A 288,358-nucleotide genomic window follows, 5' to 3' on the forward strand; every position below is an offset into this window, starting at 1 on the left:
AGAGAGTTGAAATTTGGCTGGCACATCAAGACAAAATACACTTCAATTACAAAGGCAGAAAGAAAAATGTCTGGATTTTGAAATATCTGTGCAGGTGTTTTCTTGTCTCTGCTACCTTAGATAGAACTCCATTTCACAAAGCAAATGGGCTTTAATTCCTGACTCCCCCAAGCCCCTCTTCCCCATCCCCCCCTTCCCAGAAAGGAAAGCAATATAAGCCTTTAGAAATATCCAGATTCTTTGGCATTAGAACACATGGTTGGATTCTCAATTACTCCAAATCAGTGCTACTTCACTGATTTCATTAAACTTTGCTGGCATACACTGAATATGCCCCCTACTGTTAAATAGTGAAGGAAAATATCTCATCTGCCCTAAAGGAATGAATATGTTTGAAAGAAACTGAATTGGATGATTTTCATACTTGGAAAATACAGAGTTATTCTGGCTGTGTTATGCTTCTCTCAAAAAACATTTGTCCCACTGGTACAGCTGAGGCACTAGATCAAAGATGATGCCTTTTAGCAGCACTGTAAAGCATAGAAGACTTGCTCAGTTTTCAATCAAACCTATAAATTTCTAGATCCACAATTGCATATTGGGCTTTGGTTTGCTAACAGCTGCTAGTCCCAAAATCTTTTGTGGTTAGTTGCTGCTGTATTTTCTCATGGTGTATCTGCAAATGCTTGGGAGTGAAGATGAGTCAGCAGCAGAATAACTTTAAAGTAGTCATCGACTTTGTTCTCCACAACAAGGGATGTGCCCTAGGTCAAATTTCTTATTTCAGCTGGTTGAACTTCTCAATAAGCTGAAGAATGTTAGCTCTAAAAAGTTTACATTTCAAACATTTCTCTCTACTCTTCTGGTAGGCAGCCTTAGTGTGTCTTTTGAATACACACAGATCAGGGAAATCTCCTTATTTTCTTGCTTGTCAAAGCATTACTGTACGCTGCTACCCAGCTTCTAAGTTTACAGTAAACAAGTAACTATTTGCCCCTGCTGTCACTGAAATTCTTTGCATTCAGTAATTTAAAATCTGTGATACACAAAATAGGTTTTTTACAGGGATAAATTTTAATATTTTTTTTAAATAAAGTACTATTGGGCTTTGTAAAGATCAACATTTTCATGAAAAATAAGAACAATGCAAAGAGATAAACATTTTAAAAGTTAAACAAATGGGTACTCATCCTGCCTAGGCATTCGGCATTCTTGATTACTTGCAACAAATGTGTATTTCTTAATACTGAATGGGTTATTTCTGCCACAGACTGTTAAAATTCTCAGAAAGCTGGAGAATTTCTGTTGAGGATGTCTCCAATAAATAGGAAAAAGAGAGCAAGAATGAGACGGCCTTGGAATTCTGTCGGAAGAGCCAGAGACCAACCAGCTCAGGACCAAATTTTAAGTGGTCCAGTTGTACATACCACAACCATATTGCTGTTTGGAAGTCTGCCATAGCAGCTCTCAAGAAAATGGCAGAAAATATTTCTCATTTGTTCTTTACCTTACCTAGAATACTCCTTTTTTAAGGAAATCCACATAACTTAGTGTCAAGTGCAGATAAAATTTGGTTGCAGTGGCAAAACACAACAGTGCTCTTGTAATTTGTTTCTCTGATTTGGCAGCATTAGTGAACACTGAGATGATCAAAGAAAAGTTAACTACTAAAATATAAACTTCTCTAGGTGATGTTTCTCAACACCACGTGCTGTTCTCTACAGCACAGGATCAGCAGGCTTGAGCATCAGTTTCTGAGTCTGGGAAAGTTACACAGTTCTCTTTGTAAAGACTGACATGTCAGCAGTGAATGTGCCAGTGGGGAGTGGGTGGGACGAGAAGCAGCCCAATAATTACAGAGATCAGTGAAACATTGCCTGCTCCAACCACAGCTATTTTGGGGTTTTTATTTTACAATATGCTGTTCCATAGTAAATGATGCTAACGCTCCTCTCCCACAGTAGGTCAGGGAGGTTTGTAAGTGGATGTGACCAAGTATTTGGGTGCTGGAAGATGAGGACCACAACAGAACTTAGCTGGTTTGATACCTGGGGGGCTCTGGAGACCCAGCTGTGTTGCCAGAGCCCCCAAGTGCAGGCACAGCTGGGGCTGATGGCATAAACTTCTGTCAGAGCTGCACAACAGCTCAGACGGCAAAGCCAGGCTGTGAGAGCTGTCACGTCTCTTCAGAGGTCACACTGATGGGAAATGGTCAATCAGGAGGATGTGTCTCAGTGCTGGGGTGTGTTTGTGCTGGCAAACCTTTGTTGTGTGGACTCCGTGTTGTGTGTTTCTGATGAATGAGACGATGTGGGAATTGTTCCATCTGCTCCCTTCCTACTTTTGCCAATCAGTGTAACAGGTTTGGTTTTGACTACGAAGTATCACAGTCTCATAGCTGACAGTAATAGAGTGTACTCCTGCAGCTGTGATTTAATTAGCCCACAGCTCTGTTTCTATTGAGTAATGGCTAAATCCACCAAGAATTAGCTTTTGTCAAGTGCAGGAACTAGGTTGAGGAAAAACTAGAAAACCTGTACTTTGGAACTTCTTGGACTTCATCAGATACTGCCATCAGAGGCTAGAACTCCTGGTAGTTTGTGTCTGTCTGAAGATCTGTCATGTATCTGTCATGTTTTCTCTACTGCAATCCTGTCAAATGCAACATTTTTAAGGAAATAGGTTTTTTTTCAAGGGCACATATTAGATTCTGGTCAACATCTGGTTAATGTTTATTATTAAAAGCTTATTTCTGTCTGGCATTACAGAAGACACAAATAGAAAGCCTATGTTTTTGTAACTAAAAGCACTGTGGACAACTCTACAAAAGCTTATAGAGCTGGCTTATGTTGTGTTTCAGCTATATTTGGTAACACAGTAGAATGCTTTTGGAAGAGATATTAGATGCTGAAATAGCGATTCCAAATATAAACGAGGTCCCTAAGGCATGAATGTAATGTCTTCCTTATAACTTTAAATTACTTTTTTATAACTAAAACTAGCATGTCTAGTGGCTAATTATAATGTAGCCTGATGTTATACCCAACCACCTCGTTTTCTGTCTTTTTCACATGCACCACTTAACCTCCTAGGCCTTTATTTAATAAAGGATTAACTGCATTGGAGTATTACTAAGCAAAGAACCCAATAAACAAACAAAACAAACAGAAAAGAACAAGAGCTTTGCATAACAGGAGTAGATTTAAATGTGATCTTAAATGCATGATGAGGCATTTTGCTGAATCCTAGTGGTTTTTTCTCTCTGGACCATCCTGGAAATATAATGGCATGGTTCTAAGAAAAGAAAAAAACAATGTTACTTACAAAGAGAAGTTACTTTTTTTTTTTTCTAATTTAGCAAAAAAAAAAAAAAAAAAAAAAAGAAATTGACATTTCAAGTCTGAAACTGATTTCTTGGAAGCTGTAACACATAGGATGGAAAAGTACAACACTTCGGAGAGTTTGGATATTTTATATTCTAATTGGAGATACTGTTCCACTGAATTAAAAAAAAAATCAAAAATTAAAAATCGAACTGGAAAAAAAAGAAGCAACTTTTACCTGATCAAACTAAATGGGAATTGCAGTATTTACCCTTTTAATCTGGTCTGGCTTTGTAAAGAACAGTGTTTAGCAAGTGTTGGAGTGTTATTGAGATAGCCAGGCTGAAAAGGTCAATAACTGGCTAGTTCTTGTGACAGGCCACTGGTGCTGTCTGCACTTTGGTGGAGAACAGATTGCTATCCAGTGAGTGTAAAAGGTGGGGGCATAAAAAATCTTGGAATGAGATTCAGGCTTATTCTCTGTTCATTAACTTGTGGGTGGGAGGAATAGGAAGGGTTCATTTGTTTCTTTGAACCAAAGTAGGAATCTGGAAGCTTCCATTGATGCCTCAGGTTTTAGCTTTTATATTTTTTAAATTTTGTGCTGCTTTAGTGTGTAGTTCTGAGTTTCATATTAGGGGATAGTAAGCTCTCTTCACAGAGTAGGTAGATGTGGCAGATACCTGCCACGACCTCAAGCAGTCGAGAAGCACCGGCTAGCACTGTCTGTGTGAGGCCGGGTGGCTGCCATGTGTGTGTGGACACTCCAGGGAAATGGTGTCTGCCTCCCTGGTAGTGCTGAGCGCTGCAGCGTGGGTAATGCAGCTTTGGTAGCTTCACACCCTGAGAGGAGGTGAAGGGACGAGAGAAGGACACTTTGTTTGTGGGCCCTAAGAGCTTTTATTCCCCCATGCGTGGTGGGAACAAAATGCTGTCAGAGTGATGCAGTGCAAAATGCCCGAGAACAAAGTACGGCAACAGGTTAAGTAGGGGGTGGGCGGACAGGGGTGGAAACCTGGCTCAGCCAATGGGGACAAACGATAGAGAAATGACATCAACTATAACAACCAATGGTAACATAACAGAGGTGAGTACAGAGTCCTGGGACGAATGGAAAGGCTAAAGTGGGGTGATTGATACAGAACTTTCATGAAGAAGGTGGGGGTGGTTACAAGATTGACACTCAACAGGGAGTGACAACCCCTGACTGACAGAACCAAACAAAGAGAAAACAGGAAGAGGTGAGAAGATTGACTGGGGTCTGAGTGGTGGGAACTCTTGGGGTAAACAACTTGGAGCAAACCACTGTGAGGGAAAAATAGGGGAGTACAGGAACAAACCTAACTAATGTTAATAAAACCCCTGACTAAATCAACCCAACCTACAACAGGTAGACAAAACAATTCCTTCTCTAGCTGGGGACCATGGACAAATGATGCAAATTTCAGGCCCAAGAGCATAAATAATGATGGACTGAAGACAGAAAAACAAGAAGGATGCGACTTCATAACCTTAAGCTATAATTGGACAATTAACTTCAATATGCTAGTGGACCGGAACTTATAAAAGTGAAAGACCCTGTGACCAGTCGTCCCTTTGTGACCATATTGGTTCATCTTGGGTGTAGCCCTGGCCAGGCTCTTGTATTGCCCAAGGTGGATCCATTGAGGCCTTCTAATAAATACCTACTTTATTCTTTAACTCTGTCTAGCCTGTGTTCTAGGTCTGCCTTCACAAGGCATCACCGCGGAAGATCTTCCTTTTATATTTGGGATAAAAACATGTAGTTTCATGCAGACTACAGAAAGAACACCAATTAGTTTGGCAAAAGCTCTGCAAACATTTCAGAGGTGAGTCTGGGATAAGGTGGTTTCTCTGTTCCTGTCTTTCCTACCTGTTATGATGGGAGCTATGAAAACCCTGCTGAAGGTAAGGGAGTCTGTCATTCTCAGAGAGGTTTTAAAGGAAACTGAGCTAAAACCATGAAGATTTCCACCTTCATGAATGAGAATATTTTGTCCTTGTTTAGAAAGCTTCTCAACCAGTGCTGTTCATGCAGGTACTCTGCTGATGTGCAGATTAGCTGTAGAATGTCTTGCTCAAGTTTTGGGGGATTTTGTGTTTGGGTAACAGGAGAACATATGACTGGACATTTGTAATCTACCTGGCAGCACAAACTGTATGGAATAATCAATTAGTGTAACAAATGGTCTTGTTCTTTTGAACAACAAGAAGGAACATCTTCAGCTTGGTAGGTTTGTGAGTTACAGAATCATGGAACAGTTTGGATTGAGAGGGATCTTAAAGACCCTTGATCCCTCCCTGGGCCCCATTCAATAGGCTCTATCTCTTCACTCTTGGTTGCCTCCATCAGAGACTTAGTCAATTCCCCTAATTCAGGAATCCATGGCTGACAAAATCCTACCGCTCTAAGATTAGCTCTGTGAATTCAAAGAAACAGTTAAAGCTATGAAGGATGTTGCAACTGGATGCAGTTTTACAGCCAAAATGAGTTATAAAACATTTTGCAGAGTACTGCTGCTAAAAATAGTTATGCATTGAGTTGAGAAAATGCAGAAAGGCTGGATAAGGTCAGTAAGCACAACATTACCCAGTTCTTACAGCGGAGGAAATTGACCTACCATTAGTCCACATGTCATTCAGTAGATGGTGTCCTGCTGTCTTTTGGATAAGGCCTTTCTTGTTTTTTCCTTATCACATTTAGTTATCTGTTGTGCTCCTTCCCTTTACTCCCTGGACTCTTTTCCATAGGATTGCAGCTTGTTCTTTTTCTTGCATCATTGTCATCTGGCAATGGACCAACGTGTCATAAGTAGAATTGCTTAACATGTATTTATCAGATTATTCACATATATTTAATAGCTCTTGAACATAAATGTACAGTACCACGAAAAATGCCTCTGTTTTTGCAAAGTGCTTGCATATTCCAGCAAATGACAGTCTGGCTGTTTTTAGTAAATTTCAGTTGATTTATTTGAAAACTTACATGAAATACAGAGTTAATGTCAAACCTGGGTTGTTTGGGGATTTTTTGAAATTAAACACCTATATCTTTTTGGAAACTCCCCCAGTCCTTCCTAATCTACATACTTTTAAATTTCCCATGAACAAAATTATTGACAACTCCCCTAATATAAGAGAGTGCCTTTCCAGATGGGATATAAGTCCTGTGTGCAATTCACCTTTTGCAGGTGCACTCCTCTTTCTACTCTAGGGCCTAAAAGTGCTTCCACAGAAGATGACTGTAGCTATGTAGTAGGAGATGTTTCCCTAGGGCTGTGCCAATGTGGGAAGCTGACAGTCATTAGCCTCAGTTAAAGACAGAAGACCTGACATTTGGAGGGGGAAAGCTAAGTGATTTGGCAAGTCTTAAAAGAAACTTGTAGCATGCCCTCTGAATCTCAGTTCATGGGGGCACCTTTCCCCTGAGGAACCTAAATATTTGATGGTGTTAGCATTCCATTCCCCTGCTAGATTTTTTTCTCCTTCTTCATTTCACTTGGAAAATAATCTTGGACTAAAAACTCCTGGGAACAGAAGCTGTCATCTCTCTTTATTCTCTGAAATGGCTGGTATGCTCTTAGTTGAAGGAAGTTAAATTGTAAGCACATCCTTTTTTTCTTGTTTGTATAATTTCTAAATTCCTTTCCTTTTCCTTTCCCTTTCCTTTCCCTTTTCTTTTCTCTCTCCTTCTTTATTTCCTTCCTTCTTGTGGGCATCATGTGATGTTAGCTTCCTTAAACACTCATATTCCAATGGATTTAATGAGTGCTTGGGAGCCAGATGGCATGCCATATTTTTTTTCAAAACATTTTAAAGCACATGACAGACAATTCATGTTGACAGGAGTGCTTCGCTGAGGTGTCTGTAAAGCAAATGTGTTACTTGTTACTATTAGAGCAGAATAATTGTTTATGAAATGCATCCTCAAATTCAACAACGATTCAGTGAAGTAAACAGAAATAAACTGTGCTATGTAAACACTGCACACTCTGCAGAGATGTTACTCACTTGTATAAGATAATGATGATCTGAGTGATGCAGTCTGGTATTACACAGTGATAGTCGCTGGAGTCCAAATTCAGGCGATTTTGTATGAAAATCTCCAGTCTGTGGGCAGTATTAAGGAAAAGACTATGGCTGGAGACAAAAAAGATTCCTCCTTTTCATGTTAGCTGGAAAGAGAGATGTGTTCTTCCTTCTTTTGTCTACTAGGCAGAGAGAAAACCACAAAAGCATTATCCATATAGAAGGAAAATAGATAAAAGCAATGGACTTTTATATTGTAGTTTAGATTCGTTGAAGTTGTAGGTTCAGCTTAAAATATCATGGCTAATGATCCTTGTGCTGCAGAAAGCCAGCCTGGAGTAAAAGCCAGATATCCAGATATCTGGTTTTGGGAAAATAGCAGTCTCTGATAAATGCATGGTCTTCATGTATCCATCTTTTCTGGTTTAGCAGCTACACTGTGAAAATTAGGAGGTAAATACTAGTTTGAATACTCTCTGAACCTCTTTTAAAAAAATGTTAAACATGGACAAATCTACTTCATTCCTGAATTTTATTCATTTTTTTTTCAGTGCTCTACATTTCTGGCAAATGTAGAGTTCCCTAAGAACTCAAACAAACAAACAAAACAAAACCACAAACAAACAAAACTAACCAAACACACACACAAAAAAAACACCCCAAAACAAAATAAAACAAAACCCGAAACCAACAAAACAAACAATCAAACAATGGTATATGAGTTTTACATCCATAAAAAAAACTTGTATGGGGAGTGTTTCTTTTGTCAAGAAAAAAACCCATGATGGATAAAGAGACGCTGGATTCTGACTGGAAGGAGAGCTTGTCTACAGCAGGCTGGGGATAATCCACCCCTGTGATATGCAGTATACAGTATATTCTCTATGTTCAAGTGATGATAAAACCACAGAAATATATTTAAAATGTATATCTAGGAATTACATATATATATATGTATAAATTTTTCCTCTTCTGAAAAAAAGAAATCAAACCAGGCTCTTGTATCACCCCTACAGCTGTATCAGCCTGTATTGTGTAGCTTTGAATCAGAATTTTTGTTCATCACTTTTGATGGTAAAACACACACCTTCTAGACTGATCTGATTGCTCTTCCCCCTTTCTTCAACTGTATTTCCTATCAAGTTAATATATGGGATTAATAACAAAATTACCTTCTGGAGTTTAGAGATGGTAGCTTGTGCAATCCTGGGTTTCTGCAAACCACACTATTATCTGTGTGTTGTCAGGCAGACCTTTCATGGGGAGCTTAGAAAATGTTTGACTTCTAGTAAAATCTCATCATAAACTGTACTCTTACAAATCAAAACCTAGATGAGGGATGATTAAAAAAGCCCAGCTGTTGAAATAAGGTAGGTATGCATTTTATATAATCAAACATCACTTATATGACAGTCTGGTGTGAACAATAGCTAATTTTTTCCAAAGATGCTAATCTCTCCTGAAAATTACTGAAAGAAATTATTGAAAGAAATTATTCACTATGATAGATAAATTAAAACATGGTGTAAGCAATCATCTGAAAATACCTCTTTTCATCTTTAATTACCTCATTAAGCCAGATGATTGGGTATTATTATGATTGACTACTTTATTAGAAGGATATAAAACAGTAAGGGCTTCTGTATGTCACAAGAAGGTGAAGTCTTCAGCTGCTCAGTTAAGTATGAGTGAGATGAAATGACAGCGAAGTATTTCCGCAAGAAGATGTGATATGAACCCAGATTTATTTAGGACAATCTGATAGAGAAAATTGAATGTTGGGAGTTCCTTGAAAACTCTCTAAGCTTTAATCTATGTGATTCAGGCTGCAAAATGGTAACAAGCTGTAAAGAATATCGGCTTTGACATTTCCTATAATACTGATGAAGATAAAGGAGGTGAGCAGTCTGTGAGATCTGAGTGATTGTCACTAGCACTATCACAGTTGCTGTTTATTATGGAGTGTGTTCAGCAGTTATTACTGGCAAACCATCAGCTGAAGTTTTGCCAGTGTAAGTCCTTATGTTTAGGATCACAGCTATTTGCAGTTATGGAGGGATGACTATGCAGTCCCTTGACTTGCTGCTTTCTGTCAGCAAGTGGATGTGCTACATTAAGCTGGCATTCCTGTACTAACTGGATTTGTGCCTCATTAGGGCTACCCCTGAAAACATATTCACAGTCACATATTGGATGCATGCTAAAATAGGTGAGGCTATAGAACAGTTTGTGCTTGTGGATGTGCCTTTAGCTTTCTGCTTTAAACAACTTTTGAACTCTTCATAAATGTTATGAATGTCAAGGTAGGTATTGGGGGAATCACTGAGGTATTTCACTTTCACGTATCTCAGATCTGCTATTTCCTGGGTGTTAATCAATATGTTTATGAAAAAAAGATTTTGCTTTGTAGAAGTCCTTAGAATTTCTCATGAGAAGGAAGGTGAAGCATCTACTCTTGTTACTTATTAACTATGTTTTTCTATTCTTCCAGCACAGGCCTTTAGATGAATTTTCTCACCCTAATGAGTTCAGTCTAAATCACTCGGTCAAATCTTCCTGTCTTTATTCCCTGCTTCTTTATGACTTTGCCCATTTCTCCCAAAATCCCACCTCCTTCCCACTCCTCAACAAAGCAAATAGTTTACTGACTGTAAATATGTGTAGATGCAGTAAATTTTCAGAAGACCTGCATCACAGGACCAACGTGGGCAACAATTTAGATTTGCCCATACAATTTGTTGAGATTGAACACCTGAGACTATGATTAGTGATGTGTTATTGTAGGAAAATCGTGACACTTGCACCATTGTAACAGGAAGGAAATTTTATCTGGTTAGACAAAACTGTTTTCTGTTAATCCTAATGTTGATAGCAGTTTTTTGTATGTTCTGGAGTGAAAACCTTTGCTGATGAATACTTCTCAAAAATACTCCTTTTTTTTCCTCAGCAATTGTAGCATTAGTTATACAAATTTTTACAAGATAAATTAATTCTTGAAATTATTTGCTATGAATTTTACTTTGCAGCATATATAAATGTGTAGTGAATGGGAATATGGATGAGACTATGAAAGGCAAAATGGGGAAGTTAAGGATGTTCATATGTGGGATGTGCCCATGGGGAGGACAGTGTGGGAATGCCATGGGAAACTACAGTCCTTTAGCATAAGGCATTTCCCCAGAGTCCTCTGCCCCCCAGTGCAAATGAGCACATGCCCATCACCTGTCAGTTTGTGGTTGTCATCTCCCCAAGTTCTGCAAAGTTCCCCATCATTGTTTCTAATGGTTCCCTCTGTAAACCACTCCTTCCCTTTTCCCTCATTGGCCCAGTTTATGTTACCCCATCCCTGTTCCTCCCTTACACCCTCTTCCCATTGGATCATTTGTACCCTAGTTACTCCTTCCCTCCCCAGTTATATGCTCTGGCCCTTCCTTCCCTGGAGCTCTCGGAGTCTGCCTCCCCTGAGTGTGGTTGTCTCCCTGCTCCTATTTCTGCCTCCCTACTCCTTTGATCAATCCTCAATAAACCCGCTCGGATTCCAGCAGCTCAAGAGTCTTTCCGTCTTCGTGGTGGGGATTTTAATTACGCTATCCAGGCACCCTTGACCAGCCAACTGAGGGTCACCCTGTGGGACTCAGTCCGGGGTAGCCTATATTCATATGTAAAATAAAAGCAAATTATGTGAGACCTTGAGTAGACATTTATAAATGTTTTTTAGCTATTTTTAAGTGCTGTTCCTGGAGCTACTTCATTTCGAGTATATTAGATATAATTAAAAGTAAATTGCCTCTAAGAGAACAGGAGGAGAGTTATTTACTCTGGAGTATTCAAATACTTCTGCAAAACTCTTGGATGTTATTGTACCAGACTTTCAGTGATATTCCTAACGCTTATGAGATATGCAATACACGCCAAAAAAATCCTTTCTAAACAAAATGGTCAGTGGAGACTGCTAGGAGTGACATGTCATTCCATGGTGGTTTCAGCTTTGACTCTTTTCCAGATTGCCTTGCTGGGAGATGCTGACTGCTCTGTGTGATGCACTTTGTAGTTTTGAAAAACTGTCTCTTGAAGAGATGCTGTACAGAAAGCAGTGAGTTTACTCCCTTGATGGATGAGCTGGTTATTTCTTCCTTGTTCCTAGTCCTGGCTTGGAAGTTAGGAGCTAAAAACGGATACATCTGTGGCATACATAAGGAATGGGATGCATGGAGGGAAGTATGAGATTTCAGGACATGCTGAGATCCTAGATTTCATCTCTATAATCCAAAGTCCACTGATACACACTGAGAGTGTCCAGTGTCTGTGATCAGACAGGAGCTGTGGACAGAAGCTGAATGTGTGACAAATGTTTCTTGAACATATTTTTGCAAGGGTGGGTGATGTTGGGGTTGTTTTATTTTAATGTGCCAGGTGCCTCAGGGCAGCACTGGAAGTGAGGTGTTCCATTTTAGCAGCAGATGAAGCAGCAATAATACAGGCTCCTCTCTGTTCCCTTCATGGTGTGCCTGACTGCTCACTGGGAGCAGCAGCAGTTCAGTGACCGTGCTAACTCAAACATGGGCCTCACGCTGACGTGTGAAATAATCCTGGCCGTAGTGGCAAAACCTGTTTAGCCAGGAGGATATGAAAACATTAGGGAATTTGCCAAGGTTCTGATAGCTTTGTTTTGTTCTGGGTTTTGGTGCTGTGTTTTGTTTTTAGAGTTTTCGCAGAGCTTTTATACCTTTCACAGAGGTACCAGAAAGAAATTTCTTAAGAGGAAGAAGTTTTCAATTTTTTGAAAAGGTACCTAAACTGTATAAACTGTATAAAACTTTTATCATGTTGGCATGATAAAAGTTCACTGTTATCACAAAAGAACAAATATTGCAGAAATTTTGCATGGTCTAGAAAAACAAAAGAGACTGCAGTGTCATAAAAAAATATAACTTAAGAGCAAAGGTGTGGCAATTTGGCCACTTAAATATCTGAACTGCTGTGGCTGGGGAAAGTCTGCCACGTGGCAAAATACTGGGAGGAGAGAGTTGTTTTCTTTCTGCCATACAATAAGGCTGTTGGATTTTTCCTCGGCAGTTTATCTCAGCTTTGTGTCACTTGCCTCGAAGGCTGAGGCCATATCAAAGACATTTGGGAATTGCAACATAAAACCTGTTAGTTGTTTATTTATACATTTTGTATGTGCGTATATAGCATATATATATATATGTATAAAATTAGTAACTAGGCTGGATTTTTCCCAAGGTAAACAAGTGCATTCCTGAAGAAAGGGGAACAAAAAGAGACAGCAGCCTCAGTGCTGAGCTGTCCAGGCAAGGTGGAAAATGATGAGGAGCCCTGAGAGCTCATCTAAAACAAGGCAACTAGTCCAGTTACACCCTTTTTTTACTGAAGAAATGTATGGCAATATGTTGACTGTGTGACCTGCCACTGAGTTATCATTTGACCTGGAAAGAAGGAAACCTCTTAAGCTCTTCCCTGGCTTAATTCTGTTCTAAGCCCATGACTCCTGTATCCCAGATACATGCCCCCATCATCAGATTTGCTTAAGCTAGGGAGGTCATCTTTAATACGCCAGTTGAAAAGCAAAATAGTTTCTTGAATGTTGATTTCAATTGATGCTTAATCCCTGGGGTTTTACATTTCTGGACAGTGATCATCTGGCTTGAATGTCAAATCTCCTTGGCTCACTTTAATTTTTTGTTCTGTTCCTATAAATTGAAACGACTTCAGACAGATGGCTATGACAAGCTTGTTCAGTGGTGAAAAACTGAAGTTAGCGGCCATGTTTCCAGTAAGGGAGGAGACTTGAAAGCAGGTTTTCTCAGAGCCAAGTGCTCCAACCAGCGGGTGTTTGTTTCCAACAGGACTGAGCGCATGTGCAGCCAGTCCTCCAGTTGCTTTGTCCCAGGCCTTACACAAAACCCATGTAATGTGGGAGGTACACTTTCACAAGCAGTACAGGGAGCAGTATGAAAATGCTGCTGGACATTAGAGCAGCATTGCTCTTTCACGCGTGACTCTTGGCAGAAATATAAGAGGCCACAGATTCAGGCACCACTGTGGTTAATGATTAGACTCAAGTTCCTCTGTAAATCTTGCCTTAAATCAAAACCCAGGAGGAATTTGAAATACCTGATAGAGGGGACCTCAGTTACAGTGGCCCGTTTTGTGCTATTTTGCTCTGATTTGCGTTTTGTGCTTTCAGATACATCAAGTATCCTTTCCTGTTTGAGACTATTCTGTTTTTTCCCATGCTAATAGAGAAATTCATACTTGAAAGCAGTTTCTCGGCTGTGTGGGAGAATGACTAAAAAATTTTAAGAAAGGAAAAAAATAACTCTCTTAGGAAGAGTATTTTTAATGCCTGAATGCTTTAGGCTTGAGGAAAGACAGCTGCATCATTTTGTACATTGTGGACAGGTTCCAAGTGTGTGTATATACATGGTCACACAGACAGACATACAAGAATTATTAGCTTAAATGTTCACATTAACAGTAATCCAGGCATAATAATGACCAGTATTGAGCTAGCTGTTACAGATCTGGTCATGATAGATGGAACAGGTCTATCAGATCAAGTTCTTGTATCAGCTACTCTTCCCTCAAAAGGGGAGGTAATAATTATGACACTGATCTGTCTCTTGCACTCCACTAGTTTTAATGGGAAATCAGTGTGAATAAACTGGCTCAGATGAACTCTGCTTAATCTGATCTCCTGATTTAACCAGGCATCTGGAAAAAAAAGGCTAATGTCACTTAGGCCAATGAATGAACATACATCTGGTTTTGAACACTAAGTTAATGGACTTAACAGAATTAAACAGAATCTTGTCTGAACTTTTGAAAAGGATATTTAACTTTGTCAACTATAACACACATTAAAACCCCCACACTAAAGTCATGCTTACTCTTTGTCAGCAAAATAGTAACAGTACAGGACAGATTAGTCTTTCTTTAACTTTCTTACAAGTGTAAGTCAGCTGTATGGATAAGGACACAGGTCAGAAATAAGGTAAAGTCATAATTACTTATATTTTTTTCACTTAACTATGAGCATCATATTGTATAAGGACAGCAGCAGGCAGGTATTATTTTCTCTGTAGTATGCACATCTTCAGAAAACATCACTAAGGATCATTTTTTTGCATTCTGTATTGCTTTGCTTATAAGCTTCACTTGAAGAAAAAGCTATCCAGGTCCTTAATTGTGCTAGGTATCAGAAGGTTTGGTCAGAGACTATTCTGAGTCACAGTCTCATCTGTCAGTGCCTTTTCTTCTTTATCACTGGGACCTCCAGGCTTTCAGAATATGGCATGATCTGAAACGTCATTGTATCACAAAATCTCATTCGCTCTTTTGAAAAGAGCTGCTTGCAATCTAAATATGCTTGCTAAAAGAAACTAATTCTCATAATAGCTTTCCTTCAAAATTTTATTTTTCTTGTTCACCTGTTTGCCAATGCCTAAATCTGCTTTTTTCTTCTATATGTAAAAAATAATCTGTGGAAGAAGAATCCCACATGCATAGAACTAATGTTAAATGCTTTACATCTCCCCGGAAACACGTATAATCTGAAATTCTGAAAAAACACCTTTCAAGTCAAAAGCAAGAACTGTATGCTTGCTCATAGAAACTCCAGTAGGATTTCAGCATATTACTCTGTGGAAAATAATAATAACTAATAATAACAATAATAATATTCTCAAAAAAAAAATCTGAAGTGTACTCGTGTACAAAATTGTCATAGCTTTTATTAGTATTCCTCAGGGGGTAAAATTTACTCAAGTGTGTGTGACTTTTAGTTAAGAGTCCAGAGAAACCCCTCCAGCACATCATCAGACATAGAGCATAACTGTAAACAGCATTACTGTTATAACAGAATGGGTTTTATAATATTAGTTTAATTGCATATCATGAAGTTTGCTTTGGTTCCTGAATATGAGCTCTCACAGATGCTTCTGTATTTTGGGCTTATCTGCACTAGTGTGTTTGAAATTTAACTCTGGTACAGTGATGCCTCACACGAGATCCTTGGATTCTGGGGCAAGGATACATGAAAATGAGAGAAACAAAATCCTGATTCATCTAATTGTTTCTATCTATATATAAAGCCCATTTTTCTTCAGGAAGGGGGTAACAAGGGTAGGACTGAGCGCTTCAGCTCCACGCCGGACGCTGTAAAAGGGATTTGCAAAAGCGTAAGGTGAAAGCAGAGGGGCGGAGGACGCGGGCGGTGAGCGCAGGGCCCGAGCCCCTCAGCGGCCGGGCCGGGCCCGCGGCCCCGGCTCCTTCTGCCCTGGCGGTGACGTCACGCCGCTCGCCGTGACGCCTGCGCTCAGCGCGGAGCGGAACCGGCCTGCCCGGGGAGGGAACCGCGCTCCGTGACGGAAGCGAGCCGGCGGCCCGGAGGTACCGGAGCGCACGTGGAACGCGTCCTCGCGTCCCGCTCCTGTGCCCGGGGCGCGGCGGCAGGCGCAGCCCGCGCCTGGCTCGGGGCGGGGGTGGACACGCCGGGACGGCGCCGCCACCGTGGCAGCGGCGGCGCGCGCGGGCTGCGCGTCCCGGCGTGCCCCGCGGGCGCGGCCGGCGCCGCTTCCCGCTGTCCGTGCCGAGGGCTCCGCCTGCAGCCGGGCCCGAGCGGGAGCCCAGCCCAGCCCAGCTCAGCCGCGCCGCCGGCACGGACGGAGGAGGGAAGGAGGGAGGCGCCGGGCCGGACACGGCTCCGGGAGCCCCGCTCGCCCTTGTTTAAAGGTGCCCTCCTTGGGCTGGCAGCCGAGCGCCGTGGGGTGGTGCCTTCGGGGCCCCGGGGTCACGCGTTAAACAGTTTGGCTCTGAAAGAAGAGCAGAAGTGATAAAGGTGCCTGCGTGTGCTTATTGCTCCAAGTATACCTGGTTTTCCCTTCAGTTATTTATCCAGGGAACAGCGGGTCATTAGTCCTGCTGCAGCTTTTCCCTCTCAAGTCACAGCTCCAGGGAGCCTGTATGGCGTTTCTGCTAAAGCACAGACTGTATGTGCTGTGTTGCAGGTAGGCCCTATGCCCCACCTGTGAATGCCTGGCTAATGCACAAGGGGCTTTCTCTGCTCCGAGAACATGCCAGGGAAGGCAGACACGTGGGCTGGCTTCAGGCACGTGTGAGTACTTAGTTAGGGAAAAGGACAGACCGTCTGCTTGTTCAGACTCTGTCACAGAAGACCAAAATTACCGTGCCACTGTATGAGTTGGTGGTGGCCTGGTACACTTAGTACCATGTGCTTTTCTGCTTATCATTCATCCAGAAGGGTTTAATAGACCTCAGTGAGGCCAAGGGTAAGGTCTAAGGACTCGGACACTCTTTAGTGAGGTATTGAATAGCTTCCATATGTGTAGGAGTAACTGAATAGACCTGAAAGAGGATACAGGTGGAGAGTGAAACAGTGAGGGGAAGGTGTGAGAAGAAATGCATAGAATTATCTAATCAGAAAGCAAATTAAGAACAAAAGGAAGTACTTTCCCACAAATAATAAAACTCGTTGCCTCGGGATGAAGACAGTATAATTGGGTTCAAAAAGGATTTATTCAAATGTATGGAAAAATGATTCATTGTTATTGCTTGGATTCTGCCTCTGTCTCCTCAGGAAGTCCCAAAACAGCTGATTTCTAGAGCTTGCAGAATAAAAGATCATTCTACAGAAGTACTTTCTTTGTGTGCTCCATTCTAAACATCAAAGCTAGCTACTTCAGAATCATTTCATATTTCAAAAAGCTTTTTTTTCTTCCTTCAAAAGCAGAAAAAAAAAAAAACAGGCTAGTGGTAAAACACAGTCTGATAGTATTAAACCAGTGTAAATACAATAGTTTCAAATCGTACTCAGTAAATTTGCAGTGCAGTGTCCAACACAGATACTTTGGATGAAGTGAGACCTTGAGGCTAAATGACTTCAGCACAAGAATAATGGTTGCAAGAACAATATAATTACAACCAATACATCAGCTTTGAATAAGCAGCTGAACAATACATTATGGCCTTTAGGTACATAAATCACATAATTCATCAATTGAATAAGAGTTACCATAACTGTAGTATTGGAATGCTAGATTATGTGTGTGATTTTAAAATTTTTTTACTGGTTCAGAAATATTTAAGAATTAACTTTCATTTGTAGAAGTGGTGTCTGATTTAGTTCAGCTGTTTATTTTGAATAAAAAATTAATACGAGTGACTAAAACCCAAATCACTAATTTTGTAACCTGCTATTACAAACTGCTACAAACAGGTAAAGGCTGTGATGTTGACCAGAACAGCAGTTAATGTCTTGCTCTACTGGACATGAAGTTGATGGTTTATTTGCAATTTATGAATTATTTTGAAGATGGGCAAGGTCTGTGCTGTTTTTGGAGGATCCCGTGGGATAGGCAAAGCTGTGGCAGAGCTCCTGGCACAGAAAGGCTGCCGCCTGGCCATCATTGCTAGGAATCTGGACGTGGCCCAGAGCACTGCCCGTAACCTTGGTGGTACGTATGCTGCTGTGCACTTATCTCCTCACTGCTCCGTGCTTGGGTGACTTGTGAAAACAGCGAGTTGTTAAAAACCCCTCCTTGTTTAACTAGATGGAAAGGAAAATAAAGGCTGAGAAATATTAAAAACCAACTATATTGGTACGATTGTGTTTTCATAATAGTTGTTGAGAAAGCAGATTAACTTTTTTATCTGCATAATGAGAATTTTAAGATGAATGGAATTGTTTGGGGTCACAGTAGAGGTGGTGCGAATTGAGTCATCTCAGCTCCTGAACAAGCCAGAACTGCGACCAGTCTGCTCATGCTGAACTTCTGACTTCAAAAGGCAAAAAATATAAACCAAGGAATTATCACATAACTAATGAATACAATACTTGAAAATAGTCTTTATTTAATTGCCTGGGGATTAAATAGGTTCCTTAAATTATAACTAATTCAATATCTGTTTTGCGACTGTGTTGATACATTCTGAAGGTTTATGAATTAAATACAGGTTTTATTGTGACTTTATATATATTTCAATACAGCAGGACATCTGGCACTTAGCTGTGATGTATCCAGTGAACAAGAAGTCCAAAAGACTTTTGAGGAGATGCAGAGGAATTTGGGTCCTATTAACTACTTGGTTAATGCAGCTGGGATCAACAGGTTGGTTACTATAGGTAATTCTAGATGAAGGCAGCTCGCTGTAAGGTGCTCTGGCCCTTTGTGCTTAGCAAGGGTGTTGTTAATGAGCACATCTGAAAACAATATTAAGTGCTTGCCAATATTTTGTTCCTGATGGCAGTAAAATGCTATATGATACAGCTTTCACTATAGTTTCTGCATTCTGAGTTTGACTTCCTCCTCTATTCTTTCTTCTGCTTCTTCCCCCAGAATGGTCCAAAACAGTGCTTGATACCACTCTGCAAAGGAGGCTCTGTGTCCAGAAGCATGGCTAACTTGTTTTTTGCTATGTGTAGTTCTTACAGTGTTGTAATTTTGAATGCTTGAATGTATGGAACCACATACACCCCCATTAATATTCTGTCCAACAGTCTTTTTTTTTTTTATGTGCATTTATGACTAAACATGAGTATTTTCTCTGCATTTATGAGTAAACATGATCAGGGGGTTGTTCAGTGAATTCTTTGGGTTTTTTTTGGTTTGTTTGTCAGGGATGGTTTGCTACTGAGAACCAAGACTGAAGATATGATAGCCCAGATTCACACTAACCTTTTGGGAACAATGTTGACATGCAAGGCTGCTGTAAAGGTCATGATTCAACAGCAGGGAGGTGCTATTGTCAATATAGGTAAGTTGCTTGTGGAGTTCTGAGTACTAGTCTTCTAGAAATGTTTAGCAGGTGTAATGTGTTACATTGCTTGTTACAATTTACTTGTTTTCCTTTTCCTTGTATTTAGATATTCTGCAATTAGCATTTCTTCATGGATGCTTATTCTTTTGTGTAATTTCAGCAGCTTCTAGATAGCTTTTTTCAGTAATAAACACCTCAGAGTTTATATTTTATTAAAAAAAGAAGCTTTGCTATTCTTAACCAATTCTTTCAATATCTATATACACCAGCTGCTGGCAATTAACTAAGAATTGATAGGTTCAGTCAGTTTCTTTCTTTCTTTATTTAATCTGGGCAAGGATACTTTTTTTTAGAAAAGCGTTCTTTTTACTCTCCTGGTGCCTGTCGGTCAGCATAGATACATGAATTGTACAAAAATCACAACTAATTGGGAGATTTGCTTATCCTAGCAGGCTAAAGTGCATAAAGTCATGCGTATTTTACTCTTTTCTTGTGATCTCATTTTTCATTCCAAGTTTAAAACTAAAATGATAAAGCTAGTACAATGTTTCAAGTTGCCCATTTAATCTTCTCTTTGATTTTCCTTTATTTTAGGGAGTGTTGTAGGACTTAAAGGCAACTCTGGTCAAAGTGTGTATAGTGCTACCAAAGCAGGATTAGTTGGATTTTCACGCTCTCTTGCTAAAGAAGTAGCAAAAAAGCAAATCCGAGTCAACGTTGTTGCTCCAGGTTAGTTTTTAAGGAATTCCTGCATCCTTGACTGTTGCAATTCATTAAGACTGTGGATATTTCTTGTACTCTGAAAGTAACTTCAGACTAATTTCTATTATTTTCTTCAGCTTTGTAAGTAAATATTTTTAATATCTTTTGTTTGTTTGTTTAATGTATAGAACATTCTTTTAGGAAACCTTCAGTCTTTTTAAGAGTACACCAAGAAATTTGGAAAAGTGAGTCTACCGATTCCTCTTCCATTATTACATAATAAATGTCTTTTTTTTTTTCCCTTTGGTCCTTCTTCAAAACTTGCTGTCCTTGCAGATGGAAGGATTAGATCTAATTAGAGACGGAGAGCTACCCTTGTCTCCAGCTAGAGAACGCCTGTTTGTTATTAGGGAAACATGACAGACCATGAGAAAGCTGTCATAAAAGCACCCCTGTCTCCCTGTAGTAAAATGAGGGAGTCCTGAAAGTTATTTCTGTGAGTAAAGGCTGTGATTTTGTAAGATGATCTAATTCAAGCAAACTGCCACCCTTAAGGAAAAATCCCTTCTGTATTTTCTGAATTTTTCCACTCATAACTGTGTACACTGCTGCTCACCTTCTGCTACCTCTGATGCCTTTCAGAATTCTACGTGAACCTGTTCAGCTTGTGAACTAGGCAGGAAAAATACTTTTATTCTTTAGTGAGTTGAGCAGCTCATCCACAGCCATCATAAAGGGGCAGAGTATTACAGTAGGAAGCAAAAGGGAAGCTTTCCCTTCTTGGTGGCAGCTAGAAAGCAGGTAAGATCAGCTCTTTATAAAGCTGCAGCTTTTGTGTAGAGTTGTGCAGCAGTGGGAAAGCCAAATCTCAGATAATGGAAAATTGTAGAAAAGGTCCTTCAAAAATGTCAAGAAATATTCTTCAAATGAGTGCTCAAATAGAAACTATGCAAGCTCTGCCATTGATTCTAAAATAGAATGCAAACACTTTAAAGTCTGAGAGGGTTTCTTGCCAGACATTTTGTGCTCGTATTTTAATTGAGAACATTTTGGTGAAATGAGTATATTTTGTCTTTCAGAAAAGTGATACTAAGTATAGTTTTTTGATTGAAATTTAGTTACCCTTTCTTGGTTGGTTGGTTGGTTGGTTGGTTTTGTTTGGGTTTTTAAAATGGACTTCTATAGATCTCTGCATTTTGATTATTACATCACTGCTTCCAAAAATGAAAGGTATTTTATTGGTGAGATAAAAAAGTGGTTTTGGCCATCAAGTGATGTGGGCTGCTTTGGGAGACTTTAAGAATGGTAGCTGGTGCTGAATCCTGGTAATAGATTTCACTTTGTAAGATTCAGTGGGAAATCCACTAGATAAATTTAGTCAAAGGTTAGGTAACTCTTCATATATCTCTCTGCTCTTAGGCTTTATTCACACAGAGATGACAGCTCATTTGGAAGAAGATCAGTTGAAGAAAGCAATTCTCCTTGGAAGATTTGGAGAGCCTCATGAAGTTGCACAAGCTGTTGTCTTTCTTCTAGAATCCCCATATGTTACAGGGAGTGTTCTGGTTGTAGATGGAGGCTTACAGCTTATGACCTAAGTACTACCTTGAATAAATGACTGCTTTAATTTCATGATGGTAATATATAAATATATAGTAAATAAAGGGAGAGGGTTGGAAATCGTTTGATGATTGATGTACATAATTGACTTGGTCTTATTTAGTCAGAGGAGAAATTCACCAGCAGCGAAGTGCAACGTGTGTGTTTAGCTGCCTGAAAGAGTCTGTGTGGTATTACAAAGTCTGTGTATGAAACAGTTTGAAAAAGATCTGGTTTTGATATAGTGATAGCTTTAATAATGTGCTGATATGTTTTTAAAGCACTGTATTTTTCTAAAGTCCTGTTTGCTAATTTGGGACAGAATGAGATTTTATTTGAATTATCACATTGCACAAAGGTTAATAAAGTGCAGAGACATATTTATTGGGTGGCAGGTATGATTTCATCAAGTTTTTCAAGTAGAGCAAAGATTGTGAACTGCATAGTTTTGCATTCTTATCAGTTAGTCCCTACAAAGTAGCAAAAAGTTTCCTTTGAGCTTTGTTTGTTTGTACCTAACACTACAAAGCTAGGAACTTCTAGATCTTCAGGCATACCTGAGTTGCCTTTAGAAGCTTTAATTATATGCAATGTGTTTTTATAAAGACAAAGCCTACTCAGTTCCATTCCTGTATGTATGTACAGCACTCACTCAATCCAGTGGCTCTTGCACGTGTCTATTGAAGGATTGCTACAGCACTGGAGCTGCTAATCCTCTCATACTCTCAGCTTGAGCTGCACATTCACTGCTGAACACTATGGCTTCAGACCTTGCTCTGTAGGACACTTTGCAAGGACTCAGAAGATGTTTAGAACATGTGTCACTTCCAGAACAAAAAGTCAAGGTGTTCTGTGTTTTGCTCTGTATCTTCATGAACACTCAGTTCAGCTGTTAAGTTGATGCTCTCTCATATATATGAATAGTCAATAAAATAGCCATTTATTTTATTCAAAGCAACTTTTGAAGCAGAGTAATTATTCTGCTGTAAATTATTCTGAGTGTTCCTGTCTTGCTGAAAACTTACCAAATGTTTGACCTCAGGCTTTTCTACTGAGCTTAAATAATTTTTGATAATTGATGTTTTTATTATCTCTGAAGAAAACTATGAATGTGGTTCAGGACCTTCACCTCTTAACTCTGGTGTTCATTGCATCATGATCCAGATGTTGATTCAGCTTTTGAAATTACTTTCCGTCTTGGCACACACCACAATACAGAAAGAAGAGATCTTGCTGATGATAACTGAGTCTTTAAAGTCTGAGATTTTCTTCATTTGTGCAGCTGAGAAAATTTGTCTTTGTGCCAGAAAACAATGCATGTTCAAGCTTCTTGCAGGTATGTATTGAGAAATAATACAAGCAGTACTTGTCTGATCAGGAGATTTTACAGTTGGTTGTGCTACTCACTTTGGAATATATAATACCACTAGAGGTAATCCTTCCAGGAGTCCTTATCTTCCTGTTATCGCTGTTATGTGTCATATGTGTCTTTGCACCAAAAATATAATTGCTAATTATCTTTTTCCTTGATAGAAGGAGTTGGCCAGAGATGATGTGAAATTTTTCCAAGGGCACTGAAGGTGAGGAAGGACAGCTGGTACATTTTCACTAGTCAAGCAGGAATATGTCAGTGACTTGGCTGCTGCCCATACCCATCCTTGGTATTTTACAAACAAACCCTGTGTGACATATCTTGACCAAAAGCCAAATACAAGAAACTAGAAATAATTCACTTTTAGTAAGTTCTGATCCAAATTATTATTATCAATTTTTTGTTTGTTTGTTTTTCTTTTGGTTTTTTGTTGGTTTGGTTTTTTTGGGTCAGGGAGCTGTTAAATAAGTCATTAGCAATGGAATTTTTAGTTTACATTTGCAATTAAAACCTGAAATAATGCTGTCAGAAGAATCTCAGCATGCCACAGAGTAATTTCTTTAAAAAGTTCCAGTACATACTATGTTTTTATTATTGCTGTTGCCATAGGGCCAGACTGAAGTGTTGGTAGCTTTAAATCATACCTCTAAAAAGCTTTTGCTCCCTTTTCTTCAAACTGGTAAATTAGAACAGAAAAGTGATTAACATAATCTTGGTTCTATCTGGCCTGGTCTGATCTGGTCTCAGGGGAAGTAGGGAATGTGCAGAGTAGGTAACAGATCAGGTGTGTGTCTCCTTAGAAGGCTCCAGTACCTCCAGCAGTTTGTGACTGAGATATTTGAACCCACTAATGGGTAACTCTGGTTGAGGCCTGCAGGCATTAAAAACTGCCCTCTGGTGCTATCTCTGTTTTGCTTTTGAATTTGTAGACCTCTATCTTATCCTGCCTGCCTTAGTTGTTTTTGTTTCGTACTGAAGAGTCATATTTCTTTTAATTGCTTGTTGCTGGAGAGCTCTTTCATATCTTAAATTGTCTTTTTTGAACTTTGCTTTACTCTTCCAGTTCCTCAAGTAAGGAGCACCAGGTAGAACTTCTTGTAGAATTCACTGTGGATCTATTTTTAAAAAATTGAATTATTTTATGTTTTGTTTTATATTGTTTCTAAAAATGATGCCTAGGTGTTTTGCTTTTTCCTAGCCTTTACACTTAGATTTTCAGAACAATAATTCAGTCCTGAATAATTAATGGTCAACTTGGAGTTGATTTACATATATATGTACAAAAGTCTGAATTTTTGTATTTTTTTTCAGCATGAATTGTTTTCAAATATCTGCAATGAGTTTGGTTTGCTGGTTTTAACATCTATTTCCTCAGTGAAATGGTTCTGCAATTTTTTAATTTGTTAATTCCTTTGTTACTTGGACTAACTGGAATACACCGTGGCATTCAGAAACTGCTGTCTCAGAAGCCTTAGAAATAGGTTGTACTTGGCCTGCCTCAGCAGAGGAACTGTGGTGTTTCATTGCACTGCACATCCTTAGGGGAGAACATCTGCTGATTCATACCCTTTGTCTTCTGTCTTTAAACAATGTACTGATATGGCAACTTCTTTTGGCAGCACAGTATGTTTAATAGTTTTTGGCAAGGGAATGTGTCAGATGCCTTTTAAAATTTCAAGTATGCACCATTATTAGATCTCCATACTCTCATCTATTTTAAGTTCCTCTTTAGAAGAACTCTAAAATGTTTATCAAACATGACTTTCCTTTGCAAAAGCAACTCTGTAGGCTTATCCCGTTGGTTTTTTTTTGGCTTTAGAACAATTTGTGGCACTTTGCTGTGTACAGAAAAATATATTTAGGCTTTAATTTCCCTGGATCCCTCTGGAATGTCTTCTTAAAAAACAAGTGGTCCTTCCACCCACTAAAATCACAAGAACTTGCTGTCACGTTTGCCAGCTTCCGGTCACTTGAGGCAGGTTTCACTCAGAAGTTTCACACTGCAGTTACTTGGTTTCTTTTAGAATTGGGTAGTGAAAGTCCCCATCTTTCCCCTTTGTCACTGTTTCCTCTGTAACCTCTCCCAGTGTAAAGGAAGGAGTAAAACCTTCAACAAGGTGCCTGTAGAAGTTCTCCTCAAGTTCCTGCATGGTACCAAAAACTTATCATAGGGATTTGTTCGGAGTCTGGGGATTCTTTTCCTTGGTGGATTTTCCTTCCCTGAGCACTTTGCTTTTTACTTTGATCATCTGCTTGCCTTCTTCAGGCACAGTGCCTGTTCCTGAGGTGCCAATGCACTTTTGCAGATTATTCCTCTGCACTCTGTCTGGCTGTAAATGTTACATTCAGTGACTGATTCCATTTGACTCCTAAAGCTAGACTGCTGGTTTTACAAAGGTTGATGTTTAAATGCTAGGAGCTTCCCCCTCTCCACAAAAATAAGTTTAATTTGATGTGTGTATTTAAAATCATTGTACTGAAGTTCAGTACATTCAATCTTAGTGTTGTCATTGGGCTGCATCTCAATTTTGACTTGTCTTTTTGGCTTCATTTTAATATTTTCTTATTATATGTTGCTTCTTTTTTATGGAAGTCTGTGGTGGTGGACTTCTGTCTTTATTAATAAACTTGCTCAATAGAAATAAAAGGGAAATAAATGCAGAAATAAAAGTCACCATTAAGAAAAATCACTATTTGAAAGTAGCATTTTGGCTCAGGCTGTGTACAGTTGGGGTGACCACAGCCAGAGTTGAGATGGCCCTGATCAGCTGGATGAAAAAGAATATATTTAAAAAGTGATCTTGGCCTCTTCAGTGTGACATTTATCCAACATACTCATGACTGCTGTCTGTCATCACAGTTACATTGCTGGCCTTAGACGTCTCAGATGTCATAGCTATGGCTATACATATCCATCTTAATGGTGTGAGTACCAATATCATCTAATAATAGAGTTTACCTTGCTAGGTTTGGAAATTCAATATGTGTTTGATTGGATGATTTTATATGTTGATACCTATTTCTATGACTCTTCTATATATTTTGTATCAATATCTTACTTTTTTATCTTACTTACATATTTCTGGTATGTCTGTTTTGTCACCGTCTTTGATTAAAAGCAGACATTTGGGCTTTACATCTTGTGCTGCTGGCATTTATGCCAAGCTGTATATAAATGTTTAGGGTTTTTTGAATATGGGTGTTTGTGAGTTAGACTGCACTTGACTGACTTACAATGATTACTCTATTGAAATTTGAAAACTTAAGTGCACTATCATGTTAGATATAGTTTCTGTGATTCCATTCATAATGGAAGTGAAAGAATGTGCTCTTATCCATCTGGTGTTTCTTCACCCTCTGTGTTGCTTAAAACTCTCCTAAAATCTCTTAAATACCAGCATCTTTTTGCCTTTTTTTTTTTCTCTTTAAGAATAGAGTATTTTATGGATTCCCACTACTCCATGATGCAGTTTCTAAAGAATCTGCAATCCTCTTCCTACAACTGCTTTTTCAGGCATGCATTGAAACTTTGCCTCATCCACCTAGTTTTGGGAGCATTTAAAGAAGGCTGCAGTGCAAGTCTGGTCTTTAACTTACTCTGTGTTTTATTCCACATCTTTTCTCCTGCCCCACCCCATCTCACTGGTTTGTACATAGCCTTTCACTGCCACCACAGAATTTCTAAAGAGACCATCAAGGCAGGTTTTGAGGGTGGCTGCTTTTGCAGCTGTCGTTTAATTCAGCATGCAGTCCTCTTACACAGCAACCCTCTTTCTGACTCACCCATAATGATTGCTTTGAGTTTTTACTCAACTGAGTTCCTGCTTCAGAGAGGATATCCTTGCTAAAAGAAGGTTGTGTACTGCAGTATTTACTCATTCCTATGACATGCCTTGTCACTGCCAAGTTAGGAAACCTAAAATTGTTCTTCTGTTGGCTTTGAGTTTGATTCAGTTCAAAGTTCAGGTAGTGTGATTTGCAGGTTCTGGGGGTTAGTTGAAGCACATTGTAGACCTAGAAAGTTAATTGTTTTGTATGTTTTCTCTGCATTTTTCTAATGTTTGGGAAGATGATGGATTACTCTTGTTCATCTTTGAATCTTCAATGTCCTAGGCAGGACATTGAAGCCTTACTTCTGCTTATCTCTTAAGAAATATGTTTGTAACATAGAATTTGCTGTAGTGAGTCACTGTCTAACACAAACAGTCTTTTCTTGCTCTTGAGCCATCTGTTGCAGTTGATGGGCTGGATGGGCTCTGAGCAACCTGGTCTAGTGAGAGGTGTCCCTGCCTATGGCAGCGGGTTTGGAACTAGATCATCTTTAAGGTTCCTTCCAACCCAAGCCATCTGTGATTCCGTGATTATTATCAGTAAAAGTTTGTAGTAGGACACATAAAATATTCATGAGGTGGTTTTGGTTTGGGATTTTTAAAAAATATTACAGCTGTAAGGAGGAGCTCTGGTGGGGAACAGCTTTTGCAGAGTGTGGTAACAGAAGTATATAATGTTGGCTGAGTTGGTGCATGCTGAGTGAGTGAGAGCTGTATCCCATGAAGAGATTTCACTGTGGCCTCCTGAGGGCAGTCTATCCTAATGCATTATTGTATTGGTAATGCCTTGGTGAGTAAACCTGTATTGTTTTAGGGAAGTGGAGTTGCCTGTGTAGATGCAAAGCTGATGGCTGGCATCCCTGTTACTGGTTTTGTAAAATCCTGTTCCATATATTTTGAGCTGCTGGGAGTTGTAAGGCTTTTAAAGATAGAAAGGATTTCATACTGAAATCAGTGAAATTTGGATAAGAAATGGATATCTTAATCCCAGCCTGCAAAATCTCTTTGTTATATTAGTACCTACAGTTAAAACATACATTGTAATGATTATTTATTGCTGTAAGACAAATTTTCCTACTTTCATGTGTTGCATAATGTGAGGTTGTATTACATGACCCTGAAATGTATATTGCCTGTTGCAATTATACGACTTATTTTTTTGGAAGAACAGTGTAGTTCATTTAAGTAAAGCAAATGAAAAATGAACTCTTCAAGGCCAAGTGCACCCACTTGATTCATTTAATCAGTGTTTGAAAAGACAGGTCAAGTGTAGTTGTGGAGAGGAGTCATTTGGGTGTGCTTAGTGTCTGAAGAAGTAAGAACTCTGCAAAGTCCCAGGTTATATTTGATTTTCACACACACATTGTGTTAAATTTCAGATCATATGCTAAAGGCTTCTTTTTGCTGTAGATACATCTGTTAGTAAAAGAATGCTACCTGTACCTTGCCAGACATCTTTAGATCAGCATGACTATAATCACAACTGGTCTGGTATTTTTATGGTTTTATTTTTTATATTAACAGCTCATATCTGTTAAGGTCTGGGATACGTTTAGTTCATGGTATATAACAAAACTGCCAGTTTGGATATGTCTATATCAAATGCAGTGAGACAACACCCAAGTCAAAGCCACCAAAGCTTCCTTAGTATCAATTATACACACATTAGGGCAGTGTCAGTGGGAGCGTGGGGACAGATGTCACTGAACAAATGGAGTTGTGTGGATGTTCCTCAATATTTCCCAGGATGCTGGCTGATGGTACTGAGGTGCCCTTGCATGTGTAGCATGCTGATGGGTTTGAAATTTTGAACAGTTTGTTAAGAATAACTGCAAAGTGATTATATGGTATTGGTGAAGCTTGTTAATGAAGTTAGTGAAGCAGTTTGATGTTTTGTGAATTCTGACTTGCAGATCTCTCAGCTCTGTATTTCTAATGCTGAATGCCCTAAACTGCATGTTCCAGCTCTGTGCTGGAGGCTGTATTGTCAACATCTGGATCCTGATGACCTGTTAAAAGGTCTCAGTTGCAGTGTTTTAATTCTGATCCTCTCAATATGACCTTTTATCCTAGTTTTTCAGATAGTTGGTAAATTTCTACTGCAAACTTCCTGCAACTTCAGAGAAAAGAAGGAATGTAGTAATTTCTTGTGTTTTGTTTAGCTATCATTTAGCGTGCATGTATGATTTTTGATGGTGAGATGTCCCTGCCAGCAGCAGACTGGAACTGCATCCATTCTTTGCAAGCTCTTGTAGCTCTGTTGTTGGAATGCATATATAGAACAGAGAGCAGCTGTAATTTCATAGTTCACCATAATTTTCAGGACATTAACATGGGAGAGGTCCTTAATTCGCAATAGATTAGAGATGTCGTTCCTGTTCTATAGACAGTCTTATCTTCTTTTCAGCACCTTTTGCAGTAGCTCAGAAAGGTCCTGTTTGGCAGTCTGGGTATTGTAGCCTCAGTTCTGTACAAATACTCTGTTATGTCTAGGCCTAGAGTTGTTCAAAAAAGCTTGTCAATATGGTTCCCTGAAACTGTGTTGTTAAACACACAGGAGAAAAGTCCTACCATAATCCATTTGGTGTGATGAGATTTGCGGAGCTCCTTCTGTAAGTGTTGTAATCACTCTGTGCAATGGCCAGGTACTGTTATTTTTTTCTGCTTTCTTGTTCTGCAGCTGTTTCTGGACCATTTATGCTACCACAGAACTAGAAAGTGATAGCAGTTACAAGACTTGGCCAGACCCCAGGGTTACCTGTTACACTGCAGTTGTTTTATAAAGCACAAAATTTCTCCTAGGTGGTGCTGGAGTTCATCTCCATCTGTATGGCTGCTGAAATCATTACTGTACAGGTACTGCTGCTCGTAGTCTGGCTTTTTTACTCTAGATGGGACTGAGATTATGTTCCAAACACAGTCTTAGTAGAGATGCAATGCAGTATAAGATAATTTTACGTTTTAATCACTTCTGTTAAAGAATGGAAAATGGCTTAATTTTGAATTTAGAGTTGCAAGCTTTAAGACAAGTCAAAGAATACTGTGTACTGTCTGGAATACATTGTAAATTCCTTGGGGCAGGAACTGTGTTTCCATCCTGCCTGATGTGTTTCATGTGCTCATATTTCTGTTCAAACAGAAAATCTGTGCAGAGGGAAGGCTGTTTCTTTTACTTGAGGAGAATGAGATAAATGTCAGCAAATTCTACCCCTTGCATGTACATTTGAATGGTGAGGGAGTTAATTAACATGCATAATACAAGCAGGCATTTCTAGTCTATGCATGAATTTACCTATAGTGCACGGTGTGGGTTTGGCAGCTGGGTCATGCAGTCCGAGCATGCAGTTAATCCCCTCAGCATCATGGCATGCTGGATAATGTGACCTCATGAAGTACTTAGATATGAAATCTGTTTTGGGCTACTTGCAGAGGTGAGGATGTAGTGGTCCAGATGTGGAGGATCAAGGCATTTCTTAGCATACATCCTAAGTAAATTAAAATAGACCTTGAAAGTGTTGATACAGAAAGAAACAATGATTTATAAGCTGGGGTTTCAAGCTGGACTAGTTTTCATCCCCAGCTGCCAGTTAACTGTGGTGGAAGCAAATTGTGCTTGTTAACTAATCGTTGCTGTTGCCTTAAAGCTGTAGGGTAAAGGCACTGTGTGCTAAGGTACACCACCAGCTGGAACAACCTTCATGCATGTGGAATTTTGTACCTCACTGTTGGTATTCTTTACACAGGTTTCTGTTGTCATCCTGATGGTTGTTGCATTGAGTCTCTGATTGCTGTGAATGTGCTTGGACTGATCAGCTTCCTGAATATTTTTAAATCTTCCCATACCTAAACTGGAAGTCTTGCAAAAGTCAAGGCTCATTATTTTAGTCTTAGAAAGTGACAGAACTACACTCTCAGATCATACTGTCTATCTTTGGACTATGTGGAATGAGATTAAACTTCTGAAAGTTACTTTGATGCTTCCAAGAATTTTTGCTTTTTTGGCTTGAGAAGTTAACTTGCTTATGCCACGCTTCTATCTCTGACTTTGTAAGCCCAAACAGTCCCGGTAACTAAGTAACAGCACAGCTGAATGTTTTCATAAAAACAATGTTGCTGCTTAGAGATGTGATTTACTACTTAAGTGTGTCTGTACATATATACAGAGGCAAAAAGTGATGATGACCTCATCTTCAACAAGTCTCAGTTTTTTAGTCCCCAAGCCAAAGCCAAACGTAGTGTGAGCAGACACAATTCCAGTGACTTCGGTTGCAGTATCACCATTAATGTCACTGCTCACTTAATTGCTGACATAAGCCTGTTCGTAGTGATCTCTGCTTGAAATGTAAACCCAAAAGAAAAAATGGATAATGTTGCATCTTTCCTGGCATCTTCACATTGAAAAAAGAAGAAACTCATTAATAGTCAGGATTTTTAAGTAAATCTGACTATTTTTTTAAAATTTTGATATTGTCTTGCTGTTAGGCTCTTAAATGAACTTACCAGTGCTTAGACCATGTCTTTTGCTTAGAATCAGTTGTAAGTGATGACATATTGCAAATTTACAAATACAAAACAGACCTGCATATTTTCTGGCCTATTAAAAAAAAAAGTATCTTCCAGTTCTTCTATTTGGCAAAAGTTTCTCAGAATTTATGAGTAATGTTCCTCTGTTCTGTTCAAACAAGACTCCAGGTCACAAGCAGACTATTCTGATAAATTCTAATAGTTTTTAGATGCTGCATTTAGGCCTAATTTAATCTGTATTCATAATATTTAAAATTTCCATATTTTACACTTGAATGCTTGTACTTAAACAGTTATTAATCTTTACCAGAAGGAAAACTTTCTATTTGTGTAATATTTATTGATGCTAAACCCACATTATATCAGCACAACAGTCCAAAGTAATGATAATACATTTTTATAAATACAAATAAAAAGTGGCAAAATAATGCTAGTGGAGCTAAACAAAAATGTAAATTAGCATGTCACAGTTGAGGAAAATTTGGCAAAAGATATGACATACTTCTAGAATAAATTCAGATTATTCCCACCTGACAGACTGATGTTACTCTTGATTAACCATCCCCATTGCTAGTCATATCCTGCACCAGAATAGTACTACCTTGTGTGCTAAAGTTTATTAGTCACTAAAAAACAAAACAAACTTTGTGTACTTACAAAGCAATACACGTATAGCAGTAATGCAATATATGGTGTACACAATTACAAAATTAAAAAAAAACAACAAACAAACCCCTAAGTACAAGACTTCTGAATAAATGAACTGAGATAAAAGATTTCAACACTTTTATTATAAATAATGAAAGATACCATATATGTGCTTCATATAAGGAATACAGTGTTTTCCTTTCCTAGCAAAGTATCGTAGCTCGTACCATCAAACACTCATTTTCCTTGTCAGGCCTAGTAATTTTTCTATCCATTCTCTCTCCCTCCCATTCAACTGAAATTCATTTGGTTCTAATTTAAAACTACCTAGTCGGGTGTGACTTAAGTGGGGCTCCACTTCCTAGTGGATTTGCCTTGCATTCTGTAAGTAGCCTTCAGGCTTTTCACCTATGGTGCACAGACTCTACCCCTCAAAAGAGTTGACATTTGCTTGCAGTCAGGAGAAGGAAAAAATAAAATCTACCAGAGACATGTTATGTTAAGAAGAAAAAACAAAAAGCATATTGGATTTTTTTGCCTATCTTCATTTTCTACTTCCTCAGATTTGCAACCCTATCACCTGTGGTGTAGACTTGTCACTTAAATCCATATTGTAGTTTCAATCCATTTTTCACATACTATACATTTCTAAAATCCTCATACATATTACACAAGCTTTAAACAGTCAGGCATTCTATACATACACTCCCTAGTTTTCAGCTCACCTTAGAATTTCAGAATCTTGAATGGGAGTATTACAAGGTTACACACTGCTGTCCAGAAATCCAGAGTTTCAACCTCTTGCCCAGTCCCCCTCCCACCCCTTGCAGTAACTCACTGCAGTGGTTTATACTATCAGCATTTTTCCCGTCTAGTTACCAATGTGTAATCTGGAGTAGATTGTTGCTATGTGTCAACTCTTCTTTGTTGTCCTGAAGAAGTAAAATTACTGCTGCTTAGACTGCCATTGCTATATGTTTGTAAATAAGCCTCCTCCAAGATGGCAAAAAGGAAAAACACAAATTAATTGAAAGTTAGGGTGTTGATGTCCATACTAACAGCATTGAAAGAAAGATTTTTTTTTCATTGTTGAATAGAAAGCAGTTTGCAGAGATACAGCATTTGCTTACATTTCTTTTCCTTGTCCCTTCCTGTTTCATTCTTATAGTATTGCACTTGTTCATTGTAGCTGTCAGAATGTGTGTAGCCATTTTAGAACTGTTGATAACCCTTGAAGAAAGCATCTTGCACCATTAAGACTGTGTAGCATCTACTTACTGCTTATGAAGATATGTAGTGAAAAACCTTTCTCTCTGATGCATTTTGGCCTCTATGAAAAGGGTTATGAAGCAACATAGGTTAAGGAACTGGTGAATGTGATTTGTTGTGCAATGTGTACATTTCTATTAATAATCTACCTATTCTTCTAATTTGGTATAATGAATAAGGAATATATGGTTACTGTGTTTGTTGTTTATCTTTTGTACATGAAGGTGTCTGCCCTTGCATAAAGTGACATAGGAGTATCATTGGTCAAGGCAATGGCTTTCAGTGTTTCTGCTTTGAAAGTAAATGATGGAAGCGGCAGTTGAATCTACAGATCATCGCTCTCTACCAGGCCAGGCTGCATCGTCAGGTGGACTGGGTTTGCTTCCGGCTGGAAAGCTGCTTTGATGTCTAGTCCTTGGTCACAGAGAGCAGCGTATCGGCTGGCTGAGGGCCGCACCTTCTTTGGCTTGGTCTGCTGAGGGGGTTGTTGCCACTGAGCTATAGATTAAAAAGGAAAGAAAAAGTGTTAGCCATCCTTAGCGGTGCACCTAAGTGTGCCAGATGCTCAGTCAACCCTTTGTGAAGGAGATAGTAATTTCTGAGAAGCAGGAAACCATTATATCAAAGGTAAATTTGTTTCATTTCTTCGCATTGTTGTTTTTTGGTTTTTTTTCCTCAGCATCTAGTTTCACCTTCCAATGTGGTAAATAAATAAAACAGTCTGTGTTACTTTTTGGCATTGTTTTCTACATTTCCTTGTGCCACTGAGAAGGGTGACAGCAAAGACGTTGTTTCTGTGCACTCCTATTATAGTAACAGGCCTGTTCTAGGGTTAGTTGTTGCATATAAAAGGAAATTCTATCTGCTTGCCATTGCCACCCCTTGTATACTGAAGAATGCTGAGCCAAATCTCTTATTCACAATTCCCACTTCCAGCACCACCCCATAAACCATCCTTTATCAGTCTCTCCCCTTCCCCCTCCCAGTTAATTCTTGCTGTGAGAAGACTGGTAAGAGACACTTCTTTAAGAAAACATTCACTATGTATGGGGCTGCTTTGGAACAAACTGAGTAATTAAGCAGAAAGCCATAAAAACATCTACTACGCTTTTGATAGCTGTCACAGGTGTATTACAGACTAATGTACAAAAGAATACAAAACGTTAGGGAAGTGCCAGCAAAACAATAGTAATAATGATCCACAAAAATCATATGATCATGCCGTTATCTGTTGTTAATTAGCTATATTTAATGTACAAAGCAAAACCAGAAAGCATGCAAGCTTGTTTTGCTTTAGGTGTCTGAAAGATGGTGAAATATACTTTGACAGAGCATTTGTTGTCTTGAAGTGGATGTTTACTATTGAGGAGAAACTATAAACAAAAGAAAGAGAGACCAATGTAAACCATTCTGTGAACAACCCAAAACTTATAGAACTGTTGCATTTGGGGGGATTAATATGATCATGAAAATTGAAGCCACTTACTATAAACATCCAACCTGGCAGTGCAAGACACAATCCCAGCCTCATTCTTAGCTGAAACAGTGTACCAGCCAGCATCCTCCTTTGTAGCTCCCTGAATAAGCAGGCAAATGTAGCCGTAGTTATCCTGGTGCATGCTAATCAAAAGAAAAGTAGAAAATTACTATTTAATTCACAAACCAGTTTAAGCTATTTTAAAATGGCATTGTAAACTGACCCAATCTTAGTTACAGATTGATTATAGTCTAACTTTAATTAAAATTTTAATTAAAATGGAACTTCCTCTGAACTTAGCAAGTAGAAAATAAAGCCTTGAGTATGCGTGACAATTTGTCAGTTTAATATCCTCTATTGAAAACTAAGAAGAAAAAACACATGAAGTAACTTTTCTTTCATGATTATGGATTAAGACATCTGGAGTAGCAGGAACACCAGATCTTACCCAGACTTTTTGTGGAAAGGATAAAGAAACTCAAGGAAGATCTTAAAATATAAAATACTGAATCTTAGTTGCTTAACTGTACAGCAGAATTATGAATCAGAGTTTCTGCTGAAAAGCACAGAGTGTTCCTTTGGAACCTTGATTTTCACTAGCAAATTTCTGTAGTCTTGATTCAAGAAAATTAAAACTCGTTCTCCTCTTGCTTAGAGTGCAAATGTAGTTGTGTAAGTCTAATGATGGAAAATCAGTAACATTTTATTTCTGGTTCAGCCACTAGGCTGGCTGCAAGTTTGAACAAATATCATAAATTATTACAATCACTAGTTAATATTTATGAGATGCCCTTTACACAAAGTGTTCATGTGACCTTTAAGGTTTTTATTTTAGGTTTTACGGGATAAATCATCATTGAAGTTACATATGGGGAGGTAATTCGAAGTCAGTCTAACCTCACTCGGTCAGTGTTGTATGTGAGTGACTCATTCTCTTTCTTCCAAAATATCTGAGGAGATGGCTCCCCTGAGATTCGACACTCCAGTCGCACTGGGAATCCCTCAGTCACACCTGTGTTTTGTAGCTTCTCTATAAACACAGGTGCTTTTTGTACTTCCTTAGCTGTGAAAATAAAGATTGCAGTTATATTGACATTTGTCTATGAAAACATAGCCTTTCTTTCAGCAGTGTGCAAAAAACAATTCTGAAAGACCTAAGTGGCAGGAAACCTAAGTGTTGTCTTCATTAATCGTGAAGTTCAGCCCTGGTTCCTCTAAAGAAAACAATCCCATCATTATTTTAATAGGGGAAAAAGTGAGTGCTAAAAAGCTGATTATTTCGTAAAATAATTGAAACGTAGAGCATGACAACTAGATAAACTGGCTGCACTATGCTTGGTAAAAAGTGCTCCCCCATATTCCACAAAAGCATGGACTTTTGACTGAAGAAGGAACTGCTCTACCAGAAGTTTGCATTGGCTTTAGTCTGATGTGCTGTGAGACGCACAAGGCATTCCCACTGGCTGCCCAGGGGTAGACGTGGGTCTCCACAGATTGTCATTACAAAGAAGCATCCAGGGAAACAGTCTGGTTTGTGGCCTCAAGGCCAGCGGCTGACCCCCTTTTCTTAACTGTGTGCACAGACATTTAAATGCCAGACAACTTATGCCACAACATAACATGAACAGCTCACCTATAAATATACCATACTTCTGTTACTGCCAGGTTTCCTTTTTTTACCCTCCACCCCTCAACGTGTCATTTGACATCATTCACGATGCCTTTTTTCATGCTATCCTGGCAGCACTCAGTCTGAAAGCTTAGCATGAAGATGTTACCTGCAACAGTGAGCTCCAGGCTGAATGAATTTTCACCAGCTCGATTGCTGGCAATGCATGTGTAGATTCCAGCATCTCTGGATGTGACTGGTTCTATGATCAAGGAGTGCACCCCGTTCTCACGCACCAACATTTTGTGAGAGCTGTCAGGGCGAATTGGTCTGCCATTAAGTTGCCAGCTTAAGTCTGGAGTTGGTAATCCACTAACCTTGAGTGTAAAAAGAACAGTGGGAAATTGTTTTAGCCACATGAAACACTAGAGGAGTCCTGACTTGTTTCTTCAGGGAAGTTTGGTTTGGTTTGCTACTGCAAGTGTACCAGAAGATTTAAAGATCTAATTCTGTCCTGATTCTCACACTGAGTCAGTTGTAGTCATTTACTTAACTTTCTGGCCAACTCCCTAAATTCCATGATGTCTTATGGGTGCGACTGAAAAAAGATCAGTGTGTAGATAGGCTAGAAGCTAAATAATAATACATTGCAAAACAAAAGGTAGGGTGACACCTTTTGTCTTTTTTATTGTTTGTTCTTCAGGTGGAATGAGAAGATACTTCTTTCTAGATTAACTTCTTATTGGAAAACTTGCAGACAAAAAGATGTTAGCTGACTAACTACTGACCTCTGAAGTTGCATTCCACTGAGGTATGCCCTAGTGACAGCACCATCTGCACTAATTAATGCTTGGTCTGTGTGGACAAGTCTTGCACTCTTGAAAGCTATGCCACTTGCTGTGGGGACTCCTTCAGAGCAAACAGCTTCTCACAAATAGGTCAGCATAAAGTAAACAGAAGTCACCCAAGCCTGAATTATTTCTGCTCAGCAGAGTCATAAATCAGGTTTATACTGTTTGAAACTTTTAACAGGGGTTCAAAACTCAAGTAGTAAAGACTTAAAATGTAGAAACACATTGTCTTTATAGTGTGTGCTGCTTCCCTCCACACCCCAGCATAGCTGAATTCTATAAATCAGTTTACTGTGAGCTCTAAGATTTGCCTGAAGCACTTTCATTGGAGGGGAGGGAAACTTTTATTGTCCACTTACTCACTCATAAGCAATAAGATTAATTACCCTGCTAACAGGCACCGAAACTGCCAATAGGCAAAATTGCTTTGAAAAGAAACCAATGTGGTTTTTGAGTCAGCTGATGTTATCAAAAGGCTGCTGCTACCCTTTGCATGACACTTGCCTTGCAGTCCATCCTGCATAGTTTTCCTTCTTGAACAGTCAGGTCTCCAGGAGCCTGCAGAAAATGAGGCCGGAAGAATCGTTCCTGAATTGGTTCATTTTCATCACCACTGTCCCTTGATCGAGATCGTGGTCTTAAAATAACATGAAATAAACGTAAATTATTTTTTTTCTCTGCTAAATCAGAACCATAATCACATAGAAGACTGGTTTGAATTTTATACCATTTCTTTAACCTGTACCATAATCACCCCATATTTACACACATGCACTAGTAGCATTTGGCCCAGACTGCGTTAATTATGACACTGCGGTTATTTAATTACTTTCATTTAATTCCCATCTTGTGACAAACTATGACCTATAAAGCAATATTGCTACAGAATAATAGCTTGTAATATTAATTAATTTTATGAATGATAGTATTTTTGTTTAGTCTTTAAATCACTGAAATACAAATAAAACAAGTTGGCAAGCCTTGACATGTAGCTTCAGTTCCCCATTTCTAGTGTCCTGTGTATTTAATCCCCTCACTGCTGCTGATTACATAGAAAGTACATGGACGGTTCATTAATCATGGTTCCCTTTCAGCAAATAACAGCAGCTAAAAGCTAACTCATCTCAATTGACAAGAGACCTTTCACATAAGACTTATCTTCTCTTGTTCTGCACTAGTGAAGACTGTACAGAAAATTTTGTGTATTGAATTGTTGTGGATATATTTATTCCTCATTTAACACATTTTTTTGTATGAGATACTCTTGAATATTTTCAATGCCACCAAACTGTGGAATTGAAACAATGAGAATTTCAATTGTGAGAAATAGGGCAAATAACTTTGTTTGCTAGTTTTTTGTTTTTTTTTTTTTGTTTTTTTTTTTTTTTTATATAAAAGGTACCATAAACAGTTTGATAAATAATAAAAAGGAAAGAAAAATAACTCCTGTCCCCATACACAGTATCAATCACCTTAAGCTTCCATATCATTTAATCCATTTTCAGCATTGGCTATTCTTCCCTTTTAATCTAATCCATCAAATCTTTTTTTAAGTGATTCCTCATTTAACTAGATTTTTGTTTCTATTGAAATTAGATTATTCCATTTGTGTGATTTAATGATTTAGTAATCAAAGAATATTGAAACAAAATTTTATGTCCATTTTTGTCCTTGCCTGATCAGTTCCAGTGGGCTCCATTCTGGAGCCAGCTGCTGCCTACAGTGACATCCTGTGTAAAGAAGAGGAGCTATTCAAATGTCCTCCAAAGACCTCTTTTATCAATGACACATTACAGTGAAAGTCTCTTCTTTGAATCCCACATCCTGTTAACTTTTGCCAGTGTTTCTGTTTTGGCTGCTGTTTGCAGTGTCCATGCTACAGTACAGGTGTCCATATGCATTTTCTACTGCCCAAGGTCATTTCTCCAAGTTGACATAATTCTTACTAAAAAAGAGCCTAAAACCCTCAATGGTTACACTTGGAAAACAAGATGCTGTTCTACTGCATGGAAGACAAACACTCCAGCTGCACGCTCTGCTCCACTGAGGCTGCAGTTAATTAGAGTTGCTTGAATTTGATTTATTTCGCCCTGCTCTGTTGTTGCCCTTTTCTCTGCTATTGCTGTGTTTGGATTGGCCAGGCATCACCTGTGCTATGGTATTCTCTTATTAATAGCTCAATGTTGACTTTTTAATGATCATCACAGTTATCCGACAGCTATAACTAAAGGCAAATGGAGGGGCTGGGGGGGCTTGTGTAGATATCCAGTCAATACTGCTTAATAATGTAGGAGTGGATATTGAAATGGGAACACAGAGTGACATCCCTGCACACACTGAGAGCTCACACTCTTCAGGTGCCTAAATCCATGTCTGGAGCAGCTCATAGTTTTTGCCACTTGAACATGTCTAAAGCTACCTCAGTAGGTCCAACATTGTAGCTCATAAGCAGCTCCAGGCTTTAATTGGTGAGCTCCTGATAAGTTTTAGAGACATAGATGCCTTGTGCAGGTAGATGGGATGGAAGATGGAGAGCAATAAGGAAAAGGTGTACTGAAATTGTTTGGTAATCAGTTCTGCAAGACCAACTAGAAATTAAGGTATCTAGTCAAGTGAGGTAAGTATCAAGTAAGGTATCTAGCACAGTGCAAGCAACTTGAGCAAAATCTGTTTCCGCATTATTGATAAGCATCCTGTTGGTAAGATGCCAACAAGGTATGAGTAACTGATGCTTTGTACCGTTCTGCGAAGCTGAGCCAAACAGGTGAACTGGCACCAAAGAACTGTGAAAGCCAGCGTCTCACTGCTGCAGCTGCAGGAAAAGGCAGCACTGGTCAAAACTGGGAGGTGTGTATGGGGAGAATTTATGTCAAATAAAATGGAAAGCAAAGAAGTTAAGAATTTGTGAACACAGATGTTTTCTACCTCTTTGTTAAGTTTACCCTAAAATCACAGACTCTTTTTTAAGCCTTTGCCTTGAGAGGTGAAACTAGGGTCATTTCAATTCTAAAACATTTTATGGTTTTAAACAAATAATGAAATGAGTAGAGCCAAGTAGCTTCAGATGTCTAAGAATGACAAATTGCAAAAGACTGGAATAACTTGGGTTCATTGTGGGCTCTTCAGAGTTGCAATGTGGCCATCACATTGCAGAGATTAGTTTCAGCAGAACTGACATCATGTACTAAATGTGTCCAGGGGAGACTCCACGGGTTGGTACAATACAATGCTCTGGGAATTTCATTGAGTAAGAAGATGAAAAAGACTTTATCACTGACCATATGGTAATGACCACTAATTTGGAATAAAGGAGATTAAGTTCAAATTAATCTCCCAATTGAAAGCAGGGTGATAGGAATGTTTAGGTTTTAAATCTTCTTTAAATCTCATGTATTTTATGATTTATTTTGGACTTTGGCTGCCATGCTTAGGTGACACAATGTTGAGCACCTTGTCATCTAAGGGATTGAGTCCAAGCTTTGTACACATTAGAAAATTCAAAAGTGGCCACCCAAATGAAGTGATACTAAGAAACTGATGTTTATCAGCTAAGCAAATTTCAGAAAAATACATTAAGAGTGAAATAAAACCCCAGAGTTCCGCCGGAACACATTCTGTAAGAGATTAAATATATTTCAGGAAAAAGCCTGTCAACAGCGTAACAAGTCATAAAGTTCATTAAGCTAATAATTACACTTGTAATAAAAGAAGCAAACAAATGGTTTTGTTACTCTCAAGCAGAAAATCTTATAGAAATAATATTGTAGTGCCATAGGAATATTACTTATCAAAAGTCAATGGCAATAGATATGACAAATACCACAGTATATGGGGGAACAGTAACGTGGGATACTACATCAGAAAAGCCAGTGGCAGGAGTCTGTCTTAGGAAGGTTTTATGTTCTCCCATTTTATCAGTCTTGGGTGAACCCTCTGGTGGGCGTAGTAACAACTGTTACTAAACAGAGATTCTGTGCTGAATGCTTACATAAACTGCTTTTCCAGAGCAATGATAATGGGATAAGCCCTTCACATGGTTGTTTTACAGAAAATAAGAATCCCCAATAATTGCCCTAATTTTAATTAAACTGCTCTAAAGAAATCTCTTATTTCTAATTCATTACTCACTGGACACCCAATCCAAAGGAATAGTGGCTGTTTGAGTGCCTGTCTCCACTAGGAAATAAAATACCAGCCAGAAGTGGCCTTGGAATTTGAATTCATTTGGAGAGATTGAAAAGAGCCTCCTGTATTATTACCGGAGGGTTCTGTCCCTCACAAAAAGAGAGACACACACATTTTGTCCTTCAGGAAGCTGCAGGAGTGACAGCTGCTTGATGCTTTCACTCCCTACCTACCTTCCCATCGTCTTTGCTTTTAAAGGTCTTTCTCCTTTGTCACCCCGTGTGCACTGACTTATTCAGCTGAAACCTGTTTCTTCATGGCAGCTTTTCCCTTCAGAGGTTAACGTGGACTTTCCATTTTTACCCATTACCTGAAGGTGCTAAGTACATTAGTGACTGGAGAGGCTACACCAAGTGGTCCCAGCCTTTTCTCTGCTGTTCTCACAGTGCAGCCTGGCAGGATATTCCCCTCCAGAGGCACTCTGAGCTTTGGGCTTAACACAAGGTGACACACTGCAGATGGAGTTGGTGGCCATCTCAGAGAAATGCTGGGAAATGCTTTCAGGGTTGCAGTTTGTTCCATGCAGGAATAAGACCGACAAGATCTTTTAACCAACCAGCCTCACTTCCTAATACTTCATAGCTACCAAAGGGGGGAAGAGAGCCTGTTTTACATGCAGCACTTCTACAGTATATACTAGTACTAACTGTACTAGTACATTATATACCAGTACTAACTGTTACAGAAATCCTTTCCTGGTTGTACTCTGACTGTGTAATTACATGTACTCTGTGTATTAGTTGGGCAGTATTGAGATTCTATGGCTGTTGGAAGCATTAAGCAAAACACATGCCTTATTCCAGCAGAATCCAGAAACCAGAGCCCTCACACTGCCTTGAAACAGATCTGGTAACCAAAATCAACTTTTTTTTCTATCATCTTAAGCTGTCTAAGCAGAGCTAAACAGCCTCATAAATGCTTTGGGCAAAGAAAAAAAAATATTTGAAGGGAAAATTCCCTTCTATGGTCCAAAAACATAACCCATAGCTTCGTATGGGAATAATTGTAAACTCACCAAAGATAAGTTTAATACTTTATTTCTGACTCATAATTCCTTATAAGAACCTGAACTGAAATATTAAATACTGAAATTCTAAAATATTTCTAATGTAAATCTGATAAACCTCTTTGGCATGCAGTTATTAAATGAACACTTAATAGAAGCTGCAGAAGATGGAGGTTCCTGTCAGAATCCTAATCACATGAAATGTTTTTAAAAAGCCTAAGTGACAAGAGCCTTCCCAACAGCTGATAGTGTAATTTGAGGTACAGAGAACTAGTGAATACCACAGAGAAAGGAGGAGGAGACAGGGAAATTTAAAGATATTTAAAAGTCATGTCATTTCAGAGGTTGCTTATACTTCTGAGTGTGCAAGTTCTGCAGCAATTTTCATACAGCAAAGGTCACATTTCTTCCTGAATTCCACGCTTTTAACTTACCTGCTTACCTCACATTCTTTACCTTACCATAGTTATTTTGCAAAATCCATATTATTAAAAGAAAAAAAAAAAAAAAGGCATCAAATACCTTCTTATGTGAGGCTGACCTGAAGGTGACCAAGGACTGCGGCCTCTTTGATTTACAGCTTGAACCATCAGCCTGCCCGTGCAACTTACTCTGCCCTGTTAGGATGATAGAGAGAAGAAATATTAAAAGACTTAAAATATGTAATAATAAATGTTCAACCTGATCTGTTCTTTTTTCTTTTCCTACCCATTTTATCAGCTTCCAATCTAACACAGAACAGACTGGAATGGCTGTGACTATAATACATTCATGTTTTGTTTTTTTTTTTTAAAGACTGTTCATACCACTGGCAATCAAGTTCCAAGTTCTTACTGACTGTTACTGATGTGGGCAGGAGGTTTCCTCTGTGTTTGGCCAGTGGGCAGAATGACAAGTTCAAGGTCCTGAAGATGGCCCATGGTGAGTGCTGGCAGTTAACAAGAGAGTTGCTGCCTCCAAAGTGGATTGATCTACTTGATCTGCTGGGCCCAAAACTCAAAAAAAACCCCTCATTAACGTGAAAGCAAAAAGAATATGACAGGTACTTAACAGGTCCTCTCTGCAGAGTGAATCTGGTTTGAGGAATTGCACTGAAAGGCACAGCTGTGCTGATGGACATTGGTGATAATTCAGGTTATTTTCAATGAATGATAAATAAAACATGGCTCTGGTGTATTTGGCCCCCTTTTTTCTTTCACTTTGTGTTTTAGAAGACAGGTTCTCCACCACAAGTACTAGTCCTAACAGATTTGGGATAGGACTGCCCTGTTAGGGGTAAAAGCATCTGATGGTCCTAATAAATAACTGGGCTGGTATTAGTGAAGCAACATCCACATCAGCTTTGCAGTGTATTTCAGCTCTAAGCTGTGAGCTCCACACTCAGGTCTGCCAGCATAAAAGTGACAAATATTTTTATCACAGTTCTTGCAGGGCTGCAAATAGCAGTTCTTTAAGAACTGTCCAAAGCCCATCAAAAAACAATTTCACCAGGCTCACAAGCAGCCTTCAAATAGCAACAACTTTTGTGTTCACTTAGAAATGAAGTCTGTGTCCCACTTCTATTCCCATGACCCATTTAGTCCACAAGTAAAATCCCTGCATTAAAATAAGCCATTGTGCAAGACCCACAGCAATTCCTTATGTAAAAGCTTTATTTTCCCCATTATGTTACAAGACCATTGAAGACATCTGGAACAAATGAATTTCTATTTTGGGTACCACTACATATTGATATTTTTTGGCAGGTGATGAATACACATAGTTTGGGATCATTTCTGCATATCTCAGTACATGATGGTGTCACAAAGGGAAACACAAAGGGCAATAAGGAATTTGGATAGGGAAGATTAAGCAGGAAGCCGAAGATTTCGGAAAAGTCATAGGATGAAGATGATGGAAGCAATGAGTGGGAAGTAATTCATGAGATGATGTTCTAGAAACTAAGGGAACTCCAGCCTGAGGACTGTGGGTGTGTAATGTAAAGAAGCAGAGGAAATGAGATAAAAAGAAAGAAGGTGAAAAATAACTCAATGTGAGCCCATACAGTGCATAGAAAGAGCTCAGTTAAGGGATATAATCTCTAACTAAAGGCCTAAACCAGGCAAGGTTTTGTGTTTGTCTAGGCCCAGGGTCCATTTGCTCTGGAATAACTTCTATGGCAAATTTTACAGCAAACCCCAGTGGTGTGTCAGAACTTTAATTCCAGCTCACTGCACTTTATGCCGTGGGCAATGGGGCCTGCCCTGTTAACTACCATGGACAAACTCCAGGGTCTATCAACAAGGCATTCTACACACATAAATCCTATTATGTTAGCCCAGGTCATGAGGTGGCATGGACTGGCAGAGCTTTAATGAACTGAATCCTTTGCTTTAATAAAACCAATTTCTATCAGCTGAGAACGCATCTTTTGCTTTAGAGTTTGGTGATTCCAATAGCAATGACCAAACACAGCAACAGTCTAGCAAATATCTACCAGTCCATCAGAGTTCTGATGTGAGCTCCCTTATATTTGCGTACTTTGCATTCTTAGGGAAGGGTTGCCAAATTTGCTTAAGTTTGTGAGAGCTTTGAGATGTGGACGACTTTCCATTAGAATTGAGAAGACTTTGCCAAAATTATTTCCACTCAGGATGACTTAAAATAATTGGAATTCAGATCTTTGAGTGTGAAAAGCTAGCACATTAACTCACAGCCCTTCTCTGCCTCCATTGTACTGTTAAATGCATAGTAAAAGCAAGCAAATAGTGGAAGAGATAAGTATGTTTGCTTGGGAATTACACTGTAAAAAGGAGGATACTTCTGGTTCTTCTCCAAAGAGGGGAAAGAGGCATAAGCACAAGTATTTTATCATTTAACAAAGCTGCTTTTCCACCATGCTAATCCAGCTCATTTTAGTACATCCAAAAACCCACTAACAAAACAGTGCCATCAATGACCAGAACTGGTAACCTGGGTCACAGTTGTGTCATTGAATGAGCATTATCCAGAACAACAAATGCTCCAAAGTAGGCTGTAAATATTCAGGGACAGAGTACAGTGCCCAAACACAAAAGCAATTTGTTCATCAAGTTCTTTAAGACTTTGGATCACACAGTAACACTACACAGTGAAACTCTGTGCATGCACTGAGACAACACTTAAAGGAAGATGAACAGGAACATTTCTTACCTTGAGCATGCATATATTTTTAAACCTGTTGTGAAATGTCACTGTTTAAATGGTACCAAGTATTGTAACAATGTATAAATACATTGTTAGGTGTAAAAGCTCCCAGCTTGAACAATTCCATGGCTTTACGCTATTTCATTAATATTTCTTTTACTTATAAATGTAAAAATAACAATTAAACGACCTATATTTAAGCACTGCCGTTAATAGAATCTACCCCAAAGCTGCTCTCTGTGTGTTGCCTGTGTATACAACCCTTTATATTCAAAAGCCCTCTGCAGTATGAGCAGGACTGACAAGCTGAAGAGTGAGACAAAAATGGCAGCGTCATGCTGAGTAACCTAGCAACGTGCATAACAGAGCACAACACTCCCGCTTAGATTAAACTCTGTCTCAGTGATACAGTTTGTTATTCTACAGTGTGATTCTCCTTGCAGGCCTAGTCTTGGCAAGATATTTGGCACTACAGAAGAAAATAATTCATTACATCCCAAAAGTTATGTTACTGCTTTGGTTTCACACATGCAACTCTTTACCCGCAATTTGCTGTGGTGTAGGAAAAGTGGATTGAAAAAGCTGCTTCCATAGGATGAGTGACCTGTAAATTTGGCTATGTCTAATGAACTAGTGGGTTTTTGCTGTGTACCTCAACCCTTGTATTAAATCTGCAAAGAAAAGATGGCATTGCTAAATCAGTAACACTCTTGTATTTCAGAAAAGCACTGTTTAAGATCAACACAGGACTGCTACATAAGAGTGCTAGATTTTTTTTTTGCCTTAGAAACTTGCAATCTGCCTAATGTAAGCATGTTGAGGTGTGATATACTGCCACTCATTTAAAAAAAAATAGGCCTCAGTCAGTGAGTAGGGTGAACAAGAGAAAGTTACATCTCTGGACTGGGTTACTTCTGCTGGTAAACTGGGTCTTTTTCTCCCTTTTTATATATGTGCTATCCGTGCTTAGTTAGAATACTGAGATATCAGCTGAAACAACTAGTATAAGAGTAATTAAAAAATGATACCCCTCCCCCTAAAACCTCAAACCATAGGAAAAAAAAACTACTGTCAAATTCCTAATCTCTTGGAGATAGAAAGGTCCCACCCTACTGATGCAAGATGAAAACAGAAATCTAATTTACATACTTTACGGTGACTTCATCATTTAATTAAATCATGCATATGTGAGATGAGATAGTTTTCTGAAGATTTATGTCCAGAAGGATGTTTACTCTGGAGCCAAATCTTCATTTACCTGTGGGTTAGCAGCCATAATAGTGTAATTCCCATCATCATCCAGGGTGGAGGCTGCAGTATGCAGTGAGCAAGTTCCATCAGGTTCTCTTTGAATTCGGTAGTGATCGCTTCGTTTAGAAATTTGCTTCCCATCTTTAAACCAATAAATCTGCAGGAAAAAAAAAACAAAGCACAACTGGTAAGAGGTGGGTGCTCATTGCCACAATTTCTCATTTAATAGCACTAACGAAATTAACTGCTGAAAAAACTCTCTGGTAAGTAGTAAAAGAAAACTACTAACTCCTCATTCTATGAGTCACTTTCACTAACAGCTACAAGATTATCAGTGGTCCAAAGAGAAACAACAGCCTGAACGATTTCCAACAAAACATACAGGTGCATAAGGGCTGAGCATTTCAAGAACTGCAACTAAACGTGCAACTAAAGAAGAGATTACTGATTTCAGAGATTACTAATTTTACATTTATTTTGCTTAAATCTGAAGAAGCTGCAGAAAAACCTTGAGAATGCTTTTGCCCTCTTTTCAAAAAATAAAAACATAAATAAAAAAACCCAAGATAATGATAGGCTTAATTAATTCAGTGATGAATAAAATAGAAGCAATGATCTCACTGTTGAAACATCCGTTTTGTCTCATCCATAACGCTGACTGGACTGGATCAAAATGCCAGAGGGGATAGAGCTGCTCCCGCTGGCAGTGAGCAGCTCAGTGTATGGAGGGGCCAGCTCAGTGTAATGACATGACTGAACCTACCAATGTCACCCCCACCCCGGTGTGACAGGCCAGTTACACAAGTGAACAGCTTTGCAAAGTAATAGGAAATACTTCAAAGCAAAGCAGCGCATCGACATCCATTAATAACTGCATGCCAACACCAGTACAGTTCCAAGCTGCACAGAACAGTTACATTGGCTATCAAACACAGGGCTTTTCCAGTACTTTTGATACATAATTTTATTCTCTGGCTGACCCAAGATATACTTGAGCCAAAAAAAAATGATGTATGCAGGATAATATCTTACAGTAATCCATGAATTACACACCAAAAAAAAGTACTTTTAGTGCCTCAAACTTGAAGGGAAAAAAAAAATTGACCTAGCTTTCAGGTTTTTTTTTTTTTTTAATATTATAATAATAAAGTAAAATCCCAAACTGATATCTGCTGGAATCAAAAGTAAATGTTGTGTATGCATGAACACACACAAAGGAATATCTGAAAAATGTTATACTAGGAAGGTTGTACTCAGCTGCCCAAACCCATATTTAAGTAGAATATTATTTACTTGTCGTTTCTGAAATGTGTACTACACACAACATCAGTTGTGTTCAGTGTTTGAGATGTTTGTGCAGATACCTACACCACAGTTACTTGTGCAGATACCTACACCATTGGAGGCCAACTCATTCAAAGTACAACTGTATTTGTCCTGGTCCTGCTGGGACTATTTAGCATGAGGAAAACGCACACATTTTGCCCTGCCTCATTATTGAAGTGGGAATTTAGGTCTTAAGAGTGAGGAAAGGGTGCTGGCTCTCTAGTAAAAAATGAAGTGACAGAGCAATGTGCAATTTTATTCGTGATACAGCTTAATCTGCTGGGTTCTTCATATGTGCCAACATTTCAAAGCTTGACATTCACTCACTTGGGGCAAAGTTAAGGGTATACTTTTGAATTTCACAAAAAACAATGGAGTTTTTTTTTGGTGAAAATCAGTGGAAATTTTCCTTAAAAATTTATTATTGTGTATGATTTTTATATTAACAAGCATTATGCGTAAATTGAAATGATTTCATTTCCTCAGTAGCTGGTTATACTTGTTTCCCATTTTGTCTGTCAGCAGCCTTGCAGAGACTCTGTGGCCTGAACAAAAGATTTAGTCATCTTCTTGTCTGCTGACAGAGCACTTACTGGAGATGTAAGAGATATTTGATCACTTATATACACATGCTAATGGGTGTTAAAACAACATTGCTGCAAAAAAATGAGTTTTAACTTGCATGCTTTACATGTGTCATAATGTTGCTTGGAAATCTACTGCATTAAGTAGTAACTATTTAATAGCAGTATACTTATCAGAAATATCAGGAGACATGCATGGAAATACACACAAATATTAACTGAACCAGCTAGCCAAACATCATGTATATGTTGTCCAAAACTTATATCAACTAAGTTTAAAAGCATTAGCATCCCATATGAGTAATAAATTCTTAATATTACCTTTATCTTACATGGAGTTAATAAGTAAAACAGTACCACTGCAGGAGACAATGGCCCTTGCAGTGAAGTATTTTCTTTCTAGGATAACTTTCAATAAATGTACCATTAAACTACGTAAGCACTGAACACTGCATCTGCATTGCTTTTATTTGCACCAGATTTTCAGAAACCAGTGTGTAATGACTAGGAATACAATGGTATGCACAGTACAAAGGGAGGGGGTTGATCTTGAGCAGCACAAGCATTTTTAATCACCAAGAATTATATTCAGCCATGTGAAGAGTGAGCAGTATGAGATTTATGTAACATTTGTGTCTCAATTAAACTCTTGTATGGCATTGTCTTAATTCTGAGGAGAAATAATCCCTTAAAAGAAGTATTCCATAGTCCCTCCTGTAGCCCCACAGCTTTCTCATTTCAATGAGAAAATAGTTTTACATTACACCAAAGGTTATAACAAAGAGTAGGCTCAGATTTAAAAAGTCATACATATGAAGACAGAATTTGCACATCAGTATTCAATTTACATGGCATGTTCAGGGGAAAAAAATAATCAAGCCAATAACTCCGCTTAGAAAAATCCCTTGTAATGAATGCCAGATTTTACAAACACTACAGTCCTTCCCAAAGCCATTCCTTGGCAGACCTGACAGAATACTTAGAAGGGAGGAGCTTCAAGTTAGTAAATGATTTCCAGCTTTTCATTTGCCAGAGTAAAAAATTTATTCACAAGCAACACTTCCAGCTTCAACAAATGACAGCAGAAGGGCAGCCCTCAGCCACTGAGCTTTTCAAAACTGCTGTCTTGGAATGCTCTGGCAGATGAGGGGGAGACAGGGCCTTGGACATTTGTGAAGCCTGGCTAACAAGCAGCCGTACAAGAGGACTGAGATTGGTTCCATCCCAAGCAACTTAACAAATTACACAAAGCATCTGCGAGTGAATGAAACAAAGGGCCAGAGTTCCAGGTGCAAGAGCAAATCACTTCTTAATGTGCAGGCTTTGACACTGCAGGAAAACAGAACATCGCTGTGAATCACAGGGCATTCACATCAGATGCTCCTCTGTAAGGGCATGCTTTAGGGGAAGTGCTAGGAATGCGGTTTCTTGGCCGTGCAATCCTTATCGCCCAGTGAGGGAAAGAAGACATCCCCTTTCATCTGTCTTAAATCAGACAGAGAAACTACACCTTAATTGGAAACTGTGGAAATTAGGGAATGGTGAAGTTGACTAAGGCTGACTCATAATAGGTCATCTAGCAAGTTAGTCATAAGCCTCAGGCAGAAATAATATCTCTGCACACACTGCACTTCTGTCAGCAACAGACCCATTTGCATTCCACCCTTGTTCAGCACAACAGACTCTTACCTATGGTCATCTCAGAAGTAATCCTAGACGTGAAAAGTTTGGTTTCAGTCAGACTGGATTTATCTTCTCTGTGTGTGTGTATCTTCAGTTTGAAGCATGAGTGCTTTTTTGATATAAGTATACTGATCAACCCCACTTACTTTGCAATGGTTCACATCATGCTGTGCTCTTGAAGCACAGAACTGGATTCCTTTCATATGAAACTAAGCCTAATGTGCTCTAAGAACTCATCTAGTGTGCATTCTGCCTCAGTCTGTGGGATGAGATTAGAGCTAGCCTGGAGTAAAACCTTCTGATGTGTGTAGGGATGGATATCTCATTCTAGAGATTTTCTTCCTCTGCTCTTCACTTCTTGCTGATGTAGATGTAGCCCTAGTTCTCTGTTGTTCTTCCTCTGCTACCTCATAAAGTCCTTTTTTTTTTTTTTTAAATTAACAGCTTGTACAGTATCATACAAATATATCATTTGGCATATAAAATCTGTTGCATTTCTCTCTATTTGAAATCCTAAGTACCCATAAAACTTACACTAGATGAGAGATTTGGTTGTGAGTGCTTCCATGAAGGTCTTATATATCAGACAGGGCATCATAGCTCTTATCTAAGAAGATAAGAGCTGCTGTCCATGAGAGGTCACAGTGAGAGCTGCGAAAACTTCACAGGGAAGACACTGGCTTTGGCAGGGGAGTTGAAGAAGCTGCTGCTGTTTGCCTGCTGCATAATCAGTCAGTTGATTGCCAAGCAATTTTTGAAATAGTTGTATGCAACCTATCCAAGGAGGGCATTCTTCCAGACTACTGACATCATGCAGCTGGTACTTTTACATTTGCTACAAGGAAATGCTTCCCAAGCCCAACCCTCCCTCAGAAGTTCATCATTAAAACCTCACCATCATGTCTCATCTTGCTGTTGGGATATATGGGAGCTTATGGTATTTTATTACGCTGCCTTCTACATTCCAGTAAAATCCAGTCTTGTTAGTGTGTGTAGATGCTGAAGAATGAGAGATACCATGCTGGCTTCTGAACTAAAACCCACATATTTTTGCATTAGCATGTTACCATGCCTGAAGTAATTACCCATGCTAGCAAGATGAGGTGGCTTTTGGGACTCCTATGCCACCTCATGTGGGGCTTTCTAACACTGCACTGCATTCTGTGCCACAAGTGTACCCCGGAGGTAATTCTGAAAATGACAGAAGCTCTCCTTCCAGGTAAAATAATTGAGAAAAACTCTCAGGAGGGAGTAACTGAGAGCAGAAGCCTCATAGTAGCATTTTTTACTAGATTTTCACTGAATAACTCCAGTTATGCCAAAAGAGATTTGGCAGTTTATGCCAGATAGGCATCTTTCTTGTCAAGTGTGAATATCTCCTGTTCCTGTAAAATACAGCCCATAGAGTCCAGAGCCTGATGGTAAAAGACCAACATAGAACTCTTCAGAGGAATTCTAGAAATATTTACTGTCTTTTCTTACCTTTGGCTTTGGATTTCCTGCCACTTTGCATGTAAATGTGACTGGCATTCCCTCAAAGATTTTGTAGTGTTTCAGCTTTATCTCAAAATATGGTGACATACTGTTATCCATAGGTTCATCTCCATGTTGCACTTCGTCATCTGATTCTTCCACAGGAGATCTCTCCAGCCTGTATTCAATTTCACTAATCAGCCTTTGCTCAAAGCTGGAGACTTTATATTCCTGTCAAACAAGAGGTAGATATTAGTGCCCAGCTTCAAACATTGCTCAGGAAGATATGTTCTTAATGTTTGGATTTTTTTATTTTACCAATCTTTAACAATCCATTAAGTTTTTACATATAAAAGGAAACTGTGTCTTCTTGAAGAAAAACACTATAATCCATGTCTCCAATAGCTTCTCTATGAAACAATCGAGACATCTGGTATGAGGTAAAAACTGTATTTCATGTTGTCTTAAGGTCTAATTTATAAGGGGAAGGAAACTCATTGGTTGCTTTCTTTCCATTAGAAAAAAATCCTATAAGAATAAAAGTATTCTAAGGCAGTTCATAAAGACAAAAGGAACACACTAATATTTCCTTGAGGGTACAGACAGATTTAGGGTGAGTTTTGTTTCCAGATGGCTAGAAGACCATATGGTTCACATCTGCTATTTGCATAGAACTCTACCAGAGGCTGAACCAGAAGGATAAAATTATTTTGTTTACAGTTGCCTGTAAAAATGAGGACAAAAATAAGAGAAAATTGCAACAGTGGCAGTCCACAATAGTTGTTTCCCTTTACTCCTGTTGCTATGATGCCCTTTGTGTGGGATCCTCCCTTAGAAACAAAATTTACCATAACCGTATTGAAGACATAGCAAGAAGAGCAGAAAGGTTCATCAAGTGTAAAACACTCTGACTTCCTTGAATTTGTTATGATTTACTGATATACACTGTTACTTGCTTGCTTGAACTGTTACTTTTCAGAATTCCTGCTTGGAATCTTACTGATAACAGTGATGATGTCAGACTGTAAAATAGCTCAGAAGAAGGAAAAAAAAATTAGTCAATGCTCTTCTCAGTCTGCAGCAATTCAGACACTCTTTCAAATTACCTATGGCCATTGTCTCTGACCCTTGCTGTATTTAAGACAGAACATGCATTTCATGCTAAGTATCCTTTCACATCCCCATCCTCTGTTGCTGCCTCTGGTCTGAGAATGACATGTTTCTGCCATCGGTTACAGAACTAATCATAACCCTCGATAATTGCAAAAAAATGGAAGAGCAGAGGAATACCTTGTAAACTGCAGATAGTTTTAAAATTTCCCTGTTTCCTGAAGTGTACCATAAAACATGAAGCACAGTTAGTACCATATCAGTGTATGTTATTGTTACACCACAAAGATAGTGGAGCACACAATGATTGCTGTTAAACTGTCTACACTCACACAGGCTTCTAGAACAACTTGAACATCCTCATAAATGGAGTGCAGCCCAATTCTCCACAGTTATTACTGCTAGGTGACCTCTTGTTATTAACCAAGAACAGCAGAATGGAAAGGGGAAAGAAAAAAAAAACAGACAAAAAAGATAGAAAAAGGTGAAAATTATAACCTTTTGAATATCCATGGGACTCACTACAGAAGCACCAACAGAGCGAGCTTCCTGCAAGGGTAGAAAAAAAGATCAAGAGGCAGAAAGAAGACCAAGAGATATCCATGACAGTTCCTCAGTTTTTATCAGGAGAATGTACTTTGTGCAGCACCATAAGCAAATGAATGCTACATATTTCTGAATAGCAGCTCTGGCATCTGAACAATGGAGAGCGTGTACCTGGCCTTTCAAGCAGACTTTCTGTTGTGGTTTTGGTCTGCACCCAAAAAGCGCCTATTACACAAATAAAGAGAAGATGGTTTCAAGATAGTAGATGCATTTCTGCCTTGAGAGACTTAAAGGTCAGGACAGAACAGGATAAACAGAAGAGTTTAAAGCAGAAAGCAGACATTCGAGAAGTCTCAACCTTATGGAAAAACTGAGCAATAGACATGTGATCCTCCAGTTTATTTCACTAATAGATAACATCTGACTTCTGTAATCAATAACCATCCTATCTTATGGATATTTATTGTCTTATGTAGGACTTTATTTTAATGACAGTCATAGTCTGTAAAAAAGAAAAACTGAGAGGCATTTTTTCCTGTGAAATTGTAGTTATGTGGTACCTGTATAGCAGGATCTTCTTCTGGTTCCTGTATATTGAAGACAGTTGCAGCGCTGTCTGCTCCCAGCAATCGACGAGCCATTTTTTCCTCATATGTTAATCTCTGAACAAAAAATAAAAAGGATATGAGCGGGCAGGCAAAAGAAAGAAACTATATTTTTTCTCCAACTGCAGAGCAGTACACAGTAAGCAATGCTTAAAGTAATGTTGATAAAAGAGAGCAGCAATGTTTCTAACAGAAATTTTCTACCACAGTTTGTAATGCATTTTTTTAGTATTACAAGTGGCTCTTTTGACTTAAGCAACCCTTGCACTGACTGCCATTTGTTTCCATCATCGTGCCAGGAACTTGGGTGGGAATGAGCAATAGGAACTGCTTAAATCATGGCCATCAGAAGAGGGCATAGCAAATCACCCCAAATCTTATCCAAGTCATTCTGCTCAGTTTTTACATTAGAACCACTAGGCAAAAACCACTGCCTAAAATAAAGAGATTCTACTCTAATTGAATATTTTGTCCAAAATACAGAGAAATGTATTCTTCAAGATTTTAAAATTTCTTTTTACTCTTTCAGAAATTCAGAAGACAGCTTACAAAAGACAATTTACACTAAGAAGAGAAAACAAGTTAAAGGAAAATCTTAATGCATAAATCAATTATTTCATTATTAGTTTTCTTCCTGCATTTACAAATGCATTTCAGACATTTTCTTACAAATCAACATTGCAAAAAAAATGCAAGTTTGTGGAAGACAAACTCATTTCATGGTGAAACACCTCATTTAAAGAGAAAAATGAAAAACTAATGAAGAATGGAAATCATAAACATTACATCTACTGCATGCTTGCTTTTTAAAAAAAACCTAATTGAACTTATTTTTGTCTTAATGTCATATTGCAGCTAAACCAGCAGGCTAAACTCATGACAACTAGGTAGCAGTGTTGTCTCGTTAACAAGCATCTAAGAAAATCATGAATTTTTCTTCACTTCTATTTCTTCTGCAGTCACTCCAAGTGGCCATTGCCATGATTACACATACAGAATTTACCCAAGGACGGAATCTGCAAGGCAAAAGCCTCAAGGCAAGCACCAAAACAGAGTTTATTTAGTTCAAGCTCCCACATCATCTGATCACAGTTGGTCCCTTTTTTTTTTTTTTTACCTTGGGCCATGTGGGCATTCTCAGGACATTCCATTCATTTGCCCAGGCCAAACATCTCCCTCACTTTCCAAAATAGGCATTGACAGTCATTCTCAGCCCACTTCCTTGGAAAAAACAGGAACTAATACACTATAACAGTGATTTTGCTTAACTGCTACAGAAAACTGCCAAATGCTGTGCAGTCAATGGAGAAAGGTAACAGAAGCAGCAGACACTTTGAACATTCTCCCTATTTCACTCCATTGACCTTATTACGAACCAAAATCAAGCAATGTTGATAGACAGTCTGACACCACCATAGCTGACAGGTCAGACCTAGTAGTAAACTTAGTAAAATTCTGGGCATTGTCCTGAGAAATGTAAAATTCCACCTCCTTTCAAAGTGACAGAAAGGTATCTCAAGGTATTCAGATTTTTTAAAAAACCTTTTTATTGACGAAAGAGGGGTGACAGTTTACATTTTTAAAATCACTTTCTCTTTAGAAGAAATTCCTGCTTCAAAGATAGTGTCTTAATAACTGTAGAAAATTCTTAGGAAAGTTGCCTCTCATCAAATCTGAGGAGGAAGAATATGGTATTTTATCTTTCATGTGTATCCTAAGTGCATAAAAAGGAACAGAGATCTTTGTGGCTGTGCATTTCCATTGCTTGATATGCTCATTTCTTGACTCTTCAGGCAGGTCATTAACTCTTGAGTCTGTAAGTTAGTACTATGGGTTATTTCTATTCTACTGGTCAAAATTCTATTGGTCAAAAGAAGCCCCCCAGCTGCAGAATCTAATGATGCCTGATTCCAATTGGGTTGTTTTTCATGATGAACTGCCTTGTACCTCCTCTGATGTCCAATTACCACCTACTGCTTCCCCATCGTCCAGTGGCTGGGCACAAGGTAGAATGAGCCTGGACTGAAAAAGAGCTGTGCACATTCATCCACTCAATAATGAATAGTTGAAAGCAAATGGCCCTTGAGGCTCAAAAAGTCGTGGAGGTACAGACTGTGCAGGCTTCTTATGCAAATTCACCATTTTTGCAACCTCCATTGCTTTGTTAAGTCCAAGTAAAGTTGTGAAACAGGAGAAGGAATGATAGAACAAAATGTACGCTATCATTCCTTTTGGAAATATAGCTTTGAAAATTCAATTAAAAATTACAAATGCATTAAAAAGCAATCTACAACAATTATTTTATATGCAGCATATCTCAGAAACTACCAATGGTGCCCACTCTCACTCACTCCCATTCCCCAGAGTATTTTATGCTTTTATACCGGTTGCCCGTTATTCAAAAGGTCTTCTTTGAAGCGAAGTTTTCTCTCCAGATCCTGAATTACAGCATCTTTTGACCCTTGAATCTCTTCATCTGATGCTATCCTCGCAGTTCTGCCTGTCTTCTTGGGAAATCCGCTGCAAAAAAGAACAAAAAAAATAATGAGCTTTCCTGAAGACATTTGTATTTAGAAATGTATCTGGAATCACTGCTATTAATGGAGAAAACAACCTTGTGTCTTTGAAACTAGAGGTCTGACATCTTTCTTTCTATAGTGTCCCTACTAACTCACACTACTGATTAAATGGTTAGTTGAAGGACAAAGATGAAACTATCCTTTATTTGTGCTTTAGTTAAAATAGCCCTCAGGATTGCTTGGCGATGGCTGTAAACACCATACACTCACAGACGAGCAGTCGCAATAAAGCAAAACGAGAGGAAACATGAAAGAGAAAGCATGACTAGATAAGTGGGGATGGGGATGGAAGATAAACTAGGTTCCTATGAAGTTCCAGATGAATAAAGATCAGGAAGATGTAAGACAAGGCAGTTAATTATTACTTTCTTATGTTATTTATTAACTAATTCCTTGTAGCAACTTTGCAATAACTGCATAACTTCATGTTTATTCTTCATATCTCTGTGAAAATATACCCAAAATGCAACATATAAATGTTTTTGCTCAAAGAAGAGCCATTCACAGTCTGGGTTACACTGGCAAAAAGAACAATCATCCTTGTGAAGCAGTTCTCAGCAGCAAGATTTCCCAGTGGAATAGCAACCATTTAGCAGTTCACATTCACAGGGCTGATTTATTCCACTTACCAGCCGACAGGATAGCATTGTACTTTCAGCAATTTTCACTCCCATTTTCTTAAACGGTACAGGAAATTTTATTTTTCCAGACTGCACTAATATTTAATACTTTTCAGTAATGTTATGATGGCTTTATTGCTGGAAATGTCCAACATGGCTGGTTTCTACTGGAGATCAGCTGTTCTTAACACAGTTGTGAAGAAATCAGCATTGCTATCCTATTTGAAACTTGTAGCACACCCTGTTTCTCCAGTGAAGTCACACAGGATTGTTTAAAACACTGATAACATTAGTTCAACATTAGTTTGCAGGGTTTTTATACCTTTGTTGAGTAAATAGGGCTCAGCCTCATTACATGGGAATGACATGGAAAACATGGAATTGAATCAGATAAATAGACAAACTCAGATGACAGATATAGAAAAAAAAAATCAGACTAGCATGAAATTGGCGAATTTCTTTCCAATACTCAACTTAATAATTTAATTACCAGTGCAAAAATTCTAAAGAAAAATCATACAGAGATAACAAATTTTCTTGGATATTATTCAATTCTGTTTCTATGGTTAGACAAACTTCATTCTTCAGCAAGAGCCTTCAATGGTAATTCCTAGCACTAGAAAAAATGAAAAAATACACATATACTGTCAAAAGCCGCAAAGGAATTAAGTGAATAGATGCAGAAGACAATAGTTGGAAACATTCCTAACTAAAACATTTCATATTCTGTTACTGTAACTAAATGCAAAATGTGAAAACAGTGAAGTTCTTGTAAAAAGGACTGCATGTTTACATTAAATCACAGCAGAAGAGCAGACATTTGCCTAATTTTACAAAGAGACAAAACTACATCCCTTGCCCTAGAAATATTCATCTATTATCTGGTGACTACCAAGTAAAATAATTCCCTCAGCTTTCAGCTGGGGCTCTTTTTCAGTCACAAATAAGAAAGCAAGGCTCCTCCACTCTGTTTTGGGGAAGAGACAGGAAAACTGTCCCATCTACAGGAAGACAAGAGAATTTAAGAGGCAGGGATGAGGTCTCTTCAAGAAAGAGATGCCTCAATAACTCCAGAAATTTGGTACAGTAAATGTAAAGGAAGATATGGAAGGAAAATAGACAGGAGAAGGTGGGAAGAGTGGATGAGAAGGGTATGTCCCTCAGGAAGGCTCAGTACCTGCTGGAAGGTTAGTGGGCAGGTGCCATCTGTTTCGAACCCTTAAGTCTTTCCCTTCACCTCCCAGTCCTTAATCACCTAGGCCAGCATTGCCATGAAACCAAATTTTGTCATGTTTTAGACTACCTCCCCCCCAAAAAATTAAAAAGCCCAAGCAAACAACAACAACACTCAAGCAAAATAAAACAAACACAACCCAAAAATCATCCAACTTCAAGGCAGCAAATTTCAAGTTTAACTTCACCTTTGGCTTTATCCTGTGCCAGCTTTTAATGGAGACATGCGTCCTCCCTTGAAAATGCCAAGTGATACATTAAGAAACAGCTTTCATTTCTCATTCTCACAAATGCTATACTTGACTAATAAACAGAGTTTTACCAAAAAAAGGCCTGCTTGTGCTTGGGACTCAATAGGCTGTAAAGGTGAAATGTACAGTCCACTCAAGTAAGTCACAACAGTGTATGAAAAGAAGAATGAACTATTTGCTTGGGAGTGGATTTCAAGTAAAGGATTTTCTGAAGCACTACTGATTATCTCTGAAAACAAAAACCCCTAAGCAAATACACACATTTTTCAAAGGGAAATGAGTACCCAGAGAATTAAAAGTTAGTAAGTTCAACATCCATACTAAACACAGAAAAACAATATCACAGTCTATTTCTAAACAATGTAGGATAATAAGAAAATGAAAATTGAACCATGTCAAACCTCATGTTTATCTCTCTGTCAGGCTGAAGGGCATGCAGATAGACAACAAGCAGCTTTAATATACTTCAGTTTATGGCTTCTGAGTTAGCCTTCAGAAGCTGCAGTAAGTTCCCTAGTAAATCAGGGAAGCAGAGTCTGGCTGAAATTTCTATTATATGGCTGCATAAAGCTATTCAGCCAGAAAAGGCTGTTCAGAGATAACCAGTGATTTTCTTTTCTATCAAACTGAAAGAATATAGTCCAATGAAGCATTTCAAAGAGCTCTGTATACTAAGTTGAGCACTTAGGATTTTGGCCTTAATTGGAAAAGTGAAAAAGAGAAACGCATTTCTCTAATTGGCTGATGACACTGAATTTGCAGAGGCTGCAATTCATTTGCAGGTAACAACTCTCATTTACAACAATCTTCATGATTTTCTAGAGGTATTCTAACGATGAAACCCAGGAAAATGTTCAAAGTATGATAGCAATGCTAGCATTATCATGTTAAGCATCTCTTGAGAATCTATGAGATTATAACTTGGAAAATAGCACTATTATTTCAAAAGGGAAAGAAATATAATTCCAGGACACGTCAGCATAAGACATGAAACTGAGCTCTTCCTTTATTCCTTGCTATTAAACACTGAATCCAGTTTTACCACTGCACTTCAAGAAAACCACAGCAAACTGGAAAGTTTTAGAACAAGAAAACTACCGCATGGTTTTAAAGCATGGCTTTTGTGACAAACTGTGTCACACACAGAGAGGCAAAAAATTCTTGTGTATTTGGTCAGGAAATTAGGAGATTGAAGATAGACAGGCAAATCAAATGAAATGTCAGAAATCAGACAACAGCTGACATCAGAAAATAGCTGGTATTTAATCATTCTTCATGTCCACTGAGGATGATAAGTCACAATAACTTGAAGAAGAACAGGCCTAGCTTAGACACAAACAATGTAGAACTCTCCTTCCTCCACCCTACAACAGTGGCATTTAAACCCTTGAGCAAGTTATGTAGTGAAGCTACAGAGGAATTTTATTTAAGAACAAGGTATGCAAATATGACAGCAGTGGCCTGGGGATCCAGGGTAACTTTTAACAGAAGAGGCAGAGTCCTTAACAACCTTCCAGATCTCTGGGTTTGTGTAAGATGATCCCGAGCTCTGCACAGTCTGTGTGGAAGTGTCACCCAAGACCTAGTCAAGGCAACTTGCATGAAAAGTAGATTATCTTTCCTTTATTAAGTATTTCAGCAAGGAAGCAGTTGGTTCAAAAATTTAAGAATAAAAGTGAGCACTGGTCAGAATTTCTTCAAATACCTTTGGAGAGCTTCTCTCTTCCTCTTTCAGTATTTTAAATTGGGACAAAAAACTCAAAGCAGTACATGAGGAAACACAGCTCTTCCTGCAGATGCTCTGTTTCCATCCCCTCTTCAGAATCTCTTTCTCTAAATTCATACACTTTTAAAACTATCCAAATAGATAGATATAGATATATGCATACATACATACCCCACAGCAAGTTAACTCTTAAGACATACATTCTTGGGGTGAATTTCAAAATGTCTATAAAGCAATGATAACAAATAGAAGGACTTTAGTAAATCTATCTTCCAAAGCACAGATCCTTTCAGCCTGAGTAATGGTTTACATGTCAAGACAGCCTGGCAGCAAACTTTCTTCAGCTGCTTTTGCAAATATTTTCCACCATCCTTACATGCCCTTATCTGGATGCATTTAGCTCCAAAGATTTGTGTCCTCAGTGACGCATGAGCTTTCTTTCTGTCTTCTCACAGGGATAATATCAAACAAAAAAAAAAAAAAATCTGCCAATTCATTTATGTATTCGTAAGTTCATTCTTTGCCCAAGGCAAATTTCAGATTTACTGCATTAAGCTAGCAAGAGACAGCATATTTCAGGCTATTGACAGCATCAGTCTCGAGCACACAACCATCAACAAAAATGTGCAGAGAAAAGAACAGCCTTGAGAAATAGGCTGCAACTCACATGGATTTTAAGCACCTCTGAAATACATATCACCTAAGTCAGTGGGGGCCTGAATCCAGGCATAGATAAAAGCATAAATGTCTGAATTCTTTTGGTCAGAAAGGGTGCAGCGAAATTGCCAAAACTGTCATTGTAATTCGCACAGAGATTTTTGACAGCAAAGATTTTTGCAGCCTTGGCTTGGCTCTCCTTAGTTTTGAATATTTGTCCTGACATTTGTTTAGAAAGAAGGCCAAACCAGCAGTACTTTATGTTTTAATTACACGGAGTGCATGCTGGATGCAATTCTCTCTTTTCCTATGTACCTTTTACAGCGTAAACAAGGGCAACAGGCTGGTTGTTGTTATCCTTCCAAGAACAAATTCCTGTTTGCAGCCAATATGGCTTAGTTTCACAGAAATCCAAATTAATTCTCTGGTACTGAGGTAATGAACAGTAACTTGATTTTTTTTCCTTTAAAACTAAAGCCTTCCAAAAATACAGCTAATTCCTGCTCACTTCACACATTTTTCACTTACTGTAAAAGCAAAGTTACTACAAGCACTGTAATAGGTCACAAACTTTGTAGCTGCAGCTGCAAATGAAATTGGTTTAGTCTGATCTTGTCATACATGCTGTGGAGACCAGGAGCTTCAGCTCTATCCAGTAATGTGATGTTACATGCATCTGAATTAAGGGAATGCCTGAGGAACAGACCTGACTAAGGATGAGTTCCAGTAAATGGAACAAATGTAACAAAAGTTCAATTATTTCTACCACCCAATATTCTGGAACTGTAGTTGAAAAAAATAAATCATGTCTCAGCATTGGATAGGGTCAAGACTGACATGAACAAAACAAATTTTTGAACATGTTTGTTCCCTCTTAATGTTTAGATAACAAATAGTACAACTCACCTACAAAGTACATGACTATTACCATTTTTTTTTTTCTCTAAAGCTTATGTTTAAAAATGCATTTCTACTCATGAAAAGAAAAATTACTACTTTTTCATTCCCCTGTTCAGTTCCTTCCCCTCCTGAGCAAGCTATCTCTCTGCCTCATTCTGCACTGGTTACCGTAGCTACATAAACACCATTTGCCTTTCAAAAGGTGTGCATAGATTTCGATATCAAATTAAAAATCAAATGCTCATTTTTTTAATCTGAATTTCTGATTTGTTACCAGCAGTATGCTAGAACTGATGGTCAAGAAGAAATAACTAAAGCACCAACTGCTCCTGAGTGTAGAAAAGGCTGGCACAATCCTCACAGTCCTGAAATCTTTAGAAGAAAAGGTAACTGTGAGAAGTATGTGAAGAAAAAGCTACACTGGACTGGGAAAAGGTATTATATCCAAAATATAAACCAATTCCATTTGATGTGGTGTTACTGGTTAAGGTCTCCGCAACTATCCAGCATTGTATCTGGCTTTCACATTCACAGATGTTTTTGTAGCATTCAGATCTGTTTAAAATAAAGAAGTTATAAAATAAAGTCCCCTGAGAAGAAAAACCTGCAGACCAAAACAATCATCAAGGCCATGCTGTGAACAGCCTCTCTGTCTTTTCAACAGGGAAATACATGTACTAATTCTCTTAGTTAAGCTCACTGCCATCTTCAATATTCTTAAGTGCCTGCAAATACCATTTTGAAAAATAACTGGATAAAAAATATCTTGAAAATTAATACTTCCAGATGCAATGATTGTCAAGATAACTGTTATTTTGGCTAATGTTTGTGTGTCTCCATGTTACATCCTTGAGCTCTAGTTTTGCACAGCTTTAATTGATTACATCTGGGGCACAACCTGGATTTCTAAGTTCATGTTCTAAGGAACAAACATGCATTCATCATATTTCAGAAAAGCTGATATGGATATGTATTTTATGAAAATCCCATGCACATGCCTAATCAAAAGGTGCAAAAACAAAGCCCCCAAATGAGCTGTTTCTTAGTATGATCGACAAGAATTGGTCTAATATCACAGTTACACCCCTCATGTGTTGGTATAACAGCTACAAGTAGTATCCAAGCTATGGGAAAAGAAAATTTTCAAGAAAATGTAAACAAAAAATGGTTTAATGGACAGGAGCAATAGCTTAACGAAATTGGAGGTTGAGAATGAATGCAAACCCTCATATTTTCTGGAATTTTTCCAGTTACAGCAATACTTGTCTTTAGATATGTTTTCCCAATATGTTATCTGGGAATACCTCCATGTATGACTGAATAGGCAGCAAAGAGAGATGAAGTCTCTCTCTCTCAGAGGCACAGAAACACCTGACCTGTCTTCTCAGTTTGATGTTGCAGTTCTTAATCAAGGTACCTCCTCCTACATATCACAATTTTTACATCAATCATACTGTAGATAACCTCCATTTTTAAAAAACTATGACAAGCATAACTTATAGAAACAGGAAAAGTATAAGTCTCATCTACATAGGACAGCAATGCAGTTTACTCTAAAATGAAAGCTGGGAGAGTGTTGAAGGCTGTAAGATAGAAAGAGAAGTGTATTTTTCCTCAGAGTGGTCTGAGGAAATTGTAATTTCCATCATTGCCAGTTGACTACAGGAACATGACGATTACTAAAATATTTGTTTCAATTCCATTTGAGACAGAATGCAATGGACAAGTCACAGTACACAGCTGCAAGAACAGACCAGCAGCTCTGATTCAAAGGGGAAAAAAGTACAATCTCTTTCTGATATTGCTTTTCTCACGATTCCCACATTATCTCATTTATGATTTGGATTTAATGTTCTAAAGGTCACTGAGACAGCAGTTATATTTTGTGTAGAATGATAAAAGCAGTATTTAATTACCTTCTACAAGGTAATTTGGACAATCTTGCATTCAAGTAATGCTTTCTTTTCCATTTTCCATCCTTTTCCAGAAAGCAGTAAATCAATATTCATGCTCTTTCACCAATTCTGTACAGTCATATTTTTTCCTGTTTTTAACTAAGGTAATATTACTGAAGATATCTACTTTAAGAAAAGGTCTGCTTTAAGGAAAATCATTACTTTTTAAAGTTGCCTTCAAAAGGATATCTGTATAGCTAACAATATATATATTTTCTTACTTAGAAAGAGGTTGGATAATTCCACACCCTTTAGTGGCAGGTTTTATATTTTTAAAAGCAAATATTCACTAAATAAATAGTCAACAACTTCTCATAGGATTATTTGTGTTTTCACAAATGCTCATCTAAATATATAATGCATGTGCTTAGCTAGAACTTTAAGGTATACTTATTTCTGTTCCTTCACATGTAACTTGTTGAGTTTTTTTCTAGGAACAGTGAAGATTAGTTTCTAGCTTCTACAAACTTAACTGTGAACTAACCCCCCCTCGGTCGTATGTTTCTGTCACATTAACTCTCTTCCCTGAAAGCGTTTTGTAACCAAAAGCTAATCTGAATACAACAGATCCACCCACTCTCGAATTTTCTTTATGTAAAGAAGGAAAAAAACTGAGATTTTAAAGAACACTATTCAACAAACTTACTCCAGCCAAGTTTTACCTCAGAAATTACTGACAAGTGCTCATAATTCCCTTAAGTATTTAATTAGCTATGCAGTTCCACCAGCACCTCTCTTCTGCTTAATAACACAATGCTCTAGCAAGACACAAAGTCTACCAAATCTACTCCATTAATAAAAAAAGGTTATTGCCAAAGCTTGTTTAACCAACACCAACCACAGCCACAGCTTGAAAATGCAAGTCACTACAAAGTGTCTAGAGCTTACTAGAAAATTAGATATAGTTTTTTCAAGGGAAACACTCACCATGTTGTTACAAATAAATGCTTAAAATATTTAAAAATTAATTAGTAGGTCTTAATGACACAAAGCTTCCTTCTGTTGTTTGAGATGTCCAAATAAAATGTAGTAAATTCACAAGTAGGTATTCCCATAATACACACAAGACTGTAAGACCACATGCTATTAAAAAAAATCCTAAACAACCAAACTACAAAAAACTCCATTCCAAACAAATTAACAATTCCCACTGCAACTTTTCCAAATCTATCCAAATTTAACTGGAAAGATTTAACTATTCATTGGTTCAAACTGGTTTAGCTAATGCAGTCACTTCCACAGAATCTCAGACTTCAAAACTAAGGAAAATGTTGAAACATTACCGTGGTATTTACTGTTCGTGGGCCCACAGAATACAGGAATTGAAGAGAGGATTAGAAATGATTTTATAGAATCATAAAATATTCTGAGTTGGAAGGGATCTACAAGAAAAACTGAATCCAACTCCTGGCCCCACACAGGACACCCCAAGATTTACACCGTGTGCTTGAGAGCATTGTCCACACACTCCTTGAACCCTGTCAGGCTTGGGGAGCTGTTCCAGTGCCCAACCACCCTTTGGGTGTAGACCCTTGTCCCAGTATCCAACCTAAGCCCACCCTGACACAGCATCAGACCATTCCCTCGGGTCCTGTCACTGGTCACGCAAGAGTGACACAATCAGTCCCTGCCCCTCCTCTTCCTCTCACAAGGAAGCTGCAGACTGCAATGAGGTCTCCCCTCGGCCTCTTTTTCTCCAGGCTGAACAGACCAAGTGACCTCAGCTGCTTCGCATACGGCTTCCCCTCAAGGCCCTCCACCATATTCACTGCCCTCCTCTTGACTCTAATGGCTTAATGTCTTTTTTGTATTGTGCTGTCCAAAACTGCACACAGGACTTGAGGTGAGGCCACCTGAGTGGAGAGCAGAGCAGGACAATCCCCTCCCAGCTGGGGATGTTGTGCCTGATGCCCGCCAGGGCACGGTTGGTCCTACAGTGGAGCTGTGTGGAACCCCACTGGTGACTGTTTGCCACCCTCATGTAACCCTATTTACTGGAATTCTTTGTGCCTGTGATCCAGTTGCGCACCCATCATATGATGTGCTGATCCAGCTGAATGCCGGACATTTTATCCAGAAGGACACCATGAAAGACAGTATTGAAAGCTCACCTGAAGTCTAAAGAGATTACATGAACAGGATTCCTTTGGTCAGCTAGGTGGGTTACCTTGTCATAAATAAAAATTAAGCTAGTCAAAGAGGGCTTTCCCCTGATGAAACCATTCTGGCCAATGACTGCATTATCCTTCGGGTGTTTGTCAGTACCTCCAAGAGTAATCTTCTCCATAATTCTACCAGGTACTGAAATGAGACCAACAGACCTGTGGTTTCCTTTGTGCTGTTCTTGAAAATTGGGACAACATTAGCCAGCATCCAGTCAAGTGGGGCCTCTCCAGATTCCCAGAACAGTTCAAAAAGTCATTGAGAGGAGTCTTGTAATGACATCAGCCAGCTCTTTAAGGATTCTTGGATGAATCCCATCAGGCCCCATAGACTTACTGGGATCCAGCTGGAGCAGTGATTCCCCTCACAAGTTCAGAGTTGACTCCGAGTTTATAATTCTCAGAATCCTCATCCTTCAGCTCAGGGCACTGGGACCCATAGTCTATGACTGGTCTATGAAGACCAAAGAGAACATTAATCACCTCCGCCTTGTCTATGTCCCTGTTCGTATGGTGAACACCCTCATAACTTAACAAGTCACTGTTATTTCTGGACTGCCTTTTGCAACTAGCATATTTTTAAAAGTTCTTTTTATCGTGCTACACAGTACTGGCTGGCTTCAGCTGTAATTGAGCTTTTCCCTTACAATTTTCTCCCCATGGAGGCGAGCAGCATCTCTGTAGTCCTCCCATGTCACCTTACTTCTGCTGGTCAAATATTTACCTTTTTTTCCCTTATCTCTAGAAGAAGATCCCTGCCTAGCCAAGTTGGCCTTCTGCCTTGCCTGCTTTTCCAACATTTTGGAATTGCCTGCTCCTGTGCCCATAGGAGGAGGTGCTTAAATAAAAGTCACCAGCATTGATGGACCCCAGCACCATCAAAAACATTTTCCCAGGGGACCTTACTCATTAGTTCCCTAAGCAGTCTGAAGTTTTAAATCCAATTGTTTTGTGGTTGCTGTGGCCAAGACAACCACCAATTTCCACTTCAGTCATGAGATTCTCTCTGTTAATGAGCAGCAGCTCAAGGAGGGCATCTTACTGAGTTGGCTCTCTTAGTGTCTGCACCATGTGGTGATCATCCAGCTGTTTAGGAACCTTCTGGACCTGCTTGTATTAGCTGTATGGTATTCCATACAGCTAATGTATGGTTAACATTTGCCAAGTTGAAGTCCCCCCTAAGGACAAGAGTGGTTAACCTAGAGATGTTCCTCAGTTCCTTAAAGAATAACTTATCAGCATCACTGTTCTGCATAGGAGGTCTATAGCAGACTCCCATGATGACATCTGCATTACTTGTTTGTCCTTTAATCCTTACCCAGAGGCTTTTGACCATGACATTGCCAACTGTAAGCACCATTCACTCCAGACCCTCCATTACACACAGTAACCTCCCTGCCTCTCCTGCCCTGACTATCCCCCTTGAAGAGCCTGTAACCATCCTTCATGGCACACCAGTCCCGGGACTCATTGCACCAGTTTTTGCTTATACCAATGATGTCGTATCTCTAGGACTGGGCCAAAGCTTTGAGCTCCTCTTGCTGTGTCCTGCATCTCCTTGGACTGATTTCTCTTTTAAGTAGAACAAATATGATACATGCACAGGAAAGGAAATGACCAAAGAAAGCTGATTAAGGGAAGGTTTGACTCCAAGAGGAGTAACAAAGACTATTGGTTTGTACACAGCCACAGAGAACTTTACTGGTGCTGCCTTTGACCATTTCCAAAAATAACTGCCTCCACCTGCAATGTTTATTACTTCACCTTTATTCTGCTCCTACCACAACACAAAGCTGAAAAAAATTATGCCTACCAAGTTCTGCTTTTGAAGAGCAGATCTGTAGTTGTGCCAAGATTTAGCAATGACAAAGTCTTTGAAGATAAATAGCTTGCCTAGTATTTCAGCTGCTGAGCAAAACTCTGAATGCTGCAATTTATTCCTTGCACCGAGTCTGTAAAGCACACTGTCAGGAAACAGTATCATCATTTTCAACCAATAGATCTTGGAGACCATGGCAAAATGTTGAGACTACAGGCCACAGTTATGGAATAGCGTGTGGAGCTCAGAAACTATGTCTCAGATAAACATTGTGAAGATGAGGCAAAAGACAAAGGAAAAGAAGCAAAATGTGAAAGGGGTCAAAAAAATAACTGAGGCTATAGCATAAAGCAGAAGAGACTTAAAGCTGAGGGGGAAATGGAGGCCGGGGGAAGAACTGCTCAGGAGTGGTACTAGGATTATGGGAAACAGAGTGATTTACTCAGCAAGACACACCAGACATTAACCTACACAGCAACATGAAAAAGGAGAAGCCAGGGAAAAATTGGCATCAAAGATACATAATAGATTATGGCTTTTCTGCATCACACAGCACATATTTTACTGTGTTTTAATGTTAGAATTCAGATGATAAATGCTTACTGTGTATATACACACACACACACGTGTATATATATACACACATAAATTATACACACATACATTCAGTATAGTTAACACAATCCAGCTCCCATCTGGACTTTATTTCCTGAGGGAATGCAGAAAAACAGCCAACTACCTCATCCTCAGCTCAGACCCCAAGGTTGCTGCCTTGTTGGGGTGGGGGAGGGAGGAATATGGATAGACACAGCATCATGTGCATACCCAGACTGGCTGCTGCTCTTGGGGAAGTGAGTGGCATAGGGAAGGGGGAAGAATTTTTGCAGAGTTGTTTCTCTGTCCAAAGATCAAAGGGAATGAGGAAGAACACAGGTAATGCTTCAAGTGAGAACATGTATCCATAAGCACAGAGTAACAGGGAAAAAGGGACACAGCAGAGGCTCAAGCTGCTGCTATTACCCTCACAGCACACAGAGGTGAGCTTAAAAATTAATCTAGTTCTCATCAGAGCTGTATAGCTGGACTAGAGCCTTTTCTTGGAAAATCAAGGGTAATAGCAGGCTTCGGTGGGCTGTACTTACTGGTCAAGCTGTCAGTAAATTAATCATGCAATTTTCAGTGCTCAGTATCAATAGTGTAACTCAGCCAGTGCAACGGACACAGTCAGACAGAAAATCACAACTATTATGACTGCAAGGGCAAATTGCACTATTTATTCATTTTTCTCCTAAAACCATTTCATGGCCAGACTCCATAATGAGCTGTATGAAACAAATCAAGATAAAAAAATGCTTTTTAAAGCATGTACATGATTTATTACTTTGATATCTGTCCTCTTTCTTCTTTCTCTTCCTTTTCATATCTTGGACTGAAATAACAGAATTTCCCACTGCAACAGTATGTAGCTCAGCAAGTCACCTAGATACTGTAGATATGTTTAGACAAACTTCTGGACAAAGTTATAAATAAGCCTTGAATACAGCTATTCTCATTTTTGTTCTTCAGCATGTCTCTTTGTTCTCTAAGGATGGAATGAGAGTCTAGTGCCAGTGGAAAGAAAAACTGATCTATGATGGGAGCTTACATGCTCCAAAATACTATTTTAGCCTTTAGAGAAGACAAAAGGGGAAAATAAGTGTGCAGAGTTGTTAGGGATAGGGATTCTGTTTGTTTTTATGCACTTCTATTTTAAATCCCTCCCTAAACACTTTCCCAAAGTTCCTCAGAACAAAATCTCTAGCCAAATCCAATGAACTGTTATGGCCACTTTGTTATCAGATGTATACTTTAATACCTCGCATTTTCAGTATCACAAAGCTATAGGGACTTCAGAAAGATATTCTCTTTACTTGATATTTCTCTACCTGCAGATGTAACAGGAACACAAACTGCAAACTCCACTGAATATGTGACTTTAAAAGAACTGGGCCATGAGAAGGGTTTTCTCGGATCTCCTTTCACTGCCCTGGGCCTGCAGAGCCTTTTGCTCCTGCTTTCACATTTTCTTAAACTCCAGTTTAAAGCTTCAGCTTCTCATCTTTTATGTTCCTACTGTAGGGGTCTTTCAGAACCTCACTTCTGTGAGGGTTAAAAAACTATCTCACATCTCTAGCACAGAAGCATTTGCAATTTATTCACACATCTCTCCCTCTCAGATAACCGCTAACAGCAAAGGACCCTAGAAAAGCATAAATGAAGCAAGTGCAATAATCTTCATTGCAATCTTCAGTACACCAAGGAGCTCATCAGCTGATACTTACGGAGGCGTCACTCCTTTCGGGAGGCCTAATGCGTTGACAGAAATGGGTGGTGGCTGGGATGGCAGCATGGAGCTGAGAAAAGCTGCTGGCGACTGGCTGGAATTAGGAAATCTTGGAGTTGGAGACAGGCTGTGGGAAGGTGAAGAAAGTGAAGGAAGAGGAGGGGGTGGAGGAGGTGGAAGTGGAAAGGAATCACACACTGGATATGTCGCTGTTGGACTAAAGACAGGTGGAGGTGGGGGTGGAGGGGATGGAGAAGAAGGAGACCAGGCATATTCCCCTTCTGGAGCAAACTGCTGAGAGAAGGGAGGAACTGGCACTCTTCCAAACTGTTTCTGAGAAGCAGTTGGAGACATAGGAGAAGGAAGGCTAGATGTAGATGACCCAGAAGATGGAGTCACATAACCTGAAGCAGGGCTGATGTTCTGGGCAGCAATGAACTGCTTAGGCCGAGCATAGTTGAAAGAGCTGGAAGACTGCATGGTTGGGGAAGTATGAGAGTTAAGAATACTCATTGGCACAGGAGAGGTGGCAGACTGGCTGGACTCAAGCTCCTGGAAGGAGGGGGGAGGAGGAAAGGAAGGAGAAGAGGGAGGGTGCTGATGATGATCAGGTTGCTGTTGGTGACGATACCACTGTCCACTTTCTTGCTCCAGACGGATTTGGTTCTGCAGTTGCTGTATTTTTTGGGGGTCCCTGTGGGAAGGAAAAATAGACAAAAAGATGATCAGACATGCAGTTCTGACTGGGGAAGAGGTAAAAGTTCCACTGATCTGTGCTCCAGGAAAATTGAAAGAAAGGGAAATTTTAAAGCATTTACATATATTGAATAGCCCCATTTCTTCAGAATTAACACATTGCTACAAAAGTACATTTTTGTCCTCAAGATGAAGAAAAAAGGGTATGCATACTAGAATTTAATAGAACCATCAATTCATCAAAAAGGTAAATTATATGGCAATTTGAAGCAGTTAGGATATTTTAAAGGAACAATCCAGATAATGGAATTAAAGGTAAAAGTACTGGAATTCTTAACAAGGTTTCTTTTTTTTTCTTGTGATTTTTTTTCAATGGCCCTGTTTCAATAATGAGGCTGAAATATTTACCCAGTAACAACTTCAGGCATAGCTGAATTTCTGCTGTAGCCTCTGTGGGCCAATCAGACAGACCTAATTACAGCCATACTTTTAATGAGTTACTTGGAGACAAGAGACCAACCTCTGTGTTAGAACCATCCATGTATGTAAATGAGCAAAGACTTCTGAGAAACATCTGTAACCTAGGGAAGCTGTGAACTGAGCTACCCCAGGTCTTTTTCTCCCCAGTTTTATTTTCAACTGTATATCCTGAGACAAATCTTAGTAGATACTTAATATTGTTCTGAGGCATTGCAGTACTATCAGCTCAAATGGAAGTAAGAATTTCATTTATAAATTCAGAAATTCACTGGAAGAAGAATCGAGACTAAAAAAGTTAATATTCAGGAGGACTCAGAACTCTTAATTGAGGGGAAAAAAAGAAAGAAAAAAGTAAAATGTCCAGCAGTGAAGCAAATCAGAACTGGGTTTTTTTTCTCAGTACAGCAGTTTGAAAGACATTAAGCTTAAAATTAACTGTGTGGTCTATCATGTGACAATACATCAGACTGACTTCCTTAAAAATTGTTGTTTTTCAGCTGGAAAACATAACTTTATCTCAATACTCCAGATATCCACGAAGTTTCAGCATATGCACATATACCTTTTCTGTATATTTAATATATAAATACTTTATTGTATACAAGTATGTCATTGTTTATGTATAATTTAGGTCATCTAAGCAGATATTTTAGAAGCAGCCTGCCTAATGCATGGCATATGAATGTGTGATTCTGGCACAACAATATACTTTTGTTGATAGCAACAAAATTAGAAATGGTAATAACATCATATTTTCCACTTGAAGATTAATTTTGATATTGCAACCATCTACATTTCCCAGGAAATGTTTTCTGACAATAATTCTGCTTATGATCTCTGGCCAAAGGAGATTGCTTAGATAAGAAAAAGGGGAGCAAGCTGTTTTAGGGCAGAAAACTGAAAAATCAGTTACTTAACAGTTGCCTTTCTTGGGCAAAGATCAATTCTAGCAATGTCTCACTAACAATACAAATTTCAGCACTTAAAAGGAGATTAACTTTTTCTTATAACTTAAAATAGCAACAAGAACATCTGAATGTTACAGTTCCCTTTGTAAATTTTATAATTAATTTTTTAATGTTGACAATAGAGAGTCTAAATCCCTATCAGTACAACTTTTCATTTCACAGGACACAGGTTGAAACTTATTCTTCTATTTTTTGTGAAATTACTTAACAGTCACTTTTATTTAAATCTGTTAAAACAACACAATTTTAGTTTCCATCAGCATTTGACTTTCTTAGTTGATGACAGAAACAGTTCAGGTCACTTCTGACTGGACAGAGAAAACCCTGCAAGATTACTACTTTCACCTCACTCTGCATCTTTGGCCTGAATATTTGCAGACCGACTGTCCAATACCTTTAAAATTATTAATAATAGTTATTTTATTTTGCATCATAATTGCCCTCATTTTTTTTCAATTTATTACAGACAGACTAAGGTAAAAAAACAAAAAAGGGGAAAATTTAGCATTGTAAATGAGGTGTTGAATATAGAAGAAACTTAGCTGTCTCCAACACTACTATGTTTATCCAACATGTGCTGAAAGCAAGTGGGAGTGTCATGTCTTGAGACCTTTTTATTTGCATTTGGCAAATCACATGGTGCTGCGCCCAGCCAGCAGCATCCCACAAATGCCCATCTATGGCCCTGTGAATGCAAGTGCAGCGCTGCAGCACTGCCGCTGCACTGCTGCTGACCCCGCCAGGCAGAAGCAGAGACCACACTCAGGGTATGCCTACAAAAGGGTGACAGGCAAAAATGAGGTTGCTCAGCCCTCACACTTAGCTTGACTTGAGGCCACAGGAATATGCATGCCTGTAAATCAGGGTTTATTTGCCCAGGACAGTGCTGATTCTGGTTGAACAGCTTTTGGCCAGGTTAGAATCCACCTAAATCAAGTGTTTGTTTGCTTGAAAAATAGCATGCAAACACAACCATTATCATCATCAGTCCACGGGGCAAAAAACCACAAAGACCATCTTAGAGTAAATTTTCATGCCAGTTGTAAAAGTGGACAATCCTTATCTGCAAAGGAATGTTCTCTACCTCAGAGCTATTCTTTTAACATCAGACACTGCTGTATTATTTTCTTGAGGAGAGGTATTCTAGAGATGTGTTGTTATGAAGAAGAAAAGGAGAGGAAAGAATAACAATTCACCAGTGTTTCTTTGGAATGACATCGTCAGTGGTGGAAGTTCTACATAGGTAGATCCTTGAAAGATAACACTGCTGTGACAAAGACAGGGAGAGCCCAGCTGCCAAAATGATGAAAATTATTAATTTCTCATTAGCAGGGAAACAAAGGAGGCAATTAAAAGAGTTTAGTTTTTGGACAAGATTACAAGAAAAACTAATTTCATTGTAACTACATCCTCTTTCCAATTAGTTGAAATATGTTTTGCAATTTTAAAGGGCACACATGCATTCAGGGAACGCATCAAGCTTGTATAAACAATAGAGCATAAACTTATTTTCTCATGTGGAATTTTTTGTTTTGCCAAATAATTAATTGCAACAACATAAGAATGAGCATTAAAAATTTTTTAGCAAATTCAATCAGTAAATGGTAAAGGTAAGTAATTAAAAAAAAATCATAGCTAGGGTAAAATGAATATTGAGAAATTTCATCAAATCATTGAAAAGCAGGCCTAGTACTACATAAATATGTTTAAAAGTTGTGCTTTAGAATTTGCAGTGTTTTTCCAATACCAGATATTCTTAACCAAGATATTAAAATGCACTGTCAGGTGATCTAATAGGTATGCTAAAACAGTTCTAAAATGCAAGCAGTAAGGCAGTAAGATGTTAATGAAAGCAGACATCAGTTACAAAAGAGGTGAGGTTTCTGAGCCACGCTGCCTGGAAGAGCAGCTTCATGCACAGGTTTGGTACTGGGCACTTGGAACATGCTCAGTAAGGTGATGACTTTCAGAGCTAAAGGATAGCAAGAAACATTTGAAAACAGATGTTAAAAGCAAAGACTAGATACATGAGACATTAGGTGTCTTGGTGGACAACAGTGGTTGCCAATACACACACCATAGTTTAATAACTACTTGAGAAATAATCATATTGTGAGGTATGCACTTGGTTTAAATGACAATAGACTGGTTTATATTTTTATCCCATTTTCATAATGCTTTTTCTTCCCGATAACCTCTGTATCACATTGCTCTGAAAACAGAGCAGTCTGTGACTGAGAATTAAACTGGTAACAACCCCCATCAGGAACTGTAACAACAAGTACCTGAACACAGTGGAGTAGAGGAGGGGACACAGGTAGTGGTTGCACATCTCTCAAAGTCTCAACAAGACCTGGCTACTGGATTGCAGAGAACATTACAGCAGATGGCATTTCCAGGAATGCAACAAATCCTTCGTACTTAACTTCTCTCCTAGGCTTATTCACATATTCCCAGTATTAGGATATGTACCAGCTTTACTTTTATCTTACATTACAGAGCTTATTTAGAGAAACAATGTCCCTCTTCTGGGAAGTATCTTACTGTTTGCAGTTTAATCATCAACTCTGTGTACCTTTAAACACAAAAGTTCATATGGAAGCCCTTCTATCCAAACTACCTCTCTTGGAAGGGGAAGTTCCCAAACAGTAGAGAAATGCTGTTCAAGCCTTGAAGCCTTTGTACGTGAAATGAACTACCCTTTGTGGTAGTTTTGCCTACCACAAAGTATGCAAGGGCATTGAAATTTAGTCAGTGTTTTACAACACAGCATACAAAGTAAAAGGAAATAAATTACACAGGTAAAGAATGAAGATTAAGTGATGTTTTCTATAACTTTTTAAAATTCCAAATTTTGTTCCTCCTGATCTTAATAAAAGAAAATGGAAAGCAGACAAAGAAAGGTAGTTTTTGTTTGAAAGAAAGAGTCCTATTTATCTCAGGTATGGAAGAATAACGAGCTCCTTTCTGTCTCAAGTCATTCCTGAGCAAAAGCAGACCAGCCCCTTCACAATCCTATCAGTGACCTGCTCCTTGAGAAACAGATGGTGCAGTTCTACAGAAATATACAAAACATACCACTGAAATGAAGGTACAGGAATATTTTAAATTAAAAATAATCAGAATTAAGCACAATTTTAAAAGGTTGAGCTATTTTTCTAAAATTCAAAAACAATGCCAGAAAATGTCTGTATACTTGGGGTAACAACCACTCACCTCCATGAACTCTGCTTTCCAAAGAAGCTCTAGCTGCTAACTCAATACTATTGCTTCCAAATTCTGCCAGAGTTCTACCAAAAGGGAGACAGTCACTATCACACTGTATCAAATGGCAGGGGCTCTTCTCACTGAGATCCATGTCAGCACCTCTCTATGTATAGATGTCTTTTTTACATGTGTACATTTAGATATATTTATCTCTAAACTTTGGTATTTATACAATAAAAGCCAGGATGATGGCTCCCAGCAGCTGGCAGGACAGATCTGCCAGGTAGCTCTTAAAGACATTTAATTTGCTTTCTACCAGCACAACATGGGTATTTTACTGATATAGTACCTGTTGAAAATTAGTAATTTTCTTAACTGCTTCTGATAGTTACTATTTAAGAGACTAAAATATACATACCAACTTATCCAAAATGTGATAGTAATCACTGATATCTGGAATTCTACTCTTGACAAAATTCCTAATGCAATTTAAAATTTTCCACCAAACTTATCAATTACTGAGTTGTTAAAAAAAAAAAATCCCAAAACATAATTTAATCTGCCAGTGAATTAACTAACAGATGTACGGAAAAGAAATACTCAGACTACAAAAGTAACTCAGACTGAAATATCTACTGAAGAAATATTTGCTTATTTTTAGGAATGTTAAAGATGTACATATATGTCCAGGAAAGAATGTGAAGTAAAGGGAGAAAAGTGCCTCTTTTAACAAAAACTGCTGTGTATTCAACACAGAAAGCCTCCAGGCTGTATCAATACAAATGCATTTAGACAAGCTTTAGGTTTTCTGAAGCTGAACAGTCCCGTATATTGGGGGGGGGGGGGGGGGAGGGGAAGTGGACTGTTTTCAATGCTGCAAGGGTTTATATTTATGTAAGACTAGAATTATCAGTTAAAATAAAACTGGGGAGGGAGGCAGGTGATGGAGAGGACAGGATGGGGGAATAACAACAACAACACACAGAAATCAGCAACAGTTTGGGCTCTAGCATGAAAATATTCAGAGGTATATTTTGTCCTCACTAACAGATTACGAGGAGGATGCAGGTTGTCATTACAATTTAAACCTCATGCTGGGTAAGTATACTGGAGAAGTATAACTAGGAACCATCTCCAGCAGCTGCAACCCTTTAACATTTTTATTACCTTCCCTTCAAAGCTTAACAGTCTGAAAATGCAGATTCATGCAAATATTTTCCATATTTCAGTTTGATATACAGGAGCATTTATAATTCATTTCAATGTAACCTAACACACTCCTAGAAAAATAAATACTGTGCAAGAACTAACACAGGGACTGTGTTATGAGCACTCTGTGAAGCTGAGCTTAACTTTTCATCTAAGAAACATTATACACATAGATGAGAACTGTAAACCATCTGCATTGTTTGTGAATTCTCTTGCAAGGAAGTCCTGCTGTAATTTGGCTGTTAAAAACCTTTCTATCTATCCTAAAAAGTGGCTGTTGTAGCGGGGCCCATTTTCCACTCTGGTTTGATTATCTGTCAAACACATCAAGGTAATTTCTGTGCTAAGGAAACCAACAGTGGAGATGGTGCCAGTATTCAGCAAACACAAGCCATTCTTTCAGAGACAGGAACCATTTTTTACCCCTCAATACCACTACGGGGACATTTTTCAAAACATGCACTAGTGAGATAACACATTTAGCTTGGGTACAGAAAGAGAGGAAATGGTGCTCTTGTGCACATTCATTGTTTCCAAAACTCATAAAGATACAATACACCTTTAGCAAAAATACTAAACTTCATATCTCTGGTAGGGTTAGATCATAAGAATTGATCTGGTAGTCAAAAATCTGTCTGGCTTGGTAATTCAATTGTGTTGCACAACTAGTGCACAGGCTATCCAGTGACAGTTACAGCAGTTAAAATGTTACACAAGCAACAGGTTTTACTGACAAAGGAAGCTAAAAGTGTTATGTTATTAAGAGGTAAATTGTACTGAGACACTAATTACAATACAGGTTCCAATCTGCAGCTGAATTGGCCCGAAGTGTAGGAAATCATTACTTGGAATGCAGGAATGAACTGGCCTACAAACAGAAAAATAGATCTTCTCTCTCTGATTATGCTATACTACATAGAAAGTTATGTTCTGTGCTGGTTGGTATATATTCCAAGAAAATAAGTGGTGGAAAAAAAATCAAAGTATGAAAAACTGTGCTAGTCTAAAAAAAAAGTGAACAGAAGAAAAAGACCTAGTACTATAATTTTTTTCACTGGAACAACACATGCACAGTTGTCTTTTTAAATTTACATATTTATTTTAAATTTAATATATTTGATTAATAAGATGCTGTATAAATTATTACATTTTATCTACTACTGATCACCAGAGTGAGGAGATTTGCTTATTTTTATGCCCACTCAATAACTGTTACAGTGGGCTTAAAATTAGACTTCCAGGTTTTCAGTATTAACATTCCAGTATCTGTCAAGTGTATTCTTTGGGTTACATATAAAGATGACTGCTTTGCACTATTGAAAGAAATACTTTCATGAGGAAGAATGGATAATATATTAAAAAGGGAAAAAATGAGTATCTGCTGGATGTCCTGACATTAAAGGCAGCACACAGTTGCTCTCAGTGTGTTTTTAGGAAAATTTAAATTTCAACCCTCTATTAAAAATACTCACAAAACAAAGGGAGATTTAGAACCTAAGTTCTAGGCCCTTTTATCAGCTATTCTGTATTCACAAACAGGTCTGACATTTGAGTAGGTAGCTGCCTCATGTAAAGCTGGGATATTACCAGCTGACACATCAGTAGTTTATGTAACTGAAACTCAGTGGAGGCACCCTATTCTTAAAGGACCATAGGAAAAGGAACAACTGAAAAGGAAATAAATACATAAGAACTGGTATTTACATGAAATAATTATACACTTCTGCAATTATTCCATTATAACAATACGATAGACTTACTGTGGGTGTCAGCCCCATCTTAATGCCACAACAGTTTAGTGCTGTATCATTCTTCCTGAAGTCCTTCTGTGCACACAAGCATAAGCCCCTCAACAACATACACTAACTTTTATGGAAGGAGAAGAATCACCAAGAAGTAAGATCAACTGCTAAAGACAGTATTAATCTTTCAGCCTGGTTGTCAGGAACATTGGAAACTGAAAATAACATTACAGCATTGCCCAGAACTTTCGTGACATTTACTCAACCAATACAATCCTAACACAACTATAACTTAGGCTTGATACTGCAGAAGATGCTATATCCCCAAAAATAAAATAGTTTACAGGGCACTGTCACACCTTATCTAGCCAGACATGTACTTCAGAAATGTGAATTTGGAGGTCGAACTTTTTTGTTTGTTTTCAAAAGGCGTCTTTCCTGATGTAAAAAGAGACAAGAAAAACTATGGTACCCAAAACATTGCTAAAGCACCCTCAGATATGAAGAGCTGCTACTTTTTGCAAGGGCATTGTAAACATAATTTCCCCATTGCTTGACTAAAACAAAACAAAAAAATCTTTCAGCAGGATTACTAAACAGAGGCAAAATCCACCTACAGTACACAAATGTCACTGCAGCCAAAATCTGCTTTTAAGTAGTCAGAATATATTATGTGCCTGAATATTTGAACAAACCTGACCAGTACTAATTACATTCCCTGTCATCATAAAGAGAAACAATGCATACAAATTACACAAATTTGGACACTGGCATACAATCTGTATTAGCTTCTTGCAATGGCAACACATAATTTTAAATAGAATTTAGCTTATAAATTGATGTAATGGTGAGTTTGTTTTTTTTTTTTTAACTGCTAGCTAAGTGTACAGTATATTGTTCTGGAAAGCTTAAATGGAATACCTTATGCATAAATGGCAGAGCAAATAATTTCTTTTGTACTTCAGAGTGAAAACACATTCTATAAATATGATTCACTTCAGGTACTATTTGTTTTTTACTACAGCAAACAACCTTGAGTACGGGAGACATATAGTAAGGACTTATTCTCTGAATTAAGCTGCACCTTAAGTGATGTATAATCACATAAAAAAGAAGGAATCATACAGGCAAACATGTAATGATAAACACTTGTTATAGACAAATACTGTGCCAATGAGTATGAATGGTTGGTTCCCTCCCTAAAATTGTTTTGAATCTTGCTTGGCTCCTAGTGAAAGCAATCAGCCGTCTTATACACAGAAAACAAAAGGAAGAATTGTATTTCATTTTCTACCAAATGTAATTGTGACCAGCACAGTGACTAGCCAAAAACATGGAACCTGACACTTCTCCTAAGGGAACAGTAAGGACGCATCTGCATTTGGGTTTTTGCTTGGGTCAGAAACGTGCTTTTAAAACAAATTTCCAACCATTTCCCACTTCCGTTTTCTGTGGTTTGCATCCATGAGAAGCCTTGCGAGAACATGAACTCCTTTCCCATCAGGTGACATGAACTAACCATCTTGAGCCACTATGATCTTCAGTCCATGGAACAGACTAGAGCTACTCCAAAAGGAAAAACCAAAATCCCAAGCTCAATGACCCTGAAGTGTGCAGATACAACACCCTCAGCATGTTTTTTCACTCTATGGAGCCACCCTTGTTTCTGTGCACTATTTGCTAATGTAGGCTATACACTGAATAAACTACCGTGAAATGGTAGCCAAACCATACAATCTAAGAGGCTTTTCAAACTAAGTGTGTATACCACAAGAGCTTCTGGCTTTATATTTTGTGTGTCAATTTCTGGTAAGTCAATCACATTTCTTTCTAAATGAATACACTGAAAATTAATGTCTTTGATTTATAGGGCTTCCTTTATAGGATTTCTTTACACTTTCAAAGTGTACAACATATTGATGTGTAATACATGTCAAAAATAGGGTATCTTGCATATTATTTAACATTTACATATTCAGAGACAATGTATTGACCTATTCTAGTTAGCAATTTTACTATTTCTATGTTGTAGTACAGCTATTCCTATTCAATTGTCTGCAGCTGACCTCCAGAAATCAATTCCACTCCTCCCATCTGCCCTGCCATAAAAACCTCCCAGACAAACAAACACGTCTTTTTTTGCTTTCAGTATGATCACAGAGTAGTTTGTAAAAAGCTAGTTACAAAGTGTATTTCTCAGGATTTAAAACCATTTTGTCTGACAATTATGAAGATTCTCTCTTTATCGACTCATTATTTTGATGATTCATGCACCTTCTTAGCCTGGAGCTGGACGCTCTCAGAGAAAGAATATTAGAAACAGCACTTGTCTGATTTAAGGGTTCCAAGTTATATTTTTCCATATTTATTAAGATAAGATTTATGTTAAAATAAACATTCCAGAATGGATGGCAAGAAGAGCTGTTTACCTACTGCTATAGTAAAGTTCAGTTGGTTTATCTTGACCAACAGCAGCTTGTTTTGTCCGTACTGTCCCTGTTGTAAAAGGTTTTTACATTGAATTGTATGTGCACTTTATTCCTGCCCATATTTCTGGCCCACAGCAGGAAGGTTGGAACTAGATATTCTTTAAGGTCCTCTCCTACCCAAAATGTTACACAACTCTATATATAAAAGTTTCCTTCACATAAGTAGACTACTAAAATTACATTTGGAAACTCTTGGTAAATCACAGTTAGTAAACTGAAATTAGAAAAAAGTAATCCATGCTTTGTTTCTATCACTCTAAGTGCTAGCAAGATGTAAAAGCTGCACTATGTATCTTTCACAATGGAGCCAACACTAATTGTGTGTAAACCTTCTCTACAAGTATCATAACAGCTTGGACTCCAAGTATCATTTACCTCAAAAACAGCTGATATAAAGAAAGGGAAAAATCAGGCTGTGCTTTGATAAACAACCAATAGTTTCATATGAAATATGTCATTTAGGACTTCCGGGTTACTTCAAAGACAGAAGGATATTGACAGTAACAACATTGGAAGCACTAAAGTCAGCATCAGTGGGGATCATATGGTTCTTCCTTTTTTCACTATGAGTTCCCACATGATCCTATTCTCTCAGCAATACTCAGATCATGGTATAATGCTGGTCTGCCTTCTCATCTGTCTCCCTGCCTCTTCCCTTGGGCTACCAGCACGTCTTCACCACCCCCTGTGAGCTTCAGAAGACCTTCCTAGGGTGTATGATGCCAAAATCCATGACTTTACCTTCTATCTCTACATATGCTAGAATCTCTGGAAAACTATGCTTCATTCTCTGGAAAACCATGATTCATTCTTGGGAAAACTATGTTTCATTCTCTGGAAAACACTGGTCTACAATAACCTCATCTACTACAGTTTTCTACTGTGAACTCAAGGAAAGTTATTTGAGGTGTTTGAACCTGCATGACCCTTGTGTCTCTGGGCCAGTTTACTTAAGCTACTCTGTAGCCACAAATAAAATTTACACAGTACACTGACCTTGTTTCTCTCTTGAAGGATCCTTCTAGTCCTATTCTGTTTCAGGTAGGAATGTCAAGCATAACACTGAATAAAATTGTACACAATAACAAAAGCATTTGGATGATTTGAGGTCAGCTAACTGATTAGACAATTCATACAAAATATGCAGAAAAAGAAGTAAAAAGCCAAAAAGCTAGAAAAACCAAAAAGAATTTAAAAATGTAGTAGTTTTTGTCATAAAGGTACAAAATAAGGCAAGGACATTAAAGTTCTCCAACTAGTTGTCCTATATATATATATCAGGGAAAGTGAGCACCCAGAATTGCAGAAAGACTTTGCTGCTTAGTGTTTCTGTTTGGAGGAAAACAAGTACATTCCCCTACAGTCATCCTCTTTCTCATGCCAAGACTGTAATGAGTCCATGCACTCAGACTTACCACACTAATTACATTCTCACGCCCTAAAGGCAGCATTGTTTGAAGCTGTCCGTTTTTTTGGTCATTTTATAAACCTTCAGAGACTGCAGTTTTCCAAATGAATTTCAAGACTTCAATATATAAGTTACTTAAATAATCAGTAATCCACCAGGCCTTCGTTTAAAAAATGGGGAAACAAACTTTGCTAAGCAAGAATTGATAGCACATAATGCTTGCTGTACACTGTCCAGGCAATACTTCACAGATTAGTTATGTCTGATCTTCTACACTAGGGAGAACATTTGCCTGCAAGAGCCTAATACTGGAAATAGCATCTCAAGATTCAAGAGTTTTGTTTGGTTTAAATTTGTCTAATGTTTAAAATCTTACATTTGAAATTAAGAGGAATCAGTAAGGCAAAAATCCTAGTTTTATATAATTAATAATTGTAGGAAATGTTTCTTGACCCTTGGTTGACTCAAAATTTTTTCTCATGATTTTTAGCAGCATGATCTACTTCCCCAATGAATCACTCAGAATGAATGAGAAGAGATCTGCTTACTTGGAAATAGCAACAGAATCTCACAATCATTTTAAAATCTTCTACACATTAGATAGCTTTATATTTCTGAAACAAGCTCCAGATGTGTAAAACTGTAACATCTGATTTGTGACATGACTAAAAGATGATTTGCCTTTCTTTACTATCCTTCAGTTTGATGTCATGTCACTCTAATTCTTCTAGTCAAAAGGAGATACATAGGCAAATGTTCTCATCACTCCTCTTTGGCATCTCACATAACTAGTAGTACAGCCTCCTGGAGAGTCAGGGAAACCTCCAGGGTGCAGTTCAGAGTGTGTAAATTTGATGCTAAATGTCAGAATGTATGAAGACTCCCTCAAAGAGCATCTTTAGAAGTCATCCCAATAAACCACAGGCTTCAAAATAAAGACAGACGACTCAGATTTGAGCAGAAAACACATAAAATGTTCAACGCACCCTCAGTAATGCAGATAAAAATAACACTACCCAAAATTCTTTCCCCCACCCACAATTTAGTAGCTCATGAGACAACTGAAGAACTCATAATACATCACATGGTTTCACCATCACACTAGACTTCGCATTTAATTTATTAAAGTACCTTTTTTTTTTCATATACGTTATGATTTAGTTAACTAGTATGACAGCTCTTATTTATCAGCTAACAAATGTACTTAGTACTCTTGATGGGGAATATTCTTTTAGGTGAAATTGTATCAGGGAGGATCCATAGCTCCCACACTACCACACCCAGCTAGTGTCACCATGGAGGAGTAGAATTAATAGAAAAGGTCAAATTGTTTAACAGCATTATGAAGTAACATTGTTAGAGTCAGGAAGAAATCTTGTGATTATTTATCAACACCATCAGCTGTAGAACAAAGAGTTGAACAAAAGCCAGGAGGAAAAAAATCCACTAGTTTAAAAGGAGACTCATTTACTCATTTAAAAAACAGTCCTAAAGAAAGTCAGAGAAGGTGATGGACAAAGATATGCCAAACTGAGTTTAAGCATTGCCAAAAAAGCAGAGTATCACACTGTATTCTGTATGAAGAGGAATGTGAATATTTCAGACCAGAAGATCAGACTGGAACAGGAATGGCAAGCTTGGTTTTAATCATGCCAATCTTGTCAATTGCTTAAAAGTGAGACATCTGCAGTGCTTAGACTAATAAGGCTCAGATCAATGTAACTAACTTCCTTGTACTTTACGTTCCCTAAACAATCAGCAAAATAGTTCAATTAAAATGTTAAACTGTTTTTCAGCACAGCAATACATATCTTGGAAGTACAAATGTAAAAAATTACCCTAGTCATTTTATGCACCAGGAGCAAATATAGCATTTACTTTTCCCAAGTTCAACCTCTTTTATTTCTGTAAGATGCCCCCAAATCTTTTTATAATTCTTTCAATTGCATATAAACATAATCTCCTGGTATTAGTATATTAGCTTGGCTAAATATAGAAAGGAGCACTCACTCATGCTTTATGGAGCATTTTCTTTGGTATGCAGCTAATATAAATAAAATGAGCAGAGAGAAGCTGGCAGTGTTCCACTGACATTACATCACTTTTCCTTAATAGGAAACCTCTCTGCAACTTAACATCTTGCTTTAAACACTCAGAAGTGTCCACAAAGTCTTCAGTGAGGATCATCATATAAGGCCAGGAGTTAGCCTCAAAGGGCTAGAACATGAAGCTGGATCCCCAGTACAACATTTAAAAGTAACTCTCTAGTGAAAACTACCTTTTAAATGTCACCAACCAGAGAGCAATGGAGTTGCAAAATATCTAAGAAAAGACATGTGTAAAATGTACATAATTTTAAAAAGAAAGAAAAAAAAAGAATAAAAATAAAAGGATAGAAAGAAAAAAGAAAAGGATAAAATTCTAATTTCTATGATGCTACTTCTGTAGACTCAGAAATTCCTCTAGAAACCAACAAATTAAAAACAGAGGCCTAATCCAACAGATATAAATAGGACAGAGACACAAGTATCTATCACAGTTTCATTTGCTGCTTACTCTTTGTGTTTCTCAAAAAGAAAGTCTTCTATTTTGAAGAAATTAATTACTGTAAAATATTATATGATATTTATTTACTAAGAGACAGACGTTGCCACCCACACAGGTTGAGCTCTTCACCAAAATAGTAGGACTTTTTGACTGTACACAATGAAAAATTATATGTGCAGCAAAACCCAGTGGATCTACTGGATTCTTCTGAAAAAAACAACAAGTCCTTGCACTCAGTTTTTCTCATCTATCACTCAGATTTTATTGTGTCATACATTGAGGGATGAAAAGCAACCCACATAGTACAGGAAGAGGAAAGAGCCCAGAGAAATTAATGTTGATGTTGTAATTAATGTAAACATAAATTCCGGTTATTGTATTTCTAGTGTGCATATTGCTGAGCAAAAATCCAATTCCCCTTCAAGTCTGCATGCTGTATTTGCTGGCATGGAATTTTATTGAGAACATAATTTATTGAGGCACTGTCACACAGACACACACATGAACACAAAAATGTATTTATCACAGTACAAAAAGTCATGGTAGGTCATTTCGTCCTCTGCTTTTTCCAAAAAAGTTTGAGAAGTTCACTGAGTGGCTCCTACTGCTTTTAGCAGCAGCTGTGCAGCAAACAATCTTAAAAAATTTACAGTAATTGTTGCCATGTTTACATCAGTGGCTCTCAGTAAAAAAAATACGAATCTAGTAAAGGTATATAGCAAAAAATACAGCAAAGGTATACAGCAAAAAATAAATGTAAGCTGAGCTACACTGAATATCACTATGATTGCTCTCACTTAGGAACCACCTGGTCTTACAATGCCATGATTCTCTATCCCACTTAGCAAAACATCCCTTAATACTTCTTACGTCCAAACCTGTTCTTTCACTGCTGTTTGTGATGGCACAACAGCTCAGGACCCTAGCAGAAAGGGCAAGTGAATTAAAAGTTGAAAGTCAACAGAGAATTGGGTAAACTGATGGGTTTGTTTGTTGGTTGGGTTTTTTGTGGCTTGGTTTTGAGTGATGGGTTGTTTTGTTTATTTGTTTGCCTTTTTAAAGTCTTGAGTCTGTTCACTCCTTCAGACTAAAGAGCAGCCACCCAAAGGGTTCTGCTGGTGCAGCAGCAAAGTGGTGCTTGTCCAGGAGCAAGCACCTGAAAGCTGGACCTCTCATAAGTCACACTGCCAAGGAAGGGCTTGTAAAACCTATCTTTAGTTGGTAATTGTGAAGGATAAGAATGAACTTCTATATCCATTATTCTAAGGATGACTTTGCTGTTTACTTTCTCAATGGCAATGACCAAATGACATAATGAAGTTTTATTTCACATATACATTTTTAATTCAACTGCCCCAAAAATGAATTAAGTCTTTAATGGAGGTAAAGCCAAAGTTTCATTTACAACAAGAGAAAAGTAATTTCAAATGGTTTAGTGTGCTCAATGACTAATTGGAGAAAATTTCACCTCCACTATCTAAAGATTTCAAGTAGGGGTATTTGTGCAATATTACACTCTTACCAAGAACCCAGTACAGGCCTAAAAATTAAGACATGTAGCTTAAGACTTGATTGCATGAATGACAAAGGTATAAATAACAATATTCACTTGACCAGTTTCACTTTCATGTATTTTTGTTGATCCATGAATTGGCTACTTACTCCATAACTAGGTTTTCTTTTTTTCTAAAGCAATATTAGAATTGTTAGCATCAGCCAGTGTTCATTTATCAAGCTATCATTTTAGCAGTTACTTCAACTAATGCCTGATTTTGAGAAAACATCAGGAAAAGCAGATGAATGAAGTTAAACTCAAAACAAAATAGAAAATAATATAGCACTTATATTTATCTAACATTAATTGAATCTTATTTCAAGGAAATTTCACCAAAACCAGCTGATCGGACAACAGAGGTCCTCCTAAGTAAGTTGTTATAACTCTTAAGTTTCAGCTCTTAGATTTCATACTGTATTGCTATATCAATTTAGAATCAGAGAAAATATCTGCTAGAATTAGCTGTAATGGAAAAAATCAACTGCAAGTCTCCCACTCACCCATCCCACAACTATTATTATGCAAGTTATCCTACTGTAGATGGCAACCACAAGCAGAAGTGATGTCCTAGCTGGGCACGTATATGTTGAATCCATAATCTTTTTGTTTTATCACAGAAAAATCAAGCTACAACTGCTTTCCAAACTTGTGTAAATGAATTCAGAAATTCACACTGTGTGTTCAAGCACACAGACATACCATTGAAACCAACAGGAGCAACAGTAATTAGTAGCTCTGAAAATCAGGCAACTTTCGTATGAATTTAACTTCATTCAAGTGAATTTGAAAATTTTTGTTTAAAATTCATCCAAGTATTGAAATACATTAAAAAATATTCGTTTTTGCTCTCAGAGTAATATTTTTTTTAAGAAGAATGAAGTATCTCACTAATTTTCTGTTACTTAAATGGCATAGAAATTCTTGGAGATGCAAAGATTTCATACTCAGGTTCCAGGTTAAGTCCTATCAGTAGCAACAGAAATGGAAAACACCTGATCAGCATTTGGTAGTGTGACTGAAGTTAATCAGCATCCATGCTCTTTCCAGAAAACTAGTTACAATGTCTGAATGTGCTACCTTTTGCATCAACCTTTATTAGCATATTTAAGCAGTGAAAATGCAAAAATCTTTCTTTTGTGCCTGGAAGATGTCCCTATATACAAAGGAGTATGAGAATTTTTTGGGTGGATATTAACTCCCTGCCTTTGGTGTCACTCTGGAGTTTTTTCCAAGATTTAATTAAATACTCAGACCACAGAGAAGGCTTACCATGGCATACAAATCCTGATTGTATAAATAACACTGATGAATGACGTCATCTGATTCACAAATTGGAATAAGTGCTATGGCGGAATTTCTCAAAAGCTCAGGAGAACTTTTTTTGGTTAAATGACCAAGGTAGCAATAATATATAACTCTTACAAGCTGTAAACTGGAACACTGCCCAGGGAAGCGGTGGAGTCACCATCCCTGGGAGTGTTCAAAAAATGTGTGGATATGGCACCTGAGGACATGTTTAATGGTAAACATGGTGTTGGTGCTGGGTTAAAGGTTGGATCTGATGATCTTAAAGGTCTTTTCTGTGCAATCTTGAGATAACTCACACAATGAAGTTTCAGAAGAAACAGCAGTTGAATAACAGTTTAAAATGCCTAGAAATGTATAAATCAGAAGGCATCACCTTCAATACCACCTAATTATCACTTAGCTAACTTTGGCTTAGCAACCAGTTGTACTAATTCTATGCAGTATTTTTCACCTAAAGTGAAAAGTACTTTAGTACTTCACCTTTTAGTTCACCTTTTAGTTTTGCTTTTCCCTCTGTTTTCAGCTAGGAAACATGAAACTAGAACTGAAGGAAGCAGTTGGGCTGGTGAAATTATATCAGATAAATACTCCTATCACAAGTGCTCCAAACTACTTAGGCATACATACTTACTATAGAACTGAAAGAGAAAAGTTTAGAGTTAATGAAGCACAGCTAAGTAAACTTGACAGTTCCTAAAAACTTTTATAGCTTTGAGATATTCCCAGCCATTGCCTGACTTAGCCTGGATATTATGTACAACACTATTATTTCTGATGGCTTACCTGCCTTTCAGTATTTAGGCCAGTATGTAAATTCACCAACAGCAATAAATGTAATTCTTATTTAACTGAGGAACAAAAAATCCAAACATGCCACAGATAAATCCTAAGAGTTAGCACCTTAATGAGAATTTGAATAGAAAGGCAGTCAAAAACACTGGACAATGTGTACTATCATAATAGCAAAACTAATAATATTTTCTGAAAAAAAGGCACTGAAATGGTTTCATTAAACAAAAAGCACAGGTTTAGTTTCAACATGTTCCTGTCCACACAACATGCCAATCTGCACATCAACCTGCAATAGTCATATGACTGGAGTCTGTGCAATGCAAGACCTGATTACAAATAACAAAATTATTAGGCACATTCAGCAATTTACAGGACAAACCGTTAATTTAGGCCTGAATGGATACATCCAAGACCATCCAAGGAAAACTCTGAAACATTAACTTGCTTCTCAATAAGGAAAACACATTTTTCATGTGCCCCAGTATCCAAAAAACTATTTCACTACCTCTTTTCTGTCCTTAATGCAGCATGTTGCAGTTGCTTAGCTTAAATTATTCCACAAACCTCACCATTGGTCAGTGATTTTAGGAAAACCTGAAGCTTTCAAAATGAAGGGCAATTAATTGAGAAACTAATAATATTAGTACCTTCCTTTATAAATTTCTCAGCAAAGACATTTTCAAATTCATGTCAAGCAGTGGACAACCTATAACACAATTTTGAGGAATCTGAGGTAATTAAACAGAGGAAGCATTTGAAAACAATTTCAAAAACCAACCACAGAGAGTAACATCGGTAACTCAGGAAGTTTGACAGAAAATTTCCGTGATTCTACCTCTACCAAAAAGACCATCAATAATGACAGAGAGAATTTCCATAACTCAGAAGCACAGTAAGTATTATTTAATTAAGAATTTGTGAAAACTTTAATCTCTCAGATAAGCAGCTTCTGTATTGTATATTCTTTATATGGGCCCTGGCCTTTCCATTAATTAGAAAGGTACTATTCACATGTTTTACAACTCTCTTCCAAACATCCCAGTTTCACTCTGATTAGTCAATCCTCCATTACTCTGCATAATCAACTTTGCTCTGCCAGTACTGGAAATTCTGACAGACATAATAAATCTTTCTGGAGAAAAGAGAGGTTACTAAGCAAAAACATTTGGCATCACAGAGCTCTGTATGTTAATACAAATTCACTGAACTCCCCCAGCTTTCATCTACTGCCTGCTTAAAAGCATTCCAATTCTATTCTGTTCTGCTCTTTATCAATGAGCATGTTCCTTCAAATATTAGCATTGCAAACAGTTCCTCTGATTCAGTACTCTTACAAGAATTCACTCAGTAAACAGGGCCTGTCTCTTGCATTTGTAGACAGTAATGCTTAAAGCACAAACATCTATCTTCTTAACCCAAAAAAGGACATAATGCAAGTTCTGTGTTTTAGTTACAAACTGACAATTAGCCTCAGTGGTCAACGGAGCTTTCTTGTAATTTATTATAATTAACTGTCCCTAGGTCACTTCTCTTTTCTAGTTACAGTCTACCACAAAAAAAGTCCAAAGTTTGTGCTCAACAGGAATTGTTAGCTTTACAAAGTTTCAAAACAGTTTCAAAGACTGTTAAAAGTGAGGATGCAATAGCCCTGTCTGGCAACTTGTAGAAGGAGCAAACTGCAGCCAGAAGACAATGAAACCAGAGGTATTTTATCACCTTTTGCCTAAACAACATGTCAAATCTAACATTAAAGATTTCTATACTTTTTCTGAACCAAACATTTCACCACACAGAGCCATGCCCACAGATAATAATCAGATCTGTTAAAGAAGTGCACAAATGGCTTACTTCATCTCAAGACCTGGATACCAAAAAAACCTGAAACTAATTCCTAACATTTGTGCTCACATGTTAATACACTCATTTATAACTGCAGCCTGTAACGAACAGAATATCCACAACTTCTGTAAGTGTTTCTGAGGTCTAAATTTCTTGATACTTCTGTGATCCTGCAGAATCCCTGGGACTGTTTGTTGAAGAAAACTTCAGTGAGATACCACACACCAGCTGGATATGCTGAAACTTAGACGATCACAAACCTCTGCTCCTTTAAGATATCAGCTCCTGCTCCAAAAAGCACTGCTTCCTTCCCTAAAAGATTCCTCAGAGTTGAAACCAAGCCCTTGATTTTGTGCTAACTGTGATGCACGTGGTCAGTGCTAAGCTTCACCATGCCGGGAATGGTTCCACCGCACCAGTCCGCACAGCGCATGGCGCACCTTTGACGTCAGGACTAGAGTGGTGCAATGGGTTCCAGCTAGGGCTGCAGAGAAGGCTCATGCGTTGCTTGCAGCTGGTTGCTGATGGCAGCCATATAACTGGTAGGAGAGCAAGGGAAACCTGGCAGAGATTGTGATTCTGGGCCTCCTCCTCCTTTTTCTGGGTATTTAATGTGATTCTGACAAATGTCATTATTCATATTAATTGTCTCTGTATATCTATCAACATCACCATTAACTTTTGAAAGGATGGCAGACATGGGAACCTAGAGTTTTAGAATCAGAGTATAATTTTTATCTTTGAAATCACAGAAACACTTAAAGTTGCTGTGGTTTATGTGCCTGAGACAACTGTAGATGTAGCCTCAGAGTCAACAGACGAAAGTTCATTGTTTTAGAAAATGTTGACATATCATTTCGATTTTACCTTGAGACACTCCTTTTTTCTCTCCATCTATGTGAAAAATGTGCATACAACAGTCATCTAATTCAGTTGCATATCCATGAATGCAGCACCTAACATAAAGTGTTTCTGAAATACAACTGATAGGATTGTTTTTCTCTTTCTTAAAACCAAAAACAAACAAACAACAACAAAAAAAAGAGGCTTAGGTATTTTAATACAAAGCAGAAAACAGAAGCAACCATTTTCCAGAAATTCCATATGAACCACTTAAGAAAATGTTAAACCATTAATAACTGCAAAATCTCTAGCAGAGACTCCAAAAGTCACTAAAGATAAAGGAATGTAACATCCTAGAGACTCATAAGACAACACAATGTACTTTCAATACAGTGTGAACTTCCACAGTCTCACCTTGCGGATTTCATATGCCTACAGACACTGACAGAAGAGGTCTCTTTTTCACATCACATACAGCTCTCCAGATTTTGAAAAAGATAGGAAAACTATGAAGTTTTATAGGAAATCAAGAGCACTTTCTCCTAGAGCACAGCCAAGCAGTATGGCAATCTATTTACTGCCTGGAAAAATTGCCTACAAATGTTATATGTGAAAAAATAAGCATTATTCAACAAGGACATTGATTTCATGCACATGAGAAACGCCATGGATATATGAAAATTATCAGGTAGCATTGGAAGCAGAAAAAGAGTAGAATTTGGCCATGTCAGATGATGAAGATATATACTGTGGAAAAGAAAACAATCTGAAGTTTATAGAGAAAAATACAGTCAGGTAGCTTGTCAGCTGAGAAATACTGAAACACTTTCAGAAAAACTTTCAAAAAACACATCAAAAAGACCTCCGAAAGTCTTTTCATTAAAACACCTGAAAGACATTTCTTGATATGCACCAACACATCTGTAGCTGTATATGTCAATATTCCCTTTAAATATTCTTTATGTAATTCTGGTACCTCAGATTTGCACAGAAATAAACAGCATCATCTTGCAATACGCTTACCAACAGTAATGTAATACCAAGTAACTCATGCCTTTATTAAATCCCCTAAAAGTTTTAACAGGAAAAACAAATCACACACAAACACAGACTGCATGAAAACACCCCATCCACAAAATATTATGATCACCTCTGGGATTTTCAAAGCTTCACTTATACTAAAAATTTCACTAAATCTTGGGTCAGAACAAAAATAGCCATAAATTAGGTTGCCCTCCTGAAACCTTCAAACACTGCAAAGCAAAGCTTTGTAATTCAGAGCCAATGTAAGTAGAGTGAGGTGGGCTAAAAGAAATACAGCACCACTGGGTTTCTGAGCAAGGAAACTCTACTTTCATTTGTGCAAAACTTTCTATGTTGCCTTGGTGAATCTGCTTGCTGGCCAAAGTTGACTATTAAAATAGTTTTTCACTTTAATAGCTGCTTTAAACAAAGCACCCTTGTAAGTCAGATAGAGATTTTATAGATGTGTGTGTGTGTAAGGACACACACAGACACACACACACATATATATACATATTCACACACCATGAGATTCATATGCACACAGAAACACACTTGCATTATCTTCCTTAATAAAAAAAATCTGCATAATCTGCTCTTTAAAGTTACACACATCTGGATGTACATACACACATGGCACTTAGAACTGAAAGAAACAATTATGTTTCTAGTTAGTGCTTTCATACTGTGATTCAGCCTATTCAGAAGAATGAATTCAACCACAGAGTAAAAATTTAAAAATACTTCAAAATCCAACTACAGAAAAATAATTACACTATTTTAAGGATAAGTCTTCCAAGCTGTGAGTAAGGTGCAAAAATGGGTAGGAGCAAGCTCAGCTGAAAGCTTGGCCTAAACCAAGCAGGTTGGCTCTCCTGAGAAAAGTTGCTATAACATATGTGGGTCTTGATTTAAACCAGATTTTTGTATTCAGTGTAGCTGGAGAAATACTTTTAAAATGAATCTGTAGCAGAAGAAGTACAAAAAAATCTAAATATTTCATTCTCTTTTTCTATTCACTAGAGCCCAGGCAGGATCTCCTAATGAAGTTTGTCCTGTGTACCAGATACTGCCTGCATGCATTTCTTGCTTTCTGATGTACATTTCTTTTCATCATAGGAGAATAATTCATTTTAATTTGCAATTTAAAAATTAAATCCAGCTGACTGAATGTTTATCATAGTTCAATATTTTGGAAGAGACCTTTAAGATCATCAAATCCAACCATCAAGCCAGCACTTCCACTGTAACTTCTAAACCACCAAAACCATATAATTTTTTTCCTGATACCTAATCAGAATCTCCCACTTCTCAGCTTGAGGCTGTTTTCTCTGATCCTCTTACTGCAGGTAAGGTAGAAGAGGCTGTCCCTCACCTCAACATGACCTCATTTCAGGCACTTGTAGAGAGCAATGAGGTCCCCCAGAGCCTCCTCTTCTCCAGGCTAAACACCCTCAGCTCCCCCAGCCAATCCTCATGTTCTCCAGTCCTTTCACAAGCCTTGTTGCCCTTCTCTGGACATGCTGCAGCATCAAAATGTCACTTTGAAAGTGAGGGGCTCAAAACTGAACACAATGCTTGAGGTGTGGCCTTGGCAGTGCAGAGTACAGAGGGACAGTCACAGCCCTGGTCCTGCTGCCACACTATTGCTGACACAGGCCAGGATGTCATCAGCCTTCTTGGCTTTCTGTTTTAGAGCAAACAGAAATTATGCAAATGCTAAGATTGAAACAAATCCACTTGAGATTGTAAAAGTCAAATATTAATGTTGGAAATGTAATACCTTTTGTTTTCCCATTATTTACATGTACACCTCAGGTTCTGTGTTGTGATAGGTAGAGTAGCACACAAAACAAGTATCAGCCTTTACTGGGAATTCAATGGAGCAATATGGTTGGTATAAATGTTAACATCACTAAAACAGCTTTTTTTGTGTGCTAATCTATTTTTACATTTAAGCCTGGAAAAAAAAATGTAACCATGTTGCCAATGAAAACCAAAAAAATATTTTCCTGTACATTTCTGCTGACTGACACATCGTGTCTGCAAATAATAGTATTTTTCTAAAAAACCTTTACTTTAAACAGTCCCAAAAGAACAAATAAAGTATGTGCCGTCTTATGAACATTTACCAGAACTTGGACATTTTGGCAATGCAGTATAGAAGCTCCTGATGCATAGACTCAAATCTCCAACTAAATAACTCTTCCATATTATTAAGGAAGAGGTGGGAACTCAACCCCACATTACCACTTTCTGCTTGAAATACACTACAGTGAACTGTGATATCAGATTTGTTTGTCAAAGAGAATAATTAGAAGAATTGTTTTTTTCTTATCCTGTGTTATAGTCTAGCACATATAATGTAGACGATCTTCTGAAATTGGTAACAAACAAAATCTGAAGCCTGTCTTAAAGAGAAATTTCAACAGGAACATATTTTGTTGATGTGAATGAATACAATTTCCCAGGCTCAGAAGAATGTCCTGGGAAGGACTGGAAATAATTCTGAGTAACTGCTACAGACAATGGTTTAAGATAATCTAAAGTTATCAAAGATTTCTTCAAATTATCACTGGAGATATATGCACACTATGAAAACTAGGGAAAGCAGATTCAGTTGCTTCTTGGCTCACCTCACACAGGTGAATAAGGCAGAAAAAGCCCAGCAAGAAAGTGAGCCCACTATATTTATTTATTTATATAAAAGTAAGTGCTGTTTATCTTAAAATTCCTTCCCTTTGTGGAAGGGGAAGTGCTGGGGAGTGCCATACACAATACACTAATTACAATCACTTTCTGCTTCAATAAAGGAAATACAAACTTCCTGCCTTGGCAAAGATTAGAATGTCTCAAGCAGGTGGGAAAAGGACCATGTAAGTGTCTAGACAGAAATGTGGAGGAAAAGTATTTCCTAAATTTTCTATTCATGTGCTAACCCAGAAAGTGGACTACACATGTAAAAAGAACTGCCTTAATTATTGGTTCTTCTTCTTTGATAATTATATCTTTAATTATGATAATTATATTTTTAATATATGAATACTGAAATGTTAAATTATCTATAATGCTCCAATAAGTTCTGACACTTGTGGTCACAAGACTCTTCACCTTCTGCAGGTAAGAAGTTAAAATTAGTCTTCTATGCAAACTATAATTTGGTTAGTAATTGCTCCATACATATTCTTCCAAATACATCTATTATTGCTATGAAATCATTGCTGAGTATTGCTGTTACTGAGTGGGCACTTCACTCCAAAGGGAATTTTATTACTTAATCTAGCACTGAAATGCTATCTGTTAAGGAAGCAGGAATGTTTCCAATGGAAGATGATACATGAATACAAAAGTCGACAGGTATATTTTGATTAAATAATATTCCAAGGATAGAAGATTTCCAGTCAATTATTATGTTCTCAATATCTGGGACTGTAAGTCAATTTATATGTTCTACATAATCCTGAAATTTTTATTGGGAGAACAAAACCTTAGGGCCATCAACTCTTTGCAGATCAGTAAAGGTCCAGCACAGCCCCCAAATACTTCAAGACTCCTTTCTTGGACAGTAAACAGCAAATGAAAGAAATACATAGTAATAATATAAAATATTTTATATTGAAATTATGCAACTAATGTTGCATATGCTATCTTCACCTTTCAGAGTTTCTTGGCACTGTGCACTTATCTACACATTTTCAGATTGGAAACTCAGTTTTTTAAAAGCAAAGGCCTTTATCTTCATGTCTTTCAGATGTAGTGTCCAGAAATATTCATAATCTACAGGAAATGATGCTATACACACAGAGAAAACCTGCATATATGACATCACACTCACAGACAGTCTACTCTGCTCCCAGGCACATGGATCCACATGAATGTTGGCATAAGTAAAATTGAAAAGCAGCTAATTTAAGTAGAACTGGATGAGAAATTAGGTTGTTGTTAGAGGAATACATTATTTTCCATCAACTGCATGATTTTATAAGTATGATTGATTTACTTTGCTCAGCTGAGAAACAGGTAAATTCAATAAAGTAAGTCTCTAATGGATCATTTTGAAACAGAGTAATAGGAAGAAATTCTGTAGAGGAGAGAAGGAAGAAATTCTCCATATAAGCAAGTGGGCTGACCAGTATCCCACAGATCAATTCCAGGCAGACTGCTTCCTTGGTCTTCCAATGCCTAAAGCCCAACAGCTGAACATTACTCATCGGATTTACCACTGTGTCCTTACAAAAAACAGGCATGCTGTTCTAACATAGCTATTAGAAATGCCTGCTGCAGTCACACAGACCACAAAGTGGATGACAAAACTGCAATCACACTCCTGCTTGTGGAGTATTTGGACTCTCATGCCCTCCACAACCATCATATCAGCTCAAAAAATTCTGCAGTGCAAGGTTTTATATATTGCAACCATCATAGTCTCTGCAAAGCAAAAACAGTAGGCTCAGGCTAGTCAATAGGCCCACAATAATTGGTGCTTGAGTGTCCAGCAAGATGAGCTTTGCCAGTAAAAAAATCAAAAAGAAAATAACAAAGAAACTTAAGAACACTTTGAAGATAATAGAGAAATTTCTAGGATTTCAGTAACAAAAACATTTATCTTACATCAATGCATTTTTAATTGTTAGTTAAAACACACTTCAAATTTTCAGGACAGTTTTTTACTGAAAAAAATGTTCTTGACTCAGAAAACTGCAAGAAAAGTTATGTGACATATATCTGCCAACTGCTAACTAACCTTTACCACATACCCACCATTGCAGTTTTAGGAAAAGTGCTACATCAGATTGCAGCGTGTGATAACTTCATAAATTCTGACTTCGTGATTATCAGATTTCCACTATCTCAAAGATGAGAGAAATCTCATCTCAAATATGAGATGCACTATCAGATTTCCACTATCTCAAAGATGAGGATTTGTTTTATCCAAATGAGACACTCCCAATTCCAACAATATCCTACCTACATATTCCTATGTGTTTCAAACATTGCAAGAACATCTGTATATCTCCTATCCCACGTTTCCAGTTTCTTTTATTCAAACTCTTATCCATCTGCCCCCACCTTTTTCCCACAGGGTTTCTCCTTCTGGCCAGGAAAATCAGTAAGAGAACATCATTTCACAGACACTTCTTTCAGGTTTTGTTCCCCAACCAAAAGCAGGATGCAACACAATCTCTCTCAGATTCTTGTTCTCACAAGTGTTTGCCCCATTTTCATAGTGAAGTGGTTTAGATATAATCAATGGACATATGCTGAGAGCCATTTAACTTTTTCTATGATTTTTTTTTCCATCCTCTTGTTATCAATTCTATATCTTAATCCTTTTATGTCTGGTATGCATTGTGAATCACGGGCCAGCTCTGGATGTCTGGAAACTGCTGGGCTTTCTTAAAGAACATCATCAAAACTTTTCCCACCCCAGAATGCCAGTGTACTTCTGTGCACACAAACCCGTGAGTGAACATAAAACTTTCTGCACAGTTTGTAATACATCTTACAAAGTTAATTTCAGAAATATAAGGTTTGTTCACAGGAATCATGGTTTCAGTGCAATACAGCCACAGACTACCATGGAAAAACAGTTTCTTGACCTCAAAGCCTAATCAAACATTGACTGTGTCCACTCCTATTTTTAGATGTGTGCTCTGCAGTGCCATATTCCTTAATATAAAAGCTGACCCAAATGTTCCAATAGCAGACGTTGGTTTCTCTTTGATAGCCAATGCATATCTCTGCTTTCCAAGTTTCTGTAAACACATCATTATAAAGAAGGCCAGTCTTACTTTTCCCAGCCTTCTTTCTAATTATGTGCCTACTGCCAGGAAACTTTTCTTTTTTTTTTTTTTGTCTTCACTACTAAAATTTAAACAAATGTCTGATGTGTGCTGTAGACTTGGAAAATAAGGAAAAAAAAAACCTCCAAAGCTGTTACTATTATAAGTTATAAAGTTACTAAGTAACACCAAATTCCTTTCAACGAGCAGTGACAAACATTAGACAAAAAAAATTAGCTACAAGCGTACATTAAGTGCTAGATGACCAAATATGTCTTCCTTATAGACATATGAATTCCACAGAACAACCCAAAACTCCAATACTTGGTTTCATTTGGGTAAGAAGCTGTAGTAAATCTTCTAAAAGAGCAAGTCTCCTGTCTATTACCAATTCTCTTCCTCCAGAACTATCACTGGGTTCCTACAGAAGTGTCGTACAAAGAAGGCTGGGAAGGCACTCATAGTTTACTGCCCTATCATATTTGTTAAGGACTGATTTAGAAAGTCTTGGGCTACAGAGATGCACAGAGCCGCTGCCGCCACAAAAGCATCCTTTCTGCCTCTGGAAACACCAAGGGGACGGCCGGGGTCGGCAACTAAAGTGCATCAACCACACTCGAACGCGACTACAGACGATGAGGCAAACCAAAAGATCAAGAAAGAGAAGATCAAAAGTAGAAATACTCGAAAGGTAGGCGGTCAGCCCGGTCCGATTACAGCATGATTTCATGCGCCCTGACCTTTCGCCTCCCATCACCGCTTCTGCCGTGCGTTAACTTCATCTGAAGAAGACACGTCACCACGAAATCCTGAAAGTACCCTTACCTGGGCACGGCGGAGCGGGCAGCTCTCACATACCCGAGCGCCGGTGTCCCGGGGACGCGGCGAGCGGCAGCAGGCGCGCAGCGGAGCGGAGCCCGCAGGTACCCCCGGCTATATAGGGCGGGCCCGGGGCGCCGCTCCGCGCCGTGACTCACTGAGGAGCCGCCGCCGGCGCGTCCCACTCCGGCAGCTTCACGTTAAGAGTCCCGCGGCCGCCCCGGGCGCCCCGATGCGTGCGGGAGGCGTTACCAGGCTGCCGGGAACGGCAGGGAGACGTGGGATCCCGAAGCCATCGGGATGTTTCTACCCGCTGCTACAGCCTAAGTTACTCTCCCTCGGAGCTGCAAGAGCTGTAACTCTGTGGTACACTTTTTGCCAAAAAAATGCTCGGGTGCCAGGCTGGAAGTAAACTTTTTTTTTCCCCTCCAGGAACATCCATAGCCAGCAGAAAAACTTGAGAAGGCGCTGCAACAGCCTAGAGAAACATCCCAGGCTCTCCCATATTGCCATACAGCTGCACAAAAGTGTCGCTACGAGAATTTACATCAGCTCTTCTGTGAGGCAAAAGTTTCCACGATTGCCACATCATTTTTGTCTGCGTGACAGAGCGGGTGGGATGGCTACACGTATAATGTAAAGCTGCAGAAGCAATGTCTCAAGTTGTTCTTCTAAGCCCTTTAACACTTCTGTGTTCTTTTAAATTAACACTTATGCTACTATTCATCATTACCAAGACCCCAAGTGTTCAGTTAAAGTGAATTTAAAACTTTTTTCAGAAAAAAATATCATGTTTATCATGTTATTGCACGGTAGTCATCTGTTTTGCAAGTACTCGCTTGTGCCTTCTTCATCTGCCAAAGAATAGCATCAGTGATCAGAAAAAAATTACTATATGATATAAAATCTAGTTGTTTTGTGATCTAATTATGCAAAACCTTCCAGAGTGTCACTTACTCTAAATACATTAATTACTACTACATATTCCACTAAGGTGTTTCATCTTTTTTTCCCACAAGGAGATAGAGTGTCAGATTTCTGTTGTTGGTTCATACCCTTCCTACTATAAGCCACTTAGTCCAGATCCAGTGCTTTCTTACAGGTTACATGCCAACATCAGTTTCATAAGCAATCATAGTACACAATTAATGACTAGTAATATCTACTTAACATCTGCTTAAAACAAGATAGATAATCTCAAAAGATACATCTATAAAATCACTATTCTCAATTCCATGCTTAGCCCATGGAGGTGATCACTTGCATTTTCTACCTCACAAGCAGCAAGTAAGTGTATGAACATTTTTCCGTTATTCTCAGTTCAACATCCTGGAAAAACAGTTAAAAATTTTTAGGGCAGGTGAAAGCAAGGGTGATCCTCTTTCTTCTCTGAGCTCCAGTTTCCAATCAGTGTGTGTTACAGATCAGCTCTGGATGGCTGGGAATATGTTTGGTTTACAAGAACGTCACCGTAACTATTTTCCCCCAACTGGTATGAACCTCCAAAATGAGCAAGACCTCTATCTGAGAAATATCATTCCACAGCGGACAATGCAGAATAAGGTAGCACTGAAAATTTTTCTGCTTACTTTCACACCTTTTCACCATTAAGCCCTCTTTAGGACTCAGAACTCACTCCACACCACTCAATCCCTCCAGAATACAACAGGAAGAACAGAGGAATGCTGCTAATTAGGAAAAAGGGTGGGGAAAATGAAGCATCTCCCCATTGGTAGAACAGAGTGGCATGCCAGAAGGCTGGCATGAACCAGCCAGAAGGCTGGCGCTGCACCAGCACCCTGTTTCCAATTCTGCTACATGACTCTGGGGAAGAAGCATGGCAGCTCATACACATGGCATTAAGATAGCACAAAGATAAGAAGAGTATCACTCATGGCTGGTCAGGTCTCTCTATGATTTTTGGTAGGTATGCTTGTCAAGAATTTTATCTAAAAAGCAGAACACAGTTCTGTTACAGCCTGTAACAGGTGCGGATAATGTAAAACATGCAACAAAGAGCAGACTGATGTACAGTAGGAAAAGTCAGTGATAGAAAAACATTACCTGGACTTCGCATCTCTTAACTGCACCTTCTCCTTTGCATTGGATTAAAATAGATTGAGATAATACAGCATCAAAGGCATGCATTAAGTTCTCAAACATTTCTTCTGTCACAGCTCTTAAAATTTTTGCACCTAAGAATTTTATGTCTGTGTGTGTATGCGTATGTTCAGTTCATGGCAATGGAAGATGAAAGCAGAGACATCTTGTGCACATCAGCTTCGTTTAAGACAGTTCCTTTTCTCTGACTCCCCAGCATATTTGGGCATGGAAAGTGAAAATGAAGCTCAGCTTACTGGGAAACAAGCATGAGGCACATTGCAAGATAAAGATCCAAAGAGAAAAGAAGTAAAACCATATGCTTAACTTAATATGATCTGTGATTCTTTCTTGTAAACAACTTTGCCTGTAATTCCAGTCCCAGGAACATTTGTTTCTGGTTTAAGGAGTTTCCAACTATATCTACAGCATGACTGGCAACCTCAAATGAGGGAAACTAATTCACACATAAAAAGACAATTGCCTACAATTCCAGTTAAGTCCTATTATTTAAAAGAAATAATTAAAACATAATTATAATGAAAGCAAACTGCTTTTGGAAAAATAAAGGAGCCCAACAATTAATTTCTGTGGACCAGGGAAGATAATGGTAGATGTCACTAGTAAAGCAGGCAAACACCAAACTGCCTGAAGTTTTCTTGCTAGCATTCATTCAGACTTCGAAAAGCTTCACGAAATTAAGATTACTTTTCAAATCACCCCATAAATAAAATTAAATTAGTATTGTTTGAAGTACAAAAACTAAAAAGAATGCCTTCAGAAAAGAAAAGCTGAAAATGCAGGGAGAAAACCTTTAACAAACTAATCACATCCTCAGCAATGAGTGGAAATAAATGAAAATAACTCAATGGATTTCATGAGAGAGTCTGTCAAATTCTTAAACTATTACAGAATAATTTGTAGCATTTAAATACAATCTTTTTGCCTGGAGTGTATCTTCAGCAAAGGAAGTATATTTTAATAGTGTACATATATTTTTATAAATAAAAGCAACAGCTGTTTTCCAGGTGCTACTATAATACAAAAAACTACGCTTCTGTTTCCTTTCTTATCTTTGCCTCCTTGATTTTCCCTCATTATGATATGTAAAATTTAGCACTGTAGCTGCTGACTTAACTGAGACATTTAAAGCTATACTGGAGTGTGCAATTCTGATCACACTAGTTAAGACCAGAAGTCTCAAATTTTTTAAATCAAAACAGGATGTTTTGACAAAAGAAAAAAATCCAACAAATGAAGCTTTAAAAATTCCGAGATCTAGGAAGAAGTTGTGATTGAGATTCAAATGGTGTTTTCTAATGAGGGAGACATGTGACATGAGATTCTTTCTGTCTTAAAATCTGTAAATGAATGCAAGGATATAGGCATGCCTGTAAATCAACCCAAATAGTATTCAGCTAGCTACAATGAAGCTTTGCATCATATTACAGTTCAAACATCATTAAACTCAGATGGAAATGTCAGTAAAATAGACCCGAAGGACTGACCAGAAGAGGGAATTGAAAGGGTTTACAAGCTTCCAAACTGATTCATATGCAGCTTACTGAATTCAATGATCTATGGAGGCCAGTTCAACAATCTCCTTGCTTTTCCTACATAAGGGAAATGCATCCCATTTACACTAGCTGTGCAAAATAAGCTTTGGCATGCCAACCATTGCAGATTTTAATTTTTTTATTTAAAACAAAAAAAAAGTATCTCCATAAAACTATATCACCTCCCATACTGTGGGACAAAGCTTTGACAGAAAAGTCAAAGCTTTTCTGCATAGCTTTGAATGTGGATTCCTAAGCCAGGAACAGGACACTGATTTTCTTGGAATGCGTGAGAGTTTGAGATTTCTTTAGAATGCAAAATTAGGATTTCCCAAAACCAAAAGTGACTGACTATACCTCTGAAATGGTAGTTACCAAACATGTGCCAGTCCAAAGCATTTTGCACTATTTCAAGTATTCTGTACTACTTAACTTGGCTGGTGTTGGCAGACACTGAGGTAGTAACTGTAAATTGATTTGTCTGGTACTATTTCTGTTTGGTGAAATTCACAATGTCTGAACTAGAAGTACCAAGCTGTTTGTGGCTTTTGTTGTTCTTAGCACTTGGAAAATAAAAGATCATGTTTGTTGCAAGAAAGAATATTTAAGCAAACATTTCCCATCATTTTCAATTCTGCAAATACACACCATTGAAGCTATGTGCTTTACAAAAAGGAAAACACAGCTAGGGTCAACACTTGATAGCAAATCATACTGCAGTCTCTGGTCTAGGAAAACAGGATTCAACAATAATAACAATGACAAGAAGAATTTTGTCCAAACTCCTAATAATACCAACAGAAAACCAAAGATTAGAAGTTTCTATTACCGAGTCAATTTTCAAAAGGCAGCAGTTACCATTTTTGTGGAAATGCATTTGTGCATACATACATGGTGACGAAGTGACTCACACTCAAGTGTTCCTTGTTATACCACTATTTCACCTTTCAGACTAAAATAGCAAAGGTCCTCAGGGTAAAAAATTAAATGATATTGATCAGACTTATTGTGCAACCCCTATGACAGCACAGAGGAAAACTGTGGGTCTGCTATGTAGGCACTTTCTAATAAGGAACTGGAACAGTGATGGTTGAACAACTAGTATATGGGGAAGCCAAGTATCCCAATGATTTCCTTAAAGTTCCTAGATACTTCAGTACCCACATGATTGGTCTGTTTTATCCATGAGTAATCCATGAGATTTCCTGGCCTGCAGAACTACTGATACAGCAATGTGTGAGAGCTCTGGAAATTAAATATAACAAAATATAACCTAGAAAAAATCCATTCACTGCTTAGGTTTTACTTCATAGTAAAGCTGACATGACACTTTTCAGCTATGATACTGAAATTCACTTTTACAAGCATTGCCATGAATTTATGAGAGGTCTACCTGCACTTCAGATGCTAAAATTGTTAGAAGGCTTAAAAAAAGTTGCAGAGGATCACAGCAGTTTGAATGTCACCTATAAGTCCTTCCCAGTTCTGAACTCAAATCTCAACACTACATTCCCTTCTTTAATAGCCCCGATACGGCAATAGTGAGTGTGTTGTATCTTTCAATTAGCTACACTTCAGTAACTTACAGCTGCTGTAATTGTAAGGCCTGTCAGGGAAGATAAAGAAGCTGTTTCTCCTGAGCCAGGCTTCCCTACAGTATTTAAAATGTTTTTCAGTAGCTGTTTATGAGCTGATCTTGTCACAATTTCAAGATCAAGGCATAACTTACTTCCTTTCATCAGGATGTCAAGCTCACAGTGCATGTAATTGTTTGCTATAAAGGCTGTGACTTTAGGACACATTCTGTTGCTAACATTTTGAAACCAGAGCAAACCAGGCCAGTATGTTAAATGTTACTGCTGAAGTTTGTGCCCACAGCTATTTAGTTTTCTCTATTCTAGGTTCCACACACTCAGCAGAGATTATAGTTCTTCCTTCAGAATATTTGTTGTGTGGATTCTTCCTGCTTTGAGTCTGAAGGGAAAAACTGAACGGTGTTCCATGTGTTTTTCCACCAGGAATTTTAACTTCAGCCCAAATAAGCAGGTAAAACAACACCCCAAGACACTGGATCACAGGGCATGAATCTTGCACCTATGTTTAAACCAGTACCTAACTTGCATTTCTGAAATCCCATAACATTTTTCTATATTTTATATTGTTATGAAATGCTTTTCTATCCAAATTGTCAGGACAGTTTTAGGGTTTTCTAGTTCTTATTTTCTTTCTTTTCTCTCATTCTCTACTACTGTTCTTAACTGCAAAGACACTTCTGACACTCAGGGGTGCCTGTGTACCCTTTCTAGATGAATTTCTAGGTTTTCATTACAACACTACAATAGACAAAAACTTATAATATGTTTTTGTAATGCCTGAAATTATCTGCAATGGGTCTCTTCTTTCCGCCTGGCAAAGGATGACTCATTTATCTTCAGTCTGCTAACCAACAGGGCTGCCAAAGAGCCCTCCTTTCTAAACAAAAATCTGTAGAGAGCTTTCAGAAACATGAGAAAATATGACAAACACAGCCTGAGTTCTTAACTTTGCTGGCTGAAGATCACAGGAGCGTATGGACAAGTCCGCCAGCCTCGATCCCCTGCATTCACCACTCCGCGGGTAACTGGAGAGAGCAGCTCCCTGCACACAGACTGCTTCCCCGGCTTCCCTGGCATCTCCCCCTCTGCTCCTATTCTGAAATCCTCCAGCTCCAACTTCCTTATTTGGTTACCGGGACTGTTCTTTGTCTGGCTGAGCCCCCCGGGCCGCGCCGCCCCCGGCTCGGCCCGGCCCGGCTCCAGCGGGCCACCCCGCCCGGGCCCCGGGCGAGCCGCGGCCATGCCCATGTAAGGAGCAGCTTCCCGGGCCGGGCGGGCCGCGGCTCCGGCCGGGAGCTGCGGGGAGCGCTGCGGCTCCCTCCGCTCGCCCCTGCAGCAGCCTCGGCTCCCGCCGCACGGCCGCCGCCGCTTCCCGAGCAGCAGCGCTCCGAGCCGCCCTGGCTGCGAATGCAAACCACTGGCAACAAGACAAAGGAAAATGAAGCGATGAAGTTCCAGTGTAAAAACTCACAGATTCTTGTCATGTTTTCCATTGTTCTTTAGAACAGGTTACAGCGTGTCCTGTGGGGATTTCACTGATGCTTTCTGCAGAGAAAAGGAATCCCTTAACTCTGCTACCTACTTTTTAAAAAGTTACAATTCTGTTATGTTACGTGAAGAAACAAAGCAAGACTAGCTTTACTCTCCAAATATTCTGAAACTTTTAAAAGTAGCGTTTATAAAGAGGAGCTAAGCTGCAGGAAGACAGTGAAATGTGCTAGGGGAACACTCCCTACAGCTGCTACTGTTGCTTGATACTTAGTTTTAGTAGCACTTCAGGTACTTCATGAGAAGGAACTGACAGTCAAATTATATATGCCTATATAAGAGCCACAGCAAGCAAGGAAGAACACTTAAATAAAAAACAAAAACCCAACCAACCAAAATCCACTCCTGCTGGTCACTGTATTTTTTTTTTTTTTTTTTTTTCACATCTTTTAGATTTAGTCTTTTAAAGTTGATTTATGTGATGGCTTTTTTTCTTCCTTTTTTCTTTTCTTTTTTTTTTTTTTTAGCAAAGATCAAGGTATCCTGTAGGAAGTGATTTCTTTCTTTAAACTTAAATGATAAAATGACAACAGTTCAGGAGAATATATACTGAGTATGTCCACACTGACAGCTGAAACAAAAGTTGATCCACAGAGATCTAGTTATCTGACTAAGGAGCTTATTGAGCTGTTACTCTTTAAAAGGAATACCCTTAATAAAGTAGTGATTTAAAATTAGTAAAAGTGTTCTGAGACAGTCCTTTCATGAAGTATGACAAGAAACAACATTTTGAAAAAAATCAAGAAGGTGTAGTTCTCAAACTTTCTAATTCTGTCTGGGAATCTGGAAGCATTTCTGTATTTCTCAATATGGTTCCTTAATATTAAGTTATGAAAACAAGTCCTTAAATAATGCTAAAACTCATTCCATTGTTGCGAACTCCCATGGATGTTGGGTGAAGCAGAAAACAAGTAGTAAACTGGAATGGAGAGCACTGCTTTAAGTCACTGATGTACAGGGCAATAGTGACTGCTCCTGAACACAAGTGCATGAAAAAAATAATTACAGAGAATACAAAGGTACACTTATAACCACCTTCCTGTAAGACTCCAGCTGCACCCAAGTCAGTTGTACTTTCAGATCAACAGAAAACCGACTCTGGTATTTTTATACCACATTCTTGCCCTCAACAGAGGCCTGAACAAGTTTGTTTACTTGTGAGAAACTCTCAGACTAGAAAAACATAAGGAAACAGCTTAATAAAATAACAGAATAAATATATTGATGACATCATAATTACACTACATATTCAAATTAGCATGCTAAAATTCACCTCAGGAAAAAACCAAACAAACCAAACAATTTCAGCAAAATAAGAAACATATAGGAGCAATTTAGGAGAATTTATGCCCAGAAAGATCAGGTTTCAAGTTGTCTGTTTCAAGATTAATGTAAATAAAACATTCCTAACTGACAAACAAAATGCTAAAGGCTACAGAAATACCAGTTTATTTCAGAACTACTCCATCATCTTCAGCAGGTGTTCAGGCTACTGACAAATAACTCACTGCTGATTCTGCAAGCAATTTACTGTCCAGGCCCTGTCATCTGACATCAGTTCATCTGAATGGAACAAATGACACCACAAGAGACGTGTTCAGGGTAGAAGGACATATCCTTCGACCTTTGACGTGCTGTTCAACATTTACTCTTCTTCTGTCTCTACTGCAACAGAAACTGGCAATGCTCTCAAGAAAGCTATCTAAAGATCTAAAATAAATGCATATGAAAGCTTAGGTTTCTACCCTTGCAGAAAGGGTGACCTCCCAGAGGTCTGGAAGTTACTACTCAACTGACTATCAATGAAAGTTCCTCTCTCTGTCTGGTCAAACAGGTTTCAAAGTACAGGTTTTGTCTCTCTACATACTCTAGATAGCTCAATTGCTGCCACTGACCCCAGTGGCAATTTTTAATGTGCAAGTTTATTTCCATGCAAGTAGAGCACATCTGCTCCCTGTGCCATCTTCTCTTTTTGGTACCTGCCAGTTTGTGCTTCCTTCACTTCCCCTCCCAGTGAACCCCCTCACTCCAGCTACTCCGCAGCTCACAGTAAATCTATAGCTGCAACCAGACTGAGCCATGGCAGCCTCCTTTTCACAAGTTTGAAGCACTTTCCTCAGAGAACGACACCATATCCTGTCTCTCCGTCACTTCTGCCAGAGGGTGTCCTCATGCTGTCCAGCTCCCCATCCATGTTGTGGCAGTTTCATGTAGTCAAAAACTAGAAGGCAATTAATGAGCCATGGAACAGATATATGCCATAAAAGACCACGTCATTAACCCAACAGACTTAAGTAGTTTTATCATCTGAATATGAAACTATTCAGCACCAGTGCACAACCACTTACCAAGGTTAGAGTACTGGCAACAACTGTTTCAACTTGCTGCTTGGAAATACTGAATTCAAAAATTACAAAATCTGTACTACTATTAAAGGAATTGTGAGAACAATGAAAAAAATCCTCAGCATTTTATCAGTAAATTAAAACTGACTTTCTGTGCTAATGTTCAGCTTTGTAATAAAAACTACTGGCATTGTAGCATAAGCATGAAAACATTTAGTGATATTGTAAAACATATTGAATAACACAAAATCATATTTCTCAGACTAAACATCTTAACATATTCTGACTGTATAGATACATACATTGATAATAATACATTTTAATACAGATCTTCAAAAAATTCCCTGCCAAAGTATGAGACGTTGTATTGACTTAACTGATAAAACAGGACCATTGTACACTAGCCAGTTTGTTCACTAGCACAACTGTCCAACAATAATTACTTCACATCAGTTTTATAGTTTCAACTGAATTATCATTTAATCTTAATGCATGTTTTTATGATTATAGACCCATGGAAGCAACCTTAATTATATAAGAAACCCATATAAAAGTAATACTGTCAGAATTTTCAGTGTAGAAGTAATAAAACTTGTGCTGGGAGAGACCTGTATGAAAGCTACTCTGAAAGGTAAGGTAGTTATTGAGTGGTCAAAAGTCATGCATTGAGTTATATTTAGAGCAGCAGTCAAGGACAATGAACATATCTGAGAGAGTGGGGCACAAATTCTTGGGAAGAGGAAACACTATTCTCCATATGCATGGCTGGCAAGCCCCATTGCATTTAGATCTGGAAAAAATTTACCAGCATGTTTTCATCAAAATGGATAAAATACACAGAAACCACTGTCAACTGCAAGTAGATGACCATTTTTCAGTCTGGTTTTACAAAGAAATATATAATGCATCACTTCGTTACATGATAACTAGTGATATCTGCAAGTGGTAAATAGTAAACAAGCACAGACTGAATGAAAATTGAAAGAAAATGAAAAAGTGAAAATGAAAAATTGAAATGAAAATGAAAAATTGAATGAAAGTGAAAAATTGAAGCTGACTATAAATGGAAAACTTAGTCTTATCCCATAGTTTGACTCAACTCAGTCTGTCAGGCAAAATAGAAGATCCACAGATCAGACAGTACTAAAAAGAAAATAAAGCAGCACTGTAACAAAATTAACAATACAAAATAATCTTAGCTCTCTTGGCGCAGTGTTCTAGTAAGATCTTCCTTTGTAGAATCATGTTTGTTGCATTCTCACCAGCTGAACAGAACTTTGAGGAACCAAAATCCACCATTATGTATAACAAAAAGACATGCATCATGAAGATTGCGGTTGTCCAAGCACAACATACTAAAGACTTAATTTTGGTTTAGAAACCAGAATTCTTCTTTCTAGACATTAAAACACATAAAATCAGAACTAAACAAAACAACCCCGGAAAACTTCAAGAGTAATTTGCAATAACTGATTTTATGGGTAATGTACTCCTTGTGGGAGTTCAGAATTACTGAGAAGATTTGTAGACAAGATTTTTATGCCCTGTTTACATTTTCTGGGAGCTTAAGAGAAAACAGTCTGAAATAAGCTGCAGCTAACATGCTACAGGAAATGAAGGAAGAGAACCAGACTTCTCAAGAAAGATTTACATTTATATAATGGTGATGGCTATATTTTGGCTTAGAAAAAGGAATGCAATTGTTCTAAAATACACAGAAAAGCTGTTGACTAGTGTTTCTCCTTACTTAGTGGATCATGAACCACTCCAACACTGTACACTGCAACAAAATGCTTTTTAAGAGAGCTCTTTCACCATTGCATGATACTTTGTTTACAGACCAAAACATCTTGCATCAGCAATTCCTCTCTGTATGGCAACCAAAGAGACACTAAGCCAGCACAACCCTCATCTATGCCAAATACGTTGGTGCAAAACCCACCAGGACATTTTCCATGGTTTCCATGGAGGAAGCATTCAGTCTGCTGGTAAGCGACAATGCGTTCTTGGAAGTGTGACATCGTCTTTTATGAAAGATGTCCACAGCACATTGATAGAAGAACCTGCAATCAGCTTCTCACTGCTTTGTACCATTTCCATTTGTGGGAATCAGGTGCCTTTGAAATTGAAGTTTGGAAGTTGAAATTAATTGAAGGGGTGTGCTTACTACATCTTAAGGACATTGTAGCATGCGAGCACTTCTGTAGAGAATTAATTTATTTGACAGATGATCTGAATAGTGCCAGAAGTCAGACTTTTTCTCTACACTAAACAATGCCCATATTTGGCTTGATCACAAGCTCTTTTATTTAAAAAGAAACAAGCAAAACCCCTTGCTACAAAAGATTAAGCTTTGCACATGTTTAGTATGACATCATCATTCCAGCATTTTTTTACATTGGGTCAGAAGTCCATGAATCACACACATAGAGCAGCCTATGTGAGATCTCTGGGCTGTTCCTGGCTTAGCAGGATGGCTCTAGACGTTTTGTTCTGACTCACAGATAAAAGGCGTAAGACCTGAAAGCAAGGAGTTCATCTTGCCTTCATTCCCAATGTTTGTTCAAGATGACAACAGGGCAACTTGATTGAGATGCTGTACGGTGAGAGAACAGAGATTAAAGGAACTCACAGGAGACTAAGAAAGTAACTTCTTGTACCTGACTTTATAAATGCATTTTCATGTAATTTTTGAGATATGTTTGGGTAGAAATGGATGAACAAACTTGTCCGAATTAGTTTTAACTTTGGTTTTGACTCAGTCTTACATGTTCAACTTCCACAGAAATCCTTTGAGAGAGTCTGCACCATACATCTCTTTCTGGGCTTCTTACTGGTATAATTAGGAAGCATCAAGTTTTGCATACATCAGCTATTCAGCTGAGATGAAAATAAACTATAAAGGGATGTAGTATCATAAAACTTCATTTCAAGAAAGTGCTGTAAGACAAATGTGTTTATACTGCAGTAAGTCTGAATATTAAAATGCTACATTTCATTCAAGTAGGATTATGGGAACAGTTCTGCAAAATCTGTGAAGTGTGACATAAGCCTGCAGGTTTGGATGCCTTCCTAAGATGTATTCTTCTTAATCTAAATTACTTCACATTAATCACTTCATTTTTGCTATCTAGTTTCCAGTGAATGCTGCACATTTTTTCCGATTTCTTTTTTTACCATGACCATAAATGGTAAAAAGATTGTGCCATACATTTAATTATTTCTGCTGTTTCATCTTGAATTTTGATAAAAACTTTACCACTCTCACTGTGCAATTCTATTTTAAAAAGGTGGCTTTCACTTTCAACTCAATTAAAACATGCAATAAAATGTCTACACTTCTGTTGTAGGATAGAAATATTAACCTGCGGATATCCAGAAGATTCTGAAGTATTCTACATATGTTTCTTCTCTAAAAGAGCATTTTTCATTGTTAAAGTGAAAATTTAAATAAAAACAAAACTGCAAGTATCTTTAAAAACAAGGTTGAACAGGTATCATGGGGTATCCTGTGGTAAAATATTCTGAAAAGTCAATGAAGAAGCAGATACATAGAGTTTCTAAAAGCACTGAAATTCTATTTATCTGTATAGGTTTTCATCAGGTACAACAACTTTGCAAATATGCAGTTTCCATGGCTTAAAAACACCACACTCTGTAAAAAAAACAAAAATCACAATTTTGGCAATTTCTTGGGTTTTTTTATCCCATATGAGTTATTATGAATGACATTTTACTTTCACATGGTTTTATTAGTTTTTAAGATCCTACTTGAATTTGTAGCTAGGCTTTAAAATTATTGGAGACTAATAAGGGTAATGGAGTAGATAACATAGGTGCTAAGTTTCTTTGATATTTTGCTTTCTACAGTGTTAGACCGTAGGAGAGACCTCTCTTTGACAAAGCTAAGCACACACAACACCTGTTTTCAGAACATGACAAAGACTGTGATGTGTGGTTTGACTAAGGAGTACTTCATGCTCAGGGATGCTGTATGTCAACTACAACTTTGAAATGTCAAAGTTCCTTTGAGAAGATAAACTCCGAAAGGAGTGCTGCAGGCCAGAGCCTAGGGATACCGATAGTTTCTTGAACTTCTGCAAGTACCCACTGTGAAGGCAAGTGCAATTACAGCAGTCATTCTTAAGCAGCAAATTCAATTCATGGTATCACAGTTATCCTGGTGAACAATTATTTACACATTCACATTCTACTGATATCAATAGTACAAACAACAATAGAAACTATGTTTAAACAACTCCAGAAACAGAAACCACACCAAAATGAGCCTTGACTTTTCAACAACTAAAGGAGCAAAGCTGAGCATGGACCTCTGAAGCATTTGCTGCACACAAAATCCCCTTATTGCTGGCAGGTCTTTTCACCAGCACACAAGGAAGTCAGTATCTCATTATTACCCTAAATTACTTGCTCTTCCTTGCACCTTCTGTTGTGTGCTTTAAGGACGCTTTGTTCCCCCTCAGCCCATTTTAAAGAACTGCAATTCTTTTTTGGATTTTGGATACAGTCAGCTAGGTAACTACACCAGTTCACTCTTCAAAACCCTGCCTGTCGGACTGATTTATTTGCATCACTGCAATTTATTTCCTGGCTTGTTCTTCTAAGAAATACTGTACAGCTTCCTTTACTCGAGTACACATTCCAGAGAATACAACACACAGTGAAGTGAGGAAACAGTCCCACGTGTATGTAAAAGGCAATACAATATTTTTATTTCTTTTTAAATTTCCCAGTAAGCTATGAGAAAAAACATGTCCTAAATAATACTGACAGGAGAATGGTATTATCAATAGTATGGTGTGATACATGATCTGGGATGTGATTCTCAAAAAATGAAATAAGTCTGATAAGTCTAATCACTAAATATACTTTCTTATCATACTTTAATCAGACATTGCCTTGGCAACATCCCATACATTCTGCAATAAAACAACATATAAGTAAAGGTCTGGGCTTTTGAAACAAGAAGCTGCATTTCTGGTCACTGATCTGGGACACGAAAACATGAATCATTTCAGAGAATGGTAAAAGAAAAAAACCCAAACCAAAAAGCAACCCAACAAACCCAAACAGAAGGGGAAAAAACCCAACTCACACTTTAGTAAAGCCTATAGGAATGAACTGGCTTCCGACCAAAAAAGGCTAATGGTAATAGATTACCTAAGGAGAAGTGAAATAAGTTTCCAAGAGCTATGGAAGTTGTTTAAGACAAATACTCATTGTACAGGGAAAAGAAAACAATTCCACTGGATCGTTTTCCAAATGCCTGATCCTGCACTCCTTGCATAGCCTAATTCCCTTTAAAGTTATGAGCGTAGACTATGTGTTGGGGTTATATAACTATGTATAAAAGACAAATGCAAAGTAGTACAAAGCAAAATTATACGCACACCCAGTATTAGGAAAAAAAAACCCATAGCTAGACAAAAAAACCTAGAAATTTGGAAAGAAAACTATGATGAAAATAGCTAGAGGTGAGGTACATTTCTAATCCCTTACCCTAGAACTGGAAAAGTACTGAGAAGGAGGAAATTCAGAGTAAAGGGGGTGAAGCTATGAAAGTTAAACAGTCTTGACAAAAAGAGAAATATTTGAGTAACATTTCCTAAACTACTTTAAAAGGGAGTAAACTAACCAAATGCCATCTAATTGGCTGTATGCCCACCACTTTGGTTGACTTTAGGGTCAGTAAGACAGAGGACAGACATAAGCTAGCATAGCTGAAAATTCAATACAAATATAGTTAAAACACAGATGGAATTTATTATAGAGCAGCTGGAAATGCAAAGAAAGAGTTCTGTGGACCCATATTGATAGTGTAACTTTGAAAAATATTCTCCAAGTATGAAAGTGCTTTACAAAACAAACAACTTTAAGAAGTGGTGTTAGATGTAGTCATACTTCAGAAAACAGACTGTTCTACTCTGAATGTCTGGCATAATATTTCTAATCAGTTTAATAATGTTACCTTTTAAATCAGTCCAAACAGAGTTGCTAATGAAGATCAATAGTTCCTTCATATGATAATATAACGTACGTATGACAAAATCCACGAATTGGACAGAAAACAACTGCACAAAATAAAATGGGAAATTCTAAGTGGTTTCTTTCCCCCTTGATTTTCTCCTAATATATATTCTGGTTAAATTTTCAGGTATTTTGCAGTTTTAAAGAATTCCTGTAAACCTTTCAAGACATTCATTAATGTCAAGATTTTTATTCTGCAGGGAGTCATGTCAGAATCAACACAATAAACGTTACCAGGAAGTATTGCTAGTGAGTCGTTGTTCAAGAAAGTTTCCCAAAGTACCACTGCACAGGACAGCCAGTGATATCTTGTAAGTTTTACATTTCAACAACCCCTGTTCTAAAATGCTCTGTACCAGAAGTGACATGTAAAAGATTTTTGTTAAGGATGTATCGAAGCCACCCTCCACACTAAAAACACAGTTTCACTGTTATTTTGGGCCAATACTGAAAGGGTAGTGATCTGGTGAAAAAAAAACCTTTTTTTTTTTTTTTTGGCTTATTTTTCAACTATACCAGCTACTTAATTGATCTAGTCATGTGGCTGCATGATTGCTGGTGCCTTTGCAAGGGAAGAAGTTGTAAGGTGGGGGTTGAGGAATACAGGTTTATCCTTTTTGTGGCAAAATATGGCCCTTGGTGCAGCATAATCCAGACAAAAAACTACCCACTGCAAACAACATGAACATGTCAACGAAATTCTGCCATGTATTTCCTTAAGGTGTAGGTGGCATCTGAGACTTCAGATGAAGAGAATAAAACACTGTGAACCTTCACACTTAGCGACTGGACAAACAATGCATAAAGAATTTATAAAATACTTAGAGAAAAAAGGATAGCAGAGAAGCAGGTTACGGGTATTTCATTAAGAGGAAGGAACTCCACCTACTTAAGAATGCTAGGTCATTTCTGAATGAGAATATGATTTTATTACCTTTTTCTGTCTCTATTGAGATAAATTCCTTCTGATCTTTCTTTGCAAAGTTCAAAAAAAACCCCATTTGACAACAATGGTTCCATTATATCTTGCAGTCCCCCTGATATGGTAGAATGGTTTACTAAATAAACCTTAGAGGATACTAAACATACGTTGAATTCATAGATCAAAACTGGAGAGGTAGATAATCTTTTTCTCCAAAACATCTGTGGGATATTAGGTATGTTGGCAGCAAAAAGCCCCATTCTCTCTTTAATCCTGTAACAAGCAGTTCAAGGAGCAGTAGTAGATCCCTACTTGGCAAAACAGCTTGGTTTCTGCATTTCTGCTGCTGGAGGAAGAGGTAATTTACACTACCCTACCCACTCAAGCAAACTTTCCTCACTGAAATGACATTCACCTTGGGAATGCACTGATAACTATACTGGCAGAGAGAAACCTGCCAAGGTACATGCTGCCTGATCTACCCCCCAGCATCACCAGCTCTGTTCCTCTGCAGTCCCACTGAAAGGTCTGGTAGCATCAGCTGCATAGATGCTGATGCATAGCAACCTGATAGATGGATCAGGTTCCATCTACAAAGAGTCATTATTGAGTGTCTGGTGTCTAAAATTCATCTTTACTGAATAATGAATTAAAACATACAATTGTTTCTGAAAGTGTTCATCTCAACTCGAAAAAATATTACTCAATCATGTAACTAAATTAATTTATGTGCAGTGGCCTTAAATCTAAACCACAGTTACATCAGCTTCAAGTCACTGGACCAAGAGATCTGTAAGGCAGTCTGTCTGGCTAAATTTCCATGAGACAGGTTCTTGTCTCACTGCAAGGCAAGGGGGGAAGGGAAGCTATCTTGAAAGGTTTTCAAGAAATTCTCTAAGCCTTTCCAACTACATAGCAACTAACCCTTCAGGATACACTAATGCTAAACTGTAATGCTGGGCCAGTTTATGAGAGTAATTCTGACCACAAATAAATTTCAGGAATATTGCTTCATACTTGGTCCAGAACATAGATTGATGTGATGTCAGTCTTGATATTCTACAGAACACTGTCAAACAGTTGTCTTGTTTAGAGCTTTCCTTTGGGAGCTTCAACTCTTGACTTTGATTTGTCTGTCTGATGTAAGCTAAAGCTCTCCTCTCCTCCCACCTCATGGTTGACGTACACCACTCCAAAATGTTTGTTGGTTTTGTTTTTTTTTTTTTTTTAACCATGAAAAATAACTGAAGGAGATTTAGTAATTATTATATATAGCTGGAAATGGGACTGGATTAATAATTTTCAGTCTGAACCATTTCTTGATCCCTAGCATAGAGAACAAGTTTGGGTAAAAAGTAAAAAGCAAGTACGTGAAAATGAATCCAATGTTATACAGATTATATTAGTAAGATTGTTGTGGCCCAGAAAATGAACAGCCAAAGCATAGAGCAGAAAATCCTCATGGCATGTTATGGTTACAACTGCCATTTTAAAGAAAAATCTACAGTTTCTGTGTAAACAGTTATTAAATCAAAATGTGGAGGTCATTAAAGATTGTGTTATTCCCTAGTTCCCTATTTAGCCAATTTCACCAATCACTGTTTTGGCATTGTTCCTTATTAAAAACTTCTACCAGCTTTCATAATCTACTAGGTAGTGGGTGAAAGTGAACGACTGATTCCATTACCGCTTTTACCGAAAAGCAAATTCTCCTCAAGATTTTAAAATTCCTGCCAATATATTTTCATAGCCATGGAAGCCAAATAGCCTTGCTTGAAATCTTCATACAAAGACATAAACAGACATCCACAATTAACCAAGATAGGCACCAGCTTCCTTTGGAATGAATAAGTCAGATTAATTAGAAAGTAAAATCAAATAAGGAAAAACAGTGGAACTGTCATTCTAGTGGCCTAATACATTTTTCACATAACAGAAGGAGAGCTTTAAGTGAAGAGGATATATCCTTAAATCCTCAGTATACTCTTGAAAGAGCAGGACACTTTCCTCATTATGGAATATGTGATTACATATTCATTATTTCCAGCAATATTTTTGGCTTTTGACATGAAGATGTATAAGCTATGCTGAAGTTGTCTGTATTGGTATTTTGGTTTTCAATTCAGACTTCTAGTAGTGGGAGCTATAAGCAACCTAGCCTAGAAATTAGCAAATGTCCAATAGCACTGATTTACAAGGACATAAAAAGCAGAAGGAAAACCAAGAAAATCAGTCTTCTTAGATGGTAAAACAAAATTTGAGAAGAGCAAATGGTGCACCCTGAGCCTTTTCACGAGATAAAATCATGACATGGATTGATGGGGCACCTGGACCCTGAAGTGCTCTTGGGCTCTGCAGACCAATAATCAAAACAACCACTCTAAAACTTGCCTCCTTACTAACAACATCAGTGATGTGTGAGCAGGCTCCTAATACAGCTTTCTTTGTGTGCACTGAGCAGTGTGAGAGTCCCATAGTCTTTGCAAGCAGCCTCTTGCACAGTGACTGGTAAGCATTTGCTTTATGTCAAACGCTGGAACAGTTTTTCCGGTCACGAGGGAAGAGAATTCCAGCAGTTTTTCAGGAGCTGTAATTGCTCTGTGTGCTTGCTAGATAGACCTGTATCCTGTGACGTACTACAGTTAATATTAGACCTAACCTGATTTTGAGGCCATAAAGTCATAATTCTAACAAACCAGTAAGGTCTTTCATGAGAAGTTAGCTGTTAAAATATTAAATGTAGTAAGGGAGCCATTAGTTTAAGAACTTTTAATTCTGGAAGCATTTGAATTTATTGCTAAAATCCTAGCAATCAGATCACGTCTGAAGCGCTTCATGTGTGGTCATGAATGAAAATAAAGAAGTAAAATAGCCTGACAGTCAAGAAACTACAAGCAAGTAAGGGTTTCCTGAAATACCTCCCTTAGGGAGCTACGAGACAGGGAGTTATAGTATGCTTTACTGTTAAATCGGAGCATGGAATTATCTAAAGGAAAGATGAACTTAGCAACTCACACTCTGAAAATCAGTGGGATGAAGCACCATTACAGCCTCTTCCTACTTTACAGTAAGTGGCTACAATCCTCCCTAGGATGCTTTTTTTCCCCCTAATACAGTAACAAAAAAAGTTCCATTCAGATTCTTCTCTAAAAGGCAATGCATGAATGTTTCTCATTCTGTTTCCAAGCAGACTGATAAATATATGCAAACAAATACATGCCCAGAGGGAGAAGAGTCTGGTTCAGCAAGTTTGTATAATTCATTCTGAAATGCTCGATTGTTCTGTCTGGAGCACCCAGTGTTTTTAATCTGCCCAGGAAAATCCTTTTTCACATTGCCACTTCAGCAAAAGAAAGCCATTGTAGAAGCAGTTTTATAGTTTTTTGTGGGTTTTTTTTTTTGCTTTGTGGAAATAGTTTTAGAGTCATATCTTTAAAATGAGAAAAACCAGCTGCAGCATACAGCTCATATCAATGCACATGGGTCCATGCTGCAGCCACTCACAAATACCCAAACACAGATACCCTACAACCATTTTTATGGATGTTTAGACTAAGTGCTACTATAAACACTACATGCAATTGTACATTTACTTTTTAAAAAAAAATGGTTTCCTTTTTTCCCCCCCAAAAGCAGAGCTATGAATAGAAAAACACAGATACAGACTAATTTTCAACATTGGCCTTAAAAGCTCAGATTATTGCATACTGGTGTCTGACATCAAAAGCAAAAAGTCCTTTGGTGATGGAATTTTGACAGCTAACAAAAAAAAAAAGCTCCAAACATTTTTGCACGTGGACCAGACTTTAGATAAGAAGGTGGCATGACTGCATCCTAATTTATCTGATCTAGTTTACTTTTCTCTAATACGGAGAAAAACACTTAACTGCAAATGTAAGTTGTAGAAAAAGAAATGTAACCATAAAATACAAGTTATCTACTTGTTGGGAAATAGAATTTGGCATATTTTCCGACTACTTTAACTATTTTACCTCAGATTGTACTGTTTGATGCAATTTTTGCTTTACAGTCTGATGCCTTACATAATTCTGTGAAGTATCTCTATGGCTCTAAAATCATCATAATTCTATATGAATTATTATGATGTTCATAGAAGATAAATATTTTCATTACACTGCAAAGAGGTTTCAGTGTCTCAGACATGCACAGTTGGTCTTGGCACAATTTGATGAAGACCAACATGTAGCTGGGGACAGAATAGAAACATTTTCCATCTGCAATTTCAGGAATTTGAGTGTTCCCCTCTTATTCGGTCACTTCATCATCCCTCTAGGCACCATTGCTATAGTTGCCCACCTCTCTGTTGATACAATTGTTTGAGCAATTTGACTGCCATGTAACTTAAATAATATTTCTAATACATGATTATGATTTATCTCCATCACCTCAGAGACAAACAATTTATTTTTATTCTTCTCTCTCAAATAAATTACTAGTTGACTTATGAAGCAAAATTCACAGTTGCATTGCATACATTTGGAAAAAAATAACTTTTACTGAAAGTACAAGATGCAAGATTCCCAGTAGCACTACAACTGTACAACAGAAGGAAATACAAGCTTACCCTGAAGAGGACCTGCATTTGGTAATTTTCATAGTAAGGGTGCTTGTCTGGTTTTGAGTAAATAGCAGAAAATTTGAAGGAATTTGGGGAGAGGCTACTATGTTTGAAGAGACAAGAATTGAGGGGAGGGAGACAGGACAGGGGGTAGGCAGGAAAAGGAAACAGAGAGTATAAATCAGTTGCAGGTGTTTCTTTGCAGTCTGATTTTCTAGGATACTTGTTACTGCAGCTTTATCTTTTCATTTACCAAAGATCAAGGGACTGTAAATCCTCAATGAGAAATAAAAATCAGCAACATAAGGAACAGATGAACTCATGGATAAAAATCCTGGGACAGAAAGCCTTACTCTTAAACTAAAAACCACTTATAGTGCACTGTCATGAAACAGAAAAATTAAAACAGCAGAACAGAAAAACCCAAGAGCAACAATAATGTTTCTTCCAGTAGAATTAGTGAGCAGGAGAGCATCATTACTGGAATGGCAGGAGTTCTGAAGTCACAGCTTCACACAGAGATGTTTAAAAGTGTCACTGTTATTCAGAACCCACTGCCCACTACCACCCTAGAGCCAGCACAAGCATTTATGTAGGCCTCTGCTGCATTTACTGCTTTTTACCTGGCATGGCACCCTGGGCTACTCTTTATCTGATCCAAGCAAAGAAGACCCATGGGACCAGCCTGGCAGAAGGAAAGACAGAACAGGGTGATGGCAGCTTTGACTTACGCTTGTTGGAAGTGCATACATGAGACTACAGCCTAAACTAATCCTCTCACATCTTTCTGTACTGGTATGTTGAAAGTAGGCCAAAGCAGAAGAGGCCTCCTGGAATGCGTATCACTAACATTATCTATTACTGTGAATCCATAAAAAAAACTGAAAGAAAAAGCAATATAAGCTACAGAAGACTGGAAATATGTCAGACTCCCATCCATCTAAGAAAACTACGTTTGCTACAGCAAGTTTAAAATACCTCCTTCTTTTGCTATGACTGACTTGCTCTGAAATTATTCTTAGCATTAAAAGTTCTTTGAAAGATCACAGCTGTACAGTACACAGTAAAAACGTTCTTCAAACAGAATATTTTTTCTAAGGTTTCCATGGAGTATTTGTGGGTCATTTGGTTATTACAACCACCCACTAAAAACAGTAACCCGAAGTATGTAATTAATTGGTCTAGAAACAACTGCTGTCTTTCCTCTTTCCCAGAGCACATTTGCAGTGATTTGGAGTTAACCTGCCTTGTTTTGGCAGGCTGTCTCTGACTGAGCTGAACAAACCAGTTCTAAAGAGTCAGCCTCATTGTACCTGAAACATCTGGCATTTTGGTAAAACAAGAGCGTATCAAATGTAGTTTGCATTTAGACCTACAGATTTTTTGTTTCATTTAAAAACAGTCACATATAAAAATAACCTTGCAACTATATACTGCCAAGAAACTCAAATTGTAAATGCACTATCACTGTTTTACATTTTCTGTGCTGCTTTAGCAGTCTTATTTTGTCATAAATAATGCTTATCTACATATATAAGTTGACTTACATACAAAGTTGACTCCAGTTCCAGCAAGTTTAGATTAGATACCTAAAACCTGACTTCTAACAGATTGTGTGAACTCTGCTTGAAGACTGACCTCTAAATGACCATGCGAAATGAGCCTCACCAGTGAAATGCATATTCTGTCTACTCCCCTGGACAGACAGTGGGTTGTTCAGATTTGCTTCTGAAAGACAATGATGTAGAGAAGGCAGTTGTAGACACAGTTCTTGGCAATCAAAGCAAAGAGAAAAAATCCAGTCTTAATAAGTTTGAATCTGTGAAGAATTAGAAGCACACAATGTCCTAATACTCTTGGAGTAACTATAAGCTGTATCTATTCCATCAATAAACATAGAACTAGCTTGAGGGATACATCTTCAGCACAACTGTCAAATAAGGAAAAACCAAGAGCAACAGCCAAAAAACCCTTACCAAAACTAAAATGAATGCAGAAATATTTTCCAGGTAAACACCAGAAAATCAAAAGTGAATTCACATTTAGCATGCCTTGCGCAATAACTATCATGCACAGTTTCTAAATTGGAGAGATTGAGGTTTCCTTTTGAGTACTGCAAAATATTTTTAAGTAAAGGAATTTTCAAAAAGGATTATCATAGGAATACACACACACACATGTACACTACTACCCAATATCATAACCAATTATATTTTAGATAATTTTTATACATAGAAGGAAGGAGCTATTATTTCCACATTCTACAAGCTGTGTGTAACATCATTACTTTGAGGACTGGTAAGGAGTATAGCTGGATTCTTATCCAAGCAGCACAAGACTAAATCTTTTGGGAGCTTAGAACTTACAGAAATTTACAATGGTTTGCAAACGTTCAGAAGAGATGAAATTATTAGTATCTGAAAAACCCATTCTTCTTAATTTCATGTTAATATATACATCTCATTTCAAAGGGTCTTGTAGAAATCTATACCTTTCCAAAAAAAGAAAATAAAAAGTATTATTTACTTGTATCAAACAAGAACAAAATCCATCAGAATTTTTGCCTAAATTAAACTGCAATATTACTGGGTTTTTAGATCTCTTTCCAAGAATCTCCATATACACAGGGTATTAAGCAGATACTCCAGTAAATCCAAAGAAAATCAAAGTCAAGTCATTGCAAATTAAAGTGGGGGTCTGGAAGTTTATGGTTTTGATATTTGTGAAGTTTGACATCCATTACTAAAACAAAATTTACAAAAATACCTTTGGCTTCTCAAAATTGTTTTGGCATTTATATCAGATGTTTTGTGTTTTTAATACTTCTTTTTCATTTTAGAGAGAATATTTCTCTCACTCACTTTTTCTGAAGTTTTAAAAACTTCTAACCACAAATTAAAACTGTAAAATACTTGGGCCAAAAATCAACTGCTTTCTGACAGCTTATGAGAAAGCCTTTGACCATATTAGAAAGAGATCCTATGTTGTGGAGGATACTTGGTGGTATAAAGCAGTAACTAGAACTGATTATGATGTTTAAAAGTATATGGATTCCCACACAAATAAGAGCAAATGGGTACAGAATACTTACAGAATTTGTGCTTATTTTCAACAAGGTTAACAACCAACAGCCAACATCCAAAGCTGACAGAGTTACTGTCTGAAATCTGGACTCCTAAAAAAGTTATTCTGTCCTTAAATAACGCTGTACTGCATTTTCCGTTGGCAAAAAGTTAATGTTTTCTCTGAAACATTCCATGGGTGAGTAAACATGAAATATACAAGTGGTATATAACAAATTGAGTATAAACAGCTATTTCCTATCCCTAATATTTCCTTTAATAAGTTACATTTGTGTTGTCCAAATCCCCAGTCATTGACTTCACAATGTTTTCACTAAAATTATACTCATACTTATCTGCTATTACATATTAACCTCTATCTGAAAGCTTTACAGAATATCATTATCCACAGCACTGTTTCTAAATGTTTGAGTTCAAATAATGCCTGGTCAGGCTTGGCAATCCAGTGCTTGCTCTTTCACTGTTTGAGTATAAAATGGGATTTAGATGTGGCTTCAGCAGGGGTTCTTAACATGTGCATGCCTTTTCAGAAGAATTAATCTTTCAAAACTGTTCTTTTTGTCCTCATTTTTGTCATAAAAGATATACTATACCAAGATTTATTACAGAGAGGTAAATATTTTCTAAGGATTTACTTCTATGCCATTACTAATACCAGTATTGATTGTATGGCTGTAGTAAAAGAATATAAAAAACACAATTATGTACTTCACATTTTACCAGAAAATTTGATTTTTTTCAGCTATAAAATCTTATGAATTGCTGAATGAATATTTTCAATATTTTTCCAGAAAAACTAAAGGATGATTTGTGAAATTATCTTTTGTTATAGTAACTTGAAAGTTTGCTATTTAATCTGAATTGTCCTTATCTCATTTTGGAAACAATGCCATAATTTATTTAATGGCTTAAATCAATGTCTATTGTTAGAAGCACCATTTCAGTGAGCCACAATCTCTTTCTTTATCTCAACTTGCATAATATTATACTTTTCTTAAATAAGAGTTAACATCGCCTTGCTTTAGTAAGGCTGGTTCTCTGGAAGAAATCAGAGAGGCTTGTTTAGAAAAGGATTTGACATCTATGTTCTATCCTGGTCAGAACTGGCAGAACAAACCTCTAATAAAAAGCTAGCTACATCAAAGCCTCGGAAACTCATCCACTTGTATATTTAGCTTACTTTAAAAACAAAATCAAACCAACCCCCTTTTCTTTGTCCTTTGGCTACTTTTGATGAACTATACTTTATGTCCCATAGCATTTCTTGCGGATAGTTCAGTTAGTTACTAAGCAAAACACATATGAGACTGTATTTTCTCTAAGTTCCCATACTCATATTCAAAAGCATGTCTTAACTCTAAAGTTTCCAGCATTTTGAGTTTCAGTTTGACAAATTTACATAAAGCAATTAGATACCCTAAACAAAGATGATTGAATTCTGTCTTACACAATTTTGTGTCTAGTAACTTGCTAGTAATTTTTCTCATTCTGGCACTAGAACAACACACAGCAAGGCTATTTAGAGATGCCCTCAATGCCTTCCTTTTAATACTTACAGAGAGAATTAGGAGGATATTAAAAATATCTCTTTACCAATCAGCACAGAAGATTACCCTGTTTTGGGTAACACCTATCCCTGACTCAGGTTAAACTGAAATGCTTTCCTGAGTGTCACATATGATTTTTTCTACTGAAATCATCCTGTCACTTGCATATTGATAACTTGTTAGAAACTCATGTGTATCAAGGATAAAACAATTGTCCTGTAATGGTACTAGATTTCTTCACAACCATCTTTTCTCCACAGAGAGAAGCAGAGAGCCTTAAATGAGGTCTTAATAAATAGCTGCACTATAGGAAGATTCTTATAAAAAACTGAATCTGTTGCTGGATACTGCCTACAACAATGTGATAGCAAACAACAGGGAAATTTGAACAAAAAATTGTTTGTTTATAAACACCATGGGAGATGGACATGCAATATTCTGAGTGAAAGAAAAATCTGGACTATTCATTGTTTTATAGTTTTTACACAGAATCATTAGAATTTAACTAATCACCTTAGCCATGAGAATACCGTGGAATAACTTAAATAACTGCTGATTATTCAGCAGCATCTCTAATAACCTGCTTTAGCTGTTTCAACACTAACCAAGAAGAGAGGAGTTGTTTCTCTCCAATTTTCCTCATTCTCAGACTATTGTGAGAATAGTATTTACTACTTGCACTAGGGTGACTGTTCTGTTTATGCTGGATATTAAGTTCTGCACCTTTAAGACTGGTTCTGAGAGCGAAGGGTAAAAAGAAGCGCGCAGTTTGTTTACAGAAACTGAGCTTGCTCCCCCGTGTTCTCCTTTATGGACTGTATTGTCCGCAGCACGGACAGCGAGAGCGAGCACTCCTTCGCTTTTAGTTAGTGTTTTTTAGTTAGCTGAGGCCAGAAGTTTTTTGGAACTGTTCAACTATTGTTCAATCCAAGAAGACCAGGACTATCATCTGGGGGGGCCCCCCATGCTGCACTGTGGCTGGGACCTGAGCCCCGGAGAGACTGGAAGAGAGCCAAGTTACACCCCATGAAAAGGACTCTCTCTGAATTTGCCTTCTCCTCAAAACAATGAAAGGTTCCATTGTTTAATATCACTAATTTTTTCATGTTTGTGAGTACTTTGCTTGTTAAATAAACAGTTTTTTCCACTTTTCTTCAAAGAAATCTTTCCCAAACCAATGAGAAAAAAGGGCCGCTTGAATTTGCTTTCCAAAAAAAACCCCATTCAAAAGTTTCTTCCCACATTTGCCCTAAACCAAGACAAATACTTTTTGGTGTTCAGTGTGTGGCTTGAGAAAATGGAAAAACCCTGTACTGATTGCATTTTAGTTTCATTTACTCTGTAGTGGGATAAAGCAGTCAATAGCTATGTTGCTTAAATTCATAATGTCTCTCTGGGTGAAAGCCTTCATGTGTTTCTGGTCGCTAGGCTTTTTAAAAGTTTTAATACCTTTCTGGTCCCTAGACTTATTTTCTTATCCGGAGATAGCTCCAGTATTGTTCCTAACACGAAGCTTTTACAATAGAGGGCTATGGATTTGGGTTGTTACTCTGCTGAGCGTAGTAATAATGGTTTGTAAGGAATTAAAAAAGGTACTGAAGTTTGTTCAAGATACGTATGGTTCATGGTTTCTTTGTCCTAGCCTGTATCCTAGTTCCAATAGCATATTTAGTGAGTTGATTTGTAATTGCACCCAAAATGTTAGAAGAGGAGCAGGGAATGAGGCTTTTCAGCCTTTCCTTTCCTTCCCCTCTTCTGCCTTGAATCTGTCACATCACTTTTTGACAATGTTCAATTTCACCTGAATGCTAAAGAGACCATTTTCTTGGTATTTTATCTAATAAGCTTCCTCTATATAGTTTGCAACTTGTCTAAAATGAGGGCTAATATGTCTAGAAAAGCTAATGAGATACCTGACCCAGCCATGGACCCAAGCATAAAAAATCTTGAGTGGTGTGGAGAATGGGAGGCTATGGGCCAAACTCTGAAAGAATTTTCTGACCCTATAATCTGAGATTTCCACATGAACAAATACAGAACCCAGGTGACAAGGGAAAATATCTGAAAGAAAAGTGCCGTGATGATTCTAATAAAAAAAAGCTGATTGCAATAAGCTGGCCTATGCTTATCACACCTTGCTAAATACTGTAGGGCAGCAGATAGAGGCAGGGGGGCAGGGAGATAAATCAGCAGCTACCCCAGTCACTCAGGCTGCAGCTAAACCAGACAGTGAGCCTAAGCCTGCAGCTAAACCAGACCATGAGCCTCAATGAATAGCTGCTGCTCCTACCACAAGATGTGGGAAACACACAACTAAAACCGATCAGCCAGTGGACAATGATGATCCAGGGGAAAGACCCTCGCAGCCAGCTCCAGCAATTGACTCAAAATCAGAAGTCATACTGAGTCCTTTTCCCTGAAGGACCTTTGTGGCCTAAAAAAGGATTACACTCAGTGACCTGATGAATCTGTAATTAATTGGTTAATCCATCTTTGAGATGCTGCAGGCGAGGCTACAATTCTGGATAATACTGAAGAGAGGCATTTGGGATCCCTGTCACGTAATCCGATTATTGACTAAGGAATGATGAGGGGGGCTAACCCTCACAGTCTCTGAGCACGGATCTTAAGAAGTGTGAGACAAAGATATCTGTGTGCAAACAATCTCTATATGCAGCAACTACCCCTTCATGATGTAATGAAATTATAAAATATGTTTGGGGAACATAAAATTCAAAAATTTGTATCTGTAGCGTTCTAAATAAAACACATTACTGCAACATCAGTCAATTATGAAGTCCTATGAGCTAGTGATAGAAAAACTCAAATTCTCTTGTGCTCCTAGTCTTTCTAATGTAAGAGACAAATATTCACTTAGGAAAAATAAATGGGACAGAGCAAAAGCATCAGCATCAAAACTCTAGAGTCCTGTCTCAGGGACCTTCACATTTGTACCATGCTGTTTTTAATTAAGTTAGCAATTCTTTGTCTTTCATTTACACAAACACACAGAAGGGAAAAAAAAGAACATAATATTTCCCTGTACTACAGCAATAGCAGGTTGGACATTTGTAATTCTGGACATTATAAAGGCTTTTTTTGCCCCCACCCCTCAAATATTTTGTTTTGACTCTGTATGCAGGACATACAGCCCCCTGCTGTGACATATCATCAAATTCTTCTGTGACTTTAATAAAGCAAGGAGAAGGCTCATTACATAATCCCAATGGCTGTGGATGCTAAAAGGATGCTTCTGCACATTGAGTATTTTTTACACACATTTCTAGGGTGTTTGCTCATAACCAGCATCATGTTATGTGTTTTAGTGGAAGCTGAAGACACGCAGCTCTGCCTTCAGGGGCTGACTTGGCAACTTCACTCAGACAAGAATTTATTAGATAACAAAGTCTGGAAATATCACTATGTGTTGAGAGTTAAGTAAACATGATTTGCAAGGGAACTAAAAGGGTAGTTGTGAATTTCTGCTTCTGACAGAAAACACTGCTTATCTTACATTACTTTAGGGAGGAAGGGTTAATTCCCAGTGAGCATTATAAAAGTAAACAAAAGTTGAAGTGTATCCAAAACTCAAAATTCTAAGCAATTTCTGAGTAACATCTAAGCCAATATAACTATTTCCCTAAGTATTTAAAATACTACAGATATTAATTTAAAAAAAAGACAAAATGAAGCACTTCAGAGGACTTCTCACTTCTATATAATCTCCAATGACAATTTTATCCTGTAAGCAGTCATGAAAATTCATGAATTTTAAAGATGTAATATGCATGTTGGAGCAATTAGTTGTCAGAAAATAAAATCAGACTTTTACAGTAATGTCTCAAATTTTATATGTTTTGAGTATTTAATTATAAGATAAAAAGCATTTTTCACAAAAGTGACAACAGAAAATGTTACTACTGAATTCTGAAAGCTGGAAAACAAAGATGCCTCCATCCTTTAGGTAAAATCAGAAGCAAACTGCTGCAATAAAGCCGTTGGCACTGGTGACTGCTTGACTTTCTCTCTGTGAGTATTAACAGGTCATTTTCTCAAAGGAAAGGTCTGCTATCTAGCAGACATTAAACTTTCCCTAAACTACAACAGCAGCAGCCCATTCCATTATGCTTTACCTTTTGGAATGTGCTGTTGATGCTTCAATTTATTCACCTATCAGGGAGAATAGCTACTACTAAACCACTACTGCTACTAAACCACAAAATAGCATTCTTCGACGAGATCACCACTTGCATACCTACTGCTATTGAAACCTGGAGAGAGAGATTCTGCAGAGATACAAGGTTTGCTTACACAATTCCTGTCATAGAAGCTGAACTAGCAAGAGGTGGCATTCAAGTACTCTGAATGCAGGTTCTCATTAGGACTCTGCAGGCTTTAAGCTTAGTAAGCTTACTTCCCTCATTATCTTCCAAATTGAAAAAAGAATAACACTGCCCTGTACTTGCCAGCACAAATAAAAACCAAAGAAATCCTTAGTTTAAGAAATCATTTACAGGATGAAATTAAAAAGGAAACAGGTACAGATAGGAGTGGTGAAAAAATGCCAAAGGACTTGCACAATGCATTTACTGGCAAGGTACTTTATGAAAGTCCAAGAGATAAACTTAGATAAATTGCCAAAAGATCAGTGCCTGTTAAAGTTTGGCACATACACTGTACACGCACAACACTATAGAAGAGCATTTATTTCCAGGTTCTATGTCACTCTCTAGCACCAACAGAATAAGCAGAAAATCATATAATGAGAAAGTATCCTTCTGCAATCAGCGAGAAATTTTAAGTATTATCCCATATACCACTTGCAGGTTCAAATATGTTTCTAGTATTTTTATACTTTATTTAGATATATTTAAAACTAGAACCAAGGTTTGGCATGTTAAACTCACATCTGCCACATTCACATATTATCATCAGCTTGTAATTTGCATGGCAGGTCGTTGGGTAAAATAGCTGGTTTATCAATAAGAAAATATCTCACCTAGTAATTGATGAAATAGGAATTGCATGTATACTTTTGTGTGTGTACATTGATATCATATCCATTTCTGCATGCAGTGGAGAGGAAGTTCTGCTTTTACCAAAATTTTAATACCTATATGTCAGTTCCAAGAAGGCAGTAGAGTTTATAGGTGTTATATGATGGTTTTCATATTAGGAAGCTGTAACGGATTATAAGCAATTCCACAGCAATTCCACAGCTACATAGAGGTTTTTTTACATGGTCAACACACTAACTGTTTCACAGCCATATATTAAAAATGTAATACTAAGACATAGAGAAATTATAAGCACTTGCAGAAACCAAGAACATCAGAACAACAAATCAGAGCACGACTATGGAGGAACACCAAGAGTGAGATTAATAAAGAAACAGAATGGATTTTTCACTCAAATAGGTAAGAAAATGACTTAATGATTCAAATTCTAAGCATACTGTTAACACAGTCATTTCTAGAAAACTAAATACAGGGCCTTGTAATGTCAGTTCTATTAAAGCAAACTAGTAAAAACATTTAATATTACAAAGAACTTACCAGTTCTCAAAAATCATTTTACAAAGTGTCTTTAATGAAACTTCTTTAATCAGAATTTTCACATTAAAAATTTAGGCTTCTACCCTGTCTTTCTGACCCACTGAGAACTTAAGCAATTTGATCTGCATTTTATCTGTCAGGATCATGCAAGTATTTAAGTCCTTCAAGCAGGAAAATGAATGCAGCTAATTATTTTTATTACTAAATACACTGCAGAGTTTGGCAAGGATACCTAAAGGCCAGCCACAAGGTAACAGGCAGGAATTCTAGGTTGTTTTTTTTTTTTTTTTTTTTAATCAAAAGATGAGAGACTGATTACATTTCTAGTTAACAACTGTTCTACTTAATACTAAGGCCAACCCTTCATCATCCCCTGGAGGCACTTCCTACACCAGTGGTGGAATTATTGTGTGTAAATACAGCTATCCTGGCCTTTTGGGGTCAAAAAGCTTTGGGGTCTTTTCTGCCTTCCCTACAACTAATTTCAAACCAAATACTGAACTTCTCCTCTGCAGCCAAATTCTAGACTTGTGCTTCTAATTTGGTGTTTCTTATAGGATATAAACAAGCCCTCTGAAAGCAGTCCAGCTGCTGTCTCTTATGTGGTTTTGTCAGTGTTCTAGAAAGTATCAATTTATTTCCTTGACATATATCTACTCAAGCAACACTGCTCCCTCCACTGGATAAGCCTTTTCCATTCTTACATCCATAAAACCTCTAAGAGAGCAATAAGGCTTCTTAGGACAAGAATAAGGCTGACAGAGCAGGACCTGAAGCACTTGCTCAACTCTTAGGTCTTCTCTGGTATATTTAGTTACCTCTATTAATTCTGTTTATGACAGAAAAAATAGCATATAGAAATTCTGTATTTAAGTTTCATAGCATGCACACTGAACTAGAAAAAAGCAAATGCCACTGGGTTCCAACCTCTTATTTTCATCACCAGAAAACATTTCTTAACACAGAAAATTTAAACACAGTTAATATAAGTAAATGCAAGAGATAACGGCAGATATACCTGAGAGCAAGCATGAAAAATTGAAATTACATACAAGAAAAACTTAGTAGTACAATCACAGATGGAAGAAGCATGGAAACCATCAGACAACTGCATCACTTTCATTAAAAAAATCTGGCATATGTTAGGAGGGAACAGAAAAATAATAAAATCAAGTAGCTATATAACTATGTGAGTTTATGATTAAGCTGCATGAGCTAGCACCCTGTACAGCAAGTCTCCTTACTCAAGGATGGGTTCACACTTCTGCAGAGTTTTTTTAAAGCATGGGCATGACCAACTGCAGGTAGATGGGTAGAACTAATTGCAAATGGTTTCTATGGTAGGGTAAATTCCAAGAACAAGTTTATTGAAAGAGTAGGCACTGGAAGTGTGAGGGTAGCCAGCACCTGAACTTCTGTTTAACAACTTGAGCTTGTGTTTAGATAGTTTAGCTACTTTTTTGGCTATATATTAAAAAGCAGGCAGCAAATTAGCTATTCAGAAGTTATCCTTGCTAAAAACATCCTCAAATTACCTTTTTTTTTTAATTATTTCTTCAAGGAAAGAATAGCAAAACAATTGCTAATCAGTCCTCATATTGTTGAAGATTTCAAAGCGAAGTCATGTAGCTTTGAAATCACATTCAAACATAATAATAACTATTTAACCCAACTACCATACACATAATTATGCTTGTCTATCATAGAGAACTGTAGTAGTGTAGAGAACTTTGAAGTTCATGTAATCAAAAGGAACTTTATCTCTCCAGACTCTACCAAACACATTTTCCAAAGAAAATGAGGACTGGCAAAACAAGCTTTGGCCAGTTCCTCTCTCTGTCTCAGAAACTGATATTGGTTGATCTTTTATTTCAATTTGTTGACTAATTGAACATCATAAAAGATATTGTCAAAACCTGTACAAAAGGAACAAGCAGATTTTCTAAAATAAATATTGCATTTTTAATATTAATCAATTTCCATGTCATATCTCAGTTGAGTAAGGATTTCCAGACTCTCATTTTGGATTAGAATACTAAGTGATATATGCAGAAGTTTTTTTAAAATTTCTCAACAGAGCTGGGTGCCAAAGGAAGTGTTAGTGCAATCTTCTGTTGTATTAGTTGTAAGCTCTTCGCCTGAATTAGATGGGACCTTTCTCTAAGAAGTCGCTCAGAAGGCAAAAATGACAGTTATATTATTATTGAGACTTTAAAATTTAGTTTTTCCTGAAAACCAAATCCAAAATTATGAACAACATCTGTTTTAGTTTTTCAGCTTCATCTTCTTCCTTTTACAAGTTGGAGTGAGCAGTCCTGGCAAATGGGTTTAGCTGTATCAAGACAGAGTAAACAAAGGTGGTTCAAAACAAAAACTATATCCCTTCTCATCTACCTTCCTCCTCATAACCAGCATAAGATGATATATTTACAATTTCAAAATTATGTGTAGACTGGATATTTATATGGTCAGGGAAGAAAGAATATGAAGGGAAATGTGGCTGCATGCCATATTCAAAGCCATGTAAAAATTAAGTACACATGATGATTAGACTGCAAGGATTAGCATGCAGGGAAGCATTTAATCATTTTGTTTGAGATTTCTATCCTGTGATACCAAGAGAATCCTTGAATATTTCTGCAGGAACTCCCAATCCAAAAGCACACTGAGAAATTCTCAGAAAATACTGCATTTAGAAGAACTGACCACTTCAATTTCCTTTGCTTGATAATTTCCAAGTTAATTAATTAAATCCACTCAGTTATTTAGGTGAGAAGGAAAGAAACAAACAAAAAAAATAACTGAAATATTTCATTTCAATGCTTTCAGTTCATGATTATCAAAAAACTATCCATAAACTGTTTGCAGATGGATAGTACAACTTTTCCTGCTATATTTTGTGGTTCAAAGGTGCATCATAAACTGTTGGCATAGTATTCTACTCAACCTTGTTACATAAAAAACCAAATTGCCTTATTTACGTAATCCAACCCACCCCCAATATTTGCTATCCTTTTCTTAGAAAAAAGCCCATTCCTGGAACCTTGAGGAGCTGGTGATGTTGGTAACAAAGGTGTTAGAGAGGCAACAGAGCTATAAAAAAACACTCAGGCAGAAAGGAGAGGGAAAACACTCTTGGAGGCACTAAAGATTTTTACAAGTTTAAAGCATGTATTTAACCAAAAGCTTAAAATGCACAGGCTCAAGCAAGTGGCTGAACTCGTGCACTTGTAGCCCAGAAGACCAGCCATATCCTAAGCAGCACCAAAAGAAACATGACCAGCAGCTTGAGGAAACTGACTCTCCCTTTCCTACTCCTCTTGTGAGCCCTCACCTGCAGTGCTTCATCCAGCTCTGGGGTCGCCAACATAAGACAGACATGGACCTGTTTGAACAAGTTCAGAGAGGGCCATGAAGATGCTCAGAGGTCTGGAGCACCTCTCCTGTGAAGATGGGCTGAGAGAGCCAGGTTGCTCAGCCTGGAGAAGAAAAGGTTCTGGGGAGACCTTAGAGCAGGCCTTCCAGTACCTTAAGGGGGCCTGTGGAAGTCTGGAGCAGATAGGACATACAGGAGTAATGATAATGATAGGACAAGGAGTAATGGCTTTAAACTGAAAAAGGGAAGGTTTAGATTAGATATTAGGAAGAAATTCTTTACTATGAGGGTGGTGAGACACTGGAAAAGGTTGCTCAGAGAAGCTGTTGCATGCACTATCCCTTGAAGCATTCAAGGCCAGGGTGGATGGGGCTCTGAGCAGCCTGGTGTAGTGGAAGGTGTCCCTGCCCATTACAGGGGGACTGGAACTACATAATCCTTAAGGGTCCTTCCAACTGAAACCAATCTATGATTCTATTAATTTCCCTCGTGTCCCTGCTTGTCCTGTAAACTAGATTACTTTCAGCATTAAAGTACAAATCTGATAAAATACCAAAGTCCTCTGTGCATACCATGATGGTGGCACAAACAGTATATGTATTTCATGACTACTTCAAGGATATTTGACTTTTCTGGTTAAAATACTGATTAGTTTTCATGAAGGCAGGATGTACACTTAAGTGTCTCCACCTACTTGGGTCAGAAAACATCAGTGCCAAAAGGAGAAAAAAACTAAAAATAAATGTATCACCTTTAACCTCTCTTGTTTTTCACATCTATTGTTAGAAAGGTATTCATACTCCTATTGCTGCAGATTTTAAAAGGCTTAAAGTTCATTTGTGATTACCCTTTGACACTATGTTAACAAAGACACAAGTAAAAAGGAAATTTCTCAGCAATAACTGCCACTGGTTTTGGGTCATGCTATTCCTTGATCTGAAATAAGCAATGAAATCTGACTTTCAACCTATTTTTTATAACATTTCCTATTTTGTCTCTTCTGTCTTCCAGTAGTCTCAGAGATTTTCACACTGATCCAAGATCACAAAAAAAAAGACAACTAATGCCTTGTTTTAAAATTACTGTTATCTACTGCATTCAGTCCACAGGTGTACCAGGAGAAATTATAACACTTCATCAAGGAAATCATATTCCTTTTTAGGATTTGCAACTTTTGCATAAGAAATGAGTCTGAGAAAATGGGGAAAAATCCTATTTCTTAGTATATTCTCTCATAAAACCTCATCTATTTTCATATATTATTTGTTATTAGTAAATTATAAACCCTAGTCCAAGTGCCTGTTGATCAATGAAATGGAAATGCTTCACAAAACTTTTCCTGGTTTTAACTCCATTTCTGTTAAAAATGTATTGGTATAGAATGAGAGGGAAAAAAGCATTACAAATGAAACATCAATGTATTAATTGTGAAAATAGAGGCAGAAAATGCTCTGGACTTGTACTATTATCAAGAGATTAACCTTATGTGCAGTTATCCTGCTTTACATTTTAGCAGATTTAGTTAGCATTAGTTATTTTTACTACAGTAGAAAGTATGTGTAGATCAAGGTTTAATTGAGGGTAGGGTTTAAGAGCAAGATAAAGATCCAAAGGTCCTTATCAACCTCTGAAGAGCAGAGCAGATGAAACAAAAGAAATGGATATGGATAGACCTTTGCTCATGAATTTAAAGCTACATGAATCATTGAACTGTTGCCTATTCTCACATATTGTTTTTCTATCCAGCTCTTCTCAATGTATTCTAAAAAGTTTCTTACTGTTTGCAGATATCAAATACAATTATTATGGAAATAATAAACTCCCTTTAAGCTTATACTCTTTGTGGCCATTGTATATGACAGACTTGGACAATACTGCAACATGAAGAGGCTGAACACGAGACAGCTGCAGAGAAGCTCTCTGGTCAGGTGTTAAAGTTCTAGACAGTCAGGAAGCTGTGGCACCACACTGTCATTACACTGCGTCTATGAACTTTGAAATGATGGCTTGTCACAAAGCCAACAAACATCACACAGGTACATCCAGTAACCAGACCATCTTTTTTTCCTCTTACTGTTTTAACCGACACATGGAAAAATAACAGTGATACCAAGCCACTTAAAAGGAAATTCTTCATTTGAAACCATAGATGTTATATAAAGTCCTACAGGACAGCCTTGTGTCTTTTTTGCAGACATTCACACTGGGGATTATGAGGGGTTTAAGGCTCATACACAGACTTCACACTGAAATTACTATTAACATCATTTGTCTGATTTTGAGAGATGCAAAATATCTTAAGATAACACACATTGCTGGGGATCTTCTGAAACCTCATCTGTGCATTACAGCATTGTGGGCCAAAAAGTCCAAGGCACAGTAATAGCTCAACCTCCTCAAACAGGTCACTGCAGCAGAGATCAGAATCACAGAAGTCAGGGTTTTTTGTCTCAGTTCAGCAGTCCTTTCTCTCTACAGAAACTCATGTTGCAAACAAGACAGCGCTAAATATTGTGCTTTTTAACCATATTTAGAATTATTGTCTTCTAGATTTCACTTTAGCAAATATCTGGTGTTGACTATTTCCCTAATTAATTCTATATATATTTTTCCAGGTTTAATATTGTCATATTAAACTCTTAAAAATTCTTAGCATCACACTGAAGCAACAACTAATGATGCCTTAAGGATTATTAAAGTGTCTGTAACCACAACCTGAATGTTTTTTTAGGACTTTAAAAGCACTTTTCAAGCCTGAAAACACCTAGAGTAACTCTCTATAGCATGTCCACTCTTGCATTAGATTGAATTGTGATAACTCATTATTTATAGCTGTTGGTTACAGCTACATTGCCAAGATGCAGATTTATTTCATATTTCAAGAAGGTACTCAGTCTCTCCCTCTTGTTAAATTAAAAATAATAATAAAAAACATAAAACCAAAACTAGCCTATCATTCCCAAACTCTTTGCAATTACTTTCAGTGTTGGCTGAAGAAACTGTTTTCAGAGAGTTCACAGATAAACCCGTTAAGTAATTTATAATTTATTATAAACTTGAAAACAAAAGATTATTTTGGAAATTTAAAACCAGACTTCCTGAAAAATAAACCTATTAATGATTTTCAGAAGCTTAAAGCTCTCTCCATAGTTAACAATTTAGAAGTTTAAATAACTTTTTTAAAAGGCTATAATAAGTGTGCTTGCTCTTATTCATTGCTAGTATGTGCTGATTCTGTCATCTAATTCTCTATAGACAGATACAATTCCATATATCAGTTCTTTTCAAGAGAGATCATTCTCACGGTTGAGAGAGCTACTTTACTACTCAGCTAATTTTAATGTTATTATTTTGTTCATTTTTACTAAGGAAGCAGTTTTCCAAATGTGGAAAGCTGATTTCAAGTCTCTGCAGTCAGGCATTTCTTTTTCTCCTCTTGTTGGCACTCTTTCCCTTCCTTATGCTATCACTGTGCTTGGGAGCAAAATGCTTGAGGAGAAGGCAAGATTTCAATTTCTGACAGCAGCACAGATGTACACAGCCTTTGACCGAGCAAAACATGTATCTTGACTGCAATCAAGATCAGTCTCTTGTGCATCAAGTGTTGTTAATTGCCAAAAACAGGAATCAAGTGTAATTACACAAGGGATTCCAAGGTCATCAATTTGGACATCAGCAACTGTAGGGACTTTTGCAATAGCATCCCTCTTACGTTACGGTATTTTATGTTGACTCTGTGTTTAAAAACAAAACAAATTTTGCAGACATAGCAGTGAACGTTATACAGTGAAAAGTCTTTTACACCACATTCTTTCCCTTATCTCAGGCAACCTTGCTTCTGGGAAAGAAAGCTCTGGGCTGAAATTTCTTTTTTACTGCTCTGCTGGAGACACTATCTCCTTTCTTCATGAGTGAATCTTGCCAGAGATATGTATGCTGGGTACAGGACCACCTGGCTTTCTCCATATCACCTATCATCTGCAAGTTGCCATTCTCAGCAACCTCCCTCCCATACATGCAACCACCACCATATATACTGTTACTTCACTACTCTGTCTTTCTAGTTCTTCCACTCCTCATTCCTTTGTACAGTTGCCAGAGACTGCTTAGAATGACAAAGAGCAACTGAAAGAAAAAGTGGTGAGAGTGGAAAGGGAATACTGTTGGCTTGCTGCCTCAAATGTGTTTTTGTGCATTTAAATTCAAACATGAGTGCTAAAATAACAGCATTTTTGTATTTTGCAAATTTCATGTGAAAACATGGAATAAAGCAAATGACCTCGCTAAGCTTGAGGACCATGTTTTATGGTTCTTCTTAAACACATTTTTATAATTTACAATTCCTTCCAACTATTGGTGCAAATGAAATAAAGTAGCATTTTACTTCATCACATTCCAAATATTCTGGAGGGAGATGGAAAAGAGGAGTCTGTGCAATGTTAAAATCAAACTATGAGTTAACAGGGAGCATAATATTGCTTATGTATAAGGTATCACCATTAACAAAAAGGTAAAAATGTTACAGTAACTTTTTTGCCACTCATTTCTCTGTCCTTTCCTAGAGCTTTGCCTTCTCAGATTTTTAGCTATAAGAGAGCAATTGTAATCTGGCTGAAAGCAGAGTGAGATACATGTTATACATAAACATAAGAAATAATAAAAAAATTACACACCTGAATATCCACTGACTACACAAACCCAAGCACATGCAGAAAAAAAAGACCTAACCAGTGCTGAAAGAGAAATAGCATCCAAAAATCTCAGGCCACTATGATCTTTATGGTGACTAGGGAAAAAAAGTCATGGAGCAACAGCCACTACAGTATTTCTCTGTTTGTGACTTTATGTTAAACCTCTCTAAAGGCATTGGGATATAGAATGTACTTCCCTTTAATGTAGCACTATGTAAAGGAAACAAGTGTCTCCTGTATTCAGCTCTTTGGCACATAAACTACAGCAGCAGCAAGACTGTTCAAAGGACAGGCACCGTGACTGTCCATTTATCTAATGCTAAATTTCTTCAGGCAAAAAATTGCTGTCAACAAATATCAAGTTTATAGGAAACAAAACACTCAAAAATACTCACAGCTTTGGTTTGGCAAGCACAGGTGGTGGCTCCTTTGTGGGTGAAAGCAACACAGCTGGAGGTGGGATGGATTTATCACCATTTGGCTTGCTGTTAATCATTCCATTTACTCCATGAAGAGGATGAATGCCATTTGATTTTTCCTCAGATGTATTGAGCTGTTGTTGAAGGTCTATCACACCAGGTCTCAACTCAGTGCTGTTTGCTTGGTGGGTATCTGTAAGTGTCTTAGGAGGAAGCTCAAGAGAGCTAATTTCAACAGGAGAAAGTGGTGAGAAATGATGGAAATCATCACTAGAGCATTCCAAGTTGGCTAAAAGAAATCAAAAAGAATGTCTCTTCAACAAGTCATAGACAAAGTACATGGTAAATACAAGGTGTATTTTCAGTTTTTTAAAGGTGAAATATCTTTGGTTTTATAAAGGTATTTTTCTAGTCTTCATATTGATTATTTATGCTGAATTAGATACATGGGTGGCTATTCATTTTCTGAGTGTGCCTCATGCAAAAGGCACAACTAGAAACCTTAGGGACTTCTCTAAATCTATTTCAAGGAATCAAGGCACTAACTGAGATTGATGAGTATGGACAACAACAGCTAAAACAGGACTTCCTCTTCCTGAAGCTTCAGGATCACTGAGGAACAAATAATTTAGAAATGCTGAAGAAAGCACGTATACATGGCAAGTTTGCAATGGCAGCTGGGTTAGTGCATCCCATGACAATATATATGGGAACATATCACAAAACTAAACATATTATGTCACAGTGTTTTATTTTATGGAAGGCCACCTTTAGTAGCATAGTTTCATCTCTTTAATTTTGCCTCTGCTGCCATCTAGTCTTGAACCCTAATGCTTAAGATATGCCAGGCTTGTGGCAGAACTTTAAGAACATGTTTCACATTAATAAAAACACTAAACTAGGAAATGAACATAAGAAACATTCAGTTTGCTTTATATGAATGCACTGAGGTTGACAAACCCCATGTCTTACAACAGCTGTTTTCCACAAAGAAAGCAGACTGACAACCTCACTGGTAAATTATTTATGTAAGATTTATGACTAAAAGCTCCTCTTTCTCTTTGTCGCATACCTGAGCAGACAGTTAGTTGTGCACTGCTTGTTACTGAACCATGTTCATTTGTTGCTGTGCAGGTGAAAATTCCTGAATCTTCAGGAAAAGTTTCTGCTATTACAAGTGTACATATCTCTTCTGAAAATAAACAGAAAAATAAAGTGCATCATAAACTATTTGAAGTACCATGTAGTGTTTTTTGCACTGTATGTTAAAAGGACAGAAAGTAGACTTTTACAAAGAAATACTGTGAGAACTGCAGAACTTCCAACATAAATGACTTTAAGGAAAATAATTTTGCATCTGAAAGAAGTAAATTCATCAAGCTAAGTTTTCAAAACTGGCTTGAACAGTAATTTTGCAGTTACAAGGCTGTGCAGTCATTTTACACACTCAATGTTTTTTTAATGCAGGACAGTACTAATTAATACAAATGAATGTAATGGTTTCCAGAAACAATTATCTTTGCAAGCTCTTTTTGCATCTCTAAATAGCACCATCAGTACAAATGTCACACAATTCTTTCTTTCTCTGATTTTTTTTCTGTATTTAATGCAACATTCATATCATATCCCATTTCCAGTAAAACTAGATAACATTTTATCACCACTTCCAATTAGTTCTTCTGTATATACTAACCAGAATTAAAAACTCCAGATGCATAAATATTCTCTTTATGCAAAGTTTGGGAAAATAATTTCTGTCACTGTCTGCACAGCAGTGAGAATTGATACATTAAAAATATAACAAAAAACAGTATCCCCAAAACCTCTTCAAAATGCTGTGACAGACAGATTCTGTAGCTGTTTTAAATGTGTTCATTCTACTTTGATAAGCCATGGTATAGGCTTTGATTATACCACAGCTTCTGTCAGAAAATTTGTGTGAAATATATTAGGTTGGGCCTTACAGTAACTTTTACAAAATCCATTTTATCCATTTATAATAAGCACACATAACTGTTTAGGCATATTTTTTCCAGTTTCTTCTAAGAAGTAATTTTATTTTATCTCTACTTGTAATGGCACAGTTTTTTTAAAGATGTCACAGTACAGATTATTTAAATAATCCTACTATTTACACAACACACAGATAAAATTTTATACGTGGATAATGCTACATTACAGGTCTCCTCAAATAATTCAGAGTTTCTTCTGTTTATGCTGATTTTTTTAATCTCAAAACCAAAGCAGAGAAATTTTATAATGTTCAGTTTAATTAAAAAAAAAAGAAAAATGCATTTTGCAATTTGGACACTTACACACACTCCCATATATTATCACATAATCAGCTAAAAAAAGCATACCGTAAAATGAGGAAAAGTACTTTAGAATCTAATAACTTCCATATGAAAATTATACTGTAGAAGAGGTTCAGTAAGGTCAACTTCACTTCTTATAGTTCAAATTGGAAAGCATTTTCAAATAGTGGCTATTTGGTTTTTTTCCCCCCATGGAATGACAGACCACTGTCTCATTTAGACAGTTAACAAAAAAAGTTATGAGTTTTTTCCAATTATAAATTACAATGAATCCCAAAGCTTCCTGTACTGGAAATGGGCTAAAAATGAATGACTGACTAAATATTTGGCTCAGAGTTGGTTTTCAGACAGCAGAACAAGCCTTTTTTTTTTTTTTTTTTTTTTTTTTTTTTTGGCATTGCAAACCAGTCATTCTGTATAGCTGCAAGAGTCATGTCTGGTAACACTGCAGCACGTTGGATCTTATCTAACACAGATGAAGATTAATGACTCATGAAAGGTCTTATCAAGAAAGTAATGGGTAACACAAGCTAGTTTTTGAACTACTGAGATCAGCTTTTTTTAGAGCCTTGGTGTGTCATAAGCAGTTGAAGCTGTATTGTTAACCACACGTGCGTACTCCTGGACTGAACTGACCCTGGGGATGTAATCTTATACAGGCAGCATTCTAGTTTCCTGTTCATTTAACAGCAGAATGCTGAAAACTGAGTCTTTCAGGACTGCAAAAGAAGATCACTCCACCAGGCTAAGAACTGCTCTCTGAAAGAGGTCAAAGGCAATATAAAACATAGCAACCAGCAGAAGTCCTATTTTTCAAACAGCAGAGCTAATTAATGCATAACATTCTTCCAGCTTTTTAAATGTATAAAATGATCACAGGAGAAGAGCCAATCTTCACTCTTCAGTGTCAAAAGAATTCTAATGGATTCTACAATGATGTGCTTTGCTTACTGATGAGGTGTGTTTTAAAATATGTTTATTATTATATTACAGAAATTGTTGTAAAAAGTTTCAGAGTAATTTAATGATGAAAATAATCAGAGATTAAAATTTAGTCTTTTCAACCAGATGAACAAACTGCAACACATTTGTGATCAATCATTAGAAAGCTGGCTAAACTGAAAACATGAAAATCCTAAGAACAAATCAAAAGGCAGCATGGGCAAAAAGCACATGTGAACAACACATTGCCATCTTCTTTATCGATTTTCGTCCTCCAAGCCAAGAATCACTCACCTCCAGGTCCTTGCTAAAAGGCTTACTACTGTGGAACACAGAAATGAAATACTAATTTGGCAAAAGAAAGGTTCTTTCAAGATTTCCATAACACACTCTGGATATACTCAGTGTTCTGTGTGTTTTTCTACCTTTACATCCTGACTTATGTAATTATTTTACTTTCTGTTACTATGCTAAGCAGAATCAGAAGATTTGAGGGAAATAATGTCTGTTCTACTTCCTGGCGTTCATCAGCTGACAAATAACTTCATCACAGAAATGTGTTCCAGAAAGCAGCTCTGAAATGCTGTTCTCAGGGCCTTAAAACATATTTAACACTTGACTAAATGAATACAAAAGCATTTTGTTCACTGAAACATGTAAAATGCTTAGGCATGCAAGTACTTGACTGTTTTGTTAGTTATTTAGAAAGAAAGATGACATTTTACACGGCAACTCTTTCCCTTTATGGCTCTTGAGTCTATTAGGAAGAATAAACTTTGGTAAAAGAGAAAACTATTGTATTTTAACGAATTTTATTACTGACAATGTGTTTACTTCAGAATGTTTCTCTGTATTGCATTAAAGGTAGAGCAGTTCTTATATCTGCAACTTCACTTCTGAATGTGATCATTAACTTCCTCCACTGCAATGCACACACAGTTGGGGAAATAAGTACAGTCCCTTGCTGGTAGCTGTTCATTCCCATGCAATGAAAGATCACTTTTTAGAGCTGTAGGTTCAAAGCCGTAAGTTTTCTGATACACAGAGACAGTGGGAAGTCACAGTTGTGGTTTCTTGGTAAAAATCCAACAAAACAGAACTCTGCCAACTTGTAGACAACTTGTGTCTTATTCTCCCTCATGTTCCACAAGTGTTTAACTCCAGTTAAACTTAAAGCAATAGGCCCATCAGGTTACTTCTCATCTAGGTATCTCTGCATTTTTCATATAAAGAGAATAGAGAAGAGTGAAAATAGAGAAGAATATGCAGAGTAGCATTATGAATGGTAGTATAGCAGACCTGTAGATTCCTTAGCTTGCAATAACAACAAAAAATATATTCAATTTGCCTGTTTCTGATAATCACTATCGCATATACCTTTATCCAGTCAGACAGCTGTTCTGGTTTATTTAATGGGCTTTATGTCACTCAAGGAATGAACTCAAGGAAGTAAAGTTTTTAGAAGATGCACAAGACTGACTATATTTGAAGACATCTCAAACAGCACTTAAAAAAGACTGGTAAGAAAACTGAACAACAGAAAATGTGATTGTGAGCAATAAAATGCAGTTTTAGGGTGGAGAGCCTAGGTTACACAATATGTAATCAATAACCAAGATGTCCGCTATCTAGCCAGATTGGGTACAATAAATGGGAACACTGCTATGGCAGCAAAAACTTTAGCCCCTAAAACATTGTTCGGGTTTGAGGAGAAATTAATCCATTTATCACTGTCAAGGAAAAGTTTATGCTAAATCTTACCCTAAGGCAGTTATGATACTGTAGATGCCTAAGGCACCTAGTTTGAAGTTAAGTCAGGTATATACATCAAGGCTGGAATGAATGCATTCAGCAACATAGCTGTGAATATTACTGTACTCCAAAAAGCTTTAAATGTTTACAGTGGGAGAGGAATGACAGTGTTGTTTTTTTTTTTTTCAAATCACATAGTACAAAACAGATCAGTTGTTTACTTTGAATTTGGAAGCATCAACAAGCAAGGATAGTTGTAGCAGTCAGATTTAAGATGAGTCCCACTGACAGGGACAGAATTCTGTAGGTATCTTGGGAGCACAGAGTACAATTGAAAATTTAATTGACAAGCAATAATATGTAAGTTGATCAGACCACCTTAAATGAAGGGGAATTTTAGCCTATTTTCAGTTTTTCTCTTAATCTGACTTCTTGAGATATGGATCATAGAAGATTGCTTTCTCCAAGCCCTTGTTTGCTTCTCAGCAGTGAAAGAAGAAGACAGATACTTAGTCATAATTCTCTTGTTTTCACTAAAGAGTGCAAGGATCTGGCATGCAAGCTAGCCTACCAAAGCTTCTATGTTTTGAATTTCATCAGCTACCAGAAAGGTGATTTTCTTGGTACAGGAAAGAAGTAAGGATTTCTCTAACATTTCCATTTATTTTCAGTTTCAAACGTTATGTAGGAATAGGGGGGGATTTCTAAAGGAGTTACTTAACTAGAGTGGAGACTCTGGAACACAGCCGTTACACAGGAAACAAGAAAGCACAATCCAAGAGAAGTGATGACTATCTTTTGAGATGTGTTTTGTGAACATACACAGTATTGTGCTTAGAAAAAAAAAAAAAAAAAAAAGCATGTATATGTGGCAATTCCCTGGCAATTTAAGCAAAATTACTTCATACACTTTTCTTCTTACATGCTGTTAGACAATCGTTCTAATGTAATTCAATACAGTTTGTGGCTGTCTCCAGACAGCTGAGTAATGGTCAAAATATCAACAGCTGGCAAGTGATTCCATGGGATTTTTCATTCTTGGGCAGCCTGTTTTTGAAGGATTCAATCAATTTAAAGTCAAAATGTCCAAGAAAGAAGTAGAGAACAGGTAATTTGACAAACTGTGATGTTGGCTTTGAGTAATCTGACTAGCTATTAATTCACAAAGCAGTCTGGAGGGATTTGCAATGCAAACTGATTTCTGTCTAGACAGAAAAAGGAGTGCAAAACACATTAGAGTAGATAGAGTGTAACCAAAAAAAAGTAGCCAAAAATCCCCTTTGCTTCCTAATTTCTTACTTGTGTGAGTTCATTGAATATTTTTCCTTTAAATCATTAGTACTGACCTATCAAAGGACAACCAGTGTTATTGAGTGCTATAGTGTTTATTGATGGTTGGATTTTGGTTGACAAACGGCAATTAAAGTCACACTACAACTTGTTACAATTTATGTAAAATTCCATGGATATTTTACACTTAGAAAAAATTTTAGAAAACATTTCCATCTTATCTAGCATATGCATGTTTCCATGTCAATCTTGCATATGTATTAAACATCTGCATTGAATAGCAGTTATGTGTTTGCTCATGAAAAATTTCCTCTGAAGGCATTGTTTAGTCTGGCTTCTAAGAGTTTGAATTACATCACAAACCAGTGCTGCATCTATTACATTTCTGATATCCATATCCAGCTTCCTGTTGTACAAATTTTAAGATTTTTCATGACATCCTAAAACCCAGTGTTACTTATTACTAGTGGCACTACTAATATACAAAACATTGCTCATTATTTATGCCAAAAGGAAATATTTACATTTTGCCCAAACTTTATTTACATTCCCTTTGCATGCACAGTGTCAATTCCTACACAAAAAAGCCAGTAAGTGTACTGTCATTAATTTCTGTAGTGTGTAAGACACTGCACTATTTAAGATATGACATTATTTCATAGGGCTTAGTAGGAAAATATAAGTGCCCAAAACTTTAAGGGATAGTATAGTACTTAGCTCAATGATTCCAGGGAGAACAAAATACCAAATTCATAGACCGAAAGCACAGGAAGGTGCTCATAAATATATATTGCAACATAATTACAAGCATGAAAACAGAAATAATCCAACAACAAACCAGCCAGAATGCAGTCAAAGCATTCACTACTGTTATGTTTATAAAACTGCAACAATTACAGATACCAAACTGTTTTGAGATGTCTTCCTATTCTTGTCTTGCCAACTCCCTTGAGAATGGTATGAGATACCTTGACATTAAATAACTTTTCTGTACTTAAGAAGACTCAAGAAATGCACCTTTCATGTAAGAATCCATTCCCTAGTACCTTTAGAAGACTTTGAGGATCTTCTCTCAGGGCCTGCAAGCTACCCAGAAATGGGAAGGAGAATGTTCAGCACTTTCAACACGATAGTGCAGGTATGTGAGAGGGCTGGCAAGGTGATGATCTCTTTGGATTCAGAATCTCACTTTCTGTTTTCTATTTCAGGCAGCAGTTATGAAAGCAAGTTGATAGTTTCATGAACTAATACCAACCTTCTTACTTCTTCCATAGCAAAAACTCTCAGAGAGGCTATACAAACCTTGCAACTAACAATATAAAAATTAGTTGTTTATGAAAAAAAATCTTCTAGCACTCAACTATTCACACAAAGGAAACCTTTTCTTTCTAGCAAAAAAGTGCTTCTCCTTTCTAGTAGATGATGCTGCATTCCTACTCTAAAATATTTAGTTTATCTAGCATTATACATATTAGGTTTATTAAAGAGGGTGAAAGGGTAAAAAAAAATTACCAAAACTAAGCAAACATTCATGACTATGAGTTTTGACAGAAGAGTCTTAAATTGGATATTAAAAACTCTAAAATAGGCTGGTAAAATTACACTTCTTGGAAATTTTTGCGTAAAATTTCACTCCTTTCAGATACTATCTATAATTTTAAAGGACAAATTGAACACAGTTCAATTTTGATTTTGTAGGAAAGAAGCTCCTAGTAAGAATGAACCAGATATACTAGGTATGATACTGATAATGTTGATAGATTAAATCTAGAAAAGATTTTGCTACTTTGAGAGGAGAAATGTTCCTCTGAGAAGGGGAAAAAAAGTCAACCTATTGATCAGATTGTTTTTTCTTTTTAAGATATCAAGAAAACAGCTAAACTGGGAGACTTATTCTGTAATATGTATTACAGGAAAATGTTCTAAGAAAGATATACAATTAAAATTATTTCAACACAAACATATTATCTTTTATTTATTTTCATATCCAGAGGCTTGATATGATACTGAAACTCTCTTCCAACTATTTTGTACCCTAACTTACAATATTTAAACCCTAAAGTTTGTGTTATGACTATAAAATACTAATAGCCCATTGCTAGCACTTGGACATGTTTTAATTCCTCATTAGAGGTTAACTTGGTTTTCCAATACTCTTCTTTCCTTCATATGGCTCACATTTCCAGCCTCCACAAATCAAAGCATTCAGTTATACGTGTTCAGGGCATCAGCTAATACTAGAGCTGATGATATTGCATACCATGATTAATAGTATTAACTGTAAGGATAGAGCATGCACACGTGTGTGTGTGCAATCTATATGCATAATGGACATGAGGCAAAATAGGTATATAACAATTTTGTGAAGTCACAAGAAAATTAGCAAATAGCTGACAAAGAAAAGATTTGTCCGTATTTCCTTCCTCTCATTTCCATGAAAATTAAAGGAAAGATGCATTTTTCCTAGCCTGTACCCTCATAGTCACAATATCTCTTTATAAATATCTCTCAGCTGCTAGGTCTGTCCTGCCTATCAATTCAACCCCTCAGAGTTAAAACATCCCTCCACTGCCAGCATCCTTCAGAGAAATTCTTTGGAAACACTCAGATTCGAGATAGAAAACTTTTCTGTTTTTTTCAGTGTCATAATTAGCACTCTCTCCAAATTCAAGAATATTCAAGCACAACTGGCACAACACTTAAAGCAAAGTTCAGACTGTATTGCTGTCTTCTCTTCTACATGTTTGACTTAGAAATATTAAAGAACATTCTCAGTCTTTTAGCACCCACTTACTATTCAAGAATCTCCCCCAGTATATAATGATGTATAATGGGAAAATGAAGCAGACAGAGAAAACATGCAGCTGGAAGAACACTTTTTACTTGTTGAAATCTAGGACTTTTATCTTATGAATAGGCTAGAAAAATTGAATCAGTTACTCTTTTTACTTTTTTTTTTCTTTTTTTTTTTTTTTTTTTTTTTTTTTTCTTTTTTTTTTTTTTTTGGTAGGATCAGGTTTTACTTGAGTTTAAGACACATCACATCTGCCAAGCTGGATTGGTAAAACTAGCACTTATTGGTTGGGTGTTATGCAATTCTTATGAGCACCATTTGGGTAATGGAATTTTGTGGGACTTGTCTTTTTTCCCTCAGTAGCAAGCAAACCATTTACTCCCCTTGCTGGTCTAAATGGAATTTACTGCTTAACTAATAAAGGAATTGATGTAAAGGACAGATTACAGTATGGGAGGTGTGATAAAGTAGCATTGTCTTTAAGGGGGTTTCAGTTTACCAATGTTCAGCAGAAACACTTTTCTATTTATGGCTTCAGTACAAACTCAAAGAGCTAGTGAATCAAGAGATTATTTTTTCATATGATTCTTACCAGGTTCAGTTGCAGATCGTGGCTCTGCATATCACATCGTAAGGAAGGAAAACAAACAAGAAAAATTTATTAGAGATTACATTAATAAATGTCAGTGTACTGAATGAACATATTATACTGAAATACTGTAAATAAGTAGTGAACCTGTGCAGACATTACAAAATCAACAATATTTAAATTGTTTGTCAGTAGCAGCAGTCCAGTTATTATTTCTAGCCATTAGCACTGAAATGGGAAGAGGAAAGGACTGTGTCCAAAACTGAATCCTGACAGACTAATTTCATGATCTTTTTCCATCCTGTATTAAAAGCAGCCACTTCAGATTATTGCCTGAGCTGGTTTTGGCTGAGTGCAGCTGTGCTAGATGTGCTAGAACTTCAAGATGAACTGGAGTCAAAGGCAGCCAAGTGGGATGCCACAACTGGCATCACTAATGTGTTTTTCCTCAATCCCTTTGGCAGCAGAGTGCAGGCCAAGTTGGCTTTCACTTGAAGTGGTGTCTAGTACATCTGGAACTGACTGAGGTGAAGACAGCCAGAACCTCTTGTTGCTAGCCAGGCTAGAAACAAGGAGAGGAGTTAATTGCAATGTTAAGTCCAATGCTAGGGTCCAGTGGGACCACGGGTGAAGATTGTAATGGAAATACCTTTAAATTGTTGTAACCTGTGATTTGAGTTGCATGTTATAGGAATTACTGTACCAGGAACAATGTGAAACAATTGAGGAGAAGCCCTCACAAGAAGCAGTGCAAGAAGTGCAAGTACAAGAAGTGCAAGTGGTGACCTGCCTTGGGTGGCTTTGGTGCTCAGTAAGTCCGTGCAAAACGGACAAAAAAGTATTTGAAATACTTTTACTAATTTAAAAATTGTCTAAAAATACCACCTCTCCTGTCCTGAGTATCATCATAACAGATGGAGCCCAAAGACATGGACTAACTGAATTCAAAGTAGGTTTTGTGAAATTTTACAGGGATGATGCATAGACTTAGGGAATGATATCTGTGTACTAGACCAAAGGATGAGAAGTGGTGGTTCATGAGGATCTCCTGGCTAGTATGGGATCTGAGCATGACATAAATGGTATGGAATAAGGGAGTGGAAAATGTCCTGGGTATAAGTGAGATAGAGTTTATTTTTTTCACAGTGGCTGGTATTGGGCCATGTTTAAGATCTGTGTTTAAAACAGTATTGGTAATCCAGAGACTTTTTTTTTATAAAGGCTTTTTCTGCTACTTGTATCTTGCTGACAGTGAGGAGGCTGGGGATGCACAAAGAATTGGGAAGGAACACAGCCAGGACAAACAAACTGCAGTGATCAAAGTGATATTCCAAACCATATGACATCATGCTCAGCATATAGATCTGGGTGAAGAAGGAGGAAGGGGTAACATTCAGAGTTAGGGTTTGTCTTCCCAAGCAATTTACAGGTAATGGAACCTTTCTTTCCTCAGAATGTCTAAATACCTGCCTGCCCATGGGAAGGAGTGAAAAAATTCCTTGTTTTGCTTTGCTTCTGAGACTTTTGCTTTCCCTCTTAAACTGTATCTCAACCCATGAGTTCTCTCACTCTTACTTTTCCAATTCCCTTCCCCAGCACACTGGGGGGGAGTGAATGAGGATCTGTGTGGTCCTCAACTGCTGGCTGAAGTTAAACCATGTCATTGCCTTACTTTTTTGGAGAATTCTGAAGTCTGGAGAATCTTGAATTTCAATGCCCTGTCGAAACCACTTAACATGAATGGGAGGGGGTCCTCTGACCCTGCATTCCAATACTACGACTTGTCCTTCAGATGCTGTGGCGTTTTGTAGCTCCTGAAATATAAACATCACAATTAAAATAAACCAGGAGCACTTCACATTCTTAAAAAGAGTATTTTCTTCCCTTCATAATTCAACTTTATGTCTCATTATATTTTTGCGTAGACATTTTCTTTCATTCTGATTGAATTTAATATATCTATATAGTTAAAAATTATCGAATAGGTTATTTACAAATACATTCTTAAAAAGACCAAAGATTGGAAAAGTGCAGAAGTATTTAATTCCTTAAATTAACACAAGCAGATCACTGCAGTTTGAGCTTTCTGTTTTTGTTCTTCTTCCACAAACTGAAATGAAAATTCCGGAACTAACTAAACGCTGAATGACTTAATCCTGAGAGAGTAGCTGAGCTGCTTTTGGGGCCAGCTCTAGAAGGTGGATCTGCTTTTCATCTGAACCATATATAACAAACCAAGAAAAATTAGATGACACCAATATGGTTAGGATATATTAACTAGTGTATGGATAGCTTCTGGGGCAGTACTCTGGCTGTAATCCTTGTAAACATGTGAAAAATTTCAGAAGAGTCTAGATCTTTAATGAACAGCTACACAACATTTTAAGTAACAGAACTGACAGGTGATAGCCACTATTTTTACCTTTGTTATCTATCTTAAGATTATAAATCAAGGAGTCCTTTTTAATCTGCAGCGGCTGTCTCATTCCCTTTGCAATTTATTGACAAAGTGTTAGACCTTAATGCAGCAAAGCACTTGAAGTTAGGTCTAAGCTCAGAGTTATTCTAGTTTATATTCGTAGATCTCTAATCAAATACATAAGAATTTTGTTACATGGAAACCTTAAAATCTTTGTGCTGTTCCCTGAACTTTGTATAGGGAAAAATTTATGTCAGGAAGCTGGATTAAGTTTATATTTTGTTGTTCGTATCTGGTTTGCTTCTTCTGTAATTAGATTTTTTGGTTTGGTATGTCCCAGCTCTCTTAAGCAAGTTAGTAAAGAAATTCATGGACAAGAGATATGAGCATTAGGAAGAAACAGCAGAGTTTTGATGGCTTTGGTGGTCTCTGGATGGGGGATGGACTTCTCCTGTTTCCCACTCTTACCTGGAAATTGCCTTTCTCTCAACCTTGCAGTAACCACATTCTCTAATCTCCTGCACCTCCACTATTCACCCTCCTGTGACACCTGCAGTATGGTGCAGAATTATGAGGGACAGGACCTTTCCTGACATGAGACAGGAATATACTGGAGCCAAACTAGACAGCTGTAGAGAGCAGGGCTTACTCTTGCTTACTCTTACTCTTATCTCTAGGCAAAACTATTTGCTGTCCATATTAATTTTTAATCAAATGCTTTCCTGAAGTAATAACCAGAAATACTTCATTTTGGCTTGAGCAGGTAGTGATTAAATAATAAGTACTACTATGGAAATCATTGTTTGAGGCACAATGAAATACTATTTTTAATTGAAGCTGTATTTTATAGATAGGGAAGCATGCTATCCTTCTTTTTGCTGCTACCTAATTCCTGGTTCTTAAGTGTGATTTGGGATGAACATGAAGATAAATATTGATTTAAGTAATTACCTAAGAAATAGTGAATAGAATTTTCTGAATAGAAATGTCTCTTCTAAAAAGTATGATCAGCAGGAGAAAGGTTGGCTCTTGTACTCAGCATTGGTGAGGCTGCACCTCGAATCCCATGCTGAGTTTTGTCCCTCTCGGGACAAACATTGAAGTGCTGGAGCATGTCCAAAGAAGAGTAACAAAGCTAGTAAAGGGTTTAGAGCACAAATCCTATGAGGAGCAGCTGAGAGAACTGGGGCTGTTTAGTCGTGAGAAACAGAAGCTTAGGGGGATGTAATGCCTCTCTAGGAATTTGTAATGAAGTGGGGGTTGGGGTCTTCTCACACATAATACGCAATTGGACAAGAGGAAATGGCCTCAGGGTGTGACAGGGGAGGTTTAGACTAGATATTGGAAAAATTGTTTTCAGAGAAAGGGTTGCCAAGTACTGGCTGCCCAGGGAAGTGGTTGAGTCACCATCCGTGGAGGTATTTAAAAGCCATGTAGATGTGGCACTTACCAACATGGTTTAGCAGTGGGCTTAGTCATGCTGGGTTAATGGTTGGGCTTGATGATCTTAAAGGTCTTTTCCAAGCTAAGTGGTTCTATGATTTTTAACTTACAGGTTTTTTTTCTAAATCACAGTTAAAATGCCTGTGTTATTTGTTCGTATCAGTAGACAAATTATTGTGAATGAGGCTTTGTCAAGACTCTTATTAGTAATTTGTGCTTGCTATATTTTACAAAGATTTATCAATGGAGAGTAGTCACGGGCATAAGAAAAATCATACAGAATATTCGTTTAAATCCACTAGTGGAATGCATAGGAACTTCATTGTTGCAGTGGAAAAGTATTTTCTTAGGAAGTCATTGATACTGAAAAATTTGAACTTGATCAAGCCTTCCTGCATTAGGACACATAATTTTGATATTTTCTTTTGGACTATAAGAGTATGATATAAAAATCATGACGGATAAAACATACCTTTGTAAAAATAGGTGCAGAATAGATAGGCTTGGGTCCATCCAGATGGTGCAGGTATGAAGTAGGGCTTTGAACCTGCAAAACAATGCAACAATGCTGTGAAATGGAAAGAATACTAGTTTCAATGATACAGCCCCAACGTATATGCAAAAATGCAAACTCTCACATGTGCAGTCTTATTGTGGTGTTCTCTTTCTACCATACTTCTTGGAAGACATCACTATTTCACATCTGTTATATTCTGAAATCAAAATGCAAGCTTTGAAGGCTTCTATACTTCCAATGAGCATTTTGTATCCAACTCTCTTTGCCTGAAAGTATTTTGAGAATTTGACTCCTCTTAATAGATTCAAGTAAATCTTTCGCACTGAAGCATTTTTGCTTCTCCTGCTACTACATCCCTACACTGATGCAGTGATAAATAAATCCAGGTACCTAAGCTTATCAAGGTTAGCTCAAGGAAGGGATAATAATTTACAATGTACAGGATGACGGAGATTTTAATTTTGTTTGTATTTTATGATCTACATGTAAACTCTAAGTCAGCCACAGCGGCATTAAAGACTTAGTAAAAATGAATGATCAAAAATTTTCTATATTTAAATATCTGGATAGTAAAATTTATTTTTCTCTTAAAGGCCCAAAGAAATGAGAGCAATATTAAATTTAATAACAAAATGTAAAACTTTTGTTAAAAAATATTGCAGGCATTCATTTGTAGTACATTCTTTTGGGACTAGAACAAGTCACTATTAAGTGATAAACTGTAATTTTCATCATCACCAGATCTGTCTGCTGTTTAAGTGCTGTGTTGATATGCGTTGTGTAAGAATACATATGTATATTTACTTTTATGTCCCATTCAGTGGATAAATATTTAATTAAAAAAATCATAATTCTTAATATAGTAATATAAGTTTATAGTTTAACAATATAATTCCTCAAAATGACAGAGTTTTTCAGATGCTGCAAATCTTGGAAGAAAATTTGAAATACTTTTACTAATTTAAAAATTGTCTAAAAATACCTGCTGACTGGGCATAGAGATAGGCTGAATTATAGCTGTGGTCACTCCTGATTTTGGTGAAGAAGATCCTATTGTCAAGGAAACAGAAGTGGTTTTCTTTTGGGCCCTGAAAAATAAAAACCCAGGAAGAACTTTATAGGATCTGAAATGAGAATGTGTTAGTTTTTGATACATAAGCTACCTTGTACTTTCTACATATTTAAATGTGTCATTATCAACTGAAAAGATCAACATGACTGCTGAAGATCAAGATGGATGAATGAAGCATGAGTAGAACACAACCTTTTGCTAATTTACACTTCCTCACACAATAAAAAGTACTGATTTAAGATGAAACTAAAATGTATTTTGTTTCTTTAATTGTACTCCTCTACGTATTTCTTTGGAGGCCCTGGAGTGGGTGACTACAAATGAAAACTTGGTTAACTTGAGCTTACTTTTGAATATGAGAAGTTGGTATCAACAAATATTTTGTCAGGGTAAGGTCAGCCTTCTCTGACAGAACAAGCAAATTAATACAACTTACAGTTATAATACTACACATTTATATCACATGAGAGAAATAGAAATGACAAGGCATACACAAGTGTACCCCAGATGCTTATTCAGATTGTAAAACTACTAAAGATTTTCCAGTATCCCTTATTAAGAACATATACACAATATTAATAATGCTTTGCACACTTACTGTGGCATAGCTCCAGCTTTTAATTGGAAAATTAAACTTTCACTCTCTGAATCTGTAGAACTGGCACCTGGAAAAGAAAGTTTTTTCAATAATCTCATATATTTTTATTGATTTATTTAATGTTTAAATTCCAAAGGAAAAACTATGATACTTTTGCATTTCACTTCAAGGATTGAGAACCCTCTGTAACAAACTACAGCAGTTTTTTAATCTGATAAGGATTGTAACTATGTACTTTAGACAGTTACAGAAATCATAACCATGCCAATTTAATTGCACACTGCTTTCCCTAGGCTCCTAGCTGTCTCCCTTCATATTGAAACAAATATGGCCAAGACAGAAAAAAAAAAAAATGCTGAGTACAATTGCTCTACGGGAAATGTATAATTTTATTTACTTAAATTTTAAATTTGAAGCTTAAGCAAACATATGGCTTACACAGATAACAAATCTTCAAACTTAAGTAAGAGCAACTCAGTATACCAAGACATTTTCAGACTAAACTTGCTGCCCATGATGTCCGCATTTCAGACTATTTACATTAACCTACACATAACATTTATGTACTGCTATTTCTTGCCAGTGGAAGTCTTGATATAATGTATATGTTTGGCAATACCCTGAGCTTACTTAAAGAAAAAAATGTGAAAGCACTTATTCCCTTTGTCCTAATTTTTCCTAACAACAGATACTTCACACATTTATTCTAGACATTTATGCAGTACATATTATTCCTCAAGGAATTTGCGCATATATATGGATAGCTGTATGTTTAATACAAACCATAAGCACTTCATAATCAGTATGCATAGTATAGCATAGACAGATTCCAACGAAACAATGCTGGGACTAAAATACCCAAGTACCCTATTGATTTACAAAGTTTATGCTGGAAAAAAAACCAAAGCAATAAGTAGTATAAAACAGATGAGAAGTAAATGTCCAGTCATCAAAGTGGGTATACATGAAAGGATTTGTTAAGAACACAGAACAACCAGATGGCTGGGCCTGCTGCACAAAAGAAAGTATGATGCATCAGTGTCATCAAGTCTATTAATGTACAAAGCAGTGCTTGTGTGACAAACCTATTTCCCTTAAAAATGACAGGGGTTGAACCTAATGACTTGTACAAGTCTCTTTCTTTCAAAGTAACATGTTATAAGCTTCAAGATAGGACTTCCATATAGCAAAATTGGCAAATGTCAAAGAATGAATTCTTTTATTCACAGCATCACTCTACCTAGCAGTTTCATCTTTTAATGTTGTTCTGTCCTTATAACTTCACACAGCAGTATGCATTTGTACTACAACTGAGTATTTCTGAAATCATGATTACTACTATAGAGAAAACTCCTAGAATCTGTAAGATTCATAAAAGTCTTGGGGATTTTGCTATTATATCCCAATGGCATATTAAAATGTTCTGAGAATAAAAAGCATAATGAAAGAAATCCTACAAAGGCACATATGTCATGACTTAGCTAATTAACAGTGAAAAGTGTTTTGTTTTGTTAATTAAAATCTATTTAATAATTTTAGCATGTCATTATTCAGATTTCTTATGAATATTTCTCATGTTAATTTATTTTATGCTTTCAAGTGACCATTTAAATTAACTTTAATGAATTACAAAACTGGTAAAAGAATATATAGCACCAATTTTTTGGGAGATGTATGAATTAAAATAAAAATTGCTATTCAGTTAAAAATCTTGCCTGAAATATAGTTCTCTGCCAAAAAATAACTTAATAATTTTACTCATGTTCATCATTAACTTTTCTCAGAGAAAATAATACTTGAGTTATTACTAATTTTGCAGTCAGGAAGTATTTTGACAATAACTAGCAGCTGTTTGTGGACAAAACTGGTATGACTGACTTTAATCTGACTTAAAATCAGTATGCCAAAGATAATGGATTACAGTACATTTACACATGGCTAAAGACGACTCATTTTGGGCAGCCACATATATTTGCACAGGGAGGCAAATATACCAAAACTGAGATGAGGATTACTGCTATCACGAAAATCATTATTACTATCACTAGTCAAATCTTTAACTAGTGATTTACAGAGGTACTGCTTAAAAGCTAATGATATGCCAAAGTTTTTGGTTCCTTCTATTTCATTCTTTATCTGTTTTTTACTCTAAATAAATAGCAATCTACTCAGTGATTCCTGATACATTCCTTGAAATATCTGAATTAATATGATGTGATGTTCAAAATGTGTTGTGTTAAAAAAAAAGCAGAGGAATACCATAAAAATACCACCATATTGAATGTAATGTTAAGAACCAAAAGTAAACTTCAGCTTAATTATCTTTTCTTATATGCAGCAAGGATTTTATTATTTTATCTCTTACCTTCAATGAATATTTCAGCTGATGTGCTATCTGAACCAAAAGAATTTGAAGCCAGGCAAGTATAGCGCCCAGTGTCGTCTTCAAAGGCTTCTACTATAATTAGTGAATGAAGTCCTCCACTTTCAGAATGGATCTGAATGTCAGGGGAATTCTGGAGTTCCTTTCCTTCACAGAACCATCTGCAGCCCACACACATTTAGAAAGACAAAGAAAAAAAGAATATAAAGGATTGGTTCAGGCTCATTGCACACAAGAAGACATTACAATCTGCTGCAAAAATCTAAATTGCTACTGAAATCAGCACATAGTGCTTTGAAGTGCTTAACAAAGAAAGTATTTTGCAAAGAAATAACTTGCTAAAATAAACTTTGTTTAAAAGACATTTCTGAATACTAAGAAAATTGTACACAACACACCTACATTTTAAAACTATCTGCTGTCCTGGTTTTGGTAAATGAGTTTTTCCTGCATAACTTGTGTATTGTCTTGTTTTGACCACAGTCTAATCCATTTTGATATAATTTATCACTCCCTTTTACCTAAACCCCACTGATTCTGCACACAAAATATCTCAACTTGTAATCAGTAGCACAGGGTCTAGCTGGAGGCCTGTCACTAGTGGTGTCCCCCAAGGGTCAATATTTGGCCTAGTATTATTCATCAATGGTTTGGCTGGTTGAGAAGGTGCCTCCTCAACAAGTTCACTGATGACATAAGGCTGGGAGGGGTAGCTGATACCCCAAAGCTCTGCAGCTCTTCAGAGGGACCGTGGTAGGTTGGAGAGATGGGCAGAGAGGAACCAACCGAAATTCAACAAAGGCAAATGCAGGGTCCCACACCTGGGGAGGAATAATCACACACCAGTATAGGCTGGTGGACACCAAGCTGCCCATGAGCCAGCAGTGTCCTTGTGGCCAAGAGGCCAATGGTGTCCTGGGGAGCATTAGGAAGAACATTCAAGCAGGTCAAGGGTGGTGATCTTGCAACTCTACTCAGCCCTGGGGAGTCCTCACATGGATTGCTGTGTCCAGTTCTGGGCTCTTCAGGACAAGAGAGACATGGAGCTTCTGGAGCTTGTGTTGAGAAGGCAACAAAGAAAATTAAGAGACTGGAACATCTCTCATATAAGAATAGGAGATGGGCCTGTTCAGCCTTGAGAAGAGACAACTGAGATGGGACCTCACGAATGTATATAAGTATCTGAAAGGAGGGTATCAAAAGGATGGATCCAGGTTCTGCTCAGTGGTGTCAAAAATAGGACAAGAGACAACAGGCAACTGATTCACAGAAAGTTCCACCAGAATATTAGGAAGAACTTCTTTGGTGTATGGGTGACTGAGCACCAGAAGAGATTGCAGAGAGATACTCCAGAACTATTGGATGCAATCCTGTGCCATATGCTCTGCTTGAGCAGGGAGGCTGGGACAGATGGCCCACTGTGGTCCCTTCCAACCTGACCCGTTCTGGGATTCTGGGATTTTTGTCCATCTTGCCCAGTCAACTTAACATAATCCCATGGCACAGGTTCCATATTGGTAAGCTTTAAATAGGTTTACTCTTGCTTTAGATCAAGAACATAAGCTGGTTTCCTAGGCCTGGATTTTTATGCATGTAAGTAATATATGTTCCCCTACCAAAAAGGTATGTCCCAACAAAAGCGCTGGATTTAGGTACAGACAAAACAGACACTTATCTAGGGTGACTTATAAGTAGGTAAAAGCACAGCATCATTTCGTTTACATCAGGTAAATCAAGCATTTGCCAGTGTAAACTACTCTGTGTTCTCAGCCCATACTGCTGCCATGAAAGTACCTGTTCCCACCTTTATTCTGTTTGATGCCCTCATATCAACAGCCTATTACCTATTACCCTATTCCTATTACCCTAGGCTATGCCTTGATTTATCTCTATCTCTGGCAGCCCAGGAAGTATGAGAAGTCAGTAATTCTTGGTTTATAGTGTCTGCTGTGCATTTTTACAGGGAGCAGAGGCAGATTGGAGAGTCATTAAAGGAAAATCACTCATAAACAAACATTCTTCTGTTCTCAAATTGTCCCCATATCCTGAAAACAAATTTTGCCAAGCCTTGCCAGGGCTGTTATTCCCATTCCAGTTCTGCAAACCCACTCTGGTCTTTACCACTCTTTCTTCCCTTCTTCTCACCCCATAATCCTAATCTGAGTTTTTCCATGTTGTCTTCCTTCTCTCATTTCCTTCTTCTTCCTCTGCAACTCCAATATTCAAATCTTGCTCTAACAAGACTAAGGACAAAATGAGCAATTCTCGACAGCGAGCTTCAAAAGGGAACTTCCCCCCCAAATTTTAGTTTTCTACTCTAGTATGTTTTTTTTTAAATGAACAAATATAATTTCAGAAATTTATGGATAGTCAACGCAAAGTAAAAGACAACCAAATTTTAAAAAATAATTCTTAAATACTTAAAATTTGCCACAAAAATTTGGTATTTTTCCTTCAATTTGTGTGTGTTGATGAGAGAATTTTCGCAGTTACATTCCAGTAATTCTTCACAATTAAAATTTTTTCCCTCTAACAGATGACTTCCCATTACCCCCAAAAATCAAAATAACCCCAAGGATTTCCTACCTATTCAGGAAAAGCCTGCAACACTACAGGATGACAGATACTATAAAATAACAATCAGTGAGGAGTCTTTAAAATTGAACCGCCTCACTTTTATTCTTCTTAATTACAAACTTCATGCAATTAACATAAATTAAAAAATGTTTTAAAACATCCTTCTGAAAATATTGCATTGTACAACTTGAAATGTCATGGTTATTTCAGAATGCTGAGTTAAGAAACCTACCAGGTTTACACATAACACAATTCCCCTTAATAACAGCATAATTGTGGGCAAGCTCTCTGTGTTTATGAACAATAGATTTTTTATTCCTGAAGGGAAAACCCTCAGTTTGTAGTGGCATTAAAGCTATATGCAATTGTCTTCAGTAATTAAAATACTAACAAGTTCCTTTTCTGTCTTCTGTTGCCTAGATAGTGCACAGAGAAAGTATCGCTTTTGGAAAGAACTAACAAACTTCCATTTGTTTACTCAGCAGACTCCTTTGGCCTACTTTTACAACTATTTGCCTTGGAGACAAATCTATTCTGTCAGCTCTACTGCCAAAATTAACATTTCTTTTTCCCCTCTTCCCCTCCTTTCCTCTTGTCACAAGTTGTCCCTTCTACCAGTGTGAGGACCTCTGCTACTATTTCTGATTATTAGACCTTCAGAGTCCTAACCTCTGTGTAGGTTTTCCTAAGCTACATTTTTAACAATATGCACAAGAGAGAAGTTAATTCAATTTCTAGACAATCAGAGACAAGAGCCTGTAATATGAGGACCTACATAACCATTTGTTCTATTTTTCTTTCCTTTCCAGAAACATCCTGCAAAGGAAAACCTCTCCTCCAAGCCTAATTATTTTCTCAGACAGATCCTGTTTTAGTTTCATGCAAGCTGTATGGCTTTCGATTGTTTCCTAAATTCTATGTTCACAAAATGTTTAAGAAATTTTCATAAGCTCAAGAACCTAAACCAAAAAAATAAAATCCATTTATATATTTTTGTCAGATAACATTTAATAAGTAAACTGTTTTCTAAGAAGGACAAGTTCTACACTGTCCCTTGATTTGTGCATACACATGGTCAGTCTCAAGTAGTGGGAGCTATTCCTCAGCACTAGCTGGGATTAAGACTTGTTGTATCCTGTCAGTGTCATACTGAAAACGAGTCCTGACCTGCTTCATCAGACACTGTCTGCCCCAGAGGAAAGCACATAAGTAAGCAATTCAATACCACATTACCTCAGCTATCATTAAGGCAATGTTTGATGCATGGGAAACACACCTGGTGTGGGACTCCATTGTTTATTGTGGAAAGAAGAATTCACCTTCACAATTGGCAAGAGCACAGGTATTTGAAATGATGAACACTGGAAGAGGCTTAATTGTACTCTTTTTCCTTTTCTAATTGTATTTTTTTTCCTGTGTACATGTTGATAAAGGAGGATTACTTGTCATGAATTTCTTTTGGTGATTACATCAAAATTAGGTGAATAAGAAAATACTCAATTTAAATACTTATTCAGCAATAACTTGCCAGTTGCCAGTTCAGTTCAAGAGAGTTTGTGAATTCAAAAAAGGGTCATCAAATAAAAATAAATGAATCATTTTTTTCCCAAACACAGACTGAATTCCACTTTTTCATCTTTTATATATATATTTATTTGTGCAGTCAGCCTTACTGCATTACAATCAGAATAATCATAGAAGAGAATTTTCTGCTCCTAAGGACTGAAAAAGATTCAAAGATAAATCTTTGAAGCATTCCCTCTTACTGCGAAGGGATCACTAAAGCAAGCAACAAATCACTATCAAAGGGAAACTGAGCCAAAGAAACCAGGACTCATGGCTAGACACAGAAAAATAACCACAAAGCAAGTCTTACAAGAAAATTCCAGTTTTATGCTAACTAGGGCAGCATTAACTCATGTCCAGTCTATTCCAGCCTACTGATCCTCTTGGGGATAAGAGGATTATTTTCTAGCCCTGAGAAGACAACAATACTTCTGGCAAATTAAAAAACCCCAAACCAAACCCAACCTGAAAGAAAATAACACAGAGGAACAAATGCACAGCAGACACTTTGAGAAGAAGAAAATTCTCTATATAGAGACCATTGTTTTAAAAAGATACCTCTTTCATAACTTCTGGACACCAAGTATAAAAATATCAACTCATTTCCCTATCTTTTTGTTGCAGGTTCTCAGTATGGCATTAAGTGTGCAAATAGAAACAAAACAGGCAGAGACATCAACAAAATGGTTTGCAGATATGAGTACATATCAGTCCCCAGAATAAGTCTTCCAGCTTGCACCGTGGACATTCCTGCAGGCCATGCTACAGTTCATGCAAATTTCTGCTCTTTCCCACTTTTTTCTTCATCCTCTTTCCACCATTTCTCTTCTTGTGTGCATTTCCACTCTTTGCCTTGCTTTTCTTCAACCATGCTTAGTTTACACCTATATTATCTCTCCTGTATATTAAAATTATAGCAATTAAATATTTAATGCAGACAGTGAAACAATCACTAGACTGGAAAGTCAACAGACAAGGAAGAGATATTTTGGTAGCAGGGGAACAATGAGTAGGTACTCATTTTTCATGCTTCAAACCCTCTTTGCTTTTCCACTGGCTACACTGCAGCAAAACCAGAACAGCAAACAAAAAAGGACAGTCAGATGCCAGGTAAGCAGCAGTTCATGCACACTGACATCAAGCAGCAAGGCACACAATGTGCCTTTCTATTCACTCGTCTTTTCTTTATGCCCTCACAATCCTCCATGCATGGAAATACATAGGAGCACGTGTGTCTGGGATTTTAATGACCCTGAACAAAATATAAACAGAGTTGAACAGCACACTGACTAAGTAAGCACAAGGGTCTTAAGAAAAACAGTTCAAGGTTCTCTCTAATGCATAATCCTGCTGGAACTTATGTTTTTTGAGAGTCACTGAGGAATAGAGAGGTTTTCCTCTCTGCACACTCTTAAAGTTAATTTAAAATGGCAGCTGAAGTGAAACTTTAAGATATAGCCTTAGGGAGAAATTATAATAGGGAACTCTGACCACTACAGAAAGTGCAGAGAGATAAGTTGTAAATTAAAAAGTAATCTTATCCTTAGTGGTGTTAAGTATGTCCAGTAAGAAAAGTCAAAGTGAAATACTCTGACATTCCCGTACTGGCAGAGTCAGCATTTCCATCACAATACTGTGTAACTCCCATTTTGCTTTTCTCCATTGAAGCTAAGCAGTCCAACACTTCCAGACTATAAAACATTACTACCTAAAGAACTTAACCTGATTTTTAAAAGAAATCAGCTTTTTCATAAAAGATTTAGTGTATACTGCAGGAATCAAATGATTCAGATGCTTGTAATTCTCTACACAATGCCCAATTTTTGTGCAATAGAGATTTCATTATTTGTATAGGTAATTCATAAGAGAGTCACCAATAACAACATACATACTTTAAATATTTATATACTGTAATTCTAAGGAAAAAAAAATCCTGAATATAAATGCTGGTGCTTTGGCTGAACCTTCAGTTAAGCAATTAAAAAATGTCTCTATATACTGAAAACCATAGAAGCCAATTTTATAATAAAAAGTGTGTTACATTATAAGCAGTGTACATTAATTTAACTGATTTAACTGATTCTTCAGATGTTGCACAGTGTTCTTCCAGGTCTCACAAATTTCAGTGAGGATTTGACATCCAGCTGAGTAAATCGCACAATTAGGTACTTGGACACCAAAACTGTCCTCCTAAAGTACCAAAGAAATGGCAAGAGACTACCAAAATTGTTGTATTTTCAAGACATGTATCAACATTTCAGTCTGCCATTTCCTACAGGCTAACTCTGTTTCTTCTGAAGAGAAGCTCTGCATCATGTTGTGTGCAAGAATGCAAAGTGGAGGGGTACAGAAGTAACAGATGAGACCCGCTGAGCCATGGGCAACAAAGCTTCCAAGCTTCCAAAGCTTCAGTCTGTGAGCAATGGCATCTGTCACCGATTGCAACCTGCAGTAAAACTCCAAAGATTATTTTTTTAGCTTATTCCTGTCATTAGGAAAATTTCTTCCCTGCATTCTTGTGTAGGTTTACCAAGCCTCTTTCAGTCCACCTTACCCATGGAACAAGGATTCTACTCAGTTTCAGCTGGGGAAATAATCTGAAAGTTAGCTTGAGATTTTGATAGTTTTGGACAAGGTGCTCAGAGTTATAGTCTGTAACTCATGTCATTCTCTCTGGGTACTGCAATGTTCCACAGCCTTATGTAGACGTGTACAGCTAATTACAAAAGAAACACAGCGTTGTCAGACTTGATTAAAAAGTAGTTGTTCTGTCTTAAAAATCACAGAATCAGCCTAGAAATTCTTAAATTCTTTTCAAGATTGTATCTTGTCATTGACTTTGCAACTGGTGACCTCACTTTGTAGTTTTTAAGTATAGAAGTTTTAAAGAAAACATTTTTGATGGAAGCTTTCAGTTATCTGAATGATAAGAAAACACAAAATCAATGCTAGAAAGTATGAAAATTGAACACAACATTGAGCAAAGCAAAGATTTCTGACTGTACAACTTTCCATATACCAAACATTTTAAAGAATGTTACTTTTTAGATTAAGTTAATTTTAAATTATTTGCTCATATTATTATTTTTCTGAAGTTGCTGAATGTACTGAAATTCACTCCTGTAAGTTTGCAACTGAGGCAACTATGTCTTGTTTCCTTAGATCCTTCTGTTTTATCTCAGCTTCCTATTATATTTTTAAAGGAGCATCATAGTCAAAACTACTTTGAGCATTATAATATGAACTGAAATACAAGTTAGTATTTTTTATTAATTACTTTTTAAAGGAATGATTGCAACTATATTTAGATTCATTTAGATTCATACGTGGTTTTTGGGGTTTTTTTTGGAGTTTAGAAGTAGTTGCCTTGGTGTGAGAGAAGCACAAACAGTAATTTAAATAAATAAACTGACCTTTTTTTACATTAATCATAATTTGATTATGTACTATAAAAATTAATGAAAAGAATGAGTTCATAAAACAAACACATTCTAATTTAGTAAAATTTTATCACTACAAATTGCATGTCTCTGTGTTAATCCTGCAGTGTTATAAAAGTTGGAAGATATGTATGCTGTGAGGCAGCAATGAAATACCTGGATATAAAGGGAAAAAATATGAGATTTAATGAATAAAACTGAATTACACATCATGCCTATAATGCAGAAGTTTAATGCTAATCTTTTCCATACATAACCAGAGATACTATATCATGTAGAAAAGAGGTACCTGCTTTATGACTTACATGCAATCCAAATTTATTGATTTCTGATTAATATAAATTTCTGTAATAACAAGTTGTGCAGGAGGTTAAAGTAATGTTCACTACTTTCCATTCATTTCTTGCCGGAGTAACTTTTTATAAAACTGGATATGCTCACTATTTTTTAGAACTCTGATTATAAGGAAGATACATAAATATTGAAGATAAAAACAACGAAAAGTATCTAGCAGCTTTGTTGTTGATCTGGCTTCAAAGTCTCATAGGTACATTTATGCTATGCAGCAAAGAAAGCGGGGAAGTGACTCTTGTTGTTGGCTGCACTGTGGGGTTGGTGCAAATGATATTTCGTAAATGTCTCAATGGTATCCAAATGAGATACCACATTTCAGGTAATCCTGTTTCATCATGCAGATCAAAGACATTTGTGCAGCTGTTTTTATTCAACAAGAACAGCAGGGAGATCATATTTCTTTAACTGGCCAAAAAGCAGTCAATATTAAAGGGAAAATCTGTATGCTTACCTCTCTAATCAGAATGAACAAATATCTCTTAAAGAAGTTTCTTGTAAAACAGTATTGTTTATGTTATAGTGAACCTTCTGAAATTACAGAATGCTGAAATACATGCTGAATAAGTTATTTTCCATTTTTGAAGCCCAAAGCTTAAACTATACATCGCATCCTATTTTGATCTATGTTTACCCTTTGCCACAAAAGATTTATCTTTTTTTCCATATCTTTCTCCATTAACAAAACACAAAGTACTTATTATTCTTAATCTTAACTATATGTTTTCTGAAGACAAAAGCATTGTTCAGGTGTAGGTGTAACCTGCAGATTTCACATTTTCAGAAACCTTTCACAGAAATTTCTTTTCCCTCTGGCCACAAGCCTGTGCTATAAAAGTGTCACTTTCAGAAGAAGCTGCAATTTAAGTGACAAATAGATGTAGATAGATAATTCACTTTCTTCTATATTTTTGCAATCATCAGGTCAAGAAAGAGTGAAAATTCTGTTCAATTCAAAGACTGCTTATGTCTTATGAACTGCAAACCACCTTTCCTACAACAGGTATGTTGATTATTTGTGACACGTAAGCTATGTATTCAAAAATAATTCATTTCATCTACCAACTTCTATAACTAGTGAATTTGAATATATGTATAAATTTAAAAGCTATGTGACCATGTTCATACATGTGAAAAAAGCATGAATTAAAAATCCAGGAATAAATTACGTGCAATGTAAGACACGAAGCTTTCAACACTTCTATCTGTAAGACATTTTTAAGGGCTGTTGGACTCATTAGATAACTGCAGGCTCTTTACATCACTTTTCTTCAGAATATTCAGAAAACTTATAGCATTACAAGTTATTTACAATATTTAATGTATCAGTTTCCATACATCATCTCTTCTTGGACAGCTTATTCTCACTGCATTTTCTGGAGCACTATTTTGTACCTGACATCTAAATGTTTATAGAACAGTATTTTATGTAATCTATTTGACTAAACCTGAGTTCCTGCCACATGTATGCATAATACCACCACTTCCAACTTAGCCATACATTTGGGATAAATGTAAAAAGGGGTTTTGAGATCCAGTGCAGTTTGGGCCAACTAGCTAGAGCCTCTTTGTGAGTGCCTAAGCAATAACTCTGCTGTCTTCCAGGTTAGCTACACTGAAGAAGGATAAATCAAAATAACCAAAGAGAAAACTGCTATTCTCTTGAAAATTCAGAATATGCACTTTCTGGCACAACTGAAGAGTCAAAAGAACTCTTTGCTTTGCTCCAATTACAATTCTGTATTTCAGTAATGAACGTCATCACTCAACAACTTGGATGGCTGCGCTTGACAATATTTAATTTTTTTCAAGCTCCCATTACATGTTGAAACGGAAATAAATTTCCTTCAGAACAAAGCCAATATTGTGTCACAACAAAATACTTTCAACTTCAGGTGGCTAAATTCTCTTCCCTTCACTGGAATTTGTTCTCCTCAGCTATAAGACCCCAACATTTAAGTATAAAACCTGCAAATATCACGCAGAAAAAAATATTGCATTGAAAATACCTCCAATTTGCAATAACTCAACAGTTTTATTATATATATATCTCCATAATCTACAGTACAGTATATTTTTTTCAATATTATTAAATGCAAGATATGGCAAAATAATTGAATAGCTGCAAATTTCCACTTGTTTTTTATCCCAAAAGATACCATTTACTTTTGGAAAGTGGCTGTTTGTTTCATAAATATAGTTGTAAATGTATCTGTAATCTCTCTGGGTTTTATTGGTTTCAGAAAAAAAAAAATCACAAACTAAGACCTGCAGATTCTAAAGAGTTACAATCTGGTCTACAATTTCCAAAATTAATTAAAATGCATTGAAAAGGAAAATTCTTTGGTCTTCTGACATATCTACAAATGCAATACTCTATTATGGCTCAGTAAAAACAAAAAAGCAAATGAGCAGATACGGAAAGATACAGAAGAAAAATGCTCCCATACTAGTTTTGTGATACGTTTACCTGTATTTCAGAAGTCTTTACACTGAAGTCGGTAGGTGATATGAGCAGGAAATGACAGAAAGAATTAAGTGGAGTAAAAGATCAACTTATATTAATTTATAACCTTAACATTCCATGTAACTTTCTCATTTTGTATTTTTAGGTTTCATATTTCACAGCAAGTTTTTTTTCTTCTGAATTATCTTCTACATTTCTATCTCCACTGCAATGGCTTGTCTCCAATGCCAAAAAACCTGGAAGCTGTTTCCATGTGTCAGAGCACAAAGACAGAACAGTTTATAAATGTGATGAATGAGCAAGTACAGTCATAAAAAGTTTGATAATAGCTGGCTCTGCAGTTCTGTGCTTAATATTACTGTAGATGCTTTTGTTAATTTTTTAATGTAATTCAGGTTTAAATGATTACCAGGCAAAGCCATTAATTTAACACCCTTTGAGAGTTTTATACTTTCAGAGGATTGTCACAGAACTATGAAACATGTTACACAGAAGAATTCAGCTCCGAACAGAGGAAAAACCCCAGCACCTGAAACATACACTTTTTGCATTCAACTAGCTACTACACAGGAGCTCCTATAGTTTTAGGGCATGAAAAGCCAGACACTGAGCAATAATTTCTTTCATTCTGACAGGTAATTAAATTGACTGGTTTTGTACAACTTCCTTCTGGGGCCTGGAACATCTTACCCTGAAGTCAAAGTGTGGTAGACATTATCTGCATTTCAGGTTGTTCCACTAATTCATTTGTAAGTAAGTCAAGCAGACCCCTTCTGCTTGTGTCTGTAGCTGTGCCAGCAAAAAAATTGATTGATCTGCTGCTTTGTTTAATGCAAAAGATTATCATCTCTTCTCCCAAAAATCAGAACATTAGATTTCCAAAGTAGAGATGCTGCTCTGTATTTTTCACCCTGTAGCTAAAGGATTTTGCTCTGCATGGAAATACACAGACACAAATCTTCTCTCCAAAATGGACTTGAAAGTTAATTCAGGAAATTCTGCCTGGTTTATGTCCCATGAAGCATCCTCAAATATTTGTTTAAACAAAGTTACAGAAAGATATTCCAAATGTATTAAAAATTGTCCTCAAATGCATCCAGCCCTGTACTGAGAGTACAGAAGTAGTGCATAAAGTATATGAGAACAGAGTTAAAGTTTAGTGCTTCAGAGAAAACACACATATGGTATTAGAGATAACATGCCTGTTTCCATTCAGATTTTTCTCGGCTTCAGAGCATGCTGAAAGAGCCCACTAGAGCAGCCTAGGCCTTCCTCATTTTATTCCACCATTTCCCTGTTAGGTTGGGCATACCCTTATGTCTATTTTCAGTAAGAACATTCACCATAATTTTCCACAGTGTCTAGCATATGGCACATCTTATTGAATATAAGCATTGGACTACCTGTTAACAACAGTCTAGACAGAATCTATTGCACAATGAATGTTCTTGTGTCGCAGCTGCTGAATAAAAATGTTTCTCTAAAGAAAAGCTCAATGAATAGATCTGTAAGCACTGAAACAGTAACTGGACATGAGATAATTAGGTATGTTTTACTATTGAGAAACTGAGGTTAAACACTTTGTCCATTGTCTCCCAAGAAAGGTGAAAGCCATCTTAGAACTCAATTTCCACTGTCTTAACTCGAAGGCCACCTTCTATGTGCTGACCATGTCTCTAAAATAAGAGCAGATTCTGACCTTGCATTACCAGATGTACTGCTAGCCATAAAATTATTCAATCTTTTTGGAAGCTAGCAGATTGGCATGAAGAGATGGATGTAAGTTATTGTACAGCCCTGCATGCCAATGAAATACTGGAATTTCATTCTTAGTGGTCTGCTTACCTGTTGCAGAAGGATATTATGTGACTACTTTCCATGACATCTGAAGGCAGTCATGCACCTAAGCACAGTAAATAGCTGTAACTTTGTTCACTTAGACTGAAGATACCATCACTTGGTTTATGTTGACCTATGCTTAAATGAGTTACTACTTCTGATATTTGATAGGAAATTAAGAAAATCATGGAAGGAAGGAAAATAAAAAAAATAAAGGCAGTGAAGATGGTTAGAGCAGGTTAAAAAAAAAAAGCATTTAATAATCCTGTGTGAAATGCTGAACATTTTTCAGACACAAAGAACTGTCGAGTCTTGTAGGATTAACATGATTCCCTGTCTAGCTGAAATTGAATGCATAGTGCCTATAACTGAAATGCCACTCTTAGCTATCGCGTATACTCCTTTGGCCAGAAACGGATTTTCAAAGAGCATGCTGTCATTATTTTGCCTTCATGGGGAAGAGCACCTATTACAGAATTGCCAGGCATAATCTTCCAGTGAAACACCATTCTGAACTTTGAGGGAAGGACTGTAAAGAGTTAGAAGTAAGAAAAAAGATGTAAAGTTATAAGGATGAAATTGCATTTATGCAATTTGAATTCTACACATAAGGTAGATTGCATTTAATATGATTGTGGCGAGTTAATCAGTGCCAACTCAAGGCTGACAACAGACATATCATGAAGAAGTAATATGTATGACTATGTAATATGTATAAAATATGAAGAAGTAATAATTCTACTCAAAACCATTATACTTAAAAGGGGGAAGATGAAAACTGCTTGAGACCAACCACTCTAGTCCACAGAAAACAAACCAACAATATTAAATTACGAAACCTTAATAACTTGCAAATCAACAATAAGTAAAAGGAAACCTCCATTCAGGATGTATAGTCTTGTTCATACTGAACACATGGAAGTGGTAACCATGGAACTTGTTGGTTTACCTTGAAAAACTGGAAAACATCTTTAGATGTTTAGATGTCTGGAAGGATGTTTAGAAAGCTATTATATCAACTGTGACATACACTGCCATCACTGTGCATTTTATAGGCACAACTAAATTATGCCTATAGAAGACAGTTATCTACATGATAGTAGCTTAATAGATAAACTTCTAATTGGCACTTGCAACATTAGCTAAACTAGATCAAATTAAATGCAAAATGAAACTGTACATAGCCAATACAAAAGGATTCCATTTTTATATGGGTACTATTCCTACTATCATCTCCCTTTTTCTGCTCGATTATTTGTAAGCTAGAGACAGTCAGTATAATTTGCTGAGCAGAAGCTAAAATACTTGATTCATTTGGGTCAGGTCAGCAACTTAGTAACTGACAACAAAGCAAGGAAGCTGTCAGCAGTTTTGTCAGTGCCTTGCATTACATATGACAGCAGTCAAATTTACTCAGTGAGAATTTACTCAGCCTGCAGAGATTGGCATCACTCAGCAGAGTGCCATAGGATGTAGAGAACAAGCACCTCAGTCCTGCTCTGACTGTGGTTTTCAATACTGGCAACAGGTCTTGGAAGGCTGGGATGTCAATGAAGGAAACTGTTGTCATCAAAGAACTCAAGATTAGGATGCCCTATATTCACAGACATTTGCAACTGTTGCTTATTTCATGTATTTATGGATAGAAAAAGCACCATTTTAACAAGTTAGTCTCTATGCCTACTGGTCTGTAGGAAACTGAAAGCTTTCTGAATTAATTTCCAATGAACTAGTAAAACAATATTGATAATACCTGTTCTGATTCATATGTAATATTATCAAAGATCATTTTCACAGTTGCTTGTGGAAAAAGGCTTGATCTCTACGTAAATAGCCATCATATTTAAAAGTAACGGTACTTTTTTGTAGCATGCTATTTTCTTACATCCTACCTCAGAGGCAAATATAATCATAGACATAGCAAAAGGTTACCCATTAAAAGAAGTAAAACAAGATTCAAGACTTTGGACTCTGGGATAACATCTATGGTATCCCAGGACAGATTTAGAGTGCTGTATAAAAAGTTCTAGTTGAAACAGCAGATAATAGGAAAGAACGGGTGGGGAAAGAAAATTGCCTGTCATGGAGCCTCAGCTCTCCCAAAACTTATGCCAATTTTTCCTCAGCATCCTTCACAAGAGCATTCCTTTACTGAAATTACATTCTGTTGATTTGCTCAGTTTATACAACGAGATACCTGTCATTAGGGTTAACCGCTGCAGCACTGTGCATTTTACAACACACAAGCAATCTTCCTTAGGGGAGGATCATATTTACTTCCTAAGCCTGGTCTGAGGACTAGCCATCACCTTTCTCTAAATAATAATGACTGACTTATGCTCTCTGTTCAGGTATCAGTTGAAGTGCCTTTACACACCTCACTAGCTGCAAGACACAGCCCAGCCCTCACTTCAATCTTTACTTTCAGCTTTATCAGGCAAGCTTACATCCATGTTTGACAGCTGTCAATATGGTATAACCCTAGAGCATGCATATACCCATGTTTTATGATTTGGTGATTATTTGCAGAATTATGACTACTGCCTGCTTGCTCCAAACATTAACTTCAAGATTATTTTCAAATTTTTAAGATTCTTCCTACATACTGACATACACTGGCCTAGGCAGCCATGCCTCAAAGAATACCATGCGTGTTTTTCACAACCAATATCTGAAATATGAAACAATACCAAGACCAGGTTTTAGTGGAAAATCAAAAGTTCCCTAGGAATCCAACAGGTTGAGGGTCAACACTCAAGACTGCTTTACGGTCTACTCCTCTTTGCAATGACTCAAGTTTATATATGCTTGCTATGACCCCTGTAAATCCTGAAATTCCTTGATTCTTATTTCCTTCCCCAATATGCCTCACTCCATTGTTTGAGAAACTGTCTGAAGAGAGAGTGTTTATTTTACATATTGCACAGTTTACATTGCACAGTGCAATGTAGACTGCACTAGCATTACAATCAGAAGAAAAATGTAAGTAGTCACAGTTTAAGAAGAATGACAACTTTCACTCTATTAACAGATGAATAACTGTATATGTACATACCCTATAAAAGCTGGCCTAAAGATGCTTCAAAGAACAGGATATTCTGGTATATATGTGAAGACACAGGAATATTCCAATATTCCCACCTATACAACACAGCAGAATCTTGTCACCTTTGCTTCACTTGATGTGTATAGCACTGAGGGACTCCAGAATTTGTCAAGGACTTCAGGCACAAGATATGTCTTTTAAGACTGGGCATCTTAAAGGCCAGGCTTTCTTGTGTATTTGTAAAAAGACTGTACTGTTTTATCCGCAGTACAATTAGGATTGTGTAGTATAAAACCAAATCCAGTTGATTCTATGTATTTTATATGCCTTAACTCAGTAAAACAGAACACTGACACAACACATTAACATACCAGAGGCAGGAATGTCAAGGCACTGTAGTATGTATTTTGACCTCTGATTAATTCTCATAGCAGTTACTCAGAAATAATAATAGCTTTCCCACCTGCATTATGCACTTCAAAGTTACAAAAAATCTGCAAATAACTTTTAAACATTTACGTTGTAGTTTATGTGAGGCAGAAATTAACTAACAGTGATTAATGAACTCTGGTTAATGTTTGGGTTTTGTTGGGGTATTTTTTTTAGTTTTTAGACTTTTTTTAAAGTTAAGAACAAAGTTCATGCATGGTCTGTAAATTTGAGAGAGATGTAATGTTAAGCACGGAACTAGTTGAAAGGGATGTACACAGCTACATGACTGATATTTTCTTCTTTTTTCCCATTTTCCCCTAGCTAAATTTATCATCCCAATCCTTAAAGATAGCAAAAATCTCGTAACTATTGTTTATTCGGTTTCCTGTTGTAGAATACTACTTCTGTATTATTTCTAGATAAATTACAGTGAATTAGTGTAAGAATTGCCTTTCATCATTACTTCATCTTCCAGATGCGAGAATAAACTGTTTTTCAATGCTGTAACTTTTGATTTGCATTCTGTGTTTGAAACACCTTGGACTTTTTCCCTCATTTCAAAAGTATCCATATAAAATAACATTCATAATCTAATACTCTCATTTGAGGGAAATTTATTTGGATGAAAGTTTTACATCAAAGGTATGCATCAGTTTATGGGAGAAATGCTATAATTCAAAAGAAAGAAGTGAGAGCACTGAGGGAATAAATAAAATTTCAGAATAAATAATATGCATAAAAAGAATATAGATTATTACAATTTCATTCTTCATAATAGGGATATACTGTAGGTAGATAGTTACAAAAATTAAAAGACAGTTTAGTTATATAAACTTTTCAATCCTCTTAAGAGCAGCACAAAATGCTGAGAGTAAGCAATTAAATTGTATACAGCAAAAAAAAGGTCTTTCCTTTTTACTTTTGGTATTTTCCATAATGTATTTGGAGTGGAACATATTTACTGTGATTTATGACAGGGAGATCTTCCCTTATCTCTATCCTTCTCACTCTCAAATCAGGTCACCAATTAGCCTGTAGTGTCCAAAAGAATTCCTGAGATAAATTTGCTCTCTTTTAAGAGAAGTGTGTTTTCATCCCATGCAAAATATCCAAAGAAGCTATTTTTCATTTATTCAAAGGAACACTAAAAACTATTTGTTTTAACCCTGACCTTACCATTAAATGCTATGACCCAAACTCTCAGCCTCTAGGCAATTAAAAAAAAATAAATCGTTTGAGTACATCCAGCCAATGGTTTCCATGCTAAAGGAAAAGTCTAAGTTGGAGCCATGTGGTCTCAATCAGGCAGTAAAAACTCCGTATTTTCTTAAATGCACAACTGCAGTATGCCCATAACCTCTCTTTTAAATCATCTTAACCAGATCTGAATCACTCTCACCACAAATGATTCGGTGGCCCTGGAATGTGCTGGGGTAGACAGAGTTGCTCTGCAATGAACACTGAGATACTTCCCACTTTTCTAGTGTTAAGAGAATAGTCTGCAGAAAAAAAAAAAAATCTAAAAGGTTAAAGCCAAGACAAAAAGTGACATCATAGTTCAATCATTCAAGAAAAAAAATGCATCTACTGCCTAATAAATCAGTGTTGTGTGCCACAAAGCACACAGTGAGCCAACACAGCCAAAGAACAGCTTTTCTTGCTGAGGCAGGGATACCACAAGCAGCTGGCAGATGCATATGTAATTGTATTCACAGAGACCCACTAAATCCATTAAGCTAGCCAGAGTAGAAGAAGCTGATCAATTAAAAAAGCAGAATATACACCATTTCAGCAACAATTTGCGTAGCCTCCTACACCACATTACAGTGTTGCTTACTATATAGGCCACCACAATTTTTTGCAGTTTAGTATATACATACATGGCACTTTCTTAAAAGCTTATAGGTAGATCACTTAGGATCCAAAACTGTTTTGAGGTATCTCCATTATCTGAATGTTTGCTGCTAGCCTTCTTCACCAATCTCCTTAAGCAAATAGAAAGGACAGGCACAAAACCATCTTAGCTTCCTCAGCACATCTCAGAAGGAGTTCCAAAATATTACTTACATCTAAAGTTATAACAGAGGAAAGGGAATGTAGGTCCTTGGGGGCTCCTAAAAGTCACATTTAAACAGCAAATGAGCAAGCTTTGCTTAAATAACTGTAAGATTCTTAAATGCCATTTCCTCTTTAAAACTGTGTCTGGAGCCTGAAAGATTTCTTTCAGTCTTAATCACCTCAAAAAACAATTTAAACATGTGGCCAAAGCGATGTGCATTTAAAACAGGAATAGACCAGAGCCAAGACATTTGGATCCAGTTATTAACCTTCTTATACTTCATGGATGTAGGAATCCAGGGATTTTAGTACAGGCCCATCTCTGAACTCAACACTCATTGCCAAATCTCACAGTCAATAGAAAATATGCTTTAACATATCAAAGCAGGAAAAACAGCATAAAGATGTCAGATTTTTCCACCACATCAATGAGAAAAAATGTCATTATAGCACCCATGTAAATTGTGAAACTGAAAGCAGCTGCTGCTGAGGCAACCTGACATGGTGCCATTGGCAGAGGGGGGTCCACCTGAGAAAAACAACATTCCATTTTTAGCTCTGAAGAACAATCTTTGCTAGTTTTAGTGTGTGATTCCCATTCAGTGAATAACTTGCCATAAATAGAGCTAGTAACTACTATAGAAAGAAATGCCTTAGTACCTGGCAAGCAAAGTGTACTAAACATCCCCAATATCCTAACTAATTGTACATTGTGCTGCTGAGAACTGTTTCACAGTCAATACATAGAAACATAATTTAGCAGATAATTTTTAACAATTACCACACTTAACTGAGTATTCTCCCAAATGAAGGGTGAAAGTCAGAATGACAAAGCTTTGGTTTTGAGTTTCTAAATTAGAAAAAACAAACACACAGACCTCAAACAAACAGTTAATTTACTGTGACTGCTGTACTTCGCACAATCACATATTTGCTCATTCAGCATATTTTTCATGTGACTAGATTCACCTTCACAAATACTTGATCACCAGCAGTTAATAACTGGGTAGAGGGAAGGGAACTGTCACTTTGTCAACAAAAAACATTTGAATAAGTACTTGAAGAATCGATGGAGCCAGAGTTAAGGCAAGGGAAAGGAATTTTTTCCCCCTTTTAAGATCTATTGTCCTAGTAAGGTTTCTTTAGAGTTTTTGCTTTAAAAGTACATAAAAGCAAAGTCAGTCACCTGGTCTTTCCCCCTTTGTCAAATTTATTATACAGTTGACTTTCTGGATTTCAAGGGTTTCTTATTTATCACTTTATTAAGATAACCCACACAGCAAGACATAATAGCATGCTGATAGCAGGGCTTATCAGTACTTTTAAAACAAATGGGTCCCTGCAGTGAACTTCCTTTGACAGCTAGATGGCATTTCTGAAAGCAATGCATTTGGATTAACCTGCCTCTGTTCTGACCATTATAAAACTTTTCCTGAAGACAACACTGAGAGATAAAAAAAAGTCTTTGTAACAAAGCAAACCATTTTGCTAGAAAACTTATAAAGCAGCAGTCTTAACACTTTGAAAAAGCAAGAACAGCTAAATCATTTTGCATATGGGAAGAAAGCAGTCTCTTTTGCAGGACTCCTGTCCTGTCTCAGAGTCATTTATTCAAGCCTATACTCTTTTTATACTGTACATTAGCTCTCACTTGATTCCCTAGAACAGTAGACTCAAAGCTTTTTGTTTTTAAAAAGAGATTCACTTTCTCCTAATAGCGGGGAAAGGAAGGGGGAGGGGATGTGCTCTGAACGAATGCCAGTCATTTAAAACAAACTTATTTTCGGTGCCTATAAACTAGTCCTGGGATGCATATCATCTCTTTACCCTCCCCATCCTCCTGAACTTTAGTTCTACTCATATCCTCTGTGATGGAACACCTTTACTTCCCAGGTTCAGCTCTTGCACTTAAAACAAATGAGTTACTCTGCCAGTTAAAGTTACTCTTGTACTACACATGGTTCAAAACAAAACAGGTTTGCAGAAAACCTAATAATAAAGCCATTTTGTAAAGCTTTCCAAAATTGTACAGACACTTACGAATTTTGTTAAAATAGATACATTCTTATAAAGCTTCTTGGAAAGGGAGAAATGAGGAACATTTTACTGCTAGGCACTGTTGCAAGACCACTATAATAGCACACACTGTGATTCACTCGTACTTTCACCCCCTCTCCTATTGTAGTAAGTTAAAGCACCCTTATAGTTTCCTGTACCTTTATACACATTTAATGCTGGCACTTACCGTTGTGGCACGGAGGGACCCCACCCCCGCAAAGAGGCTGAGAGCTGATGGTCTCTGGGTCCTTGATTTCTTGACTAGCCCCGGCTCTTAGCTTTGCTGCTCTAAATTCATTCTAGTCCACAGAGGAGCACAGAAAAATTTAATAGACAGCTGAGCTGCCAAATTCCAACCACCACGACCGGCAATGAAGACGTTCTCCCTAGTTCTGACTGAGTCCAAAGAACAAAGCCTGCTGGCAATGAGGAAGCAGAGTTTAAGTCCTCTGGCTCCAATCCAACTGTTGCTCTTGCTGCTGCTGCAGAGTACGTGAGAGTGTTTGCATGAGCTTGTAACGCGTGTAAGAGATGGGGGCTGGGGGAAAAGAGGGTGTGTGTAAGGGGAGGAATGCTAGTCATATCCAAAAATAACATGAAGGAAGTCAAGTAGTGATCCGTCTCCCCTCATTCTCTCCTTTCTTATCGCATGTACTGAGAGTGTCGCTAGCCTAAGATTCTGATCTCAAGAGTAGGTAGAGAAAAAATTCCATTGTGACTTGCAGTTCATATGATTGCGCTTTTAAATTGTAACTGGGGAGCTGTACGCTTACAAGAACATGTCACGAAGTGCATGATTTAGTAGAAATTTAGTTGATGATCCTGCAGCCAGCATGCATTTCACACTGTGTGCATTTGTTTGCAAACTGGAGAGAAAAATCAGAAACGACTAATGTAGTTTACTACACAGCAGAAAAAACAGTGTCACATTTGCCTGTCCAGAAGATCCTAAATTCCAGCCCTAGGTATTTCCAGATACTGTTAGTGTTGATTTTCAAAATAGCAAATGTTGCAAGTTTACAATATAATGCAGAAATAGGGATATGAAAATCTTTATATAGTTTAAATTTGCCCTGTTTTTCTACAGTTATTTAAAACAAATTCCATATAGAGAAGAGTATTGTGTAAAAAAGAAAATTAACACCTACAAAACAACACAAACAAGAAAACTCCACCTAAAAAAAAAATCCTTCCTGAATAATCAGAAAGCTATAATGTAACTATTGTGATTTTCTTATTCTGTTAAAATCCTTTAGAATACTGATTTCAATAATTGTGGGCTTTCAAAAATCTTAAAAACAGTCATTAACAAATGAGGAACAAATTTAAAGAAAAATAATAATCCATTAATCACAGAACCTTCAAAGTTGGAAGGGACCTATAAGGATCATCAAGTCCAACTCTGAAGTGAGTGGCCCATGGAGGGAATGAACCCACAATCTCGGCATCATTAGCACTGTGCTATGATCAACTGAGCTCATCTCATGATAGCCCCAGTATTATTTTTAGTACTTGTATTTAACCTGCTTTCTGTCAAATCAACTTAAGACCTCTAAAACTCTTTATAAACTTAGGAAGAGTCTCTATGATTAGTTAACATTTCTAAAGAATCTTTACTCAGTCTAGTAGGACTTCAGTCTCAAGGAACTCCTTTCAAAATACAGTAAGATAACACAATGCAAGTCATACTTTTATTGTGATACTCTCTGTGAAGTGTTTAATTAAGTTTTAATTTAAACATTACAATATAAAGAAAGGTCAAAGCAATTTTGGGTTTAATTTAATCTCATGATGCAGATTAGTTTGGCCCATGATTCTGAGGTGTTTGATGTGGAGCTAGGTATTTAAGAAAAGCAGAATTGGTAAACTTCAGTGATGAATGGTTTTGAAATACTAATTTTCACAACAGAAATAACAGTAGTAAAGAAGGCAGAAACTAATTAGAAAATAGGGTCTAGTGTGCTGATTTCAACAATGACAGCATAAACCAGCCACCTGTTTACACAAGACTTTGTTCCTCAATATGGGAGGCAGTGTAGCTCAGACACAGTGACTTCCATATTTAGGGTCAGTACTTGTGAACCCACCCCTGTTTTATCCTTTAGTAAAAATAATGAAGCTTTGGATAGGAGCTTAGTTTTATAGAACATATATAATACATTTTCCTTTATTCCCATTATATTAAAGAAATGACAATTCTTTTCCAAAGCTACTAGTGGAAAACTTTTTCTGATAAATTTTAAAACTACAAATACACTCTACGTTGAAGGTAAATCTCAGAAGCCTATAGAAACCATCTGGAATGTAAGGAAGTTATGATGATTTAAGTTTGCCTTCCTGCATATTCCCTAGAGACTGAATTTCAATATATTAGAAGGCCATAAAAGTTACAGTAAATCCAAGTTCTGTATCAGGAAGTTCAGTCCTACTGTGTGGTGTACTTTCCTGTGGGTACTTGGTAGCATTACAAAGATTGGCTTCCTTTGTTGTCTTGAAGTTTGCCAGCCAAAATTTAACCTAACAAATTTCACACGTAAGGAAAGATCAAGAACAGATAAGACTACCTGAGGGCTTTTAGTCTACACCTCATCCTATCTTGAACATCAGCTGCATTAAATTTGCTGAACTGACTAATTACAGTTCTAACTTGAAAAACACTCTTCAAGTGGACAACAATAAGCCCACGTTTAATTAGCTATGCAATACAGTCTCCACACAAGAGAGGTTAGTCCAAAACCTAGTTTTAGTCCAGACATTGGAATTTGTTTTGCTATTATGGAAAAGCACAGGCTGAAAGAATATGAATTCAGCAAAATTACACAACATAAAGACAAAAAAAAAAAAAAAAAAGGCAAGCAAACAAAAGAACATTAGAGAGCTGTCACCTTCTTTTCATCTGTCTGTTGCCATAACCAGACTCAAAGCTGTTTTCTGGAGAATTTGAATCCAGACAACTTAAAATTCCAATATTATAGGATAAATTAAGGTTGAGTATTTCAGTAGCTGATATTCCACAATGTTCATTTAGCCAAAAAATCATTACTAGCATAGATACTACATTATTGTTATTCTCCAATGTCTACATAGGTGAAACATAAAAGCCATAAAAAACATACATGAAACATAAAAAAGCCCCAAACCCTGGATTTATTTGTTATTGGGTAATTAGTGAACTAGAATGAATTTTTTGGGGGGTCTACTTGCATAAACTATTAAAACACTAATATTGTTGTTATTTAACTTAAATATAAGGCAACCCTGAAACATTTAGGAAACTTACAATAACGATATATTTCTAATTTGCAGCTGATCTGCTCCAAGCAAGGTCTTATTTTCTGCCTACAAACAATTTAGTTGCAAGATTCAAATTCTGATGAAGATCTATCAGAATTCAGCTTGTTTTCCAACTGTTCTCATTTCTAGTTAAAGAAGGAAGGAAAAAGAAAATATATACATTAAAAATTCTTTGATTGAAATGTCATTCTTGTTACATGCAGAAATGAGACACTTTGTGTTAGAAATGCTTTGACTGGTAGTATGTAGCCATCACAGATTGATTGGTGCTCAGACTAAATGGTTATAATATTTTTGAAGCAGTAAATAAATGCATCTAAATTATAATTAGCAAAAAAGAACAAATTTTAGAAAGTCTTTTAAGTGTGATCGCCATGATCTAAGAAAAGTATGAACTGAATGCTGACAGAAAATCAAGATTTTCTCATATTATTGTATGGGAAGGCCCATTCAGAAAGGTTATGGCAGACCCTCCTGGACTATTTGCATCAAGAAGTCATCTTATTTTAGTTTTTTTGTCTCCCAAGAATAAGAGTACAATAAAATAGTAGCCATGTATCTAGAGGAAAGAACATATTTTACTCTCTTATTTTGAGCACTTACTAGACACATATTCTGGTAAACAGGGCAATTTAACAACTTCAGTGTCATGTATTTTGTACACACAAATAAATGTGTTTCCAATATAGCCTATGCAAATTTGGCATTCGGCAGTAAAGATTACACACTGCTTGGATGTAGGGAGCACTTGCAAGAGAAGGGCTATAATCTAATAAAAGAGACAAGAGTGGTGAAAAATGCAAAAAGATGGAAGATTGAGGTCAGACAGCCTGTATTTTCCTAACTCAAACATTTTCCTTTTGGTATCTACATACCTAAATTGTTTAAATGATGACTAAGGCTGAATTTATCTTTGATTATAAAACATTTAAAGGTTTTGCTTTTTCTATCCATACATCCTTTTCATGGTTTCTGTGGCTACTGACCCAAAGCCTGTTTTTTCATCATCTCCTTTGCTCTCTTCACTCCTCCTAAAGACTTGTGATCTTTTAAAATGTGAAAAGTGGTTTTGTGGCATAGGTTTATGGAGGAACTTTTTCTCTGTAAAGATAATGTGTGAAGTATTTGCATGTTCTGGAATTATTTAATGTTGAAATTTCATTCTCCAACACTAAAAAGGCCTAAAGAGCATTTAGGCTTTTTTAAAAGTTAGACTTATCACAATCATTTTTAAAATATTTTTTTGCCTCAGAGGTATATTTTAAGTTATATTACCTGAAATGAAAAACTAACTTCCCTCCTTCCCTATTTTTTTTCCAAAATAAATATTTTATTTTATTATTTCACATTATCTGTGAAATAAACTTTCACAGATAATATGATTTGAATCAGAGGAAAACAAATTTTTCATAATGTTTGCTTTGTATGAATATTTTCTTATTTTAAAGACAAAAGAATATACATAATTCTGTCTTTGGTTGTCCAGCGTTTCTATTTATAAACATTGTTCATTTGCTTATAAGCCGTAGAGATGGAGAAGAACAAGGTATTAGAAGCAGCTGTATAAGGTATGTATAAAAAGGCATGTATTCAGGCATCTCAGAACAAGTTAGTTAATGAGATTTCTTCCACATAATCCAAGGCCAGAATTAACACCACACCTAAACGGGAATTTTAAAGAAATCACAAGATTTTCAAAGTCAGTAACTATTAAAACAAATGGTACCTATAAGCAAAATGCTCTCCAACTTCGTAACTATATCACACTAACAGTATATGATCACACAAGCCTGGTTTTCCAAATGCTCTATAGTTGCATCATAACATAAACTGAGAGAAGCACATATTTGCTACAATTACACAAATAAAATCATCCTCATCTGTACTTAGACTTGAATGTCTGTCAAGTAGCATGACTGATATTTTAGAGCAAGAGAAGAATGTAGGAATCTGCCATTTAAATGACAACAGGAATTCCCCAAAGATCAAAATGCCCATGAGCTGTTTTATTAACCATTAATGAATACTCTCCAAATCAGAAGCTATATCTGATTTCAATGGAAATTCATTTACATTTAAGGGGGATATATGCAGGTATCCCAAGCCCAAACAAGTCAAATGGCTGAAGTATTTGTTCCCAGAACCATCTACTTCTTTTTCCTTGTTTATGGAATTCATTGTTATCCCAGGATAAGTATATAATAATTAGCCCCGAAAGAGATTCCATTTTAATTGCTTAGTGATTAAATAAAAGCACTTTAAAAGGATGCATGGACTAGGATAATGGTAAGGTGGAGATGAGGGAACCAAACATTTCCAAAACTCAACTCATCTTTTTGTTTAATTCATTTACTGTCCATATGATTAACAGAAATCAGATATTCTGCTTGAGATTATTGCTTATAGGAATTATTCTTCTAATTGCTAGCTAATGTGAAAATCTTATGCCTTCTCTGATGCTTCTATTTATCTGCAGTTTTAGTTCACCTTTATTCTCGTGTTGAGAGAAAATACAAACCTAGAGTCTGGAAACTGGTAATGATTCTCCATTATATTCTATCAGAAAATAAAAAAACTATATCTTTCTGGATAGGGCACATATTCTCAGCTAGAATTGAAGATTTTCACAAATAAGTGAATACTTCAAAAGATGTTAAAGAAAATTACATTACTCCTTTCATAAGAAATTATAAATCCAGCATAGAAGTAGAAAAAGGCATCAGCTTTGGTTGTAAAAAATAAGGAGCTACACCTAAAAATTGTTTCTAATCTTACAAAATAATTTTCAGTGTTAATGCTCCCTAGTTCTGCCCCTATTCCATTCCTTCCCCCCCCCTTTCATTTTGTTTTCTGCCATTACCTGCTACTATTTACTAATGAAAATCTATTAAGAATGACAGAAAAAGATATTGCTTGAACAGAGTGTAGAAAATCCATGATCACATTACTAAAGAAACTGGAACCACAGGCATTACATAGTCTTTCTTTCCAGGCTGACAAGACAAATGGTTGGGACAACTGACCAGACTCCAAGAAACATCAATGCAACTCTTGTGTTCTGTGGAAGCTGAGCAACTGCTATCAGTTCTTAAACTAAGGCTTCCAACACTACCACTACATCCTTCTCTATGGAAACTGATGTCCGTAGATAATGCTGCTGCCAACTGATCACCAAATCCATTTTAGCTAAGAAACGAGGAGTCAAAATAAGAAGAAACTCATAAAAAATTCTTTGAGTTTAAACTAAGGGAAAGTAGTTTTCCTTAAAATAACAAAATTTTCACTAAATCCTCTACAATATACTCTTCCCCCCTTGTTCATTTGCAATTGTAAGAATCGTTGAAGAACACAGTCTGTGAAGGAGAACTATTAGTTCTTAGCATAGTTTCTGGGCTTATTTAATGTGTTTTTTGTTTGTTTGTTTTTAATATGAGCAATGCCAAAATTATTACCTTATGATCTAGTAACTGTCAGGAGTTAAATAATTAAATGTAGCAATACAGCAAGAGGTTTGTGAGGAACAAACCCTTACACCCACCACATATCTCATATTCTGGTGGGATTTTTGTTTGCTGGTTTATTTTCAAAATCACAATTATTTTCAAAAGTATAGGCATCATTTTATCCCATTCTAGTTGGTCCTTCAAAGAATACATTTCTACAGTATTGATTAGTGAAAGAAACAGTAAATGAAACAATCCAGCAACTGCTGCATTTCAATTTAAATAAAAATATATTTAACATTGAAACAACAAGCATTTTCTAAAAAATATAATTAAATAAAGTGTAGCTGAAGCAAGAAAGGAATCCCCCTATTTTTTCTTGCATCCTAAGGGTTCTGTTCTTGAACTGTGATCAAGGCTTTTACTGACAGCAATGCATCTGCCATCCCCTGAAAGTCACATAACACCTATTAAAAAAATAAGTTGCATTATTTACCACAAACCCATGCAAAATTATAACCATCCTGCCCCTCTCACCATAAAAGAATAAATCATTCTATTATCAGCAAACAGCATGTTGACAACCAGCAACCAAAAAGCTTTTAAATAGGAAGAACAACCACGTTTTAAAGAAACACAGTGATTAGCTTAAGCCACATGAAAAATGCTGCATTTTCCCAAGATGTGTTTACTAAGCAGTAGAAGCATTTAATGGATTTGATGGTTAGCCAGCATTTATAAATTGCCATCAAGAAAGTAGATAAATTGAAGGAAAAAAACCCCTTTATTGGATTCTGATGTTAAATTTAATCAATACTTGTGGAGTTCTTATAGCCAGAATACCAAGTCTTAGATTTCAAAAACCCAATGATTCTTGGGATTACTTTTAACAGAAAACATAAATTGTTTGTACAAATGCCTTTTGTTAGACAAGAGAAGAATCTAAGTAAGCCAAAAATCCATACCCAACTGCTATGGTAAGAGCTGTATTCATTTCTACTTAAGTAGAAAAAGAACTATCACTACTGGTCTTTTAAAAGCAATTTACAAAGGTAGCCACAATTTTTCCTTCTCACGCTTTTGTGACATTATATTTTGAGACATATTATATTAAGAAGTCATATTTCCCTTTAAGGTTAGAATATTTTCGATATCAAAGAAACAAAAAACTAGAAATTGCATTTGGATATAGAGCATAAGGACTAGAAATAACTTAGGACTTAACATTTGGCATAAAGGAAGCATTAATATCAACAGAAAATGAAATTAAAAGTAAATTTAAATAACATGCCAAAAGTATATCTTATTCATAAAAGTTTTAAAAATAAAATCTCATTCTTTGCATATTCACTTTGGAGTTGATGCATAATTTTTTTAAACAAACTGTAATGTCTCAAAGGATGATTTCCAGAAAAGATGTTTTGGCACAAACACGAAGGATTAGGTTTGGGTGGGGGGAAAACTTCCCAATAGATCACCTAGCAGAGACTGTTTGACGGGATCTTAAGGGGGTCCCAGTTCATGCATCGCCTGGAACAGACCTCACTGGAACATCAATCAATACTTTTTATATAGATTCAAGCTTGCTTTGGCTGTTTGGATAGCTGTGGAGTGAAGGCTGAGTTTTACCAGGCCGCTTGCTTCACCTACTTCTGGTACAAATCCCCTTTCATGATTTGAAAAAATCTTAAAAATGCTATTCAGATGGATTAACCATGCAGCAGTAATTCTTCAAAAGTAACTTGAGGTAAACCACATATTTCTATTCTTAAATTCAGAGGAAAATGAGTCAGGAAATGAACTCATAGGTAAATTGAAAAATAAAATTAAAACCCTCCAGAAAAATCATACTGAACACATGATGCTGTTTCCCTTCTAATGCATTGCCTAAACATCGAAGAAGAGGATTTTTCATACATAAATGCTGACACCTGGATTTGATAGTGTTTCTAGCCAGTAGTAGCCAAAGCTGTACTCAAGATTTTTTTTGCCATTGTTAATGGGATTTTAAAATTAAGGTTTTTCTGTAGTCCCTCAGTATGATGAGCACCAGTAACCAGTATCCAGAAATAAAAGCAAAGAGACTTGCCTGGTAGAACCTGGTCACATTTCCCATCATTCTGCTATGCAAGTTCTGAGCTAATTGCACGGCAAATAGGATTTATGGTGAAAAATGGATAGTCCATGCATACACTATCACAAATTTCTTAATCAGCAGATATCCTGCTGCTCTTCAGTGCAGTATCTGTGATCCTTGCATACCTTCAACAATAGCTTCACAAACTGGAGGGCAAACTGCCCAAGCAGTTCTGGAAACACATTCTTTGAGTTTCCCTCTTGCAGCATGGCCAGCTGCTCTATAGCAGCTGATGAACAAATGCAGAAACCATCCACAAAGCATTCGAACACTCACGAACGCTGTTGTTGCTCTCTCACAGCTTCACTGTGCACAAAAGGGTTAAGCTAGGCTGAAAGGACTAATGAGTAATGCAGCTGGCAAGACTGTTCTCCTTCCCCTCTCAGTGAAAAACTGGCTTTTGTTTCTGCCTTCAGTGAATGAACTCATGCAGCAATACCTGTTGGCAAATCGAGGCTTGTTGTATTGTTAAGATACAGACAATGCTGCCAAGTCCTTGATGTCTTCACAGATCTTTGCTACACAGATTGCTGTGCCAGGGACTCATCAGATGATCAAGCCCACACAGTGCCAGAAGTAACATCCAATTGCCACATACCAGTCAGAGCTCTCAGGACACAGATAGATCATCTCTTCTGTATATTCATAGGCTACCCTCTGGATACCACTGAAAATACCAAATTCTCATTTAAAATGAAAAACATTTAATTTTATGCGTGTAGTGAACTAATGCAAAACTTCTAATTCCCTTTCCTTCTCTTTCTCCCTTACTATACTGAATATAGATATCATTAATGTTGATTTCTCACTACTTGTTGCAGTGATCCATGCATGTGGGGAATTGGAATAAATTTACACTTACTTGCTTATATATTTACACAATTACAAACACTGAGGCCCTTGACTTGGTGAAGGCAGAAAAATATTGCTATGCTCTAGCCTTACAAAGAAATTAAAGTTGTTAGGTAATAGTGCTCCATTTTCTATAGCCAGTTTTTTTTTTCACTTTGAAAATAGCCAAAAAGCACATAAACCAAGTAAAGTCTGTCCGTGCCACTGTGGTTCCATCAGAAGCTCTTCTGTTCCAAGGGCAGTTGTCTCTAGGAGAACTCACACAGTAAGTGCCTTTCAACAGAAGTGTCTTTGGAAGGAAAGCTGGGCATTTCTAAATCTGTCAAGCATGTAGCGTGCTGAACTGCATTCACCCTTTTAGTCTGGGGAGGAAGGGATGAGCCTGGCTGGTTCTAGATGGTTCACAGACAACCACTTTGTATGCCCTCTTATTTTACTTCTCTTTGGAAGAGTAGCAAGCTGCTGAATGACAAGGAGAGTCAAGTGAATGTTGCTCCAAATACAACTTACTGGGGACATGAAGTAATATTCTAATATAAAGGGCAAGCAGGTCAATACACACAAGCATGAACAATGTTTCTATTAAAATTGCTAGTACATATCTAAAAGAATTGATATTAAAATGCATTCATTTCAAAATGCAACATTGAATAAAAATATGAGAGTAGTGACTTGTACAACTGAAGTACTGGACAAGACTATAAAGACTTTGAACTACTTAGAGCTCATGATATGATTTATGTAAAGCACCTCAAACTGCACAGTCTCAATTTTGCCAGCATTATATTATCGCTGTACTAAAATATTGAAGACCTTCCCTGTAAATATGCATTCAAAACCAAGAAACTTTTCTGGCTTCCTTTCCATGCCCATCAAATCTGAAAAGAGAGAAAAAAACCAAAACCAGATGCCACCCAATAAATAAGATAAATAGTCCACATCCATATTAAACTCATATCATGAAGTCAGAGGTTCAAGAACTTGCTTCTCTATAGCAAATTCCTGGTAGCAGCTCATAGTTAATGCTGCACTGCTTTTTAAAAGGAGAGTAAGACTTTTCCTTTAGATATACATTTTAAAATTGCACATAAGATTGAAATATTTCTAAGAAATAAAAGTTACTTGCTTCTGTTCAAATTGCTTATCAGAAACAAAGCTTAAGGACTTTTTCTGATGAGAATTTCAGTTTTTTTCCTTTTGCAATCCCACCTTTTGCTACCTGAAAAAAAAAATTAGTTAGAACACAGAAGTGTATATTCTGAAGTGTTCACTAGAGAAAAAGACAGGTTTAATTAGGATTTAGTTTACTTTTTTAACAGCTATTTGTATTGTAGACAGAATTTTATTACATACATAGGAGCCTGAGTGATTGACACAGACTGTGGGCACACACAAAACTATCTCCATCAGAAGAGATTACTTTTCTTTAGATTTTGGACCCCTTGTGTAATATGGATTCTCATGCAAATGTTCTGGCTATCCCAGCTCAATGTCACCATAAAGCATATCTAGCACCATTGGTACCATTCCCTAGTCAGAGAAATGCAAAGATAAGCTACCCAAAGGTCAGATCCTTTTAAGCACCTAAGTACAGGCAACGTTAACTCAAAGTTAAGCAGGGAAATATTGAAATCTTCTTCCAGGTGATTCATTCTGAAAAGCTTCACTAGATCCCTGAAAGCATCAGCACACAACTGAAAGCAGGCAGAAGTTCCACTTGTTAACATAAGGTCACTAAAATTAATAGATGGCAAATCTCAACAGAGGAAGCAACCCACAGAATATTACATTTTGCTTTAATGTTTATTATTTTGTATCGAAAAGCAAGAGGGGAAAAAATAACTTTAGACATCCAAAAGTCATGAGAATTTTGGAAGTACCGTGTGTTCGCATAGGATGGGGGAAATCTCCGGACAATACACTAGAGTGCAGTAGAGAGGCGTCTGAGAAAGAGTCTGTCCTGCTCCTGACAAGGACAGCGTGGAATTAAGGTGTTAGGCTTTGAGTATTTTAATCTGGCAAAATGGTATCAACAAGTCTCTGAAAGTCAAGTCAAGTGAAATTTAAAAAGGGGATTAGGTATAAACAACAGTGTGCCTACAGATATATTACACAGAACACAAAATCCAGGCTGTAGGAGCATAAACAATCTGCAAAGGGCTGACAATCCTTCTGCCAAACCCATCCTTTTAAAAGGATCCAAGATGAAACGTCCTACAATTGACTAAAAAATATAATCTGACATTTCCATTCTTTTAGTTGAAGTTTTGCCCACCACATTTAGTAATGAATACAAACTAACTCACAGGAGGATAAAACCAAGACTTGAACCACACTTGAAGTACAGCTGCTTGCAGCTTTCCTTTCTAAAAGTGTGTATTTACATAACATTACCTAATGGCAGTGATAATGCTAGAGACTGGACTATCAGTTTTCGGTTATCGCCAGAGAAGACAGGCTGATACCACACCAGCTAGAAGGACAGTCACATGAAATGTAATTCTTGTAAAATCATGTAAAATCATTACATAATTCTTCCACCCAATAAAAGGTGATGGAACCTATATCTATTAATTAGTATATTGTACAAGTTTCAGTTTAACATGTGGACTAAACAACAACAGTTTCCTCCAGCATCCTTGAAATGCTCTTTAAAATGGGTGCTGTAATGTTTAAGGAAGAGTAGCAATCTGAGGCTTGCTAGTGTCAATATGTAGTCAACCAAAGAAGTGACCATTGAGAAAGATTTGGCTAACAAATTAATTAGCTCTAAATTGGAATGCTACATGCATCTGCTGCTCTTACACCAAAAATGCTAATTCTACTGTGAGTTGATTTGTCCCTGATGTAAGCACTCTTCATAAAATAAGACTCTAAGATGTCACCTTCAAGTGTTTGGAGCACTGAGCATCCTAAAAATTGTATAGCATTTGCCCTCCCTGGCTGCAGTGGTGTGTAACATGGAGTTGGTGGTCAGATGTTTGAGTTTTTTCCTTTACTGCAAGACCATTCCTGCAGAACAAAGTGCATCAAATTAACACTTTTTTTTCAGGTTTCTAGTTTTCATTAGATGAAATTTCAGTATGATTTTCTCAGCTGTGCATACCTAAAATTAAATGCTTCCCTCATAATTTTTAGCTAGATGTGTAGAAATCTCTGTGCAAAATAACAATAACAAAAATAACAAATCTCTATGCAAAACCTTATGGAAGATAAAACAGCATTTGCAGCGTCTCCAGGTAATTTGATTTTGCCTACACCGTCATTCCCTTGTAGCTTTCATCCACTCTTGATTGAACATATACTCTCACACCCACGTATTTACAAGAAGCAAAACATGTATTTAGTGGTCTGGCCAGGATCACTCTTATGCAGTGTGGATAACAAGGGATGCTGGCTATCAAGATCTTGTGTTTTCTTGAAGTTTCTTCTTGATCAGCAGCAATTTTTTGTGTTATGGAAAGTCTTTTGCTATAAAATTTCTTCTTTCTTGGGCTAACAGAAAAATACTACAATCTTGTTCCTATCCTTCTGTTATCAAAATGCAGAGTCTTCCACTGACAAAATGCTAAAGACCTATTGAGGCTTCTTTGGGTTATGATAGAAGTAACACAGCATTTCATATGATCAGCTGGGAATTACCTTCGTTACTACCATTTGAGGCCATTCTTTTAACACTTATGCTGTTTCTTCTGCTGCTTATATATACATTTTTATTCATGCTTCATTCATAGCAATCTTAAAATTGGATACAAATCTCTACAGAAGTTATTTCTGTACTAATAATGCCAAGTCCCTACCACCTCTTACCCTGTGAGAAAATCCCAGTGCTACATTGCATAGATCTTTGCCTAGTAGGATTGGTAAAAAACAAAAACAAAATTTGCTTTCAAAATCCTATGGGTATGGTTACTGCTGACTGATAAGTTTCCCAACCAGTCTGTGCAGTATGCTTTGAAAATACTTCTAGCCTTCTTTGCCAGGGCAGGATCAGGAATATAACAGATATCCCATGTGACAACTTACTGTACATAAAAGTACTTACCAGACCAAACTATACATATATCCATACAAAGGAGCACCCAGTTTACTATTAATACATAATGCAAAAGTAACTAACTCCTGCCCAGCACCAGCTTACCAATTGAGCACTCTACCTTACTCCCTGTACTCCTACAGAATGTGACATGGCCTTTCCTCCTTGATGGCTTTCTGAAGGCAGAGCTTTAAACAGTCCCTCTGGCCAGGACTTTCAATACTCTCTGGAAAAAACAGGGATGTATTTATGGAGTGCACATTGCTACTTTGGAAAAGCTAAATACAAAATAGATAATATTCAGTAGAGGTTACTGATGTTGATTGCATCTCTTCCCAATGAATGTAGGCACTTCTAGGAATATGATCATGGGAGCTCACTAGCACCTGCTACTACTCTAATTTAGAGGGGATATCCAGGAATAATAACAGCTATCTGCCAATTTTCTTTCAAGCTCAAAAACTGCTTCCCCTGCATTTTCAAATATGGCAGTGTGACATACGCTCAAATCATCAAAATGCCCATAACTCCAAAAGACAAGTTGAATTCAAGTATGCTGAGCTTATTTACTGCAATTAGTTTGGTTGAATTAGCTTATAAAATAGAAACATTTAATTTGAGATGCTATTGCATACAATACAAATATTTCTAGTCAGAAAGTGGAAAAAAAATTAAAAAGCCGAAGACCTAACCGCTTACTATGGAATTTTCATTTTGTACATCTTTCCCAAGACTGAAATTGTTAGTAGGTTCTCCTGAGCCTAGGGTAGATGTTACTTTATAATAGATAACTACCTATTAAAAAGCTGAATCAACTCTTCATGATGCAGTTCTGCAAGCCCTACCTATTCCTTTGGAGCTTAGAAAAAAGCAGATAAGAATGTTTTGACTGAAGAAAAAAGGAAAGAAAAAAGTATTTAGGTGAAATATTTAGGTACGCAATCACACTTGCCGTTTTTTAGTTTCTGTAGCACTCAAGCTTTCTACAGCTATGAAGCTAACATAGTTCACAAGTCAAAAATCTAAGTTCCTAATACATCCAAATCCAGAGGTAAACAATAAATAGCTTTAAAGAAGTACCATGGAAGTTTGTTATTAAGATCTTTAATCTAGGAACATTCCATGATCAAATTCCTGTCTTCTTTTGTAACATTCAGGCTTAATAAAAACAGAAGTTTGTCTACCTTTTAATCTTATTTTATCACTCTGCTGGTATGCTAATCTGTCATCAAGATGTGGAAATCAGAGACTACAAATGTTAATTAAAATAACACAATGCAGTTTGGATCCAAAGGAAACCATATAATTCAGGGCTTGAATTTCTCTAAGTGTTCTATGGGAAGCTCAAGATCAAACATGTATAAATGGAATATATAATGACATCATTTTGGTGTTGCCATAGTGAAGAGAGGAAGAATTACTGCTGTAAGATGACACACATTTCATATGAAAGGAAGCTCTTGTTATCTTGCTACCACACAGACTAAATCTATTTTGTGTCCTAATGTGAGATATTTCAAATAAAATTTGTCTTATGGGGACCATATTTATGCAATTCTGGTACAAGTAACCAGCAGCATGATACTGATTACCATGGGTTGAGTTCCTCCAGGACAGAACACGAAAACAAAATGCTTTGTGACCAGTGCTTTTACTCTACCTGCAAGGAAGCTTACCGATTCCTTTTCTACATAGTCTTAATTCGCATAGTCTTTAAACACCCATTTTACTCCTTTGTCTCCACAAAGTCAAGATCATAATAGGGAAACTTATGATAGAGAATTAATGATTAATGAGGGAATTGTCATAAATAGCAAGCATAAATGTTGGAACTCAAACACCCTAAATTTTATGCCAGTTTTGTTTTCTCTAATAGCATCCAAAAATGCTTCAATCTACGATCTTCTCTTACACAGAACACATAATATTGCTGGCAAGCCCTTCAGCAAAAAGTCTTCTGGATGGGGTAAACATTAACTCACTTTAAATTCAGGAGTAGAACCAAGAGAGGCAGAAACCATAGTGTAAAGACAAAACTTCAGGGAAATATTCAAGGCAAGAGATTTAAATAAATTCAGTGTATTCCTATGCTTAGAAACATTTTCTGCTTAATCTGCTTAATCTTTAAAAATCTGTTTCATATTCCTTGTCAGCAGTACTTTATGGACATTGGAGTTCTAGACTTTTAGATCCCAACCAATTTTAAATTTAACAGTGCAACTCATGTTTAAGGACTGAGCAGAAACCATTATATCACTGAGCTTTCTGATCTTCAGATGAAGTTGACCGATCCTTTTAAGTGACCTACTAAAATCACTAGGAAATCTGTACAATCAGCAGCAAGAACATGCTCTATATACAATGCATGAGTTTATGGCATAAGAAATTATTTTGTATTAAAAATTTGCATAAGCACTAATCTTTGTACAGACACTGAACATTTAAACAACTGTTCTTTCTGACTTCAAGAAAAAAAATCTGATAGAATATACCTCCACAGTGCTGACTGAAAGTGGTCCACAGCAGATAGCTTTTGAGAATATAATCCTACTGGTTTGGAGTCATGTATGAAAAGTGGCAGGTTTTATTTCATGAATTTGAATTCAGACACCTACACTGAATGCTAAAAAATTTAAACTTCAAGTAACTCTTTAGAATCAAAATACCTCAGCTTAAAATTTGAGTTTAGAATTTGGAAGAAACACTACTTTTGTATTTTTGTTATTTTTGGACCTTTGTTTCTACTATTGGCATATACAATCTAATTTCACCTCTCTTCTCAAGTCAGAAACATTATCTTTAAAACATGAAATAACTGTATATCTAAAGGAAAAATTCAACTAAAACGAAAGGTAGCATTTTCCCTATTGGCCCCAAAGGACTTAAAACCTAGATTCCCTACCATATATGCAAAAAGTACAAGATATTATTCTTTATCCTATTCACTGGTGTAATATATACCTATTAAAACTTCTACTCAAAAATCTCAAAATACTGGGTTTAAATTAAAATGGAGATGGAAGTCTCTATAATAGAAATTGTTTTTATATAGAGAACACCATTAAATGATAGACACCTATAAAAACCACCTATGTTAAGTGTTCCAAATACTTCCTGACTTATATAGTTCATCTCTTTGGATACATTAAGTATTTCCTATATAAAGATGAATATTCCATAGTAAGAAAATATAAAAGGAAAAGAGGCAATATAGTATTTCATTGTTTATTCTTCTATCCAGAGTGAAGTAAGGACATTTCAGCAACACAATGAAGAATTTCCGAACAAAATGAAAGAGGCATTACTAGGTGGCAGATGTTAAAATCTTATAAACAATAGTAGTGAAAAGATTTCTTTTTTTCCCAGTCACTGCCTGTTTATGAACAATAAAAAGTAGCTGAGTGCGCTTCCACTAAGAGGCCCTAAGGACAATGAGGACTTGCAAACACTAAATACTGCACACACAAACTTTTACTGAAATTAAGAATAAGTTAGCATAATTATGTTTTTTGGTAAATATTTGTAAGTCATTAATAAAAGAAAATTAAAATTGCTTCCTACCTAAATTCTTCATGAAGCAAGTCTCAGCACTTTGTAATACTTTCCTGTCATAAAAGTGCCAAGTAATTGAGATTTTCAGATGAGATCATACTCAAAAATGTTCACATCCGTGAAGTGGGGAGGGGGTTGTCAGGAGGAGGCATTGCAGCACGGTGCTATGGGCATGAGTAAAGCTGCCCTTGAGTGCCCCACCTCTCACTGGCTGCTCTGGACCACTGGAACAATATTTGCTGGTTGCTAGGTAGACAGAAGTCATTGCCAATTCATCCCATTAACAGGACTGAACCTGGTTCTGGTTGATATTGTTTGAATAAAATGTGTTGTTAAAATACTCCCCACAGGTAAAACTGGTCATTTTTATGTGCTTGGAGGATGTTAAACTCATGCCTCACAACCACACATTTAGTAGAAACTTTTGTTTTCATACCATTGTTGTTGGCCTTTCTTTTTAGCAGATTTGGAGGAATGATACCTTATGTTTTTTCAAAAGGCACATAGAATTTGTAGTGTATTTTAATCTTTTCCCACCACAGGTTAAACAATAATTCTGAAATAATTTTACAGTTTATTGGGTTTTTTTTAAGGCCAGCTGAAGCAGCTGTATATCTGACAAGCTGACTTTGTGCATCTCATGAGTAATGAATGACAGAGGGTTCTGAGCTTTCGGTATTATATTTGGAAAGAAAAAGCATTGCATGCAAGCCTAGTGCATTAAAACGCATTGCTAAGAGGTTAAGCGTTCAGATGCTAGGAAATGCCAAACAGCAAACACACACTCTGGAGAGAATTAGCTGAGCAGATAATGGTGTTTGGGAGAGAAAAGGATGGGACTGTTCATTACCAGGTTTTTTCCCAACATATACTAATAGCACAGGAGGGGCAAGAATAATGATCTGAGAAACTGAAAGGAGCCTGTTCTCTCTCTATTTTCCTTAACTTTATATATCCGTGTCTGTTCCTGTTCCATCTCCTTTAGAACCTTGATTTCATCAAACAACATTTGGACTTCTTTGCTATAGCATGTCTACCTACTTTTAAAACTATTATTAGTTGTTGTCTTTTTATCTCCCTCTACATGAACAATTCATAAGCAACTCCTTTTCAATTAACAATGACATAAAAAGTGTTATTATTGCTTAGTAAAGGGGATTGCAAATTCAATATGAAATATTTAGGAACTGGTTTATTCAGAGAGCAAATAATGTAGTATGTATTTAGAGCAGAATTTCTATTAATTTCAGTTGCAGCTGAAAACATCAACCTCATTACCTAGAATAACATGTGTAATCTTCAGTATTCAATCAATAACTATGCATAGTCATTCAATACCTAGTTTTCCAGCTCCAGCAACAAAAAAACCTATGAATCCCACAAAATTCCTTTCTTGATTTTACCCCTCTACTGTATCTGCTGAATAAGGTCATGCGGGGGTGGGGGGAGGGTCGCAAATGAGATTATATAACTCCATAATGTAGTGTACTGTTTGAGTGAAAACTGGTTTTCTACATTTTGAGTCATTAACTTTCTAACTTCAATAATTATTTAGAACTGAAGGCATTTTTATGCTTCTTGGACCAAGGCAACAAGGTAAGTTCTATCATACAACATTACAAAAGGCATGAAATCACATCAGAATGTTTTGATCTACCATGAGAAGTCCTTACTAAACAGGAAGTGAGAGTTGAATGCTTTTGTCCCCACCCATCCTGGTCCCATCCTTTACATGGCTTTATCTTTTTGTACAGGCAGCTCTAAACCATGTACTTCACACTTCCTAGGACAGCCTCCTAACCTCTCATTCAATTTTCTTTTTTTTCCATCTCCTTCCATTTATCCTTACTGGACTGCAATTCAAATATTCTTAACCAAGCACTCTCTCCTTCCCTCTTGCCCTGGTTTTCAAGAGCTTTTTATCTGGTCAGTTCCCAGATTGTTCACAGCTCCTGACACTGACCTCTTATGTCATTCAGTGCTGATCCTAAAAGCACCCTGTACTCCTGGCCAAAGCTTCTCTTTGAACTGTCCCAGTCTCTTTAGCCTAATGGAGAGCAGAGAAATCCATGAGCCTGTGAAGGTTTATGCTTCTTGGATTGGGTTCTGAGATTAACATAGCAAGTACAATACATAATCTTTGCTTTAAGGCAAAATTCCTCAATCATGGAACTACATGCAAATCCAGAAAGAACTGCAGGTTGCAACTTGGCCAGCTCTGAGTAGATTTTCATAGGAGTGGCAAAAGGCACATCTCTAGCACAAAGGTTGCCCTATATCAAATTTCAAAATATGCCCTAAAGAATTGGCAGGATAATACATATATTACTGGGCACGATTTTATTTTAATTCAGGCAAATGAAACACCTAATTTTCTGCTCATTCCTCTCTTAAAAAGAAAAAAACCTAAAAATCCCACACCCTTAGCAGTCACAAAATCCTTCCCAGAACCTTTTAATTGGTTGGGACTTTTGAAGTTAAAGGATAACGAAGCTGTGATCAGCAAGTCTTCAAAGGATAGAACCAATTAAGAGAGGTGTGGATGCCCCCAAAGAAATAATTTATAATGTGATGTCATTACAGTATCTGGCATTATGAACCAGAATGCACCAGTCCTGCAGAACTAGCAGGACTGATGCTGATTCTCCTATGTTATCCATGGTAGAACTCCTACACAAGACTGATAAAGAAGAAGGAATCTCACATTCTCTCCAAGACACTTTCTGTTGCAACATCCATCCTACTTGAGCAAGAGAGGGGATCAGGCTGCCTTGATGGAATAGAATGTTTGTGTCTAAGTCTTAACTCCCTCTACTTCACCATGAAGTACATGAATATTGTGATTGTTCAATTATTCACTAAGAAATAATCACTGTCACAATTCATATAGCAAATGTAATACAAGTAGTGACATTTCAAAAGCATTATAAACTGGTGTGCTTTCTGAAACAGAACTTTTTTAGTACATAATAACATATTGTGGTAGCTTTGTCCCCAGAAGTAGAATAGTAGTCAACAATTTGCAACTGTCTTAAGCAAAATCCTATTTCACTGTTCAAATTTTAGCAGCGTGAAGTTTTCTGTACAATAAATAACAGTTCTTTTAAAGATTCAATCAGTAACCAAAATCCTTTCAAGTTTGATTTGAAATCCCTCCAACCATCTACAGCCTTCCCCTTTGTCCTTGCTCCTCCAGCCTTAGTTTTGTATAGATTCATTCATGCAATGGTCTTGCCACAAAGACTTTCAAAAAAGTGAACAAACTCACTTGGTACAACAAAACAGGAGAAGCAGAATATATTTGCAGGACCCATCACTGAACTTTTCAAGACTTATTGCTGACATTGACTGTGCCAAGACTCAATTCTGTTAAGTGAAATACTGCAAATATGGTATTTGAGTGTTTGACTTTATGGTGACACATTTGTACTATAGTAATGAATAATATATGCTGTTCTCTAGTATATTTCACAGTATACTGCTATTCACTAGTAATAAAGTTCTTACTAAAACAATGGTATTCTGTCGTTTTCCCCCTCTTCCCTACCCAATTAAAACATATTTTAGATAAATACTGAGAAAGAGTTAGACTGCAGTCGACTCCGCAGTCGACTTTTCAAACAAGAAGTTCTGTTCTTTAAGGTGACAATCTAATTCTAGAAAGCAGTGTGAAATGAAGTTAGTGTCTTTAAAAATATATTACTTTTCAAGTTACTCGATACCTTCACTCTCCCAGAGAAAATTTCCTGCTCTGGCTGATGGCCAAAGAGATTATATAGTAAGAGGCCTTTTGCCTTTCATTATTTAGGCAATATTTCATACTACTACAATGTAATCAAAACACTTCCTTTCTAGCCAATATTTGGCCCTAACACAGATCAACATTTTTTCCATTGGTATTTTTTAGTAGCTGCTCTGAAGAAAAACATCATTAAATCTCAGCATTTCTTCATTTTGCCTTCATGCTGTGATAAATATCAAAAGTATTCTGTTAGATCTATGATGACTACTCTCAAAGGGTTCTCAGGCTATAAGGTTTCATGAAACATAAAATTAGAAAAGTGAAAGGATTCAAATATTAAGTGAAAGGATAGTTTTATTTCTCTAAATCCAAAATCTAGAAGAGGTACTTACAGAAATAATATAACCACATGCAAATAAGAAAAAAGATTCAGATACATTTTAAAAACTTGCAACAATTGTAATTTATTTGTTTTTCTCACATCAAGTTACTTTCCTGATTCCTGCAGAAAAGCAACAACAAAAGTAGTTTTATTTTCAAACCAAGACAAGAGAATCTCTACAGAACTTGCTGTATTGAGTGAAATTACACAGAGCATCTCTAATTTGTCTTCCTAGAAGAAATAGGGTTTTTGATCATCAAGGGGCCAATACAGAGGTTTGCATGAGAGACACAGAGTATTGTGAAAGCATGGTAGACTATCATCTTTTCATAACAATGTCTGTTTGTATGTATGGGACAGATTCAGCAGGTACAGGCTGATTTGTTAACAAGGAGCAGAATAAAGGGGTCAGGAGTTCTAAATTCTAATGGTAGCTCTGGAATGGGACTTGATGCTCTGGTTACAACCACCACAGCCTTGTCATAGTCATTCTCTACAAAAGAGTGACTTAATGAAATTCTATATCCCAGATGAGATGTGGCTATAGTTACGGTGCCATAGAGCTACAAAAATGCAGTAAAACTCAAGTCCGGTGAAAACTGCAACACTCTCACAAGATTAGGAGTAGTAGTAGTAGTAGTAGTAGTAGTAATAATAATAATAATAATAATAATAATAATAATAATAATAATGCTGCAAACCCCAAGCTCCATCCAACCAGATATGCCTTATGCTTACAGGCCAGAGTGATACTTGCTTTTCTTGCATCACATGATATTGTTGTGGTCCATTAGGAGAGTAAGTAACTAAGGGACCATGAGGTCTGATATTCTACAGATTTCTTTAGTTCTTTAAGCTCGTTACATCAAGTAGAAGGCAAAGCTCTTTTCTATTCACTAGCTTGCCCTGCCCCATAGTTATCTCTCACTAGTGCCATGTTTTATTACAAGAGTTTAAGACTTGAGAAATACGTGGAAAGTACATTAACCTGTAAGACCCTTGAAATCAGTCTCCTAGCTTTCTATTTATGGCACTGTGTTTATGATGAAGGGCATTTTGAAATTGGAACTAATTGTGTAACATGCTTGCTTTGTTGAAGCTTTAAAGTATGAAAGATTGTTAGAATACTGAAGTAACAGTCAGGAGCCTTCCTGTCTCTTGCTTGCTCTCTTTAAACACTGATGGGCTTCAAAATCAATCTACCATGCAAATTCCTCTTGCTTTACTTAACTACCAAATCAGAACTGGACACTGCCAAGCCATTGCAAAATATGACTGCAAACTTATCATGGGCCTGAAACAAGTCCCGTTGCAATGGGGTCCTTTACTACATATTGTGCTTTTCTATTGATTCAGGCCTTGGATTTAAGAGAACTCTTTAGTACAAGAGCTTGCATTAAAGGCAGTACTAAAATAGTGATCTTTCCTCCCCTCCCTGCCAAACAGTGAATAACTAGCAGTATAACTAGCAGGAATAATTTAAAACTTTCCCAGAGCTATTATGTAGAAAAAGTGTATCTGTCAGAAATTAATCTCCCTCCAGCCTAAATGGTCAGTCTCAAAGATTTTGTTATTCCATTCTTCAGCAAGCTGAGAAAAGGTTCCATTTTATTCTATAAGATTCACTAAATAAACCTAGCAGAACATCTGATATAATTGATTTTATAGCTGAAGCTATCCTGCTTCAGCTTATGCAAGAAAGATTAATTTTAGAATACCAGCTGCCTGCAGTATTGTAGAAGCCTCAAAAAATCGCCTCCTCCTTTTCCCTTTGGCCCACAATACACGGTTTTCTTGGAAGTCAAAATGATATGTGCCAGATTGAATATTTGATACTGTGTGTTAAATAGGTTTTTTGTTTTGTTTTGTTTTGTTTTGTTTTGTTTTTTTAAGAAAAAACAACACAGTAGTTCTTTAAACTGCCTCATAGGACTTCAAATAGATGACAATCTCATGTGCACTTATTCATACATTTTGTTTTCCAGGCATAAAGTTTGAATAATACTGGTGATACACTAAGCACAATATGAAACCTACATTCACTGCAATAAACATGGAAGATGACCAATTAAAGTCCTCACAGAAACATTTACTCTTAAACTGAATAAATAGCATCTTCTTAAAATGGACCAGAAATATGCTCATGTATGTCAACCACTACTCCTTTATTTCAATTTCTATGTTTGTTTCAGTAATCTTCAATATGCCATGCAATTTGCTCCATTGTTGCTGGGTTTTGTTGTTTCATTTTGGGGGAGAGAGTCGTTGTTGGGTTTTGGTTTTTTTTGTTTGGTTTTTTGTTTGTTTGTTTGGCTGGTTGGTGTTTTTGTTTTTGTTTTGGTGCTTTGTTGTTGTTGTTTTTATTTTTATTAAAGTAAGGAAAAGCAAAGCACAGTTCTTTATGGCAAAATAAGTGAATTTCCCTGAGATTGAGAGTCATGTGTCTTCCTCCTGAGAAGATTATGTTAGTCCTCGATACACTGCAGAACAAAGAACCAAAAAAGAAACTCCACATTTTAAACAGCCTACTGACACTCTAAACAAAGGTGCAAATAATTGTTTTATAGCAAGGAGTACATGTGTGTTACGTCACCTCTGAAATTCCTTCTACTTCAGATGGTGGGTGTTAAGAATTATTATTACACTTTTCAAGACTGGAATGAAAAGTTCATTGCCATGTTTACACCTAAGAGATACATGTAATATAAATGGAATGGGTAATGGAATAGTGTTAAAAATCCCCCACTAGCTCCCATGCTCCAGTATATTTGAGAATTGATTTCACATATTCAAAGTTTTTGATGCTTCCATTCTTAATGTCTACATGGATCTTTTAATCTTTACTTATTTTTAAGTCAGCCATGAATTTAGTCGCAGTATTTTAATGACCAATGAGGGAAAAAAGCATTTCTGTTCAAAGACTATTATTAGATGCCTCCTATATGACCAACTATTTTGAGGGAGATTATATAACTAACTAGATAGTTTCCATTTTGAGTACAGGGAAAAGTACTAAGAAACTGTATTTGTGCTGCTCACTAGGAGTAAATGAGCAAGTAAGAAAATAGAACTAATATAATATGCAAGGCAAAAATAAAATGGTGTGAAGCTATGCCCTGTGCACTACTCACCAAACAGCAATCAAGAAAGAATTCAAAGGTTGAAAACTTCTAAGCAACTAAAGAAAGAGAGTTCTTCTAAAGAACAACAGAACAGCATTTTGATGAAATTCTTAACACATTTCACATATCAAGAACTTCATATTGAGGGCGGACTGGTTCTATTTGTGGAAAGACAAGAAAAATCAGCATCACTCTTTCTCTCTGGAAATGGAGGACAGCCTACGTTCAATGTATCTAAATGTACTAGCTCAGCTGAGGCAGTTAAAAAGAAACAAAAAGACAGCAAGAGGCTAAAGTAGAGGTATAACTACTTAAAAGTCTTAATTGTATTCCAGTGGGAGCAGAATTAGCATCTTAGTAAAATACCTTGCAACACATTATGAAGCTTTCTCGTTCTAATCAAGACATCTGCAGCTGAGTTTCCATAGTCTGCTTCGATCTTCTAATTATATTTGAAAACCAGACCTAATCTGAGGAAGAAATATCCCTAGATTTAGATTCTGGATCCTATGCATGAGTGAACTATTTTATACTGTGAAAGTGAAAATTTTCTGAATACCTAAAGGAAAAAGTAGGGAGAGATGAAGACTCTTGGTAGACATACAGGGTTATGAAGGCACTTTATTTCTCAGAGATAACTGACCTTCTGAGAAAAGAAATTGCTGTTACTTGAAGTACAGGTTTTAGGAAAAGCAATAAGAGGATAGGCACAGATTGTAGTACTAAATGCTTTTCCACAAAAAAGGTATCTCTTTTTTGTTTTTGCAAATTACTAAAATAATTTTCAAAAGCAGAATACTCCATTAGTAATATAGACAAAAAGTATACAGTAAAACACTAGGAACTTCATCTGTTCTGTTCTATGTTTATGTATCTTCTTATAATGTTCTACTTGTAGTTTAATTAGTAGAAATAAGTAAAGGATATTTCAATTGAAAGACAGTGTCGCTGGCAAAAAAGGAGTCAGATTGTAGTATTCCTTCTAAATCTGCTCCCAGTAACCTCAGCTTCATCATTTATGAGCAGGAGGTAAGATTTTTGATGATAGTAGTGGGAGTCCTAAAAGAGATGTCAAAACCAGATTGTACTAGCAAAGAAAAAGTTCCAGTAAAGGCTGTGCCTTAGGCCTCTCTCTAGCATTGCAAAGCAGTGGCTGTTTCTTCAGTTCTTTCATTTCATTTGCATGCAGTGTAGTTTTCTTGCACTGCCAATTCACAGAATGCCTTAGTCATATATGGGAAGAGCCACACATAGGGTCTGTGGTTCCTCATATCTCCCACTGTCAGACATTTGCATTCCGAGAATCTTTATTAGCTGTGTGGAGAGCCTTTCTAAGGAATCAGGAGTTGCTTATTTAGTCTCTGACATTCCTTATCTAATTAAGCTATTGCATGGGTAAGCCCAGATAGCTGCCAAAAGTGCAGCTACAGTGTTGCCAGCCACCACTATGCAAATTTCAGTTAAAAAATCAGACATTTCACTTTGAATTGCAGTAAAGTTGGATAAATTGTTCTAATCTACATACCTTGGTATTAGTCCTACAGTTCTTGAGGCAGCAAAGGGCAATCTATTTACAGAACAATGGTTTTGCCTTCAGCTTGTTTCTCAAAACTCCGTGGACTGGAAAAGCAAACTTCATAGAACACCATGTAAACTGGATGTAAACAGAACTTTAACTTAAGTGAAGACTTCTGTTTTCTAGACTGCTGCGCTTTTGTTTGTCCCATGTTTGTTCTTGCAGCTGTATAAACCCTACTACAACATTGAGTCAGGTTTCAGGTTGTAATAATCCCTGCTGCAAATGTTAAGATTAGTAAGATTAATTCTTTTTTTTAAGAAAAAAAGAGAAAAGAAAAAAAAGAAACATACTTAGGTCTACTGAGATTACTGCAACTGCTAGTTTAATTGATGGTGGAGGGTAAGGGGATCTGGCAAGGCTCTGTAAAAAACAGTGTCAATAATAGATTTATCAGGTAGTGTGTCTCAGTTGGAAAAGTGAACTTAAGTTCATAGATTCATAACATGTCCCATAAAAATTGTCTGATTATGGGCCTTTCCCAAAAAACAGAACTGAATTTGGTTTTCACAAAGATTAGGATAAATTCTCTTAATTTCACTTGAAAATGGGGAACCAGTAGTCTAGATTGAATAATTTGCTCTAAGATCAATGTTCTCACATTCTCTGGGATATTAAAAGAGTTCACAGTTAGTAATAGGTGCCCATCAGTTGTATAAATGAGAGATGGATTCTCTTTGTCTAAACTTTTCCCCTTGGCCACCTGAAAAGCACAACTTTATCAAATAGGTAAAGATAAAGAAAAGCTGTTCACATATTATACAAACTGATTTTATAAAGCGCTGAAATGCTCACGTGAAAGGCACTGCATAACTGCAAAGTAAGCTATTTTTATAATGCTAATGTATGCATGAATTGCAAGTACATAGTATTAATAACATTAAACAATGAATCACTTTGATTTGAAGCAGCATGTTAGCATTAGACTAAAGGAAAAATAACAGATATGCCTTCATAACAGATTTGTTGCAGAAAAATTTTAGTCTCCTAAAATCTATCCTGAATCTAATCCTAAATCTCCTAGTCTCTATTCTGACCTGCAGGTAGCTGAAAAAAAAAAAAAAAAAAGAACCCCAGTATTTTAGGAGTCATTCTATCTGTAAATTACCTTCAATCCTCAGGCATTTTAACTTATTTCCCTTTCCCACAGAAGTCAGACCTATTCAAGTTCACACTACTCCCAATCCTAAAGTTGTGTACTCATCTATGCAGAGTAGTATCACACCAACTGGTAGCACACTACTTGTAGGCAATAAGGTTCTTGGAGACAGATCAGTAACAAACATTTTGAACATGCAGTAATTCAGTACATCAGATGAGATACTTCTGTATAGGTCTTTGGCCCTTCTGCAACTTTCCCCTGGCAAATACAGGTGAAATTATCTAGTCGAATGATTCCTCTTATTTAATAAATAATTATAATAAAAAATAATATTATAAATAAATAAATAACAATAATATAAATAAATAATAATTCCTCTTATTTAATAAAACTGCACTTTTTCTCTATCCAGATTAGCTACTTATTTAAGTAGGATAATTTCCTGATTATAGAAAGATATCATATGGGTATTGATTCAAATTTTCAATACTTAAACAAGTCCCTCAGTGTTTCAGCTGTTGCAAATTTTTTCCTATTCCTACTGATCAATTCCCCTTTTGTGAGTCACTTCCGATAAGGCAACTTACAGAAGCACAGAAACAGAAATAAAGTACATTTCTTAAATTAATAAATGTGAAAGTTTTTCTTGACCACAAAAGCTACAAAACACTTAAATATCTAAGGGGACAATATCTTAGTAAAGATTTATTCTGTACAAAGCTAATCTTCCAAATTTTGTTCATTATCTTAAAGGAAATTCTACCTCCTCACTACATAACTACATCATTTTTAAATATCCCAAAGTGTAACAATCCCAAATAATCTTTTAATGTTCACTTTTTTTCTAAAGCATGCAGAATGTGAAAACTCATGACAACATAAAATATGTACTTGATGTTCTTCCCCCACCACACACCCCAAAATGTGAGCAAAATTGTACAAGGTATAAAACCCTCCATAGCTAACTCCTTAACTTTCCTGCTTTCTTTATATCTTTTTGCTCAGGAAATGAAATATGGATACTATGAGAAGGACTTGAACTTGGATGATCCTTGTGGGTCCCTTCCATCTCAGGATATCCTATGATTCCATGACTTACTTGTTTATTTTCCTATGTTACACGGAATAGGAGGACAAGGGAATTTCTTTTACTCCTTTTACCAATGCATGGGCTGGAAAGGCAAATTTTACTAGTAAATGAACCACATTTCCAGCCCACTTAATAGATCCCTATCAAACCATAACACTTGTTAGAAAAAACACACTTTCCAGATGGGTCCTAGAACCAATAAAATAAGCTCATTATTTACCGCTGTTTAACAATTTTTCTTCTATGTTTGTTCTATTATAAGCTTTTAGTCCATAGTCTTTCCTACCTCCCGCAAAGCCCTGCCAGCTCTTAGAGCCCAACCTGAAGTTTAACATTTTCAGCCATCGGCTACGAATGTTTGCAGAGAAGTCCTATTTGTTTGATTTCATTATTTAAAGGTAGCTTTCACATTGCCAAGAATGCATTTACAGAGTATATTTCAGACATGACATATTTTTATTAGAAAGAATTTTTAAAGCATCAAGTTTCAAAGTTATGTTTATATTTACTTAATTTATATTTATAAAGCAATGTATTGTGTTTTAAAAAGATATGTCCTGTTTAAGTAACATTAATAAACTGCAATAATTGCCCTTAAGAAGGTTAAAGCAACCCAAGATGTGGTACTGCCTTTAGGCAAAGGAGCAAACATGTCAAAGTGTATTAAGCATGATATTTTAAATGGGATTTGGAATGGCACTTCATACCTGTTGAACACTGATAAGTAATGATGCCAGAATTACTTACTTCAAACACTTCTCTGTGAAAAGCCTCACTACTCTTTTCTTCTCTTTCAGCACAAGTAAAATATGCCTAAATCATGTAGGTTAATTCCTGCTTCTGTTCTACTTAGCCTCTACATTTAGTTTTAATTTTCACAGATCACTTTCAATTAGTCCATGACAAGCAGATTGCTGACGTATTTCCTCACTGTCAGGCTTCTTGGCAGTTGATGCTTTGCACAATACTGGAAAGGCCCTGAGACAGCATATAAGATTTATACAAATAAATTCTGAAACATGAAGTAAAAGCAGCCTCTTGGAATTCTGCCTCTGGCACTGTTTCAGCCCCACTTTTGTGGAAAATCTGTATTTTAAAACTACTTCAATTAAAATTTGTTTTTAAACTAAAAATGTTTAACATGGACAAAGCTTGTGTAGTGAAAGAGCTTTCTGAAGACATGCGGTGCCACATTATTTTAAAGTTCAACCAAGTCTCATCCAATTCCTATGTAAATACAAGGCAAAAGTCATTTATGTTTTTTCTACTATGTAGATAGCAGCATAATTTTTATTACTTTACTTTTAAGCTTTTCATGTTATCCATCAAGTATTTTGATAACATTTTCATCTAATCTCTGTGTCTTTTTATAAATACTAGTCCATATGTTATTTATTTTGGGAGTATTAGCAAGGAACTTTAGATCTGCATTCTTTTAATGAGAGGGAGAAAAAGAAGAATAAAAGAATAAAGAAGTGAACTGAAATGTTTTTAAAGTTTCAGAAATGCAATCAGAAAAACTAAACCAGAGACACTGGCACTCACAGAGAAAAATAAAGTACCTGATATGGAATTCTCTTCCTAATTACAGTTTAAGAGAGCAATTCTAGTTCCAATAACTATTCCTTTGTTTTTACATCTGTCTCTTAGAGCACTCATCTTCATGCACCTCACAGGCTTTATTTTTCCAGTTTTCAGGATGAAAAAAACCCCACACAAATAACAAAACAAAAGCATGAAACTTTTAAACCCCAAAATTTACAAGAGTCATTTCCACATTCATGAAAAATGACAGCTGCAAAGAAAGAGAGCCTGGTGATGCACAGAGCCTGTATAATAAAGATGAGGAAATGCTTACATCATGTAGTCAAAACTGTTCTAGAGAGACACACACAAGGTGTGAAACGTAAGAATAACCCCAGTGTCCCAAATCTACAGTTCCTCCTTGGGGCTTTTACAAAACCCAACAAGTAAAGAGTTTGTGTCCCCATAGGCCACCTTCCCAACCACATCCACACATTCTTTTAGATCTTTGAATATTCATTTTGTAACATCAGCAGATTGCTCTGCCTGTTTTCTAGCAATTTTTTTTCTTTTGTAAGACCTCTATAAATGATCCTTTGTAAAGATAATTTCATACAGAAAAGAGCTGTGCTTTCCAGGTACCTATTTTAAATACTGTACTCTATGTGGTATTAGACAGGCAAGCAAGGAAAAAAACCCCACCCTTTCAAACAAAACATTTGGTTATCATTATTGCGGGTTAATTCTAGGAGGAAATTAAACTCTAAATAAGCCACTCCCCTTTCCCCTGCCCCTTCTGGTGAGGGAGGGGCAAAAGCAGAGCCTATGGGTTGAGATAACAATTTAGTGAAAGATGGTTTTCTTAACATCTAAAGAGAATTCAAAATTTTCAAAATCTTTTATAGCAGACCTGAAGGAGGAGAAGGGAGTGGAAGGCTGTGGAAAATCCTCCTCCTCTGTTCCTCCTATAGTCTGGGTATGATTATTGATGAATACCCAGAGGTATCGGACAAGACCAGGCCAAGTGAACAACACGGAATATACACATCCCTAATGACCCTCATTGCCCTTGACACCACTATGTCAGAAACCAAGATCTTGTGGTACATCAACAAAGCAATCCTAATCCCTCTTCCTACTTGGAAAAACCCATATGGACTGGGTTAGGTGCCATACCCCCATGAACAGAGTGAGCAAGGCGGTAACCTGCCATTCCTATAGAGTAGCAACCTGGCTACACCCACACGGCACTAAGCTCTGCCCCCTCTCTGCAACCAGACAATCATATACCAGAGTCTCCCAAATGCTGTTCTTAAGCAGCACCATGGCAAATCTTCTTTCCAAGTGGTTCTAAGGTAAAAGAACTTACTTACAAGTTAAGAAAACTGATGCACTACTAGTGTTGCTCTGATAGGCCAAACTGTTTTTTAAAGCAGGTGGGTACATGACCTACAATGGCTTTAACCCCACTGTGTGTTGTCCCCAGATGCAGAAAATCCTGAGGGTATGGCCTGTTATTGCCACAAAATGAATGGAGAATGGAAAAGGAAATATCTGAAAGATGCATGCTATCCACCTCATACCTGCAGGCCAGAAATCCCTACAGGCAGCCACTGCAATAGCTTTACCATTTGTGCTGGACTATTACCCCTCGATTCCTCAGCAAAGCCCACTGGTCCAGAGCACTGCTCTAAAACAAGCAGAATTAAGGAGCAGTTTCACAAGTCACTGAGGTGACTTTCAACATTACATTCCAGATCTGCTCTGAAAGAAAATTCAAACTCCAGAGATGCCTGGAGATGGCCAGGCCTTACCTGAAAATCAGCAAAAGCAAGAAACAAAAGACACAAGAAAAGCGTGGTATGGTCCAATAAACAAAGAGTACAAAAGTAAATAAATGAGGAGGGAAGAAGGGTTAAAAGAATAATGAGGTCAATGAGGTCAACTGCAAATAGCTATTATTTCAACTTGTAAATGAAAGAAGAAGGAAATGAAGAAAAAAGCCCAACAAAAGTAAAGACATTTTTGATAAAGAGAAATAAAAAAAAAAATATTGTGTCAGAAAAATATTGAGGATACTGACATATAATTTTCATATTGATATGAAAGGGAATGATATTGAAGATATTTTATCTTCATTTGAGTGCAAATAAAATACTAAATGACAACATATTACTGCTGAGCAGATTTCTTAAATGAGTGTACTGCCAGATTAAAATGGCTAAAAACATTTTTCTATTTAATCTCAGCAATAAGTATGCTGTTAACACTTTCAGATGGTTGTCAATGCTCCCTCCATACACAGAAAAACATCCAGATCTGCAAACAGCACATTTTTGACCCAAGGAATTCCTTAGGTACAAGAATATTCTTCCATTATTAACAAGCACCCTCTGTTTGCAAAAGGCTAGTAAGAAGACAGATTAGCAGGATTCTGCTCTGGAAAGATTAGTGGAGGCCCATGGGAGATTTCTGTATAAAAGTATGTTTATTGGAAAAACATTTTAGTAGAGAAAACTATGGAGAGAATTTAACAAAAATGTTTATATTTGTGAGCAATTTGACAACTAACTTCATGAATTATCACCCTTAGGAAATAAATGTAAGATATTCTGGAGACATTATTTACAAAAGGTTGCATAATAAATAAACCACTATTTCTTGTTGCACTGTTCTAGATATTAATAAATATTATAACACTGAAATAATGGAGCAGAAACAATTGCATAAATTGTCGAAGTATTTTAGATCAATTCTAACTGCAAAATATTACATTTTGGGACTCAGGTAAGAATCACCTCAAAGCTCAATACAGGATTGATTTTTTTATTGTATACAAATAATATATATAGCTGTTATTGATTTTCAAGTCACAAGAGCCCTCACACAGAATATATCCTAATCTTTTTTTTATCTTTTATGAATTATTTCTGCAATCACTGTAGCTACCATAATGCTTGTAATCTACTAAATTCTGTTTTAGGACAGATTTCATAGTTCAGAAGCAAATTTTGGTCTGGGGGAAGTAAACAAGAATGGAATTAGCAAATACTTTAAACAAGTTCATCATAAAATATCTTCACTAAAATTTCCATCTTGAATAACACAAGTATGTATATAAGCTAATGAGAATATTTTAAAAGCAGGACCTGCACCATCTAATTCTAAAATCTAACATAAATACTTAAGATTCTACAAATAAAAAAGTAACACAACAATTTTGAAGATGACTAATAAAGACTTTTTATAAGAAAGCAAGGAACACACTCATGAAACAAGTTTTGTTTTTAAGTAAGGACACCTAGAATGGTCAAGTATGTCCCATTACCACACATACATAAATAACAATTCATATTTGATAAAAATAAGTAGCACTAAAGCCTTGCCATTATAGAATTAGTAGAACATTTCTATCTCCCACCAAGGCACTGGTGTTTTACTACAACTACAAAATCTACCTCATAAGAGACTTCAAGAAATAAAACTAAATTCTATCTCTAAACCTCAGATTTTCCTACCTCAAATCAAGTCCAGCAAAGAAGCAGAAACTACAACTGGGACACCTCTTGCCAAGACTTAAAACTATCAAATTTCCAAGACTTAAAACTACCAACTGCTTTGTAGGTAGTTTAATCACTGTTGTCCTGTACACTTGGGTTTTTACACATCTGTGTAGATCTGTGTTAAGCATGAATTAATCTGATGTTCAATTTTCTTTGCATCTCTGCCTGATGGGAGGACTATGGTGGTGCCACAGTTTATTGCATGTTTTTAGTCTTCAATGCCTTTAAAGCCTGTAAAACTGGGTAAGATTTTGAAGCTGTAGAAGTCAACATAATTTGGTTTTATTATAAATTTAAGTATTGTACTTTGCATTTGTTTCTTTTCTCAGAACAGTTCTGGGTTACATGCAATGTTATGAATGTTGTTAATTAATGTTTCTAGGTGCTTAATTAATGTTTCTAGGTGGGGATTTTGCATATTTGTTACAGTCAAATCTAGACAAACAGCACTTACGAGAAGAAAAGGATTATAATGAGAGCAAATTATTTCCTTAAAGCAAAGAAACCCTGTTCTTGTCATGTAGTATGTGGAAAGTGCCTTATTTTAGCTTTGATTTTGATTTTTTCTTTTTTGCATCAATTTGCTGTGGTAAAAGGAAAAGAATATATTTTGCACAAAAATTTCAATGCCTCTTATGCTACAGATGCTGGGTGAATATCTGTAAATATTTTAATCACAGCTTACAGCTCAGGGTAGACCTCAGAAAATACTTTAATCACAGCTTACAGCTCCAGGCAGACCTCTGAAGCAATTAAATGTTCAGGTAGTGAGGTGAATGCTGAAGAGGTCTAAGTTACACCCAGCTGGGATTTGCTTCAGCTAGCTCAAGGCTAATATGAGTATTTTAAACACAGCATTGCAGATGCACTTTGAAGGACAACTACTGACTGATAAATTAGTTTTGAGAGTAAGACAAATTTTGTTTCAACTTATATTTTACATGTTTTAGACCTTCTTTAGAAGGCAGATATCCTAGAACTTTTCAAATCACTTTGTACCTTACTAGGTCTTAGGCTGGAATCTGGGTTGCTCAGAAATGTAAGAATTCTTCTGACCAGTGACAAAATATTCATTTTAAGAAATCTGATCTTTTGCTAATAGAACTAGTAAGTTAGACACTGAACTTCGAAAAAAAAAAAAAGTAATGATTCTTGAAATGTAACTGATTATTTGCTTTTGGATTTCAGCACTAAGATTCTAATTTTAAGTTCTTCTGCCAAAATATTTTTTTTTCTACTTGTAGTACAAAGCTGCTTTGGTCAAGTTTTGTCACTCACACCATAACACTTACTGTTTTACTTTCAGCTGCTTATGGCTATGAACATCTAAGGAACCTAAATTTTAAGAGGCTTTCCTAATCAAATAACCTTCAAATATATACTATGTCCTTACACTACATTTGATGTTTTCTTCAATTATACTAATATTCTGCAGCATTGTTATCTCTATCCTCATAAGAAAAGTAGCAGGATAAAGAAGGATTCTAGCTCAACTTTGTATAGACTGAGGACTTAGAAAGTTTAGCTACAAAAAGCTATGAAAAGGGAAGAAAGCCAGTTCTGAAGATTACTTGGGTCCAGGATAAAATATGAGGCATAGAAAAGCAGTAACATGAGAAAAGATTAGAAAAGCTTATGCAGATTCTTTTGAAGGCCTTTTCCTCTAGTGTCAATTGGATGATTTCATAATTGTCAGTGCTTGATGCAGCTTAAATATCAGCTGTATTCATTATTGCAGTGGACATCTTTTTGAGTGCCTGGCAAAATAAGAACTTAGTGAGTTTCTTGTCACCATTAAACTATTGTTACTTCCTTATGACTTTAGGAAATGTGGCTTCCAGTTTTCTTCCTAGCTGAGGCAAAAAAAAAAAAAACTGAACAAAAAAACCCCACAAAAATCTGAACTGCTTTCTACTTTAATCACGCTTATCACACAGAGTTCCAAAAACAGCCTTTACAGTGGCTATGTTATTGAAACTGGGTTTTCTGGGAAAAACCAGAAGAGCTGCAGCTTAATTTCTACAGATTGCATTGCTATATGCAAATGTACAGACTATGGCAGCCCTGGCTCATGCCCCTTTTCTACATTTCCTGTTGAGCAGATTTTGCATATGCCAAATGGCTCACTCTTACACTTCTCACACCAGGTAACTGTTCAGCTTGTTCCATAGTTCTTTTGGCAATGCAATGCAATACCTTCCTAATATCCATTTCTACTTTCTATCTATTCAGAAATCTTCACAAAAACTTAATGCCTTTTACACATTTCTTTTTCTGTCCAGTTACTTCAGAAAACTGTAAATATTTTGAATTCATATGATTATGGTCTGAAGATTGTTTCCCACATATATTACAAACCAGAAACCCAGTCTAATGAAACAATTGTCTAAGTAAAGTGCTTTAAAAAACTGGATTATTTTCATTACCAAAATACAAGAGAATGGTCAACTATTATTGTATCACTGATGTTTTGCTTTATTTTTAAACCACGTAAAACTCCCATTTACAGAAAATACTTCTGAAAGTAGCACAGACATTCTTTGCTTGCTCTGCAATATGTGGGTGGTTTTAAATATGCTTGTCTTTTTCCACTGCAGCAAATTAACTATTTACTGGATATATATAGGATACACCATAAAACTCCTTTTCATATCCAGAAAGAGGAACAGTGATGTGCCTAGATGATACTATGAAACTGTTCAGAAGTTCCCAGTAATGCTTTTATAGTTAAAAATCCACAACATATTTTTCTGCATGCATTCTCATCTGGAAAGAACCCCTTCCTTTCCCCAAGAATCAGACTTTGGAGTCTCACCCAAACATCACTCAAGTGTTTGCTGTCTCTTAACCCCTGAGCGAGCCTTGGTTTTTGCTCTCTTGGCTCCACAGCAGTGCTCACTTGCGGACTCTGTGCCGCCCGTGCTGTGTGTGAGTGACCTCTTCAGCCAAGTCGGTGTCACTACAGAAAGGACGCGCAAAAGAAGTGCATGGACTTCCGAAGTCAGTAGTTTCTGAGGTGCAGCGGCCGTCTCTTGAAAATCCATAAGGAAACAGAGACGAATGGGGAAATTTGTTTTTAGTGGAAACTTTGAAAAAGTAATTTTTATTAGTAACTGATATGTCTTCTTTCAGTTGTCAGACGGAGAATTATTAATAATTATTAAATAAAATCAATTCAAGAATGGACCATGTATTAATTTGACTGTCAGGGAGCTTTGCAAGAGCCAGAAAGTTAGCATGAATCATATTTGCCACAATGAAGTAATGGCTGTATCTACAGACTGCTAACATAGCACAAGTATGTATGTCAAAAGGGAAATAAGACAGAAGTTACAAATTAATTTATACTGATGTGATTACTTAAAAGTATACTTGATTTTACAATAACCAACCATTATGTCAGCAATGTTTTTCATTACTCATTTCCTCAGTCATTAAGAGCCTTCTTATTTTATGATTCTGCCCAAGTTAAAATTCCAAAAAACAGTTTACAAGGATTTTGGAGACATTCTAATTAATCAGCAGCAAAAACTGTATCGTCTTCTTGAGATACGCTCCTTAGGAGCAAGGTGTCTCTTCTTTTACCTGGATTGATGAAGTTACAATCACATAGAATGTTGCTAGAGCCAATTCTGTTTCTAATTTTGCACTGTGGCTCTTAAATCAAGCAGATGTTAATTTCCTAAGCAAACAGAGTGAAAAATTCTAGTGAAATAAGGACATTAGAATGTGTTATTCTTTGTGCTTTGTAAAATTGCATGTGACTGCCTCTAAGCAGGTCACTGTCATAGCTGTCCTTAAGGTATCTTCCACAATCAGGTGACCTAGCACTTACCTGACATCAGGGACTGGGTTGCCAGCAACTCTGCACTCCAGCAATACTTTGTTTCCTTCAGCAACTTCCTGGCTCCGGAGCTTCTGAGTGAATAGAGGTGGTGAAAGTTCATGCTCTTCCATGTTGATGAAGGGACGGCACAGGACCATTTTGCTCTCCATGATGCTCCCCCTTCCAGAATAGTGTTCTCCATTCAGATGAATTCCAGGTAATTTTTCCTCAGGCTCAGTCTCTTGATGTGGTTTGTCAAATTCCTGGTTCACCAAGGTACTTAAAGCTGGTTGTTTCTTATTAGGTGACAGGTATCCACTGTCTGGAGAAGAAGAGTCCCCATCGGGACTACGGCCTCTTGTCTTCGCTGCCTGTCTAAATATAGATGATAACTCCTCTATGAATGTGGCAGCTTTGTCACACAGCTTGTTCCTGAAAGGAGCTTCTCCCTGTGATGTCGATTCAGAGTTCGGGCTTGTCTTAGGCATACATGGACCACCTTTCTCTGAAAATTTCAGGCTTCTGACAAAGCTGGGACTAGCAGGTAGAAAAGGTGAGGTGCTTGCTTGTCTCCTAGTGACAAAACTATCCTCTGTCTGAGGTGCAGTGGATTGCTCTTTCTGATTCCTTGGGAGAACTGGACTTGCAGCAGATGAAGTCCAACTGCTTGCTTGAAGTGTCTGTAAAGTGTCTTGCTCATGCAGGTTGGTGTCCCTGAAAGAAGGGTCTTCTGAAGGGCTAGAAAGAGAGGTGTTGAGATAATGAGTAAAGTCCGGTGCTGTGTTCTCATCTTCCTCCATGGAATTGGCAATGGCTTCTCTAGCTATGTCAAGGCTCTTACTTATCTCCTCCTGGGTAAGGAAGGCAGAAAGTTCATTTGAAAATTCACCATTCTGTGTGTCTGACAGGGAATCACAGAAAAAGTCATGGTAAGATGAAGCTTCTGACATATTTTCAGGATATCCCTTACTGCTGCTTCTTTCTGGAGAGTAAGTCTCCTTCAGCATTAAAGACAGAGACAATGGTCGGCCACAGCTTCTGTCTTGCATCCTGGAAGACACAAGAACAATTCCTTAATGAAAAAAAGTTATATCCTAGTTCCCATAAGCTAGGCACAAAGCTTTAAGATAAGCAGAACATAATGGTGTGTGACATACCATAAACCTGGTTTTCTATTAGAATAAGCCAGGACTGCAAATTGTCTAGGTGTAAGTGAGAGCACTTAGGAGTAATTTTCCTCATGAATCTTCCCTCAGAAGTATGAAGACATCCTTTGCCTGTATATTGCCTAGCACAATCTTGATTCCACTGGATCAATATGTATATATGCTGTTATTTCCCATCTGATTAGTTATTTTACATCAATTCTATTACACTTCTTTTTTTTCTGGTTTTAGCCTTATGAAGATTTTGGAAATATTTTTACTTTTCTCTTTCCCATAACATTGCCTTCCAGACATTAAACCATCAAATTCTGAGAGTAGTGTTCAACTTGAAACTGTTATGAGGATACACATAAGGATATTTGGATTAGAAATTCCAAGTTATCCTTTCTGTTTAATGTTGATAATGTTTAATATTATTTTACTTATTGTGCTAACATTTTTAACTTGTTACCAATTTAGTAGCACTTCCCCCAACACTGAAAAATGAAATATCAAGCTACCATATGCTAGAAGTAAAGCACTGAAGAAATAGATTTCACGACCTATATATCATCCTCCTCAATGGAAGTGTATAATGTATATTTTGTACCAGTTTCACAAAGCAGAGAAGCATTTATACCTCTCCAGTTTCCCAACATGACTTCAGAATTACGTTGAGCATTCTCTTTAAAGTCAGCAAGAAACAAGACATCAGGGAAACCACACTTTCCCCAAGGAAAGGACTGGCCTGAAAATATCCTTGCTGAAATGTATTTGTCTAACTGGTCACTAGATTGTGGCTGATGAGATCTGAAACATAATTATTGCTTCTGCAGAGCATTTAATTGAGTTGAACATCAGTGGTTTTAATTACCCTGAAAAATTCTCTTATTCTAATGATAATTTCTACAAGAAAAAAAATTACATAAGATTAAAAAAAAAATTCCTTTAATTCTCTACTGATAGTGGAGAAATGGCTTGACAATCACGCGATGCACTCGGATGTATTTTACATCAGCTTGTGCAGGCTCCAATTACCTGTAGTCACTAAACCAGGGCTTACCCAGCATGTAGTCATTAAATGACTAATAGATTATTGGAATTCTTGGCTTAGCATATGTATCTCTTGATATGCCTGTTTGTCTTGCCAACAGATTACAACTCAACGCATAAAAGAGAAGTCTAAGAAACCCAAAGCATTTAGGGTTATTTAGGGTTTGATAGATGTTTTTATAGAATTCAGTGATAAGTTTATTATTTGCTGGGATTAAGTTTTCCTTTCCTGCTATGTGTGTTTACAGGGCAACAAATTTAGCAACCATGCCAATCTCTTGTCAACAAAATCTAAAAAAGTATATACAGTATAACTGACTACCACATAGCAGCTTTAAAGAAAGAATCTGAGAAGCCCAGCAAACAGTTGGTCTAGAAGCTCAGCTGTTCAGGCATAAACTGGATGAATGCCAGGGAAACAAGGGTTAAAACTGCAGAGTTTCTGCCTCTTTAATCTTAGTTATTTTTTAAAACTTCGTATTCAAATGAACAAAGGTGCTATTTAGACAACATGTAAATATCTGTGCTTCAAATGATATCTTTATTTAAATCGGACACACACTGGTTCCTAGCTTGTTCACATCTCAAAGTGACACATTACATACTCAGATAAACTTCCCTGACTTCCAACACTGAGCTGCTCTAATGTTTCAATGGGCTGTTTCATGGGTAGGAACTTATTGTTACACTTACTGTAACCCAACATGATGATTAAAATTAGTTTATTATAAATTAACATATTTCTTCCCAATACTCAGCTTTGTCATTGGGAAAATATAATGGCTACAAATATTGTAATTTTCAAAGCCTGGTGTCTAAATTTAGCTGAATCAGTCTACACCTGGATATTTAGATAAAGTTGATGGATTTAAATGTGCTGGTTTATTGCTAATTTCTAATGCTGATAAGCCTTCTTGGTGAGAAGGTTCCTGAAAATGGGTTTATATGTCTAGCTTTAGGGAGCTGAATGGAAGCTTCCAGGAGAAAGATGTTTTTCAGCCATACTGTAATACATAAAGTCACTATTCTTTTAGAGCAACTTGTAATCACAGAGAACTGGAGGTGAAGTATCACTAACCCTATCAAGTAGCTTAAAAGATCATAATTAGAAGTTTTGAATGCTATTTCTAGCTTCTCCAAGTTAGACTACAATATATTTATAACAGTTTTCATCATCATTACTCATTAGGTAACCTGTAAAGCCATATACTGTATCATTTAAAGACACAAGCATAAATTACAATGTTGCATGCAGATCAACATTATTACATACAGATTATTTATGGGGTCCTATTTGTATATATTTAAAAATTATGCCCTAGTAAAACCACATTTTTTTATCATGCAGTTTAAATACTTATTCAAATCCCAATACAGATGTTTTAAAGAATCATATGGTAAATATTAAATTTGAAATGTACTGGATAACAATAATTTCAGAAAAAAATAGAGTAACGAATCAAATTAAGGTTTTGTAGAGATATATAGTAAAATATGGAAAAACATAGAAAAATAAAGGACTCATTTCAAGACAAATATAAACATCCTGAATTTGCAGAACCTGCCAAATAAGAAATTATGAATTAACATGACCTAATTATTACTTAACATGACCTATCTCTTCAAAAGAATTGTATGAAGGATGAAATGTATCTAGTAAGATTTTTTAAAACAAAAAATGCACATTATTTTTCTCTGAATTTTGAAATCCTGCAAAATTACTCCACAAACACAACAATTATGTTTAGCAGAAAATATAAAACAGATCTTACAATGAGCAGGCCAATATGAAGAGTTCAAGTATAATTAATAGTAGGTAAAGTTGTTTTTCTCCTTCTCTATCTGAATAGGCTTAAAGTTGCTCCAGCTCTTCACTGAAGCTTGCTTGGTCCTTAGTCGAGAAGACTGTGGCCTGTGTGTTACATCCGTCCTCTGTGACTATGAAATTCGTACCCCACTCATCTATATTTGGTAACTGAACTCATGTTTCAGCAGACTGCCACTATCTGGAATTCCAGCAGAAGCAATGTTAGGCCTGGATGTGGCACAAAGTTCTGTGTGCTTACTACTCAGAAATTCAGAGAACTTATCCATTCCCTTTCTATACCATTTTATGGTAACAGATTTTTAATTTTTTTCAACAACATTATTTTCATGATAATAAATAAAATAATTGCCTTTTTCTACTAAGAATAGTTTAAAATCAATAGCTTCCTTGTGTACCTTAAAATCTTGTAGAAAAGAAAAAATTAGAATAATTTAGGTTGGAAAAGACCCTTAACATTTTTGGACTTATGAGCAGAAATACTTTTTGTAATAACTAATAAATAATCTGTAACCATATACTACACTGTATAAATAAATTAACCTACTGAATTTTCATATCTCAAGTGAAATAATACTATAATCAGAAAAGAAGTATCTCCTTCAGAAAATACACAGAAAATCCCTGGAAAACATGTATGCTTTAAAAATACCCCATAACTCTGACACATGTATTACCACTGAAACAATCAATATAAATTTTTGGTTTCTATAGAGTGGTAGAGCATAATGTGTATGAGAGTCAATTCTCCCTTACCGTCTCTGTTAAGGAAGTACTTTCACCTCATTAAACTCCTGTGAGAGTTTAGTCCCAGGGGAAAAAAAAAAAACCAAAAAAAAACTGTCCAAAAGCACTTTTTCAAGCACATAATTTCTGTTAAAACTCAGTGAAAGGAAGAAGTAAACATGAAGACAGTTGGTTTAATCTAGAGACTTTATCACATAGTTTCCAGAAATAAAAGCAATGTGTGGGCAACGTGGTTTCTGCCAGATTGCAACCTATTGGGAGTCACATGCTCCAGAGTGGATAGACAAAATTATAGCTCCAAAGAGATGATACAGACCTCCGTCCCTTCTGCCAGCATCCATTATATCTGCTCTCAGATTTGAAATCATTTTGTACACTGGCATTTGCTCTTAGCTCAAGGTCTTCTAGATACTGCCTTGCATTTTTTACTAAAATTTGTCCCTTGGCAACAATGGAAGTGCAGTAGATGTACTCTTGTGACAGAAGAGCACAAGACACTCAGAGCACCCCACAGGATCCAGACCATCATTATGTACTAACAAGTGCCAGTACCACACATCCTAATTCAGTGGTTGATAGAACATCTTGGCATCTTCATACAGGCAATTACTGTCCCCTAATCACAGCTTGAACAGACTCACTGCAGGACTGGGAATGCTTCACAATGTATACAAACCCCATTTTTGCAGCTTGAGATCCTTACCATGTTGTAGTGGAATTAGTTAAAAGGATTTTATTTCAGATCATTTTACAGTGATTTCACTGTGTCAAATAAGACCAGAACCATGATTCTAAAAATTTGAAGCTGAAAACTGTGCACAAAGAAGGAACTGGTTATCCAAGAGTTAACTACTGTATGCCTAATTTTTAAACAGTCACCCCACAAAGTAAAATCAAGGTCCTTTTTCAGACACCCAGCATCTCCACTAAATGCCTAAGACTTTGCCACCTTGGAATGGGAGTAAAAAATAGCCTGCATATAAACAGCAACAAGCTGCCTTGGGCTATCTTCAGCATTTTCTAGAGGGAGTGGGTGGATGAAATCCTGGTTCTTGCAATTATTTGTTTAAATTTTCAGTTCTGGGAAGAAAATATATCTGCCTGTAGATATTTGCAGAGATATTTTAAAAGAAATTTAGATTTCTGAATACAAATAAAGTACTGTTTTGTGTAAATTAAGTATGCCCAATAATTTTTGTATAGCATGATAGAAACATTTGCCCAGAAAGTGAAAGATTTGTGTTCAATTAATTCCTCTTCAACTGTTAATGAAATGTTCTTCATAACTTGAAAATAGGGCAAGGTTTTATACAGCTCTATTAAGCTATGAATAAATTTTCCCAACATTGTACTTCTATGATTTAGGGAATGCTTATGTCTTTTGATCTGTACTGAATATTTTGGAATCAAGATCTTCCATTTTTATTGCAAAAACAATGTGTATTCTCCTTTATAAAAGTAGTAAAGGCAGTAAATCACTATAAACAAATGGAAAACACACTAAAACTTTGGAACAGTTACACATTTTGCAAGATAAACATGCTTTAATGTGCAATGATGTAACAATTTAGCATTTGCATATAATATTTTAAAATTAATAATAGCATCAAACAAGATTAGAGATATATAGCTAATATGCTCACTCCATTCCTATGGCAATATTATGGAAAATTCAGCTGATGAACAGAACTCCACAGAGATAACAGTTTTCACTACCAATAGATTTGATAGAATGCAGCTGCAGTTTCCCTGAAACCTTAATAATAGTTTCTAACACTAGTCAGCTCGAGTCATTCCAAATCTCATGCCAAAAACCATAAAACTATTCTGTTTGTACCAGCTTACCATTCGATCTGATGAAGATGTTACATAATGCAAAAGATTTTCATCCTAAGATTTTAATTACGTAAAACCAAAATACAGTAATAAGCTCTTTACCCGAATGATTAAGGTACTTACCTGAGAAAGCAGAACTCCTCTGTTATGGTCCTTGTTATTTTGTTTCTTACTCTAAATAGCAACAAGATAAAATACAAGTAGATAAGCAATCTCCTTTCCAAGACCTGAAGTCAAATACCAGTATGCAAACTTCAAATAGAAATCTCTAAGAATTGCTTCTACTTTAAGCAGCAGAGAGAGATACAACCTCCTTTACCAGTTGCCACAGAAACCTCCAGTTATTTTGAGTTACTAACAGACATTTTTTCCACCTCTGAAAGAGCAAAGAAAATAATCTGGTTGCCTGTGCTTAAACAGATTGGGCCAATGTCTTGCTGTAGTTTGATGCATCGCATCGCTTTGTTCTTTAGTTTTCCCTCAGTATGCAAAAAACATTTAATTTTGCTTGTAAATACATAGTAAATGGATTTTTTTACATAGCTAGAGCTAATCTATGTTTTCATAGAGTGCATTGGAAGTATCGACCTGTCATATATGTATGAAAGTGTCAAATGTAGTAAGCAGTGTCAATAGTATTAAAATACAATTTTTCCAAGTTTCTCTGAGGATCTTAGGTGTGCAGTGGGAAAGCTTATACACCTTCAGCTTTTGCTAGAAGTTGTATTGGTAATTGGTCTGGAAGAAATACAGCAATTGTTAAAATTAAACTAATGAACAGAAATAGTAACTCCCAGCCTTCTTTTACAGAATATTTCATCAACAAAGAGATTGAGGGGCTGCAAGTAACAACACATCAATAAACTTTGAAAATAATACAACTTGCTAGAATTACTACAGCTGTGAATAGGAAAGGAAACCATAAAACAGAAAGGAAGGCTAAGTAACTCACAAAGAACTAATACCATTCTGTAAACTGGGAAAGAGATGAAAACTTCTCAGTCCAAGATCTATAGTCTATCTAAAGTCTTGATGAGGCAAACTACCTCATACTGAGAAACTTGTCATTGTGCTTCCCTTATTTCAAGACTACTAGAACACTTGGAATATCATTTTGTCTCAAGATGCCATCTTCTTTAACTTTTATTAGCCACACAGGTAATAATGGAACTCATGTACAAACAGCTACTTGACTGGTGAGCGCCCCCAGCATCCCTTAAAATGTCAAAGGAATTTTGTTAGTTTGCACCCCTGTGCACTGTGATTAATACACTTTTGCACCTGCGGCTGTGAAGCACATTGTGCTCTCACGGATTTATCACACAGGCGAAGACACGTAGGGCAAAGCTGTTTGATCTTTGCCTATCAACAGTGTGCCCAGGGTAGAGATGTCTCTGTCCACGTTACCTGGAAGCGGGCGGTGCCCCGGGAAAGGCGGTGCTGTCTGAGCCTGCCTCTTGCCAGACCCTGTGTTCATCAGACTCCCTTCAGGGCCATGTCACCATGACACGTAGTGCAATACAACAATGACACGCTGGTTTCGGAGCCTGCCTCGCGGCCTGGCCAGACCCTTCACTCCCAGCCCCGCGCACACTCTGGTGCGTGAGGCGCTGAGGGGAAAACGCGGATGGGGCCCGGGGTTTGGAGAAGCGAGTGGGCACCGGTGAATAGCGACGGTGCTGGAGGTGAAGAGGTGCCTGCCAGACCCGGCGAGAGCGGCTGCTCAGGAGGGGCAGGCAGGGTGAGGCTCTGCGGTGAGGGGCAGGGAGCGTGGAGCCTGCCGGCCTGTGCGGCTGTGGCGGCAGCGGGTGCCCCCGGGCCGAGCTCGGCCTGCGGGATATGTTGCTGTGCAGTGCGTCGTGGAGCTGCGGCCGCACCGCACCGGCGGAGCTCACCGCTGTGCCATGGAGCTGCGGCCGTACCGCACCGGCGGAGCTCACCGCTGTGCCATGGGGCTGCGGCCGTACCGCACCGGCGGAGCTCACCGCTGTGCCATGGAGCTGCGGCCGCACCGCACCGGCGGAGCTCACCGCTGTGCCATGGAGCTGCGGCCGCACCGCACCGGCGGAGCTCACCGCTGTGAGATGGCCTGGAGAAGGCCTTCCCACTGCCCGGTTCTATTAAAATACTTAAGGCGTGTTATCTAGTGGTAGCAAAGAAAAGAAATGAGGTGTCAACAAACTCTGAATTGACAGTCTTCTGTGGTTCAAGTAGAAAGGCCGTTCCACATTTTAGCATTTGGGAATGTATACAAATAAGCAAGCCTGTGTTACAGCTGGTTTTAGTACAAAAACTTTAAAAAATCAATTTCACGTTGAATTGAAGCAAGAGGGAAATGAGTGAAAGTTAAAGAAGGCATCACCAATGCAATCAATCTCATAAGGATAGAGAAAGCAAGGATGTCATTTGTCAATGTAGCACATGGCAATATAATCAAGATTGTATGACTATACAATCTAGCATGTAAAGATTTCAAATTATATGGTAAGTTTAAGAAATCCAAGCTGTATCAGCTCAGTGTAGTCTTACATAATTTTCTGAAGAAAAGAAGGGAAATAAATTAGAGTTAAAACACTCTAGTGGAAAATCTGTCACAACAGTAACACTCAAACAAGCTGTTTGAAAGAAGAAAAGCAGCCCATTAATGTTAGATAGCTAATTTTTGTCCCGACTCTGCAAAGTACAGTTAACACTAGTCTCTTTCTTAAAATTAAGTTTTCTTTTAAGAAGTCCATATACAAGACCTTAGCTCTAATTTTGTCCAGTTTTTTTAACTTAAATGCTTCAAGTGTTACTCTTCTCTCAGTTGATTTTGTCCTGTATGCTGTACATGTTAGTCATATTCATTATGGCTTTACCAATTATTTTATTTTAAAATTAATCACACTTGATATAACTACCTGTGCTCTATCTGAAAAGTTACTCCTCCTTCTATGCCCTGTAGAGTATGGAACTGCTTAATTCTAAGTGCTGCAGTCCTATTCACATTAGATATTACCTGTACCTCTGTGAAGATTATATTTCAAACAGAGCTGATTTTTTCTTTCATATAAAAACTAGTTGCACTTATGCATATCATAAAATTCCCATAGCTGGACAGTGAGAAAAATGCTTTATAGCATCAGATGTCATTCTTTAATGTTATATGTGCTAAGATTTAGACTTTCCTCCTTGTGAGGAAAATGATCTCTATTAGATCAATTTTAGCTGCAAGCCTATAGTGCATATTTTACATGTTTATATTCACAGCCAGTCATGTATTTGGATTCCTTCTTAGCATGTGAAATGTATTTGATCTGAGCAGGCACAGACAGTGCTGAAGTTCAATACCAGATAAAAGCTTCTTTCTTTACAAGGAGATTAACTTTGAAAAAGGAATGTGCTTCTTTCAACAAAATGTGAGATGCTGATCTGTAGGAAAATAAATATTTACTTCTCTCTCCTTTTATCATAATACAGCTTTACATTGCTTTACCTTTGTAACAGCTATTGCACGCTGTCTTTTCATTATGCCAAATGTATTCCTGTGGCCCGTAGGAAGACTCCACCTGCCACCTAAAAACATGTCTGATGCCAGATGGGGGTAGACAGCTGTGTATTGCTGCCAGAAGTCATAGCACTAACAAAGACAAATGTGCAAGAATGTGACATCCATACTTCTGGAAAGAGGAATGAATGCTGAAGGAGGAAAATGGAACAGCTGATTACTTCCACTGTTAGCTTCAGTAGAACTAAATTAAAAAAAAAAAAAGATAAAACACAGCTGGCTATTTAGAATGAACTGCTGAGAGATTTGTCAGTCAGTAGCTCCTATTAGGGAGACACTTAGCTTGGGGATATTTTTGGAAAGAGTTTCCCTGGAGTTGGAGAGACTTCAGGCCTTTTGCTTTTTTCTGATTGGCCAACAGACAGGTGCTGAAAAAGGTGGTGGCAGAAATATTGCAGACATGATGAATAACACATAGACAAGCAACAGCAACTTACTTCTCGTTTTATGATAGGCTATACTATGTAAAAATATAACAGAATTTTTCCTTTCTCTCTTTCTGTTGTTAAATGAAAAAAGATCAGACAAAGAACTGATTCATGTCGGTTGAAAATACAACTGCCTGCATTTAGAGTTTGGGAGGGGTGTGTTCTACTGTAGCAAATGTTTAACACCTTAAAACTAAAACTATGTGGTTTCTGCTGTGTTTAAAGTGTCTATGTCCTTCAAACAGAAAGGTACTATTGCATTATAAATTAATAATTTCCTTTTAGAGATAAATCATGTATCAAACAAACAATCTTTAAAAATAGTTGCTTTTAGGAATGACATAAAGTAGGCCTCCGAGCTTGTGAGAGAGGAAGGGGCCTTTCAGTGGCAATGACAACTTGTGTGGCAGCCCTGAGAATGCTTGTACATCTTCATTTTGGAATCAGTTCTAGAGCTCAGACCTCAAAATTGAATCCGCTGGTTCTGTCAAAAGCAAAAATTAGAATTTTGACATAGTATGATCTTGTACTGAGAAGTCCATATCTCTCTCTAGGCATTACAGCTTCAGAGCCAATGACTAAATTGGGGTACAATTGATGGGGTACGATCCTGATACTTTGGCATTGCCAGATTGGAAAAATTGACAGCCAGAATTTTTTTAAGTTAAACAAGCTGTCAAACACTCTCTCTATTTAGACAGGATCCAGCTTCTTCTTTTTCCTAAAGAGTGATTATTTCTGGTGAAAAAAATAAATTGCAGAGGCAAATCAAGTACATTTGGAAGGCAGTGATGAAAAACCGTTTAATAATATATTTCAGACAAAACATGATAGGTTTCTACTCACCATTAAACATGAAAAGTGCATGATAAGATCTGCACACCTCCTTTCTGTCCTGTTTGATATCTTGATTAGAATCAAGATAAAGAGGCAAAGTATGCAGTTATTTAAAGATACGTTTTTCTGTGCTTTAAATTCTCCAGCATTAGATGTGGACCTTGTATTGGTTTTTCTGTATCAAAGAAGGAAAAATTCATTGTAAATTCATGTATTTCATAGTTGTTCAATGAGATGTCATTTGAGTTTCAGTGGTTCTTTATACAGCAATTTTCTGGTCCTTACATGAACCCGGTGGTACTAGTCTAGAAAAGGGAGTCTGATTGATCAGTGAAATAATGAATTCTCTTCAAAAAGTGAAATATCACTGATAATCATGCAAAATATTCAATGAATCAGAGAAAGACTGCAGATCTGTGAGGAAGCAGCTTAGAGAGCCAAGACAACCACCCTCTAATGATGATGCAAGTATGCATTTGAGAGTTAAAAGCATCAGTGAGACAGCTGAGAGAGCCACTGAAACAATGATTCATCTAAATGGATTACTGGAAACACCACTTTCAGACTATTTGGAATACAATTTCTGGCTTTGCCATCAAAACCTGATTAAATCCAAGGAACCTGGCAGATGAAAGAGGAAGTTTTTGTAATACAAAAGACTCTAAAATTCGAAGATGCTATATGAGCAATCTAATACATATATTATTTTCTTTGAAATTTGGGCAATAGTAAAACCTGGCTATAACCCAGAGAATTTAGGCAATAAATGTTTTACTGAAAAACTTTTTGCAAAAGCATTAACTGTACTGTTGTGCATGTGGTACAGATAGAAATAGAGGCATATCTGGTGTGCAAGATTAGGATCCAACAGAAACAACCATCTAGGTTTTTCTTTATATAACAAGAGAGAAAGAAGGATGGCCTAACCAAAACAAACAAAACGACAAGCTGTTTAATTCCCTTTATTGCCAGTCTCAGATCCAAACAGTCTGGAGAGTTAAAGTTTGTGTTGATATAAGCAGGTTTAGAAGAGGTGTTAGATATATTTTATATGGAATTGGAATAATTACTATATAATACATGCATTAAATACATAATAATTATATATATATAAAATATAATTGAAACATTATATTACAGCTACAATATGTAAAAACACAGTATTCAGGAATTAGCAAACACAAAAATTTTATTATTTTCACATAGTTGTACTTATAGTATGAGAATATATTGCAGAGTTTCATGATCAGTTGATATATAACATCTATATAAGCAAACCAATACAAGATTCTTACCTCTATTTTTCATAGCATTTTCCCACAGTATGCATTTTAAATCCTAAATTGAAACCAGTCTTGTGAATGAAGGAAGGAATCACCAACATCTAAAACTTTGCCTTGGGAAATGCTGCCTGTGATTTTTTAAACATAAGAGTCAATTACCTCAAAAGCCCATAGAAATTGGCACCTCTCCTTTTAAAACATTGAGCTATGTTTGACCAAGAACTCTTTCCTTACCTTTGTTCTACAAATTGAATGGATGGTGTAATATTCCAACAAGCAGTGAAGGAGTTCCAGCCCCGAGGGTTTTCTGCATAGCCAGGCTTGATGCTCTTCATTTTTCTGTGCACTTGTACTGGTGTGAGTGAGAGTGAGTTTGCAGTTTTGGGAATTGCACAGAAGAGATGTCAGATTCTATGCTTAGGGTTGTTGCTGTCCATTGACTCCAAATCCTTATGAAGTAAATTAGTAAATATAATGTGACAAAACTTTTAACAATAGTTAGCTGCCATCTTTCAAAGTTCATTGACTTAATGTATAAAGTTATTTAACTAATAAAGCTCATAAGATTTTTTCCTTACAAATATACAGAAAATGTAATATGTGGAGATAAATCACCCCTTCTAAAAAGCCTATATGAACTAAGAGGTGACAGTGATGGCATATACAGTTTGTTTTCAAAATGGAAATGCTAAGGGCAATCTCACAGTTTAAACTTGTAAGAAAAATTAGTATCTTTTGAGAATCAAGGCGAAAATAAAAGTGCAGAGAATTTTCTAATACATTTGCTTGGAGATAAAATAGAGCAGTTATTGACAGTCAGTGAGTTCCACAAAAAAAAAAAAAAAAACCCAAAAACATCAGAAATCCAGGAAGGAAGCTAATTCTCTTTTGTCTGTATCAAACTTTCACATGGTTTGAGGAAGGTCCTTTAAACGATTTTTTTTTTTGCAATGTTTATTATAGAGCTTTTATTCTAAGTATTTCACTATTACTAGAGCAGACATCATTGTTTTGATACTTTGCCAGCATTCTACATGGATAGGTAACTTTCAAAATGTTTTTAACCAAATACCTTAAAATTTCGGTCAGTTGTAAGTCAAGTAGAAGCTAATGCCTTTCTAGTACACATTTCAGTCCTTTCCCAAGTCTTTCAAGTTCCTAAATGTAACAGCTTTGAAAGCAGACTGTACATTAGTTCAGACTCATGGTCTGTACATTGTACAGACTGGACATCTGCCTCACTGCTAAGGTCTCGTAGAGGCTGCATAGGGTTTACATGACATAGCCTTTCACTGCATCATTTGATTTCTGAATGTTTGATTTCACAGCCTTAATATTATTCCTATACTTTGCATGAACAAAGATGGAATAAAGGGATACTTGGACATGATTATATAATCTTTGTGATAGTTTGTTAAGACTTTCTGAAATTTAACTTTTAGAATTGCACAGATGTATGTTCCATGGACTGGCGTTTCATCATATGATCTCTCTGTGTAAGTTTAATTTGTTTTTTAGGTTCTGCCTCGTACACTGGCATCTGAATGATTGTTATTTAATACATCCAGACACACATTTCCTCAAAAGTACAGTTCAAAATGTTAACAAGCCTTCATCATAAATCTCTTCAATCTAGTGTTTAGTGATGCATAGTGATAACAAAGGGTCAATATTGGCCCTTTACTGAGCTTGCAGCCCTCACATCTTTTCAGAGCATTTTGTATGGGAATAGAGGCCTAAAGGTGGAGTCATTCACACTATTATGTAGGTAGAACTTTGGGTATTTTGGATACTTTGTTTCTTGGTAAGACTCAGAAAATGGGACAGGACAGAAGAATGGCAAATGCATACCAGGCAATCAGTGCTTTCGGTGGTATTACCATTATTATTATTTTTATTACATTTAATTTGCAAATGAGTGATTAAAAATTTTTTATTTTCAAATGGTTGTTTATTCTAAATGTCAGATTTTTATAGTAATAAACTCTGATACAGAGTGTAAACATATAAATTTATTTATAAAACTTTGAATAACAAAATAGAAAAAAGTATTTTAGACTGAATATATGAAGTAATCAGTTTAATATCTCTGCTGCTTTCTGTGGGTTTTTTATTAACCTACTTGTATGGTAAAGTACATTTGCATCCTTTTACTCAAAAATCAGAGTTCTCAAAGCCTTAATATAATTTTGTCCTTGGACATGTTTTCTTCATGGTATATGGATAGGTTTTCATTACCACTGGGTTACTACTGGTGCTATATGCACTGACTATGATTTGTTTTGTAAATATTTCATATGAGAGAAAATGGAAAACATAAATCAGGTTTATAAAGTAATGAACCTGGAATTTATTGAAGACATTTAGCATTTTTTAGCTAAAATTGCATAAATACTTCATACATAATTTGATCAATCAATAGAATTCAAAAGCAAAATCATAGAACAAAATTAGAAAAGGATAAAAGATGAATAGGGGAAAATGTGGAAACAATTGAAAAAGCTTTGCATTGACAACCAAATTAAACACAATTTTAGGTCTGGAATAAATAAGGTAAAAGTTTTCCTGGAAATATGCCAAAGTAATTCTGTGAAATGTACTGGCAGAAATGTCTGGTTTTAGTGGAAAGAACAATCCCTAGATAAAGGTAAATGTACATATTTTTGTGGTTTCTTTGGAGGGGATGGCAGGAATTAACTCTGTGAAGAGTTAAGAAGAACATACTAATAAACTTTGCCTATTGTAATGTTTTCATACTAAGTTTTGTGTGCAGCTCAGCTCACTTCAAGGAAATTACTTTGTGAAAGAGGCATATTCTGCATGTGAGGAATTTTCTAGGCATAACAGCAATTCATCAGCTTGGCATCAGCTGAGATTTGTGAGAAGTTATTTTTCACGATAGGTATATTGTAGATTAAGCTGGGCTAGCTGAATAGCAGAAGATGAAAGAATGCTTCAACATGCTAAGGTACACAGTAGACCCATATTGTGCTTTTTGAGGGTGTACTTATGTAAAGCTTGCACATCTCAGTTCATTCTGTTTCTACTAAATTCCTAGCAATGATGATGAACATACATTCTTCACAGGATGAACAATAAGGTATAAAAAGGTCCACTGGGTGTCATGGCCTCTCCTGCTTAGTAATCCCTCTCAGCAGTGTCAGCCAAGGAGTGCAGGACCTGGTGCAGGTGATGCACTGCTATTTTGTGATTGCCCAGACCCCCAGGCCATTCAGTCTGAGGCTCCTGAAGCAGCTTGATTTGAGCAATTTTGATGAACCCACTGTCTAGAAATGAAAGGGAATTATAAACAACTTGCAGGAGCCTTTGCTTTGACCTTTTCATACCAATAATTTCTACTTTTCTGCATACTAACTTCTTGCAGTTTTTTTTTTTTTTTCCAAGCTGTATCACCTAACAGGTAAAGTTTAGCATATCAACAGTTTGTGTAGAATAACTGGAACAGTTACACCTAGTCACTAGCTACAGCTAGTTAAACCTGAAGCAATGACTGAATTAAGGGTGGGCTAGCATCAGTAACTCTGATCTGAATATCAGTAACTCTGATATTCACTCAGATCAGCAGGTGCCTAGTGTTTATAGGAATGAAGGCCTAAAATGATATGGGAGATCATAGGACAATGCGTGCTGTACTTTTGCAGAGAAAACATGCATGCATTTTCAAGTACACCTTTAACATATGCTGATTTCTGTACACATTGGGACATCTGTGAGAATCACTGATTTTGAGAGTTTCTTCTATTAGGGGAGCTTCTTAAAAGTAAAATTAATGAATGTGACAATCATTAGGGTTTTTGTTTGTCTTTTTTCCTGCAAGGCAGAAGAACAAAAGATCTAATAACTATTGAAGCATGAGAAGAATTCATTCTCTACTGCAAAAAAGGCATGATTTACTGGAGACCACAGATAGTCAGAGGATTGCCAAATGCCTTAGATATTTAGGATTTGAGAATTTGACAAACAGTCTGGATTATTCACAGATTATAATAATATAATAATCACATTTTTTTTATTTTTCCGTTTTTCCTACATGTATTTGTTGCTGCATAGTTGGAATTGTTTTTCTCAAAATCTGAAAGCAACAATATTTGAAAACCCTGAGAGAGACATACTTACATTACAAAATCAAGAACTGTAAAGTTCAGAGATCCACTATTTATAATTGTCTGTAGTTCTGATGCATAAAGATTTTTGCTTTTTATATATCTGTAGCTTTATAGATTTTAATGTACAGCTGTACAGTTTCTAACTCTTTGTCACTTTAGCATAGTAGTTGCACTTTCTCACATATTATGCTACCTTCTAATTCTGTTCAGTCTTGCTTTTTAATCTAGCAAGGACACTTTGTTTTGCACCATACATAATAGACATAATAAAATGTAGGGCTAAAATAGGACAATATTCGTTAGACATACTAATTAATTAACCTTATAAAAGCCTGTAGAAATACTGTATCATGTGTGCATGTAGCCATATTGTGCACCAAAAGCTTTCAATTAAAGACTTCCTTTTATATTACCATTCTATGACATTGCTGCCTTTTGCAGCTGTTCTTAAATGCCTAGCACAGAAGGGGTGAGTGCATATCAGGTAGTGGTGCTCAAGAAGTGAAGTGTGTAAGCTTTTTTCAGTGTCCTCCAGCAGTTTGTTCAGGTTTAAATGACTTTCCAGCAATCCAATTGACTTCCAAATTATGATGTCAATAATATTCTTTCTAAATTATGCTTCTTTTTCTTTTCAGAAAAGCATATACTGCTTATCAGACCAGCTGTGATTTCTTTTACACTATTGCCTAATTAAATCTGCTCCACACATGGGATTGTTATATTCCACCTAGTACTGCAATGTAATTGGGATGGAATATCCTGGTAATCAGCTATTTGGGGTCAATGTTGAGATGGTTGATCATCTAATCTTATCATTAGCGGTTCCCATTCAAGAGGGAAGTTTGTCTTGTCCCTTTTAGCCTACAAGGATGTAAATTCGTCTGTAAATATCTTTCAGCTCCCCTAATGGCGTTTTGAGTTGCCTTGAAGGCCAGTTTGAAGTTCCTAAATTCAAAATCCTTTTGAATTACTTTGTGTTTTTGTATATCCACCTCCCTAATGATTACAGGGCATGGTATCCATATTTGGGAAAAGCACAAAGCTTGTGTGCTGAAATCCTTAACTGAATGTCAGATAATTTCTGATATATTGGTATGTGTTTTATGTTGTTGCCACATCTTGTTCTTTTATCCATTCAGTTTGTTTCCCTTTTTTTAAAAAACTTTTCTTAACTGTTCTTACACTGATATCTGAATAATTTGTATGGCATTTCTCCATAAGATGTTAGTTTTCTCATGCTGGGATGGACTTTGCATGGAATCCAGAACGCATTCAAACAGATCACCACATTTTCTGTTGTTGTGGGAGTAGCTCAATTTCTTCTGAAGCACAAGGCCATTTCCCATTTTCAGAAGACAGAGTGGCAGAGATCCCATGTTCAAAATTTCTACTCAGATACATGGCAGGTAATACCATACACTATGCACTTTATTTAATATATTTATGTTTATGTGTGTGTATCGAAGCAGTGCAACCCCCCTGCACAGGGAATAACGTGCTCTGATTCCATGCTGCAGAAGGCTGAATAAATTGCTTTTATTAAGCTACATTATATTACATTATTAGTATACTAGAACTATATCATACTAAAGAGATACTCAAGAAAAACCGGTGACTGTCTCCAGACAGTCATGGCACAGCTTAGACCCAATTGGCCAGTCAATCCAAACAACCATCCCCAGTGTCCAATTAACAAATCAGTCTTCAGTAAACAATCTCCATAACACATTCCACATGTACCAAACAACAGGAGTAGCAAATAGAGATAAGAATTGTTTTCTTCTTTCTCTGAGCTTTCTCACTGCATCTCACATCTTCCCAGGAAAAATCCTGGGAGAGAGAATCACATCTCTCTCTGTTCAGAGAATGTGAATACCACACGTGTATACACATGAAGATGTTTGCATTAAAAGAAATAAATTAAGTTCAAAGATAATCATGAGTCTGGGAGTGAGGATTATATCAAGATGTGCAGAGGGATTCCTGAACCCAGGGACACAGGAACAAGCCCCAAGCCCCACCCAGACCCGGAAGCCCTTGGCAGCCAATCAGGCACAAAGGGGGCATTGGCAGAAGCTACTTAGGAGATTTAAACCTCTCTGAACACCCTGGATGTACACACAGACTGAGGAATAAGTCTGGAGAGCAGCACTGTGGAAAGGGACCTGGGGGTCCTGGTCAATGGTAAATTGAACTTGAGTCATTGAACTTGTGCTCTGGCAGCCAGGAGGGCCAACCCTGTCCTGGGGTGCATCAGGCACAGCATCGCCAGCCAGGCAAGAGAGGGGATTGTCCTGCACTGGATGGCCTGCACACTGTGTGCAGTTTTGGGTGCCACAATATAAAAAAAGACATTAAGCCATTATAGAAAGTCAGGAGGATGGCAACAAAGACATTGAAGGGTCTGGAAAGGAAGCTGTATGTGAAATAGCTGAGATCACTCGGTCTGTTCGGCCTGGAGGAGATTAAGGGGAGACCCCATTGCAGTGTACAGCTTCCTTGTGAAGGGGCAGGCACTGATCTCTGTGGTGACAGGGACAGGAAGCAAGGAAACACTGTGAAGCTGAGCTCAGGCAGGTTTAGGTTGGATATCAGGGAAAGGTTCTACAGCTGGAAGTGGCTGGGCACTGGAACAGGTTTCTCAGGGAACGAGGTCACAACACCAAGCCTTGTCTGAGTACAAGAAGCATCTGGTCAATGCTCTCAGGCACATGGTGTGATTCGTGGAGTGTCCTGTGCAGGGCAAGGAGTTGGACACAAACTACATAAATGATGAAAACTCTATGGTCCATAGCAGGCCATTTACATACTGTTAATCTTCTGCTGCCCAATAGCTGTTAGACAAATGGATATAAAAAAAATGTGTTTCTTAGTGGCATAACATCACCCTTTGACCTGTGGATTCAGCACTAGTTCTTGTTGCCATTTTGAAGAGGTTTACAAGTTTGTATAGCTATATTAAATTTAGAAAACTAATACAATGTATTGTATTCTAATTTTTTTAGATCGTTACTACAGTAGAGATAGTGGCAACATTCTGAGAAGGAAGAAGAAATCTCCAATTTGCTGTCAGATTCCAAAGAAAAGAAGGAGAAAATAGAAAATACCAACAAAGTAGATCATACTTACAGTGTTAGACTGAATAGGGGAAACTAAACAGCTTATAGATCGCAGCTCTTCCTCCCTCTGCTGCTCATCAGATGCAAGTGCAAATGTAGCTGTACTGATGCTTATATCAGTATAAAAGTATAGGATGGAACATTGGCATGATCCAGGCTGACAATAATCCTGTCCTTTTGGCTGCTTGTATTTAATTCTGAATTGTTCCGTGACCCAGGTCAGAGCAAAGACCAAAAAGTACTCATGTTTTTTTCTCTGGAGCACTAGATTGAAAATATGACTTTCCTTGAAACCTAGTTTCATCACCACAAAAAATTCTTATTACACAATGGCAGGAAAAACTGGCCAAGACACCACATAAGTATACATTGCTATTATTGCCACAGTTGTTGATTTCTTTGTTCTGGAAAGACATTCCCCAGCGGAGCCTGTGCATGGCAGTCAGACATGCTGCCCACAGGGGCTGTGGAGGAGAGGCACAGGCTGTGTGTGCTCCCCGCTGGCCAGCGCTCCTGGAAGTGGGCAAGGGCATGGGAAAGCCCCAAGGGCCAACCAAGTGCTGCTTCTGGAGGTGGTGGGAGCACTAACCTGAGGGATTTGGAGGTCTCTTCTGACATGGAAGAATTTGTGTCTCAGGGATTGCACCGACCCAGGTGCAGCATTTGCCACCTGGCCTTGTGGAACCTCATGAGGTTCTTGTCCCACTTCTCAAGCTTGTCCAGGTGCCTTTGGATGATGGCATCATTCCATGGTGCCCCAGCCCCGCTTAGCTTCCTGTCCCCTGCAAATGTGGGGGTGCTCAGTGCCCCTGGGTGTCATTGATAAAGGCACTGACAAGCCCTGGCCCCAAGGCAGAGCCATGAGAGACACCCCTTGAACTGGTCTAGTGAAAGATGTCCATGCCCACAGCAGGGGAGTTGAGACTATAGAATTCTGTAATGGCCCAGCTTGAGAGGGACCTTAAAGATTATCTTTTTTCAAGCCCCTTGCCATAAGCAGGGACACCTCCCACTAGACCAGGTTGCTGAAAGTCCCATCCAGCCTAGCCTTGAAGACTTTCAGGGGACTGGGCATCCTCCACTTCTTCAGACATCCTGTTCCACTGCCTCACCATCCTCACAGTAATGCATTTCTCCCTAATCAAAACCTACGATTGCAGTTTGAAGCCATTCCCCCTTGTCCCATCACTACATTTCCTGACGGTGTCCCTCTCCAGCTTCCCTGCAGGCCTCCTTCATATACTGGAAGGTTGCTATGGGGTCTCCACATGACTGTCTCTCCTCCAGGCTGAACAGACCCAACTTTCTCAGCCGCTCATTACAGGGGAGGTGATCCACTCCACTTGAACAACTTCATGGCCCTTCTTTGGATTTGCTCCAACAGTTCCATGTCCCTCTCCTATTGGCGACACCAGATCTGGATGCTCTACTGTAGGTGGGATCTCACAAGAGCAGAGTTGAAGGGGAGAATCAGCTCCCTTGACCTGCTGGCTACACTTTTCTTGATGCAGCCCAGGATTCCGTTGGCTTTCTGGGTTGTGAATGAACATTGCTGCCTTGTGTCGAGTTTTTCATCAACCATCATCCCCAAGTGCTTCTCTGCAGGGCTCAGTCCATTTTCTGCTCAGCCTGGATTTGTGTCTAAGACTGCACCAGCCCAGGTGACTGACTAGATGGCCCTTAATGTCCTTTCCAGTCCAAAACCTTCTATAATTCCAGTATTTCAAGAAAATATTGACTGTATTTAAAAAACCCCATGTGGTATTCTTAATTACTAGGAGCTGAGCTTATTAAGTTACTTGTTTCAGTAATTAGGGGTCCTTTTTGCAAAACATAGTGTCTTCATCATTATTAGAAGGCTCACACAATCTCCTGCTCAATTTAGCCAGAATTGTCTGCAGTGTTCTAGTTTAGCTTTGCAACAGGTTATTCAGTTGATACCATGTTCTCAATATAATATTAATAAACTATCTTTTATAATACTACTCATGAGTCTTATATGCTCAATATAATTAGATAAACATAAGCTTTTGCAGCATTATTAGTTTAAGCTTATAAATGTTCTGCAGTGACCCCAGGCAACTAGTGTGTCAGTATTTGAGGTCATGCCAAATGCTCTCTTCATTTTTACCCTACCTACACAACAGGGTTTATTAACAATGAAACAGTTCCAGTGCATATCTATTTGATTTTTTCTTTCTTCAGGTTAAATGAAGAATGATTTTTTTCTTTCTTCAGGTTAAACATGCTTACTATGCATTCAAAGATTTTTCACTCCTTATTAAATCTATTGGGTGTGATGAATTTGTGCTTTTTAGAATACAATATATACTTCACTTTTAAAGCAACTTAAAAGGGAACAATGCTCCCTTTTTTTTTTTTTTTATTAAACCAGAACAAATCTGAGTGAACTGTGATGATCCGAATAATAATGTTCTACTGGCATTTAAACAGCTGGAAGAAAACTATGAAGAGAAACTGAAGTATGTTACCTGAAGAACAAAAACCAACCAAAGCACCAGTACTTAAGAGTCTTACCACACAGATCAGCAGTCTTTATGTTAGAAAGTTACCAGACCTGAGTTATCAAATACAATTTCAGAATAAAGCTTTAGTTAAATACCAATAATACAATAATAAACAAACCAAAAATACAAAATAATGCAAAGTTTGCTTTAGGAAGTTAACCTTTAAAAATTGACATTTAAGCAGCTCTAATGTCAACTAAACAATTGTTTTTAATAAACTGTATTTTTTAATATTTACAAAACCAAATAATTGTACTTTATATTTCAGTTGCACTTTTTTTCCAGGCAGTGACACATGCTAATATAGCTCTCAGATATATACTGAACAAACGTCACATTTCTGACAGCTGGAGACATTAGCCTCTCAGTAGGACAGCACTAGAAACTTTCAGCTCATTTGTGAAGTACATTCAACAAGTACTTTAGCTATTATAATAAAATGTTTTAACTGCTTTCCAAGGTTTCTATTAAATCATGAAGTAGTATAGTCATGAACCACTATAAAAGCTTTCAAACTGGTCTGCAGATTTAGTTTACAAAATCTGAAATATATAGAGGGCTTCATACAAATATAGCAATATTTTGACTACTAAAAATTTCCAACCACATGTAGAATTGCTTTGTTTTTTACCTCTTGTATCTTAGGGAATTAGAAAGATACAGAACTATGTAAAACAAATTACTGGGCTTAGTAAAATATGTTATTTCCTTGGTGCTTTGGGGTTTTTTTGTTTGTTTTTTATCTTTCTTTGCTTTTTTTCCCAGCAAGGGCAAATTTCTCAGCAGTATTTTCAGACAAATGTTTAACACTGCCTTTTTGTTTACCTGTAATCTGAAAAAATACACACATATACCTATGTTTAGATAACTTAGGAAAGTGAGGCTTTGACATCAGTCCTCACCACTGAATTTTATGACTATGATCAAGATAGCGGTATAAGTTATTCTCTATTGATAAAAAGCAAAATATGCATTAAGGACAACTCTGAATCCAATTTCTTTGAATAAGCTCTGGTTCACCCAAGATCACTGACTGTCCTGTTTCTAGCCAGGGAAAGGTTAATTTTTACAGTAGTCAGGAGGAGGCATGCCTAAGACCCAGAGGTTATTCTGAATCTCATATCATTTTCAGGGAACAGGGGAAGGGCTCCCTTCTGGGTCAGCATAGTATGGCCAAGGGAGTAGGCAAGGATCTTCATGTTGGGGGTTTCTGTGTGAATCTGATCTGCCCTGTAAAACTTGAATGCTGAGCTATAAGGCACGTGGACAATGCTTGAAAAGCAGCCCCAGGACTACAACAAACCCCCACACCCACAACTTTTACTTTCAAAGTAGTACATAGTAGTATATTTGCTTTATGAGTCTATGATGGTGTCTTTTCACTAAGAGACAAAGTATCTGCATGGAAGTTTAACTTTATCAAACTCTCATGAAATAACAGAAATTAACAGAAGACAGGTTGAAAATACTTAAGCTTCAGAAACTTTTAATGGTTTCTGATTAAACCTAGCTCATTAAGAATTTTTTTGTCAGTGTAGAAAAAAACAAACATTTTTTGCAACTTTCTGTAAAATGATTTTTACAGGCGCCTCATCTAACTCTAAAATTGTTCTTGTTTTTGTTAGAGTGAGACCAACCTCCACCTGTGACACTCTCTGCCATTATCATCTCGCTCAGCCTTTGTCTTTCATTGATTTGAATTAACATTGCTCTCTTACACATGCAGAACATGACAAGAATGTCTAGGGATAACAGCAAAAAATAATCTTAGGAGAAAATTGAAATACAGTAAGATTTAAGAGATGAACGTCAAGAACTAAAAGACTAACCATAATGAGAATTTTCACCACCTTCCTTATTATAATGCAGACAGAAAAGTAGTATTAATTGTGATAAATACTAGAAACATTTAATAATTTTCAGCACATTTAATAAAGGAATGCACTGCCACAGAAAAACTGAGGCCAAGAACTGAACACAAATGAAATTAGGTCAACATTTCCTGAAAGAATAATAATTTCTCTAAGTTTTATTTACGGTAAGTATATTAGTAAGGACTGCAGAGATTTAAATTTAAGTAGTTATTTTTCTTACAGAGTTACAGAGGCAATTTGCAGATTATTGATCTTTCTAGTTGCCAGTGAAAACTTCTGAAGGAATATTAAATATCCTGCATTTTGATTTAATACTGCCAGTTGACATATCTAATACAGAATTAATTTCTTAAAGCCTAGCATCAGCTTTTGCTGAAGCATGCACAGTAAACAAAATAGAACTTTATTCTGAAACAGTGCTACTGTCTGTGTATTCCAATAACTAAAGCACAGTTATCTCTTGGATCCAACAAAATAGCCAGCAAAGTAGAAAAGATGGTCTTTTTATCATTACTTTGAATTAGATGAATTCCATGAATTCTAAATTGCTAATACATATAGTAAGAAGTGATGTTTTCCTTTTTTCTTGTCATTACACACAGATTTTAAAAGAAAATTTTTGTGTTTTAAAAGCTAGGTTCTCCAAAATCTTTCAATAAAACAGCAAGTTGATCTGTCCAGGTATTCCCAAACTGTTGCCAAGAAGAGCTGAAACTTAATTGTGATGTTTCTTTTTCCTGAAAGCAGCACTTCAGAAGTGTAGCTGACATCCTTCTGCAGTGTGTAACAAGAACACTGATACAATGCTTCCATTTCAAAAGCACAAGATAAATGATGGAAATTACACTCGAACTTACACCTTCAACATACATTTAACACATCACAGAAAAGGAAGCAGCCAAGGGGAGACAAGCAAAACAATTTTTAGTAACACCTTCAATATCCTTTATTTTTGTTGTGGCTCTCCTCCCTCCCTGCCTGTGAGGTGAATGCTCTTGGCTGCTCTCTTACCCATTTAAGTGCAAGTGCTGCTGCACACAGACAGCAATTTACTACCTCCTGCCACCGAGGCTTCACCCAACTCGCTTTCTGTGACACCTCAGTTCCCCATCCCCCAAACATACCCCAGAAGGTTTGCATTCTTGAAGATGCAGCATCTATGGCTATGCTTTGGTCTTGAGCAGGACACGACATTTTTGGTTGTTTGTTGAGATAATGACTATACTATAAAAATCACTTAATTACATTGTACTGCTCATAAGCAGTTATGTTTCCAATACAGAGAAACGGCGAGATCGTGGGGAAGAAGTGGGGAAGACAGCTGTAAAATCACAACTATCCCCACCTTTTAATGTGTTATGTAGCATTTATTTTATTCCAGCTTATTTTCCTTTTCAGTCTCTCTTCACATCTGATTTTGTTATACCTGACATTTTGTCTCCAGCAACAGAAAAATATTCTGATGCATGGCTGGTATCAGTAGAGACAGATGTTTGACTTAGCTCTTAAGTGTCAGAAGTGCTGTCTTTTAGCATTCCTCCTGTCTCACTTACTGCAAGCACAGAAGCTCCTAAAGATGGATCATTGCACATGCCAGGAACAGAACAAGCTGTGTTCTGAAACTGTACAGGCTCAGGTTCATCCTCCCTTCTGTGACACACACAGTTGTTTTCACTAACAGTTTCTTCATCCTTTACCATTTTTTGTTGCTGTGTTGCTGCAGTGAGTTGAGTGGAAGATGCATTCTCATATTCAACAGGAAGGACTCCTGAACATAAAGGCTGACAAGGAGTGTTACCATCACCAAGCCTTTCTGCACTTTCAGGATTTTCAGATGAGTTCATAGGCAAACATGAGCCTTCATATTTTGGATGACTCTGAAGAGAAGCAGGCTCTGCACACTCTGAAGTTAGGGGTTTCCCTAGATTTAGAAGTGTTTTGTCAGGAGATTTCACCTTCTCCTGATCCATTTTTTCTGTTCTGTTTCCAGAAAAAAACATGGAAGAAGTCAGCAAATCAGAGGTATTTCTGAGAATGCCTCCAAATGAAAATACTGGTGAAGGCAATGGAAAGTTACTTTTGAAAGAAAATGCACAATTATTGGTTAGAAGGGGGGTCTTGGAGACATCATTCACTCCAGCTCCAGTGTTGGTTTCTGAAGTACCACAAGCTACAGTTGTGCTGGATTCTGAGGTGCGAGGTTTTTGTTCCCCTACGACAGATGGTTTCTGTGTACCGTATCCTCCAAGTTCCTTTGCACAAGGTGCTTTTTCCCTCATGTGAGATAATGTTTCTTTCTCAGATGGCTTCTCAGATTGGTTAAAAAATGAGGATGATGGTAACACCTTACATGAATTGCTAGCTTCCGATCCTGCAAACCAATCTCTTTCTGAATTGCAAAAGTTCTCACTTTCTGCTGAGTCTAAATTAGGACTTGTTGAAGCATCACAAACTATGTTTTCGGTTTCAGGACCATATTTATCCTGGTTATTGGTTTTATCCACCTTATCATATCTCCCTAAATAAAACTGAGGGAAAGCACATCTCTTGTCTTGCTTTTTAAAGGAAAATGTACCTGTATCTCGACTAAATCTTGGTAATGAATTGTTAGATGCACTGAAAGTAAAAGGTACACCTGAAGGTCTTTCTGCTGAAACATCTACAGATTCTGAAGTTGAAGCAGTAACAGCCACTGTTGCTGCTGGCTTTAAGTCCAATAAAGTGCTAGAATTTGAGTTCATTTCCTTGGAAACAGTACCTGCTGATGCCTGTCTTGGCCATTTTTCTTTAATTAACAAGTCTGGAGAAGTATCTGACAAGGCTGGAGCAGATACTTCCTGGCCATTTCCCTCATGAAATAATTTTAAGTCACCATTTGTTTCAGGAAAGATCCTACTTGTGGATGGGATGCTATGAGCACTGCTTCCAGAAAAGTTTCTTTTGTCAAAGCCACCTCCTCTTTGCAGGGCTTCCGCTTTTATTTTATACGTCTTATTTGCTTTGGTAGGTGAAGATATAAAAGGAGTTCTTGAGGACTTATTCTTGGAGGCCTCAGCAGTTACAAATTTATACATTTTATTTGCAGGGAAATTTTGAGTCTTAAACACATTGGTGAGCTTCTGAAGTTCCATATAGTATTTGTAACGTAGCTCCTAGAATTACAGAAAAAAAAAAATATCACATTATCTAACATGGCATTTGTAGATTCAGAGATTATAAAACTCACATGTGACTAAGCCTGAAGAAAAGTTTTCCTGTACTCTAGAGAATTTCTAATATATTTTTCCATTGCTACTGGAAGGCAACAGGACACAAGTCATTACAGAAAAAAATGTTTTAAAGACAATTGAACAAGATACATATAGAACTCTGATGACAAAGTAGGTTTTGAAAGAGAAGACTACAGAAAACTGTATTTAAAGTCACTATCAAACCCAAAAATAGATAAAAACACTAACTTAGATATTAAGCAACAAATTCTCAATCAAATTCCCATGAAAAATAGCCATCTGAAATTAAGTTAGATGGTGGCGGTTTTGTTCATTATTATATATAATTGCATTCTTAACAGCAATAGAAAATAGGTATTTTTCAAAACAATGCAGAAAAAAAAAATCTGTATTTAAAGGACTTAAACAACTTTATAATTCAATCCATCTGTCACTACTGTTCTCAGAACATGCATAATGTGATTCACTGCCAGCCATGTTTCACTAACTGTAACTGGAATCATTCTGTTTAGAACAATACCCAGCCACCCACATGTAGCTGCTAGTAAGTAAAAAAAAATAAAAATTAAAAGTCTAGTTGCATAACTGCATCATTTGAAATGAAATAAAAAAGAGACTGAATTCAGTTTCATGTCAAATTATTATGTGGTCTTACAAGATGGAACTCTATTCTTTAGAAAACAGAATACAGGCAGATGACTGCCTCTTCAAATAGACACCAGGGAAGTTTATTTGGATTAGAAAGCTACAGATGTGACTCAAAAAGCCACACTAAATATAAAAGCAAGTATTTGAAGTCAGTAGTAATATTAAGTTTCAGCTTTCTAAAGGCAAAAAAGAGTAAAATTCTGACAGCTTTAATCCTAGTCAGATTTCATTCTAGAATTGTAAGGGTAATTTTCTACTGAGGAAACTGAAAACATTTTAAAAGCTTATTTAGAAAGTTGCATCACAACAAATAGTAACTTAGCCATACTTACAACTGATGTTCAATCATACCTCGTGGCTCATATTTTGAAATGCTGACATTTCTGATATTGACATAAAGCGAGTAGGGATCCTGCTACCATCTGCTTCATCCTGTCCTGTTACAGGCTGAAAAATATTTTGCAGCAGACATATTTCATTTGGATAAGCCAAAACAGCCAAAACAGTACCATACTGAAGAACACATAGCCAATAACTTACAAGAAATGTGTTGGGTATATTCTTCTGGTCCTGCCACTGCTTTAAGGTATCTTTAAATAGAGTTGAGCTCTCATTTCCTTCGTAAGGTAGCTCTATTAGAAAAAAGCATGAGGATAGCGATGGACAATATATTAAATATAGAAAACACTGAAAGGTTACTGTGCATTTAAACAGATTCCATTTAAGAACAAAAATATAGTGCCCTAAGTGAGACTCTAGTCCTTGCTGAATTTTCTGTAATATACAGCAAGAAGCCTGTGTAATACATTTCTTTAAATGCTGGAAATGTCTGGCCTTACAGAAAACATAACACCTCCTCCTGTGAGGTAAAGGCACTTAATGTGAGCATAGCCAACACTTGCATGACACCACAACAAAGGCCCGTCTAGTTCAGCAACACACTCCTGACAGTGGCGCTATCAGCTGGACACCAAAAGTACTGCAGATTGCAAACATACAGCCTAGGAATCTGCTAGAGAAAGCACATTCATAAAATGCATTTAAAAACCCCTCAAGAATTTATCATCCATTTAATTTGCTCAGATGCTTTCTAGCACGTGTTTGCAATGCAGGTTGTTTATCAGCAATTGGTTCCACAAGTTCCAGATTTCTAGACTTCCCAAAACTTGTCTTAATTAAGTCCTTCTTCCCCACCTTGAACAATGTTAACATCCACAGGTGTTAACTCCAATGCTAAGATTTCATTAACCACAGACTTGATATCTATCTTCTTTGGCATATACACTGGTGGTTTTTCCCAGTTGGATGCTATATTCATCACATCAAGCTGAGTTTTCATTCTGGAAGAGGAAGAAAAAAAAAAAAAACCAACCAAAAATGCAACTAGAATATTTTTCTTTATGCTTACATGCTAGCTAAATGATACCTGCCTAATAAAAAAAAAATTAAACAAATTGCTAGGAAGCAGAATGAATTAGAAAAGTTCTGTCTACAATAAAATGTTAAGTTCTTTAGTTTTTTTACTTAGAATTGTTCACTTGAATTAGGTTTCGCAATCAATGAAAACTGCAAGAAGTAGTGCTAGTAGGTCAGCAAAAAATTACTCCCTCCACTTTCCTTAGTGTACATTGCCTGAATATGAATTATATTCCTTCAGAGAGCATTGTTAATGTTAGTCTGAAACACAATGTATTTTAAAGAACTCCATTTCCAATATTCTTTCTTAAATGCAGGTTAAAAGGTTCTCAGAAATGTAATTAAGAACCCTTAGAAGACATTACAGAGTATGTACACTACCAACACAAAAACAAAGATACTTCAGAATCTCCAAACATTCTCTTACACTGAAAGATTTCTGTAAAAGCTTCAAGCATGCTTCAGTGTTACTGAGTTTAAATAAGATATCTGAAAAATATCCAATCCCCAAGTATTAATGAATTTCTATATTCGCTTTTTAATAGGGAGATAATTCAAAAGCTTGATTATCTCTAATCCCAGATAGTATGTCACTCAAATTCTTGACACATTTCCTAAAATTTGGAATATTGGGCATCCAAAAATCTGAGATTATAAGAATCTCTTAATTACTCAATACTGTTTTAAATTAAAATTACTTATCTTATGATAGCCAATATAGCTATTTTTTTTAGTTTTTAATCTTAAAAATCTGAAAGAAAATTAGAGAACTAACAAAACATGAGAAAATATACCTTGTATTCAAGCCACAGGCAACCTATAAATAAAATGAGAATTAAGATATGAGCATTTCTCCAACTATCAGGAAGTCATTACTTTATCAAAATACTTCAGAGACTGAAGTACCTGTCTTCATTTCACAGAACTATAGAATATAATTCTGTTAACATTAAATAACAACCAAACAAATATAAAAACCCCAACCTAAACAAGTATGTCTGTGACAATTATTTATCTTGTAATATTTTGTGATAAATACAAAAAAGAACTCCTTCAGAGCCCATGGGCCAAATCATGGCCCGTATTGTCACCTGATCAGTTTCAGAAGTTCAGGTACTTGTAAACATTCAAATGAAGGACTATTTTGTATTTCTTGGACAGGAAAGGCTCTGCTATGTGCTCTCAATATGCTATTATACTATTAAAAAAAGCTGTCTTTTAGTTTGAAATCAGGCATATAATAGTGGTAAGAAGTGCAGCGCAGTACACTGTGCTCACCTGAGACTTCCCAAAGAACATGTAAAGAGAAGTAAAAAACCTGACTGGATTAGAGCTGCTTCCGTATAAAAACCTGGTGATCCCACTACTGGATCTTTACACAACAAAATCAATGTTACAGAGGGCAGGAAGGGAGGTGCTAAGTTAAAGCAAAAGAAAACAAATAGCAGAAGGAGGAACAGGATGAACGGAAGGAATGGGAGAAAAAGATGAGGAAGTTAAGAAGGAACCAAAGGCAAAAGTGGAGGAAGAACAGAAGGCAAAGTGGAGGAAGAACAGAAGTAACAGGCAGAATATGAAGCAAACCAGGAGACATAGTAGGAGGAAGATGAAAATGGGATGGGGAATGACAAGAAAACAGGGGGAGCAGGAACAAAAGGAAGAAAAGGAATAAGTTGAGAAAGAGATGTGGTAGTGATTAGTGACATACTAATCACTGGAATCATAATATTTCTTCCAAAAGTAGGAGTTGCTTTTACTTCAAGTAAAAGTTAAATTTTCCTTTACAAGTCCTTGACCAGACAGTCAAAACTGCTCTTTCCTAACGTCCCATTTATCTGGAGGCACCAAAGGACCCATTGCAGAAATCAGCAATATGCTGTTTCTTAAGAAAGCAAACAGTAAAAATCACGGATAAGCTGCATATAAAACTTTCTCAAACTTTTCTAAAAATAAAAAAACATTGTTATAAAAAAATGTATGAAGTGTTAAGTAATTTTAATCTATATTTTTCATTTGTTGACTTTGTTTTTCCTGATCGATTATAATCATATCTACAATACAGCAGACTCTATTTGAGTTCTTTAGACAATTGCTATCAAAACCAAAATGCCATCACCTCCAGGAAACACTGAGGATCACACTCATGGACAAGCTTTTCACAATCCTTCAAAAAATTCTCAATGGTCTTCTTGTGAGTTTCTTTCATTTTCTTCCAAATCTGAAATGCTTTCTCTTTTTTACCTCTTTGATTTTCAACATCTTCTAGTAATTGCTGTTTTTTCACTTCTAGAGTTTTGAAAATTTCTCCGAATTTCTGCTCAATTATCTCCACATCATTTTTCAGCATCATCTAGAAGCACGAGAACACAAGAACAGATGTAAATGCAATAGCAATGTCGACACAGAGTGACTTCTCTAAGTAAGCTCAGAGCACATCTATGCCACAAGGAGCACCTGTATGCTCCAGGTTGTGAATAAACTACCACTAGAAGAGAATTAAAGGCATACACACACAATATCCAGCGTTTGTAACTCACATCTGCATCATTCGGTCGTTTTGAGATCTCATTCACCAGCTTCTCATTTATTATCCTCATCTGTTTCAGAATGCTAAAGAAGGTTAACTGCAAGACAATTGAAACACTTAATTATAACTTTATCCTTCCATAAAATAAATAATTTCAGTGCTTATCTAGAATCATATTGAGACAAACAAGGAGCTACTGGAGAGGGTCCAGTGGATGACCACAAGGATGATCAGGGGTCTGGAGCACCTCTTTTATGAGGAGAGACTGCAGGAGCTGGGCCTGTTTAGTCTGGAGAAGACTGAAAGGAGATCTCATTGAGGTATATAAATATCTCAAAGGCAGGTGCCAAAAGGAGGGTGCCAGACTCTATTCAGTGGTGCCCTCTGAAAAGACAGGACAAGGAACAGTGGCCATAAATTAAACCACAAGAAGTTCCACCTCAACATGAAGAAGAATTTATTTACACTGAGGGTGGAAGAGCACTGCAACAGGCTGCCTAAGGAGGTTATGGAGCCTCCCTCTCCAGAGACATTCAAACACCACCTGGTCACATTCTGTGTCACCTGCTCCAGATGACACTACCTTGGCAGTGGTTTGGCCTGGAGGATCTCCAGAGGTCCTTCCAACCCCATCAATTCTGTGATATTCTGAACGATATGGTAAAAAAGCTTTGTGATTCAAAACATCACTTAATAACATTTAATGCTTTCCTGGATTAGTACACAAACTTTCTTCTGCTGTTTCTCAAAGTAATGTTCTTAGGCTTACCTATAATCCATACATAGAATGACTACTTTATAGTTAAAACATTGTTTTCCTCAGGCTTTTTCAACCCCTCCCCTCACATACATTTATCACAATATAAGTTTTAATGGTGATATCCCAGTTAGGCAAAAAATTGTGCGATACTTTTTGTTTTTATACCTCACATTGCTAAAACAGAAAGCTGTTCATAATCAATGTATTTCTGTTTGAGTTTAAACTAATATTATCACTGTGTCTTCCTCTATTTCTCTGCAGTATCACTACTTCACATTATGTAGTAGTATGTCTACTGCAAAGGCTGTTTTCCCCTGGTTTCCCAAGTGACATACAATTGCTGATGGGAAAGGCAGAAGGTAAATCAGTGTAAAAGCAACTTTTGTCTTAAAGAATAGTCAGTGCTGTATTTAAACTTTTATATCCGTACTTTTCATCACTGCCCTGCAGTTGTTTCAATTACTGCATCTCAACTTGCACAGGGCAAGAAAAGCTCATTCTACCCAAACAGTCCCTATTTTGTTAAAAATCACAACTTCTACAACCAGGCAGCCAACAATTATGGCAGGCAGCTGCCTTCTTATGCAGACTGTAAAGCATCTGGCTTATACATTTATTACTACTCACTCAAACTATCTATCCCTAAATATGTAATTATGTGTGACCCAAATTACCTATCACAGCTAGAGAGCCTATAAACAAAACATCTGTGGGTGGGTTTTTGGAGTTGTTAGATCTTCCTGGAGAAACAGCAATAACAAAACCAAACATCAACACCTCTCCCCCCAGAATCAAACAAACACCCGACATCACCCCAAAATAACTCTCTAGATCCTTCGGTAAACTGGGCTCAGATCTGTTGCTGCTGTAATACGCCTGGTCCCCTGTGTGCGCTGGATGCAGTCTGACGGCAGCCCGGAAAGGCACAACCCGGCAGTCCACCAACTCCTTACTGCCCTAAAGCAGCACTAGCACTCTGCCTCTCACCTGCCACCATCCCGCGTTTGTTCCTGTGTTTCTGAGTAAAAACAACCCGTGCCCGGTGGGATCTCCAGTGAACAGCCCAACCTCCCAGCCAGACCCCTAGAGCGGAGAGCGCCGCGCTTACTTTCTCTTCCTGGTACACCGTGTCTATGAGGTTGACAGAGTGGAAGATGCCCTGATGCTCCTCGGAGACGCACTGCCCGCACCCCGCCTGCCGGCACATGCGGCAGTAGAGCTGCACCGGCCGGCTCGGATGTTTCTGGCAGCTTCCCCCGAACGCCTGCAGGGAGAGCAGGTCGGACCCCGGCTTCGGCCCCAGCGCCGCCTCCCCGGCCATGGCGGCGCCCGCCGCGCCGGACCGGTAGAGTTTGACCACCTCCGCCAGGGTGGTGTTGACGGGCAGGGCGGCGACGCCGCCGCGGGGCAGCAGGCACAGCTTCCTGCACAGAGGACAAGGCACCCGGGCGCAGGACGGGCCCGGGCCCGGCCCCGGCGCCCCGCGGCCGAGACGGGCCTGCCCCGGGCTCCGCTGCGGCTGCTGCAGGCGGGCGGCCTCGGCCGAGGCCAGGCACTCCAGCACGCAGCCCCGGCAGAAGTTGTGCGAGCACAGCGGCAGCGTCACCGGCTCCTCCAACAGCGACAGGCACACGGCGCACGTCAGGCTCGCCTCCATCGGCGGCGGCGAGGGGTCGAGCGGCCGCCGCTCCTGCTGCTTCTCCGGGCTCCGCTCGTACCACTGCCCCGCCGCTTCCAGCTCGAAGGCACGGGGGGCTACAGAACCCAGGAGCGCCGCGCTCCAAACGCCGCTTCCAGCCGTCAACTTCCCAAGAAGTGGCGCCCGGCCGCGGGGGGCGGGGCCGGGAGGTGAGCGTTGGCGATAGGCGGAGGCGCAAGATTGACGTCGCCCTTCTCCAATAAAAGCAGGAGAGGCCAAGGGGGCGGGGCAGAGGCTTCTGGGACCCGCCTCCTGCCTGGTGCGGGAGCGCCCGCGCGCCGTGGCGCCCGCGGGGTCCTAGCGCCGCCGCCGCCATTTTGTGACGGGCCGTGGGCGGAGCTCCCGCCTCACGTACTGGGACGGGAGCTCGGGAAGCGCTGGGAGATGAGCGCGTTTGCAGTCCTGAGAAATGGGGTTGTTCCTTGCTGCAAACCTGAGGAAGTTAAAACCAAGTGACTCCGCAGTGCCGAGCTACGGCTGTTGGGAGCTACCTCCAGCTACAGCTGCAAAATCAGAACATAACTTTGGTTTAGAATGATGTTAGTGCTGGGCAAATGGGACAGTGCTCAGCTCATTTCCCTTCCACCCCCCCGCCAAAGTTCTGACTTAACAATTTTGTTATCCGCCCGAAGTGTTTGGAAATGAGTCAAACTCAAGAGAGATTCGAAAGAAATTTTAAGTTTATTCTAAATCAACACATTTGTAACACGATGTCAGAATTTGCAATGAAGCCAGATACGCTGTAATTACAGTGTTAGTTCCAGAGGCTGAGGGGAGCGACAGGTGCAAACGGCACAAAAGCAACCACGTGTTTGTGCCTTTCTGTAGCAGTGCTTTATTCAGTCACACGGACTGCACCTGCAGAAAGTACCTCTGTAAGAACATCCAGAAGGTCTGTGTCCAGTTGGACACCTTGTGGCAGCGGGAGAAAAGCCACGGACAGATATTTTAGTGAACACTACCACACCTTCCCTCACTTCTGCTTCCCTAAGAGGCTGACAGGAGGTACGTGCGCCCAGGCTGGGAAGTCTCACGCATAGGATGCCCTGAACAGCCCCGGGGGATTTAAAGCAGCGTCACGTTTTTCCGTGGGGCGAGGACTGGAGGCCGGGCTCTGCCGCCTTTCCTTGTTGCTATGGGAGCTGCTGTCACCAGCTGCTGTGTCCGGTTGTTGGCGGGTGTTCCAGGGAGCGCCGCATCCTTCAGCCTCACTCGGAGGTGCAATGTTACCCACGAATAGTCAATTCTTGAATTATGGCGCCTAGAGCATCCTGGATATACCTCCATGCGCTGAAGGTCAGTATTCAATGAATGGTTAAAATGAGATGGGTAAAAATGGAATTCAGAGTTCAATCCTCTGGAACTTCTCTGCTGAAAGTTAAGTAGTGCTTTGTCTTCCAGGTTTTCCAGTGCATGGAGTACTTGATCCTAATTTTTACTTTTGTTTCAAGCAGAATAAGGGAAAGGCCATGTGAGCAAAATAAAAGAGACTACAAAAGCACTCTGATAGTGATAATAGATGGGGGTAGATGCTTAGTCTGGTTATTACTAAAACAATAATGTTCAAGAGCATAAAATATGAGGTATAAGAAGTAGGAAAGAGAAGGAAAAAATCCTTAAAGGAAGAAATCCTCTTGCTAAAAGTACATAAAGCAAAATATTTTCTTCTCTCCAGTGTGTAAGTGAATAAATTCTTCCAGAGTCTGTTGATGAATGTTTGGGATGTTGTGACACTAAATGATAAACAAATGCCTACCTGGAGTCATTTTACCGCTTGCTTCATTAATTTACATTAATCGTAAAATCAGAAATATTAATTAGAACTAGAGATAAAACCATATTCCTGCCAACATTTTTTTCCTGTCTCAAGAAAGATTTAATATTAGCAAATGTACATTACTGATGTAATTGCTGTTCTGTTATGTATAATAGGGATCTCTTACAGTTAGTGCATTGCATATAGCTTCAATTTCTATTTAAAATAGGTTTACACAGCCTTCAGAGTACATCTTCTTAATAATCTTCCGTATCACCAGCACAGATAGCAAGTAAAGCGCTCTCATAATGCCCTGAAGCAAAATGCTGCAAGGAAAAAAAAAAAAAATCAACATTTCTGGGACTATATGTTTTCTGAATTTTTCTTTTTCTGGTATGTGACAAGGACTAGACTACTGTAAGGTTATGTAAAACATTATATTGTTTTCATAAGGAAACGCTTGCTATGCTTGCTTGCTTTTTCATAAGGAAACACTTTTCACTTGCTATGGCCTTTGATTGGGCACCTAGAGACAATCCATCTTTGAAAGGCTGGATCAAATCTCTTTATTAATTCTCAAGTTCAATACCAAAAAACCATGACCAATTTCAGTAAAGTTACTGCACATCTTGCAGTTGTATTATAGTGACATAAGAAAGGTAGTGTCTTAGCAAGAGACATTTTTTTGTACAATTAAACAGATTCAAAGTTTTGTTTTAAGATGCGGACCAGGCATACAAGAGGAACAGGGTTTGTGAAGATACTACCTAAGCACAAGGATAAAACCAGATATTTACTCCAGTTTTGCACAGAAGGGGTACCAGCCTCGCATTACAGATCAGATCAGGTAAGATGTTATCAATTAGTGTAGAAACCATTCATACAAACTCTTCAGCACACACTGTTATGCCCTGTTTATATACACAACTTGCATTGGGGAGGGGTAAAATCACAGAGAGTGAGTTGAAAATTAATTTCTCACTTACTCAAATCAAACTGAGGCACTGAAAATGTGCTGTTGTTTTTACACCTTGCTTTTTTGTTTGTTTTGTTTTAAACCAAATGGTTAAACAGAGTGATACAGTCTGTATGGTACCAGGGCTGAATATATGCAGAAGTTTGTAAAAACTCACTTTAATGTCATGGAAGAGTGATTTCCCATATCTCTCTTTGTATCGCTGGCGTATGTTCATCAAGTCTATCTCACTCCTGGCAATGACAATCCTAATAACTGTTTTATTGTGAAACCCAAAGTCCTAAAATGAAAAAAGAAAATGAGAGGAAACTTGATAGTTGGATAATATGTGTTTGCCCATCTGCGTATGCTCATATCAATGTTTAATAGATAAAGACAAGAGATACCTACATACGGTATTTAAATATATAGCATATAAAAGGTATACCCATAAAGGTATGGTAGATATTAAAGGAGTCTATGGGTTTTATCCTACTGAGTTTTCATGTACTGAAATTATAGAACTTGTGTAACTGAACAACAGGGAGTCCCTATATGCCAGTGATTTATCCATGCACTGAAACTTTTAAAAAAGAAAAATATGACAAACTTTTGACAGTATTCCTAGGAATTCAGTTTTCTGAGTAACAGTTGTGACTGTTGTTGTGGAGTCCGTTCAAAATATAATGAGGCTAGTAATCTATTTCACAAAAACTGTTGCCTCATGTGAATTATGTGAGATTTTTAACCATAGCGTTAGAATTTACATAGCTTTTGTTCAGATGTGTTTTATTTTAACTGTTTCTAAATAAGTTTTCATAATGTAATTCTGTGAAGAACGGGGACATCTAGTGGCAATAAAAAATCAAAAGAAGTTAGCACTCACACAAAAAAGAAAAGAATCTGCATGAAGTCCTACAAAGAAATATAAGCATTTGTCTTCATGTAACATTAATTTATTATTTAAGTTTTAGCCATACTTATTAAATCTCTACCGACAAAAAAATTACATAGTAATAATAATGCACATTGAGTTCTGCACAGCAGGAGGAGTTTCCATGCATTGAAAAAAACCTTCAGATAAAAAAAATTGACAGTTACCAGGCAAATAATTTTTAAGGTATGGAATTACTTAAACTTTTACTTCTACTGCTTAGGCACTTCTACTGCTTAGTTGTTTAGGCACTACTGCTTTGAAATTTATGTAGGTACCAACAGTTTTAAAATACACAATCACACCTTAAAGATTGAAGCGACTGATTTTAAGTACTTGTTTTAGAATAATCAAACAAACAAAGAAACAAAAAAAAAATAGGGAAGCTTATTTTTATGAAATGTGAGGTAGAATGACTACTTACATGAATTGCATTATAAAGCCTGTAAGCAAAGTAGGAAGGCTTGTCACGAATGCAGAGAACTAGGAGAGAAGAATTGCAACAGGTAAACAGAAGATTATTATAAAATAATTTCTTTAGGCTTTGGGCTCCTTGAAATAAAAAGCTGGGTAGTGCTGTCCATGAATCAGGTTAAAATTAAGCTACCAATATTCACTTATACAACTATATTTATAATTTTGAAGGTTTGGTGATGGGTCCTCATTGCTGTTGCATCAAAGGGCCTATTAAATATTAGTGAATACACTCACATGTCCTATTTGTAGAAATATTTTTATCTTTACTCTAGAAATGAAAGATAAATGTACATAAAGCTTGTAACTTATTTATATACCACTAAAGGCCTGAAAACATAGCTGGTTATTTAATATGTAAAAACAGTTGGAAATGCAGTTATCACACAAAATTTATTATCAAATAAAGTAGATATTGATTCTGCTCAGTCAGAAGCTAGTGATGCATAGATACATTTTTAGATTTACACTAACAGGGGAAAGTAGTTAAAATATTCTTTTCTAATTATCTCTGAAAATTTAATTGCACAATATAGGAGATTACAGTGGACAAAATACCAGAAAAAGAGTATTCTTGATGCACAAGAGATGATATACTAGAATTTATTAAGTGATTGCTGCTAGTAAAAATATCTTTACATTACCTATTGCAACCAGTAATTCTTGAAAGTATCCATCGTAACATTCATTAATGGCATCTACTATGTCTTGCCCAGAGATATTTTGGAACTCCTGGAAAACTTAAAGGGGAGGGGTGGAAAAAAGATCTTGTTTTATTCTAGTTCATTAATAATGATCAACTTGCTTTTTGTGTTTTTTTTTCCTTGCATCTCCCCAGTACTATAACCATCGAGTTTATTTTTTACACTTAGTATTCTCAGTGTTTCATTATGTTTATATTGCCCAGGTCAGGCAAACTAAATGAGTAGCCTGAAACCTGGCTTCTAGGACATTCTCCCCCTGGGTTCTTCAGCCTACAGTATAAAATGAATTCATGCCACATATCTAGCAACATCTGTTTATGACACTTGTAAGAACGTCCCGTTAGTAAGACAACTTCCTTGCTTGGCTTGGCTAAAACTGGCAAGACTCCTGGATTGTGGCAAAGAGCCAGGACTCGCATGACGCGCACGCTCTCTGCAAGATGCAGATACGCAGACACACAAATATCCAGGGTGTGCTTTCTCCATTATGGAAGGAGGAAAATTCTTTTTCTGCTGACTACAAAACTTTTGGAGCAGTACAGGCGGGCCCTCAGATCTCAGGAAGAGAGCAGAACATAGAGCAGGTGTATTAATCCTGTCATCATCAGCTGAATGAATTTGTTGATCCATGATAACAAAGTAGTTCTAAGCTACTGTTGGAAGCTGACGTAAGAAATACAGCTGGCTGCACAGTGATAAACTTGTCAGCAGACAGACTGTTTTTCTACTGCAGAGCAGAAACTCAAACTTGCCACCAGGTAAAATAGGTTTATTTTCTACAATGGAAGATTTGGATGAGCTCACATAAATTTCCTGCAATCTCTAGTTATGTCTGATTTTCTATTTTGAATAAAAATAGCCCTTGTGTTTCTGTGTTTATGTTCATTACTGGAGAGCAGAATGAACACTCTCATTACTGGAGAGCAGATGGAAGTCTTTTGCTTCCATCAAAGACTTCTATGAAACTTCTGGGAAAACCTTCAAAACAGCAATGTGTTTTCACATGCAAACATTTGTTGAAAATACTCCATCCAGCTCTCTCTAGGTGTTTTCTCTCATAAGAGTTGCTTAAGAAAAATGAACAAAATAGTTAAGGAAAATCTCCCTCATCCTGTTGTGTCATGTGTAGACTCATTGCAGCTGTAACATTTGCTGTTCTTTGTCATGCATTCTTCTCTGGGTTATTAGGCATCCTGATGCCTGTCTGTTCTGTCTACAGCTGTCAGTAGTCATTGGGCAAAGTTCAGTTTTGCATTACTTCCAAATTCTCATTAACATCAGTGCAAGTCTGAGAGCTCCAAGAGTTCACACTTGGTTTCAGGCTGATGTCTTGCTGCACACTGACTATCTTGGTATGCAAAGCATGGCTTTCTTAGCGAGTCACATTTTTCCTTTAAACTCTGTATTCAAACAGCTGAACTGCTGGATTACCCATCCACAACTGCTGGTGACTCCTGTTGCAGAGAATCATTTGCAGCATGTTTTTGTGTTCGCCTGTCTTCTGCTGACATGCTTCCCATAGAATCTAATATATCAGAAAAACAAAAAAAGCAAAATATTTAAAGTAAGTCCTTCATCACTTTTCAACATTTGTTTTCTGTAGTTTTATTTCATGTTTCAGAGCTTCACATCTGAGCATATTTACCATTGCATCCTGAGCAGCTGTAGAAGGATCTGCATATCCTTCCATCCTTGTTCCCTGAGGGAAAAAAAGACATACATATTCTTCAAAGGTTAAGTCCTAAACCACTGTAGGAATATAAAGTTCTCTGTGTATGAAGCTATGTTGAATTTCTTGAGGTAACATATATAGGCCATTAGGTTGGATCAGTATATTTCATGACTGAATTTGCAAATGTGGACAATATCTTCAAGTTGTCACATAATGTCTTAATTTTCTTTAATAAGAAGAATTCTGGAATAAAAAAGTCTTGTGAGAAGAAAAAGTGTGGGAAGTACATAAACCTATCCCATTTTTAGTCCTATTTTAAATAACCTTTTACCTGCCCATCACAATCCAACCACCATTTTCAGAATTATGGATGTTATATTGTTTACTCTATGTTACTCTGAGGGGAAAACAAGGATAGGAGTAACATTTACCATTCACTGTTCTTACCAATATTCATATTACCAGAAAAATCTTTTCTCAATGTATTTTTCTTCCTGCACAAACCATAGGAGCAAGCTCATCAAATAATAGGGATTTTGCTTGCTCATAATCATTGTCTAAAATTAAGATCCAGGGCTAGGAAATAGTTTGACAACTTTGATACGCAAATCCCAAAAGAATAGTTCTCATTTTCCCATACATTTAATAGCTTTTCAGTTACACAAACCAAGCTAAATTCTTTAGTAAACACACTATGATCTGAATTATATAGTCAGAAAAAGAGAGGAGGACACTACTTTTGGGATTGCTTTTATAACCATATTCATCTTGTAAGGATACAAATCAGCCTTGTTTGCAGAACTCTTTAGAATCTGAAGCTCATGTAATTACTGCCTTAATGATATGTGCTTGAAGCAATTTTGTTTAAAATTTACAGTCATGTTACCTTATATATGAAGGGAAGGATTAAAATTAGGTATCAGCTGTCAGATTGTAGAATGACTTATTTGTAGTTCTTTTTTGTTAAAAATGTTAATTTATGTGTTAATTAAATGGTGAGAATTTCACTCAGTGAAATTTCTAGTAGCAGGATAAATTATCTGAAGTGAATTGTGATGGAATGGCTGCATAAAATTACATACACAAGAAAACAAGGGAATAAAGACAGGGCAGTATACAATAAAATAACTGTAATTATACTCTACATGAGTCAAATGCCCACTTTCTCCAGTAAAATTTGTATAATTATGTTTAAATTGTAGAAAATTATCATATTTCAATTAATACACAAAAAAAGAGAATTAGAATAAAATGTCTTTGTCTCAGACTAGAATATTAAGTAGCCTGAATTTGAAACTCTTTTAACTCTGTTAATTTCTTTAGGAAGGACCATAACCTATAACTTCTAATCTGCCTCAGGCTGGACATGAAAACCGTAGATACAATATTATAGCAATTGAGTAGTTTGCTCTGCATATATGAAGCACATTTACTTCTCTCAGTAGTCCGATTTAATAGAAATCATAAGAGGTTTTCTGCAAAAAAGCATTAAAGGATGCAATGGAAATGTTGCCTGGTTATAGAACTAGAAAGGGTATGTTTTAATGAAATATCACTGAATTTTAATATAACATGATATGCAAGCATGAGTGATTTGACTAACAATCTTCAGAAATTCAGTATAATTGAGTCAAGTTGAAATTTCCTGCAACTCTTCCATGAGTGAAATAGCAGATTTTGTTAGCCATGAAATTGCTGATTTTAGGCTTCTTTATCTAGGGTTTACCTAGGGTTTAAGAAAATTAGGACCAGTAATGTATAGTCAGATTATTTTAAATTTTGTTCATTTGACGGGTGAAGTATGTCCCACGGTTTTAATAATTATGAGAAGTGAGGTTGCTCTTCATTTTTAAGCAAGGAAAAATTTTCATGATTAGGGAAATAACATCCAGCATGAGAAAAAAAAATATTTCCTGTTTATAGCTTCTACTTTTGAAACTTCTGTCTTTTTAACTGCAGTGAAGCCTACTGTTATTTCAAATTTGTGTAAGAAGTTTTTCCCCAGATATGCATGTATTTAAAAGTACAGATACACCTTATGTATGCTATTATCCCATGGCAGTCCTTTATTACTTGTTACTCTGGTTTATGTGGGAACCCAGGGCAGGGGAAATATCCCTGCACAAAAGAGATATCCCTGCACAAGAGAGACCACAAAAGTGTGAAATAGATTGTAGGGATTGTAGAGAGTAGTTTAGTATGTTACATGGGTGAGAAATTTAGGTTTTAGGATTTTTAGCATACTGTAGATGGGTACAAGATGGAGGATACAGGGTGTTGTCTCGAGTTCCTTTCTTCTTTCTTCTTCTTTCTTCTTCCTTCTTCTTCTTGGGTTTGGGTGGTATCTTGTAATTGGGCAGAAAAATCCGCATTTGCAGGTCTTTAGAGCTCAGTTATTGGGTTAGAAAGGGAAATAATCTAGGTATCACTTCTTAATTGGGTAGTTCAGTTTTAGATTAGACTTAAAAAGACCTTGTCGGGTGAGTTTGTTAGACATTTTATGCTGTTTTCATGCATGTTAGGTCTGAGTGCAGACAGTGTGCTGAAGTCTTGATAAGATAACAATAAAACAAGAACCTGAAGACCGAAAAAGTCCTGTGCGTCTTCTGCTTTTCCTGACAAAGGACTGCTTCAAGAGGGCTTCCCCCTGCCAGGGGAGCCCTCAGGGAGTTGCCCGATGTGGTGCCCTCAAACTCACAGGTTTACAAAACATTTTAAAGATAATGAGCACAGTAACTGCAATGAGAATGACAAGGATGACCACTCTTGTATAAACTACAGACTGGAAAACTGCAAAAGTTAGCATGTAAAAGTGATACTTCCTTTGCTCCTGTGCTAGCATTTTGTGATTTAGCATATGCAATAGCACAAAGAGCATTATATTTTAAGCAGGGAACTCTTTAAATATTTATTTCATAGCCAAAAGTGAATATATCTCTATTTTCACATAATGTTTGACTGATTTATGTTATATTCTGATCATGGAGAAAACATATGCTTTTAAAAATTACAATCACATTTGTATATGCAAGTAGACTCATTTTGAGATGAGACAGATGGAGCAAAGGGTCAGCAGGTGAATACCAATGGGAATTTATAAAATAATCTATTTACCTTTGCTTCCATCTGATATCCAAAGTCTGAGTAGATGAAGGAATTAAGTTTTTCTTCCTCATTAACTTCCCTCCTGTTTCTTGTTTAAAAGTGCAATCCTATTGAACTAGCTTTAATCACAGTCACCTTAAAATGTCAAATTATCAAATACTATTGAAAATCATTATGAGTCTTTTAGAAATCTAAGTCATAGTTCTTGTTTTTACAATACCTGAGCAAGGTTCATGAGTGTATCTCTGAAGTGACCTGAAGTCTCAGAATCAATATCTTGTTGAAGATCAGTATTATATTCTAGGTTAAACCAAAAACATATAATCTTAAATCACAAATTAACATGCTCTGAATAGTACAAATGAAGATTATCAAATAAAGGATAAATAGGCTTATTCTATTCCAGTGTAACCTGGGCAGGTTCTACAAGGACCTGGCTCTGGGGCTGGCACATCCATCTGGGGGCCCTCAGCCACTGTCCCCACTGGCCTGCCCACCCACCACATTGCTTCAGCCTTTTGCATGTAGGTGTGGGAGAGGATGTGAACCAGTCTGTACTGAGGAGTCATTTTTCGTATGTGCTAATACCTCCAGAACATACAAAGTACAGCTGCTACTCTGCACTTGGTAAAAAAGCTTACGCATTAGGTAGGCTTCTTTCATCTGGAAGATCTCCATATTTGATCTTGAAGCTAATATGTCAATTAGACATTTTTCTTCTGTGTCTATTCCCTGTATGAAAAGAAGTAAATATGAAAAGATGTTGTGTAGTAGAAACCCCAATTTTTAGAAGAAAGCAATGCTGTCCTTATCAGAGATAACAAAATAATAGCAGTTTCTGTAGTGTATATTTCTAAATCTGAATTTCAGCATATGTCTTAGCAAGTGGGAAATGAAGCAAGACTAGTGTTGACAGAAACATAATGGGAATAATTTTAGAACTTTAGTAAAAATTACTGTTTGCTGAAAGAAATCAGATGCAAAGATTGAGTATACATCTCTAGCAAGTGTTCAGAAAATCTGAAGTAGACATGAGCATAGGTATTATGTTGGTCTTCTCCCTTCTTATAATCTTTTTTTTTTTTTAATAATTTATTTAGGAATGATACAGTCTGTAATATCTAGCATAGAGCATGGTATTAAAGGAAAACATAATGGAGTACATGCAGTGCTGCAAATCACTGTATTTTCCCACAGGGTTTGAATTACTTTTATAAACTTCAATTGACATAAGATGTGGTGTATATGCTGCTTTTGATATACACGTGGATAGTGTTAATGCATATTCTGCATTTGGGATAAAGGGAGAGCATTAGAGCCCATAGATACACATGGGCTGCTTTTTTTTATCTTGGCCATATGAATCCAGGTCAAGATAGAGTACTGTAAGAAAGTTCAAGTTTGATCTACATTTAGGAAAAAATAAACTTTGGCAATTTTGTCAATAATGTTAATGAAAGACATGATTCCTTTGTTAGCAATGATATTTCACAATCTTTTTAATGCCAAATATAATAAAGACATACCAGTAGTTCTAAAAATTGATTTAAGTGTCTGAAGAACAAGAAAAACCTATTAACTCTTTTTTTGAGGGGGGCAGAATTCTCAAAATTGGCAAGATAAATCATCTTGCCCAAAGTTTTGTAGTCTCTGTCTTTCTTGTGACAGCAGACAGTAGCAAATATTCATGGAAAGAAAAGGAAAATAGTGTTGAACTCTGATATGCCTTCCTGTCTTTTAGGAGTTGGTAATTCAGGAATTTCCTGAAAAGAATTACTATATTCAATAGCCAACAGTCAGCCTGGTTTCAAAGAATATATTGAAGTCCTCTATGAACTAAGTTGTGCTTTTGGTCTCCACAATGCCCTGTGGGAATGAATTTCACCATTAAATAACCTGATATTTGAAAAAATGTTTTTGTTCACAAACTTCAGTTGTGTGAGGACTGCAGTCTCAGATCCAGGGAAGAAAAGGAAATATTTCCTTCAAAATGGGAAATCAGTTCTGTTTCAGTGGAGTTACTATTACTTTGTTGTAGGCACACAGTTTGTGGTAGCTGGGAATGGGGCTGCGGCTGAGCCTCATCCCCAGTGGGTACAGCTGTGAAAAGCAGGTGAGCAGCACTGACAGCAATGAGCCATGGAGTGCCCAGGTGCACTGACCAACCACCAAAGGGACACACAGGTGCAGTGCATGTAAGGTGAGGGGTATAAAATGTTGGGCTAAAGAACAAGGAGGGCAGATGCTTGCAGCTTTCTGAAGTGGAGTGATGTTACTCTGTATGGGCAGATAGCAGAAGCCTTTAGATGAGGTATGGTGTTACTCTGTTTGGGTGAATGCTTAAAGCCCTCTGGAACTGCATGGTGGTGCTCTGTGTATTGTGGCCCTCTTGTCTGTGCAGTATGTTGTGACGCTTTGTCACAGGATAATTTGTAGGTGTTTATGCAAAGACATGTTCTGCTAAAGAAGTATTGCTCTTTAGAGAGGTGGACCTTAAGTGCATGGCACTAGCTGTGGAAATAAATTTAGTTTGTAGCATACAAAAATGCTTCCAAGAAACAGCACCTTACATCCCTGTATAAGTCTTTCTTCATTTTTTGAGTTTACTGTGGTTAAATGGGTTGTATATGTTCCATGACAACAATATTATTTATGCTGGTTTTAGCACGGTGATGGATAAACTTGAAATAACACTGTATTTCTGCTGACTAGTTGACTAAGTGATAGTACACTATTCCAATGTACTAACTTTCAGTAGTTTATTAACCAATGAAATGTAATATATATATATATATATATATTCAGTACTCTAATTAATGACTGAAATTCTGAATATGAAGATTACCTTCAAGGCATGCCAAAGCTCATGGGCATCATAGGATGCAGGTGGATACATCAAGCCAACCATAACGTCTTTAAAGTGATGAGAGAGATTCTCTTTTAGGTCTGTTATCAGATCCTTGAAAAGAAAAAGAAAGACAGGATTATCTCTATAGTAAAGTGTGACACTTTACTAAGACAGCTTAAAAAATTATTAGTTGTTTTCTCTGTAAATGATTAAGGCTGAACTGTCAAAGATGAATTCTGGCTAAGATTAAGTAAAAAAAATTCTTTTAAAGAGTACGTGTGTCTTCTACTAGTATGAGTAGGTGCAAGATGAGAATAGGTGCACAAGCCAGTAGGCACAATGGATTGTTGGTTTTCAGTTCATTAGAACAGAGAAGAAAATGCAGCTGTTTAAGTGCAACTATTACTTAAAGTCTTGGAAAACTGAATATCACAGCAGAGCATCTGCAGCTTCCCTGTGTGAATCTGAGAGAGGTAAGCACCTTTGGAAAATCAAGGTCATAAAACACAGGTGGTTTATTTTGATTTTTTTTCAGTGTTACCATGTGAATAATTTAAGAAAAATCATCTGTATTGCTTCTAGTACATAAAAATCAGCTTTGGATTGCTGGAAGGTTATGTGCTTCAATTCAGTTATGTTTTACATTCAAACTGAATTCACTACTTTTGATAGATGCTGGATTAGTAATATGGAACCCCCTTTTTCCTCCTCATATTTCCCAGTTCTTTCTTGTCAAATAGCTGAGTAATGGATCAGAGTTTTCTCCCCATTCCTAGTAGCATCCTTCAAAACACTGCAAATGCCAAAAGCTTGTTAACTTACTACTAGTCACTATTTTTGATTGACATCACTTGTGCAGTCCATAGACACCTGTAAGATGTTCCAGTCTGTTTGAATTGAAAAGCCTGCCTGAAACAGTTTTCATTATATAAACTAGTATGTTTCCAGAGCTGTGTTTTTTCATGCCTATGCTTTCATTTCAATACATTTCTGAATATAATTAATTTAATACCTAGAGTAGCAGTGAAGGAAGATATATGCATATTAAAAATTAAATTTATGATGAAGAAATATACACAGTCTTTGGTGAGTGCACTTTAGATTCATTTGACAGCCACTAAATCACGCATGGAGTAGAAATTAATTCATTAAGACATTTTACTTCTGACAATATGCCTGTGGGGAAAATGGATTAATAATACAAATGGTTACTGGTTAATGGTATTTTTACTACTTAAAAATTACTCCTGCAATCAGAACTAAGAAGTATTGGAAATAAGAAAAGATAACTCTAAATTGTCATTATTTTAATTTGCTAATCATCTTTCCTGTAAGAAATCCTTGGAGGCTAATTGTAAGAAGGAATCTTAAAACTTCTCTGTATGTCTGAATCATGCAGCTAATTCAGGTCTCTTAGTTTTTTTTTTTTAATATTTCTCTCCTTCTAATGTGTCTCAGTTTATATTTGTCTAATGAATGGGCATAGTGGCTTCCATATTGAGCAGACTGAAGTGAAATAAAGAGGGAAAAGGATTGGACCAACAGGTTCACCATAAATTGAACTGAGAAGGTTAAAACTGCTCTTGCCTTGCCACGTCTATTCTGTCCGGTGGTGTTTACCACTTGTAAACTGGGATTGCCAAATGGTGCATTTGTTCAATGCAATATAACCAGTGGGACAAATTGCAGCCAGGGAAGTGTGATGTGTGCTAAATTATCTTTCACAAACTGAAGCAATATAATGCAAGATAGTTCACATTCTTGGTGAGTTTTTTTTAGAAACTGTCAAGAGTATCATGATAAATCTTGCACTGTAAAGCGTACCCAGTGATTATTGAATTAATTCGAATTAAAATTGTGGGTGTGTTGGAGTATGTTCCATGATTTTTAGAGTATTCTGTAGCCCATTGCTAGAATATGAAAACAGTTTTCTTGCCTTTTCCTTCTATTATCATTCATAGTTTTAGAGACTGAGATTGTTAAAAAGGATGTCTGAGGTTTTCTTTGCCTTTTTTCTTTCTTCTACATCTTTAGGTCTGTGTCCACTGTCTTTATAACACTTTATGTTAACTCATACAGCTGAAAGAGGTATGAATTTAAAGGTAATGTGTTTTCATAGGGACTTGATTTGTTTGTATTTTTATTTTGGTTTTGAAAAGAAGAGCCAATTAATGGTGAGCAAATCAATAGGTGTTCTCTGTGAATATGAAATAATTGCATTCCTGAAGGACATTTGCCAAGTCTTTACTGTGATACTGAATTATCTCTAGATCTTCATGTATCAGAGAGTGGAAATTAAAGATAAAAACATGATACCAAGATTTTAAATATTTTCTCTTATTAAAGTGATAGGTTCAGTCAATACACTGTAGAGAAAAGGTTAAAACAAACCAGCCAGCTGCTATAGATGAAGTAGAGAAGGACTGTCCAGTGGTGGAGATAAATGAGCTCTTGGGAAGAATGGGCTTGGGTGCTTCATGTCACAGGCACTTTTGGGTAGCTTGACATATTTTAGTTTTCTATGAGTAACATTAAAACTTGGTGAGGAGTATTGCATGGCTAAACACTGAACTTGTTTTGCATGTGCCATGATAATTTAATAAATACCTCATAATAGAAAAAACAAGTTTAATAATTTAGGTGCTGATTTGTCATTGTCACAGTCTCTGGAGGGTGGATAGCTGTGATTCAGTATTGTTCTTTTATGGTCTCTATAAAATATACTTATTCATTCAAGGCTATGTCTAAAACATCATGATTATTGTGTATTTCATTTTTTCTAACAGTCCAAATAAAGTCATTGATCTCCTGGAGATGAGTAACAACACAAAATCAACCTACTACACTGATTAAATCCAGCTCTTTTTCCTCCAGTTCTAGGACAGTAAATGGGTGTTTGAGCTAATTCAGGGGTCAGTGGTTTTGAGGTATTTTAGTATAGAGTTGGCACAAATGTTGTCTCCAGAAAACTTCTTGGCCCCTCAAATGTATTCTGCTGGTTAATCAGCTGGTGGTGTAAAAGCACGACATAATGTGGAGTTTTTGAATGAACCATCTCTAGGTAACCCTAATTAAGGGAGATGGCTCTGTGGTAGTGTTTGCGCCAACTCATTTTTCTTACTCATGCTGATCAATGGCAAGCAGACACTGGCCTATGAGGAATTTTCCAGTGAGCCCTTAGTTTTACCGGCTTCAGGAAATGAAGAAAACTGTTTTGTTCTAAGTGTTTATCTGTCTTCTTTCAGGGAATGGGCATGTCTTGTCAACTTAATCAAATAGTATCTCGTTTTACACTGTACTTTGCATGACTTTCACAGGAATTTTGCAAGGAGTATTACTATTATTTTTGTCCTTATATAGCTGCAGCAAGTAAGGAAAATGCAGGCACTGCAGCTTTCCTGGTTAGTTGGTTAGCAACAGTAGATCTGGAAATAGTGAGCATATCTATCTCTGTGTACTTTTAAGAACTTGGATAACAAAAATTCCATTGTTATATATAGTAAGTATAGATAAAATACAATTTTTAAAAAACTTTTTATGTCTAAAATTTTTTAAACACCTTTCTAAGATCATAATTTTAAGCAGCTCAGATGAATATTGTGCTTAGTGTACAGATGGGACTATATGGAATGAGGTGTGAGAATGTCAGTGCTTGAGAGGTGAGCATTAATCATTATATAAGATAAAAAGCCTGTAACTCTTTGTATGGTGTTTTTCTTTGGTTGCAATAATATTTTATTATTTATTCCAAGAACTTGCAAAATGTATTACAAAATGCCCCAAAATCACATAAAGGAAGAAATAAGTCTGCTCAGATGTTTTAGGTTGGTCAGTAGAGAAGAATGGCCTATAGAAGAAGGAACTTTTCCTGTTCTTTTCTAACTCTGTGTGGCAGACAATGCCTCTGCTGTAGAAATGACAATGTGATACCATCAGAGGTATCAGTAGCCAATGAGCAAATTTGTGCCAAAACTGTTGTGCCAGCCAGCTGTCTGGCAGGCTTGTGGTTGCAGTGAGTGACTTGAGAGAAGGGCTGACAGCTGCACAGGAGACAGGAGTGAAATAAGTAATAACAGTACAAAGTATTTCTCGTACCCTGCCATACATGTCTCTGTACGCCTCGGCAATCATGAGCCGCTGGGAGTTGCAACGCTGAGTTAGGATTTCAATCAACACATCTTTTTCACAACCTGAAAAGGAAATGATACAGACTCCAAATTAAAAAACTGGTGTTAATTACTTACATTTGTGATTGCTCAGGTTTTGTTTAAAAGCATTATACTAATTTTTTGAGAAAAAACGAATCAAGAGGCTAATATCCCACTAAATATTTACCAACATCAGTTATATTTACTGTGCTTGTGTATCTTGCACTTGCTGGTGTAATGCCATCAAAAAGTGAAGCAGTCTGTTATTACCAGATGTATCCTCATTTTCAAATGGATTTGAAAGCATCAATAAAACAGGGGCTTTCATGGGTTTAGAACTAGGCCCAGTAGCAGGATTTGTGGCTGAGCATTGGAAGTCATACTTGTGCATTTTGTTGATATTGATTAAATTGTCATTTAAGAATTAGGGATCTCTTTTATAGGGATGACAAATTGCTGTTAGACCATTTGTTGAAAAACTCAGTTATAATTTCAGAGGAACTGTATGAAGTTATAAAATATACTATTTTACTCCATTTCCAAAGGGCATTTTATTGAAGGTTGCCTATGATGGTTTGCTTGATAGGTAGAACATACTAGTAAATGTTGATAATGAATCAGTATTATTCCTTATGAAAAATATGTATTATTCAGAAAACTGTGGCATTTAAATTTTTTCATCCTAAGGGTTGGGATACTGTACATAATGATTCCTTTTACTTTTCAGAAAATGGCTATCATTAGGGACCTTTACAGCTTACATAGCCTCTCTAGTAAAAACTGAGCAGGATCCAGATAGAGGAGATTTTATAAAACATGAATATAAAACTTTTTTTACTTGTGTAGTACCACTGGTATCAGTGGCACAGCAGAGGTGACTGAGCATCCTCATAAGAATGAATGCCCTGTGCAGGATTGAGGGTCAGAGTGTCAGTGGCTGTGAAGGGTATGGTGACTTTACCTTCTCTGAAGATGAACTGTTTATTTTGTCAATTGTCCTTTAAATTGCAACTTTGTTCCATGTACTTTGATAGGAATGTTAAAATTAAGGTTGGTGTACTTGTACTTAGAGATTATATTCTTAATTTAATACTCTATTTTCATGTTAGCAACATTACCTTAAAAGTACTCTTTGAAGTGTAGGGAGATATGTAAAACTTATCATCTGTATCCAATGTGGTCATAAAGATACGTCAGATTCCTCTCGATGAGTAATGCTTATTGTGGTTCATTCGACATTAAATCTGAGTTTTCACATTTTCATTAAAGAAATTGAAAATAGCATGCAAGATTTGGTGCTGTACAATCTTGTGAATAGCCCAAAGGGTATAAAAGCTCTGATACAGAGAACAGTTTTAAAGTGAGGAAAACATTTCAGATAAAAAAAATAGATCAATATTTTGACCCTCAGCAATATCAACAAGGTTCAATAAGAAAATAAAAAATCTGAACTGAGAAAAATGCTTTTGTGAACAAAAGTTTTTTGGAACAAACACTGGAAGCAAAAATTGCAAAGATATATGAATTCTTTAAACTTTCTACTCCATTTGTTTTTATTTCTTATGAGTGAATAAGAGACTTAGCAGACCTTGGTAGCACTTAATTGTTGCAGTTACAACTAAAATCCTTTCATTTCTTGGCTCTCACTCTAGTGATCCAACACAGAATTCTGCCTTTCTTGTTTTCTCATTGAAGTGTTCATTACTGTAAGTGTTGGTATGGATTTTAGATTAATCTTGATCAACTCTTAGTTCCTGTAAATGCAAATGATTTGGACATCATCAGTGTGTCTTATTGTGATTCCTCGAAGAATCTGCAGATAGTTGGCAACAATTTTGTGAGTTTGTTTTGCCTAATATTTTCTGAAAAAAGGGAAACTGGTGTTAGAATTAGTTAAGATACTCACTAATTCCCTGTAGGGCTCTTCCTAGCACCTGGGCATCCATTATAGGGTTAAAATTTGGAGCGGGAAGAATTGTTCCTTGTGTCTACAAAAGGAAAAAGCAGACTTTAATGGAAATGTCTAACATTTTTAACATGATAAATGTAATTCTGTTGCAAACCAACAATCATAACTTTAAACTTTCTTTGCTTAATGGAGAGCAGGATATGTAGGTTTTGATTTGTGAAACAGAACTTAAGCTTGCAGTTGACCATAGAAAGAAAGACCATATTGGAGGAAGTTGCCCCTAGCATGAGTTAGGCTTGGATAGGGAAAAAAAAAAAGCGAGGATTTACCTTAAAATGTAAATCTCTTTGCCAACCTATTTAAAAAAAGTATTATTTTATATTTCAAAGTTAATCCATGGTATCCCTGACAGTCTCCAATATTTATTCCTCATAGTATTTCTAATTTGAGATGACTAATGAGAAAATTATGAATGAGATCCATAGGTTGCTTACAAACCTGGTGATTTATTAAAGCAGTGATATTACTGCCAAGTGAGATAGCTTTGAGATTGCCATGTAGAAGACAATGCGATTTTTCAAGTTGCTTTGTAACTGATTAAATTGTCAGCTCCTTCTCAGTGATATTTTATTTCATGTATTTTTTCTTATTCTTTCTAAGAAATTTGTGAATAATAAACTAATTTTAATAGAATTGCAGACCAATACAATCAGAAGAAAATAACTGGGGTTGGCAGATACTTAGCTCTATCTCCTGGTTAACCTCTTTAGTTCACCTGAGAATTCTATCTGCTTTACCTGATGTACCAAATATAAAGATTCTTTTATGATGATTCCTGAACTCAGTATATCCAATTAAAATGACACCATTAAATTCATATTTACATTTCAAAGAAAAATGGGATATATTTTATGAGTATGAATGGGGTATTGTTACAAATACTTCCTAGAATCAGAGCTTACATGAATTATGCTAGTTAGCTTGCTTTACATATACTTGAAGTGTTTTGTACATTGTGCCTTCTTGTATGGTGACATGCAAGTTTTGTGCATGGCCACTAATCACTCTTGCCTGGCTTGAAATCTAAGCAGAGGAATTAAAAAGCACTGAAAAAGAACAGTGTATTTTAGCTGAGAAGGAAGACGCCATTTCTTGATACATTTGATCATTGCTTTGAACCCACCAAGTAAAGGTAGGAACAGGGTAAGGTAGGGTTTGAATGCTAATTAAAAAATTATATAATTTGTAACCAGTGAATGCTCTGCCTCTGTTTGTTGAAATGAAACTCTCATGATCAGAGTTCTCATGATCAGAACAATTTTTGGTCTTTTGTGGGTTACAATATAGCTCATTACCCTGTGCAAACTTGAATTAAAAAATAGAAATACTTCACCTCGGTGTGTGAATTGGTGTTTACGCACCAGGTAGTGAGTCTGCATTTGGGACAGCAGCACTTCTGTCCTGTGGCAACAAGATGCTACACAGCAGGTGAGAAGGAAAGAAAACCTTGCTTCTAAAGTAATGCAAAAATTCAGGAGGTTTGTTTTTCTGAGCAAATGATCACTCTAATGCTCTTTGGTATAGTTATCTGGGGAGAATGAAGGGTGCTATTGTTTAAAGTTGTTGAGAAAGACTTATATTAATCTCCTGTGCTGAGACATAAACCTAAACATTGGAGCAGGCATTTTGTTTTGCAAAGATTTGTTACAATCTAGTCATACTTTAGAAGCATCTGTGCTTACAATGTTTTTTGCTCAAAATACCTCAAGAAGCTGAGGAATTATATTGAAACAATGTTATAGTAGGAAAGCTGGAGTTCTGCTTTGAGAACCCAGGGCCCAAGGTGTAAAATCATGTTTCCTCAAAATTTATACAGGCTTGCCCTGCCTAAATGTGCCTAAATAGCAGCAGTGTTCATCACTGCATGAACTGAGGGAGCAGAGCAATAGAGGCATTTGGTAACTGAATGAAATTCCAACAGATTGGATTTTGATTAGGGAACAGGCAACTACCTATGACTAGATTGTTCCTTTCTGTTATTTTTGGCTAGAGAATTTCTACTCTCCTGTTTTGAAGCAGGGCATTTTTTAGGATTGATTGAACACCTGAGTGTACTGTTATCTTGCTTCATTCATTCCCACTGAAGTCAGCTGTGGCTGACCTCTGTAAGAGAAGAAAGCTCAGTGGAGCTGAACAGGAGGAGTGTGCCCATGGAATCCAGGGAAAAAGACAGGATGTGGCTGACTGCAGCTGGTGCAAAGAAAGCTTATTTTAGCTCAACACAAAGCAGACTGAGTGTAGCTATTAAAATTTAAGAGGATGAACTGGTGGTATAAGTGTTTACACCTGACTTCACTAAAAGAGTGTGAATGTCTTCCTGACTTGGCGAGATGAGCATGGGGGGAGTGGATACCTGTCTAAGCCCAACACAGAGTATAAATACTAAAAAGGTAGCAAGACAATTTGGAAATAATTTAAGTCAGTTTAAGCTGACTTAAACCCATAAGTTCCTTCCCTGTGATGCCCAGCACTGCAGCAGAGAGGATATCATGAAAGGCAGTAAGGCAGATCTCATATGTATTGCATCTGTGTTATGTTTTCAGTACCTTTTATATTACTCTGCTAGAAAAACCTGTGTAAAATCACTGAACTTGATATTATATGTTACAGCCTCTATGGGTGAAATATCTGAAAGAACGTAGTGAGAGAGTACTGGACTCTGGCATCAGGATGACCAGTTTTGAGTCTATAGCCACTTCTGTTTTACTTCTGCAACATCTTTTTGCTTCCCTAAGCTCTGGAAAGCATAGGAAAATTACCAGTATGATCTCATGTTTTTTCTTTTGCATGCCTTAAGATGGTTCACTACAGGGATGAGCAGAAATTGCTCTTCATGGCAGAGTTAAATCTACAGAACTGAAAGTTGCATTGTGGTTGTCTTGGTGACGTCAGAAGTAGTTTATGTTCACTGAATAGTATTTCTCTAAATACAATGCTCTCCAACCCATCTGCACAAGTAAAACAAATTGTGACAAAGTAACAGAAGTCTTTTTGTAAGTTGAGAAGAGTAGGAACATTTTTGCACTGCTTAATATTCTTATTATGAGAGCTTTATCCTAATTTCACAGATAGCATCAATGAAAGTATTTTTATTGATTTCAGGGAGCTTTTGGTTCCTACCCCTTAATAAGTAAAGACTGGGGTAGGTGGCCTACCAACTCTCTACTTAACCTAATAATTCTATAATTTTTTTCAAATAAATAACAGGAATTTCTCCAATAAAAATTTTAAAATCAGTAAACATTATCAAACACCCATTAGTCTCAGTAATGTGAGATTGAGTGATAAAGAAACTTGCATTATGCTCTGGCTGTCGTCTTGTTCTGTGAACACTGCAGATAAAAACGACTTTTTCCTGTTTCTTTTGTCTCTGTTTCGCTACGTATTTGAAGTTCATTTCCTCTCCTTGTTCCATCTAGGAACAAGCCATGGGGATCTTTCTGAGACAACCGCTGGCTAAGTGAAATATGATTTGTCCCATGACTGGGTCCAAAGTCTGGATGTGTTATTTGGCTAATGCTAGGCCAATGAAATAAATTACTCTTGAGTTTCAACTGCTGTATTTTTTAAACTGGTAATAGAATTTAGTTTCCTCATCCCCCCTGAACAATGTTTCCACAAAGATTCAGAAGAGATTGAACTTTATAATGAATTTGAATCATATTGGTAGAGGAATGCAAAGTTACAGCTAGGAACAGGTGGATTGATGAATATAGACAAATAGAGCTAAATCTTCTGAATAAAATGGGGGAAATGTCTGGTATAGTCACTGAAACAATGTGAAAAATTATACAATTTAATTTTGATATCTGGATTCTAGCATCCCTCACAACATAGTTATAATTTTGCTGGATCTCTTATTGCAAGATTAGGATTCAGCATGACAGACTTTTCTGCATTACAAAGAAAATGTATTCAAAAAGCACCAGAGGAAAGTAATTTCAAAGTGCAATTTAGTCTTTCTGTAGGTTAGTTTAGACAAACTGCTGTATATGAACATGGAAAAATGGTTTTCATGCTGTCTTTCCTCTGCAGCATCCTAGTGAAGGGGGTATCTTTTTCAAAAGGAAAAAAAAATCATAAGTACTTTCCTTTTTTTCCTCACAAAGTGCTGAAGTACTTTATAAGGCAAGTAAATCTCCAAAGACAATTCAGTGATTTTTTTTTTTTCATTAAGATATTTAATCCTCTTTGATATCAGGATACCCTCATGTTCAAAGGCACAGATCTTTCTCCACAGAGGTGGCCCAGGTGGGCACTCTATACATATCTCTGTTTTTGCACATGTTCTTTTAGCTCTCCTGTAAAACTGATTCCAAAATAAGCTGAGCAAACATAACAGGTTTGTGTGGTGTTGGTGGAATGAATCAAAACAATGAAGAAGATTGGAAAGGGTCTAAAAATCTTATAATGGTTCTGAAAAATGATAATTGGAACTTACCTTCCTTCTATGCAAAAGCAAGAAAGTAACAGCTTTTTCTGACCAAAGTCATAAGCAGTTCAGCAAAAGTATCAGTAAAAGGTGAGGCTGCTTTTATCAAATTATGGTGTGCAAGCTTCAGGCAATTCAGTCTTGTGATGGAAAAGCATTCTGAAGTACGAACAACCTCCTAATAATATTTGTTCAGTAAGTCATTCTACTGATAACAAACAACTGAAGTCAGACTCCTTAGTCTGAATATTTCTCACGGGGAATGTCTACTAAAATAAAATGTTTTCTTTATTAGCTAACCACATACTATGAGCTAGCTATACTTTTGCAAAGATATCATTTGAGTTTGACTTTATTAAATAAAAATTTCATGAGTATTTTGGTTTGTGAGTTTATTGTATATGTTTCATTTAATTTCAAGACTATGTGATACAGCAGTGGAAGGGATACTTCTAAACATAGAAAATTCATTCTCCAAAGCCTTCCATCTCTCTCTGTATATGTATTTCAGAGAGATCAGAGACATCATCTTGTCTAGTTTCTCATTGTTTTACCTGTGGTATTTATTATAGGATATTTTTTGTATGTAATTGCTCATAATGATGATGCCTTGCAGGGCTGCTGCTATCAGTTTGTACATCTCATTCTTGATCTTGAAGGACTCCATCCTATCTGATTGATTGTTCACAGATAATGTATGTAATTACTGATATGGGTAGCATAAAATATAAAGATCATCTTAAAGAACAAAGCACATTTTGAAAGTAATACTTCAGGTTTTTTTTTTAATTATGCTTCTGAATTAATGGTATACTCAATGTTCTGGAATTACTTGAAAAATATCTAATGAAAAGTGTACTTCTAGAACTTTTTTGCAATCTAGAATAGTATTTAAGAATAGTAGAGAAGAAATTAATGCTACGGTCTCACCACTCAGTCCTGTATAAGCCCTGTTTTCTTGATTGAGATTTGCTAGAGTGATTTTTCTGCTATTTTGTTACTGAGTCTCTTCAAAGAAAACTGCCATTGCTTCATGACCAACTTGCTCTTGAAATACCTGCAGCATTCGGGGGAGAATGTTTACAGGCATCTCTGCCTTATGTGTCCCCATTCTGTGTGGATGCCTCAGTAAGGAAGTCTGTTCCTAGGATCCAGTGATCTAGTTCATATTTTCTCTCCCTTTCCATTCCATAACACATGGAAATTAGAATAAACAGTAAAAATTTACCTAACCTAGGAATCCATCCCAATACATTTCAGAGAAAGCCTGTAATCAGGTTTTCCTGTCTTTCCTGGGACTGATATGCTCCCCATTGTCTACAGTGGCTTCTCTACTCTCTTGTTTCTGTGATGACAAAACAACCAAGGGTATTTCAGTGTGCCTTTTTGTGTTTAGAAGAAGAGGGTATAAAGAGTTGATATTAAAACCATTTATTCTGGAGTATTTTGATGTAATTCAGTGTATTCAGAATTAGAAACTGATGTCCCCTCTGCTCAAGTAGTTCATTAGGCTAATATGTAAAAGTTCCATTATATTAAGCCTCATACCATTGTAAACATCTGCCACAGTTAGAAATTGTCTTATCTATTAACTTTTCTTTATAATGCTATCAAAAGACTGCATTGTTATTGCAAATAATAATTGCCAATTGTAATAATTTTAAGATTACTTCTTCTGTAAGTTATTTTATAAGGTACTACCATTAATTTTAGACAACATATTGTATACAGATGCAGTGTCAATTATTTAAATATAATTGGTTGCAATAAATCAGTAGAAGAAAAGAAACTCTATTTCTTGTCTTCTCCAACAGAAACTGATCTACTACCTTTTTAAGGTATAGTATTCTTTCTGTTGTCCTTAAATTATCAGGAATAGATTCCAAAATCACTGTAATTAAAAGGGGGGGGGGAAAAGAAACTAAAAAGAAAATATCTAAGTTCTTAACTGTCTAGTAAAGGATGCAAGATCACAATTTGCAGAAAACCAAACATTACTAATCCTGATTCAATAGCAATCACTTTAGAAAATCAACTATATGCTTTATATATATAATTTTATTAGAAGAAATATTTTACTGGAAAGATTGGAATAATTAGTCAATTATACTTTATATTAAAATAAGAAAGGGAAAAATATTTATCCTTTAGAAAATTCTATATTGATTTGTAAGTTTGTTGGGAATGTACATGTAAAAAGCCTTTGAAAGGAACAAATCATTATTCATATCAATAATAATTGAAAGAAAATCCTTAGAGAACATGATCAGTACTTAGAGAAATGTCATATTTTGTTGTCATGAAATAGTAACTCCAACAGTTTCCAGAATGGAGATTTAAAATATCATTAGAACCCGTTTTTTTTTCTTCAAAGAGCAGTATCAAAGCCATAACTCTTCCTGTGTTGTGGTTCCTGTAGAGGTAGCATTTTTTTACCTTAAAATATTTTTCACACTATGAAAAAAACATTTTTTATAAATGATAAAGCTATTTAGTTACTTTATGCATCTAGAGATGGTCTTGTCAAATTATAACCCCCCCAAAATAGTGCCAGAAATAGGCATCTTCTGAAAAACTCATATTTTTATCTTTAATACAGTGATAGTATGTAATTCAACTTCTTGTTTAGCAGCTTAGTGCAAGTATAGAAAACCCACCTAAAGGGCTTCACAAGAAGGCTTGAGTTGCTTTTCCTTGAAAGGTCTAGAATTATGAGACAGGAACTGATAGTTCTTTATATTTTAGTCTTTGTTTAGACAGTTGATATATATTAGACCCAAGTCACAAATTATCTTCACCTAATATTAATTTTTGCCAGTGAAGGGAAATGGATACCAACACATGATGACAACTTAAGAGAAATGAAAAGTTTGGGAAGATTTCAGAGAACAAATAATTATACTCACATAATCTCCACAATACATTTTGATACGTGAGTCTTCAAGTTCTGTTGAGATGGAACAGTAGCTTCCCAGACTAAAAGCAAGAGTAAATACAATTGTTATAATTAAAACTTGTTCTGTTTTGGGGGTTTGTGAGAAGCCATCCAATCAAACTGATACCAAGTGCATTAGGCTCCAAAGTAACAATGAAGCAGAACCTTGGTACCTTGTGTCCTTGGGCTTTATAGATATACTGTGTGCTTAGTCATTAACCATGCATTGAATAAGTGTGATTATAATGTAAGTAAACAGAGTCATTAGCCCAACACCCTCTGTTCTGCTGTGTTGATTTTAGGAATCAGAATTCAGCTAGTCACAGGATGAAACACTCACCTACCAAAAGTGCTTGTGTTAATGATTTACTTTTCAGATTGAATCTGGTCTAGTTCCTTTTCTTCATCCTTGTGCTGAAATCGCTTAGTTCATCACTTGCTCTAGTATCTATTTGTAGCTGGCATGCACAGGAAGATGCTTTATAGCCCTTATATGTCACCCAGAGTAATCAGGTAGTCTTAGTGGAACTCTGTAAAGGAGGGTCTTTCCATGCAGGTTAAAACTTGAAAAATCCTGCAAAGAGCTGATCAAAAATCCTGTACCGTTGCTTTATCCAAGGACTTGTACAGAATCCTAACTATCCAACTGACAGTAATCTCATTTTTCATAGCTAATACCATATTTTTCTTATAATAACTATTATTGTAATAAACCACTGATAAAACATGAAGCTTTCTTACACACACATGGAATATAAAACAGAGAAACATAAAAATAGAGGTGCAGAATCATTCTGCATATTCTCTCCTGCAACTTGAATAGAAGGCCTAGGCTACTGTTATCCTGATTAAGTCCATTTTATTAGAGGGGTAATATTTTCCAGTAGTTGTACAGTTACAGTAGCTCAGAATTAAATTACTCCAAATTTTCTTTGTTTCCTTAATGTATCTATCACAGACTTTGGAGCACTTACTAAAACACGCATAGAGGTTTTTTTCCCTTATAATTTAGGAATACTTTGGAAAGAATTTAAAAAAATACTTTTTCTTGTAGCTGTAATACCTTAGCAGCTCTTTTAATTATTTAAAGCTATCTCTGGACTTGTATAAACCTAGCAGTATTGATTTGAGTATAAGCTTTTTCATGTCAGCCCATGTTATGGGTAAAGGCATCCTTAGAAACAGCTGGAAGATTTTCACAAAGAAACACATAAAACATAGGCTTTACAGTGGTATGCCTTTACTTTCTCTTTTTTTCGTTGGGGCTGTGGTAGGTATTTTACTTTATTGTAATTGTATCAAGTACATACTTTATCTCTGTATCTCGAGTGCTCTTTGAGGGTGGCTGGGGAATGCAGTTCCACTGTACAGGTAAGAAAAATTATCCATAAAGAATCTGGTCTGGCTGGTTAAAGGTGCTGAAGATGGTACCTACAGTAGGATTCAGTCTCCTGATGATACATATTTTAAAGCAGTGATAAGAATAAAATAATATTAAGCCTATCTTTTTTACAGACTCTTAATTTTGTGTCTATTTTCTTGCTGTGATTAAAATGTAATACAGTTAATCTTCAATACAACAGAAAACAGATTGAGTTTACAGGATTACGTTTCAGTCTGCATGTGCCCAAATCTCTAAGAACAATAGGGTGTAAATAAATAGTCAAAGCCTTTTGTTCTATGAAATATTCATACCTGGCATATAATGTGACGAAAGCACTTAATTGATTACTGAACTAGATTGTTTTTAATGAAGCTTTCGGAGAAAAGCTGTGAGAGAGTCTAGAGAAAATAGGAGAAAGGTTTCAACCTCCTTATCACTTTGAGTGTCCTTTGGCTGTGCTTTCCTGCCTTCTCTCCCCCAAGGTGGGAGGCAGGGCTTACCAACAAGGAAATGAATAATATATTTGTCCATGTAACGCTCAGCAAAATGGATCCAGTGTTTAGAGTGAGCCACACCTTCAAATTTTCTTCAAGACTCAGTAGGTCAGAGGTGTGAGTTATTTCTAGGGGAAGAGCTTATCCTGTTTTAGGGGAAAGCCAAATGAGCTGTGTTCCCAGGGGTTTTAGCAATCTTGCTTTTGGGAAAAAAAGGCTACTTGGAAATACTGCAGAAGAGTAGCAATACTTATGTGGAAAGACAGGAAACACTTGGTTTTTTTAAACTAAAGAACAGTGCAGGAGACCTTAAAAGTCTCCTGAAAAAATAAAGAGAATAAAAGAATAAAGAGAAAATAAAAATAAAATAGAAAAGAAAAGGTCTTGAAAGGGTAAGGGGAAAAATAGTCTTTGAGTTCACAATGAACTGGACAGATTAAGGCCTATTTTTCTGTTTCACCTCTGTTTAATCTTTGCAATTCTCTCACTGTTACCAGGTAAAATTTTCATTACTGTCCTGGGCACTTGCTTTCCTTCCTCTTAGTTATTTTTCTCATTTTGTTACATATTCTTCTTTTTTTTTTTGACAGTCTTAATTATTTTCTGTTGAAGCAAGAAGGGGCTGGCTCCTCTTCTTCAGGTCCGTACTACCAGTGGAATTTCTCATGTGTGCTAAAGGTTTTTCCTCAAACTTCCCCTGTCCTGCTCAGTTGCAATGTTTAAGCATAAGCATTTCCATGTTGTTTTAATGGAAACCTTGAGTAAAAATAATGAAATATAATCAACTTTTATTAGGGATTCATCTAAAAATGCTTATGTATTTAAAGTGAGAAGTAAATATTACTAAATATGAAGTTATTCTATTTGTTTTCCCTGAAAATTAGCTTCCAGTGTGTCAGTTGCATATAAATTAAAAACAAAATTCACATTATTGGTATAATAATCTTCAGGTATTGCTCTGGAGTAGTCAAATAATTGCAATATTTGTTCAGTATTACTGCATCTGCAAGCAGTAAAATATGGGACTTCATGCTGCGGAGCATGTAGTTTCTGTGGTGGAAAGAAAATTTGAATGTAACTGGAACTGGTGTAATTTCTAGCTCTCACCAGACCACAGAATGCATGAGCATGGTACAGAGGTCAAGAAGAAGGGGTGGAAAGGTAATCTCTAGCTCTAGTGTAGTAGTACCAGCCTTTAAAAAGGGCATTTAAAAAATGTCTCTGGGAGCATATGTAGAATGTGTGGAGCATGTTATTCACCATGATTAAATGAAGTGTTTGATGTCAAATACCTTAATGCAGTGAATCTCTGTAGGACCAATGACTCAGATTTTAACTTTTGCAACTCCCAAGTCTTTCTTTATATTACTTAAAGAACTTGGACAATTATCTACCTGCCAATTCCCCTTAGGGTTGCAAGGGCCAAGTTCTTCTTTCTGAGAAGAGCTCTGAGCACAATATGTGTACACAGGAGGGAATTTGAGATCCTTTCAGGAAAGAAAATGACATCTTGTGATTTTAATGAGGATCGGTTTGGCAAGCTTTGGTCCATATCCCTTTACTTGATGGCATCCCATGCCTTTTGATGGTTTTCATTTTGGCGAAGTTTTTTAATTTTGTTTTTTGAGTATCCATGTAATTTCATTCATATCTTCTCTTCTATGGTCCATCATATTTTTTCCCCTGATTTTGCAACATCTGTGAGGTTAGTTTTAGCATGTTTTTGTCCTTTTTACTGCACCTCATTTCATCCTGGTCCATTTCCTTGTAGTCACTGAATTGCCAAATTTTCTTTAATTGCATTTCATTGGATCATAGCTCCTTTCCAGAGTGTTTGTAAGGCTTTATTTTCTGTTTTCAAGATTTCATTTCCTTTTGTGAACGGAACTGTGAGGGTGTGGTGCTGTTATGCTGTGCCTTGGGAGGGTGACTGCCAGTTCCCATTTGGGATATAGTGTTTGGCAGAAGGCTGACCACATGAGGTGATAGACTATTGAAGAAGAGAGCAGGGTTTGAACAAGACAGTGGGTAATGAGAGGTAGTAGTGGGTGTAGCTTTATAGGAACAGCAGAAGCACAATGACTTTGTGACTGTAAAATTTTGGTTTCACTATCGTGTCAATATGTTTTCTGGGTTTGCGGTTTCTGGGTTTTCGTGTTTCTGTGGTTTTCATGAGTGGACAAAACTGAAAAAACCTTGGGCCTACAGATTACTTCTTAGTCCTGAATGTCACTGAATTGGATACTGGGGAATTATGCTAAACTTGCACTGATATTTTTGACTTTCTGGAATTATTCACCAAATATAAGTATATTCACCATAAAAAGGAAATATTTGTATGAGCTAAGACAGATTTCTGCTGACATAGAAAAACTGGCTGTAGTCCAGCACTCTATGAGCTATTTCTTTAGTGACTTTTTTTTATGAAGGTTAGCTGTTCATAGGTTGGTTAGGCAGGAGAGTTAGGATGATTTTTGGAGAGAATTATTTTTACCTGAGAGACAAATGTAAAATTAGAGAATATACAGAATATATCCATGATGTATTCAGGAAGTTACATAGTCAATTAATGGAAATATGGGTGAGTGGAAATTAGTCTTCCTAGGAGTTTTTTCTTCTGCTTAAGCAGAATTGTTCTGAATACTATTTAAAAGAGTCTCTTGGATGTTTATCGTAATGTTCAAAAATGCCTTGTTTTATTAAATTTACAGGATTAGCTTTTGCTAGAGAACCATAGTAGAATAAAAAGGCATTCCTTTGAGAAAAGATACATTAAAAGGAAAAAATAATAAGAAAATTAAATAAACTGCATACTTATCCCAGCAGCAAGGTTCTTAAAGCTGCTGCTAAAATATTACTGCAAAATGAAAGGGAAACAGATACCAAATCTCTTCAATACTAATTTGTGTAGATGGCAGCAGTGTTTCATAGTATTCTTCATACAATGGTATTCCAGTTTAGATGTAATATGGTTTTATGAAAATACAAGTATGAACTTTTAGTTCTGATTAACAAAGTATTTTATTAGTAGCTTTATTAATTTCATGGCATATGAATTGTAGACATGTTACTTATCCAATAACAGTTTCAAAAATAAATCAGATAATTATACATATATAATTTACTGAAAGCACTTGAAGGATCTGATGTTTTTATGGAGAGCATTTAAGAATTACTTTAGCTATACAATGAAATGCTCACTGTGCTCCCATAGCAGATTACTTTTTAAATGAAATGTATACAAATAAAATATAATATTGTGAATTTGGGCAATTTTTTAAGCCCAGATATGTTTGGAAGCTGTTGCTCTAACTTTCTACATTAATCCTGATTTAAATGTTGTTAAATCTTATCACGTGTTGGGAGTTATGCCAAAATCAGGGTATACAATTAATTAGTGATTATAGACCACTGATTTACAGGGACACTTGTAGAAATCATAATGAATGTATGATTTCTTGTATGCTGTCAAATTAAAGCACTGTTTCCATTATGCAAGCACTTGATCTTGCAGATGATGGAACATTTCCCTACTGTATGTTTGTACTGACAATGAATTTTGCTCCTGTCCCATGCAATCACAGGAAGAAGCAAAGTGGCTGTGGGTGTGTATGTGGCGCAACCATGATTGAGCTGGAGAGAGTGGCTTGTTTGTGAGCTTTTGTTTCTTGTGAGGGACTCTTCTGTTGTAATGACATGCTTAAATCCATTTGCATGTCTCTCACCATACAGACTGAGAAATACAATTAGCAACTTGTTTACAGCAGAACTGCAACTGCTGTGACTAAAGTATTATTGATAGAGTGAATGAATTTGAGAATTGTTTTCCAAAGATTAGTTTAATAAGGCTTTGATATGATGCTATAATTTTAGCCTTGATTAGTTCAATGTAAGGCTTGATATTATTTTTTCACTAATTGCTTCACATAAAAATGACATGATATTTTGCCTACATTATTCCAGATAGTTAAGCCTGCTCTTACCACTTTTAATCCTAGCAGTTCTATTAGCCTTGGAGACTTGAAACTGCTTGATGCTAAACAGTGTTGAAGTTTCATTTATTTGGGTGCTTGAGTCTGAAGGAAGGAATGATAACTTCCACACTTAAGCTAGAACAATTTTCTGCTAGTAAGTGAAGTCAAAAGGATGCAAGTGAAATGTAGTGCATACAGGAGAAGAAAGAGTAAAATTAATGCTGTCTGTTTAATAGCCCACTGTCAGTCATCTGGTTTTAATTTCTTTGCCAATGCTGATTGTCAGAACTCATGTATAAACAGGAGCTGATTTTATCTGGCTCGTGCATTTTGTGAGTGTGTTCTTGTTGCCCTAGTAACTGGAGTAAGGTTGGCACTAGCGTATGCACTTTCATCTGAAAAATACAATTATTTTTATCTACTATGCCTAAGGGAGAAAGCTTAGAGACATAGCCTGTAACATAAGCCAGACTTTTCAAAGTTGGCCATGAAAAGAAAGAATCATCTTAAACCGCTCCCCAGTGTTGAGAACATGGCTCTTTTCTGTGATAATCTGAAGTTATGATTTCTATAGTTTGGTCATAATTTTCAGTGTTGTGAAAAAGACAAAAAAGCCCCCAAGAGGACTTTGGGATACTTGGTTTGTGTTCTTAGGCATGCAACCAATGGGCTGAGGCTCCATAGGAAAGCTAACCTTTCTGTCTGTCTCCATCTTCCCTCCATAAGTAGGTATAACATTACCTTTTATAAAATTCCTTAGATGCTGTTCATGAAGAGCGTTAAGAACTGGTACATGTCTTTATCTTGTATGCAATACATTATTCTGTGAGTATAAATAACTTAAAGTCGGAGGCAGGAAATACTACCTTAGGCTGAAAACAGTGTACACTTGATTTCCAATATCTCCATGGCAAAGAAGGTATGAGTACCCTTTATTTTATTGTTCAGAGGCAAATGGAGGCTTCACTTATGATTTGATCTCTGTATTGAAAGATCACATTAATTTTTGCACACTGTCAAAGGTAAAGGCCTCCAGACTGCAGAATTTATGTACACCCAAACGCCATTTTCATTGTCCTCTGTATGTAGAATCTTATATTTAAGCCTGAGGATGTACACTGCTGTACAGAATTTTTATCTTGTAGAAATTTGCAGAGCTTGGATTATACTTCTTTCTTGTTTTTTCAAAGCCATTACATTTTTGTCAAAACAAGTTATATGTTCCTGATAACTGTCTCTTTACAAAGAGTAGCCATTACTGCATAATGCTGGGAAACTTATTTTCCAGATATATTTAATCAGTATTTTATAGTTATTCCTTTACACTTGACATCTTTTAAGGGTTTAAAAAATACACAAATCCTTTTATCTATCAAGAAGAAACCTACTCAGTAAGTGTCTTTGCATTTTCTTGATGTTGTGCAAAATCTCTAATAAAAAGGTAATTAGAGTCACTTCAGTAACATTCAGTCCCAATTCTGCAAAATCTGTCATCAAAACTCTAGTCACCAAATCTTTTTCTCTATTCTGCTTTTTTCCCCTCTTTTCTATTGTGTACTGCTTCCAAATGTACAGATGACCCATTGGAACATTTCAGCCTTGAATATTATAGTTTGTTTTCAATATCCACGATCTGATATTTTCCTCATCACTGACTGATTGACTGAAAATTTCACGGAAGAGACTATAATTTGAGTACAGCCTTATGTTTATACTCCTTATAGCTTGTTTTTCTTTGAACCTCAAATGACCAAAATTTTGATTACAAATGTTTCCATGTTTCTCTGGCCCTAGTGTGAGTCATGGGTTAACTTTTCTTGACAAAGCACAAAATCCAGGCAAGGACACAAAGAAGTGACTTCACATCCTTAAAAAATACTCCTGCTTTTCAGCATACAGTGGGATTAGTAATTCCAGTTGATGATGATGACACAAGTTATGAGAAAACTGAGTCTCTGCAGCTTTGTGCTGGTGGTTAAGGCTGGAGGTGTATATAGCAAATGTGGGCACAGGAGTGTTACTGGCCAAATGAATCTGCTGACATACTACCAAGCAAAAGCAGAAAAATTCAGTTGATACAGGTACTGTTAGATTTTAAAGAAAAAAAACTAGGTAATACTCATCTGGGTTTAGGCTGTTCCTCTAACATGAGAACAAAGAATGAAATTTTGAGCTCTGTGAGGACTTTGACTAAGTAATAGTACTATTGGGATGAATGCCTTAGCCACTTTCCCAGGAGCCCTGGCATAATAGGTATGAGGATCTATGAGCAGAACTGAGCAATAATGATGGTTAACAAGGACTATAGTTCATTTCGCTTGGAGTTGTCAAAGTTGCCCTATGCCCTGCTTCAAAACTGCTTCCCTAAGAGATCAGTCATGGTCAAAGGAGACTCCCTTCTGAAGGGAACAGAGGGCCCTATATGCAGACAGGCAAGTCTGCTGGCTCCCTGGGGCCCAGGATATAAATGTGAATGGCCTTGAGATTATTATCCATGATAACAAGAACAAGTCTGAGGACAATCAAGAGAGACTTGAGGGCCTTGGGATGACTGGTTAAGGGGTCAGGAGAACAAGTAGTACCCTCCTCTCTTCTTCTAGGTGCAGTCAAGGATGGAGAAAACAAAAAGAGCCAGCAGATTAATACCTGGCTTTGAACCTGTTGTCACAGGCAGAATTTTGGGGCTTTTTATCATGGGTCAGTTTATGCACACTAAGCCTGTAGGTGACAGGTAGGGTACCACTAGCTTAGGAGTTAACATTGAAAAAAAAAGCTCATTGGAAGAGCTTTAAAAGATTTGAGGGAGAAAAAGGATAAAACAAGGCTCACTAGAGGGGTGTGTGTGTGCAGCATGCCAAAGTTTGGTGAATGGTGTTCTAGCGAGGTCCTTGGGTTTGCTGTCTCAGTGGATGGAGATCCATGAGGCAGCAAAGGCACAAGGAACCAGGGAACTGCAGGCCTATCCTTGGTGCTGGGGAAGGTCATGGAGCAGATAATTTTGAGTGACATCATGCAGTGCATACATGGCAAACAGGTGATCAGGCCCAGCTAGCGTGTGTTTATGAAAGGCAGGTCCTGCTTGACCAACTTCTGTGACAGGGTGACTCACTTAGTGGATGAGGGAAAGGCTGTGAATGTTGTCTACCTTGTCACTAGTAAAGGCATTGACACATTTCCCACAGCATTCTCCTGGAGAAACTGGCTGTTCATGGCTTGGCTATAAATACACATAGGTGTGGTGCTTAGGGAAATGGCTTAGTGGAGTTACCAGTTTGACTTGATGACCTTAAAGGCCTTCTCTAAATGATTCTGTAAGTCTATGATTCTCTGATTCTGTCATAACAGAGGTATTATGGTTTTCAAAAGGATTTGGGAAGAAGATGCTGAAAAATAAATGTGGCATGGACAATTAAAATTCGCTTCATACTTACATGGTAACTGACAAGGGCCTATCCAGTAGATGTAGGGCAGCACATTAGTCAGACAAAATGCATTAAGTTATGCATTACTGAACAGCACTTCAGACATCATTTTGTATAATAACATTTCTAGATACTGCCTGGTGAATCCTTATAATTTATTAATTTTGGCAAACAGGCCTTTGAGGACACTGTGGACCTTGATAATCCCAGGAGTAAACATTAGAAAAATTATATTGCTCTTAATTAACAATTTACTGTTGGTCATTACTAGCCAACATAATGGATTTGATCTTCCTATGGCTTGTAATAGGCCCATGCCTTCTTAAGGCTCTTCTTTCCTCAGAAAAAAAGAACTGAAAACATTAGGAATTCTATGAAACAAGTCTGATTAAAACTCAGGTTTGCTCAAGCCCTTCTATCCATTAATTTTCCTCACAGGTGTAAAAATTGCTGACCCTTGTGCTGATTTTTTTTATTTAGGCTAAGATCTGTTATCTTGATTTTTGCTTCTGAGTGAATATTTGTTCTCAGCACATTCACATTTCTAAATGGCTCATCAGAGTCTCACTTTTGTTTTCTTGTAATGAAGGCTAAAGGCAGGAGGTAGAGATGGCAATTCTGTTTCATAGTACTTCTGAAGCCAGGTCATAAAAGATAAAGTATCTGAGAAATCTTTTCTGTTTCAGTAGTGATCCACAGGCTTTTTGAGAAAATAAGTTAGATGAGTATCTTTATTGTATTGGAATTTTGTAATGAAAAAAAAGTTTAAACAAGCACCACTGAAGGTGATCTTTAGCCAGAGGTATAATTTGCACAGCTTGCCTGGAGCCACTGAACTGGCTTTTGTCTGCCTGTCACAGTTCTTATCTTGCCTTGGTAAGAGGAATAGTTGTGTTTGATAATGCATCAATAGTTGTTAGCAAAGTAAGTATCCAGAACAGTAATGTAGCATTGGCTGGTGTTGTTGTGGGCTTCTCTTGCTCTCCTCTGTTTTCTTGTTAGGAGAACTTCTTTTCCCTTTTGGGTTGGTACTTTTGGGCAATTTTAGCTGATGCATATACAACTCAAAAGTGAAAAGCAGTCTGAGTTAAGGTGAGGCAGCTGTGTTTAGTCATAGGTAGGCATTGACTTTGTTAGGCAGCTCACCACCAAGACTGCAGGTGGTGAGGAGCTGACAGCAAGGATTGCAGAGGAAGGATTACAGCACAGACCCTTGTATCCCCTGGGCCTGATCAGGATATGGGGTGCTGCAAGAGCAATACAACTTCTGTAATGTTGTTTGAGAAGTACTGTATAGTCTAGTAATTAGATTACTGAGAATAAATTGTTATTAGGCAAGGTTTCACCATGAAAGAATAGTTTTATTTCATCCTATTCATGTGAGAATGAAAGCATTTCTGTGATGAAAATGGTTGTAAAGCACACAATCACATTTCAGAATATATTTTACAAATTTGTTTGCTTTATTTATTTTTAGTTGTTCTTTATTTGCTGCAGTGTTTTCCTCCTCAGGAGGATGACAATCTAAATGCACTTTTGTATCACAAGGCTGGCATTACCTGTGAAATTCTCCCCACCCTCCCTTCTTCTGTTGCCAGATTTCTGCTGATATCCTCCACTCACTTTACCTGGAAGTATGTGCAAAAAACCAGCAGCTTAGTGAATCTTGCTGTTTCGTGGTCAATCTGTAAAACATGAGCTTCGTTTCCAGTCCTATAATGAATTTTCATTTTTGCTCCCCAGCAATGATTAGGCAATGGGAAATCACAGGACAATAGAAGTCTTCTGTCCAGCTGTTAGTTCTGCCCTTCATAATGAAGTCTTCTGAATTAACTATTTTGTTGTGTCTCAGTTAGTGCATGTTTTTCAGCCTGGCTGTTTCTGTTACAACTCTCTGAAGATACAATAGTAAGCTTCATAGTCACCTTACTTGACTCACTCCTTCTTCTGTGATAAGACAAATATACCACCATGGATAGTTACAGAAGGAAAGATGGTGTTGGCACCCATGTTCAATTAGCTTCACTGGGATCTTTTCTGACGACTCTTGTCATGGTAACAAATCCCCATTATTGGAAATTTAGCAATGGACTATGTGCCTTGTGCAGATCACTTGTAGCCAGGATCTTCCTACTCTCAGGGATCAGGACTGTGAACCCAGGAACTATTTTTAAGGAGATGAAGTCAGTTCCAGTTGAAGCAACTTGCTCAGCATTTTCCAGCTGAGGACAGGCACCATTCTCAGCACCCCAATTAGCAGTTGACAGTGTAAGAAGACTGGTGCTTTCTGGCACAGGAGGGATCATCTGCTGCTCTGTGAGCCTTCATGCAGATCTCCCCTATCATTCCAAAATTTTTCAGCTGCTATGAATTCTCAGAAATGCAGTTCAAACCCAGTCCCCACCAGCATTATTTCATGAGTGCAGAAAGAGCATGGCACTTAACCATGGCACAATAGTAAAATTGAATTTCTTTCATGCAAATGTGCCCTTCTCATCTTCCTTACTGATGTAGTTATCATCAGGGTCTGTGCTGCTGGCAAACTCACTGTGAGAGCTCCTTACATGACCTACTGCAAAACAACTGACTTAGAAATACAGTTCTGAAATCATATCTACATATTTGTGATGAATAAGATTACCACTGAATCTAGGTCCTTTTGTCAGTTATTCTATAGAGAAGCATCTTGAAATAGCTAAATAGGATTTAGAATAGCAGAAGAATTGAGATACTTGGAACTTTCTTTTAAATTTCATAATTATTTATATTTGGCTTCTTCTACAATGGAATGGTTCTTATAGTTTGAGGGGAAAAGGCCCAGAGACATTATTACTTGGTCTTCATTAAAAGACTCTTGGTTGTGCAGGAACTGACATGCTGTTCATTTAAAAGCAACACTTAAGTATGCTACAATCCAGGGGAATTTGGTATGTTGTCAGATCTTAGGAAAATAAAATACATAAATATACCTAAATATTTTTCATGAAACAGAGCTTTCTCGGTAAAATAATTTCCTTTTAGGTTTAACCAGGTACAGTAGTTAGGAAAGTAGCTTGTTTAACATAGCCATCCTATAGTTTTATTTTTTTTAATTTTTTTAATAAGAATTATTTTCAACTCATGCTAATCTAGTTCTAATGAACGGGTCTTAAATTTGGCTAGATGCCAGGAGGATACAACCTTACTGGCTTTAGAACAGAACAGTGGAAAAATAAACACCTGAATAGCAGGTACTTGCAGAGCAGCAGCTTCCAAATCAGTGCAGCTGTGTAGAAACACATCCTGTATTGTGTGTAGTTCAGCAGATTGCTAAAAATACAGGGTTTGGACCTGCTGTTAATGCTATTAATCTCTGTTAATAATGCTGTAAAAATATGCCTAAATATTTAGAGTGATATGTACTGTATATGAAGTTAAACTGGTTTTATAATATGCAATTTGTGATGATCTGGGCAATGCTTTAGAAGAAAATGATCCATCAGCCTGTTTATTAAATAATTACACCCATTTTGCTAGTTAATGTGGAGTAGTTCATTGGAGTTTTTCTGGCAATGCTTGTGTGTTCAGAAAAGGTAAATGGAAACTGCTGAATCCTTAAAGGTTGAAGTGCAACATATGACAAATATTGTCTTTGTCCTCCCACAACTATTTAATTATGAACACTAAGTATTGGAAAGGAAGATAAAGCTTCTTCCCTATTCTGTTAACATCCCACTTCTTAGTATAGGAAAAGAGAAAAGTGTAGGCAACATAAATGAATGTTTCATTATGTGTCTTGAGGGGAAATGACACTGTGGGCTTGTAATTCTGTTCCCATGATTGACTCCTTGGCTACAGCTATAGGCTGTATTTCCATTGTTTCCAGTACTGGAAAGAAGAGAAGGTAAAGAAACGAAGAAAATTTCTCTTAAGGAGCTGGCAGATAGGTTTGTGGGGTTTTTTTCCCTTTCCAGGTTTGGGGTGTCTTTATTTGTGCATGTATAGTTGGAAGGTAAGGAAGTGAAAAATCCAGCAGAGCAAATAACATTTTCCTTGGGAGTAAGGTAGTGCTTCCATTGGATTTTGGGGGAAAAATTAAAGAATTAGGTCATCAGCCAACATGCAAGCAGACCCAAACCTACTGTGCCAACTGTCTCTGTATTTTTCTTCTAATTCTACACTGTCTGAGTAGGATGAGGAGAAATATTCAAAGATCCAAAATACTTTTTTGTATTCCAAATATTCCAATAAGCATTCCAAATGGTGTGTTGATGAAGAAATAGCAATAAATTTCAACATCCACTGCATGTGTATCCTTTCAATGTAGAGCTATGTCACTTGAAACCTTATCTGATAGGCTAAGGCAGAATTCTGAGTATTAATATCCTAAAATTTTGATGTGAGAGCAGCTCACATGGGTCTAATTGAAAATGTAAAACTGTGTGGGTTTTTTTCACTGCTTTCATTTATGCTTCTCAAAGAAATATTTCTGAAGATCTTAATAATGTTATCATGAAGCAGAACTCTGATATGAAGTTAATTTGATGATATACTAGTGAATTTTCTTTCCAGGATTTCAGAACTGAAGTGCATACATATAGCTCCCAAATCTTATTTTCATGCCTAATTAGGTATCCTGATTTTCAAAGTTCCTGCACTTCTAACATCTCGCTTCGAATCTTGGAAGGAGCATCTATAAAACAGGTAGATGAATCACTCTTCTTAAAAACTTGGCTACCACCAATTAATTACTTGGTTAAAAATACCCAAACCAAAACACAACCTTAATCAAAAAACCTTAAAGCTGCAAGAAACAGAAGTTTTGAGTCTGTAGCAAACAGGTTTTGAAGCTTAAAATACAGAAGCATGTGGCAAATAGTAATTTTGAAAGAAAAGCTTTTGTTTTCTATATAAGTAAAAAATTTGAGCAGAACTTTTATAAGATAGAAATATCTTAGAAGTATGATGAGATGCCATTGAGCTGAGAACCTAATCCTAAGTAGCTAAAATGTTAAGTGGAGCTGCAATTGATGTAGTAGGTGGGATTCTAATTGGTCTCTCTCCTATGCAG

At 37.0% G+C, this 288,358-nt stretch overlaps 4 protein-coding genes across 10 annotated transcripts; 1 reads left to right on the forward strand and 3 right to left on the reverse strand.

Moving 5' to 3' along the window:
* The first annotated feature begins 15,166 nt into the window (after window positions 1–15,166).
* Window positions 15,167–22,431, forward strand: CBR4 (carbonyl reductase 4). 7 transcript variants are annotated; one of them, XM_053940882.1, is made up of 6 exons: window positions 15,167–15,785; window positions 17,632–17,869; window positions 18,403–18,523; window positions 19,033–19,169; window positions 19,767–19,901; window positions 21,294–22,431. In XM_053940882.1, the coding sequence occupies exons 2-6, from the start codon at window positions 17,728–17,730 to the stop codon at window positions 21,470–21,472; spliced, it is 714 nt and encodes a 237-aa protein (XP_053796857.1). In that variant the 5' UTR covers window positions 15,167–15,785; window positions 17,632–17,727; the 3' UTR covers window positions 21,473–22,431. The 7 variants fall into 7 exon arrangements, with proteins under 7 accessions (XP_053796857.1, XP_053796856.1, XP_053796854.1 ...); XM_053940881.1 differs by having other exon boundaries at window positions 17,728–17,869; XM_053940879.1 differs by lacking the exon at window positions 15,167–15,785 and adding an exon at window positions 15,954–16,402 and having other exon boundaries at window positions 17,728–17,869.
* Window positions 22,432–31,514: 9,083 nt separating this feature from the next.
* PALLD (palladin, cytoskeletal associated protein) lies at window positions 31,515–221,999 on the reverse strand. The gene is made up of 23 exons (XM_053940874.1): window positions 221,487–221,999; window positions 220,203–220,253; window positions 213,483–214,523; window positions 156,381–156,559; window positions 154,016–154,082; window positions 153,328–153,433; window positions 152,301–152,375; window positions 149,639–149,780; window positions 147,970–147,993; window positions 139,357–139,476; window positions 138,261–138,573; window positions 70,211–70,906; window positions 56,372–56,507; window positions 53,943–54,044; window positions 53,335–53,385; window positions 51,736–51,957; window positions 46,668–46,817; window positions 42,767–42,861; window positions 37,565–37,690; window positions 36,372–36,586; window positions 35,491–35,656; window positions 34,603–34,736; window positions 31,515–33,614 (listed from the first exon to the last, which is right to left on the reverse strand). Exons 3-23 carry the CDS (start codon window positions 214,520–214,522, stop codon window positions 33,442–33,444), a joined length of 4,332 nt encoding a protein of 1,443 aa, XP_053796849.1. The 5' UTR covers window position 214,523; window positions 220,203–220,253; window positions 221,487–221,999; the 3' UTR covers window positions 31,515–33,441.
* A 15,348-nt stretch (window positions 222,000–237,347) lies between these two features.
* Window positions 237,348–248,263, reverse strand: LOC128787027 (uncharacterized). Its single transcript, XM_053940875.1, has 8 exons — window positions 247,512–248,263; window positions 245,654–245,740; window positions 245,233–245,466; window positions 243,911–243,933; window positions 242,895–243,040; window positions 242,241–242,332; window positions 242,052–242,147; window positions 237,348–240,974 (listed from the first exon to the last, which is right to left on the reverse strand). The coding sequence occupies exons 1-8, from the start codon at window positions 248,058–248,060 to the stop codon at window positions 239,328–239,330; spliced, it is 2,874 nt and encodes a 957-aa protein (XP_053796850.1). The 5' UTR covers window positions 248,061–248,263; the 3' UTR covers window positions 237,348–239,327.
* A 1,365-nt stretch (window positions 248,264–249,628) lies between these two features.
* Window positions 249,629–274,023, reverse strand: ANXA10 (annexin A10). The gene is made up of 12 exons (XM_053940876.1): window positions 274,006–274,023; window positions 266,605–266,686; window positions 264,646–264,740; window positions 260,548–260,661; window positions 258,344–258,434; window positions 257,923–258,002; window positions 254,571–254,624; window positions 254,357–254,450; window positions 252,866–252,961; window positions 252,172–252,230; window positions 250,992–251,114; window positions 249,629–250,184 (listed from the first exon to the last, which is right to left on the reverse strand). The coding sequence occupies exons 1-12, from the start codon at window positions 274,021–274,023 to the stop codon at window positions 250,116–250,118; spliced, it is 975 nt and encodes a 324-aa protein (XP_053796851.1). The 3' UTR covers window positions 249,629–250,115.
* Window positions 274,024–288,358: the final 14,335 nt, after the last annotated feature.

Source organism: Vidua chalybeata, chromosome 4 (assembly GCF_026979565.1).
Source record: "Vidua chalybeata isolate OUT-0048 chromosome 4, bVidCha1 merged haplotype, whole genome shotgun sequence".
Classification (NCBI taxonomy): domain Eukaryota; kingdom Metazoa; phylum Chordata; class Aves; order Passeriformes; family Viduidae; genus Vidua; species Vidua chalybeata.

Bases quoted from the DNA above. Each gene is read 5' to 3' on its own strand.
- CBR4 (XM_053940882.1), top strand. From the start codon at position 17,728: ATGGGCAAGGTCTGTGCTGTTTTTGGAGGATCCCGTGGGATAGGCAAA. The intron at 17,870-18,402 runs GTACGTATGCTG...ATTTCAATACAG, and splicing joins CACTGCCCGTAACCTTGGTG to CAGGACATCTGGCACTTAGC. The intron at 19,170-19,766 runs GTAAGTTGCTTG...CCTTTATTTTAG, and splicing joins AGGTGCTATTGTCAATATAG to GGAGTGTTGTAGGACTTAAA.
- PALLD (XM_053940874.1), bottom strand. From the start codon at position 214,522: ATGCAAGACAGAAGCTGTGGCCGACCATTGTCTCTGTCTTTAATGCTG. The intron at 53,386-53,942 runs GTACCACATAAC...CTACCCTTGCAG, and splicing joins AAGAAGATCCTGCTATACAG to GAAGCTCGCTCTGTTGGTGC. The intron at 36,587-37,564 runs CTGCAAGGCAAG...TGTTCTTTTTAC, and splicing joins GGAAAACTATGCAGGATGGA to ACTCAAGGTTAGTGGATTAC.
- LOC128787027 (XM_053940875.1), bottom strand. From the start codon at position 248,060: ATGGAGGCGAGCCTGACGTGCGCCGTGTGCCTGTCGCTGTTGGAGGAG. The intron at 243,934-245,232 runs GTGATGGCATTT...TTTTATTTATAG, and splicing joins ATCCTCAGTGTTTCCTGGAG to GTTGCCTGTGGCTTGAATAC. The intron at 242,333-242,894 runs GTGGGGAAGAAG...TTTTTCTAATAG, and splicing joins GGATGTTAACATTGTTCAAG to AGCTACCTTACGAAGGAAAT.
- ANXA10 (XM_053940876.1), bottom strand. The intron at 251,115-252,171 runs GTAAGTAGTCAT...TTTTCATTTTAG, and splicing joins GGCTTTATAATGCAATTCAT to GACTTTGGGTTTCACAATAA. The intron at 250,185-250,991 runs GTGAGTTTTTAC...TTTTCCTTGCAG, and splicing joins CACTCTTCCATGACATTAAA to CATTTTGCTTCAGGGCATTA.